Genomic DNA, 285,189 nt, shown 5'->3' with positions numbered 1-285,189 from the left:
GGCACTGAGATTGGCCCTGAGCAGCGTTTCTCTTTGAGCTTGGGACTGAAAAAGCACAGCACTCAATGCTAAGCTATTCTCTGTTGGTTCTTTTTATGTTTTTTTTTTTTTTTTTTCCTCTGTGTAAACACGTTAAAAAAAATGTTATTTTCCACATTTCACAGTGATGAGTATGAACTGAACAAAGCCAGATAAGAAATAGTTTTTCTTTCTGCAGACATGAACGAGAAATGGTTTTTTATGCAATCACGCCGTATTATTAATAACCATATGATGTGGGTTTGAAGTGAAATAGTTCAACAGAGCAAAAAAAAGAATATATAATGTGTGTAAATAGTAGCTGCAGGTGGAGTTTGTGTTTTAAGCAGTACAGGAGTTTTGTATTTATAGTGTTTATCTGCACTGAGCCACAGGTGATAAGGGAAATGTGTTTCTTATGAATATTACAGAAAAAATATATATAAATATGCAGGCACTGGGATGAGAATAAACAGTGTTTTCTAATGGAGAAATGTCAGTGGGGAAATAAAGTGAATCAAGGAGTCAGCGAGGATGGACCACGACGCAGCGCATGGACGACAGTGAGTGATGACTTTCGCGACGGGAAAACTCCAATCACCACAAAGAACAGTTCCCTCAGAGAAACATCTGAAACGCCAGTGGATTCGTAAAGCTGCCAAAACGACGACGCAGGACTATAAACTGCTGGATATATTTTCTTTTTTCTTTTTTTTTTTTAATGCCATAACAAAGCCACAGAAATCATTTGGCGTTTTCGGTGTGACTGTTTTGATGACTATATACACGGACTCTTTTCTCTCCTGCACCGGTCTGTTCACAATAGAAATGATGTCTGTGTGTGTCGATATCACAGTCAGTGTGCAGAAGATGACTGCGCCATGAGTCACGTAATTTAGCTGTTTCGTTATATATGAGATGAGATGTATCTACGGGTAGGGATTGCGTGACGCGATGCTTGCGGGGTGGGTGTCTGTGGGAGACTCGCTACACTAGCTGTGTACCGTGAGCACATTTGTAAACACACCTGATAATGAATACAATGAAGATGACAACTATATCTATTTTCTCTTGTAAAAGCCCAGACCTGTGTTTTTCCTTTTTTTCTGTCTGTGTGTTGCACCGCTGTGTCGATGTGTGAAATCTGCTTTTACTGGCGGCATTCATCTGTTACCACACACGCACAGGCTCAAGCTTTGCAGCAGCATCTAAATTAGGCCTTTTTTTTTTTTTTTTTTTATTAAGATCATCTTTTCTCCATCTCTTTATTGCGTCGTTTCCCTTCCCAATACTTATTTTTCTACTGCAAAAGTATCCTACAGGACCGCAGCCACATGTCCTGTATAGTTTTCTACACCAAATTCGAGTGATATCAATGAGTATTTGTCGTTACACACACTTAAAATTTAAGTCAGTACACAAATATGCACCGATCAGCCACAACATTAAAACCACTGACAGGAGAAGTAAATAACATTGACCGTCTTGTGATAATACAATGTTCCGCTGAGAAACTTTCTTATTTGCCAAGACCAGACCAGACACCCTCACCCCATAGCAATGACACTCCTTGATGGCAGCAGCCATCCCCAGCAGGATGCAGCCTGACACAGGCACACACACAAAAAACGGTTTAGGAACAACTACAAAAGAAAACATGAAAAACAGCACAAGGTGTTGACCTGGCCTCCAAATTCACTAGATCCCAAACTGATCAAGCATCTGTGAGATGATCCACAGAGGCCCCTCCCTTCAACCCATAGGACACAAAGTCCCCCACTAACAACAACCTGTTACCAGACACCACAGGACACCCTCAGAAGGCCCATGTCCATTCTCTGATGAGTCACAACTGTTTTGGAGACACAAGGGAGACCTACACAATACCGGGACTTTTCCTGTTGTACCGTGAGTTCTCACAAGCAGCACGTACCCTCTCCTGTTGATTTATAACTGTACTTAAACTACATTACCCAGAGGGGGCACTACACATCGCTCACCTGTCGCTGGTATTTCGTGGCGCTCACTTATTTGTTCTCGCAAGAAGAAGAAGAAGAAGAAGAAGTATTGTTAGCTGTCAGTACCGTTGGCCTCAGAGTGTTCGGTCCAGAAAGAGATTGAATCACAAAGGAGAGCCCTGGGACTTTTTATTTCCTCTTAGAGCACTAAATTGGATAGACGAGTACATGCTGAATAAATGGATACTCACACTTGCACTTAATGGATAATCAAAAGTACGCAACATGTGTCTTCTAGTTGACAAACTCATCTTCATTTTTCCAAGAGTCGGAGGATCAATATTTCATGTCCGACAAAAGTGTGGATGACTCCTCTATCAGAAGAGAAAGTAATAGTATATCTCAAGTGTTACTTTAACTTTCACTAAAGGACGGGAAGGACGGACTTGGCCTGAATGTGTCATTTGTCGCGAGAAACTCACTAATGACACAAGACACGTAGGGGTGGGATGGGGGTGTCTCCAAGGAAAAAAAAAAGGTTGGAGGACCGGTGCTCTAGTGTAAAGAATACTAAAAATATCTGCCGTTTCTGTTAGCGCTTGGCAAAGCCATTACTGCCATCCACTATCGCCAACCTACAGGGTGACATATGATACAGACTTGACAGATGTCCCTGTTCCTGTCAGATACACACACACACGCCATTACACACGTGTAGTGGAAACTCTCACCATGGTGACGACCCATCATTAATTTGTACAGAAAAGCAGGAAACATGTGAGAAAAGCGAAAAGCTCAGGAGCTGTGATTTGAACTGTGTTCGCGCGCGTTGTTCTGCGAGCGCCGGATCTGAAAGAGAAGATGAAAAGATTTCATTTAAAGTAGAAAACAGATCACGCTATTATCTTCAAAGCTCCGTTCTTGACATAGTTTCCATTGTAACAACGCTGCTCCTGCTTGATGTTGAAAGCAGAAAGTTTGGGCTATGTTCAGAGCACCGCCACAAAAATATTCCTTCCTAAAACTTTTATTTAAAAAGAAGAAATAAGGGTAATAAACAGAGCTGAAGAGTCGGCTGGAAAAAAAACTCCACAATGGAAACAAATGTTTATCATCTTTCTTGTAATTTCCTGAATAGAAAAAAAAGTACAATAATTGCATGAAAAAAAAGAGAGAGGAGACAGCAGCAGGAAGGAGAGGGAGGCAGTGCAAACAGGAGACTCTGTGCGCTCTTAATGGTCCATTGAAGTCAACAGGAAACGAGCTGAATAAAACATTGAAGCTGGTATTATGTCATTTCCACTGTGTGAGAATACTAGGCCACCACCACCACCACCACTTAGCATGCCATATCGGCTCATCCATATTCATGACCCTATCAGTGTAACCCCACATTCTGCCGGGATGTTGTTTTTGAAAAAGGTAATCTCTTTACTGTAGGTGCAGATTACAGCTCGGTTTCTTGACCGTAGAGTTCACGCTGGATCAGCCCCGGCAATTGAACGAGCAATCATCCTAAAGCACATCAAGGAGTATCGGTACCCTGAGAACGAGTAGATTGGATGTTGCAGTTTCTTCCGCCTGACCCCGAACAAACCGCATCATTACGAGAAGCATTTGTTGAAAATGTCAAGATGGAGATACGTCTTCGGCTGACATTTGAAAGGAGATACGTGGCACGGGGGGTCACACAAAGCAAAATGTCTTATAGGGGAGATAGCAGAGTGATTTCATTACTTTGCACCGTTTGTGAGTGTGCAGTAACTGAGTCGTCCTCCTCACTATATGAACTAAAAGGTTTTCAGGGGAGAAACAACGCTAGCTGAATTTCTCTTTGATTCATTTCCATTTAGTAAAGTAATAACAATTCCTGCCTGATGGGACAGGTTGCAGTGTCAGTAGGTGCACAAAGAGTGATATTTATTATTAAAACCTTTTTCAATAACCACAAAGAACAGACAATAGGAGGTAATTTTCTATCTTTTTAGATTTTTACATGAGACACAACCATATTATTCCAATGCATTCTTTCACATACCAAAAAAAAATGTCTCTCACTTCCCCCTGTCACATGCTGTGTCTGCATGCTCCCATCTAGCTGTCAGAGCTGGCGATGTGACCCCAAACAGCCCGGTAGCAACAAATTTCCACGCCGTCGCTCCGCTCCATGCAGCGGGCTGTTCATTGTTAGAGCCCGTCAGAGCTTCCCTGTCAAAAATCATTGTTGCCAGCGCAGTATTGACCCCACAGCCCATGCTGGCATCTGAGACAGTGCATCACGGGCTGACGGGCAACATAAGCAGCAGGACACAGAGGCAGCACTGAATGCATCTGAATCAACAACACATATAATGAGACTGTGTTAATTATTGAAGACAGAGATGTGATGTTATATTGCAGCAATCTAAGATATCTGGAGAGATCCCCACCCCCCACCACCTCCATCCGTCCAGTCTGATTTATTCTTCCAGGGCTACAGGCTGACCTTAGACATGACACAAAAATAACTGTCCTTTTAAAGGTCAAGGCAGCTGGATCAGGTGAGGAGAACAAACCAGGCATGCACGGAAAAACAAAAAAACTAAATGTGCACATCTGGGTCTGTCACGGATTAAACCATATAAAACTACATGCATGGTAATCTTACTACAAACATAATATCGCTTAGAAATAAACAAGATACAAACTGCAGGTAAGTTTTTAATTGTTATCAGAATTTAAAGAAATTTAACAATAATTGGGTATCAATCTCATTCAGCACAAGCATTCTGCAATGACACTCAAAAACAGTTATGCAACAAAACCATAAATGTTATTCTACTGATGATCACTATGTTCAGCACCTTAACTTAGCCTGTTAGCATGCTAACAGTTCTAAATCAGATATATAAGATATGAAGGACATCTGAGGCTAATGGGAACAAAATTAGCTTTACAGCTATTTAGTCGTGAACTGATGCGTTGGACAAATTTAGATTTTGACAGATTTTTGGAACAAGATGAAAAATCAGTAGATCGTCAAAGATATTACCGTTTATAACCTCTATGGACAATGAATGCCCGTAGAAAATTTCATGCCAATCCATCCTATCCAAAATATTTCAGTAAGGACCACAGAAAATCAGCATCTATTAGTCAAACACATTAGTATTACAATTATTAAACTGAAATCAAACTGAAATCTTTAAACATCTGAGAGGATAGGTGGAAAAAAATCATCTAAGAATAACAAAATGTAAGACTGGACTGAAGAGCAAATAGTTTGAACGGCTCTAATAATAATGCTGTGCTGCGTTCAAGGACACTTTAACGTCTAGCAAAAAAAGCAATACTGATTTTGCTGTTTATACTGGCGCCCCTGTTTTAAATTTGTTTCCCCATCCTCTTCTGTCACCAAGGCCATTTGTTACATAATAATGAAATTATATCAGAAGTCACCCTGACAGATGACCTCTGTATTTTTAACCTCGTTTTAAGCTAAAACAACACTGGCTGTGGCTCCAGTCAGGCAGAGACATTGTTTTGGCTGCTGTAGTAATCCAAATCTGTCTCTTGCTGTTTTTCAAATGAGGATGCTTTGCCAAGCGCCAAATGCTCCTTCAGTAAAAGCTTTTTGCTGTTCCTGCTCTGCGGCTGGCCAGAGACGCTTTAATTAAAACACTGATCTGACACATTCACCGTTTCAGCCCCTAAATGCGCCGCCAGCACGTTTGTGCTCCACCAGCGTTAATGTGCACCAGCATCCCGAGCAGATGCCGGTGCATGTGCGAGCAGATACAGGTGTCTGTTGTTTTTTTGCATATTTATGTATATATGTAAACCTGTTTGTCTGTGTGTGCGCATGAGTTCGTGTGACAGATTTATGCGAGCATTTTGGCAAATGGCATATGCAGCGTGCATGCCGCCCTAAAAAATTCATTACAAGATGCACGCTCCATCTAAAATCTATTTCACCACCAGGGAGACTTTTATGACTGATCAATCTTGTTTTAAAGGAAGGCGTTCAATTTAAATAAATTGTAGCATCCTGGCAAACTGCAGACAGGCAGACATCTGTTAAAAAATGTACATAAAGGCACCATCCACAAAAAACTATTAAACTAATATACTTGGTCAGTGTTGTCACATTATACCGAAGGGACTGAACGTTTCAGGGATGTCCCACAATACCTACACTCTTCCAAACTAGGTTATGCATAAACTGGGCCAGTGAGGCAGCATTTGGCCTAATACTGTATGTATCTGGGCCTCGACTCAGGAGGGGGACAGACAGTGCAATAAGTCTGTCTGTCAGCTGACGGCTACATCTGATGGTTCCGTCCCCCGCCCCCTGCGACTGCTGTCATCTCAACATCCTGCTCCCAGCTTGCACAGCGCACCCCAAACCAGGGATCTAAATCTGTAACCAGCATGCACACACACCCCTACACACAAGCAGAGGCAGCCTGTCTGCAGCTGAAATTAGGTTGTCAAAGCTAACAGGCAGTTATTCTGGTGCTCTGTTTCCCTGTCAACCAACCATCCGTTCATATCCATTTGTAATGAATAAATAAATCAATAACCAGTAATACGGCTTAAAAGCAACTTTGTTTGGGGGATTTTTTTGTTTTGACTGACAATGTTCTTCAGCTTCACTTTGCTTTCTTCGTCTTTCTGCCAAGATGGCAGCCAGGCTGTGTATCCAGACTATACTATTCAGTTCAATTTGTTTTAGACGTTACTATGGAGAAAAATGTATGTTTCTTCCCAATTATTACACCTTAAACAAATATAATGTGCTCCTACGAAACTGTGACTATGGAAAATGTGCCGTTTCTCCGACTTAGAAAACGCTTTTCTGAGACATAATGTCTGAGTCCCTAATCTTTCTGGAGCTGCCTCACTACTGTGTGCAATTTGTCTTAATCTTCTGGCTGAAAGCAGCTGCTCCCTTTCCAGTCTTAATTGCATTGTGGGAGAGTACCGTCAGTCATCGCCGCGTCCAGGAGCCGCTCAAAGGTACACTTAATTTAGTCAATTTCCATGGACTAAATACTAACAAATTCAGTTAGAATTTTATCGTGCTGCGAAACTGTGACAAAAACAAAACTTCAAAATAACTCAGAAACATATGGCTGATGTCACGGTATGTCCACGTTTTTACGCTCTACCTAATGAACCTAATGAAAATGAGAGGGGGAAAAATAATCCTTGAGCAAAAACACCAAGAAATTCGCTGTTTCAATTAAGAGTTTCAGCTGAGCAGAAAATTACCTCACGATCCTGAACACAGATCAAATAATAGGTGTGCACAGAAACAGAACAAGGCTCCAGTCTTTCTTAGTGTATCAGCATAATGCGAGTGCGTGAGAGAAAGAGGGAGGGAGGGAGGGGGGGGTCCATCAGGCCGAGAATGTAAAGGGCTTCTTGTAAAAGAAAGATATGCAAAACGCTTTTCTCAAAGTGCAGCAGTGCTGTCAGTAAGTAGTTGGACAGTGACATTTTCTGTTGTTTTGGCTTTTTGTACTGCAGCACATTACATCTGACATTAAGGAATAACTCTGAGGTAAAGTGTCGACTTTTCAGCTTTGATAGCAGTTGAGTGTGCTGACAGTTGCAGATCTTTTCATACACTTAGTCAATTTTATTCTACCGTTTTCTGTTAATGTAAAATTTAATGTAACAGTACAGTAATTCTAGACATAAAACCAAAGCAACCAAGGACTCTTTATGGCTCAACTGCAATATATATTCTTGACCTCAAACGCAGTATGCGTTTAACTGAGGACCAGAGTTAATAAAAACACTAAAAAAAAAACAAGAAGAAAGCTGCAGGCCTGACAGAGCAATTCAAAGCTGATTTATGGACGCGCATCACTTCTACACCATAGGTAAGCCGTACCTCAGACTACAACATAGGCCGTGCACTGCAAGCACCACACCAGAAATGAAACGTTGCAGCAACACTGATGTCAACAACTGTGATTGGTCCGAATTGCATTGACCACAGGAAATTCATCCTCTTTCTGCCTCCTACACACCATCTACTCAGACTTCTTCTATCTCTTCAGTTTGCAGTAATTTCGGTAAAAGTAACGTTTAGCAACTTCAACTCCAACCTGAGCTGCTCAGTTCCAATTGCTGTTGTGTGAAGTATACAGCAAAACTCAGCAGACTAGCCACTGACAAGAGTTTTAGTGGCGCAGTTGCAAAACGATGCCGACACACCAGCAGACAAGTATAACTGCTTAACGACTTAGCTCTGTTCAGATCCGTTGCAGGAGTATAAACCAGGCTTTAGCAAGAGAGTAAATCTGCTGTTCATTCGTTGGCTGCGTTTACATGGAATTGAGTAACACAGCTATGAATCGGCTTCTGAAGTATCCTACTTGTGTATTTGCCCATATAAACATCATATCCCGATTTCAGAAACTAGGACAAGCCTTTATCCTGGTTTTGAGAAACCCAGTTATGTCAGCTGAAGTACACCAAAAGAAACCAGGATAACTGTTGTATGTATGCATTTTATCCTGGGTTTCTTAATATGCAGGTGCAGCATCAGCCAAGTGACAATGTGACAATGGCGGCAACAAACGTGTCTCACTTCAGGAGGAATAAAGAAACTGATCTATCTTTCAATAATGAAAGAATTAAGTATACTTGGCAGTTAAGATGGTTAAAAAAAAAGCATCAAAATGCAGATCAAATCTGTGGTTATCAGGCTACAGGACACTGTAGCACATATGGTCGTATGACAGGTCTTGTTGGTGGTGTCGACACAAATCAAATCCAAATAAGTCTAAGTCTAAGCTAACATTAGCACATACACCAATCAGCCAAAATATTAAAACCACCGACAGTAGAAGTAAATAACATTGACCATCTTGTGATAATTCAGTGTTCTGCTGGAAATCTTTTGGACCTGGCATTCATGTGGATGTTACTGAGACATGTAGCACCCACCTAGACCAGACCAGGCACCCCCACCTCATAGCAATCCTTGATGGCAGCAGCCATCCCCAGAAGGATGCAGCCTGACACAGGCACACACACAAAAACAGTTTAGGAACAACTAAAAAAAACATGAGAAACAGCACAAGGTGTTGACCTGGTCTTCAAATTCACTAGATCCCAAACTGATCAAGTATCTGTGGGATGATCCACAGAGGCCCCTCCCCTCAATCCATAGGACCTAAAGGACCCCACTAACAACATTCTGTTGCCAGACACCACAGGACACCCTCAGAAGGCCCATGTCTATTCTCAGAAGAGTCACAACTGTTGTGGAGGCACAAGGGAGACCTACATAATATTAGAAAGGTGGTCATAATGTTATGCCTGATCTGTGTGTATATATACATTCTCAGTGTTTTTCATTCATTTATTGCCAGATTGTGTTGTAAGATTACATTGTATAAACATAGTGTGGTAATAAAATGGGACATGAATAACCAGATTTCTCTGTGTTTCATGTCAACACCTTGTCTTGTTAAAATCTGGGATGAGCCTTAACTGATCAGAATCAGAATCAGAATCAGCTTTAATGGCCAAGTATGTACACATACAAGGAATTTGACTCCGGCAACTTCTGGGTTACTGTTGTGCTGTTGTGCATATAAACACAATCACTTCCACGTTCTGGATCAGTAGTGATTACTTTCTTGAATTTAAATTTAAATTAAATACATTTCAATGTTCTGAAATAGGGAGATTCAATTACCCACAACCTAAATACTTCACCGCTATCTCTATTAAAATGTAGCCAAAGTGAAAAAAGACTTAAGCTGAAAGTCTATACTTCAACTCAAATGTGCATACAGAGCCAACACAGAGAAGTGTCACTGGCTCTGGTACAGTTCTGCTATGACTGCAGCAACAATGAACAAGGACTGGGGAATTGTCTGCATTATCATACTGTCATTACTAGAAATAGCTGATGTGCAGCCTGTCATCACTCATTTTAAATATCCAGATCCCATAGCTCGGCTGCTCTCATTAACTTGTATTCACTGTAACAGGGGAAAAAAAGTGCAGATGTCAATTATATTTTGAATTTGGCTGCATTCAAAAAGTAGACTTTAACGACAGAGAAGGGGAGCCAGGCAGGAGACTGAGAGGAGGCTCAAGGAGACTCAACCCCTTCTTCTCCTCAGTCTATGTCTTACTAGTTAGACTACACACGTAAAAGAAAAAGTAATAAATTGTACCACAGTGCAAAAATAATTTAAAAAATGATTCTGTCAGGCGACTTTCAGGCTTCGGGAAGCAAAACCTGGCGCGTAAAGATAGCAGACACAAAAGCAGACACACAGCAACCGATACGATAAACACTGGCGTGTAGAGCTCTGGTGAGCGAGCACGAAGAGAATGGACACATGGGGTTTGTGCACTTCTCGGGATTGGAAGATGGAAAAGGAAACAGGTTGCATCAAATCAAGGAGCAGAGTCACTTGTGCTGATTAACTGTGATCGTTCCTTAATATCTGTCTTTGTCAGTCTGATTGCCAGTCAGCACAACCTACCTTAAAAGCTTTCTCTGGAGCGTACTATAATGTCCATAACAGATTCGATGTATAAATCCTTAGAGAGACTCAGCCCCTTACTATATGGTTCATGTATGTACGGCTTTAAAACTTGCATGAAATGAATAATTAAACAGTGAAATGTATGAACCCTACTCTCTTTCTAGCGATGCATTACCATCCTCCTCTTGAATAGAATATCTCCGGGTCTTGGCCTTAATCAGGCGCTGCTGTATAAGTGAACCAGATGAGATGGAGTATAATGCAAAGCCATTAGAACACTAAAATGCACTTAGCCTTCATTAGAGGAGGAAAAAGTGGGAAGTGACTGCACGGCAAACAGACACATCTTTTGTGCTTGTAAATGTAAAAGGCTGGAGAGTTAACTACGCTGAGCTCCTCGTGAGGGGGGTGATGTATAATCTTTTAGGTCACAAACCAGGGGGCGGCTGACCTTGCTATCACTGCGGGATGAAAAACCTTGCAAGGGTTTGAATAGTCTGCTAATATATCTCAGATCCCTCAGGCGGATGATGTCACCATGTCCTAAAATCCACGGCTGTTTCGGCGTCTGCGCGAAGGCAGTTGACAGTTTGCACATGTGAGTCACTTCTTCACGACATAACAAAACAAGGAAGGGAAGGAATCCAAATGAAAGTCACGTCTTTAAGCAAGAAATCGCCTCGGAAAGTTTGCAAAGAATATCCTTTAAAACTTTCCAGACAATGAGAGCGGATGTGAAAGAAAACACGCTGTTCATGAACTGGAATTCACACCGCAGTCATCGGGTCAGTGCACACACACTCACGCTCAGTGACAGGTGCTGTCTTTCTAAATAAAAAGATCTTCTAGATTTAGAAAAGACTAAATATGAACACGTCAGCTTAAAGGCATTCAGGTTACCTCACTGTCAAAGCCATAACAAGGTCACTGTGACCTTGAGCAACAGCTGCAGTAACATCAAATTGGATTGAATCACACATGTGACTGATTTTAAACTCTCCGGTGAGACAATGTTAATGCAGTTGTTTTAATATTGTATTTGTTCCGAAACAGTTCATCAAGGACAGCGTGCTTATGTGATTACATCCTTTTTTTTCCAGCATATAAAGGACTAATTGCAAACATATTTTGCCAATCAGGCATTTCATTTAACGATAACTGTTTGCCAACAAGCAGCAAACAGATGCATTCATCTGAAAATTAAACGATAGGCTCGTTACTCCGTCTGAAAATCTGCATTAAACAACTCTGTCACAGACACAGGCTCCAATCAACAACTCAGTCACAGCCCGCTTAAGATTCTGCTCACACAGTTGTGGAAAACTGCATCACAACTGCATATGTGACAGGTGACAGAGCGGTACGGGAGAGACGCAGAGGCGGGCGAAACGGACGGGGAGAGCGGAGGGAATGCTTGTGATTGCGCCAGTTGCCCCTGCGGGTGCAAACGGCAGCAGAGAGCGAGCACGGGATGGGAAAGGAAAGCGTGTTTTTCGGTTTTCCGTTTCGGCCACACACACAGGTTTTCTATTAGATGACAGATGACACGCTTCACACCCTGCACACTGCAGATATCACTCAGCGCAGCCCTTACCTCCTCCTCCCTCCCCTCACCGTCACCTCTCCATCTGGCTGCTGCCTCATCCCAATTTTACCCCCTTCCCGCCAACCACCGCTACCCCCCACATACGTCCATACATTGTCTATTTCTGTGTCAGCGTGCCTCCCTTTCCAGCACCGGAGTTCCGAGCCAGGTATGGTAATGAAGTTAATCGGATTGTCGCCTGAAGGGAGACAGCACAACTTTCACAAAGTTCCCAGGTAATTTTAACTTAATTCAATCAGCAGTTGCCCATCTTCCTGCATTCGGCATGCGTGTGTGTGTGTGTGTGCGCATGGATATACGCAGGGTGTGCGAATGTTTGCGTCATGCATTTGGACGCGTTTTTCTTCCTCAGCCACATTACCAGCAGTTTGGCAGAAATTAGCTATAATCATATTAGCCGCTCTCCCTCCTCTTCTGCCGCGGGCTTAAACGTGGGACAGAATTAGCAGCATGTTTCCCTCACAGCTGTGATCAACTTTCCTGACAAAGATGGCAGCTTAAGCGTTGACAGAGACCACTTTTGAAAAGGTACACAACGTTCAGCGCTGACAAAGACACTAAATTTGACAAAAGGATTTGACGCAACAGAAGTGCTGCTCGACACGTTCGAAATCTCAGACGTGGTGACTTTGGCTTAGCGGCTCAGCAATGACCAGGTCAGGTGTCAGAGGTTTGTAGAGAGATATCCGCATTAGCTCCCCCATGCTGCCATGCTTTGCTAAGAATGGACCCGTCCATTGATGACTGCGTGGCCCAGAAAAACGTCACCAACACATCCACACCCGCATACCTTCGTCTCACCACCGTCCTTCACCCTGTGGTCTTTGGTGGACGCAGTGTGAGTGTGTGTGGATATGACTGAGGTGGTTGACAATGTGCCACGGATTTTATAAAGGCCAGGAGGTCCCTCCATATTTATTCTCCCCTGACAGTGACCTTGCTGCGCTGTTGCCACACTCCTAGGTCTGAATGCCAGAGCTGTCAATCACACAACCTCCTCACCGTCCCCCCAGAGCTACCTTAAGGACTCTTCTAATGAGGTGCATGTTGGCATTATGGGTATAAGAGGCCGCCCGTGAGGCTGTTTCGTAAAAGGGCAGCCATTACCACGTGTCTCTGGAGAGAAAATAGAGCCTGACGGTAACTTAATTCCAGCTGTTCAGTAAATAAGCAATAAATATTTTTCAGTAGCAGAAACATCTAATTTTAGAAATACGAATGTTCTCAGTTCAATGTCTAAGGATAATCAGCTGCGTGTAGAAAATAAAAGTAATTTAAAACGTGCAATAAAACGTGTTCCTAAAACCTTGTCAATAAGTTTGACCATAATTTGATGCCACCTCTTGGTAGAGCTTATTATTCAGAGCCTAAAACGTATCGAGGTTAGATATTAAGCCCGTTCACACTGTCCATTTTTAACCTTGTTCAATTTGTTGACACTTTGTACTCATTAAGATTAAATTACAGACGCCAAAAGCTGTTTGTGGAGACTTGGCATGAGTTTGTTTGTTTGCAGCAACAAACAGCGATGCCAGCTCTTTGCATTCCAGGCATACAGAAAAACAAGGTTACTGAGAATCAGTGGTCTCTCTGGTACCCCGGGACACACAAACACACTGAGGCAGACAATCAAAAGAGGATTTACTGCCGCAGTGTCAGACCCGCTTTCCATTTTCCTTTCATTTACGGACATATGGCTCTCATACATGCTAACGCACACACACGTACACGCCATAAAATGCATCTTAAGGGGGTCGATCAAACATTTAATTTTCTTCCAGTGCTGACAAAGGCCTCTCACCAGTGAACAGAGACAAGCCGCTTTTATCGACTGCCGTCCAGAGGGCTCCGGCAGCTATTATAGCAGCAATGAGTGACTGGCCCAGTCAATAGACTTTCTATTAGTGGACTGCTCCCTCAGCTCCACACCGGCACACACACTAAGCACGGGTGAGAGAGAAAGGAAGAGAGACTTGGGAGCTCTACGAAGGTCAAGAAGGAGCAGCAAACCCCCTGAGGGAAATACGTCGTGTGGGAGCGAGTATGTGCGAGAGAGGACGAGGAGTAGATCAATAAGAGGAATAAATAGGCACTGACACCAGGCTCAGATATCCCAGAAACGACGCTAGCAACTGCGAAATACAAGGACAAGTCTTTGCTCATCACACATGCATGTAAAAACACACGGATTACTCTGTTATTAGCACATTAGTAAGGGATAACTTTTATCCACCTACAAAGTCATGTTTATAGAACTCCAACACAGTTACAACTGACCTCAGCTCTTACACATACATATATATATAGCACACAGTATGTGAATGTGATGGCAATGCTTCAGTGACCTTGGTCCCGCCTGCCTGTGGCAAATTTTAGACTGATCTAGATGAGCTGCTGCGAGGTACTCATGCTGCTTCGCTCTAACAGAGGGAGTAATAGCCGAGGCAAACACCCTCATTCATCTCCGAGCATGTCGCATAATACCACCTATCATTAATGATGCTACACTGCTTAAACAGACGAAGATTAATCTGACAGCGCGGGGAGTGAGTCAAACTGAAAAAATGAAAGGAGTGCTTCACACCTAAGCTCCAAGCGTCCAGGTGTTTTTTTTTACCAGCTGTGGAACCTTGGCTTTGGTTTAAGGTTTTGGGAGATTCGTATATATTATGTGGAACACAGTATCATGATAATCAATAATAAGCATGGGTGGTTTCTCCATTGGAGCAATGGGGCTACTTCCCGTCAAAGGGAGGCAGGAAGGGATTATTTTTCTACCACATTCATTTACAACGTTTGGCTAGCAGGTAGTGACTGTCACAGTTGGAGATTGTCTGTGTGCCTCTGAATTTAGTCCAATCAGTGTCAAGCTTGCTGCCTTTGAGGAGATTTCAAAATGGCCACAAATTGAACCAGATTGCTATTAAGGTATTTTTTTTAACTGCTGCATGCTGATGCAGATGCTGCAATGCAATCTGAATGAGCTCCGGTAGGGCCTGCGCTAATGTGCTTTTGTCATATATAACACGGTGGGTCAGAAACATTTGAATGCACTGGTCACGCTTTCAACAGAAGATGGTGCATGTCAAGAACATGCCTCTTTCCAGTGAGAAGGCAACAGATGATTTAGCTGCACTGAAAGAGAGACGACCAAAATGTCAAAATATGTGAACAGTGTAATTTGAATGTTATGTGATTTCCCTTAATGTATAATTATGTATTAAATTCTAGATGTTTTAATTAATTGTACATAATCAACCCCAATGCTTTGGATTTGCTGCACCTGAAAATTAAATGCACATGATGTCGACGTGAGGAGTCGGTTTATTTTTCATTAATACTAAAGTTGCCTTTACTTAAGGTGCTGAAATGATGAATGACAACCATCTAGCAGGTATTAGTGTTATTGCTAGGGTGACTTTAACCAATGAAACCACTGGTTTTTAGTGATTGGTATCAACCAATAAGAGAAAAATACGTCTGCACACAATTAGATAGTAATCACAGCTATTTTGAATTCAGTTCTACTTGGCTCAGATGACTTGTATGACTTCAGTGCTGTTACTCATCTGTCCCTCATAAAGCCCACCCAAACAATTTCATTAGCCCAGCAGATCTTTGCCGTTGCATAATCAGTTCCCAATAGTGCGAATCCAGACCAACTTTCTATAACAAAATTTTTGTGGATGGGGGAAATTGGGTTGGCTTCCAGGCTGACATTGTCTAATAAGGCCCACAGTTAATTTACCTATTGGACAGGTCACCATAGCCAACATAGCGACTTTGCCAGCACTGCCCTTCCTGAGAGATCTGGCAAGAGCCACTGTTAAAAAGTCTAATTTACAACAGTTTTTTTGGATTCAATTAGAAATTGAAGGAAGGAAAGGAAATAAAGGAAAATAGGTGAAAAAACAACAAAGTTAACAAGATATTAATGTAACTTACCACAATATACCTATATACAGTAGAGTACATTTACCAGGCAGTTGTCTGACATCTAATACACAAATTATTGTTATTTGGCACATCAATCAAATTCATAGAACTCATGAGCCCATATGTAGAGGAATCTGTTATTTTGTTGTTAGTTTGTGGTTTGTTTCACATTTGTCTCTACCACGGTTTGTATGTTTTTACTGAAGTCATAAGATTCAATTAAAAAAAGCACTAAAATTAATTAATTAAACTTTGGAACGAAGACATCAGCGTTGGTAGTCATTCGGTACATTACCCACGATATGATTGCAATTAATGACTCTATAATTGGATTATTTATGTTTAATAGGTCTTTTCTAATGACGAGCATTTTGATCTAGTCATATGTTGTTGGGTATGACAATGATCGATGGCTCAGTCCTCTACAAGTGAGCCACAAGTCAAGCCAGAGCAGCTAAATGGAATTCACTCAGTAATTATTTCAATACATCCAACAGTGCTCACCCTGCTGTGACATACAAATAAATAGTCAATTGCCTAATTATTCAAATCTACCAGGTTGTTAAGCAGCTATCATTTGCATCATAATTTCAATCACGTGCATTTCCATATTAATATATAGGTATCAGTGGTTTCTGGAAGTAAATTTCAGTGTTCATGCTCCATTGTTTTTCTATCATGTACACAGTTTGAAGACAGGAAGTCCACAGTTGGCCGCACAACTGGGGGAGGCACAGCCGCTATGTTTAAATTGCGTTCAGGCTACAAAAGCCATCTCAAACATGCATGTCTGAATCAAACCCTGTAATATGCCGCCCAAACCAAGACTCGAGAGAAATGGCTAAACTGAGAATAGGCAGTGACTCGTGACTAAAGCTAGCCAAGGCTATTGATACAAAATAGATGTGAGCACTTGGAGAAGCAAAGACGGGCTGAATCATTGTGAAACCGCCGTCTCTCTGAGGCCTCTTGATCTTGTGGTGTTCAAGACAGATGACCAAAGTCTGACCAACACTTTGAGTCAGTAGATATGAAACGTCAAGGGGATTAAAATACAAAGAAACATTCTGCTGAATTTCAGGCTCAATCTGTGCTCCGCTTCTTCTTCTCTGATGTAGTGCTTCTCTGTGTACCAAGCAATGAGCACACCGAGATGTGTCACTAAAACAATTCGACAAAAGCAGTTTTTTTTCGCATGCTATGAGCTTGCTGCTTACTATGCAGCATATGCAGTGTTCATTCTAGTGAACACTTTCTCTCAGAAGCCATGTATGGTCATTTTACACATAATCGGAGCAGGCAGAAGCATAGATGAGCACAAGGACAAACTAAACACGAGCAAAATTGGGAAAGACATAGAAGAGAAAGCTTTCACTTTCACTTGAATTTGTTGCGACAGTCGCCAAGAGCTCAGATACTGCGTACCCAGAGCTGCACACAAGACTCAGACTAAAAGAAAAGCTCTCCCGAAATAAATTGCAGGCATCTGTCTACCATCTACTCCCCCTGCATTAAACTAAAAGCCAGCTGAAAGCAATACATACTGCCTCTATTCATTCACAGCCTTGAAAATAAATAATATAGGAAGGAAACACATGAAATAATTTGATAAATAATGCAAACATGTTCATTTCAGTTACAAAATATGCAATGTTTACAAGAATGTATTGAAGAGTTTTTTTCCCCCATTTGGGAAAAGACCCAAACGAAAGTAGAAAAACAAGGATGCAGCATCTTATAAGCCACCAGCTGCAGATTTGGAGTTTAGCTTTGTGTTCAGATATATAGAGCCAGACTCTTGTGCATTGCCTGAAGAGCACAAGTCGCCACCAAGACACTCATTACAAGAAGTGGAAATTGGATCTTCATCTGCACAATCACCCTATCAGGCTACAGCAACAGGATTATGCAGCTCACACATGTGGAGCCAAACCTGGTCACACAACTTCACACAATTAGGAAATGGGTCATATTTCCAAAGAAGGATAAACAGGCAACATATTTTGTGTCATCTTCTTATTTGGCAGCTTTGACGCTAGCCAACCGCCACTAACACAGAAGAGGAAGAAGACGTTTTTACGCTACAGGGACGTATTTTTGGTTTATGGCAGAAAATAAATAACTACAAAAGATCAGGCTAGGCTGAAGCCCGATACCGATCCAATCCGATCATATTAAAAACGCCTGGATCGGCCTGATACTGATCTCTGAATAAATCACCCCTGTTGTTTAGTATTATTATGTGCCGGATAAAAGCACAAACAGAACATGCACATCTTTTGTACGATGTTTACTTCATTTTGTTGCAGTTTTCTTGTCGAGGGATACATATTGGCCTGCATGTGTTTCCTTAACTGCATGTGTTTCCTTAAAACATCTTCTACCCTTCTAACGGCTATTGACTCATCAATAGTGCTGTAAGCAAAGCATATGTAGCAATGAGAGCCTTTAGCTAAAACAAAATAACTGCTTCAGACTCGGACTACTTTCTCTAAAAGATTTTGATGCAGTTGCAAATCATAGCAACGAGGAAAACAAACCCAAGTCTTATGTCTATAGGCAGTTTATATTGGATTTTAGTGGAATATAAGAAAACAATTCTACATGAGCTTCAAGCTGAGACGGAACTTTTCAGAGTTAAGTAGTTTTGATTATTTGTCTAATAAATCCAACTTCTCTCTCAGTTCCTTTGTTTATTGCTCATGGGAGCTTGGAAAAACTCTACCCTCAGAGGGGTAAATACAGCAGTTGTAATCTACCGGGAGGTTTGTACTGTGTGTATTCAGCTAATCACAACAGTGCTACTTTTACCGCAGAGGCTCTGAGATTTAAAGAGAGAGAGCTGCATCGGAAATGAGAACACAGCTGGGTATTATACCACCTAACACTACGGAGGAGATAGTCTCCGGTGGAAGGGAAAGGATGAAGACGACTGAGGAATACAACTTTGTCTTCAAGGTTTGTTCTTTTGCATTACTCCAACACTGATATTATGGCAGGCAAAGATGCACAAGTCAAATGCTGAGGCAGGTACAAACATGCAAAATGAAACCGTGGATGCATTGTGATTGTCAAGATATAAAACATTACCATTCAGATGGAGTTTTCACACCTATTCCTTAGAAGAAATTACACCATTTCCAACACTTTGAAACCCAATGCAGCTATAACCTTTCTGACAAAGTGACAAGTTATTGCTTTGATACCCGTATATTTACCAGCATGATACACATTAAAAACAGTCTAAATTCACACTCTGGTTTTCACAGAAGCATGCTTTCATTCACAGTCTGTTACTTACTCACAGCAGTGTTTCTTCGTGCCCATATTCCTGCAGGCAAAGGCATTAGCAGCAACCCTCTGACAGCCTATTCATGCGTTCAAAAATGTGACAGACTCAAATTAGAGGGACACGTTGGGAACACTGACTGCATGGGACTTTTCAACATGTCACTTATTTATGCTTCATTTATACAGGCACTTTACCACACACACGTTACACAGACACTTGAAACCGTCACGCATTATGTGTCTTGTCATTTCATGGATGTTTGAGTCCTCTGGTCTTTAGGTGGTTTTGATACTTTAAAGTGCGGTTGGGGGTTTTAAAGTTAACATTAGACACATAAAGATTGCACTTGGTTATTATGATCGTTTGGGTGTTGGGACAATAATTTCTGACCAGTGTGTCATTGAAGATTGATTTGTCTTCACACATAACTATTCACAGTATATAATGATGGACAGATCCTGTGTGACTCTGTGTAACTCCCAGCTAATTCAAAAATGGCCAAAAAAAAAGTGGAGTGTGCACTAGGCAGACAGCTGGTGACCTGGAGGAGGCACCCACCTGTCACTCAAAGCAGCTTCGCCTTAAATTATGTATTAACTCCATTATCATATTAACTTCAAGCCTTGGTACAATTTAAATGGGTTTGTTATGTGGAAATTGAACCCTGCAAAGTTTTCATGAATTGGGAAATTAGCTAAAGAGAGTAAAATAATTTTTGTGCAAGGCTGTAAACATATTTTCTGTATGGCATTTCAAAATGGACGTCCATGGGGACGAACTCGCTTTTGGAGCCACCCTCGAGTGGCCATTAGAGGAACTGCACTTAAATGTTGGTTTCATTTATCAGGTACGGAAATAACTAGAGAAAGATCAAGACTGGATTTTGGGGACTAACGTAAATCCTGTTTTCAGGAAGAATACTGTTCTATATGCACCTACAAATACATCTGGCTACCTGGCAAATATGTTAGTGTTAAACAGAAAGTGGAAAACACATATTTTCTTATTATTTTTCCAGCAATGTAAATTTCACAACTATTTATCAAACTTAGCGTAAAGTATCAGTCTAGTAATGACAAGGTTCCTGACGTTCTATCTCTAGGACGTGATCTCACAGCACACCTCCTCAATCTCTCCTTTAATCTGATGCACAAGGCAGCACAGGTCTGTTCACAAGTTTTTGCACAGTCATCATTTCAAATAAAGTCAGCTCGTGGAAATAAGGAGGAGAAGAATTGTCTGGAAATCAAATTCAGTGATCTAAATTTGGCTGTGCAGTAAAATGACATCCAAACCACTGCAGAAGCTGCAGTATAACTCCCCTTTTTGAAACAGGCATCAAAAACTTTTTTTTATGCAAGCTGAAGCTCACAAAAAATTTAACCAAGTTAAGGAAAGATCAGTTCTCTGTTTAAAGGAAATCATGTTGACAGTTTTTATGAAACATGCTGTTTGACCAAATCCTTAGTGGTGATGTCTTTCTCCAACATTTTGCACTTGAAACTAAAACTGACTTGACATAGGAAGCATCTATTCTTTAAAGTGGCTGCCTTACACAGGGCTGTGGGTGCTGTACCAATCCCAGAATGCTGCTGGGAGCAAGATAATTCTTCTTGAACAGGTTCCCAGGATATTAATGAGGTAACAAGCAACGATGAACAACAACCTCATTAAAGTGTAGTTAATTTCCATTAGATGGGCAATTTCTCCACTTCAAGCACAAGTCTGAGCCCAGAACCTAATCTGTGTTAAGTACTGTGCTATCTCCAGTGAATCCAAGGTACCAGTTTCACATTTGATTTGTCAAAACTAGAGGTCAGCCTTGATAGCACAGCTTAAATTGTCAATGTTCACATAACTTCTAGCCTAAAGTGTCCAGCTCTGTACAGTGTTAAATCATAACCAAAGGTCTAAACACACAACTGGCAGCTTTTATGTGTGACGGGGCCCAATTTTGAGACAAATTTGAATTAAAGTCCTAATCAATCTTCTGATTGTACAATTGTCTACGTGTTGAAATAAAAACATGTCATAATCTATGCTCCATCAATCATTCCCCCATCACCTGCTGGCACTCAGCTCTGTCTGGTCTGATTAAAGTGATGTTAATCAGAGTGTTTAATTTCATTAGTTATTTATGGCACGTCCCTTCGACACAATCTAAACTTCTTCCTTCTGAGTGACTTTATGGAAATTATTCATTCTAATATGCACATATTTAACACGTTTTGCAGATAAAGTGATGCTTACTGTAGCTGTTATGTTGCATAGTTACTTTATTATCAGAGCAAGCCTAATAACAGGCAAGTTACAGTAGTCACATCTACGGTTTGACACCAAATTAACAGACAAGTTCACAATTTTGCTACAGGTTATTCATACATATGAATCTAGCCATTAAGGCATCCCATTAAAACAAAATCGCTTATTGGCTACTATGGGGGAAAAAAGTATTCAAATATTCACATGGGTTGTTACAAGTAAGGCTTGAATCCAGTGGTTCTCAAACTATCCTGGGAGGACAAAGAGCAGTAGGGGTGTAAATGACCAGAGGAAAGTTGAAAGGATATGATTTATGTAAGGGTGGAGCGTGCTGACCTTTATTTCACTAGACTTATACTTGGATCCTTTTTAATTAGGTGCTTCCTCTTATGACTGGGAAAAAAATTTAACTGTTTTTCAAACTCTTTTTATTTTGTCTGAAACGAGGACGTAGGAGAAAGACTTTGAGAACAGTTGCTTAAATCCAACTGAGAACATTCGGTCATCCGCAGGCTACATTAGGGTCAGTCTCGTCTGCTCTTGCTGTCTAATGTCCAGTCATCTGCCTGCAAAGATGTGAACAGCACAGCTGTGTCTACCTAACGAGACAGCTGAGCACACCCACTGCTCGATCAGATCAATCAGTGATCAGATACAATGACGACAGCATGATCTTAAAATATAAGCGACTACCCAAACCTGAGGGGCGTCGGGGGCGTTAATGCGGTTGACGGCTGCCGTGACAAAAAGACCAGAACCAGAGAGAGCTCAGCTTTGACCGCAGCACAGCTTACAGCACTGACAGTGGTTTCCTGAGCTGGTCGGAGAGGCACAGCACACCATCACGAATCGTAAATCCCACCTCGGCAGCTCAGCAGCAGCTCTCCCATTATGGGACACTAGCGGCTGTTGTGCCCTGCACAGGAAAGTTGGGGGTAATTGTTGTGGGTGTGGAGGAAATCCTTGTGTTTTTGAGCCAATTTCCATCACGCTGATTGGCTTGGCAAAGACAGACACTGCGAGCAGCGGGGATTGTGTAAGAGTCTGTAAGTGATGGTGAGAGAGAGAGGGAAGGGAAGAAGAAAGACAGAGGGTTGGAAGAAGGATGAAGGAAAGGCTGCAGAAGAGAGAGAAAATCTAAAAGAGGTGGAATAATGGATGGATGAGGAGACATCAGCCAGATGGGAAGGGAGAAAGAAGAAAGAAATATATGAACAGAAAGAGTGAGCATGTGCCTCACATGCACGTGCCAGTGCATGTGAAGTGTGTTCATCTGTGCTCACTTGCCTGCTCTAGTGTGTGTGTGCACCAGACTGAGTAAGCCTCCCTTTATTTGCTGTAAGGATTAAGGGGACGGCTCCAACACATGCACATTCTCGGGCTTAACGCGGTGCCAGACTCTGAGGCACACTCGCAAGGGGGTGTGTGAAAAAACTGTGAACACTAGCACGCGGCTGCAGAAGTGATGAGCACATTCAACGGCTCCTGTTGAAGGCTCCACCGCAGGATCAGACGTGAAGACGACAGTTTATCACACGGTGTGGGAAACTTTGAAGGCCAAGACACACTGTTGACACCTCGAGAGGGCGGCTATATGATTAGAATAGAAATCTCATATCTCTCATTTTAAAACTGGAAACTGTTGAACAAAGTTCTTTCTATCATCTCTGGTAGTTCCTGTGTTTCCCCGAGGCACAGCTGTGTGCTGCTGCTGCGCGAGGAAGCTTAACCCGATGTGGTCACGCAGGTCAAACACTATCATACCAATTCCCTGGGTTTGAGTAGCTGCTAATCTCAGCTAGCTCGGGACTGGATTATCCAATTAAAAAAAGCTGACCCTTTGAATGACCCACTCAGCAGTAAGCACAGAGGTGCATACGACTCCCAGGAGGCAGGATAAAAGGAGCAGGAATTAATTTTTGGGTAGGAGATAGATATTTGAAAGATTTTTAGTAATTACGTTTTTGTACCATGTTGGAGATAAAGTGGCTGACACTTCACCTAAATTTCTTTCATTGAATTTTTTAAATCTTTTACACCATGTCTTGGCTCCGTTACTACAAAGATACACTCACTGGTTGAATTATAGTGTAAAATACAACACTAAATCATGGCAGCTTCTCACAGCTGACACAGAATATTTAGAGCTGAAGGAATTAGTTGATAAGTCGATTTGTTCATTGAAGGGAAATTAATCAATAAATACTAATAATACTGAAATCAATCTCCCATGCATTATGCATCATTTTGCATCATGTACTCTTGTTTGTATCAAGAATACAAGTTATGCAGATGCATGAATTTATCCGCTTCCTTCTGCTACCATCTTCTCCTCCTCTCCTATCCAAGGATAGGTCCACCCGGACGCCCTCAAACACATATGAGCTGCTCGAGATTTCTTCCTGTTGAAAGGGAGCATCTTGGGACCCCCTTGTAATAACGGCTATTTGATACAGTTCACGAAAGCTGTGTCTGTAGATGTCGGAGTCCTGAACTTGAACTTGAGATGTAAAAGCTTTACATTCCTCTGCTGAGCTTTTGTGAGAACACAAGCTGAATAAGCTGAATAAGTGGGTACAGATGTAATCTTTTGAAATCTTCTAGAAAGGCTGCTCTTGGCTAAAACACTACATCTAGTCGTACAAATCATATGCAGTGACTGAAATGAAATAAAAAATTCAAATGGCGAATCAATATTCAGGCTTATGGTCTATGATCTTAAAACTCCTTGAGACTTGGTTGATCTGCAGAAGTCAGCTCTACTTTGTTTCTGCAATTTTTTAATTCCATCTTTTCTTGGTGATGTTTTTCTTTCGCCTAGGTAGACAGCATCAGTCATCTCTGCATCTACTGGCTGATTTGATCAGAGGAAATTATTTTAATAATGGGAAAACCAATTTCAAAAGACTCACGACACGAGATGCTGCGTGCCCTCACTGATGTTTGTTTACTGCATGCACTTCAGAGTGCAAGAGATGCCTCCTATAAAACTGTCAGTCAGACAGACACAGAAATCATCTTCACATAAACACAAACTCGTGTCTCTGACCTATATATGAGTAATTTGGCAGAGCTGCAACTCTGCCGTTTAAGTTTAAAAAAAGACTGAGCCTCTACTCTGGTTCCTGGAGCAACAACAGTACTGCATGAAAAATCCTTTCCGATATCAACCGTTATCAAAAGATTAATTCAGAAATACACGAGAGTACCACCCCTGGTCTTCTAAATCAAAGTGTCCTGTATTGGTTGTATGGGCCATTAGAGAGGTGCACTAGTTTTCAGAAATATTTTTCAGCATGTAGCCACCTGACCCAAAACACTGGTCTGAATACAGAACAGCAATAATCACAAAAAAAGTTTTTCCATCATCATCACCATCCATTCTCATTTACGCTATTCTCCACTCATGAAATCAACTCCCACATATTACACAGCGGGCCATAACATAATTGGAAACTAGAACACATTAAAAGAACGCCAAACCTTGACCTTGACTTTCTAAGAGAACGACACTGAACAACTAAAACACAGCAGCAAAAAAGTTTCCGATCATGTTCAGACCTGGTATTAACATGGATCCTCAGTGATACAGTCACACGAGGGCTGCTCTGAGTACCTGTGTCAGACCTCGCATTACAATAAATCTCGAGTGACCACGATCCAATCACAGCTCGATGCTATATATGCAAATGACTCATAGCCTACATCTTTTGGAGGTGAAGCAGACTATTGCACATACAGCTGCTGTCTCGCCATCGCTTTTCCATGAAGAGCGACGTTTGTTGAGCACACACAGGAACTTAAATGGAAATAGAATGTGTAACATAATGAACTGTCTCTCTCACTCACCAGAAAGCGCTTATTATTTGTTATAAAACTCCGCCCTGTAGTTAGTTATTTTAGAGACACATACTCTCACACAGATTATAGCTTGCGTCATGTTACTGCTGCGTGTGAAAGGGAAAATTTTCAGGTTATAAAAGGTAAATAAAGACACCAGACAGGGCTGAGGAATTACTTAACTCCACATGGTGACTATGCATACACCGATCAGCCACAACATTAAAACCACTGATAGGAGAAGTAAATAACGTTGACCATCTTGTGACAGTACAATGTTCTGCTGGGAAACTTTTGGACCTTGCATTCATGTAGATGTTACTTAGACATGTGCCATCCACCTAGACCGGACCAAGCACCCCCATCCCATAGCAATGACACTCGTTGATCGCAGCAGCCATCCCCAGCAGGATGCAGCCTGACATATAGACAAACACACAAAAACGGTTTAATGACAACAACGCAAAAAACATGAAGAACAGCACAAGGTGTTGACCTGGCCTCCAAATTCACTAGATCTCAAACTGATCAAGTATCTGTGGGATGATCCACAGAGGCCCCTCCCCTCAACCCATAGGACCCAAAGGCCCCACACAGGACACCCTCAGAAGGCCCATGTCCATTCTCTGATGAGTCACAACTGTTTTGGAGGCACAAGAGAGACCTACACAATACTAGACAGGTGGTCATAATGTTATGCCTGATCGATGTATGTTCAATAATTTAATTACTGTTTGCATTCTTTATTTAGATTTATGTATTATTTAGCTAGTTAGTAACAGGTACTCCTTACTCAATCACAGACAACACCTACAGGTGTGAATAGAGGCTCAGATGTCTAACTTTTTCTCCGGCATGTGAAAGCAGCGTAACAGTAACACCTGAGAAAATGTATGATTTATTAGCAGAAATCTAAGCTAGAGGGCATCTCTACAATCTGATCAGCTGCCCTCGTAGGCTAAGATGAAAGGTTGAAAAGGTGTCATCATAAATAGAAACTCAGATAAGTTATGCATAGTCTCTTCCAATAGCCTGGGCCTGTTCACAGTGTGAGAGAGTGAGCAGGTTAAATGTGTCCACAAGAGTATGTCTGTGATGCAAGCAGGACGCAACCAGAGCTGTGAAGTATCCTTTGAATCAAAGCATCATGCTGCCTTGTTGTCCCACACCTTCTTGCATCAAAGACAAGCCAAGGAGAAGAGACGCATGAGTGGTTAGAGACGAGAGCCAAGCCGCAAAGCAGACAGGGGGAAAGGGAAAGAAAATACGCGTTTACAGTGATGGATGGCTTAAACTCCTGCTGCCAATTTGAGAAACTGTACAAATACAGCTTCGCTTTATCCTCAAGGTCACAGCAACCGCAGCTTAATAATAAATCTGAAAATAAAGATTTTCCTTGATAGGCTTTTGAAGAACATTTCACATGCAATGTAAAAGGTGGGAAAACCTTTCTGTATAAAAAAAAAAAAAGCAAAAAGAATCTTTTATTCGACAGTAGAGCAAACTCCATTGACTTTCTTCCTCTCTCAAGGATCTTCTGTGCCTTTCATTTTCACCTTATAATAGGAAGTACTGTAGTGAACAAAGCTCACCAATTGCTTTCAACCTCTGGTCACAACTGGAAGATTCTCCCACTAATACCTCTGCTATTACTCTGACTTTCCCTGAAGGTCGCACCGCTCACAATGAGCTTCAGCCACTTCACAAAGCCCCCATATAAAGACACAAGTTATGGTTTCTCTATTTTTGGGGTCAGCGCTTTTATGAGCACAGGTTTTTGGCCCGGAGAGAAAGAGAGGCAGTTGGTGGACGGGGAACAAAGGAACAGGAGAACAAATGAATAGAGGAGCTGAATAATTTAATTTGGAGAGCAGAAATGTCATCTCAATTAGACCGTGAGATGAACTCAGCACCCTGCGTGCACACACATACACACAGACCGCGTGGTATGTTGTGGGAAATAAAAGTCACTTGAGTCGGAGGAACAGATGAAAACATAAAAAGAGAAGAGAAAAAGAGATGGGGAGAGCCATCTGCCTCTTGCATTAGTGCATTAGGAAGTGTAGCCGGGCTCCAAAAGAGCAGTGCTTGAAGATAAAACAAACCCCACACACCGACACATACACCTATGAAATAAGACCTGTGAAAGCATTTGACAGCTCGGAAACCACATTTACACCATCTCAGTGTCTCTCCATCCCTCCATAGCTTGCAGAGCTCGGTGCGGCACACTCAGTGAGAGCGATGGGGAAAGCAGCAGAGGATGAATCGACTGATTAATGCAACTCTCATCCCTGCTCTAATCCCCCATTCAAGCACCTGTCAAAACAGGAGCTTTCACATGCACATGTGAAAACCTACACTTAAATCACACACTGGAGGTGCACGAAGGCCGCAGCATACTCACTCAACCAAGATACGCTGCACAAAAAAAGGCACAGAACTAAGATTAAAGGCTTTGTAGTGCAGCGAAGGAGATAACTGAATTCTTAGGGCAACACAGCTGAAACCAGATGTCCAGTCCAGCTGTTTTTTTTTCCCCCTGACCCATCCAGCATGTGGCAGGAATTTTATTGCTCCACAACATGAGGTGCATTCTCATTTCATGTATAAGTATTGACAACTTTATCTCCTGTAGTCCACACCTCATTCACTAACTCCAGGAACGTGTGGAGAACCCTGTGTAAACACATCGCAAATCCCAGGCTCTGGGAAGATTAGATGCAGGTTACGTTGACACCTTGGCTGAAAAGCACAGTAAATCTGACGCATTCTCAACCCAGCTGGCACATGTCTACAAGTTATATCAGCCCCCAGCCTAGCGAAAGATTTAGTCTGTCAGCCACAAATGAATCATGACCTGGCATCACAACAAGCAACAGTGAAGGGGACTGTCAAGTCATGAGGACATTCATTTTATCAGATTACTGAAGAAACCTGTTCCAAAAAGCAGAATTAATGAGTTTTATTAATAACTTTCTGAGTAAAACTTTGACCTCCCACATATCTTCAATAAAAACTCAAATTCTGAACCAAGTCTGTCTACGCCGTGCTAATGTGCATACCAGGTCCCCGAAAACTAAATTAGTAAAACGCAAGCAGCATGGTTTTTACTTTCATTAATTTCACAAATAAAAACAAATAGCATACTTGAGCAAGTGTGCTTACATGAGAATGTACACTCATCAGCCACAATATTATGACCACTGATGGGAGAAGCAAATAACATTGACCATCTTGTGACATTTCAGTGTTCTGCTGGGAAACTTTTGCACCTAGCATTCATGTAAATCATATATGTCAAACTCACGCCCGCGGGCCAAATCTAGCCCGTGTTGTAATTACATTTGGCCCGAGAGATCATTTCAAATGTCTATTAGAGCTGGCCCGCCAGTATATATCGCAGGCACCACTAATACTGCAAATCCCAGAATGCTTTGCTAGTTTGTTGGTGCATCAATCAAGACCCGCAAGTGCCTTCTGTTAACATTCATTAGCAACTTCATGCTACCAGTCACCTTGGGCAAATTTAATCCACACCTCCCCCAAAAATGGCCAAACGAAAGATAGAAAACAGGAGCTTTCAGGTGGAGGCAGATCATCTGTTCATTAATGTAAAAGACTGTGCCGAGCCAACGTGGCTGTAACAAAACTTGCCGCTACTACAAGGCAAGGACTGTTAGTAGCTGAATTGCTGAATTGTTGTATTTCAATAAATATCGAGTCTGGCCCTCAACTTTGTCCCAGTTTTTAAATTTGGCCCACTGTGTGTTTGAGTTCGACACCCCTGATGTAGATGTTACTTAAACATGTACCACCCACCTAGACCAGACCAGGCACCCCCACCCCATAGCAATGCAATGACACATTGATGGCAGCAGCCATCCCCAGCAGGATGCAGCCTGAGACAGGCACACACACAAAAACGGTTTAGGAAGAACTAAAAAATAAACATGAAGAACAGCACAAGGTGTTGACCTGGCCTCCAAATTCACTAGATCCCAAACTGATCACGTATCTGTGGGATGCTCTGGAACAAGCCTGATCCACAGAGGCTCCTCCCCTCAACCCATAGGACCCAAAGACCCCCACTAACAACATTCTGTTGCCAGACACCACAGGACACCCTCAGAAGACCCATGTCCATTCTCTGATGAGTCACAACTGTTTTGGAGGCACAAGGGAGACAAACACAATGTTATGCCCGATCGGTGTATGCCTGTATATACAGTATGTTAAGAGTACGCATGCAAGTATGTGTAGGGGCTTTTATTATCATGGGGAGCCACGTTACATCCAAGGAACCATAAAGATAAATCAGCCGGCCCATTCTAGGTGGCTGTATACATTTTGTTTAAAAAAAGGTTATGGCTCCCTAATGCATACAACGATTAAGTCATAATTAAGCTGGCTTCCCCAGTGCTGGAGGTACATTTCACTCGGAGCCAAAATGTTGGAATGATAGACTTACGGGTATCGATCCATCCGGACATCCTGGACAACTAACACCATCTTTTTATACTTTTTGTTACAGCTGGGTTCTAAAAACCAATAGACAGTAGTGAATATAGTATTGCAGTCTTAGCAGAGACACGAGAAGACAACTCATTTATTATTTGTAAAAACACAGAAGTGATATTTATTTTGCATGCTAGGGGTAATAAACAGAACATTACACAGGGGACTGTGATCAAGGCTTTGAGTCTGCCAAACTGGGATATTATTCTGTCTTTGTCTGAATTTCCAAAACTTCTATTCTGCGCGTTTCTCACAGCGTTTCCCATGCGGCCGTCACGCCATGTGTGAGGTGTTTCTCGGGGAGGGGGATGGAGAATAGAGGCGTGGTTGATTCCAGCACTAAAACAAGCCCAGAGGCCTCTCCAGATGCCTCATCTGAATAAATGAGTCTTTTTAATCAATAAGTCATCGACCCTCTGCGAAGAGTACTCAGGCTTCACAATCATCTAAGATAAATACACTCACATTTACAGCACATAAAGACCAGCACATAAACACATTCATAATCACGAAGGAGTGCGAGAGAGAGAAATACTGCCAACTGCCAAAAAACAAAAACATGTTGAAATCCTCCAGGATAAAGAAAGCTTTTATTCACATGGTGGAAAACTGTTATTATGAAAATATTTTCTCAAAGGGAATATTTTTCTTCAAACCTGAATCCAAATTTGGAGCAAGCTTAACAATACACTGCATTAATTAAGGCTCAGATGAGATACTGTACAATGTAAGTCAGTGCACAAATACAAGTAATTAGATTTTTATAATCTGATCTTCCATGTGAAAACACCTTTGTAGGTGTGCAGGTCAAAATATTAATAATAATAATAATAATAACAATCAAGTAAAAACCTGACCTGACCTTTCAGTGCTGTTTCTCCATCACTGGTTTTTTAACGCCACCCTTTTTCACACGGCTTTCTTTGCTTCTATTTAACACTGAGCACGTGGGCAGGTTCAAAACATGATCTAGATTTTTGGTTTTCACACATGGTCGATTTGTGCCGACTTTTCTGACCTTCAGTTTTTGCAGCCTGTTAGTATTCACCGTGTCACTGCAGCAGCAAACAACAAAAGAGAACTGTGTTCATTTCAAACATGATCTATACAGGCCTTTTTCACAGGAAAAGCACAGGTGTTACTAATCACATAAGCAAAGTCTCTTCTATTTATGAGTCCAACTAAACCATAACAATGTGAAAGTGTATGCCTGCATTTTATTCAACTGAGGTTGTGTTTACTGTGTTAAAGAGAAGATTCAATATGAGTATTAAAAGAGGAAGTTTTCTGAAGATTCAGAGTTCGTGCATTGTGATGTGCTTGCTGATGTTTCCAGAAATGGTGGAGGCGTTTTCAATTGTTTTGATGGTTTGATTTTTCCTCACAATTTTATATTGACTTGCCAAACTGTTAGCCTCTGTTGTTTCTAGATGCTAACAGATACCTAGCCGCGGCGTTCTCATAACCCACGACCAATGTTATCACCGGAGAGGCGAGCATTTTGTGTAAAGGACATTCCATGTTGTAATCACAACCTCACAAGTTCCATTTGAGGGTAGAATTGTTATTCACACCGGTGCCTTTCTCACCGTGACACGTCAAAACGTCTTCAGTGAATCAACCTTGGTTGACTGACAGTTGCCGCAGGCAAGATTTCTGAGCCCCAACTCCAAAATAAACCAGAGCAATGTGTAAACTTACCAAGAGCTACTCAAAAGACTCAAAAGTTATAACTGGCTGTTTCAGAATATTTCATTTGGAGTTCTAATTTGTTAACCTTTTTGAAACTATACACTGATCAGGCATAACATTATGACCACCTTCCTAATATTTAATAGGTCTCCCTTGTGCCTCCAAAAAACAGTTGTGACTCATCAGAAAATGGACATGGGCCTTCTGAGGGTGTCCTGTGGTGTCTGGCAACAGGATTAGTGGGGGGCCTTTGGGTCCTATGGGTTGAGGGGCCTATGTGGATCAGGCTTGTTCCAGTGCATCCCACAGATTGGAGGCCAGGTCAACACCTTGAGCTGTTTTAGATGTTCCTCCAGGCTACATCCTGCTGGGGATGGCTGCTGCCATCAAGGAGTGCCATTGCTATGGGGTGGGGGTGCCTGGTCTGGTCTAGGTGGGAGCTACATGTCTAAGTAACAGCCACATAAATGCCAGGTCCAAAAGTTTCCCAGCAGAACACTGCATTCTCACAAGATGGTCAGTATTACTCAGTTCTCCTGTCAGTGGTTTTAATGTTCTGGTTGATCGGTGTACACATCAATGATTTATGTTTGTTAATACACTAAACAATGCACATCAAAAAGACTATATTAAACATTATGAACACTTTCATGTAGTATAGGCAACTTTTAAAAGCTCTTTGTTGTAGCTAATTAATATTCCAGTTTTGATGTTTGAAGTCATTTTTCAGTCGTCGGTCCACTGGTTGAACCACATAAAAAGCACTAATAGTCCTATGAAGCGTTGTCCTGTGAAGCAGCGAATCTGTGGCTTCAACGTTGTTTTGCATTTCAGTCACCTTCAGTTTGTCAGCTGGATTCATGCCAAGTCTTTGTTACTGGCTGCCATAGAGATATCGCCAACAGCGCTGAAGTAACAGCCGTCGCAGGAACAATGGAAGGAGGAGAGGAGGGGAGAAACGGCAAAAGACAGACAGGTTGAAAGGGGGAGGGATAAGAAGAGCTATTTTTTCACCGTCTGTTCTTCAGGTTCAAAGAGCCAACAGGTGAGGAAAGGAGAAAGTGCAGCTGTCCTGGAAGGAGGGCCGGGACGCTACGCAGATTTGGATGAAGGCTCATGTCAAAATGACAACCGTTCTCCTCTCCATCCTCATCTCTCTCTCTTAAAGATTACAGCTCTATAGTCATGAATATTTCATTTTCATACTTCTGAAAAGAGAAGTGTGCCGTTTGTACTCTTTGCATACTAACAAGGAGCTCTTCCACTTTTTGAGGAAAGAAAAATCATCTGGCGAAGTCAATAGATGTGATGAGGAATGAGGATGAGGGATGAAAATCGGGGCGAGCCTCATCAGCAAAACCAAATTTGCTCTCTGCACCGCCGATTGAACAACTTTGCAGCATTAATTTCACTTTATTGGAAAAAGGTAGCTCAGAGCGAAGGCCGTCACTGCTTAGCGAGTTTAGTGAGTTTTAAATGGAAACTCTCCAAGGCTATGAACAGCCCGCTAAGCTTCGATTGGGGTCGTGGCCTGTCTGCGTCGTGCGCGAGGACGCCGAGCCATCTCTGTTTGTTACTTCCTCCTGACGGCCATCTTCACTGAGATTCAGTGAGAGAGTTTGACTTTGAAAAGTAATCAAGAAATTGTCAGCACAAACTTTGGCATAGAGCGCACTGATTAAATGTCAAGATGATTGCAGTTTTAATATATTACACATCGTAATAAAATACTGTACCCACAATGTGCGACATGTGTGACAGGTGGTCCCAAAGCCCTGTTGAGCATCCTAGTTTTATTTCTGACAATATCAGGAACAGACTTGGTCAAATGCAGATAAATCCAGTTCATACTTAAAGTTGCTGCATTCAAATGGACCTTGATACTCCACCAATGATGACAGGAATTACCCAATCAGAATAAAAATGCCTAAAAATCAGGACAGACTGGCCGGATAGGACCGAATTTCCAGTCGGACTGAGAGGGGTAGTGTTTTATAATCTTTCCAATCATATACAAATAGTCCAATCATGCTTCTTCAACACTTTTGAAAAGATGAACAAAGCTAGAATAAATGTGGGCAGTGCTGTTGAAAACATGGGTCAATCTGCGCCCATCTTTTTTCCTACAATAATACAAATATAAAGAAAAATATAGTCACATTTTCTGTTGATCAAGACGTTATTTGATCATGACACCGCTACCACGCACAAGACAACTCTTCCTTTGCGGGACTGCATCAATCAGCCTGAAGTTTTGTTTGTGTAAACTGAAAGTAAAAGAGCTGCTAAATTCCCGACTCACATCAAAGCAGTTTTTTTCTCTTTAGCCGGTCCGTGTGATGTTAAGCTTGATCTCCGAGCTGACCGAAAGAACCCTATAGATACATCCCACTGCAGCCGCGCTCTCGGGCCGTAAAGACGTGATGTAAAGATTTGTTTTTAGAGCCAAAATGATTTATGCTTTTGAAGCCCTGCAGCAAAAACGTTTTTGACAACACATAGCTCATCGTGTGTTGAGAAGTGTGTGTGTGTGTGTTGGAGATATATAGACGTGATTTATACGCAAGGTGAAAATGGCTACTTTGAGTTAACAGAAATCAAGCATGATTCAACAAAAACTTAAGAGACATCTTTGCAAGAAAAAGGCAAGAAAATTTGAAATAAATGTCAGGCTTCGCCCTTTAAATGTTTAATTGCATTATAAAAATCCACTCCCTAAATACCTGAATCACAGCTCCATGAGAGAATAAGGGATTTCAAGTTCTGGTGTTAAATGAGCTGCTTTAATTTCAGCTCTGTCCCAAAGTCTTTGCTCTGCAGTTTATTCCCTCTTCTTGTTTTGATGTACAATGTTATCACTTTAGGGAAGCACAAAGCAAGAACAGCATAAAAATTCACCTGAAGTCTCTGAGTAGAGATAAGAGTATTATCCATAAACACACACACAAAAAAAACAAAAACAACTTTCACTTTTATTATTTTAAAGATTTTATATCCCGCGTCTCAGGCCTGCACCTGCAGCCGAGATAAATAAATCTGGTTTACAGTTTATCGGGCCTGACAGGAATGTTTTCCCCTCAGCTCTCCTCATTACGCTTTCATAAACGCCCAGAACTGAAATCTTTGAATGTAGGAGATTGCTGATGTGGTATCGGGCCTACCTTTGACCCCGCTCTCTCTTCTGCAATTCGTTCTTGCATCTATCAGTCTCCTCTAATATTCTTTAGCATGTTTTTTTCTTTTTGCCTCCAGTCTTTTTTTTTTATCTCTTGGATCGGCCTCCTTCGCTCTACACTTTCCCAGGAAATCTTATTTCAGAGGTATGCATGTGATTCATAAAACATCCAAGGACATTCCTGCGATGTGTTCATGAGTCCAAGGAGAAGATCAGCATGGTGCCGCTGAGGCCTAAATCTGTCTCTAACTCTTAATTAAACCATAGGCTCTAGTGGCCCTAACTTATTAAAGACCTAGAGTATGTAACACCAGCTCACACACACACACAGATGTAGACACACACTTCGTTTAAGCTCACAACATCCCACCTTTAAGCTACCAGTGATTTCATGCATCTCAATATTTCACCTTCCGCTGCTGCTTAGTGACCCACTTGCAGAGAAATAAATTATTCCCTGGGCTCTTTTAACTTGCACGTACGGAGATTCAGCAGGATGGCTACTAAGTAAAGATTACAGATTTAAAAATAGTTTTAATGGAACATGTGCTTTATTACTTTACACGGCACACATATCTAGGAAAGAAGCTGATAGGTTTAAAGAAGCAGATCAGAGACGTACACAACAACGAGAAAAATATGTTAAGGGTTAAATGCAGTGCTGCTTATATCCACCAAACACATACTGCCACTGATCTAAAACCATTTGGTCCATGTGGGGGAAACATTGTCACCACGACTGAACAATAAATATGTTGACTATGTCCGACTGCACAATAAATATATAGAGCTGCATATAATCCAACTGCAGGACCCATTGACACATGCTGTTCATAAAAAATGTTTTCCCTCTTGTGTAACAGTGGCACATCTCAATACACAGCAAAACATCCATCATCAGGAATAATTCCACCAGTAAATCATCAAGATTCACAAAAATAGAGTTTACAATAACAAAATCAGTAACTGCCCAATAATTTGTCCTCAGTGTGGTTTAACACAACCACCACCACACTGCTGCAGTTATTAGTTTGCACCAATACACTGATCAGCCACAACATTAAAACCACTAACAGGAGAAGTACCGCTGACAATTTCGTGAAAATGCAATGTTCTGCTGGGAAACCTCAACCCATAGGACCCAAAGGCCCCCCACTAACAACATCCTGTTGCTAGACACCACAGGACACCCTCAGGAGACCCATGTCCATCCTCTGATGAGTCACAACTGTTTAGGAGGCACAAGGGAGACCTACACAATATTAGGAAGGTGGTCATAATGTTACGCCTGATCAGTGTATATCTGTTCTGACTCATGTCATACTGTAGAAATACAGTGTAAAGTGGACATTTTATATCATTATTATCCAATTTGAGTTCCAGGGTTAAAGACATATTTTATGAAGCGGCAGTGACCACAGTCGACCAAAATCTAATCGGTACCAGCAGTATTTGTGCCAAAATTTGAAGAAATTCCATCCAAGCGTTCCTGAGATATTGATTTCACAAGAACGAGTCAGACAGGAGCACGGACAACCCGAAAATATAATGCCACAAAATCAAACTCAAAGAGAGTTTAAATCTTTAAATGAAGGCCAAAACATGACTGAAAACCATTTAACATTGGGGCTCATCCAGAAACTGCTTCAGCTTGATCTTTTGCCAAGAGAATTTATATACACTACTTAAATGAAAAACACGGCATCTCAACCAATATTTGTAATCCGTCAAATTAATATTGTGGCTCTGTATTAAGACCACTAAAGACCACAACTCCCTTCTACTTATTTTTTCTAAGTCTAAGTCCTGTAACTCTATCCTTGAAAAAAAAAAAAAAAGAAAACTATAAATAATTGATATCACCCACACACTATAAATATTTATATTATATCTTTGAAGAATGAGCTCCTAACCACATACTACTAGGAAGTACTTATCCTTAGACTTTAAAGTTTAAACATGACAAACCACATAATCTCTAGCTTCTTGTCAGCTCATCTGTGTAGTGTACATTTCTCAATTAATCAGTTCACCACAGACTGCCAACACAGCACACCAATACACCACATTAACATTAAAACCACATTGATGCTTTTTATTTTATCATGGTGTAATGCTCTTCTGGGAAACCTGGCTCCTAGCATTTATGTGGAAGCTCCTTTGACACAAAACACCAACCACCTGAACAATGTTGAAGACCATGGCAACAGTAAAGGGGCGTCACTATAGCAAATGTGATGGAACCGCTGTTTCCCCTTTAACCCAGTGCCCTCAGATCCAATGTGACATGCACAGTGTTGCTACGCGAGATCCGAACTGGCTCCTCACTTCACACCAAACCAGCATCCTGGTGCCATTTCAGAGAACAATAAAAACGGCTGAGAAAATCATCAGACGCCGCAAGCTCAAGATGTCTCCAAATGGGCAAGGAGAATTTTAAAGGTGAGTGCGGACCCTGGACACAAACTGTTGCCCCCTGGGAGGAGATACAGGAGTTTGAAAAGCAGGAACAACAGACTTAAAAACAGCTTCTACCCCTGAGCCATTCGTACCTTACCTTGAACGCTGCTGATTCATCATTAAGTGCAATATATTGTATTTTAAACAGCATAGTAGTTATCATTTCTAAATCACACCTTATTTATTGCCCTCATGGCTGTATGATTATGGATATTGGTGACTGTGTGAATGTGGTTTTCTAAATCTTTTGCGCTGTTCAGATGTGGCATGTATAACTTTGTTGCACTGATGTAAAATGACAACATAGCATTCAGTTGTTTCCCAGGTAAATGACAGGCACGCACCTGGCTATACACAAGATGTAAAAGGAAACATGATACTGAATACATGATGCTCACATGTCCATTGTAGGTGTCTTCACGTGTGGACAGGTTTCAACATGGGCACCCTGACTGATCTGCAGCTACACAGGCCCAAGCAGAACAAACAGCGGTGCACAGTGTGGTCTGACACCTTTCTGTCAGAACCAGCATTAACTCTTTTTTTTAGCAATCTGAGCTGCAGTCGCTCGTCTGTTCGATCAAACCACACAGGCCAACCTGCGCTCCACGTGTGCATCAATGCGTCTCGGCCTTCCTCTTGCCAGCTCACCACTTAATCCGTTTCACTTTTGGAAGGCACTGACCGCTGCAGACCAAGAACAACCCACAAGAGCTGCATCACAATTTGGTCCTTGTCAAAGTCAATCAGATCAGTCCTTGTGTCCAATTTTCCTGCTGCTAACATCTCAACTTCCACGACTATATAATCACTTACTGAATAACACATCCCGGCCAGTGACAGGTGCCATGATGATTAAATAATCAGTGTTATTTACTTAACCAGACGTGAAATTCAAACTATTTTCCAACATAAACAAACCAGAAGTGTGATGCATAAACACTATCACTGCTGGAGGAAGGTATAGTGTATGGGAAATTACACTTGCATATAACATAGGATTAAACCAGTAAATGTATAAAACTAGACGGTAACATTACTGTAGACTATATTACTCTGTTGCTAGCCTTCATGCCACAACACTTTCTATTCTCCTCCACATGTCTGATTGCATCTGTCACAACAGACAACCAATTAAGAAAACATTAAACATTAAGAGACAAACTTCCAAAGCTCATAAAAACCAACGAGGCTCGTTAACACACCATAAACAGAAAGAGACGCTTTACCTGAGTCAAGGTGTTCATGATGTTGTTTCCGTGCAGCTGTCAGTAGCAGAGCTAACGTCAGCTAGCATCACTGTCACCTCCAGAGGCTCAGTTGATTGTAAAGTTACTCCCATCACCTCGCTGTTGTCATTCTTCATCCATGTCCTCAACGTATGAGCAGAAAACACCATTTTCATCAGTTTGTTTCTTTCTTTACTTCTTTTTACAAGAACCAACCTTGGTGCTAGCTTGTTTCCACTAACTTTACGTTTAGTTAGCCGGCTAATTAAAACCCATTTAAAAGGCTTTGTGGTCATTACTGTGCAGCAGCGCCCCTCTCTGGTGGGAGGGAGTAACTACAGCTTCAAACGGAAAAGTTAAATATTAAAATAATTAATGTTTCAGCTATTCCAGGTATGGAATGATATGAATACCACTCACTGCTTTTTTTAATAACCAGCCACTATTAATTCCCGTTTTATAAATGAGACAGCACCAGTTTAGATCTTCATCTGCAGACATCTTCGTAGCATGTACACCGTGGCAAGCACAGGTGTAGTTACTGGCATTAATAATGGCTGCATTTGGTTTGTTTCTTTCACAACCCTGGTACTTTTCACGCTCCCTCTCTGTAATGGAGGGAGGGAGCAAAAAGGGAGCATGACAATTAATGTGCATTAATGTCTTTAAATCTGCATTGGATTGAAAAATAATCCAAAAACCTCAGCATCATTGCAAATCTGACTGGTTGGGACTAATTACTAGGCTTAATGATATTTGCTTTCCAATATTATTAAAAGTGACTGGAATCCGATGCATAGAAGTAAAATAAAGCCAATGTTGTCTAAAAAAACGGTGCACATACGTGGCAAAAAGAAATAATATGTGAAACATATTATGGGTGGCAGGTAACTGATCCAAATGCAGGCCACAACAAGCAGCCAGTCAAGGTTTAACAGGTGCTTATTTAAATGCAAAGGCTCGAACAGGGCATGTGGTGCAGAAGCCCACCTGACTCCACTCCTGCTCAACACACAAGACACACAAAAGGAAAGAAACCTCCACACTGGGAGGAGGAGGAGGAGACAGAGGTCATAATGTATACATCAAAGGAAAAGCAATAATATGAATGTTAATTAAAGAAGACGAAATAATAAGAAGAGAATATATATATTTAAATATATACTCCCATAGGCTCATGAATAAAAATCAAAGCTAGTTTTAACCAAACTCCAATCACCAAGTCAGTAATAACTTTTTTTTTATTCATTGAACTTCTGACAGATTTGCATCTCCGTTTACCCAACTGAAAATCAGAGACCTCAAAGAGAGAGAAGACAGAGAGCGGAGGAGTGTCCATTGTGGGACAAGAGACGGCGAGTCCACAGGGAAAACTGACAGAAATGCAAAGATGACTCGTGGTTGCACTGTGAGAAGGAATCGGGAATTTTGATCTATGTGTGTGTGTGTTGAGTGACAAGATTATTTGTGTCTCCACGCCAGTGCTGGGGGAGACAGCAGCGTTTGCCCTTGTGACGAGGCCGTGGAGATTGGTGTGAAGTGAGGAGCCAGTTCGGATCTCGCGTAGCAACACTGTGCATGTCACATTGGATCTGAGGGCACTGGGTTAAAGGGGAAACAGCGGGGCCATCACATTTATCAGCCCCTCCGTTCTGCTGATGATGGGTGGAGGACGAGTCCAGCATAGCGGCTCTGTCCACTAAGACGAGCGAGGGGTAACCATCACAAGAAGACCACCTCCACAGCATGAACGAGGACAAAGTAAAACTTACTACTTAATTTTCTCCAATTGATTCAACTTTATACATATAATTTCTTTCTTTAAATTCAGCTGACAATATACATGAGATAGAGCCTCTCGTATAAAGTGCCTCTCTGCAACCAGTCGTATCATTATACAGACTGCTTATGTGCATTTCCAGTAATGAGTGGTGTAGTGCTGCCTGGAGAAGGGAGTGTGCTGTTAATTTATGCCCCCAATTGTTTTTTAAATGGCCCATTCAGCGAACGATAAATGCCCCGTGTTATCGGCGGTGACATGTAAGGCTACTCTTGCATATTTAGTTCACCCAAATATGTGCCTGTAGTGTTTGCACATTGTCACGTAACCTTTGCTGCTGGCCCACAGGCTACAGAGTGAGGCAACAACACAATTAGGAATTTTATGTGAACAATTCTTTATCCTCACATGACAACTGAACAACTATTCACTCACCTTGTAAAGCTATGGGCCAGTAGTTGATTTGAAAAATATCTCGTGGAGCTAATACACAACAGTTCCCATTGCGCAGATTGTGCCACAGTTACATAAAATAAATATAACAAGAAGCAGTTGCATGAATGTAAGATAAATTCAAGATTAGGCTAACGTGGTGTTTCACTTTATTTTCAACATCCTTGACACAGCAGATTTTCAAAATATTAATATTTTAGACATCATTTTTGAAAAAAATATTTCAAAACTGAGATAGTTTTGCAAATCAGTTTCAGGGAGGCAGTGATGTCAAGCTGCTGGGAACAGATTACTGGGTGTACTTTTAAGCACAGAGCATCCCGAGAAATGGTTCTTCCTAAAAGTGAAAATTCAGTCATAATGTGTTCAACTGGAAAAAAAATTTATATATATATATGCCCTCAAAGCGAAGTTAAGCTCAGAGGATCTATAAAGTTAATGAGTTAGTTAATTTCCTTCATTATGTATTCCAAAGGGGATAACTTTCTCCTGATATTGCTGCCTGATCACTCCTCATGCCTAAATCAAATCAACAACAATAACGATTACTAGACGATTAGAGGCTGAGTAGCAAGGCTCATGCTTTGCCCATCCTACAGAAACATTGTCGTAAGACCATTTTGCTTGCTTTTAAAAGTATTAAAAATGGATAATATTGCATGCAAATAAGTTTTGTACCTAGATATTTAACTGTGGTGTACAAGATTCCTGCGGCAGAAAAGCGTAAAGGGAAGTTGCATCAGTAACAATGCACGGCCACGGCATATACTTTAACTAGAAGATAATGAGAGTTGACCAAAATAAGGCCGCAGAGAGAACAAATGCGCATCTACGGTGCTTATTTTGGGCTTAAGATTCAAGGGTGCAAGAGCGGGAAATTATGACGCAATAATCTGCAAGCTCACAGCTGTCAATCATTCCTCTGACAGAGAGAAACGGAGATGCAGTTAGAGAGAGAAAGGCGGCAAGATGGAGAGGAGCTGATCAAAAAGGCGCAGTGGAAGAGGAGAGAGGGCGGAGGGAGGGCACAGAGGAGAGGCGAGGAGAGGAGAGAGGAGAGCGCATCAGTTGTAGTGCTGACTATTCAGATATGTTCAGTGGAAAGTAATAGAATGTGAGGGTCTGAAATGAGGCAATAGGCCCTGCTGTAATGCAATTGCGTGCTGGTGAATGGAAACCACTGCCTCGCCGCTGCTGGTGCCATTGATCAGGGCTTCAGGACTTGGAGAACACTCTGATGATATTAAGGCTCTCTGACGCATACGCTGGAAACGCTTGCTATCTTTCTTCATGTAAACACTTTTGTCTCATTGATGAAACTGTCCTCTGTTGTGTCTGCTTCTTTCGCTGCTGGCTGCGTCCTTCTCTGTGATTAAAGCAAAGACGTGATTGAATGAACCCCGCTCTTGCGGGAGGGCTAATACAAATGTAAGTATTCATGTTTGTTAGAAAAACCTGTGGTGACGCTTTCCCCTCGTCCATCATTTGATGACTTCAGAGCCACGACCCAGATGGGGGCACATGAGATATTCGGCTGTGCCCGACAAACTTCCGAGAAACCCTGGAGATTTAATTAATCTTCATTTCTCTCCTGCTGGTTTGTGCCGTGTCCTCATCTCTTATCTGCTGCATCACCCCCCTCTCTCTCTCTCTCCCTCTCTCTCCTTCCCCGAAACGAAGCCTCATGTGGAAAAACCTCCCGCTGAGTGAGGTTGACACATTGTTCGTGTTTGTGTAAAAAAGAACCAGCCTGCGTGCATGCATGAGCAAAGGGGTGGAATCACATCACCGACGTGGTGAACATGAGCCATGACTGTGAAGGAGTCATTTGAACTGCTGCTCTGGCAGAATTACAATCCTGGAGACAATTCAAGAACGCGAGGACTTTGTGTGCTCAGAACAGGACAGAAACCAAACCTGGGAGGAAGTTAATAGTCCTTGCTAACATAAATAGCACATGTCATCTGAGCGCAAGTGTTTAGTCACAACATTAGTATGCATGTAGCTCTGTGCTTCCTACCGTGTTTCCTCTGAGGATGAGCACAGAGCAAGACGCCAGAGAGGGAACTTCTCCTTCTGACACCAAACTCCAAACCGTGCTTCCTTGACCTTTCACCTGCAGTTTTCTCACCACCACCTGGAAAAAATAAAACATCAAAAGAATATGTTTTGGTGGCTCCGCTCCTGCATGTGCTTCTCCTGTGGCTTCTCCGGCCTGTCGTTGTCATCTCTAGCGTGGAATCAGACGGAATAAATGAACAGTCAACAGAAGATTCATGAAAAGCTTGGCTGCTGGAGAGCTCCAGGGGCCCAGGGCTCAGCACAGACCTCAAGAAACGGTGAAAGAGAGCAACAAACTTCTCCATATATACTGTCTCATTACATCACCGTGGTAGCACGAAGGCTGTGGGCTTCGATTTCCTGAAGGAAACTGCAGAAAGCAAATAAGGCAGTGGTTGCTTTGGTGCACTGTAGTAATATTTCCTGTTAACCGCTACTTTGACACTAACAGCAGTCTACTGATGTTGAGATGAAGGTGCAGACAGGGATACAGGCTACAGCGTTCAAATCCACTGGCGCAGGTGGTTTGACTCTGGTCTGAATCCTTTTCTGGGTGGCGTCTCCTCTTTCTCACCCCTTCACAAAATAAAGGAACAAATAATAAAGGTAAAGACGGGGACAATCACACCAACAGTGACAGTATAATTCTAAAGTAAATGTCTGTCCACTCTCCCATCAACCTCCTGAGCGGTTTAAAGGGCCAACTTAGAAGTAAAAAACTCTGACCTTAGATTGAGATACGAGAAATCAGGGACTCTTCTATGATTATTTGCAGAGGGACAAGTGTGGAGCAGGAATCAAAGCTAGTTTGCAACACCCGTCCCGAAGGGCTTTTAAACTAAAACTAAAATATGCATAAGAAACCCTAAAAAGAAAGATTCCTTCTCCAAATGAGGAATTATATAAGGTCTGCACAGTTTTCACTATCTTTTCCTCATGTCAGCCAAAAAACCTGACAGAAATTTAACTCACTAAGCCCCCGAGCAGCCTGATTATAATGAGTTTTAAGATGATCAAATTAATTAAAGGATCCAAACCTAACATACCTAATTTCAGCAATGCAGCAATAGCAATGGCAAATTTTAATTGCTCGATTGAGGTTTGATTGTTGTGGGTGCTGCTTGTGGCCGAGCTTAAGGTTATAGAATGCGTAACACTGTTTGACAGCATGAGTGACAGCAGATGCCAGACTGAGCTGCAGCAGGAAACTGTGATAACAAAAAGACCTTTTTCCACTGCAGGAACTTGTTGGTTGGTCAGTGCCTTTGTGAGAGATCTGACTACAGGAACCAAACATGTAGGACCACTCTGAGGGACGTATGCAGGAGAAAACCAAAGTCTGAGGTGGTTTTTTTCTGACAGAAAAACTGCTGGGCAGGGCGAGTTTTTGGCACATCTGGAACTGATGTTGCAGACAAGGGCTATGAGGACAAGGGTATCCATTCCTGGAAATGTTTACAGCACCTTGCGCCCAGCTTGAGTTCCTGCTGTGAAAAAAGGTCTAAACAAGCAGCTTACAACAATCATCACAACCCTGGCCGTTTTTTTCCACTATTGGTGCAACAAAACACACCACACTACGGGTTGTACGAACAGTCGACTAGTCACTTTACTGCTGTGCCATGACGTTTTAAGAAGGAAGCCGACTAGTCGCCGATCACGTGACAATAACAACACGGATGCCTCCGAAAAGACAGGTGAGGAGTCCAGTGGGTCATTGCAGCAAACTAGCAGAGGTTCATCAAGTGTGTGGAAATAATACACTTAAGATGACATGCAGAGTTATGTAAGTGAGTACTGAAATACAACAAATGTACTACTGCAATGCACACTCATCTGAAAAGGCATCCACTAACGCTAGCAGAAGAACGGTCCGAATCATTTCAGCGGCAGTCAATTAACAACTTAACTAAACATCCTGCGGTAACAGAGAAAACGAGGCTGCAAATCAACAATTTGCTGGTAAATTTCATTGTGTAAAGTTATTAGACCTTTAGCTGCTATACACGGAAAAGGTTTCGGAGATATACCAGATTTGTTTTTAGCCCAGCTACATTATCCTATCTTACAACACGCTGTGAAGTACTGTTAAACGTTATTGGCAGTGCAGATTTATAGAGACAATACATATCTGCAGCTCACAGTATTAATAAGTTCATGTGTTTATGTTCAGTTCTGTTGTGTTCTATTAGTTGACATTGATGCTGTGGTTGTAGGTTGTGGACCTGGGCTACGATGACAGTACCTGGTGTTCTCTCCGGGTACTAAGGCTTCCTCCCGCTGTTCAAAGACATGCTTGTTAGGTTTATTTGTGATTCTAAATTGGCCGTAGGTGTGAGTGTGAATGGTTGTCTGTCTCTCTGTGTTAGCCCTGCGATAGACTGGCGACCTGTCCAGGGTGTACCCTGCCTCTCGCCCAGTGACAGCTGGGATAGGCTCCAGCAGAACCCTTCACAGGAACAAGGGGTTACAGAAGATGAAGAAGAAGAAGAAGAAAAGCCTCCGTAGCTTCCTTTGTGTGAGATGCTACAACATGTATTCAGGTTAAGAATACAGATTTGATTGTTGCAAAGCATTACTTTCTACTGTTTTTATGTATGGCGTCATCGACTAGTCGACGTCGACTTGAATTTCACCACATATTAGTCGGCTTTAAAAAATCCAAAGTCATTCCACCCCTACACCGTGCTAGTATCTAAACAGTGACATTTGGTAATAAGTTAACATGCAGAGCAGCTAATTGGCAATACAACCTGCAGACTAATATGAATGGTACAGTTTTCCTTCCTGAATGTTTATATGATGGCTCATTTCATGAAGCAGGACAGGATGTGTGTTTTACGCTATATAAGACAGAATTTTCTAGCAGGAAAGCTTATGTGAGCTGTGTGGATGGCTGCCGTCCTGGCTCCGTGACCTGTCTGTCTGTTCTGACTTTACTGCTTCGTGAAAATAATGAGGCAATTTGAAGAGTGAGGAAAAGAAAAGTTAGGGACAACAGGTGGAGAGAGAGGCCAAACATCTCGCCACTATTTGCTGATATATTTGTTGACTCTGTTCTCTTCGTTCAACCCCATGCTCTCCTCTCCTCTCCTCTCCTCTCCTCTCATCCCCTCTGTCTACCCCACTCTGAACCCTACGATCAAAGTTCGACCCCTGGAGTCTAATCCACAGCCACACAGGCCCTGGATGAGCCACACACACACACACACACTCAGACACACAGAGCGTGAAAAACCAGATCAACACACTGAGCTCCAGTCGGTTTCTTCTGAAGATTCGCTGGGCTTAATGAAGCACAGTCAGCGCACTAAATCACTCACACACATGCACGCTCGTGTGCGGTGCAGCTGGATCTTTGAGAGTAATTAGAGCAGATCTGGTGAGCAAAGCCACAGTAATGGGAAGGTGTCATGACAGAGATTTAAGGGAACGAGAGAATCGTGGAGACACACACAGACGAGAAGAGAAGTCGGGGTGGTGACATGGCTGTTTGATATCTTGACTTTGAAAGTGCAAGTGTAAAACCACCCAGACGCAGTCACTTAGAACACCAGCTCAATTTCAAAGCTTCAGGAGTGACAACAATTTATCTTGGTTAAATACAGCATAGTATATACACTGATCAAGCATAACATTATGGCCACTGACAGGAGAAGTAAATAACACTGACCATTTTGTGGCAATACAATGTTCTGCTGGGAGACGATTGGACCTGGCATTCGTGTGGATATTACTTAGGCATGTACCACCCACCTAGACCAGACCAGGCACCCTCACCCCATAGTAATGACACTTCTTGATGGCAGCAGCCATCCCCAGCAGGATGCAGCCTGACACAGGCACACACAAAAACAGAAACAACTCCAAATTCACTAGATCCCAAACTGATCAAGTATCTGTGGGATTGTCCACAGAGGTCCCTCCCCTAAACCAGACACCACAGGACACCCTCAGAAGGCCCATGTCCATTCTCTGATGAGTCACAGCTATTCTGGAGGCACAAGGAAGACCCAATATTAGTCATAATGTTATGCCTGATCGGTGTATATAATTTTCTTAATCCACTTTTATTGAACATCTTGGTCCTTTTTTCAAAGTTGAAGTTTGCTACTACAGTTGGAGCAGTTGGGAATTGCACACGTCCTTCCTGATTTCCCAGATAAATGTGAAGGTTCAACACGTTCATTCATGAAAGGCAGACTCCAGCACATTACTGGTGACTTGTTTCCTTCTGGTTCTTCCTCAGATTAGTTCACAGGTTCACTGTGTCTTATGTCACATGAATCTTGACTCAATATCCACTTCTGTGCGGTGAACATTGTTAAATGTCATCCCATTTAAGTTCATTCAAATAACCAGATTCTGAACCAGTTAACGAGCTACTTGTGCTAATGTGATTCGGTTGTTTGGGCGCACCAGAGAAAATAGAACCTTTAATATTTTAATCTCGCTTTCATCCGTGCATAAAAGTGTTGACACATAATATTTCCTAACATGCAAACCCACCGTCGGTTAGCGAGCAATTATAAGCAAGTCTTTCTGATGGCGGAGCCTCTGAATAAATCAAGACAGCGTTGGGTTTACACTCGTGTTTTGTTATTGTTAATTTTGTTCTCACTTCATTCAGTATTTGTGAAGTGATGTGCGAAAAATCAACAATTATGAAGTCCCAAGTAAACTTGTTACAAACGAATCAATGCAACATGTCGTTTCAGTAATTGTGTTCTGCTCATCAGCCGCCCACTTATTACTGCATGAAAAGGGGCCATCAGTCTCACGCTATTGTGTTTCACGGAGCAATTCAAACACATTCAATAACCATCACAAAGGTTGTCTTTGAAAGGTTTGACAGGCTGAATTCACCGTGATTGGATTTCTGAACATCTCTGAAATAGAGGAATCTGATTACTTTTCAGAGGCAAAAGAAATTGCTGTTTGGCGTGAGGAGGAGACGGACTTATTGCCCGAGTTGGTCTGAATCCAATAGAAAGGCTACAATGAACTCAAATAAATGCTGCAGACCTCTTCAGGGTGAAAATGAATAGAGATGAGAGGAGCTTACGGTGAAACCTTGAAAGCACTATGAGATGACAGCCTCCTCTTCAGTCCTCATCTCACACTGTACGTCCTCCTACTAATATCTGAGTAGTTTATTCAGCCCACTAAGAGCTACAGAATGATAGAGGAGAAGTCATAATTAATGCAAGAACACATTAAGCTGGTCTCAAAGTATCATAACACGTCACGACATCCCAGAGATCTGACAAATTAAATCAGGTCCCACTAAAGGTGAGACAGGTACTCCTGGGACATGACTTCCTGTCTATCTCCCTTTTTTATCTAAAACTCCTGCAGCATAACAACAGCTGACAGAAGACTGTCTAACAAGGCTGCTCGTGTATTACACTGACCACTTTTTTCTCTGACCGATCACAACCAATTATATCTCCCCCACAACATTCTGTCAACCTAAGCCCTTTAATGTTGTTTTTAAAGCCATTTTTGGCACCAACTACGCGCTTGTCTCCTGCGCCGCACCTCAAATAAGTTCCCTTTCTGAAAGTGACAACGCCTGCGGGGAGCTGTGTTCAGACATATTTGCGTTTGTAGCGTTTGAATTAGCCCCTTTGAAGAGAGTAATCTGAATGCAAAGTGATGGGGAGGGAGACGTCGGTAAAGGTGCAGCGTTTTTATCTGCCACACACGTTCTTTGTGTCCTCGCCTCGGATCAGGGAGGTTTAAAGGGCTGCAGGGGTCTTTTTCCATTAAGGATCTCATTCGTTTTAGACCTCTGTCACGTCCTCCCTGGGAGCTACAGACAGACTTCAAAGGTGTATGTGGAAACCCTTTAACTGGGTCCTAATCTCGGGTCTCCATCCTTTCGAGTGCTGGGTTAGCACGTCATGCAGAACGCGCGCACACACAAAGCTTTGGCTCTTGTTCTAGTTTATGAAATTAGAGGATGGTTTGCAGGTTTGCATTTTTATGTAACTGCCACCTTGTGTTGAATAGCTAAGAGAATATACACTGATCAGGCATAACATTATGACCACCATCCTAATATTGTGTAGGTCTCCCTTGTGCCTCCAAAACAGTTGTGACTCATCAGAGAATGGACATGGGCCTTCTGAGGGTGTCATGTGGTGTCTGACAACACACTGTTGTTAGTGGGGGCCTTTGGGTCCTATGGGTTCACGGGAGGGGCCTCTGTGGATCATTCTACATATACGTGATCAGTTTGGGATCTAGGGGATTGGAGGCCAGGTCAACACCTTGTGCTGTTTTTCATGTTTTTTTGGGTTGTTCCCGCGTGTGCCTGTGTCAAGGTGAGAAGGCATGAGGGGGCAAAAGCCTTGTTCTTCCTTTGGCAATCAGAAAAACATTTTTATAAAACACTCCTCAACGCCCTTTGTAGCTAAATTCAGACATTTATTGCGGCAAACCCTTAAACAGAGTGGCCGGACAGATAAAATTATCTCTGTGCTGCTCGTCTCATATTAGGATTTCCGGGTCTCTAAAGGCAAAACCAGTGATGTAATTGATGGCAATAATTCAGCAACAGCAGCAACCACATGGCTGTGAACATAACGGCTATATCATGATGAACAACATAAACAGATGTTAGCAGCTATCGTGTGTGAGCAGAAGTAACGTCACAGACCACAACCCAACAGTGAGTGCAGGTCAGGAAACCACAAGGATGTGCGCAAGTGTTTATCAGATAAAGACAACTTGTTTGTTGTTGGCAAATACGCATTGCACAGACTGAGGTAATATTGAGATGATTAGCTCATGGTAATATAAAGTCCAGGTGTCTATAAAGGGAAAGTTTTCAGTGCAGAGTTCAGTTTTCTAATGGCTCGGGGGTAAAATCTGTCCTGGTAGGAGTCCTTTCAAATGCTGGAAGCATCCTACAGGCATCAAGACATGTAGATGTTATCCAGTGTGTTAGCAATTACCTCTGCAGTTGCTGTGACCCTTTACAGGGCCGTCTTACTTGCTGCCCAACTGTTGCCGTGCCACCCGTGGATCCTATGGGTGAGGACGCCTTCAACGGAGCAGTGGTAGAAAGACACCAGCAGCCATTGTGACTGGTTGACCTCCCTGAGACCTTTTCAGAAAGTTCAAGTGGTGGAAATGTCTGTTGGACAATAAGAAATCAGAACACTCTGGTCTTTCTCTGCAGATGGGCTCGCAATACAGACATAGCACCAAGAAGTGAGAGTGGCTAATGAGCAAAGAATGCACACTGTGGATCTGTTTTTCACTTGTTATCTAGTGGAGGCCACATCGTTGACCCCGTTCAGCTATCTGTCTAGCCCCCAGACATACGCCCTGAAAGAGCACATGGCTAATGGAGCACCTTCTTCTTCCTGAAGTCGATCCCACTAGAGCAACGGCAAATCATATAACAGTCGCTGACATATTTCAGTCTTGACTAACATATGCCGCCAGCATGCTAGCAGCATGGCTAAGAGCTACAAAAACACACTCCGGGCTATGTTTACACGCCAACTCTGGGTTGATGCTCACTATTACTCCCTACAGCACAATACGCAAATCTCTGCACAGCAGCAGCAGCGCTTGCACGGGAACAAAGCTGGAGGTTGAGTCGAGTCTGCAAATAAGCATTGTAGCGCAACAGACAATGGAGAGTGACCATAATATACCCCTGAAACCACATTAAACCCCTCCCCTTTTCCTTTTTTTACCTGCTTACTTTTATCTTTACTTTAATGATTTATTTTTATGGCTCAGGACTACTACTAGAGAGACTATATTGTAAGTTGATAGTAATATCAACTGATCTTTGTTCTTCTTTTATATTCCTCTTGCTTTAATGTCTGTCCTTGTGTAATGTACGTCTGACTTTGATGTTTAGACCAATATGCAGGTGTTTAAATGTGCTCATAAATATCTTCAGTATGGGTTCCATGCGTCGCCTGATGGTGTATTGGCTGGAAATGTTTTAGTGGTAGACAGGGAATCAATGCAAACCAAAAGAAAAAAAGGAGTCTTAGGAGCTGCTTTTTATTCCTTTGCCATAAAAATATATAGCAAAAAAAAGAAGCAATGAAAATGAGCCACTCCACTATATCACCTGTGTCTGCCAGTAAGCACTTTCAGTTTCATCTATTCAGCACCACTTCTCCCTTTGAAAAAGACCTAAATCATCGCATCCACTGAAGCACTGCAGAGCTGTATTCTACTTCACGTTTGGCGAATTTGTGCCATTTTGTTTCTGGTTTCTGAAAGGAGGCATCCGCATATGTAGCTGCGTGCATTTAATGTTACAAAGCGTCTCCGTCCCCGGGGTCGTGTCGAGCTGTGAAAGACTCCAAAATCCGAAAAGGTCGCTGAACAAACTGCTGTCCTGTCCTATGCCGTGTTCTGTCACACGTTTAACAGATATCACCCATCCTTCGTGGAAAAAAACAAAGGTTGAGGAGAGCTCTCTGCAGGGCATTAGCTGCATGATTATACGCCTGTGCAGCCATGCACGTCGCTACATGCGTGCAAAAAGAAAAGAAAAGCATACATGCATGTATGTGAGCAAGCCTGCACGGCACTGTCTTCATTAAGTCGAGGTTAATCTGGGTATACTGTCGATGGCTCAGAGGTCTGTTTTGAACTGAATTATTCAGATGTGCTCTCCCTCTTAGTTCCAATCCAGTGGTACATGTTAATATGAAATTAGTCCCACTTTACCCTGCTGATCTTTATATGCGCACCCGGTTATTAGACATCACAATAAACCGGCAACCAGACCTCTGCATAAATCACGTTAGCATGATGCCAAGTCGTGCAAAGTCAATGGGATGTGAGCGTTTTGTCCTGTTTGTACTGATTGTGCAAGCAATGCTGCATTGGCAATATTTGCACACAGCGAAATATTTAAACTATTTATATTTCATGGTGGAAATTACCACAAAAACAAGTTAAGTTATCTGCATCAAGCTAAAATAACACAAGCTGCTATTTTACTGCGACCAAGTCACGGATGCTTAATAAATACTTACATAGGATGTGTTTGCACAGCATTTTTCCAACTTATTAAGTTAATATAAGTTAAGGAACAAGACCTCGTGTGCTGAGACATAATGGCCTTTCTAAGTGAAGTCATAAATGTAAAGGCTGCTCCTTCATGTGTTTTGTCGTGGCAACTGAAAATCAGTCGCTTGTCTAGTGCAGATGAGAGTTGGTCGAAATACCAAGTTATAACACAATATTTATTTTCTAGAAAACCTTTATTGCTTGCAAGCAAGAGCCACTCATCGGCAACAGATGATGACTGCAGAGAGGCAGTCTCTCCTCAGCTTTTATACTAGCCTAAACAATGTTCATATCTGTAGTCACATCATAAGATTGACTTGACACAACTCATTGTACTAACATCTCAACATACATCTCATGACACACATAACACTTCTCCTTCACTTTAACCATCATCGTGTGATATACAGTGACCTTTTTCCAGAACACATGTACACAGAAGAGGTACTTCAAATACCCCTTCAGGGTGAACTCCTTAAAGTGAGTTCCTTATGTTAATTCTCACAACATATTATACAATGGAGCAGACAACAACATATCCATTCATACCTTGCAACAGAGGCGATTGCTCTAAGACTACAGGGGAAGCTCAGCCTCCCCTAAAATATCACTGGCAATTTCGTCAAAATACTACGAATTTACGTTACTACTCAAACTAAAATGTGCTAGAACATGATCGACTTCATGGCTACTTCTTATAATAACACAATCGTTAATAAGTTTTAGCCGTTCGTCTATCGTGATTTTTTTTCTCATATCACGGTCCGTTTAAAACCCATTGAGGCTCGGCTTCAATGGACTTTCAATGGGGCTTCAGAATGGGCCGATCTCAGGGCAAAAAAGCTCGACATTTATTGGACAAACGCTCCAAAATCGTCACTTCCAGGGAAGCCGGGCGTCTCAGGGAGTGAATGGGCAGTGGGATGTACCAGGACGCCGAGCTTCTGTATGATGATTGGATGAACTGTTAACGTGGCTGGAACTCGTCCTGATTGACAGCGCTTTAAGCCTATACCAGACTATACTTCTGCATCGAAGGATTTTGGGTCAGTCCCATGCGGATATTTGGCGAGTGAAGTTACAGTAATACCATAGGGTTAATACTAAGCTACTGCTAATTATCTGTTGCGATATATCGCACTATTTCCATCTGTCAAAATAAAATCGTGAATATATAGCATTATTGAGTTTGCTACTTGTTTTCATTTCAGTTTTAAAAAGTTCGTTTATTTGCAATTGTAGGGGGTAAACTAGCCAGCCAGCTAGCTAGCTGCACCCACTGTAGTTTAAAAGTTGATAGCTTAAAAGTTGAATGAAGTTTCTACGTTAAACGATTCAAGCTGAATTAATTAAATTAATTTTGGTTAGAAGAATGATAATAATAATACGAAGAACACTTCTGATAACAGTAGAGTGCATTTTCATGCACTGTAATTAACTAATAATAACTATAAACATAGGCCTATACAATATAAGGAGAATTAATTAGTAACCCTGTTAAATTTAATGATGTAATATTTGGCCAATTTTACAAAACTGGGCTTCCCCTATTTGAAAGACCAGCAGCCGCCACTGCCTTGCAACCACATGATTATACATAAGGCAGAGCTTCTGACCAAACCACAAGCTTCCACCCTACATACAATCTAATGTTGCATCCACATATGTTAGGTTTCATATATAATATTAAAATAATAAGGGACATTCAAGAATTTTCCTCACAGTTTATATATATAATCAATGCAGATATCACCTGTGCTACCAGCATGGCATCCAAACCAAATTAGTTTACTGGTGTGCAATGTATTTTCTTTTGCATTTGTTTTGTCTTATCAAACCATTGGATACGACAACCACCAGCAGCGAGGGTGCTGAGAGCCCAAATGCTCTGGCAGGTGTTTCTACACGGCACCAAAAAAGGGAAAATAAAAGGTGAGAAATAATATAAAAAATGTGACGTCCATGAGAAAACCACCCCTTTCATTTCACATAGGCGTTTTAGGTTTGACTCCCAGTCTCCTGGTTGTTCAAAAACTTCTGATAATACATGTTTGCATTCTAATTATAATTTAAAAACCAGGAAACTAGGACAGTCGAGATTTGAGGATCTTCTACGTCAAGCTTTTACAATTTTGTTCTCTGAAAATAACAACCCAAAGATCTCTGAAAATTGACGGAGAATAAATGAGGGACAGGATTATCTGAGACATTACCATACATATTAAAGTATGAGGAGGCTGCTTATAAAATCTGTTCCCTGAACAGTCCGGGCTCCAGGTGAGGACAATGCATCATGATATGATGTGAAATAAAGTTGGCTCTGTAAGTGTTTCTCCACGGCACAGAAGAGCCCCGAAGGCAGCAAAGCATGAAGGCAAACAGAAAGGTCTCAGGTGTGGAAAGCAGTTTGACCTTGTGCAAACAATTTCATGGCACCGGGGTGGGAGTCCATCTCATTTTAGTATCCACAGAGACAGGTTCAACTTTCGCTTCATGACCACAAATTCATCTTGGACATCAAGTTTCCTGCGTTGTTTAAAAAAAAAAAAAAAAAGATCCTTCTGTTGCATCAGTAGAGTGGTTTTCATTTCTAAAGGTTCAATGGCAAATTTATAGTGCTTTAAGTTAAAGTAAAGGTGCCGGCCCCTTCTCAGCAGGACACTCTTGTTGAATCATGTTTGATGTTCTGCGCTCACCTCAAAGTGGAGCGGGGAGCCAGTGCCATGCCTCTGTTTAGAGACTGAGAGCCGGGGCTGTGCAGTGCTGAGAGAAAAAGGCAAAGGCGCACAATGACACAGAGGAAAGAATAACAATGAGTGTCTGTGCCGCAGTGTTGTGTGATCCTCCCGTGAACAAAGACGCCGAGCGCGGCACGGGGGTTGTGCGAGTGCATGTGCGAGTTAGGGATTATTATCAGAGCACGAGGAGCAAGTTCTGTATATATCATTTCACTAATTACTGCTCCGTGCTCTAATTACTGTGCGGCAGAGACACATTCAACTCTCAGATCTTTGCCTGTGCAAAACCTCTATATGGCTTCCGTTGTCAGACACACACATACGTACACACACTAAAGCCTTGTTTTCTTCCTTTTGAAAATTGTCTCTGCTCCTATTGCTATCCATACAGCTGCCACTCTTACGAGTCTTTGTCGACTTTGCCTTGACTCATCCTCACTAAAATGTCTGGAAAGTGTATCTGAAAGTGTTTCTGTTGGATGAACGTCATAAAAAGTTGTGTAAAAAAGAAAAAGGGGGACATTTAGGTTAATTGATTGGTTTAAGAGACAGGCAGCATGCTATATTAAATTTATGAAGATTTCATCAGGATGCTAAGTAGATGCAAAGTTGATGTCCTCTGCAGTTTTTAACTGCGAACTGGGCGCCCGCATTTTATCCTTTTAATGTGCTGACCGGAGAAATGAGGCTACAGACATCTGTCAATACAAACACAATGAAAGGTCACAGTGGGATGCACAGTTCTAATATCATATTATGTTTCTGGATAGACCAGCTAATGGCCTGAAAGCTGAATAGTAAAAACCAACACTGGAAATAGGTCCATTAAGAGCATAGCAGGAAAGAAGCTGAAAACATTTTGCATAATTTAGTTTTTTACCTACTTTGGTTCAAAATGGCTGCAGAAAAAGAGTTCCAGAAATACACACAATTTATTACAAATGCCCCCAAACATTGCACATGAAAGCCTTTTCTCTGTCATTTTTCATTAGCTATTAAATTGGACTCCAGATTTTGGAAGTATAAAGATGTGCATTTATATGCACATAACTTAGAAAACTGCTAAGATGTGCATGTTGCCTAAAAGGCAACAATGTACCGCAAAGGGATCTGTGTTTGCCACCGCGCCGCTATTGTGTACAGAATTATAATAACTAGTGCAGGAATACAGAAGTCAGCATGATGCAGTGTTTTCTGCAACTCCGTTAGAATTCAACCCAGATTTAGACGCTGGTATACACAAAAAAAATTAAATGTCTCAGTGTGTGGTTTGAGTTTATTCTTACATCTGAACATAAGGGATTATTACAGAGGAGCAATATGCTTGAAGATGGGGATTATTAGAGGTATTGATCAGCCACTGGCTCCTCAGGGTTGAACAACCATGAGCACACCAGTGAGTCTGACTCAAGGAGAGTTGATTGTGGTGCACGTAATTGCATGTAGGTCATCAATTACAGACACTAATAAAAGTTTTATAGAGTTGCTGTTTTTTCTGAACCCTCATCTAATGTCCAGGCTGACTGAGGCCATCACCTTCAGCCCAATAAACAAATACATTTAGATTATTTAATGTGAGAAAGTACCAGTGCAGCAATGTGAAAACGCTGCATAACAAGGAATTCATGCATTCAAAATCCTGCTCGGAGTGTTGTAAGAAAACTGTGCTTAATACAAAAGTGCTCATTCTGCAAAAAAAGAAAAAGAAAGAAAAAGAATGACATTTAGTGTGAACACAAGAGGGAGGCGAGCAACAGAGGGAACCGTTAAATCTAGTAGCAGCTACAGTATATTGCTGCTGGATCATCATTCCACATCCCATCTAAAAGGTTCGGGGGCTGAACGGAAAGCTGAGATAGCCTGCACGGACGCTAAAATTTCCCGTGCAATAAGCTCATTTCAACACAACAAGGTGAGGAGTTCAGCAAAAGCGAGGATTAGCAACTGAGTCCGTCGGCTGCTTTCTCTGCACCGAGAGAGTCAGCTCGGGTTTCGGCACCTCGTAAAGCTGCCACACAGATGCCTCAGTTTTGTCACTGCGCCAGCCAGGCAGGGCTAAGCAGACCCGGGACACACACAGAAGGGACTTGATCTCTCAGATGACCTGTGAATCCCTCTGTAACACCCAATAAGAGCTAGGAGAAGAGGACATCTGGTGGATGCAGGGCAGTCTTTAGTCTGGCTATTCAGCTTCACCTGTCAAAATCCTCCCTGAAGAATTTGAACTTTCTCTGTAGCGCCTGGCTTCTTAGTGACCTGACCAAAAAAAGCCACGAAGACATGTAAAAACCTTATGCAGAATCTTTTTTCTTTTTGGTAAAAGCTGCACATTCAGATAAGGTGGCAGCAACACACGACACTGCCCCCTGAATGTTTGGACATTTAAAATGAAAATCTGGCATTAACATGATCCTCCATTATTATTTTTAAATGAATCTGCCCTTTCAGTCCGTGTAAAGTTTTGGTGGGAATCTCTGTGCCACACAGAGAGTTATTTTCTGTCTCCCTGTAGCATTTTTTTTCCAAAACCAAAGTCTTTTGTGCCATCTAGTGGCTTCAAGCTAAACTGCATGAAGACATCAAAAATAAACGCGACCACTAGAGGGCAGCAGTTCTGTTATTACTGCTTTGTGTGCTTTTGGTGCAAAGAAGTATTTACCAAATTCTTTTTGAGTCTTCATTACAGCATATATAAGACACATAAATGGATTGTAAATATATATATATATAAACTACACATAGACAAAGTATATGTGTAATGCTCTTTCATCGTAGGGGAGCTGTGGGTTAGTGGTTAGAGAAGCAGCTTGGGACCCAGATTCACCTTCCCCCATGTCCATGACTGAGGTGCCATTTTATATATATATATATATATATATATATATATATGTATATATATAAATAAATAATTGGCTCCCCGGGCTCTGCACAAAAGGGGCAGTAGCTCCCTGTGTACACACTCCCCATGAGGGATCAGTACAGTGTAACTTACTATAAATTGGTGGGGGTCTTCTTGAGCAAGACACTTAACATTCAACAATGGAGTTACAGCAGTAGTTACAGTACAGTAATTAACAGTGTCAGACAGTGAATCCAGGCTGCAGCTCCATACAGCTGTAGATGTGTTTAAACTGAATATGATTTAAGACATCTGAGCCCTCAAAACTAACTGCTCTAAATGTTTCATGGTTTAGAATAATGTGTTCTTAAAAACCAACACATTCATCTTAAGCAGTGTGACTAGTCTATGCTGTGGTATATGCTGTGGTCACTGTATAAAATGAGAAAACAGACAGAAAAATAAATAAATACAAAGACATCTTTATTATCTTAACTCTAGAAAATGTCATCAGGTCAGGTTGTTTAAAGTCTGTTGCACACACAGAGAGGCCTTGTACTTATTTTCTCTTCAGGCAGATTTGACTACTTCACCTTCAATAAATAAAATCTGGTGAAACTTCAGAAAGGATAGTCATTTCACCTTCACTTCTTCTTCTGTTGGGAATTCCTGCTATTGTCCTGCTCCATCGCTCGCCCACTGATGAAATTCCTTTCGTTCGTTTTTGATGGCACAGCCACCAGCGCTTTATTCTGCAGAGTGATTTGGGTGTGATTTTGAGTGATCTCCTGTCTTCACCGGTGAACGTACATCTCATCAACAGTGTCTAATCATCAAAGTCCTTCTGTCACCAACCTCAATCATGATTATTGAACAGCAAACCACTGACAAGCCAAGGTTACAGTTTTTAAAGGACAAGATCTATTGGTATGACTGAACATCTCTGAGGAATGACACGACATTAAGACAAAAACACTGGATCTGTGTGTGTCCTTTCTCCTCTGTACACTTGTAGTAGCAAATCTTCACATGTAGTGTAGTGTAAGATATTATGTACATAACCAAGGGCACACTGTGTAAAATTCAACATAGGAAATAACATATTTAAGTTAATATACATAAAGTTTATTATATTTAAGTACATACACCGACCATCCATAACATTATGACCACTGACGGGATTATCGTACATTATAGAGATATCAGGCAGCAAGTGAACATTTTGTCCTCAAAGTTGACGCGTTAGAAGCAGGAATAAAGGGTCACGTGGAAGGATTCGATTTTTCGACAAGGACTAGAGTGTGATGGCTTATATGGCTGGGTCAGAGCATCTCGAAAACTGATAAACCGATACGTGGAGGCCCCGTTCTGGCAACTTCTGGCAAGAATCTGCAGAGAGCGTCTTGGTGCCGGACACCACGGAACATCTTCAGAGGTCTAGAGGACTATTTTGGCAGCAGAAGGGGGCCTACACAAATTTGAGTACGTGGTCATAATATTATGGCCGATGGATGGAAGTGGATGCTGTTGTTGCATAGTGTAGCCGCAGGTATATATTTTCAGTGCGTTCAGACTGAAACAGTGAGTCAAACGAATACGTGACCGTTTCAAGACGTAGCTTTGCCGTTCAGCGATGAGTTCAATAAGTTAACTCACTGATTTGCACCTCTGAAGTAGTGAGCAGCTGTAACTAATAACCAAATGATCAGTGTGCATGGTTAGTGTGAGTGGTAGGATAAATTTAGATACACACATGAGTCATTATTTAAAGCAGTGGGGTACCCTGAGTCAGTCAGTGATTTCAGCTGAATTATTCAGGTAGAGATGTGTCTGCAACATCACAATGCCAATATACTGCCATTAAAGGCCTCACATTGTGGCAGTGAGGAGGAGTTATTCTGTTCTTTCTACCTGCAACACAGTTTCACTTGAAACTTAAAGTTCATCTGCGTCCATGTTGCTTTTCCCCCGGACATTTTGCTCCAGTTCCGTCAGTGGAGTATTCGGTGCAGGTACCTCTCTGGGTTGCTCTCCCCTCCTCTCCTCAGTCCTGAGCTGGTTCTAATTGGTCTCTCAGATGTCCCTGCAGGGCTCTGGCTCTCACTTAGAACCACTGTAGCCCCCGTTCCTCTTCCCGTTGTCCCTGCTGAGGTGTGCCTGCGGGGCTCTGGACTGCTCCGTGCTCCTGCCTCAGAGTCACTCTCCTCCCCGGGATCCTTCCCCTGACTGCTTGGCGAGCTCTCCCCAATCCTGGACAACAAAGATTGTTCACAGATGCCCAAAAAAAGTCAAAGAAATATGCAAATCTACATTTGGTTAGGAGTGTTTCTACCTGAGGTGATTGAAGGCTCGTAGCCAGTGTGAGCCCAGCGCCTCCCTTCCGTTAGCCCTCAGCCCCCTGCGGTGATTTCGGGCCCTCAGTCCTATTAAAGCCTGAGCCAGTTCGGCCTCATCTCCGTGACCCCAAACCAGCTGGGCCCTCTGCTCCGCGTCCTGGTCTCCTGCTGCCCTGAACAGCCTCTGGAGCTGCCACAGATTCACGTCGCTGAAAATGTTCGCCGAGCCAGCTTTCCTGCTCCTCCTCTCAGCCAGCCGCCACAGCGAAGACGGGCCCGCCACCATGGAGGAAGAGGAGGAGGCGGGTCCGCTATCCATCCAGGCGATCAGAGGGATAGGTGGCATACACAGGCTCTAGAGGGGGAAGCGAGAGTTTCAGCTAACAGGGAGAGCGATTCATATTTGACAACACAAAGTACGCAAGGACACCTTCGGGCAGCTGCCACGACCGAAAAACAACGGCCGGTCGACTGAGAGTCTCCTGCTCTGATTCTTTAATCCTGCTTTAGGAAGCGAGTGACGAGCTGCGCTTTAAAGCCCATTATCTACAGGTGGTAGCTTGATCTCTCTTTACGTACATATGCTTTTAAGCGGGACACTAATAGGTTAGTGACTGAGGTCATGATTGCATATGGGTCAGAGGCTCTTGTTTCTTCCAGCTTAACTAAATTAACAATGTTTAATACCTTTCTACAAAGCTTTTAATGTCAGATCACCTCATGGATGCATGTGTGTGTATACACCCCTTATTATTCACTGGTTAGCAATGTCTCACTCGTCCAGTTATATAACCATTTAGGCCTACCTGTTTTAAACCTGTTCTGCAGAAACCATTTTACACTCCAGTGCTCTGTGCGAATATCCATGTTTCATAAGATGCTTCAATCATCATAATTAGCCTACAAACTAGAATGTCACGCTCACAACAACAGTAAGTGGGTTGTCTGAGGTCTACAGTAAACAGAAAAACAAACCTCGTCTATTTAAAGTAGGTTAACGAGAGCCAAACGTCACTGACTGTTTCCTGACAGGGTATTGTTTGCATAACAAACTCACCAGCGCAGAGACAGAAGCAGATTTTTGCAAAATTAAAAAAAAATAGTTCCACACAAAAGGGAAGTTTTGAAACGATATATAATATAAAATATAAAATATAGAATGAAACAGGAGGTAGAGAATTAACAACTTTGATGCTGCGTTCACTGGCCTGTGGGTAAAATGCAGTGAGCAACAAAACCTCATGAGAGTCATGTGAAAGAAATAAAATGTCATCTGCTTACCCGGAGACGAAACAGAAATGCGTCGTGTGTTCTTTTCATCTATAGCATCTCCCCGTGCGTGGTGCGTCTCGCCGCTCCCCTCCGAGCTGAACTGCCACGGTGGCTGAAGCGTTGCAACCGAGACTGGGTTTGTTTGTGCAGCTTCACCTGTAATCAATTTGTGTCCTTGAGCCGAGCGTCAATCACAAGTCAATGTCGTGAAAGCGACTAATGAGAACGGGCTACGCTCTGCTCTGGGCGGCGACGGGCTTTGTCTGCACCAATAACGGCACCAGGGGGAGGGACGGGGGGGGGGAGGGGATCTGGGGTTTGTCCCGCCTCCTGTACGCGTAAGGGCGGGGTGCGCTGTGACACCCATTGACGTCAATGGGACAGGCTGGCGCGAGGAGCGTCTGTCAATTATGTGAGAAAGAAAGCAGCATGTGAGAATCCTGCTCCGAAGAGGGCAAACAGTATGACGCACGGGCTCCTCAACATCGGAGATGTTTGAACAGACCGAGTATTATGACACCAGTGGAGCAAGTTAAGTGGAGGAAAAAGAAGCCTTGCAGATCATAACGCTGATTTAAGTTAAATAAAAAAATAAATATATGTGTAGCTACATGTTAAAGTTTGAAGATCATTACGCACATATTTAGTTGTGCAGAGAAATTCAACATAACTGCACAAAATGCACAAAAACTGCACAGTGTGAAAGCGCAGCAGCAGCAGATGGACATGGATAAGTCCGTGACTCCAGCAGAGGAGGAGCAGGGTTTGAATTACAGGCCACCCCCTCTCCATCTCCCAGCCCCCCTGCACGGACGCTACATTCAACAGAGGAAACGGAAAAGACGAAACATACAAGAAGGTTTGTCATTTCAAAACCCCGGGGTTGTGGAAAGAACAGAGAGTTCATTTTTTATTCCCATTATTGCCTCCTTTTTTTAGCCACTTTGTTAAACCACTAAACGTGCAGCCCCTTATTTCCTCTTTTTTTCCCCCCCATCTTTTCTCCAGCTGTTTGCAGCTGGCAAAAAGCACCCGCCCTGTTCGGGAAAAAGGAACCGAGAGTGACCGGAGGAGGAGAGCGATGCCACCCCAACCTCCCCAGCCGCAGGTGAGGAAGAACATCCTGAAGTTCCTCAAGAGTTTTTTGGGAATCATCCGGATCCTGCAGATTCTGTTCGGAGCGGGGTTGTGGGTCACCGTCGCCGCCAGCAAATACGAGGGATCCATCCACTTCGTCCTGTTCGTCGCCGTGCTCTTCTGGCTCCTCACCCTGGCCCTTTTCTTCCTCACCCTCCTGGACAAGCAGGACCTCGTCCCGCTCGTGGGAGGGGAGCGCTGGTTGTCCACCAACCTGGCGCACGACGTGGCCGCCGCGGTGCTCTACCTGCCGGCCATAGGGGTCATGATCTACAAGACGGATAAAAACTCGTTCTGCAACCTGGACCTTTACAAGCACCACTGTCTGTACCAGGGCTACCTGACAGCCGCCGTCTTCTCCTGCCTGTGCTGTTTGGTTTATCTCCTTTCGGTTATTTATGGGGCGTGCAGGAAGTGCAGGGGAGAACAAACGGTCATCTGATGAGACTACTGGGCGTGATGGCATGAGGATTGGCAGGAGGGGTATGGATCATTGAGTCCTCCACAGCAAGATGAGGAATAGTTAACTTCACTGTAATTTCACTCAACAATTACTCTAATCTCAGATGTACCTCTGCTGTCTCCTAACTTTTCACAGTAGTGGTGTGGCACAGAGTCACTCCGAGGCCTTGCTGGTCAGTCTGTTTAATGGATGCTAACTACAGAGACCAAAACCTTCCCAGATTTACAGTCTGATTAGTAATGTGGCATGTCTTTGTCTCCTAGCAAAGTTTAATGGTAGTAATTTAATAGCATTACCCTCATAAAGATCCATTCTAATATTCATGTTGTAGCAGTATATTTAGCGGGGGCCTTAACATACATTTTAAAGACTTGTGTTGGTACTGCTGTCCATCTAAAACCTCGATTAGGATTGTTTTTTTGTTTTTTTTTTATGTCTGTTTTTTACGAGGAATTCTTTTTTTTTTTTTAAAGTGTATATTTTTATGTGTGTTTTTATACGACAGCAAACTATACTGAACGAAGACCAAACACTTGCCGATGTCTTTTTTCTATTTTTTTTTTTTTTGTTTGTTTAGTCTAACTCAGACAGTGCGTGCATTTTTTTTAATTTTATCAGTGCCTTCTGTCAGAATGCTGTATACTCCAACAAGGTTGTGGCGACAACAACAACAACAACAACTCGACAATGCGGGCGTGCTACAGTGTGTGTGCTGAACAAAAACCGCTCCTTGATCATGTAAATCCAAGGAGCAAAAATGAGTAAGAATAAAGACTTAGTAAGTGAGAGTCGGTGAAATGTTTTCTCGTGCTTTGTTGATTTTGTTTGAGCTAAATTTGGAGAGAGAACTCGGCCGCATGCGCAAATCGTGGCTTCTGGTGGTTTTTTCCAAATGAAACACAGATTTAGAGGCGACGGAAGCCCTCAGGAACTTCCTGCTGCCGGGAGATAAAAGCCTCGGCCAATCAGCGGGGATCATTTATAAGCTATGCCGCTCGACCACATGAAAGACCCTTGAACCTATCTGTGTTTCTAGCAGACACAATATACCACATGCGCTTGTATGACAGAGAATGTGTGTGCTCCTTGAGAGTTATATCACTTTTGGAAACGCGCGTGTGTGTGTTTGTTTTGTTGCTCATGGACAGTAATCTGGGAAGAGGCTTGTTCTAACCGGAACAGTCTGTTGGGGGTTCTGGAGGTGGGCTAATGTTCAGCCAATGACACTGAAGCCAAGCAGTAAGAGGATGATTCAGTGTCTCGTCTAGTCCAGTCAGCATACAGTTCTTAAAAAAAAAAAAAAAAAAAACAGGGTGCGAAGAAGTTTAACAACACCCAAAGGCGCACTCTGGTCAGTGCATTTGGTAGCCTTTACACTGTTTGCAAGAGAGAACCATTAACATGAGCGAGCGGCTGACCTTTTACAGACAGCGTGTGGAAAGAGAAAGACTCCACAAACACTTTTCCTTTGCAGGGTTTGCTCTTTTTTTAATTTATTTTTTTATTCTTACATGCCGGCAACTGAACATGACGATGATGAAACAGAGGCACCAGACGCCGCGGACATTAGAATAAAAATCAGAAGTGCAATTGCGATCGTAAAGGTCGTGGACAGGTGTTCTAAAAACGGTGAGAAAAATCTTTTGCAGGGTGACATCTGTGGCCAGAGTTGAAGGAGTTCAGGGGTTAATGTTAACCAGCTGCAGCACCGGGATATAAATCTAGTACTTCTAAAGGAGGAAACACACACACACACACACACACACACCCTCTTCCCCTATGAGACTTCCACAGAAATGTTGTCCCTGTCCACGTGTCGGCGCCTGTGGAAACACATTGTTGTATACAGCCAAATGGAGGCAGCACATAACGGGCCTGTGTGCTGCATAAACAAAGGCCCAAGGCCAGGAATCAGTTTGATACTGAGGGAAGTAACCATGGTGAATCATTTAAGACTTGGATGACTCACGGCTATAGCGTATGCTGACAATTAAGTCCAGGAAAGGATTCTCCACACTGAAACTCTCTTTGAACTTACCACACCAACAAGGTCCTTATAATTACACTATTTAAAGGTCTTTTTGTTTATGTGTCCATTTCGAGTTAACATCCATTGTCCAAACCCATTTTAATGGCAGGTAATGGAGGCTAAGGGTGTGGATGCCACAACAGTGAGGCTGTTGTATTTTTTTCCAGCTGCACAGACAGTAAAGAAAACCCAGACAACTTGGTGCAGGGGCATATAGAGCCAACTCTGGAGTGCCAAACTGTGTGATATTTTCTTTGGCTTGTCAACCAAAGAGACATTTCCTGCATGTGCTCTCCCTCCCCGCCTGCGAGAGACCAACCATGCGAGAGTCGTCGTAACCCCTCCAAACCGTTTCTCTGCCCCTCTCTTGAAGCACAGCATCCTGTTACGCACTGTTGTTGTGGTTTGTTTCAATGAAGTGATTCAGAGTTTGCAGTCAGTATCATTTAAAAATGGGCCCAAATGGATAATTAACAATGATTTATTGCTGCAATTATACCGCCATTATATGATTTTTACATTGTAATCAACAGCTTGTGAGTATTTGTGATCTTAAAGTATATATATCTCTTAAAACAACACATATATACATTAAAATATTTGTATTTGATTGTTCCTTCTGTCCATACTGGCAGTAAATAAAGTAAAGTAAAGGCAGGGGATCAAAATTCACAATCATCAGGACAATGGGGAAGTCTTGTGTTGCAGAAAAAGACTTCCCCTATGTCCTGATGTCTCTTCAACGTTCAAGTTCTGCAAAACCAAAAACGAAGGAATTATTCACAGAAATACTTGAACTTTCACACATACTCACTTGGTGGCTCATTTGAGTTTCATCTATGCGCTGGAGAACATTTTTGTACGGAACAAGGATCGTGGATTTTGATCTCCTTCACTGGATTTACTTCATGTGCAGGAGGAACAGTTGCAGCGACCAAAAGCCCTTCAATATGATTTGATAACATCAGTATTACTTTAAGGCAGTCTTAAAAACGCGATCTTGTCCTTTAAATATCTTGGGATCTTGTGCATTGTTAAGTAGTAATTTAAATTAAAGACGCTATTTTCACTTTGCACAGTCCTGACTGATTTTAGTAACCATGTTTTTTTTTTCAAGACCTTCTCTCAGAACAGAGCTTGGTGTCACACAGAGTTGACTGAAAGAGGTGTTCAAAGGATTTAAAATGGTAAGAACCCACACAGCAGCTGTGCAGGAAAGGAAATGCCCCGTCTGTTCGTACCCACCCAGACTCTGGCTGGGCAATTCCCAGTGGAAGTGCTCTATCCTATCAGTGCGTCTGCCTCTTTGTTTTCTCTGCTAGCAGTCCTCGTCTCCCGTGTCGCTAGGAAGGCTACATGTATTCGCATGAGACATGAAAACACACGCACGCAGCGGTGCCCTGTTAACCACATTTTCGTCAGCTACTGCTGAGATGCACATTCCACTGCAGAGGAGCGAAGGAAAGAGGGGCTGGGAAACCACATGGAGGCCAACTAAACAAGTGAATGAGGAGAGGGAAAGAAAAAACAAAAAGCGAGAGGAGAAGATGTGCAGAAATGCCTTTAAGTTCCAAGCAGGGATCTGAGATTGACATTTCCTGTGAGTGTAAGGCGCAGTAATGAATCGTCACAGTGTTCTGGGCATGGAGGCCTTGTTTGTCTGTTACTGTTCAGTTTATGGCCTCCTAACATGGTTACTGGGATTACCGATTCAGCATCTGTTACGGCAGATTTTGCACAGGCGATACTTCTGAATGGGCTCAGTGTTCGCGTGTTTTGCGAAGGCAATGGCAGCCAGTGGTGGGAAATGATAGCTATTTATAGAGTCTTGAAAATACCACAGCTCTCCTTAAATCTCCCAGTCCTTAGCCAAGATGTTGAGAGAGTGAATTAGTCGGAAAGGAAGGGAGGGGTTTATTCGTCATTGGGTGGGTGGATTCACTAATTTCCTGTCTGACATTTAAAAATTCTTACTTGCAACTTTACGTGTGCGGCACATGCTAAATTCATTACCTGTAACGTCAGTGAAACAACACGTTAAGCTGGGAATCAGAAGCAGTGATTGATTTAAACTCAACACAGGCGCTGCATTGTTAGTGCATTGTAAGCAGACACACATCCTAGCAAGGAAAACAAACATTCCTTCCAAGCGTGGATCATGGAGACTCTGATAATAGCTCACATGCCTCCGAACTGTTTCCCAGCAACAGTTTTCCCACAGAGAAATCCAAATTCTTTTTGTTGCATCACACTGATGTTATGAGCAAAATAAGGAACTTACTGAGTTTTTATTCCTCTGTCAAACTATATTTAAATGATGAGACAGGAAAAAAAATGAAGTTACCATTCCTTAATATGTCACTTTTTTAAAAACAATACCAAACAGTGAAGAACAATGGTAAACCATCTGTGGTCAGATTATGCTCTCACTCTACGTATTCAAAGTCTATCCTTACGCAACTATCTAAACGTAATTATAACATTTAATTCTGAACCAAAGCACACAATTCCTCATTACTGAAGTCTGCAAGCAATGATTTATCTACCCACAAGGCGGCGCAATGGGCCCTCACAAAACATGCATCATGTCCCATCCACATCCACTCAGACATTCAGGGTCAGATCTTATGACAGACTGTGCATAGTTGATGATTCTCAATGAGCCTCTTGTTACGCCTCTTTGCACCCCCACTGGCTTTGCATCGGCAATGCAAGAGTCCGATGCACGGACTTGATTTGCCTCTCCTGAGAAGTTGTGGATAAAGGACATGCCTAGAGAGCATGTAAGTAAGGCACTTTTGGGCCCCAAACTGCATCTCAATACTGTATATGCCGTTACCTGGCTGTTACACACAAGTACCACACAGAGGCGCCCAAACGTCTGAGACCACCTTGACAACCTGTCATATTTTCATTTAATCCTGCAAATCATCCAAAAGTTTTAAGAATCAGAAAAAATTAAAAACCCAAGGAGTTTGGGAATGTGGAATGAAGAAATATTTAAGGCTATTTCTCTTTTGTCAGTAATACCTCCCTATGAATATATTGCTCAAACCTGGGCCTTGTACCTTTAGTGCTTTGTAACATTTCATTCAGTGTGTCACACCTCCTACTCTCATATCAGCACCCTTTTCTAAACTTGCCCTCATCTTGCAAACACACTCTTTTTCCTCAACCCTTTGTTTTATTTTTGTCTTTTTGCACATACATTGGAGTCACATGACTGCTCATGAAGTATACAGCAGTTAAAAAGGTATAACAATTTAAAAGGCCAGATAGATAGATAGATAGATAGACATTGTTTTAACGAAAAACGTACCAAAGTCAATAAAGTACAATGTACAGAATGAAGGTCAGAGTGATTCCCTGCCGCTGACGCCCACCTCTGCCATTGGTTGAAACACAAACGTTACGTCATTTACCAGAATCTGATTGGATGTCAAAACCCGGAAGTGGAGGAGCAACCAATCCACTGAATAAAAAGGTTTGGCCGTAGTCAGTGGACCCTTCTGCTTCTCCTGGAGTTGGGATTTTTCAAGTCAGCCTCCTCAACATCCATCGTTTAAGTGTTTAATTATCTTTTTATTTTTATTTAATCGGCTGAGGCATATTATTATTCCTATTCAGTCATGGCCGCCTACAAACTGGTGCTGATTCGCCACGGAGAGAGCAACTGGAACCAGGAGAATCGGTTCTGCGGCTGGTTCGATGCAGACTTGAGCGAAACCGGAGAAAAGGAGGCGAAGAGAGGCGGCCAGGCCCTGAAAGGTGAGGTGGAACCGATTAATTTCCCCCCATCCGATCTGAGGTGATATCTGTCACATGCCGTCGGCTAGCTCCCATTGCATAATCGCCTCTGCGTGCATCAGGTCGCGGACCGCCCCCTGAGCGCGTCAGGGAGATGTGCAACCGTGCAGAAGAGATGTTTTTTTTTATGTGGCTGAACTGCTGCAACGACTCCACAAGATGTACAACAGAATGAAAAAGTTTGTGAGGAACTGCTTGCTTTATAACTGCATAGAAAGAAGCGTGAAAGAAAGCTGCTATGGTCATTTTGTCATGTCCATCACGCACCTGGCATTACAAGAAGAAAGCGACACATAGGCCAACCAATTAGTTGAACAACCAGTTAGTTAATACACTTTTTCCAGTCATTTTTTATTTTATTTTTTTCAATCAGAAAATAATGGAAAACACGCCCTGGTTACAGCTTCTCAAATGCTATAATTTACTTTTTGTTTGTTTATTTAAGTACCATACATTATACTATACCATGTGTGAATAATCTTTCTGAAGACATCATCTTTCACACTGGAAAAACATACGTACAAAACCAAAGCTACAGGAACTTGGAACTGAAGAACTTGAATGAGCGGTGGAACGTCGGGTGAAAAGTCCAGTTGCCTTTGTTTCACATGTGTCTGTAAATGTACCATGACCTGGATATGACTGAGAATCCTCTTAAAAAGAACTTCCTCTATAGCATCATTTATAACTGTGGAGGACATTTCATATATTCAAAAATGTCTTAGCTCCATATTCACTCTCTGAAACTCACAGATGCCGGCTTCGAGTTTGACATTTGCTACACCTCCGTGCTGAAGCGCGCCATCAGGACGCTGTGGCTGGTCTTGGACGGCATTGACCAGATGTGGGTGCCTGTGCACCGGACCTGGCGCCTCAACGAGCGCCACTACGGAGGTCTGACGGGTCTCAACAAGGCCGAGACGGCCGCCAAGCACGGAGAAGCTCAGGTGAAGATCTGGAGGCGCTCGTTTGACATCCCTCCTCCTCCCATGGGCCCAGACCATGACTACTACACTATAATCAGCAAGGTAAGATATGATATCTGCCAGGGGCTTTGTTTGCCTGTGAGGAAAGGGTTTAGTACATATTGGCCAACTTGATCAACACAGTCCACACAGGCATGACTTTACCATATCTCTGTATTCAGGCCTTATAACCAGCTGTGGTCAGCACTGGTGAGTGAAATCAGCAGAAATGACAGGAGTGTTTAGAGAGAAAATGTTGGATTTAAGGTCATGTGTCTCAGTCTTTTTGTCCTTAGCATAGACCAAATGTTTCAGACATATAAATACACAACTATGCAAATTAATTCTGACAACCATAGTGATGTAGAGCCTTACTATTTGCTTGCAGGAGCCTTAAGGTTGTTACCTAATAGCATGTATGTTGTGAGTTAATATATGACTGACAAGAACAAATTCTTCTGGGTTCAGGTTCAAAGTTCAGTCAAGGTACAAACAAGCTGATCATGTCTTGACCAAAGCAGTCAGAAGATGTAATAGCAGCATTACTCATATTTAGGTCTTTTCTGTTCCCAAAGCATAGTAGGAAATATGTTTTTGAAAAAGAAAATTTAAAAAAAATTACATTGTCTTCCTCGCAGGATCGTCGCTACGCGGACCTGACCGATGACCAGCTACCTTCCTGCGAGAGCCTTAAGGACACCATCGCTCGGGCGCTGCCCTACTGGAACGACGAGATCGCCCCTCAGATCAAAAAGGGGAAGAAGGTGCTCATCGCTGCCCATGGAAACAGTCTGAGGGGGATCGTCAAGCACCTGGAGGGTGGGTGATGCTGCAGAGTTTAAATCCAGAGCTTCTTCTTGCACACTGTAGGCTATTCTTCTTATCAATGGCTTTGTCAGGGACAGTATTTCCTCAACCCGACTGAACCTAACTTAAATGTATATGAAATAAAAGATTCGATAAGATATATGGGTTTACATGCTCCAAAACACCATATGCAAAGTGCATCATCAGAAGAAGACAATTACGTTTTTTCCACACTTTATTGACAACACTGAATTGATTCAGTAGAAGAAGATGACCAAGATGGACCAGTGTTTTCAAAGAAGCTGCCCACATTAATTTTAGCTGAATTCCAAATTATTTTGCCCCGCACGCAAACTTGACACGTCACCCAATGTCACAAGTGGCCAACATGTGCAGAAAGAACACCACAAAGAAATGATCTAATCAAGCTTTTCTGTGCTTAGGAAGTGTGAATATGTTCCTATTGAGAGATAATCAAACACCATCCCTCTCAATCTGATTGAGAGTGGTTTCATGAACAGACTGAGCTACGATTCTGATTATTAGTAGCTCTTGGCTGACTAAACAACACTTTCATGCAAACAAATCTTTTTATGGTAGCTTTTTAAAGTTGACTGAGAGCGGTAAGGTCCTTTAAATGTTCTATTCAAATGGTGTAACTGTTCTTTTTTTGTATGGCCCCTGTAGGAATGTCAGATGAAGCCATCATGGAGCTGAACCTGCCAACAGGCATCCCCATCCTCTACGAGCTGGACAAGAACCTGAAACCCGTGAAGCCCATGCAGTTCCTGGGAGACGAGGAGACCGTACGCAAAGCCATGGAGGCCGTCGCTGCTCAGGGAAAGGCCAAGAAGTAAAGAAACAGACAGCGCCCTACCCCGCAGTGTACGATGGGATAGGTTGTCCCTAACAACTGGCCTCGGATTAGTGTTTTTCCTAAAGTTTTTGGGTTGTAATATGTGATAAATATACTCTAGGGTAACTTCACTCTACTTGCACAGTGCAGGGGAGCAGTAGATGGAAAACAGCTGGGATTTATGGGGGCCAAAGCTCTCAAGAGATTGTACACAATTTAGAAATCTGACTTTAAAGTGGTAAATTAATATTTAAGAAGGAAATATTGAACTGAAATGAACGCTTAAGATATTGAATATATAGCTAATATCCCATTAAATGATGATAGATGTGTTGGGTGTTCATGTCCTAAGCTTGACTGTCAGACAGAAAAACGACTGAAATCCTGCCTTTAAACACACAAGCTACAGTTTGTGTTTTGATGCTACACACACATTCCAGGTTGGCAATAGAGTTTATACAAGCAGGGGAGGCCTCAGTTTGCCTATGCTTGCTGTGTGTCTATGCAAAATACTGTTTTGTCAGATGCACTGATGGCGACCAGAAAGTTCCACCTGCCCATGACAACCTTACTGTGTTTTTATTGGACAATATTAAACTAATTATGATTTTTCTTATCAGCAAACATGCGCGCAATTTATATTCTATAGCTCACTTTTCCAAACATTCATTTTGATGCATTCCACCAGTAAAGGGAGACATTTTGCAATCTCTTGAGAGCATGACAACAGGACAGTCCTTTTCTCTTACTGTGTCTGTCTATGTGACAGTGTCTGTGCAGTCTTTCTTCTTGCTGTTGTTGTTGTTGCTGTCAGTGTTGTGTCTGACATGTAGTATTTTTCTCTTCATGTTTGAAATGGGGCCAAATGCTGCTTTGTTATTAGTTTTGCACTGTCTACATGATAACGGCGCAAAGCTAAAATGTGTAAAATACATTTAACAAATGTATATTCCTTGCTGTCTTTGACCCATCATTGCCTCTCTGTGTCATAGTATTTACAGTATGTGCCTCCTGTTCTTTTTCCTACTGTTTCCTTTGCCCACTGCAGGCCTTGTGGCCTAATAAAGCAGCAGTGGTGTTACAGGCAAATGGTGTGTGAAGGGAATATCCCACTATGTCTTACAGTATTGTCGTTTTACTCTATCATTTTCCCTCTGTGTTGGGTAAATGTACTTTGAAAGCTCTGATCTAATAAATGTAGAATTATGAGCAAACATACTGATGGTGCATTGAGTTGTGAATTTGCAAAGAGCAAGTGTATTACAGATGATTTAATGCAAAATCAGTATACAAATATGGGTGTGACGGCATGAGTGGAAACGAGAGATGACGAGATACGGTATGCATAGATTTTACACCTCTAGCAACAGGACGGTAGCAGGTTATAAGGAAGCCAGCCGTCATTTGCATGTATCGTATCCTCCTTTCTTCTGTCCTAAAACTTTTCCTCGATTCTCTGATTTACGCGTGAGTGCGAAAAGATGAGATGAGAGGAGGATCTCTTGAGCTGATGGCCCCCGAATGTCAGGTCAACCCATGAGCTGACTCTGTACGCTTTAAAAAAAAACAGTGATCACTCTTCAAAATAGCTCATAGTTAGTATGTAAAACGTAGGAGGTAAATATGGGAATAACACAAGTAGAAAATGTGAGTCTGTCTGACATCAGTATAACCTTTTCCACAAAGTTAAAGTTACATGCGATGCTGAAGTTTTGTGCATTAAAAAAAAACTATTAATTTGATTTAACTCATTTTTTACGTCAACTTTTAAATTAAATTTTAATTCTAATATAAAAAAAACTAATGTTAAGTAAGTTATATTTTGTAAACAGAAGGTGACAAGATACGGAAGCGTATTGCTGCCACACTGTAGAAAAAAAAAGGCTCAATATTATGTAATTACATGAAAGTTTCTTGTTATAACATGATATTTTTCACGTTTTAACAAGATAAGTATCACGTTATTACATGAAATTATCATGTTATTTCATGAAATTATCACGTTATTTCATGATAATGATATTTTCATGTTATAACGTGAAAATATCATGTTATTTCAAGATAAAATATTTTCACGTTTTTACATGAAATTATCACGTTATTTCATGATAATGATATTTTCACGTTATAACGTGAAAATATATCTTGAAATAACATGATATTTTCACGTTATAACATGAAAATATCATTATCATGAAATAACGTGATAATTTCATAAAATAACATGATAATTTCATGTAATAATGTGATACTTATCTTGTTAAAACGTGAAAAATATCATGTTATAACAAGAAACTTTCATGTAATTACATAATATTGAGCCTTTTTTTTTTCTACAGTGTGGCAGCAATACGCTTCCGTAACAAGAGAAAGCAATAAATTCAAAAATCTAAACTTTTCCAATCCGTAATATCCCTTTAAAGTGAAATCCCGTTAGGACTCCAACTCCCACAATGCGGTTCGCCTACAGTCGGTCGATTCGGTTGCAGGCGGGAGAAGATCTTGTGACATGTTTTCGGCTTTGGAGCGCTTCAGAAACTTGTTGCTGCCTCCCTGTGTAGTTATAGACAGCCGTCACGCCACCTCAAAATGAGAAAAGCAACAGAAAATGAAGGGAACACTCGGTAAGGAAGCATGCGGGCCTTTGTTTGTACCCAAATGCTAAGCTGCTAGCGCGTTAGCCAGCTAGCGAAATATCACTTCCTGAAACATCAACTCGCTAACTGTCATTATTTATTTTATTCTAAAATAGTTAGCCAGCTGCTGTAATACTGCTCTGTGGGCTGTGAAATAACGCACCCACCCCTGCTAATGTTTTGAAAGCCTGTCTAGCACGACGTAAGGTATTAACGGTAATTAATAACACTGTCATGCTGTCAAAATGATGCAAACATGTCGTTATTGCGCTCCCCCCCCCCCCACCCCTATAATGTTAGCTAGCTACTTTTTAACAGCTAGCGGGGGTGTCGCTCGTGTTAAGATGTTAAAACAGTGAAAACGACAGCACCAGCATGTGGAAGTTAACGCCTTGAAGCATCATAATATTTGGTGCTGTTGTCACTTCACGTAGCATGCTGTGATTGGCAGCCATTAGCGAAGCAGGAATTGACGAGCAGGTGTCTCGTTTTTGTTGGCTGCTGTGAGAGCAACCCCTCCTCGCCTTGTCGTCTGTGCTCTGCGCTGGGTTAGTTTTGTTTGAAAAAAGGCAACCTTCGCTCGGATTATTATCGCCTTGGCGACCAAACTAACTTCGATGATGGAAACATTATGAGTCTCGTCTCTTTGGCTTTGTTTCAGCATACTTGCAGAATGCTTCTCCCCGGAGAATAAAGGTGGGTCAAAGTGACAGGTCTTTTATGGCCAGGTTGTTATCTCTAGACAGTACCAGTTTATTTAAGCATTTACTCAAAGGCTTAAAACAGTTGTTTGCATTTAACTTGTGTGCTCTCGTGAGCCTTCTGGTGTGAGTTTACAGTCCGTTTTAAACACAGCTTATTGTTGTTTTTTTTTTATTGGAGATAGATTAAAGCTACAGACCTGCAACAAATCTAACTTTCATTAGAGGTGTATTGTCAAAGTTTTGTTTAAATTGTTTTCAAAAGGTGTCGATACAGTTTACAGTTTAGTTAATGTAGACAAATTTGAACTAATATGTGTTGTATACTCATAAAGTGCCCCCCGATCTGATCTCGATATCCAGTTCCCATTCTGATTTTTGTTTAATGCAGCATGTTTTGTAAATATACAACATTTCTAGTGATTCGTATAGGCTTTTCTCATTTTACTTGTGTTCTTATAGATCACATGTGCACTGTGCAACCATATTAAGTACAGTTCATTTGGTGCATTAGTAAAAACTAATGCATTACAATATAACAGTACTGCACTAAATCCTAGCTTCATAAAGGTTATGGTGTTCAGCGTTTGTTTAAAATAACAGAGAGAGTGGTAGATGCAACTCATTTTTCTGGATCAAATTGTATTGTAGCGACACATGTTGCTATTATTTTGACGACTAGAAAAGACAGAAACACTTTTGTGTTTAGTTCAGTACACTTTAACAGCGCCACAAACTACGTCCTCTAAAGTGATCATCCAGAGTGAATGAATGAATTGGATTGCCGCCTTTCTTACGCTGTTCCAACATAAACTGAACATTAAAACTTTCCCGAAGGAGGATTTAGTGCAGGACTGGTACATTACAATGTGCTCCTTTTTGCCAGTGTGTACACTTGACAGATGATAGCTCTGCAATGCTTTAAGGAAAAAGCATCCAAGCTATTCATTATTATTATTATTTTTTTTTTTTACAACACAAAAGTTGAGCCTTATTTGTTGTGCAAAATAAATAGCAATAAAGAAACTAAAGTATATTGGCTTTTATCACAAAAAACACTTGGCACTTAATAAATTTAAATATTCTTATAAATAGCGGTTTATAGCTTAACTTGAACATTGACACTGTCACCGCAGTTCTGCTCAGAAATCTCTTCTCAGTTCTGTGTAGTGTCTCCCGATACCAACTGAGACATCCATATAATTAAATGTCTTTTTAATCAGACTTAACTTTGGGGACATATTGAGCCTGAACTGTGGAGGTTTATTAACGTAAGTCATCATCTTTATGACAGCCATGAATGACACGATCAATTTTAACTATTATCACACTCAATTCATTGTAATACTCTTGTTCGCTTGGAATATATTACTGACACACTTACAGTGTAAGAAAAATATGTGGACTCAAAGGCTAATGAGATCAACAACAGCCGACAGGAGTGTGAAGTTACCAAACCTGAGGCCTCGTGTGTAAAAGTTCAAGTTCCTAACCGCTGTAGCAGCTGTTAGGAAAAAGTGGATCAGGATTCAATCAGGGTAGCATGTATTCATGGGTTTCATCAGGTCCCTTTCCACAGGTGTTTTAATCAAGCACCATGCAGTCTACATTCATAATCTAGGTGCTTGATTTTAAACACCTGTGGAAAGGGACCTGGTGAAACCCATGAATACTTGTATCCCCTGTCATGGTGTCAGCTGATCAGTGAACAGCATAAACTTAACAGTCAATTGAAGAACACAAGCCAGGGCCTGTGCATTGCTATCCTCTTAAAGCAAATTGAAATCAGATATAAAATGTTTTATTATTTATTAGTAGTTAGCAGTGTATAGCTCATAGTAATGACTGAAGTGTTTCTGCTGAAATACTATAACAAAAACAAACCCTTCAAGAGTCCATAATGCATGCATCGTGTTTCTTCTGTGTTTTAGTCAAGGACTTTGCATCCCAGCGGCGCTCCATACCTCACTTCCCATCTTTACACCAGGAGACTCCAATGAAGCCCTCTCAGGTCCCTAACCGGCTTTCTTATCCACCTCCCAGGAGAGTGTTGCCACTTCAAACACCTGAGTCATGCTACAGAGACAGAGTGGATCCTCATTCCCCGGGACCAGTCCATTCACAAGGGTTTGCTCCGAGCATTCCAACTAATATTGGTTCCCCAATGCATAGGCCCCATTACATACCAAAGGACAGACTGGGTCCTCCAAAGTACTCGCCTCAACATCCAGTGCTTGTTCCAAGCGGCCCAGCTAATGTTGGGACTTCAGCAAATAGGCCCCAGCCAATGCCAAGGGACAGACTGGATCCTCTGCAGCACTCAGGGCGTGTTCCAGTCATTCCAGCCAACGTAGATACCTCAACTACCAGACCACAGCCTTCAACTCCCAGCGTATTTCATCCTGCATCCCCTCAAATTATAAAGAATTTAAGTAACCACTTCCCATCCTCCCACATCAGGAGAGATCACGTGACTGAATCCAAGCTTACCTCATCAAACTCAGGAAATAAAACTGCATCACCAAAAAGACAAGACTTAAATAAGGTATTGTTTTTTAAAATATGACTATTGGTGAAACCTAGTTTTGGTGCCGATCGAGGTCTTTATGACTTCGATAACAGTTATGTGATGCTGAATTGTTGTCTTTGTTAACGTCAGGCTCAGTCCAGTGATGTGAAGAGCTCCACACTTGTCCAGCTTCATAGGCCTCCTGTGGGCCTCATGACGTCCGTGCTCAACACCAGGGTATCCCAAGAAGTTCACCCACGGCCCCACTCAGACTCAGAGAGCTGGCATCCTGGTATCAAACAGTGGTCCTCGGGGGGCTACCAGCCTCCTCCAGATGTGCAGTCTTCAGACAGGAGCAGTAATTACAGTTCACCCATCATTAACAGCTCTGTTGCCCCTTGCCAGGTAAAGTTTGATATATCTCTAGTCTGTCATGAAATTCCTTTGGGGTTTTGCCATCCCAGCGGAGGGTTTATGCTTGACGGATTTACTTAGCTTGTTTCTGTCTGTTTGATACAGTAACAGTGATACAGAGGTCTGATCAGAATGCAGCATGAGATGTGTTAACGATTTATCAGTTCACTGATAAATGGACTTCTAAAGGACTAACTTTGTCTTTCTTGTAGAGTCAACAACATGAACAAACGCCTCCGAGTGAAAGGTTAATTCCAGGTAATGTTAAGTAAATTATTACTTCATTTATACACAAATATTGTAAACGTGCATCTTTCTTTATGTACTGTTTAAATATATAGTCTAATTCTGCCCTTTTCCACACTGATCCAGTCCTAATTCATGAAGCTACAAATGTATGAACTTGGTGGCATTATCTGACTGGCTCTATAGTTGTTTCCATGTTGTAGAAAACTTGTAGGTAATCCAAACCCACTTTACTTGAGGCATGAAGACTGATTGCATTGGGATTCACCGCTTGTCTAAAGTAACTTAGAAATGAAGTGTAGTGGTCACAGGAGTCGCTTGATACTAGATATGAACAATTGGATGCTACTTTATCATTATATATCAGATGTGAAAAGCAGAAAACCTGCAGTCATAAAATGTTCTGTGTTTTCAGTAATTTATTATCAGAACCAGTACCCAGTTAAAGTTTGAGCTAATTATCTGTTTTGAAGTACAATTGGTAGCATAGCAAATTCAGGCAAAGACTAGCATTGGTAACCTTTGGTAAATACTGAAAAGAAAGGATAATATTTATGTTTTTTTCTGTTTACAGCTGTGGACTTGAATTGCACTCCTCAGAAGCGGTGCAGGGAGTCAGACTACTGTTACGAGAATGCCAAGAAACGGTGTCTTCAGGGACTAAACGCTGGCTCAGATATGCAGACAACAAAACCTTCCGTTGGCAACTCGCCAGGCACTTCACTTGTCTCTCAGCCGTCATCGAAGCACTCTTCGGCATCGGAACTGTCACCAAAAACCACAAATGGCCATCTGTGTACGGAACCGGCCTATGGACCGTCAGCATGCCCTGAGATATCTGTATCCAAACCCACCCAGTCCTCCTGCACATCAAAAAGACCGCCACCAATGGGGGCAAAGCAAGCCTATATAAATTTCACTGAGAATGAAGTAGTTAAGTTAAAAGAAATCAGATTACCTTTAAAGTCAGGGGAAGAAAGTGGGAGAAGGATAAGTGAGGAAAATGATAAAAGGGATAAATCAGTCACTTTGTTATCTTCTAAGGTTCCTCAGAGAGACATAAGAACCTCATGTCACGCTGAATCAGGTAGCAGCCACTCTGGTCATACTTCTGGTAGTACCTCAGTCTTACCAGACAAGACCCCGAGCAAAGGTAGTCATGGGGAGCACAGCAGAAAATCGGACATTAGCACTTCCAAACCAGCTTCAAAACCCAATTCAGGTTCCCTGAGTTGTGGTACACCACAGCGGAATAAAACTCACCGTGTACGAAGACCTGCAGTAGTGGTAGATGATATAAATGACCTTTTCACTCCTGATCCCAAGACTTACATTGTAAGTCCTGGATCTAAGACTGCAAAGCCCAAAATACAAGGGGAAACAATCAAATCACCAACCTCAGAGAAAGGTTCGTCCAGCACTGTAACAGGCTCCAGTACCCCAGTTACTGGGTCCCCATGTCACAAAACTCAAAGCTCCACAGTCACTGGTTCTCCACATACAGTCTCTTCCCCAGCACGTGACCCACAAATGTTTTTACCAACTGTAACTTTGAAGCGGATTCATTTTGAAAATGTAATATCCATTCCTCCTAAAGACAAGGAAGTTACAGAAAGTCCCATGACATCTTCAGGGATGCAGCCCAAGAATAAGAGCGTTAAATCTGATCACAAACATGCATCTTTGCCTTCCAACAATGCAAATTCATGCACATCAGAGGCTACCGCCTCTGAATCAACTTCTAGATCTTGTTCTCAGCCTCTGCCACTGGAGAGGAAGAGAAGTGAAGTGGATAGGAAGCAAGTCAAAGAAGAGGAGCCAATAGATGTGGAGCTGGACCTGGGCCTGCACTTTGAGTTAGATGTGGATCTGACCCAGAGCTCCATTAGCAGTGAGGAGGAAGAGCTTATTTCTTTACAGGAGATGATGGAGCGCGTTACCAAACCTCCAGATACACCGGAGAAGGGAGTCTTCTCAAATCCTGATACACCAGTACATCGCAGAAGCCAGCCCAAAACTGTAAGCTCCATATGTTTTGCCTTTGTTTCACGGAAATATTTGACCGTGTGATAATAATCTTGCAAAGCTAAAGGACAGTAAACTGAACCACTTACTCCGTTTGGATCTTCATTGTCATCTGTTGTGCTTCCCACAGCAACCATTGCCATCCACGACAAAGTCAGGCATGTACAGGAACAACCTCGACCAGATGCTGATGGATATCAACACTGATAAAAAGTATATTATTCAGAAAACTCCTATTACCTTTTAATTTGAGCTACAGCATCTGCACACGATAAGAGTTAAGTTTGTCTACATTTGTTTCCTCCATCAGAGCGAAAGAGATCGAGGCACAGCTTCTGACCGCCTGTGAAGAGGACCTGCTGAGGATAGCTGAATATGAGAAGGCAGAGGAGATCCGGGAGGAGGGCATCTCCGCTCAACAGCAGTACGTGCATGCTGGCACATTATATCCTGTCAGTGGGACACATCCTTGCACCGTGTTAAACTGCACTTTATGTTTCGTTGCTTCCCAGGGAATTCCTGCAGCGCTACTCGTTAATGTCCAGTGCAATCAGGGAAGTGCCTCCGGGAGAGAAAGTGTTCAACCTGGAGAAGTTCGGCCAGATCTTTAACCAGGATACGCTGCAGCTCAGGCAATGCATGGTCAATCCACAGGGGACAGCGCAGAAAACTCTTCTTTGGTGAGCTTTGTGTATACTGTAATCACATGTATGGCTAGAGCAACATTTTTTAAGAGAAAGTAACTAGAGCTTGACCAAAAATTATCCTGAAACGAGAGCAACTGGACTTTGGTTGTCTGATCTACTCCTTTGGTTTCATTCACGTAGCTTCTTCGGTTCTAAATGACTGGTGTGGAGAACAGATTTTATTAGGAACAACTGTAGGTGGTACTCACCAGAAAGAGATTTGTTTGCAGATTGATGACGTTAATGTCAGTCAGTTAAATCTCCACATCTGTAAGGACATCTCTACGCTTGAGCTATGTCTGCACGAGGCTTGGTTTTGTGGTTATGTAGGGTGCGACATGGAGGATACTTACTTCTCAGTGTAGCGTGGGCAGCAACATAGAGCAAGTAGCAGTCACTGGTAGCTTCTGTCAGACTCTCGTTTTAATGTCAATAATCAGATAACAAACCTAATTTTAGACCAGAGGAAAATAACGTATGTGCTGCACAAAGTTGAGGAAAGAAACCCTGTAAGAAATGTATTGGCCATGTTTGGCTCTTCCTGATTTGTTCTTCTATAGCAGCTCTCTTGTGTGCTTGCCGTGTGTTAACAATTACACTGTCTTGCGATAACAACTCCTGCATGGACTACTTACTGTATGTGTTTTTATGCGTTTCTGTGGACATTAGTGAATGCACACCTGCAGAGGAGATCACGCGCAGGCTGCTGCCTCTAGCTCTTTAGAGCCCAAAGACCAAAATGCATTTCTCATAATTTGCAGTTTGCCATTAAATTTTCCTGAGCATTTTAATACTCCTAAGGGAATTTCCACTTGGGTTTTATTATAACCACTTTTCTTAAGATCACCCTCATTAGTAGCCTCAGGTTTAAATCATCCCTCTTGTTGGTGTACCAGTACTCAGTTCTGTGTGATTCATTGAACGTTGCTTCCTCTATTAGCCATTAGCAACACTTTGGACTGCTAGTTTAGTCAATAATAAATGACTGTAACCTTTTTCTTTATATCAGGTCCAGTGCAGCTCAGCTGAGACTGCATGTCAATATTGGGTTGTTCCAGGAAGCTTACAACTGTAGCGCGCCCTGTCCATCTCAGGTTACCCGTTTCCTTTTCAAGGTAGGCCCGACACCCCCCCCCCCCTTGTAGCATGCTGGTACTGATATTTGTTTTCCATATGTAAGAGACTTAGAAATCAGACTTTTTTGTTTTTCTTTCCAGATGATGTCTGTTCACAGTGAGAGGATGGTGTCCGAAAAGATACTCCAAGCCCTCTGTGACATCGCCTGCACTGCTGCTTATCAGATAGGCAAGTATTTATTTATCACTGATAGAAAAATGTTGGGTGCCTTGTTTTGTACAGGATTTCCGCGGAGTCTTAAAAAGTCTTAAAAAGTCTTAAACGAGCATATTTTGCAATGCGTCGGTGGCATTCACAGTTAGTTCCGTGTGTTCTGTGTAGTTCTTTATTAAATATAACTATTAGCAGTACGCCGAAATTAAACTACAAATGAGACCTGGAAGTGGAATCCGGTTTTCAGCCCGGTTTGGAATGCGTTGCTGCACCGGGTATGGTACGGCCATACGGCGCAGGCGAAACGGGGAGATTTTTTTGTCACGTAACGTTTGTAAGTGTTATGGATTTATGCCTCCTTTTGGATTCGAGACTTCTTCTGTCACATGAACCTCGTTGTCAACTTGGGAAATGGGCAAAATGTAAGCTAATGATTACTGGCTTTATAACGTGAAGTTGGAGAGAAGCTTAGCCACGTTTGCTAGTAGTATGCTTCAACATGAAGTAGCAAGGCAGGAGACGAAGTGGAGGGATTTCCACACAATACATTTATTAAACAGAACCATATAAAGCCAGGTCCCACGGCATATTATAAAATATAATAACAGATAATAAAACGTTCGTGGCTTGTAGCCTTCAGCAGCGTCCACATCACGGAGATGGAGGAAGTCAAAAAAAAAAAAAAAAAGAAAAGAGACAGATGCAAGAGTGACACCTGCTGAACTAAGCGATGAAAACAAAGGAGGCGCCGCCGTGTGGCGTAAACTGGTACTGCTCCATGTAATACTCTGACTGTTACAGCTTGAACGAAATGATTTCGTTGATTAGCTGAAATGTGTGCTGAACAATCCTTATGAGGCGAACTGCAGACTCTACCGATTCTGCTGCCTCATCATCATAAAGTGATGTGTGGGGACTCCTCCGCCCCCCCGGCTGTTTTAATGCTCGAAAATAGCACACCTGGGGCATGATAAGGGTCCGTGATATATAATCTGTTTAAAGTGCGCAGTAAATTCTGACGGCCTGAAATCACCACTGGCTCTATAAAATTTTCCTCAGAGTTTTCCTGCCGATACGGCGGTGTCAACAAAAACAGTCGCCCGGAGCTCTATAGCGGTCTACAGTGACGTGTTTCAAAACCATTTAATTCCTTTGAAATAAATTACAAAACTATGCATGGCACGTTGGATGGAGGAAGTTAGGACATGTCTCAGTGCATGTTAAATCACATCTAGGGGGTAGCTGATAGTTGAATGACAATACATTTTATTATTTTGAAAGTAATTCTGGGTCTCTGATTTTCCTTATTTTTTGTACTTGGAGTAGGTCTTAAATTTAACCTATAATGGTCTTAAAAAGGTCTTAAAAAGTCTTAAATTTCACTTGCTCAAACCCACAGAAACCCTGTTTGTACAAAACCTATTAGTTCAAGGAGAGTGCAGGAGGCCTGAGGCCAAGGAAGATACCCTTCTTCCAGAGAATAGATAACATGCTTGTTGCTAGGTAGCATGACATGTCCTCAAGATAATCTACCGCTGTGTATAAATACTGTTTAATTTTCCCATTCTGGGAGCTCCTCTCCCATAACCTTGTGTTATGTGAGATTCTGTGCACTGCTTGAATGAAGAGACACTGTTCAAGATCCTTATTGCAAGAAATGTGAGGTTTTTCACAATCACCTCACAGGCTTTTGAAACATTGTTAGTATTATGTGAAATATGTTAACACACCCGTTTTTCTGTGCGCATGCTTCTGCAGTTGAAAATAAATCCCAGCAGTTCCAAGTGTGGGTGCCCAGTTTAGCAGATGTGACGCTGGTTCTGATGAATATGGGAATTTCATTTGTTACGCTGTTTCCTTTGGAGAATCTACTGCCTCCGTTCACAGAAGGAGATTTGCTGTAAGTAGCTTTGCTTCATTTAGTCGCCTGTTGTTAAAAAAAAAGTTGTGCAGTGAGGGTTGTTTGTTTGATGTGTTTCTAATGTTTGTGTAGGGATGACGTCTATATCATAAGCGAGAGTCCCTCCAGTAACAAGGAGCAGATCACTTTCCCTGAACACAACTGCAACAACATCTTGAAGGTGAACACAGATGATTGATAAGAACAGTGGACTTTCCTGTTCGAGAGACAGACAGCGAGCACGATTTCACCATCCATCCTCTGTTTCTCTCTGTTCTTGTTTGCAGTACCTGTCTTACTGTATGAGCCTGTGCCCACGAGCGTACAGCGACAACGAGCTGCTGTTGCTGCTGACGATGGCAGGCAGGATCGGCCTGGACACACAGCTGATCCACCGGTCCAGCGTGGAACTGCACCCTGTTCAGTGGAAGATTGTCAACAACATGAAGGACTGGGACGCCATGGTCTGAGCATGAACACTTCTGATCATATTCTGTTGTGTTTGACCTCTCGTTCACAATGCTACTAATGTTTAAAATTTGCAGCAAATTTGACAGTAAATACCAAAAATATAAAACACCTAAGAGTTGACTCCTTTGAAATTATTTACCAAGTTAATTAATAATTATTTTTTTTTGAACGCTTAGCTGCCCACAATCTGCCTGGCCCTTGCTGATATGACAGATGATCACCACAACATGTGTTTACTAGTTCATCTTCTGCCCAACAACACACGTGGAAAGTAAGTCTTTTTTTTTTTTTATCTTTCTTCTTTAATTGCATTTGGTAATGTTTTTACAGTAGTATACCAAATAAAATATTATTTGTTTTGTGTTTTTTTTGTTTGTATAGACAACTGCGCCGACACTTGAGTCTGTCCATGATCTCCAAGTTGTTAGATGGAAATTGCACCTACAGACCTACACAAGCAGAGTTTCAGGTAATTTGTTTAATTGTCAGGTAACCTAGACAACAACCCACTTGAAATGTGGGCACTTCTCTTGTACAGAAATGGAATGGAATGAAATGTAATGAATAACCTTGATAATCTGTGTGTACGTTTAGCTCTCTGACCTGAGGCGATACCTGCCCCGAATGCAACCCTCCACTCTGCTCCAAAACATCAAGAACTCTTCTGACAAGAAAGATGAAGAGGACATGGCCATCTTAGACCAACAGGTGAGCACATGGTTAAGGCCTTAAAGTTCAAAGCGTAACAGTACCTACGCTTAACTGAATTGTATGGTGACCAGGTCAAATGTGATTTTCCTGATAAAAGTTTCTTTGCATTTATCTTGTGTTCCAGTCATACTACCTGTGCTATAGCCTCCTGACTCTTGCAAACGAAGCAAGCAATTTTCAGTTCTTCCCGGGCCATCAGAAGGTAATATTGTTTTCCCCAATTCTTTCTCACCTCTGGTGTTGAGCACACTACGAATTAATTACTGTATTATGGGGATTTAAAGTAGATAAATGTTGATAAATGTCCTTTCTCTTGCCACCTGCTTCTCTGGCTTTCAGGAGCAGCTGCTGATTTTGTCGTCTGAGCTGGAAACGCATATCAAGTGTGACATCAGAGAGAGTGAGAAATGTCTGTACCGGACGAAGGTGAGTTAAATTTACTCTGCAGCCAGGCATCAAACACATAAATTGCAGGAGTACATCGGTGATACTACATACACTGAATAACACTACATACTGGTAACAATAAGACATGTAGCTGCAATATCTGTGGACAGAACTGTTCTGTCAACATTTCCTTTTGGTTTTTGTTACATAGACAAAACTCATCATACCAAGACAAATAGACAAATGCTCAATATTTCTTCAAAAATGTCTGGAATGTGTTGACAGCTGAGACGAAGCAAATAATTAAGACACTAGTAGTGTGCTGGGGTGCATCCAAATGCTGAAATAACAGGTGTTAGTAAAGTATGCAAGTGAGACCTCAACACCTCTACTGGGCATTCCACCTGCCTCAGTACCTCTTGATTAACCAGTTTGGTGAAGTTGTCAGTTTTTGGTTTTTCCCCACATTCATCATTGTCTGTGAAGGTTCTCAGTCATCCAGGTCATGGTATATCCAAAAAAGGTTCAAAAATGCAACTGGACTACAAATCCAGTTGCCTTTTTTGAACCTTTTTTTGGATACACATTCATGATTGTTAAAACTCAAATTAAAGCTGCTTTTGTCTCATCAGTAGCTCATTAGTAGTAAAATCATACAAAGAAACTTTATTGCATCTTTTGTTTATAGATTTTTGGACTCTTTTTTTATGTACTGTATATATAAGCTCTTAAATGTTAGAAGGCAGCATTTTTTCCCCCAAATCAAAATGTTTCAATCGTTGTTGGTAGTGTAATGGAACCAGTGGCTACATGGAAACAATTGATTTCCTACATTTTCAGCTCTAAAGGAACCTATTATGGCCCTATTCTCTTTAAAGTCAGATGTTTGTCCCCAGGACTTGCTTACATGTTACATGTTCCACATGAGGCTCTGCGGCGCTGTAGCATATTTTGAGAACCTGTTTAACTCAAATGGTACTCCAAAACTGGGCCAGAGTTTTTTTTTTTTGTTTTTTTTTTTTTACTACAGTCAATGTGTAGATATAATTCATAATCGCTATTTGCAACATTAGCAAGCCATGGCAGACTTATTTTCAGGTTCACTCATTATTTAAACTGTATTCTCTACCTCCCTCGTCTCTCACCAGGTGAAGGACCTGGTAGCTAGGATTTATACCAAGTGGCAGATGCTCCTCCAGAGGACCAGGCCTCTCAATGTACAGTAGTCACACACTCTTGCATAAATACTTGATCTACACTGTTGTTTATAAGGCCTCTTTAAATATAATAGGTGTTGCTCTGATTTATTGTAATGTTTTCATCTGGCAGGGTAAGCTGTATGATTATTGGCAGCCTGGGAACACCGTGGTAAATCGCAGAGATGGAGATGGCCCCACGGTAGAGGAGGAGCCTACGGAGGAGCCTACGGAGGAGCCTACGGAAGAGCCTACTGAGGAGCCTACGGAAGAGCCTACCGAGGAGCCTACAGAAGAGCCTACGGAGGAGCTTACAGAAGAGCCTACGGAGGAGCTTACAGAAGAGCCTAGGGAGGCGCCTACGGAGGAGCCTAGGGAGGAGCCTACGGAGGAGCCTAGGGAGGCGCCTACGGAGGAGCCTACGGAGGAGCCTAGGGAGGCGCCTACGGAGGAGCCTACGGAGGAGCCTACGGAGGAGCCTAGGGAGGCGCCTACGGAGGCGCCTACGGAGGAGCCTACGGAGGAGCCTACGGAGGAGCCTACGGAGGAGCCTACGGAGGAGCCTTCGGAGGAGCCTTCGGAAGATCCTGCGATGGAGGAGAATGAGGAAGCAGACGAAGCCAATATAACTGGAGAGAGTGATGTGGTAATGGTTTCTGAGGATGAAGAGGAGGAGAGAGGAGAGGAGAGGCTGGAAGCAAAAGGAGTTCGCACAACAGACGAGGCAGTAGAGCTGGTTATTGACGAGTTGAAGCAAATGATAACTGAGATGGAGCCTCGAGCAGCGGATGAGAAGATGGATGCCGCTACCACAGAGTGTGCTGATGGGGACACCGGGACTCAAGAGAAATGTCTCCCCTGATAGCAGCAGCTGATTTAGTTTCAAAGACTTTCTATTTCTCTTCAGTCCTGCAATAACTATAGCCTTAATGTTAAACTCAATTTGCACTATTTACTTATCTACCATATCTCATCTTCCACCTTAAGTAAAGATACAAATATTAATGTTTATTTATGAATAAATTCATTAGAAAAGAACATTTGTTGAGGCCTAAAGCCTTGTCTACTTTTTTTTTTTTTTTTTTGCTTATGGTGCACAAAAAACAAACTGTTGATTGAATGTTTGTCTTTTAAAAAAAATATATCAGCTGATGTCACTTCCCTGTTGCATACTGTGTTATGATAAGTGTCACCTGCTGGATTTGAATACCTGTGTTTATATGAAAGGATCTCGTTTACCTCCTTTCAAATGTTAAAATATATTTTATACTTGTCAAAAATAATATTTATTTAATTGTTTACGCCACCCGGTCAGAGTACAGTCATATGTTTGACATGCTGCACATCGACCTTAAGTGGAAACACACCCAGAAAGTTCCAGGAAGTTTAGAAATAAATCATACATCTCCATCGTACACCATTCGGGGATGCTGAAGTTAAAAAGTTAAATGGAATTAAGTGTTCATTCATTTACATTTATATTTCTTTAGTGAAAAAGGCCTGTAGAATTAGTAAATCATTTCCAAATACATATTGTCTTGTTAATTGACTCGTATAATTTCACTGTTCCTGTGTGTGTTTTGTTAAGTTTTCCTTTTGGGAAAATATATTTTTTTAACTGTTCAGAAGATTTTTTTATAGATGTTGCAAAATGCTGAAATAAAAGTTATATACCAGTTAAAATCTTTTTTTCTTGTCCATTTAAACTTTGTCAGGCAGAATGTAGTCCGACCAAAAACAGCCCAATAAAACAATATTTGTGAAATCATCCACAAAACCAATCTCTGAAGCAAAAATTAGTACAGTTTGATGCAACTGTTGCTTCACATATTGGAATGCATTTATAGTTTATTGGATCCCAAATATTTTACATCGCTTTTCAGGTTTCAACCATTTTTTTAATCACAATGCAGCATTTGGTCAGAAATCGATTGATGTTTAAAAGAAAGGGAATGTTTAAAATGTGTTAACTTTGTTATGTTTATTCTTTTACTTAGATGGTTTAATTTGATTAAAAACAATCTTTCGTGAATGTACTATTCACGTTATGTTGATGACCAAGCATTAGAAAGTAGGAAAACACAGGTATTTATGCAGTTTCCAACTCCAAATAATGCTTTCTATATTTAATCATTTACAAGTGCAGTGTCATCACCTCAGGTAAACTGGACCAAAAAAAAAAGTGTAACTCACAGCGAACAGTCAAAATTTGGAAATTGAGACAGAGGGATTGAATCTAAATTAAACTGGTTCAGGCATTAGCAGCTGTCATTAAGTACTGTATGTACCACATAATATATAATGAACATCAACTACCAGACCTAAAGAGAGTTTCTGGAAGATACTTTTAAGTGTTGATAAAGGAAAAAAATTCAAGAAGGAAATTATCTTTATGCAGGACAATGCTCCATAGTACTCCACTGACGGCCAGACAATTAATAGACCTCACACATGACTGAACAATGACCTGCCTATGTGCCTTTTCTGATTTAAATCCTACTGAGGACTTGCTAGCCTTTCTTGAACAGACAATATACCTCTTTGAACATCATTTAGGAGGCTTCAGCAAAAGTTAATTATCAACAGACCAAGAAAACATGGATATACCATGAGCTGGATGACTGAGGATCCTCTCAGGCACTGAGAAACTGGTTTTACCTTGGTTAAACGATCAGGTTTGAAGTTGAGAGCACTAGCTTTATTTGACAATAAAGTCCTGATGAATACATTTTGCCTAATATCTGAGCACAAATTGGATTCACCTTTAATACAGAAACTGCTTTAATTTTCAGCATTTTTCACTGTTTTACAGCTCTGTCTCCTGGTGAGGCTGCAATATGAAGAGTAATAATTTGCACATCCAGGAGTATTCCTGTCTTGTGTCTGGTCATTGTGTAACATGCATTCTTTTTTGCAAACAAACAAAGACAATAGCCTACAAGAAAATGCATCAGGAGATTTTAACAACTGCATTTAAACGCAACAACAGAAACATTTTAATGAGCTCCAACTGCATATGACTTTTGAAAAGGGCAGTTCATTCGAATTTATAATGAGGGAGTGTCCAGGGTGTACCCATTGACTGTATAAACATGGTGTACCCCACCTCTTGCCCAATGACAGCTGGGAAATGAATGAATGAATGAATGAATTTTTTTAACAAAAATAAAATAAAGTTTTGCAGAAACTATATAACAATAACAAGCTTTCCTTGCATTACCCTAAATAATGAATAAAGTTGACCTTTATTGGGCAAAAACAGGTGAAATTCAGAGCTAATTCCGAGCTACAGCAGAAATCCACTTCACTGTTTACCACAGCCGCCGTTAGCTTCGTTAGCATTGCTAGTTCGTTCCACTCCGCCCCACTTTCCTTGGGTTGCTAGGCAACGGCAGTCAGGTGACTGTCTGCAGACAGAACATGGCTGACCTGTCAGAAGACCAATGAGGGAAAGGCCAAATTTTGCATAATCGATCTTATTTTTTTCGCCGTTTCTGACCACAGTTGACCGCCGTGGACAGCGTTTGACCGGAGGTATTCAAGGTAAGCGTGGGGGCTCTTAATTTTGGGCGACTGTATCGCTCTGTGTAGCTTAGAACAGTTGTGGCTGCCGTTGGTGTTTGCTAGCTAAGTTAAGCTAGCTGCTAGCCAAACAGTCCCCGCTTTCTCTTCCACATCCAGATTCTCGTAGGAGGAAATAACATTTGGGCAACTTTTATGTGGATATTGCAAGTTGCCTTTCGCAAATGTGTAACGCTTTTGCACAGCCGACGATAGCTTGTCGGCGTGGCTTGTAAAACTGCACAAGTTAAAGGGAAGACACTAGTTAAAATTGTCTTGTGGTGTTTCAGGGACACTTGAAACTAATCTGTATCTACCACTGACTGTGTTTGTTATCTCCACACAGAGACAGATTTCCTTTGAGCAGGAAGTCACGCTTAATGTGACTCTGTTGATATTGACTGATATGATGCCAACAGTAATGAACAAGAAGATAATTTCATTGCTTTGCTTTCCATTTCTTACAGTAGATTGAGCACCTTGGCATACAGTGTAATGAGGCAAACATGATAACACTTACCCATAGGTGTTTACTAAATGATCCTGGTTTGTTTTACAATGGAGAGTTTTAAACCTTTGACCAGGAGGGCAACAGTTCATGCTGGCTGTTTAACTGTGGGAGGCATCATGTGTTAATTTATTATACCATGCTGATGACTTTGATTCTGCAGAGCACTTCCCAAATAGATAAAGGTAGTTAAATATTTTGCTAATATATTGTTTAGTTTTTAACTGATGCATCTGAATGCTGTTTACAGTGTTCTTACATTTGTGAATGACTACGCTAGTTGAGCAACTCAGTGACTGGCATTCAGATGATAGTACGTCCACGGTTTATGGTTTGGGCTTTTCCAAAAACGACATATTGCGGAACACAACCCGACTTTTGTTTCCCCCGACCTGCTTTCACATTCAAACAGTGACACTGTTAACTTAGAGCAGAAACTAGCACAGCACAAATCAAAGTAGATTCGTGGACTGCATTATTACAGACAAAGGTATAATTTTCTTTTGGTTTGGATTTTACATTAGAAGTCTGTATGAATTATTAATTCTATTAGTATCGATTGATCCAACTTGCAGATGAGTGGGTTGCCGGAGGGAATTGCAAATGGCCCAAGCAGGAGTGAACACTTAGAGAACGGTGCTCAGGTTTGGGAGAGACCATGGACTCTTGAAGAGATACGGCAAAGCAGTGCTGACTGGTCTTTAGCAGCAGACTCGGGGGTAAGTCAGAAACATCATTAGCAACTCTGAAAAAAGTCATTTATTGCCATTTTCAAATAGAGAGATGAAAAGATTCTTAAGTGTTTTCTGCTTTGGCGTATTGGAGGTAACCCTGCTGCTGATCCCCTTGTCATAATGTCGTGTTTTTTCTTCACAGCTTCTCAACTTCCTCCAAGACTTCTCTCAGAGAATGCTGTCAAAGACGCATGACATTGAAAAGCAGTTGGACAGTCTGATCCGTGACACCAAGGCCACAGACAGCTGCTTGCACTCTGTCTTCAACGACTTTCTAATGCTTTCCAACACACAGTTTATAGAAAATGTAATGTATGCCGTTTAAAGCCTTTATGTTGTTGTTTAGTTTTAATTGAGGTGCTATATCTGAACATGATGATCATTCAGTCTACTTGTTTGTGTACCAATGCAGTTATGATGAACTTTATATGATCTAATCTATCTGGTAACACAAAGCTGCCTGCATCTTGTGTCCTGTAACAGAGAGTGTATGATGAAGAAGTAGAAGAGACAGTTCCCAAGGCTGATGCATTGGAAAAGCAGCCTGAGCAGGTACTTTAACATTAAGAAAGTCAGCACACGTTACTTGTATATTTAGTACTTGAATATTTTTACAACTGTCATGCTTTCTTTTTTTTTTTTTTCCTTAAGGAGAAGACTCGAGAACAGAAAGAGGCAGAGTTGATCCCTAAGATGCAGGAAGCCGTGAATTATGGTCTGAGAGTGCTGGAGTCAGCCTTTGAGCATCTGGACATCAAAGCAGGAAACTCTGACTCAGAGGACGAGGAGGTCACAGATAGAGTAGAGGCCATCCTAGAGCCCAAGGTGTGGAGTTTAAAGCTGAAGAAGAAGAAATCCCCCAAATCATTCCAGCTTTTAGATATGACATGACTTTGATAACTGAGAATTGTTTGTGTGCCTGTTGTTTCTTTTTTAGGATCTCTATGTGGACAGGCCGCTCCCATATCTTATTGGTTCACAAGCCTTCTTGGAACAAGATGATGTTGGACTCGGTGACCTGTCCAGTGATGGTAAGATAATAACAGTAATGCTTATTACAGTTTCTTCTGGCACTGTAAGTCTGCCATCAACCGCAGAAAGTAATGTTCATTTCGCTTATTGTTTTTGTATCATTGCTCTTCCAGAGATGTCAGTTGACAGTGACAGAGACAGTGTGATTGAGAGTGAAGATGACAAAGAATCTGTTGTAAGTCTCTTTCTCATTATTTTGCAATATATTTCTTTTTTTTTCCCACTGTATGGAGTAGTGTATTTATTTCCTTAACAGCATTCTGATGAAGATGATGACTTTAATGAGGAGGAAAGTCACAATAATATTAAAAAGGTAACCTACACGCCTCGTTTGACAAGGACATCAAAAACTACATTACATGGAAAACACATGTTGTATTCTACTCCCGTGCTCATATAGAAGTCATCCATGGTGAGCTATGAGGACGACGAGGAGGAGGAGGATGAGGACTCGGACATATTTGGAGAATCAGACAAGGATGATGAAGACGACCCAAAAGTAAGCATGTGTTTTTGAGCTGATGATTTGTAATTGCAGTCTGAAATCATAATGACTTGTTGCTACCTCAGAGAAAAACATTTGCTTGTGTTGTCTTTCAGAACACAGGACCATCGTCCTTTGCTGATGAACTTGCCGCCCGAATCAAAGGTGAACCAGTTAATAAACCAGCGGCAGATCGTGCATGTAAGTCCCTGTCACTGTCGAACCACCGGTACCATATCATATTATCTCACTTCTCATTCATCATATTTAATTTGAGGTAAAATCAGAGTTTCCTAGTTTACGTTGAAAGCATTTCAGGAACGAGTGCCATCACTGCATGTGCATGGTTATGGATATTTTCTTTCTGCCATGTCATATCTTGGAAGCATTGACCTCTAAGAAGAAAGCCAGAAAAGAACCAAAGCCTGCAAAGCCACAGGGTAGGACACCCATTCATCATCATTTTGCATATTCATAGCAGGCCCATGTGCTCAAAACTGTTTACCTATATTGTAACAGCAGCCGATGAGGACAGTGATGACATGTTTAAGCCACCGAAGATGGATGATGATGAATTCTCCCCGTTTGGAGGGACAAGTGGGCTCTTCAGTGGAGGGAAAGGCCTATTTGACGATGATGACGAGGTATATTCAGCTAAACAGTTTTCATGACTCCCTCTGATTTAACTCGGTTCCACATTACAGAACCCCTGGCAGGCACAGTCTGATTTCTTTTCTGTTATGTCATTCAGGGTGATCTTTTCGCTGATGCACCAAAACCTCCTGTGTCTGAAGAGAGAAAAGCAGTGAATGAAAGCACAAAAAGCACCGCTCAAACTGCACGTAAGACAACAATAAAGATGAGATATCCACAGTCAGTTTGAAAGAAGTGGTCTATTGGTTTGACACGTATCTTTTTTTTTTTCCAAACAAGAATCTAGTAAACCGGAAAAGAAGATCCCAGCGGGAGCTGTTTCAATATTCCCAGGTAGCAGCAGTTACTCGTATGGCAGCTAATATTTGTTTATTGACTCCTTCATCATCCTCAAACAAATCCCTTTCTCCAAACAGATAACAGCCTGTTCAAATCAGGGAATGATTCTGATTCAGAGGAGAACAAGGTTAATGGGACTCCAGCTCTTAAGACCAGTGCCACCTCAAAACAGGTTCCTGCAGGAGCTGGTGGTGGAGTTGGAGGAGGAGGAGGAGGTGGGCTGTTTGATGAGGAGGATGATGAGGAGGATGACTTCTTCAGTGATAAAAGCCTGAAAAAGTCTGACTCTGGTAAGTGTGTGAAAATGGGCACTTAGTGTAAGGGCAAGAGTAAGTAAGGTGACATCCTCGCCGTTAAAATCAATGTGTGTTGGTTGATTTTTTTCCTTGGACAGCTGGACAGGAGAAACCCAAAGCCAAGAAAGCGATTGACCTTTTCGATGACGTTGAGGATGAGGATGGTGACATATTTGGGGACAAGCACAGTGCACCTGCTCTGACTCAGGCCAAGAAGGAGGTGGAGGCAGAGCAGGTCAAACCACCTGAGAAGAAGGTAAATATAAACAGCGAGTGTCTCACTGCAGCTGAACAATTCCCCCTTTGTGTGGTATATCATCTACAGTACATCTTGTTTTTATTGTGTTGCCGTGTTGACATTTCATTGTTACATTTTAGATGCCGGCGGGGGCCATCTCCATGTTTGGTCCTGGGACTAAAAGCTTGCTCAGTGAGGGCTTAAAAAAACGTCAGCCATCTACCAGCGAGGAGTCAGAGAAATCTGAAGAGGTCTGAAGAGAGCAATGTCTAACAGCATACTCCTGACAGAGTCAAATGTAGTGTGTTTTCAAATGCAAAATGGCAGGTTTTCAATAGAAAGACTCTTGGTCTGGTGTTGGTCTTTGCTATGTCCTCATTATACTAGTTTTAGTGGTTGAACCTGCCTCTACAATGACTCAAAATCAGATTTATCAGGCATGAACTCTATTAAATTATCAAATAAAAGTGGTCAGAGAAAAGGTCAAATTCAATTTAACTTGGAGGACACTACTGGCTTTTTCTATTGTTGACAGAGTTCACTTCTTTTGCACTTCACCAGCGTTTTGAATCAAGAATGCTGTTTATATTCAGTGTTCATCTCTGTGTTGTGAATTTCAGAATGGCCCCATTCCTAATGTTGGGAAAGCTGCTGTTAAGGAGACTCAGAAACCCCAAACCGGAAGCCTCTTCTCTGATGATGAAGACACACAGGCAAGGCTCAGAAATAGGTGAAAAAGGTGATAACAGGAATAATACATTTTAATTACACTGTATATGCATTTGACTTCCTCAGGTATTTCCTAACATCCCTAAGAGCCAGTCTATGACTGAACCTGCGAGCAAGGGCAAAGCCAGCAGGGCCCCTTCAACTTTATTTGATGACGAGGAAGAAGAGGTGAAAATAATTTCCCAAAGCTGAATCAAATTAGGAATGTTTTTGCCGGAAGTGCATCTTTATAATCTCTTTCTTCACCTTGCAGGATCTGTTTGCATCTGCAGCTAAATCTAAACCAAAACCTAATCAAGCTAAAGCCTCCACACCACAACCCAGCAAGGCAGTAACCGGCTCCCTCTTCAGCGATGATGAGGTATAAGAATAAATAAGGTCCTGCTTTCCTGCTGCCTACCATTATATTATTGAATATACAATACGATGCATTATTTTCTTGAATTATCAGGATCAGTGGATAAGTTCAAAAACTAGCGCAACAAAGCAAGAGACCAAGACGGGGGGGATGAAACCCAGCACCAGTGCTCCGTCCAGTCTCCCCAGTGCCAAAACATCTCAAAAGAGCAGCCTCTTTGACGAGGATGAGGATGATGACCTGTTTGCTCCAACAAAACAGTCGAGGTAACGCATTAAAGATTCTGTTTCTTCCTAACTCTGAAATTTATATTAAAATGATAATTTATTGGAACAAAGTACCGCTGTTTGAAATAATTCATGAAGTCTTAATCATTTATTCATACTGTTGCCCTTCATATAGTCAGAAGAAGCCTCAGAGGGTTGCTCTCTTGTTTGAAGATGAGGGTGATGATGGTGAAGATAAAGGATCTCTCTTTGGTATCAAACCGGCTGTGAACACAAATACCGCAGCCCCAACTAAAGTGAGTGACCTAAAGATTCTTGTTCAAGGAGTCAGAGAAACCATTTAGATTCAACTAATACTAGTACAAGTTGACTCGATGCTTTGTCACACAGCAGTAACGATGAAAACATTACACCAAAATGAAAATATTTTAATACCTGTTTTGTTCAGACACCTGAGGTGACATCTCAGTCGTCCCCACTGCTGGAGGAGTCTAAGGAGGCAGCAGTTTCTACGACAGCAGCAAAGGACAAGCCATCAGAACATGAAGAGAAAAAAGCTGCAGCAAAGAGCCCTGAGCCTCTCCCAACATCGCCATCACCAGAGAGCAGTGAAAGCAAAAAGAAGCCTGCTGGTGCAGTCAGCCTCTTTGGAGGCATTGATGTTTTTGCCAATAAGCAGACAAAGAGCCCATTCGATGGAACAGACCAGGAAGACATCTTCGTCTCTAAGGACAGCCCACCACCAACCGTTAAGAGAGGGGAGAAGAAGGAAGAGAAGGTCAAAACAAACACTGTCAGTCTGTTTGATGATGAGGAGGAAGATGAATCAGACTGGAGTGATCCGATATTCACGCCCAGTAAACCCACAGAAGAGAAGACGCTAAAGGTTCATTTGCTTTACAGTAATTCTAAAAATGAGTGAAGAATTTATTTAATTGCTTTGTTGTCTCACGTCCCTCTTACTTAAAATTTGTATCTGTATTTTTTTTTTGTCTTTTTTCACAGCCCACAGAGGAGCGAACGCAGGCAAAGAGCACAGGTGTGTTCCAGGATGAAGAGCTGCTGTTCAGTCAGACTCAACAGAAGGACAATGACCCAGATGTTGACCTCTTTGCCACCTCAGGGAAAGCTGCAGTCAGTATATTTGAGCATTTATGTTCTTCTCTGTCTCTTTTCTCTCTACAGTTTACATGATTTAATCAGCTACATACGATGTCTAAATTCAGATTCACTTGCTCTGTGGTCACTTTTAGAGCTCCAAAGTCAGCTCAGTGAAGCCAGCAGCACAGAGTCTGTTTGCAGATGAGGATGAGGATGACCTCTTCAGCTCTGTCAAGCCGAAACCTCCTCCTCCGGTAACAGTTAGATTTTATATTATTGATTAAATTACGCATTGAGTCATCCAATTCAACCTCTCTTTCATATTATCTTTCAGAAGGTAGCAGAGAAACCCAGTAAACTTAATGACAAAGCACCACTAGCAAGTCCAGAACCTGTATCAGAGACTCAGGTGGGTCTACTGTAGGCTTCTACTTCAATATTGTGCTGTTTTGTATGAGCCATGACTACACATACCTGTGTGGCCATGTTTTTACATTAGATTTTAGAGCCTTTTTCTTATATTGACTGTTTTTTTTTTTAACACAGTAGTGTTGTTTCTAGATGAACAGACGGATTTTTTTTTTTTTTTGTTTTGATGAAACTCTCATCCTCCGTTAATCTAACCACACAGAAACCTGCACCAAGCCCTGTAAAACCTAAAGATTCCTCTTCAAGGATTGGGAAACTTCAAGTAATATTTTTGTTTTTATTTAATCTAAAGTCTTCATTTCTGACATTTCTGATTCCTAATGAGGAATGACTATCCTGTACTCACTTACATGTTTTCCCTGTTAAGGTTTTTCTTCTGTCTGGGCTTTTTCATATTCCAACTTCAAAACATGGCTATGATAAAGAAGCAGCACAACTATCAAAATGAAGATGGTTCTCTGTTTTGATTAGATCTTGCTAAACTAGAAGGATTTGCTTGCTTTTTCTTGCAGTTCTGCTGGTTGTTACTCACCCATCTTGCTCTTGCCACATTTCCATCCACAGTCCTGGTTTCTCATTTTATTTTTGGATGATCTGCTGTTTGGAATCATGCTGAGAAACTTCATGATTGAAGAGTAGCTGAAAATTCAGTTAGAAATGTAAAGAAATGTACACATGTGTGATGTTTTTAATTGAAAAGTTTGTGTAAAAGATCTGGGTCAGTGCGTCTTTTCAAATATCTAATAAATAGCTGTAATGGTTATTCTGTTCTTTCTATATTCAGGCCAGTCTGATGATAAACCCTGCTGCTTTGCTCCCTGGTGCTGTAAGTGTACTCCCAGGCATGGCTCCTAGTTCCTCCTCTGGGGTTTCCAGCTCCAGTCTGAGCCCAAGCCCTGCCACAACTCCTCTAGGAGCCCAGGCAGACAGTGAGGACGGAGTGAGCTTTGAATCCCCAGTCCAGGTCGCAACCCTGCAGAGTGCACACAAGGTGGGTTTTTTTTACTCTTTGAGTGTGTGTCTTGTTATTTAAAAGTCTTTTATTTGGTCTATGAAGATTCTCAGTCACCCACATCATGATACAGGGTAAAGGGAAAACTGGACTGGACTTGCTTGGGTTTTCTTGAAGACGTTTCACCACTCATCTAAGTGGCTTTTTGAGTTCTAAATGACTGATGGGCAGTTAATGTTTTTATTAGAAATATCTGGGTTGTGCACACTTGAAGATACTCACCTGGACTTAGAGGATGTTTAGATTATTGTCCTGTTTTTCCATAATTGTTGGTATTGTATCTTTGTTTATCTTTAAGTTGGGTTTCTGATGTGTGTTATTGTACCGTCATACAGAGTCGCCCCAAAGGTTCTGCACATCGGAGACCACAGTCCAGAGCAGCAAGGCAGCAAGCAGCCCAACGATCTGTGGAGGATAAAGAAGACTCCCTAGATGGCAGTGTTTCTGGGCCAAACCCCAGTCTGTCTGGTTTAGACTCATCTCCACCAGAAAAATCCAGCCATACACGCATCAGTCCAACGCTATCAAACTCAGCTGCTCCTTCTGTCTTGCCCACCTCCTCAACTTCTCAACCTACACCTTCCCAAATCTCCCCCAGGCCTTCGGAACTGACTCTGCCGGTAACAGCAAATGATGGAAAGAAAGACTCTAGTAAGAACAGCAGCAGGGTGCTGCCGCCTTCTGATGAAGATGACCTTTTTGCCTCTGACAGTCTGTTTGGGGCAACCTCAATCATGAACACACCCTCCACCAGACAAACTACGAAGACCACTCAACCTCAGGCCAGTAGCGTGGTGGGGTTGAAGAAAGACAAAGACAAAGACAAAGATAAAAGCACACTTCCATCCATTTTTGATGACAACACTGATGACCTTTTCCAAAAGGTTAAGCCAAGGTCAGCCGCTAAGAAAGCCAAGGCCTCGTCCTTTTTGGAAGATGATGACGATGATGAGGACATCTTTGGACTGAGCAACAGTTCCACTCCCTCATCCACAAGTAGTAAAGAAATCAAGAACAGCAGTAGCTTTTCAAAACAGGACATATTTCAGGTACCTTTGTTTTGTAATGTTGGCTCTACTGTCAAGGTTTATCTGTGCCATCATAAAAATATGTTCAATTTCTTCCCTTATTGACTAAATGTCTTTGTTTTCAGGATGAAGTAGCCACTGTGCCTAAGGTTCAGAAGAAGCACAAAGAGAAGAGCATTGATGTCAACTTATTTGATGATAACATAGACATTTTTGCTGACCTGACAGACACTTTAAAACCAAAACCGAAGGCCAAGACAAAGGGAGAGACCAAGTCAATATTTAATGATGACATGGGTAAGCACCAATCCCTAAAAATGCTGTTATTCTGCTATTCTGTCTGCCCTTTGTAAACTGGCACAATTAACGCTCTTCTCTGTTCTTTTAAGATGACATTTTTGCACCAAGCCCGGTAAAACCAGCGGCAAAGGCTCCCCATAAATCAAAGAAAACACCACCATCCCAGGAGACCAGTACAACACCAGATTCAAGTAACATATTTGATGATCCACTAAACGCTCTGGGCGGCAATTGAGCTGCAGTTTCAGGGTGGCCAGATTTGTACAATTGTGCGTTCATTCTTTTGTCATTTGGATCACTGAAAGATATAAGAAACACTGTTGACAGAGTATTTATTCATATAAATTCATATAAATACTGTGGCTTATTTTTGGCAGATAAATACTAAAATGAAAATTATTCCAGTCATCTTCCAACTGCATTTCCAAAATCATCTTGGCATCCTAGTTATTATATACTGTTAGTCTTTATTATTCATGATAGCACTTTATAAGCATACATTGTGCTTTGCCTTGAAGCCTGTAGAAATTTAACAGTAAATTTGTTCTTTTTTTTTCTTTTTGTGTCTTTTGGCTTTGCCATGTGAGATTCCATGTCTTTGGGTTTGTGCCATATCATGTTTTTGAGAAATCAATGTGTTTACTTACTTTCTTAGTCATTTTGACAATGTTTTTATTAAGAAATTCATCCATTTCTTAACTTTGGCTGTGATGAAAAAGAAAATCCATTTTTAATAACTAAAAAGAAACATATTTTATGCTATCTGAAATGCGTGTGATTATTTCCCGTTCACTGGATTTCATGTTTGTTGTGTCCGGTAGTCCCTAGATAGTAGTCTGCGATGAGCAGCGTGCTATATCCAAACAAGGAGAACATTATGTCTCTGAAATTGACACAATTTCCGTTTCATTTTTAGGTGATTATGGTTCAGTAAAAAACGTATTGAGACAAAACAGGAGGAATCAAGGTGCTTTCTTATGAGCTTTTAACTGGATAACACTTTCTACTGTGAAATAAAGTAGATGCATAACTTGATGGTCACTGCATCCTTCGGTGCCTTGAACATGGCACCACTTTTTATTTTCTCAGCTACGGGATTGGACCTTTTTGCTGTCTCTGCATTTCATTATTTAATTATTATCTTAAAACACCAACACCAGTGATGTACGGAAATATAGATGGATTCTGGCTTATGATAATGTAGAGAAAACTTTTTTCCCCCCGTAGAGTTAGTTTCATGCCTTTTATGCCCATGTTTGGTTTTGACAAAGGACAATTTGTTATCCCGCCCACCTCCCTCTCCGTGGATTGGTTCCTTTGTCTGTCAATCAAATGAAGTCATGAAGGTGTTGTTCGACCGTCTTTGACAGGTACGATGATGTCGCCGACCAGCGGACCGCGGCGACCGACAATGGTCGACAGTTTAGTTTGTTCCGTGTGTATTTTTTGCGTTTAAACGTGATGACATGCTGATTAATTTTTAACGTAGCGTTACCCTCGACTTCTTCCTTGGACGGACAAGAGCTGAAAGCCACGGATGTAGCCTAGCAGCCTGCTAGCCAACCGCTGAGAAAGGTAGCCATTGTTTGAGTTGTTGGCTAACATGGCAACGAAAGCTAACGTTAGCAGCGTCGGCTAGACGGGCTTCACCGCCGTTTTGTAGCAGAAGATGCAGGTAAGCGAGGTTTAAGAATTAAATACTAACATTAACCGAGGTTTTAAGCTGCATTGTTTAAAATGTGAGGCGTAAAACTGCCTGTGTGACCTTTCTCTGCTAACGTTAGCTGCTGGAATTGTATTGAGCCGAGCTTTAACTCCATTCATCTCCGTTGTCAGGCATCTAGCTAACATAGTTCACGTCTTCTTACCGACCTGGCCTGTGGCTGTATCAGTTTTAAATATAATCTGGTGGCAATCTGCGGATCGTGCCGTTTTAAACATAATAGCCTAGCTGCTTTCTTTAGAGAATGGCCTGCCTTGCGAATTGATTCATCCCAGGCCTTGTGTACTAATATTGCAGAGCCCTCAGTCAGGAAGACAGTTCATCCTCAGTGCTTTAAACTGTATGGGCACTTTTGTTCCAAGTAAAGATGAATGTTAAAGTTAAGATAATTTAAGATAAAGGTAATTTTGATATGGGCATCAGCATCAGTCGCAAACCAAATCAGGAAATACACTCACTTGCCAGTTCATTAGGTACAGCGGTGAAAACTAACGGGTTATAATGTAATAGTTCTGCACAAAATCTTGGCTTCATTTAAGGTTATAGTATTTAACATTATTCAACATTAAAGTAAAAAATATTGTGATTGATTCAACTATATTTTCATTTTGTAGGCTGTGGTTTGTAATAGTATTGAATGTTGTTGTACCCACACACATGTTTCTGCTATTATCACATCCTCATTTTAGTCAGCGGGGCTAAATGACAGACACATATTTGTGTTTAATTCAATGCATTTTACCAGCACCACAAACTACATCCACCAAAATGATCTCAGTGTGTAATTACCACCTTTCTTGCACTGTTTCAACACAATCGGTGCATAGTAATAGTCATGAAAGGAGATTTAGTGCGGGACTAAAATGCATTAAAAGTTGTTTTCGCTAGTTTACCTGATGTTTTATGAAGTCTGCTGTTGTTGCTGATGTTCCTGCTTTCTTGTCCTAGAGATTTGCATGTACTAACAAACCACAGTGGCCTGAGCTGTATAATAAAACATAATTCACATTTTCAGTATGACTTGTCTATTGTTGTTTTGTTTTTTTTCCATAACAAATGAAAGCACGACTTGTCTAACTTGCCTTTCACACCGATTACATCTGCTAAGGTATTTTTTTTTTGGGTTAAGTGACATAAGACGTAATGAAGTGGTCAGCGACAGGACACCTCATACCACTGATGGGCTTGTGTAACACACCCGATCTTCCTGAATTTTGGCACGAGCCTTTAATACTGCTTTGAATGTTTTATGAGAAGGCTGCATGTGTCTGCTGCCGCTGATAATGCGCTTTTAAACAGTTGCTGTTTGAAAGCGCACGTTCGGTCTTGAGTAAAGTTTTTAATTGAATGCGTGTAAGCATTTTTTGTGATTGTTTATGTTGTCTGTGGTCCATCCAAAATAACCTTTATTGCTAGAGGTTTACGTTGTGATGGCTTAGCTAACTTAAGTGGTGTTATGGTTTTGGAGAGTTGTAAACTAGTAGTTAGAGAAGCAGCTTTGGGACTTTGAGGTCACTGATCGAATCCCTGCCATGTGCTCTCCAGGCACCTTGCATGACTGCCACTGCTCCAAGTGTGCGCTGTTGAATGAATTGCATTAAAGCCTTGATGACCTTAATATATTTAAGACACCAGACCACAGGGATTGATAGTGTTTAAACTAATTAAACCTTTTATATTGAGTTTGCCATTTATTTTTCTTGTCTCTTCTCACAGCTGTGATCATCCCCATGATGTGTGATGGTATTGAGGCCAGTAAGCAGTCCCTCTCTCCCTCATCTTGGGCCAGCCCCCCTGTTTCACCATCGTCCTAAAGTCTCTCTCTCTAACTTGCCAAGATGACGGACAGGAAGGAGCCACCTTTCTTTAATGACGACAGCGTGGGAGCTTTTCAATACAAGCTCCCTTTCTATGACACTATGGAGCTCTTCATAGAGACCCTGACAGGAACCTGTTTTGAGCTGCGTGTGTTGCCCTTTGAGGCTGTCATTTCAGTCAAAGCGAAGATCCAGAGGCTGGAAGGTACAAAGCTCACTGATGTGTTTACAAGTTTTAGTTGGTTGGAAAGGTGACTGTATTATAAAGCTACATTATTATCTGGCTTTAAATAGAGAGGAAAATTAAAGAAGAGGGTTACAGGAATACCTGTTCTGGAAAACTGCATGTTTGACAGACTAAATAGACCGTGCAAAGTAGTCTAGTCGGTATCCTGAGGTAGTTTCTAACTACACCACCAATTCAGTTTTGTACAACTGTGCCTTCTGTTTAAAGTTTATTGTTGTTGGTGCTGTTGACTTAGATCCTAGGGTTACATCACTCTTTTCAGTTTGGGTTATCAAACATTCAAATGAATTGCAAACATTCATTTGAAATCCAAATGGAAAAGCTCTGGCCTAATTTAAGATTCAGTGTGTACAGTAGCCATGCAAGTGGTAAGCAGTGTAATGTGTAATGTACTGTCTCTGACCCATCACATATATTGCTGTTGTTACTGTATTAGTGTCAAATAAGTGTCAAACTAGCTGAATCACAACCCCAAAACATGTGAATTTGGAAAAAATGCAACTGCTTTTTTTAATATCATTACATGCCAGTGAAGGCATCAACAAAACCCAGCAAAATGTTTTCTAGCGTTGTATAGGATTTGACTTCATGGAATTTGTTGGCATCAATTTGCATTAACAACATTTTGGTTTTCAGTTATTGAAAAACTTGATTATTTCCCCCAAGAAATGCTTTCCTCTACAGTGTAAATCAAGAGGGCCTTCTATATCTACATTCCTCCCGGGTGTTTTCAGTTTTGGTCAGAGAGGCCTTTCTGTGCTCTTTGTGCGATGAGGTCTGTCAACCAAGCCCGCGTGTTTGTGATTGAGCATACACTGGCTCACCTCCAGCACTGGGTCTGCGAGTTTGCAGATCGTGGGCACAGAGAGCTTCCTGACTGTGCATGCACTCCATCTCATTCAATGCAGTAGCTCCGGAGAGCCTTTGTGTTCATTAGGCTCTCATCCCTCTGCTGGCGTCGTATTATCTATTAGATGTAATCTATTTAATAGTTTTAGCTGCTAGATAAGCTGGCCTTATGCTGTAATAGCATTGTAGCCCATCATCAAGTTTCTTTATTTTCCCCATTATGTCAATACATGTGTTCTGTGATTTGCTCTTTTTTCAGTAATTACATAGTTCTGTCTTTAGGGGGCAGACATTAATCGTCTTTGTTCATGGGGACGCTTCTGTTCATTGCATTCCTATCTTGCTTGCCAGTTTAGTGAGTTAAGCCTTTGAAGTATGAACAGATTGTCAACATTTGTTGTTTTCTCTCTGCTTTCTATCTTTAAAGGTATCCCTGTTGCCCAGCAGCACCTTATCTGGAACAGTGTGGAGCTGGATGATGAACACTGTCTGCATGACTATGGGTAAATCTAGTCTTCCTGTCCGTTTCTGGCCAAAATCGCAAGTCTTGTTGGAGCTGCTGCATGCAGCGTCTCAAAACATTCTGCGTACATTTAGAATAATTTGCAAGTTCACTTTAAAAGCCTTCCTGCTGTGGCGGTGACTCACTTTTAATTCACTTCAACATGTTGCAGATGAGCCACAGATGTAGAGCTGGATGAGACAAGTGACATACTGGTCATATTTAGAGAGCTCGACCATCCACTCTAGTCAGTTTTATGAGATGCAGAAATCACCCTCCAGTGCTCTGCTGGCTGCAGATGGTGGCATTGTTATGAATGCTTGTCACTTAATTTTCCACACGAACAGCCTCTGGTGAGAACTTGCTGGGCCTATCCCCTATCACACAGCTTTTGAAGTATTAGAAGCAGAGGAGTAGAGTAGGCAATGAAACATCTGCTCCTATGTTTCAAATGTTCCAGTGGAATTCCCGGCTCTGTACTTAAGTTCATCTGGATCTCATCCCATCTCTTGAAGTGTTGTTGACTTTAGAGCAGAGCCTCTGCCACAGAAGTAAAGAATTTTACCTTAGATGTAAACACATTATTTCCTTTTTTTATAATTATATTTGCACACGTTTGATTACTGTAGGGTAACCATTCTGTATGTGTTTGCAGCATTGCTGAGGGCTGCACTTTGAAACTGGTCTTAGCCATGAGGGGAGGCCCGATAAACACCAGGAGAGGTGAGAAACGGACCAGTCGTAGAGCCAGATAATAACTGAAAGTTTGTAGCGTTTAACCGCAGAACTCCCTCTCCTCTTATCAGTAACCGTGGAGGACCCTATCAAAGAAGTGGCAGACCTGATGGAGGGCACAAAGGAGGAGGGTTGGGAGAAAAGCCTGCCAAACAAGCAGGTCACGTTTGTGGTCTATCGTGAGGGTGACCAGCTAAACTTCTTCAGAGTGGTCGACAGGGGAGATGGTACCCTGACACCTTTGTCTGAATCTCTAAGGTTGGGATATTGTTAATGCTGATGTTATTTTAAGTGCAAACATTGTAACTATACACATATATGAATTGAACCAGGGATTTGCTTGTGTCTGTTACAGTAATAACACCAGAAAATGTGGAGGCTCAAGCTATTTTTCCTCCTTTTTCCTCTAAAAACAATTAACTACATATAAAAGTGGAGGAAAATTGAATTTAAATAGTATAATTAGACAGTTAGAGCATTTAATGTTCATTATTCAGTAATAGTTGTGGAGTTGAGTTCATAACTTTTGCCCATGAGACAAAAGTTTGGTCCAGCACTGGCACTAACAGGAGGTTTTTTTTTTTTGTGTTGTCATATTTTCCAGTTGTGGCTCGGTGTACAACGTGTATGCAGAGGAGGAGGATGGAGAGAGTTTGGCAGCTGCACAGCAGAGCCTTGAGAACTCCATCACCATGAACAAAATGAAGCAGCTCAAAGCAAAGATGGAGGACATGAACCTCAACAAGAAGGTAGGAGGCTACTGAGACCACAGAAAGCCATTCAAATTGAATTGGCAGAGTGAATGCAAACACGGCCTCCACCCACTATTAATGTTCGCACAGTTTTTTATTTTTTTATTTTTTTATTTCACACGGATATTTAAATGTCAGTTAACTGAAGAGATGAGGCATCATACCTTGGTTTTGAAAGAATTGATCCACCTCAGCAAAGAAGGACCCGGCACAGTTTGATGGAAATCATCATGCCTCAGATCTAATACCTCTATTGGCCCTATGTCAACAGACCTCTTCATTCTCAAGATTTGATGTTTTCAGCTTAAAGCTTAAGAGCTTCAGTAAAGAAATTAATCTGATGATCTCTGTGAATCCACTGCACCAAACCCCAATTTGCATTTGCTGGTAAAAAGATGATTTTTGTTAAATTAAACTCTACTGGATCGCATATGTAGAAGTGACGTAGACACTATGTAAGTTAAAACGTACAGCACATTGAAGAACTAATTTAACTGTCTCTGTTCATGTCTTTGTCATCCAGAAGTCGGCAAAGGTAAAACCACGGGCCCCTGTCAGCCCACATCCCTTCGGCAGCTCTCACGGACCTTCTAGCATACGTCACCACCATCGCCTCTTTCGCTCGTCACAGATCAATCAGCCTTGGCAGTCAAACGCCCCACTACCTCCAATTGTAGACCATGAACCCATAGACCCTTCCCTACCCTCTACTGCTGCGACCTCGTCCCACTTGTCCGTGCCGAGACGGCCGCCTCCGTCTTTCTCCTCGCCCTCTTGTTATATGCTCCAGGAGGAGGAGCCATGGGAGATGTGCCCACCGTTTGCAAAGATCCGTCCACCTCCCAAAGTGTCCCGGCTGGATATTGGCAACACCAGGTTGATGAGGGACTGTGTGTACCCCCAACTCCCTCCACTGTGTACCAGGCGGCCACCTGAAGCCACCTTTGACCCCGTTGAGCCTGCAGGGGAATCAGTTGGCCTGGGTTTGTTAGAGGAAGCTATTGGGCTGGCGGTGCCAACACAACCTGGAGCTCCGTTTGGGGATCTGTCAGAACCTCTGAGTCTTGATGTGTCCACACAGCCTGAGGGAGGTCGTCAGTCCCCCTCCCCGCTCAGTCCCTGGACACTTGGGCGAAGTGATACTCTCACCAGCAGAGCTGATGGGACACAGCTTGGCACATCATTTCATATCAACCCTCCCTCTCCCTTGCCTGCCCCCACCTCTCCATCTGCTTCATCCAGACTGCTGTCTCAGCATTTTGATTCCACTTTCTCCTGTTTACTGCCTAACTTTCAAGCACAATCCACAGTGAAGCCAGGCAACACATCTCCTCACCCTTCATCCACCTTATCACCACATCCACCACACATCCGTGGTGTTAAAGTAGAGTCACCTGGCAAAAGGCCAGAGCTGATTTCCAAAAGGGAAGCAAGAGGCATCACTAAGTTGGCAAACCAAGCCTGTAAGGAGCCCCTGGGCTCTCTGAACAACTCTGAGCTCTTGGCTTCTCTCTCCACAAGGGCTCCAGACAGCAGCAGCAGCAGTGGCAGGGATAGCCTGGGAGAGAGTTTGGGACTCGCTTTGGCACTGCCTCCTGCCACTGCCTCAGGACAGGGCAGCCTTGGCTCCAGGCTGCCATCCATCCCTACTAACAGGCTCCTTCAAGATGAGCTCATTAGACAAATGTCACCGTTACACCGAGCCACAGCCTCTTACATGGTGAGACACAGAGAAGTGTTAATGTTACAGTAGCTGCTAAAATTTGATTTGTGGAATCGTTTTTGATGTTTGCACATTTGTTGTGGGTGTTCTACTGAATATGTGCGTCTTTAAATAATATATTCTGCTCTTGTCTAAATTTGAGTACAGTTGACTTATGTAACCTAGGCTACGTTCAACAACAAAAGCACACGCTTATTTATAAACCAGCAGTGGGTGTTGTAAATTTGTTTTTGATACAATTCTGTATTATCTTAATTAGATTCACTCAATTAAATGACACACATTGATTCATATAGCCTTAACATTTTTATTCATCTGACTTTCTAAACCTTTGTACATTGTATTGTCAAGTATTTTCACATGCGCCAATTGATCGAATATGTAGAGATATAGAGTTGTGCCATGAGATTATGTAATATTATCTCCCTGCTCTAGAGCAAAGCAAACCATATGATTTAATAAAAGTATGCCCACACATTAGGTCAGTGTTGAAACTCTTTAAAGCACAATAGTTGAACTTCATCGGGCATTAAACAGTTACTTTAATCAATAAAAGTATTGAATAGCTGTAATAATATATAATACCAGTGTAAAATACCACACCTCTGTGATGTATGGTTAATTCCCGCTGACGATATTACACATAGTTCTTGCTTAGCCAGAAATAGTGACGGCGTTAAGCTCTTGTGCAGCGCGTTTAAACAGAAAATCCAGTTTCTCAAGAGTTGAGCTCTGCAGTTACGTTATTGATTTACTCTGAAAATATTAACTTCATATTGCTGTTGTTTTCTCAGACCAACAACACCCTTCCATCGGCCGAGGGAGTCGTGACTGCATTCGGGACAATAGGTAAGAGAGACATCTGAGCACCTTTTATATATTCATGAAGTTGTAGCACATACAGGAATTGTTGCGTTGTGGTGGCTGGAGTGGGAATCCCGTTTTTAAACTGCTGTTGGAGGTAACACAAGTAAATGGATCTGAAGATGGAGTTCTGTGAGGGTGCAGTCACCTCCATACGGGTGTTGTGAAAGCCTTCGGTGCATGTTGTATGAACGTCACAGCAATGCACCACAAGGGTTTTTAAATATTCATTATCTCAGCACAAACAACAGAACGTCAGGTCTCCCCACCAGCATGCGCTCTTATTTATATTGACCACTAATGTGAGTCAACGTATTCAGTTTTCTTTCATTACTGGACATTTGTCAGTGTCTGTGTTTTCTGCAGGCTGAGTGCCCAAACTTAATACTCAGTCAGCGTTGATCAATCCAATGAATGACTTTTCCAGGCTTGTCCCAGGCCCAGGCTTGTCCTGTGTGCCTGACTGTGCCCATCTTCTATCATCACTGTTTTTTCTGTTCAAGTCTTATCTTTGAAGCAAAGTCAGATTTGTCCACACATGTTGCTTTTCTGAAAAGGGCATCTTCCCTCCAGTGAGATTGCATGTTGTGTTTTTCCAAATGTCTCATTCATGGTTTACCTGGCAGGACTTCTTCCACTAGAGTTTATTGTGAATCATCTTCAGAGCATGGTGTTCCACCGCCACATTTTCTGCAGGGACATGTTCGCTAGTTATTTGCTGTGACTGTAGCAATTTGCATTCAGCGGAAAGTGCTCAGTTGAATCCTCAAGAGCCTTTTCTTTCGTAATTGAAGTCCTTGAGTGAAAACCAAATTTAGCAATTTTCTGGCAGTAGAAAAGTAGATGCATTGAAGCTTAGTCTGAGGAATCAGAATGTATGCTAACAAAACATGTTTTATGTTGTCAGTATTGGATAATGTGATGGTAACGTTTGGATGTCCCAGACTGTTAGGGTGGCTTGTTGAGTTGCAGATTTTGCACAAGTTTATACTTTCTTAGGAAGCAATGAAATCTGTAGTTTAGTTATCTAATTAGAAATGACATAAAAGCAACAGACAATGTTTTGTTAATATGTACTTTGTCTCTTACCACATAAATAAACTTTGTAATAATTTGTAATGAAGTAGACATGAATGATTCTGATCTATCTACAGTAGGTACGCCAGGTATCCCAAAAATCTTACTATTGATGTAATTTGTGGCAGATCTTACTGTACTCTACACCTAAAAGCCCTTGTATCACTCAGTGAAGCCATCAACACTGCTACCAAAAGGATATGTTTGTTTCTCTCTATGCATCATCCACAAATCACCCACATCATGGCTTGAGTCCTTTGAGCCCTTATATTAATGAAATTCAACTTAGCTCTGCTACAAAAGTGAGAATGGTAAAATGTGTCTGACAATAGTTGAACCCGCTGCATGTCTGCACAGTGGCAGACGTACAGCAGCAAGCGCACAAAACAAACAAAACTCAAAATCCCACACTGAGCCACATCCTGCCGTGCTTGACAGCAAGCTTGCTGTTCCTTCATCACAGAGCTGTCAGTTTTATCTGTATGTTCCCGTATCCCCACAGTTTACGAACTTAGCTGAGCTCCATGCTACCACAGACACCATTATCGCTGGAACAAGCTGACATAAACCTGTTTCCTGACTCGTCGTGTATTTTTCCCAAAAATTTTCTGCATGGTTTCCTAGTGTTAACCTATTTCCTGAAACACATTCCTGAAAAAATAAACTCATAGATTCCACCCGTATATTGGGTTTAACTGTTAATTCACAATGCAAACTTTATTTTAAACAAGGTTAATGTTGAAATTCGAGATTAAAAAACATGTCTGTAACCGTAGGGATGTTGTTTTGGAGGGATTACGTTGAGGTATTGTTTCAGACATAATGAATGATATAAAAAACTTCTTCTTGTGAAATTGCTAAAATGGTCATTACAAAGAAGTGGGGAAGTGCGAGGTTTCAGAAAAGTGCATTGCATTTTTGGCCTCTCTGCAGTTTAATGCTACAACAGGTGTTTTGCAGTTTGACAGCTGTTGAAAGCGGCTGCTTTGACATTTCTAGTGCGGCTTGGTCAGAACCACAGTGTACCTGAAAGCTCAGACTAGGGAGAAGTGCTCTTTTTCTCCTTTTCAAGATTCTGGTGTTGAGCTAACCTTTTAGAGCGTTGTGATTACTGTGATGGATCTAACTTGAGCAAATTGAGAGTCTGAGGGATGGTAAACTGGCACAAATGAAAGCAAAGGGCTTTGTCAGAAAATGGGAAAAGGAAAATGCCCCTGACATTTGCGGTTAGCGGGAACGCTTTATGTAGTACCATTAAAAAGAAGAGGGCCGAGCAAATTGTATGGATTAATCATAAGTCACTCCGGTAGAGTAAATAAAAATGTTTCCTCTGTTCACAGGCACTCCAACATACCACCTACCTCCAGTCAAGCCTCCCACAGGCACCAAGAAGAAGAGCTCCAAGCACTGCTTCCTCTGTGGCAAGAAGACTGGGCTGGCCACCAGCTATGAGTGCAGGTACAGGTGCCTCCAGCATTTTCACCCACTCACTCAAAAACCTTCTGCCTCACTCTAAATCAACCCTCTCCCGTTCTGTCAGTCGCGTCCTCGAAGCAAGCCTTTTCGTGTAAAGTGGTGTTTTCCTGGTTCGTCGTTTTGTCTTTCTGCCATATTTCCAACAAAGACGTGTCTCCGCTATCTGCTTGTTCTGCCACAAGTTATTAGCTTTATCAAAGTTTCTCCACTCCCCTCTCTCCTGCCTCGCCGAGCGCTTTCAAACTGAATCTGGTGCAACAATACGCAACTCTGATCTCTCAACATCGGCCGCTTGAAGCCGTTCAGCTCCCTGCTGTGTTCAGAAGACTGCTCAGTCAAGTTGTAATCCTTTCATGATTAAATGAATAGTTTATTCAATTTTAGTGCGCGTAAATGAAATAAATAAGAGATCTGAAGTAGCTGTTTTTACTAATCGCCTGATGAGAACTGAAAGACTTAATCACTATAAAGAGGTATTTATTATCAGAGAACTTTGTTGTGAAGAGTGGGTAATGAGTGTTTCTACTCAGCAGAATGGCTTGATGATTGAGCACGATGAAGAAACTCAATGTTTTATTCTCAAGCAGAATGAACCACGAGTAAAGTGTTAATTTTTGGCTTACATATTCAATTATCTTTCTGTTGAAATCTTACAGGTGTGGTCACAACTTCTGTGCCACCCACCGCTACGCTGAGACTCACGACTGCACTTACGACTACAAGAGTGCTGGACGGCGCTTTCTGCAAGACGCCAACCCTCTTATCAGTGCTCCCAAGCTGCCTAAGATCTAGCCTCCCACCCGTCACAGAGGACAGCCTGAGGTAATAAACATTAAAATGACTGGACGGGTGGAGAAAAAAAAAAATGAAAATAAATCTTCTTCTACACCACTGTGTGCTTTTGTTATCAGCCAAGTTTGCTTAATATTAAAATAAAAAATATTCTGTAAAGCCAAGTGTGAACAAACAAGAGTGGACTGAAAGGCACAGAACTAATTATGCCTCTTGACAATGTGAAAATGTTTATTCTTTTTATCTATTACCTTTCTTTCCCATTGTGTAAAAAAAACAACAAAAAAAAATAATCTGTGCATGTATGGTAGGTAGTTTTTGCTAAATATATCTGCTGCACGTCCACACGTATCCATTTCATTTTATTTTTTATCTTCATTAATAGGACCGCTCATGACTTCTCATTTGACAAGTCTTTGACAGATGCACTTTAGACCTATCATGACTTTAATTATGTGGGAAGAGAAGGCCGCATACGTTTGTGTTTTATGTTATCCAGATTTTTATATTCCGCACATCTGAACGCCTTTCTTACGTTCCACATGGGCACATATAATGAAATCTTTCTTACAAGAAACCAATACGCAACACTTATCGATAAAATGCTTAATATTTATTAAAGAATACTACTTATTTAAGTTAAAGGTTGTTTTTTTGTTTTTTTAAATAGGAAGTATGAAATGTGAGTAGGTGTGAATGTCAGTAATCGAGTAAACTGTATTAGGTCTGGGGGGGATGGTTATGGTATTTATGATGTGTCTATAATAAGGTGGTTGCCATAAAAAAAAAAAAAAATCTTTTGTAAGTCTTTTTTATTGCTCAACTTTAAATGCTGTTAAAATATCTACAAGGGTTTGATCTAATAAAGTCTCTTTCCATACACGTTGTATGTACGTCACTGTGTAAGTGATGAGATCTTCTCTGGAATTACATTTCTGACTCGTTCTTGAATTCATGTGAAAGGAAATCCTCCCTCCTACGGAAGGTCCTGATATGACTTTTTTTCTCACTCCCCTGCAAGGGTCCTTGAGGTTCACTGTTTGGGTTCCTTTTTATTTTCACATTATTCAACGTTTCCTGCTTCTCAGCCTTAATAGTTTTCCCCACAATGCTGCAAAGTTCATGGGAAATGGTTTCAGTTTTGGATTGCTCACTCATTCTTGTCTTATTAGATACCCTCTCCTCCTGACTCAGACCATTAGCCGGTTCCTTAGCAACAAGCCAAAAATGTATAGTTTTGAACTTGTTGAGCATTACAACTGTTTTTCCCCTCTTTAAGACCCAAGTTAAGACAAATATAACATCCTGTTAGGTTTTCCTTTATTAGTGCTAGGACTTTATCTCAAGGAACCACTATTATTTTCTTCCCGGAGTATGTTTATGGTGTCACAGCTCTGACTCAAAACACCAGCAAGGGAGGGAAATGGTCATTTACCCAAGAATGTGTAGTCATGGACGGCGTAAACGCTGGATATTGCAGCAAAAGGTTCATTTTTAAATATAGTTGCTTGTTTAGGGTCTGGTTCTGAAAGCTCAACATGGGTGAACTGCTAAAAGGGCCTTCTGCAGCTTTAAATCCAATAATGGCGTCAGAGAGAGCACTTCAAAGCTTTATTTTGTTTACATGCACACATGTGAGATAGAAATTAATCCCTGAAAGTGGAGTGCACATAATGTATCAATCAGTGAATATGAGAACACATGGATGTGTTGTCTTTCCTTTCTTGTCACAGAGTCATAATGGAAATGTTTGAAAAGCGTGTGTGTGTGGGGTGGGGGTGCTGCTTATTATTCCCTTTCACTTTGGATGCCGTTCCTGTGCAACAGACAGACCCTGACCTGAGTCACGTCTCTGTGTTTTTATCCTCACTTTCCGCCTTCATGTTGTCTGGCTTTGATCCACTGTAATTGGGCTTTGCAGCATATACTGCTGAAACACTGCTTATTCCCTCTCGGTAGATGTATTCACCCCAACGTGGAGGTCTCGGGAGTTTGTAGCGTCCCCGGCTGAAATTTAGTTTTGTTGATTTCAGACTCATCAGTGCAGCAGAAGGGACGAGCAGCTTACCAACAATGGTGAAAGCAATGTATTAAAATTCAGTGTTAAAGTTGGTGTACCAGCCACTGGGAGTAGTCGGTAGTGGAGTCGAGCAGTTGCCATGGCCACCATAAACTGTCAGTTCCATGTGCCACCACATACATCACTGCCTTTAAGTTCAGTTACCTGGAAAGCACTTGTACTTTGTGCTTAATTCTGATTAGATTGGTGAATATGGTCAACATAACAGATTGCTCAACAGCAACATTTGTCGGTGTGAACATCTTCTAATCACCACTAAAGTAATGGATTCTTTTATCAACTGAGGGTTCCACCGATCAGCCACAACATTATAACAACCTGCACAGTGTTCTGTTTCTCCCCCTTTTTGCCACCAAAACAACCTTGACCCATCGAGGCTTGGACTCCACTGGAGCTCTGAAGGTGTGCTGTGGTATCTAGCACCAAGATGTTAGCAGCAACATCTTGGTATCTGGCACCAAGGTGTTAGCAGCTGATCCTTTAACCCAAGCAAGTTGCGAGGTGGGGCCTCCATGGATCGGACGTGTTTGTCCGGTACATCCCACAGACGCTCGATTTGTTTGAACTCTGGGGAATTTGAAGGTTAAGTCAGCACCTTGAACTTGTTGTGTCCCCTTGTTGTTGTGGCAGGGCACATCCTGCTGAAAGAAGCCACTGCCATCAGGGAATACCATCCGCATGAATGGCAGGGCTCAAGATATCATTGCCCAAAGCTACTCCTCCCAAAGCTACCTCCACCGGCGTACCTCCTTGCTATAGTTCATCCCGGTGCCATGTGGTCCGCAGATAAGCAATTCACCTGGCCAGCCCCAAGAAAACGTGATTCACCAGACCAGACCGCCTTCTTCCATTGCTCCATGGTACAGTTGCGATGCTCATGGGCCTATCATAAAAAAGGGTCAACGTGGGCGCCCTGACTGGTCTGTGGCTACACAACCAAAAAACAAACTGATGTACTGTGTTTTCTGGCTCCTTTCTAACAAAACTAGCATGAACCTTTTCAGCAATTTGAGCTACAGTAGCTCGTTTGTTGGCTTGAACCAGTCTGTGTATACCACACATGCATCAGTGTGCGTTGGCCGCCCGTGACCATATTGCTGGTTTACTGATGCCTTGGACCACTGAAGACTGCATTCAGCCACTTCCAATTTTCAAAGTCACAGAAATCCTTCCACTTGCCCATTCAGTGCTATTCCCTTCACCTGTCAGTGGCCATAATGCTATGTCTGATCGATGTGTACTAAAAGTGTGCTAATCGCTGATGCAGATGTGAGGACTTATCACTGTCAACTGACCCGAAATAGTGACTTTTCTTTTCCACCCGAGCAAGAACACTTCTCTCAGCCAGTTTGGGTCGACCCCCGGGGAGCACTGCTTATCTGCAAGCACTCAAAATGAAGTTTACAGATGTAAATCTCTTACTCAGGTTAACACAGGCACCTTGGCTCGGTCTCAGGGGAGTATTCACTTTTTAACAAAGCCTGCTCTGAGCTTGAAAGATGTGCGCATTTATGAGGCATCGCTTCTGCTGCAACAGGTTTGGCCATTCTGGTTTTATATCTGTGTCTATGGGTTCCCTCCAACCCTATAAAAGTGCATCATGAGTACTTTTACAGTAGTGCAGTAGTTTTTCAACTGTGTATTTGTTCATTCCTATAAACTGGGGTATGGACAGTTTTATTTTCTGGATATTTCATTCAGTTTCCTTCAGCTGTTCCTATGCAGTGTACCGCACAAGCACGCCAGCCGACTGCCTATTTTTGACTGGATTACACAGTTTTCCTTTTGCAGCTCTGCCAAGAGCTGTGAGTCTATATTTTGTACAGACTGGAAAACAATGGTGCTTTTTTTTCTCTCTTTTTCTAAGCGTGCCTTTTCGAAGGAGAAATCTTGCTCGGTGAGGGTGGAAAAATTCTTATATGCCTTGAAAGCATTGCTTGAAAATGCAAGGTTACTGATTGGCCATGTGATAGTATGCCATTAGAGCGGTCCAAGTGAACACACTCCTGGAAATTTCTATTTTTGTCTAGATAATCCATAATTATTCAGCTATGTTTTCTGTTCCCCTACACTGACTGTAATTTACAATGCCTTGTTGTGAACTTTACTTGCACAGGGGTAATGAGGAACTGTGGTCACAAGTTGAAACCAAACATACACCAATCAGGCGTAACATTATGACAACCTGCCTAATGTTGTGTAGGTCTCCCTTGTGTCTCCAAAACAGCTGTGACTCATCAGGGGAATGGACATGGGCCTTCTGAGGGTGTCCTGTGGTTTCTGGTAACAGGATGAAGTTAGTAGTGGCCTTTAGGTCCTATGAGTTGACGGGAGGGGCCTCTGTGGATTATCCCACAGATACTTGATCAGTTTGGTATCTAGTGAATTTGGAGGCCAGGTCATCACCTTGTGATGTTTTTCATGTTTGTTTGAGTTGTTTCTAAACCGTTTTTGTGTGTGTGCCTGTGTCAGGCTGCATCCTGCTGATGACAGCTGCTGCCATCAAGTAGTGTCATTGCTATTGGGTGGGGGTGCCTGGTCTGGTCTAGGTGGGTGCTACATGTCTAAGTAACATCCACATGAATGCCAGGTCCAAATTGTTCTTTCCCAGCAGAACACTGAATTGTCACAAGTTGGTCATGTTATTCACTTCACCTGTCAGTGGTTTTAATGTTATGCCTGATCTGTAAGTATACAAGAATTTCAAATATATTGACTTAAACAGTATACAACCAGTAATCATCAAGTATTGACAGTTTTGTATTTACTCAAAATGTAACCAAACAATAAGAGCGTATTGCGACTGAACGTGACTGCGCAATAAATAAGCACCAGCTTGCTGAGTCACATCTTCACAAGACAGCTAGAATCAAAACACAAGAGAATCAAGCACTACCAGTCTGACAGGTTTAAGAAAGCAGGAAAGACACAAAGAAAATCTCCACACTTTGAAAGCACAGAAATGTCTTTCCATTTCTACCTGCCTCAGCTCCCACTGACCTCCTGGGATCAACTCCTTCTACCTGTATACTGTGCCTTTGCTTTTCACTATCCACCATGATCTTCTTCTGCGTGTTTCTTTCATTTTCTGTTTTCTTATGAAGTCTATCTCTGTCTGTCTTTCAATTCACGGGAGCTGTCATATGAACCTCCAACTCTTACGCCATGCAGTCCTCCCAGTTAAACACACACGCCCTGCACTAATCTCTTTCAGATGAAATTCTAGATGTTTGTTGACTTCACAGATAGGGCCGAGCTTTAGTCAAACCAAATGACTCATTTCCCCCAAGTTGTATGAAAGCAATGATTTGAGTGTTTAAGGTCATGTAAATGTTGTAAAAGACTGCTTCAGTATCATTATGACAGCTGCGCTTCAGTCGCCTGCCTCTCAGCACATTTATCGCGCAGATAGACAGCTTGTGTCTGTCTGACGCTGAGGCACATGCATGACAATTTGGCAGGCTCACTTCTGAGGTGCCCACTTTGTCCAGACGGAGCACAGAGGCTCCGTTGTCCCCGCCCCAAGGGCCGAGTGGCGTACTGTGCATCAGTAATAAGCCCAAACACAATGACAGTTTCACAGAGACAGAGCCAAGGCTTTGAGTCAACAGAGGATACATTCCCTTCTTTAATAAGTGAGTCTCTCTCGACAGGCTGTGCAGTGAGTGGGGGCCTATCTCGGTGGCGTTACAGGACATGTTGTGATTTACTTGACTTAGGACAGAGGCACAATACACTGTGTAATTCATAATCTGAAATATAGACTACTGTTAAAGAGTATATCAGTCTGAGAAATAGTTTTCTATTGGCTGATAACAAATCAATATGATCTAATTTCTACATTTCACCAAATATGCTCATTATCTTTCTGTTGGACAGTCAGATAGGATGATTGACGCCACTTTTAGACCTTTCTGTCCGTGCAAATACCACCAGGCTATACCACCAGCAGCTGCTTAGCTTAGCATAGTGTAGCTGAAAACAGAAGGAAATAGTTAATGTAGCTCTGTCTAAAAAAACTAAATATTAATATTAGCACAGCTAAGGCTCTCTAATTAACATGTACCATGGTACTTGTTCAATCTGTCCAAAAACCAGAGTGTAGAAAATGACAGTTCAGTGTTTACAGGGGATTATTTCTTGATCAGGCAGAGGATAACTTCATGGAGTGTCAGTTAATTGCCAACTGATCAGACATGTCCTACATATATACCCAAATAAAATGGAGAATTGTTAGGTTTATAGTTAATTTTTGTGTACCTTGTTGATTAGGGAACTATTTGTCTGTTGGTAGGTATTGTAACTTTGGCTTTGTAAAGTAGCTTTGTGCTAAACTACGTCAATGAGCTGTACCTTAATGCTTACCAGCAAGGCCGCTATCATAAATAAACACCCATAGGTTGAGTGTTTGACCATTTTATACAAGCAGACAAGAAATGTGTGTCTTACATTTTAGTTCATTTAAGTAGCCTCATTTAAGGCCGTGACACACCAAGGTTCCCGATTGGCCATGTGATAGTTTGCTGGGAAACTTGAATGAAATAAGAGAAGCAGATGTGACGAAAAATGTGGAAGTCCAGAGAGTACACAGAAGGCTTTTCCGATATGTCACATAGGGTAATAGTTTTGCAACGGCACAATCATCTGAAATGAAAAAGGAAGCCAGGTCTTCAGCTCTCTGCTGCGGTTCATAGCTCTTCCTAGCTAGCTTCCTAGCATCTCCTTTTGACTGACGAATACAGACTACTTCTACAGGAGTGGTGTGGTCAAGTGCAACCTTTTGGTGCAGACCCGAGCAACGTCACTGTCCTTATTACCGGTAGTTTGGTTTGGTCCATGTCCACCACCAGGCAGTTGTTGTCAGTCTATCCACCATTTAGCAGAGAGGCTAATGTGCAAAAAAAGTTTTTTTATTGATTTATTTTGCTGCTTGATACTGAGGCAAAACATTAAAGGGATAGTTCATTATTTTTTTAAGTAGGTTTTTATGGGGTAATCTCCAAACTTAAGGTGTGTGCTTTCTGACCACCATCTACTGTAGGTAGCTACCCCACTTGACAGAAACTGAAGTATCCCTTTAAACTTTAATAGAGCTGAAGAGAAGGATAAAAGTTGAATAATTCTCTGTGGGTTTTTCACTGTGAACATCTCCCTTAAAACTCACAAGTAGCCTTCTACTCCCAGGCTACAAGTGCAGCTTTAAATATTACATTTTCTCCCCCCATCACCAGTATCTTATGGTAGGCTCACATCCCTCCTCCTCATTGAGCCTATCACCATCTTCATCATCACCTTCTTCTTCATCTCAGCCCTCGGTGCGCCCGCGTGCGCCGCCTGTCCTTTAAATTGATTATTTTTCTTGCATTTCTCTCTCTCTCTCTCTCTCTCTCTCTCTCTCTCCCTCTCTTTCTCTCTCTCCATCTTAAAACGCGGAAGTCGGTGACGCACCACCACTCACAGCTGGTCAGAGGTGGTAATAAAATAAACAGGACGTCGCCATTCGGTGCCGAACGTAGCGGTGAGTGTTTTGCCTTTTGTGTCATTTGGAAAATGCATCAACATTTGGTCCAATGCAGCTATGTGTCCGTCCACACTGACGCGCCTCTGTCTCCGCTGCGCCCCTCGCTTTATTGAACCCAACCGGAGGGTCTGTCGGACAGTTGGACGCTCGTCTGGACCGTGTTGGGATGACAATTGATTCTTTTTTCTTTTTTCTTTTTTTTTTAATTGCCTGACAGTCTGGTCCCCGGTCACCGTAGCCTGTTGTCATTAAGGTATGAAAATCCAGTTTTAATGCGAAAAGCAAAAAAAAAAAATATCAGAAACGCGCCTGTGTCAGCTCAGTTATCTTTATTTTTTATGAATGTGTTAATTTCTTAGAAGGCTACATTGTGTTTGCGACCCAAGAGAATAGAGACTAATGCTGACCGAGCAAGCCTTTGTTAGTTTTCCCGGAGCCTCCACGACGCTCCGTCAGTTTGCAGCGGAATGAGATGGGACACCACATCACGGAGAAATTCATTTATTGCATTTGTTTCGACACCATTAAGTATTAAACCACTACACGTTTAGGATGTTCCAGCCTCAGATGCTTGCTTTTTTTTGCATTTCCATTACCTCAGGGACTACAGTGACATATCCAGCTGTGACTTTACTAGAATCAGTATTGATTGGCTTGTTAATGTTCCATTTGCATGATGCACACCAGATGTCATCTCAACGCCCTTGCACATCCACCTTCCTCCTGTTGTTTTTTTTTTTTTTTTTACATTTACCGTGGACCTGATGAGGTGCACTGCTCAGCCGGGTGTTGCCTTATTGTGATCCATAATAAAGCCAGGAGGTGTGCCCTGCATAGCTGCAGAACAATATGAACTGTCACTCTATTTTAATTCCTCAGCTGGCTGTCAACGGCAAAACCATTTCCCTTTAGTGCAGAAACAGTTTTTTTCCTTGCAGGTAGCGAGGTTTGTGCCTTGTTTAATTGTTTAATTACACACCATCCTCTCATTGGTCAGTTTTCCTCCTGTCATGCTGTGTGCCACATAGGCTGTATGGTCCATGCTTGCAGTTTGCTTTTTTTAAAGACACAACAAAGCACTCCTCAAGATATCTATTCTCTCTTCTTCCTCATGGGTGCCTCTTGTGGTATTTGCTTTCTTTCCCTCATCATCATTCTGAGGTGACGAGGTGTTTTGGCTTCTTGTCAAAAAGAGCTTCTTGTGATGCCGCCTGTACCACGATGGAGATTTATTGTGGCGTGCAGCTATTGTTGGGTGCGAGAGGAAGAACCAGCTGCGTCTGTCTGCGTGTTACATCACCGTAGCCTTTGGTTATGCTGTAGCTAGTGTTGAGAAATACAGAGGGGCTTGTCGCGATAAGAATGCCCATTGTCCCGTCGATATCTGCCTGAGTGTTTGGGCGCAAACTTTCAGATAACAGAGTGCTTATTTTGTTTATAATCCTTGCCTGCTCACATGGGATCACCAGATGTGGAATGGTTTCTTTTTCGCTCAGGCGCTGTTTAAGTTTTGTTTTTACTGGTCAGCCTTTTTGGAGATAGGCAGAAGGATCTTTGTGTTGCGAGGGAAAAAGAAACCAGTTAAAACAGAGCTTTTAATCTACAATAGAATAAGGCCAACAAAGAGAACTCTGATTTATTCTTGAGTTGCTATCAAGTTGCCCATTTTTTTGTGTTGAGTGCACAGGAATTACAGCAATGATATCAGATACTCACGGTTGGATTTTTTTGTTCATAGCAGACTGTAATTAGCTGGAATTCATATCAAATCACTACTTGCTCCCAGTAAAAAGCTTTGACACCGAATTTGTTGCCTGCACTTGCGCCAACATGTTATTTTCCACTTAAGATCCTATCATTGTACAACATGATACAAATAGAGAGTCTGCTCCTCTCGCTTTACTTTCCTCACCCTGGCCCGGGCCTTTCCACCGCCACTGTCAGTGTTTGCGTATCAAAAAAACATTCTAGTAATAAGCCCAAGCATAACAGAAATGCCTCATGTAACCACCTCAATCAGAGCGGACGGTCCCCATTTGGCCTGATCAGAAGGAATGTAAGCTGCGTGGAAAGGGGATGGTGCAAGCTTTTTGATCTGTTGCTCTGAGATTGGCTTCTCACTGGTGGGAATGAAGCTTTCTGCGCATGTTTGCCCCATGTGGTAAACATCAAGTGACATGACGAGTGTCACATGGAGGTAGCAAAACAATGCGTTCTTCATAGGAGTGTCTGAAAGCAAGTGTTTGAGCCAGAATTGTTGTGAGCAGTGAAGCTAAAAATGTGGGTTCATCTCAGTCTGTTAATGAAAGTGTTTTCATCAAGATGGGGGAAAATAAAAAATTCTATTTGTGGCAGATTTGATGTTCCACTGCAAAGAGCACCACTTAACACACAAGTTGTATTCAGATTGATGTTTTGGAGAATTGGAGCTTATTTAGCCGCCATGTAAGATGTTGAGTTAGAATCTTTCGTTCGGGATGAAGAAATAATGTCCATGTAAACACAGCCAATGAGGGATTTTATTGCCATCAACAAGCACTCGGCCGCTATGAGAAATCTCATCTGTTACAGAGCCAGAGCTGTCAGCAGACTCTGAAGCCATCAGTCGTCCTGACAGAACCGACTTCAGGGAGAAACGGAAAAAGTAAAGCCACAATTATGATTCCAAACGGGAGGAAGACGGCGACTGAGACTCGTGTCTGTTAAGCGGAGAAAAAACTGCGAGGGAAGGAGCCTGCAGTCTTAATGGACTGTGCCATTATGTTCTTGCAAATTAACTCGTACTTTCTGTCTTCGGAGATATGTTCTGAGGAGAGTAATTGGAGGGCGGAAAGAATACAGTCAAAAGTATCTGAAAGGCTCCGATAGTAGCTTTCTGCCAATTAACTGCCGTCATTGTTTGACACAATTGGCTGCGATGGTGAAGTGTGCCTCCCACAGTATTTTACAATATGGAGCTGGGGCTGAGTTTGACAGCCTCTATTGTCCTGTGCCATAGCAGCTTCAGTCAGATTCAGTTTAACAAGAGGCAAAAACATTTTCACTTGCAAAATCTTTATTTTTTTTGTAACTCTACAGCAGCTGGTGTTTATTCTTTAATGCATGCAACTTTGTTCAGACAGCAGGCAGGTGGAAAAGAGACATTTTTATTTATGTTTAATACTTGAGCCCAATGAAGTTTATTTTCTCCTTTTAGATTTCTGCTGACATTTCCTGTGCTCTATAATGAAACTGCAGCTATCGCATAATCAAATGAATCTGTCAGTTATATTCTCAACTAATTGTTTGGGCTGTAAAATGTCAGACGAAAGTAACAAACGCCTATTTCAATTCCCCCAACACGGCACACATACGACGGTAAATTAAGGCCCACACCCTGAAGTCCTTCTACATTTTAATTTCTGTTTCTAATCTCGTCCCATTCCCGACGCTGTACCTGTGTTCTGCTGTGTAATATGTTTGTTAACATGATAGATATTATTGATTGCCTTCTGCAAAGAGACAGGAGACCGATCCAACAGAAATCTGTCTCCATACAATAGGTGTCCTCTTCCCTTTTGCAGGAGTATGTGGATTCAGGATGTGGGCTCAGGATGTGGGTTTTCCCGAACTCCAATAACGCCTGAAAGTCATGCTTCTGTCAGTGATTACTTCCCTCTTCTTTACTTCTTGCTAATTAAAAGTATAAGGACATAACAGCGCTGGCACCATATGGCGCAAGGTTTGCGGTGAAGTGTAAACTTCATGCAGCTGTTCCACAATGCTCTTGTTATCTGATCCTGGACGGTAGTCATAGGAATATGTCCCCAGCTAGTGTTGTTCTACCAGCGTCTGGCTGGGCTGTAATGTAATAACATAATACAGGTATCATAGTCTGCTGTTGCTCTTTACTGTGCACTAACTCAGTCCTGGCCCGCCCTATGGCCAGTCTTTGCCTGTAGGGAATAGGAGTATTGATCCAATCTAATTACTTCCTATGGATGATGTCAGACAGTTAAACCTCATCTCATGGCTGTAGTTAAAACTCAGAAATAATACAACTAAAGGTTAGTGTATTGATAATTCTGTTTTTGGACCTTAAGTAGCCATCTTCCCTCAGACCTGCAGCTTGTGTACGAGTTCCACTGGTGCAATGAAATTATAATGTCCGTGATGAAAGAGGCGTAAAGCTGGACAGCCGCAATACATCAGCTGGGGAGAAAGTGCTGGCTCAGCTGAACGGGCCGCGGGATGGCACTGCTGCAGGTAGCGGGCTATTGTTGATGATGTCATTAGGGCTTTTGCACTCTCCCGAGGTTTCTGTCTGCTGATGGCAACAGACCAACAAGAGGGAAGCGAGGCGATTACTGCAGACGGACACAACACATATCTGTGCAAATACAATGACTTGTGTAATCTTTCACATGTAGTGGGGGTGTAGATTGCCGCCTAACAAGTCTCCCATAGGTGTTCATTTGGTTGCACCAGTTTCATGGAAATTCATCACTAAGTTTGTTCGTAAAGTTCAGTGGATCTGCTAAAAGGTAGGAAATGCCTCAATGATTCTCTTTTAAGGCTGCAACACATCAAGCCAGTGCCAGATAGCGAGCGCCAGTATCCGTAGTCTGTTGTCGGCAACTTTTCAGCCGATTCAGCAGGTTGAATCTGGTGGTGGAACGAGACGGTGAGAGTTTGATTTGCTGATCAGCTTAGCGAAGCGGGCCTCGAACAGAGAAAGTGAAGTGATGATGGCAAAATAAAATAATGAAGATGAAGGGCGCAGGTGGCTGCTCTCGGCATTCAAATACGTGGATATTTTCACATGGTCATCATCATTAAGAAAAAATAAACTATAGACCAACTAATCGGCGTGAACTTGGAGAGGACGGCTCTTTACCACAGTTTGTAGCTCTTCGTAGCCTCCGAGGCTCCCGTCGAACAGTAGCAGGACGACTCTGAAGACTTTGTTTGGAGGAACGTTTGTCATAGCTTGCCGTTGGCTGTAGTGTTTGCGGTGTGTTCAAGTGCAAGTTTTTTTGGCCCAGACACAGGCAACCTGAGGTGACATCCCTGTCGGACTTTCTCTAGAAGACACATGCATACTCTAATACATATTCTTATGATATGGAATTTCTGCCTGACTATAAGTAATGATTTAGACAAACACTACATGACATTTCATCATTTAATTTCAATATTTGTTATTAATCGAATAAGTTGCATTAAAATCCTCTAAGTTTACCACATTGTCGCACAGCATTTTAGTGTCAGCTCAGACTTCTCAGAGATGCAACTGAGTCATTTACTAGCACACCCGATTTGTCAGTTGATTCATATAGTTTCACCTACCAGTTTCTAAATATTTATTTCCTATTCATTCCGAGTTAATTTGTGTTGTGTCATGTTTCTCTTTTGGTCTCTTTTTCCATTAATTTGCCGCCCGTCTGTATCTGTGGTTTGTCGAACTGGCTGCAGTCTTGACTCATTACTTGCCGATCAGCAGAGTTGATGGCTGCATCTTAAAATAGAGGTGTTGCAAAAGTGTGGGAACAGGGATGAAAATGAAGTTCTGGGTTCTGCATCAAGAAGATAAACTCTGTTTATTTTATTTATATGGATGTCTTTGGATGTGTACACAGTCTTTCCGAGAGTCTGAAGGCTATGGCCAATGTCGGATCGTAGGCTCGTAGAGTGGTATTGGCCAAGCACATTTGAGAGGTCTTTGTTCGCCTGCAGGTAAACGGTACCTTGTAAATGCGCTGTAATACCCTCTCGGCAAGCCAACGTGTCACGTGCATTAAGCAAATACCTTAAAGAAAGCCGCTGCAATGTTTTGCTCAGTGGAAGATGTTCTCTCTCAAGCCCAACAACAAACACTGGCTGTTGCCCCCAGAGGCTAAAGCATCAGACGGTAGCTGATGGGTTCCCAGATTGCTGCAGCTTGAGCATGTTTTTGCATCTAGAGTATACAGTATGTATGGTATGACATGAAATGATTCAATATATTTCTTCTGTCATTCCTAGTATGTTGTGCGTGACCGTATTCCTAAGCCTTTATTCGTGAGAGAAAAGCTTGTTTAAACTATGTTTAAGCCTTTGAAACTTGTTATGGTAAGAAAGTTAACTTGCAGAAACTCGTCTGTTTGGTGATGTATCTTAGTGACCTTACCTTCCTAATGATTGAATTGATGCACGCATTGATTTGAACCATGATCTTTTGGCTCATTCTTGTGATAGCGATAATCAGAATCCATGTCCACATTAACTATAACTACTGTTTTTGAGTGAATCAGTATAACACAGATCAGTTTGACTTTGGGATAAAAGGCAGCAAGTGTCTTCTTAAAGTTACGTTGAAAGACCTCTGCATTGCTCTGTAACAATAATGTTTTTAGTTTAGTTAGTTTAACCAGAATGTTCAGATTAAATAACACAAGCAGACAAATTACTAATTAAAGTTCTTGCCTTAAAAAAACAACGATCAGACATAACACTATGACCACCTTCCTAATATTGTGTAGGTCTCCCTTGTGTCTCCAAAACAGTTGTGACTCATCAGAGAATGGACATGGGCCTTCTGAGGGTGTCCTGTGGTGTCTGGCAACAGGATGTTGTTAGTGGGGGCCTTTGGGTCCTATGGGTTGAGGGGAGGGGCCTCTGTTGATCATCCCACAGATACTTGATCAGTTTGGGATCTAGTGAATTTGGAGGCCAGGTCAACACCTTGTGCTGTTCTTCATGTTTTTTGAGTTGTTCCTAAACGATTTTGTGAGTGTCTGCCTCAGGCTGCATCCTGCTGGGGATGGCTGCTGCCATCAAGGAGTGTCATTTCTATGGGGTGGGGGTGCCTGGTCTGGTCTAGGTGGGTTGTACATGTCTCAGTAACTTCCACATGAATGCCAGGTCCAAAAGTTTCCCAGCAGAACACTGAATAGTCACAAGATGGTCATTGTTATGTACTTCTCCTGTCAGTGGTGTTAATGTTTTGGCTGAGCGGTGGACAAACTTAAAACTGCATTGAAGTAAACAAAGTTTGATATGATACATTGATTACCTGTGACCTTTCTGTATGAATATTTCTTTTTTTGAGTAATTTCCCGTGGCACTATCAGAATAAAGTCTTTAGATAACATTGTATTTCCAACACCGACTGTCATATGAGTTTGTGCTGGAATTGCCCTGCAAGTTGTGTAACTTCATTTTTTATTTTTTTTGTTCCAAATCAATCCACCATTCATGTGTGATGTACCCGACTGTATAATGTGGATTTCAGCGAACCAGAAAGGAAATTCCTACAGCAGACTGAGCCCAGATCAGTATTTCACTCAGATTATCAGATGAGTTTTTATTACTAATAACTCTCCTGCTGCTTGCTGTTGCTGTTGCTGTTGCTGTTGCTGTTGTTTGCCAGAGGAGCCTTGTGCTGGTTGTAATTTTAAGTGCATTTCACATTTCTTTGATTATTATAATTCAATCTTGAATGCGTCACAGTAATTAATAGTGATTTAAATAATTAATTCATCCTCTTATTGCTTGTGTAAATTGGCTTTGCAGACACTGTGAGATGGATTAGTTTTATATTTAGGAGTTTGTTTGGTAAAAAAATATTCTCTCAGCTGAGTGAATTCAAGTTGCTTGTGTATAGCTGTTGAAACCAGTGTGATCTTGTGAACAGCTGGGGTAACAGTCAGCCCTTACAGTAAGGACGGTAGAACTGCCTTTTTCTTCACAACCTTTAGCACAGTGTGTGCTCAGGCTATGAGACTGAAGCGCTAAATGTGTCGCATTTACGAGTTTGCACAAGCAAATATAGTGATTATGTCTATGTAACCGCTAAGGGGCTTTTTGACCAACTGCTTTAGCGTCACATGCTTCAGCCGTGTGTGTGATCCGCGCGTGCTGCTAGACACAGACGTTCGTTTCGTTCTGTCAGGGCGTACGGACTCAAGGGCAGGTTATTTTGGAGCCAGGTTCCTTCTGATTACCCCAATTACAGCCAGACGATGGGTGCGGGGCGGTGGACGCTGGGTCGCTTTGTCAAGCCGACCTGACATCTCCATTTGTTCTGTCGCCTTGGATGTGACTGCGAGGAGGACGAGAGACTAAATCAAGGAAGTTTTGAAAGGTTGTGTGATGAATAACCAGTCCTCCATATGTGCACCACATCTCATCTCGCCGCAAAACCTCAAGTTCTGATCTCCAGTGACGCTAAAAGTGTTTGATTTATGGCATGAAGCCCTGCAGACAATTCTGGGTTTTATTTTGAAATGTTCAAATACCAAGGTACAAGCCTCCATTTGCAGTGGAACTCGGTAATCATTTAAGGCACTCCCATACTTTCAAACCTAAACCACACCACTTCCAAATTCAGTTTGAATGATCGGATCTTGGTTTCCCTGGGGGTACATTCACACCTATACATAGAACTATTAGTACAAGGTGTGAAAAGGGCCAGTGTTTCAGTCAACACCTAAATATACTCAAAGTAGAGCTGAAAGGGTTGATAGAGGATACAGTAATTCATTTCAGGAGGACTGATTGACCTTTTCATAATAATAAATTAAAAAGGAAAAAAACTCTAATTCGTCACCATTGCATCGTATCTTTTTCGCACATCAGAAGATTAATCAATAATAAAATAACACTTAACCTGTTAGCTGAGACCCTAAAACACTTGGTAGCTACAGAAACAACAATCCACAGACCGTTGTGTGAGCCATATTTAATGGCTTTTTAAAAAATACTTCGAGGGCATACTGCTCTTCCTTTTATTAGATAGAGAAGAATCGTTGGCAGGAAGTGTTCGAGGGGAAGGGAGGGGTGGACAACCATGTGGTTAGCTTTCAAACCTCTAGGCCCTGAGGGAGCATCGAAACCGCTTTCTAACAAAGAAATAGTCCTTTATAACACTAGACGTAAGTGAGAAAATATGTTAAGATCGGTTCCAACATTAAGACGGATTCTTCTCTACCGGCTGCAATATTGTGTTTTCCTGAGTCAGATGTAGTTTGTGCAGCGGTCTGTTATATGGCGCAGTGTGTTTTCTGGTTAACTGCTGTATAACAGACAGCTGGAGACCACTTCTCCAGCTGTCCGCCACACTGTCATTCAGTCGTTTAGCTGCTTTTTGCCGCTGCTGGCCGCTGAGTCGACCAGCAGCCAGACCAGCAGCCTCTCAAGCGGTCGCTCAGTGTGTGGTTTCCTGAGTCCACACACTCGGTACACACACACAATCATGTATTATATTTCTGCTACTTCGTGGATCACTGTGGTGGGCTGTTACTGCCTGCTGCTCCGTAACTCCTCCACAGAGTCGGGTTATTCTGAGGAAAGACGAACCCTGAGGGACGGAGTGGTCCGTGAGTTGAGAAGCCCACATGTACAAGTAACAGGGCTGTGTTTACTGGTAATGTCAGGGCAGTGGTTAGAAATGCTTTCAGTTTCTTCTCTGGTGGGGAGTTCGTTTTTCATTTCCTCATTCCTGAAGCTGGCCTGTTTACCCTGAACGCAAGTCTGAAAATTAGTGTCCTTGTCAATAGCTTTCAGGTTGTCATCGATACTGAATACATTAACAGCTAAAGTTTTCTGGGAAATAAAAACTGCGTCCTGTTTGGCAGATAAAGCTGTTGTGTAATTTTTAGTGGAACTCCACTCCATGGCATCGGTTACAGGAAAGCAGCATATGAATTCCTCATAACCCTTAAGCTGGGTTGGGACATTTTTCAAGCGCACGCCTCCCCTGACTCACAAAGACAGAAAGATTTGATCCTCTAATAAAACACTGTGTTCGAGGAAATGTGGAAAAACTCTTTGATGAGCGTGACCGAAAATTTCCACGTGGATTAGTGCTCTCCCACTGATAAACTATGGGGAAACAACGTTAGATGTTTAGTTTGCAGTCATGCCAATAATCACGAGATAAAACTTTTTGAAGACTTTGTGTTGTATCGACATCATCTGGTAGCACAGCACTAAATCTTCTCTGATATCACAGAGTATCCTGGTTGTGTTTTAAAACAGGCTTCTGAAAGTGTGAATAGATTCAGCTGCAGAAGCAGAACTGGAAGAAAAATGTTCAGGAAGTAAGATCTAAAATTATTGCCGCGTTCTTCAGAAGGTTTAGCAAGATTTATTTATTTATATATTTTTTTATTTGAAGTAGACATTTTTTGATTGCTGTGTTACACAAATAAATGCAGAGAGCCTAAATAGAACGAGACCTTATATTCACATCAACAGAATCCAGTTCTTCTGAGCTCAGTTTGAATTCGTGTGCAGCCGTCCTGTGAGCTGACGCTTATATGATAAACCGTGTGAGACCAGAGTTCAGGTGTAATGATGCAGTTTTTGCCGTAGAGCTTTATAGATAAATAACATGCAGTCCAACTCCCTTTTGTCATTTATGGAGGAGCACGCCTCATCATGTAAGATGCATTGCTGAGTGAGAGGAGGTGAGAATATGAGACCGTGCTGGTTAGAGTAATGGCTCGGATACAGAAGTGCACACCTCTATCATTTTTAACTGTTAGGGCGATGATGTGTGGCCACTATTGATGATTAAAGCAGTTACTTTGATATAAAAAAAATAAAAGTGAAGGTAAGTTGCGTCTAAAACAATAGTTTCCAAGTCATTTTTGCGGTTTAAGGTTGTCGGTGTTACAAAAAGAGACATTTTGTGACATAAATTTGTCATTCTTTCACAGTTTTCTGCCTCTTTATAGATAAATCTGAGTGAGAAATAATAGAATTCATTTGTTTGTGCCTGTTGTGTTTTGAAAAAAGGTATTTTCATTACAGAATAAGTGCACTGAAGGATCTTTGTAACATCACATTGATGTTTTCACACATAGGAATCCACAGCATAAATTCAGCACCGTCATTTTTTTTCCCCCTGCTGTTGCATCTCTCAGTTTTGGTAGTGCCTCATTAAATTTAACAGCAGCTTTCTTCACAAGTTCATTTGGAAACTTCATTAGTAGCGGCCAACTTGACCCCGCACACATCTAAATAGAAGAGGCTCAGACCAATTTAGACCTCAATTCTGCAGTGAATATGTTACAGAAATGAAAGCGAGCCGACTGTCGGATTTATTTATTTTTGAGTGTTTACACTGATCAGCCACAATATTAAAATCATCTGCCCAATATTGTTTAGGTCCCTCTTGCATGGACACAGGACCTCTGTGGGTGCCTTGCGGTGTCTTACATTGGTAGCTCATCCTTGGGGTCGTATGAGTCGCAGGGTGTGGTATTTGTGGATAGTGCTTGTTACGGCACATCCCGTGGATACTCAGGCGCACTAGAATCTGGGGAATTTGAAGTCCTTGTCAATGTGTTGTGTTCCTCCAGCTGTTCCTGAGCAGCTTTTGCATGTTTGGCAGGGTGCTGTTGCCATGGAGCATTGATCAACACCTCTCAGTGGTTTTGATGTTGAAGCCGATCGGTGTGCGTAGTTGCCGGGCTTTTTGCAAATCTGGGCTGCAACAAAAGAGGGTTTTCAGGTAACACTGTCTGTGCGGACTTCATCATGTTTCCATCTCATTCACTTATAGATGGACTCTGTGATGTTATCCATATTCCTGCAGAGCTGCAGAGTGTCAGTCACTGCGAGAAAGACATTTTTGCATTAGGCTGTAAACATTTTTGTTTCTGCTATAAAGTTAGACGTTCTTTTACATGGAGAGCTTCAGTTAGTTACTCTCTTTTGTAACCGGCCTCGAGTGGCCATTTGAGGTACTGCAGTTTTTGCCACTTGGTGTCTGTGAGGTGCAGCTTGATTCATCCACATCTAGAACCTGCACCTGATGATTGCACCATAACTTAATTTTGAGATCAGGTTTTGGCATAAATCTCAAAATGTGAACTTTCACTTTCAAGGTTACATCTGTGCCTGTGTGTATTTGTGCAACCAACTTGGCAAGCTTGATTGCAGAGCTCACACCTCACATTGTCCCACAGTCATGATTTATTGCTGTGAAGCTGGTTGAACTGCAATCTGGGCATGTGTACACTAGCAAATAAAATTTTACAGGGTTAATATGCAAATCCGCCAACGTATAGTGAAGATGGCTTCTTCTTTTCTCTGTTCTGCTTCCCCTTCAAGGTATTACTGTATCAGTGAGATTATAAAAGCTGCATGCTCAGTGTGTGTGTGTGTTTTATCTATACTGTAAGTCACTGCCCGTCTCACAATTTCAGTTCCTCCTTTTTTACTCTGGCTTTGTGATGTGTTTGCACTTTTCTCCCTGCTCTCCAAATATATAACTTTGCTTTTCCAGCAAAATCAGCACTCGGCTGCTCTTACGGTAAAGACACAGTTTACTTTTGTTTCTCTCATCCTACCATAGCACACGCACAAAGGACAGAAAGCTGTCTTGTCGAAACTCTTATCAAGTTTTCTTTGAGTCATACTGTATATGCATTGATATGGTGCCGTTTCCCCCTTTAGTTACTGGTATCCAGTTGTTGTTGTCAGAAAGAAGAAACTGTCCCTCCTTTGGTGCTGCTCTGCCTTCATTATAACCATACTTTTCTTTAACAGCTTTAGGTACAGGATTCTCTAAACCTTCTGATTCTGTAGCCTTTCACGTCCCTTATAAGTTGTAATTAATTAATGAGATTTGAGGGTTTGATAAAAAGAGTGAGGTGACATATGTCCACACTCTTGGGGGTTTTAGACACATCCTGGTCATCAATATGCACTTGAACACACCAGTCACCAGTAAATGGCATTTCATTAGAGTCCAGATGCTGCAATAAACAACGCCTGCTTGCCTTCATGTTGAGACTTTGATGAGAATAAATTCTGGATGTGGGCGGCACAGTGGCGTGGTGATTAGCACTAATGCCTCACAGCAAGAAGGTTCTGGGTTCGAACCGACTGGGGACTTTCTGTGTGGAGTTTGCATGTTCTCTCTCTCCGGGTACTCCGGCTTCCTCCCACCATCCAAAGACATGCATGTTAGGTTAAGGTTCTAAATTGGCCGTAAGTGTGAGTGTGAGTGTGAATGGTTGTCTGTCTCTCTGTGTTAGCCCTGCAATAGACTGGCGTCCTGTCCAGTGTGTACCCTGCCTCTCGCAGCTGGGATGGGCTCCAGCCCCCCCACGACCCGTCACAGGACAAGCGGTTACAGAAGATGAATGAATGAAAGTCTGGATGCAGGGGGAATCAGGTAGTCTCGGTTTACAGTTTAACAAAATCCCCCTGCAAGTACATCTAAGTACATGCCCTGAAATGTCATTCTTCTCTTAATACACCAGGATGACCATCAGAAAGTCTTACTCATAATCAACTGTCACGATTACTTTGAAATCAGTCAGGAGTAGATGATACTGTGGTGTCCCGGTAGAAAAAAGAACTGTGCTTTCCAGACCTCAACGACCAAGATTTGAAGGTGTGAAGAGTAGTTTCTGTCTTGTTTCACTCTTTCGTTGCACTTCGACTTGAAACTGAACTTTGCAATTCAAGGATTCATCGAAAGAATGGTCTCAATTAAATATTTACCTGAACTCTAAATGGCCCACTTCTGCGTATCCAGGGCAGAGTTGCTGTGTCTATTCTGGTAGTGGTGCTGAGAGGGGGGAAAAAAAAAAAGAAGCATTCTGTTAATTAAGGGATCTAAAGTTCTTTCTTTAATCCTCTGAGAATTAATCCAGAAGAAAAGGTTTTGCAGGGTGTCCTTTCTCAGACTCTTTCTGCTCGGTCATGTCCTTCACATCTTCCAAACACCTGAGAAGGAGTGTGTAAAAAAACAGGGAAGGTCATTTTAGTAAGAAGTATGTTTAGCTCCTGTGTTTTTCCAGTCTGTTTATCCCAAATGTATATTCAGAGCTCTTTTTGCCAAACACACAATTAATCACATCCAAACTGGGCCTCATTAGCATATAATCAAATGGGGCAGTTTACAGGCGTTTTGGCTTCGCTGAACTTAAATATACCCGATGCCTTTGATTAATCCAGCGTATACTGCAGGGTAAATACTGCTGGAGACATTTTGGAGCAGCCATGGTAATATTCAGACCACACTGGCGCTGATAAGCTATTCAGCTACATTTGAAATGACAATGAGTTTAAGAAACATTATGATAATTTATTCACAGTATGTTATGAAAAAGTGTTGGAGTAATCACCCGACTTCGAGCTCGGCGCGGCGCAGCCCTGTGTGTTTGTGTGCATGCTCGTGAAATTGAACAATGCCACTCAACGGTTTAATTTTGACAGTGGAATTTGTTATCCAATCTCATGAAGAACTGTAGTGCCAGTGTGACGACGATGTGTTCCTACTCATTTGCGTGCGCGAGAGGATTTATCAGTGCAGCCTATCGGGTTTTAGCGCTGCTCTTTTAATCCGTGCGTAGACTGGGAGAGTGTCTGATTTCTGGCATAGCACTGAGTCCAACCGTCGTTGCCAACACGGCTATAGCATCTGCGGCATGATGAAATTAATGCCCCCCTTCTCTCTCCTGTCAGCGGAGGCACCAGTCCAACTTGCATCCATATTTTCGGTTTTTATAAAGTCTTCCATGAAAGGATTTGGTGACAAAGTGACAAGTCCCCACGGTGAACAGCAATCAAAGCAAGAATTCCTATTTTCAAGCGTTTCTACTGTAGGCCTACCTGCCAAATTACTACTGAGTATATATTTAAATGTTTGAGAACTGTGATAATGGGAATCACCACACAGTCGGCTGCATTATTGTAGTGGCTTTTACAGTCAGATCAGTAATTCATCTGTTAAGTTTCCAAATTGTTCCCTCTAAAGCTGTATTATCAGCCCAAAATCACATATCAAAATTTTAAATCTTTTCCTTTTCCCGTGCGGCTACACAATTCATGAATATAACTCTAATTACATCATATTAAAGACATTTTATCTTTCTGATTTGTCCTCCAGTTCTGCTCCTCTGGGAAGACAGCTCTTTAAATACAGACCGTAACTATTGTACAGTAACGTTGGGACTGATTGATACACAGCTGAGGTTTTCTGCCTGGTTGCGCATCAGATCTGGAGAACGGGCTCGCCGCCATATCGCCAGTCTGATCTGACAGCAGGGACTCGGAGGGGCCTCTTGGCAAACTGAATAACAGCAGAGCTCAGCTGAGCGGAACGTAGAGTAGAGGAGACAGGACTGTGATTTACCTGACGCTGGAGCGGAGAGGGCTGAACCTTCGTCATGGACTTGAGTGGGATAAAAGGAGCTAACATTTTGATGGCCTTGGCCCCCGTGTGTGGGTCTCCTATGGTCTTCTCTGGCAGATGGTGTTGTTATCTGCAATTGGACCATGAACATAACCTTGAAAGAAGCACATTTTAACAATATCTCAAGCGTATCTCGTGAACCCATAAAGATCCATCTTTCATATTTAATTTCTACGTAAATACAGTAGATTTTAAACATTATAATTTGTGTAAATACACCTTATTTAAAAGCATTTGTGACTCCAGTTCATTTTCCAGTCATCTCCAGTAATGCTACATTGACATAGCGTGCTAATTTGGCCTCAGACATCGGGGCCAGTTTTGCGCCAGTTTATCCTCAGATTCAACCCTCCTATCAATTGGTGGGGAAATCCAGTGTGGACGATATTCCTGCTGAGACTCTGACTATCTGCTAATGTGAGGCGTTATAAGATCTGCTCTTAAACCACCGGAACTGCTCGCAGACTCACCGAGCTGTCCTGAATAATATCAAACATGTTTTATATATATATTTAGGATTTAAAATGTGCATGAGTACATCTGTACTTTCACAACAGCTAGTAAGAGAATAGGCACTGAGCAGCTGATTGTGTTGCCAGGCGACCATAAACATTCTAGCGTACAGATATTAAAACTTGGTCAAAATCTCTCCTATTCGTCTTCTCATCCGCTCCTGTTAAGCCTTTTTCTTTGTTTTTTTTCCTCACCGCAAAGTATTACAAAGTCACAGCAAGTCTTCTTTTGTTCAAACCAGCCTTTAGATGCGTTACCGCTGCCTGTGGGACTGGAGTGTGGCTCAGTAGATTTAAGTTGTTGCACGGCAGTCTTCACTGTGTTGGTGAATTCATATTCATTGATCCGGCCCAATAACCTAATACAAAAAAAACATCTGTAAAGGTGTGTGGTGCGGCCTGAATTAAATATCGAGCCGGATTTTAAAGCTCCTCCAGACTGAGCCCTGATTTACGAGTCAGGACACGGTGGGATTAGTTGAATCGATCACTGGCTGATTTAGTGAGGACTTAATGCTGCATACATGTTTAAAAACTTCTCTTACTTTTATCGTAACAGTTCCATGTAACCACTCAGAAGTGCATCAGTTTATCCGAAGCTATTGTCCCCTTAGCAGCTTAAACTGACCCCTGGAGCTGCTGCTATGGCAACAGGTCAATGTCAAATTGGAGCCGCAGGAGGCCTGGGATTGGTTGGAGTGCTGCGAGATTTGTAGCTTTTATTATAGTTGCAGCGTGCTCTTTGACTGGCAGCTGACCTGGAGGACGCACGCACACACTCGCATACGTACATAACTGGATACGGCCTAATCTCAAATCCATGGGACCTTCTGACAGCTTGATTGACGGAATGAGTTTACTCCTAAAATCACTCCTAAAAATGTTCACACTGCGGCACTGAACTGGATGTTTATATGTGGCAAAAGTGTAATTCCCATTTGTGCAACCTCTTAGGCCGGAAAAAAACCCCTCAAGATGGAAACGCAATGCCAATTAAGAGTGGTGTGTGTGCGTGGGAAGGTTTTGCTGCAGTTGTTATTCTTTAGGATGTATAGTAATGAGCTCAGGCGTGCAGCAGCAGTCTGTGTTGTGGCCACAGCAATGGATGATAGTGCTGGTTCGCTGGATGATATACACGCAGAGACACAGTGGGCATCTTGATTTATTTTGTTTGCATTATTTACTAAGTGTTCTTTTTTTTTTTTTTCTCATCTCCTGAGCTGTGATGAATGCCAAACATTTGAGGCTGAAATATATCCGGAGCTTTAATGATGCTGCCATTTGATGATTCCCTCAGGCCGTGACTCTGTATCTGACCCACACTCATTTACTGTAACTCATTAGCCTCGCACGCACAAACACACACGCATAATATGACTCTGAGTGCTCTCTGACCATCGAAGTGACCTGTATTGTTCAGCCATAGCTCACTAAATCACGGTGTGGTCACTAATATCTGATGTTACTGATAAAATTACCTAGAAGGGTTCAGTTACGCAAGCGTTCTTTCACTTTGGAAGAAGGCAGAGAAGGCTGGCAGAAAGAAGGGAGGCAGGAAGGAAGGAAGGAAGACGAAAGACAATTGAATGTCTGGCGACTGAATGAAAATGATTTCCGCTTCATAAATATGTTTACATCAGAGTTTGCTAAAGGCCGACATTGTAACTATAGCAGCCTTTTTAAAAAGCAAAAAGCAAACTAGTGCGTCAGGTTTTGATTTAAAAACATCTGTAAAATAAAAATGAGTCATCTTTGCACCAGCTTCTGAAGAACTCAACCATCCTGACCTCTAGGTATAGTTAAGGGCACGCTGGCCTCTGCAGCAGCTTGGTAAATAATGCACTGAGTCGTCAAATATAAATTCTCTTTTTCCCCTCTGGGAGACGGTTCTGTGGAACTGCTTTTGCGCTTCACAAATAAACAAACCCACAGTTGTTTTTTTTGTTTTGTTTTTTTATGGATATGTGAATCGGCAAGATTCAAGACAAAAATATCCGTCTTCAGTGAGTTCTTCATCTGAGCACAGCGCTGGGTTGACCTTGGTATTGTATAAACTCAGTTCAGTGAGCTGCCTCTGCAGGGTTCTGTAGAGATGACGTATAAAAGAAGAAGTCTCCAGAAGAGCTTCAGTGCTCAGTGGCGTAGATATTCACCAAGTTTCTGAAACACCTCTACAGTCATATTTAAGATGAGTATTCAGTCACTTAATTTACATGGACAAAATATTATGTTCTTTGCTCTTATTCTGAAAAGACAATATTCCTTCTAAGCTGTTTGCATGAATAATGACGTTGAATATTCAACATTCTCATTTACATGGAGCAGGATTTCTTCCACCGGTGTCAGACTTGTACGATCATGCAAATACAGCCTCCCTTTTTATTCCTTCAGACACCTTCTGGAAAAAAAGGTTGCTGTTTGTTTGTGTGTTTATAGAAAAAATATGATAATCCAAGCCTTTCATGCTAGTTAAAGGTTGCTGTGTTTCTCCCTCCAACCAAAAAATGTTGGCTTTTCTTTCGGGCATGCATCCCTACTCCAGCCTTCCAAACTTGGCCTAGCTAGTTGGGTTGTGTACAACACATAGCTGACCATAAACGGGCAATAGGTGGCTTGTGTTGGTAAAAATGTGGTAAAAAAAACAAATCCCAATTAAAAAAGCATATGTCGATCAGCCACAACATTATGACTGCTGACAGGATAAGTAAATAACATAGACCATCTTATGACAGTTCAATGTTCTGCTGGGAAACTTTTGGACCTAGCATTCGTGTGGATGTTACTTATACATTTACCACCCACCTAGACCAGACCAGGCACCCCCACCCCATAGCAGTGACACTCCTTGATGGCAGCAGCCATCCCCAGCAGGATGCAGCCAGGTGTTGACCTGGCCTCCAAATTCACTAGATCCCAAACTGATCAAGTATCTGGAACGGGCCTGATCCACAGAGGCCCCTCCCCTCAACCCATAGGACCCAAAGGCCCCCACTAACACCCTCAGAAGGCCCATCTCTATTCTCTGATGAGTCACAACTGTTTTGGAGGCACAATGTTATGCCTGATCGGTGTATTTCAAATGTGCTGTATACATGTTTAAAGAACGGAAAATGGCCTAATTCAGAATAGCCAAGCAGAATATGTTGTTTATGTGACTTGTATGAAATGACCGTGACTAATACAAGACAGTCATTAGAAGCAGCCCCCCTCATTGTGTTGATATAATCACCAAAGGGTGTTACTCGATATCTAAATGCACCAGGAGAAGGAGCTTTGTCAAGTTACACTGTGTGAAATCACATTCAGTCTTATATTCTGCCAGGATAAACAATAGGAGCACACAACTGATATTATTATGGATTATTCTGTGTCTCAAATAATGTTTTTACTTTGATGATCTTCATGACTCTTCCGCTGCGTCCACTGTTTTATTGTGCCGTGAAAATGTATTAATAGGTGCTGAGATGCTATCCGGTTGGTCTTTAACACATGATTCACACCATCCATTTACTGGCACCAAGCTGAGACTGCCAGCTGTTGCAGAAGTAGCTGATATAACCGCTGACTGTGTGTGTACATGAGCCTCTTCACCTCTCCATCTTGATGAGTACTTAGCAGAGACAGCGAACTGATGAACTGAGTTGACAGCTCTGTCTGTGCCGGTCTTCTCCTTTGTGAACCCATGTGGCATTCTCAGTCTAAATCCTACACCATGACTGTCACCCCCCCCCCTCCTGCCATCAACGCTGGTTTCTGATTGCTGCCATTTTACTGACCTCCCATCTGTCTGCTTGCTTTTTGGTTTTCTTAATCCTGTCATTTTCATACTGTGGAGCTTGAGGGGCTTGCTTGGCAGATGAGCCTGCGTGCAAGCACACACACACACACATAGTGGTGAGAAGGAGCTAAAGCTTAATTGCTGTCAGTAGCAGTACAGATGGCTGCATTAACTGAAGTTAAAACGACCCATTTGTAAAACCTCTTGTGTAACTCCTCAGGACAGCCCCATACTGCTGCTGCTGCTGCTGCTGCTTGTATGACTGTCTGTCTGAATCCATTCAAGAATGACAGGGAGCCACATTCAGCCACTCTGCTGTTAAAATCATAGCTTTGAATCCAGGTCTTTGGGGAGGGGGGAGTGAATTCCTCTGCACCTCTGTGGTGATTTATTATACACTTCGGGGATCACCTCTGAGATAATTTATTACACTCTGTGCTTGTGCTATTCTGAGACAAACTCGTGCTCTCCTGTGGAAAATCACACGAGTGCTTTCGGGGTTCGAGAATAAACGAAAGTTTCGTTAAGACTGCACCGTAGGCGAGAGATGAGAGATGTTCATGGGCCTGATTTTGTTGAGTTCATACATAGTTTAAAATTATGGAGAAAAAGAACGCAGACGCCTGTAGAGTGTATAAATATAGTATTCATACATGTTTTGCTAGTTGTATACATAAAATAGAGCTTTAAGTTATTTAATTCACCATTTTCCATCTAACACATTATTTATGGTCGGCACACATGATTGATCAGTATTCAGCCCTTTTAACTGGTTTGTGTTATCTCAAATGAAAAGCTCAGAGTATTTACAGGTTGTGTTGGTGCTGTTTTCATCAAAGTTTGACTTTAATCAATTTGTGAACTAAAAACATATAAAGACTTCACTCAAGTGATCATTAGACCAGATGAAAAAACACACAAGTCTTTAAAATGCAAGACATTTATTGTTGTGACTAATTTTGATGCGCTGTGTGTCCTCTGCAGATTGGAGTAGGTGTGGTGTTGCAGTTCAGACCATCATGCCCTTTGCTCTGGCAGCTGGACAGGAAGTGTGTGTCTGAGCGTCCCTGGTTGGCTCTGCTGGGATGAACATGCCACTGCACCAAATCTCTGTCATCCCCCGCGACGTCACCTCATCGCGGGTGTCGGGCAGTGGGAAAGCTAAGGACAAGGACAAGCAGGTACGTGAAGAGTTAAACGCCAAAACCAGGGCGCACAGCTGAGGATTAGAGCGCTGTTTTTATCTTTAAGTTTTGTCCTGTGAAGAGATCCTGCAACAGCGGTTTGGATCTTTCTCCACAAACTGCTTTACAGACTAAGCTAATATCACACAACATCAGTCCCAAATTAAATGACAAAAAGGCCAAATGTGACATGTGTTTATGCTCAAAACCTGATGGTTGCTTTAGGAATCATGACTTTTGTTTGTCGATGGTAGTGTCATGTCAGTGTAGAGTGAACACCTGCTGAACCATAACATTGTCACATCATAAACTTATTTACTTCTCAGCAGTAATTTAGAGATTTTCAGGAATCGACAAATCCTATCGACCTGATGATGGTTACATGAGATGACAAAACGGTCGTTCTGGAGCGAGCTAATGATGGGCTTATTGAAAAGTCATTCTCCACAGCGCTGGACAATGGTCCGGCAGCACTCATTATCATTCTGGCATTTGGGTAAAAATTGTTGTTGCTATTTCTCTGAACCAATTACAGGTGGCTTTTGCAGCTCCCAACTTGATGATGCAGAGACAGTGCACTTGCAAAGAAGTATATTCTGGAACTTGTTTCAGTGGAACATTTGCACCTGGGGAGGTGAGCGCTCTCATTTAAAAGGTTTAATTTCCTGCAGACAGAAAGGACCTACAGTATGTTTACTTATACCTTCGCTTCAGCTCTTGAAGAGCTCACTGGACTTAAGTAAGATCTTTTGCTAGCTGTACGTGGCTTTTGCAGAAATTTAGTAAACTGATGTTACAGCTTGTGTAGATATCATATGAGATGTAAATGTAAATGTCCCTGTCCCATGTTAGATAGCAAAAAGTTTTATTATTCTAAATGACTGTAATATAAGAAACAAGAAGCTACTGAATGCCTTTCAGAACTAAACTGAAGCAAATAGTCCAAGGAGAGGTGAGGTCATGAGAACAATCAGGAAGTTATTCTTTTAATGCCAGGGGTGGCAATCCCAGCAGAGACACGTAAACCTCTCATTATAACATTTCTATCACAAACTAATTATTTCTGTGCTGCCTTCATCTAATGAGTCTGGTCAAAGACCAGGATTTCTTTTCCAATTGTGCCTCAAACCACCTGCAGGCCATCTGGGTTTCGGTGTAGTGGTGGTGCACACTCACAGGATGTGTTTGCTTGAGCTTTCGTGAATTGTTGTTGTCGGGTCCATATTTAGAAAATAAATCTGTAGACTCACCAGTTTTAAACATATTTATATTTAACATGTCAAGATAATTTAAGAAGTCTGTATTCTGAGAACTCCAAAGTTCGTCAGAAAAAAGGCTCCAACCGATCTGTCCAGCTGCTATAAAAGAGGATTAGCGCCGGTTCTAATTTGTAGATTTTCACTTTATTCTGTGAGCTCTGACTTTCCACTCTTGTTAAACTCTTATCATATCAAGTGTTTAAGAATTCTCTGGATTTTTATGCGGTTATTGGACAGCCGCGGCTTAATTCAGTCTTGCGTGTAGCTTGCAGTCTTTTCCCTGTTTCTCTACTACTCCATCACCATCAAACACCACAGTGGAGGGCTCTTTTACGGTGCTGTTGCTTTTTTGAGCTTGTGAACAAAGCCAGGTGCTAAGACAATATGTGAGTGGCCTCGGCCTCGTCGGATCACAATAGAGCTCCACTAAGTGCAGCAGCGCAGGTGTTCTCAAGAGGCTTCTTCGCTGCATATGGCGCAGTGTTTCAGCTCCAGGTCTGCACAGCACACGCTGTAAACGTGCCTGCCTGCATGTGTTTTTACTTGCGCTGAAAAGCCCAATCTGGGCTTGCAGCGAAGCCCAAAAATGCATCATCATTGCAGAAGTGGAAGTGAACTGGTTTCGTATCGTGCATCTGCTTAACTAAAGGAGTGAGTTTGTGGAGTTCAGTAATTTTTTATTTTTTTTTGTACAGTCCATGGGTAACAGGATTAAGGGGTTTAAATTCTGAGAGCATTTGCAGAAAGGTTACCTCAATCTGTTGGGGAATAAAAGTGAAACTGTAAGCTTTATAATGTCTAGGGGCAAGGTTTAGCCTCCCTGTCGCCATATTTGCTAACTGTGGGAATGTTCAACCCCGAGTCTCCGCTCAGCATCACTCTCCGTCTCTGCCTGTCTCCTGCTGGCCGAGCCTCCTCACTTCCCCCTGAGGAGTAAGTGGATAAACAGCAGCGATTCCAGTCCTCCCCGTGGAACCGTCAGCAGACTGGAGAAAGGAGAAACCGAGTGCAGGAACAGAGGAGAGCGTTTACTTTGAATGCTAATCAGCTTGAGGGTCCTGGAGGTGTGTGTGTGTGTGTATGTGCACAGAGTTTAGTCACAGAGCGCAGGCCCATCTGGCCCTGTTAGACAACACAAGTGGTCTTTTAGCGCCTTGAGGAAAAAAAAAAAGCAGAACTTTCTTCTACTTATAATTCAGAGTTAGTCAGCTGCTCCTTTAGAGAGCAACACATCTTTAACTGTTACTGGCCCCTCTTTGGCCTCTCTCCACTCAAGTTCATTTGTCTTCTTCGAAATCCTCTTTAGATATGTGCTTGTGGGCACTTTGTTTCCTCCACTTGAGAAGTCACGTTTGGGTAGATAAATTGAGATTTAACTAAGCTATGCATAAAAGGACTTGGAGAGCAAAATTTTTATTCCTTGGGGGTGAAAAAAAAAGGCAAAGTTCCCTGACGGTTCTCAGCCGCTGCAAATAATATGGTCAGATTTATTTGAGTCTGGGGTTTTTTGATAACTGCGTGCAGTGAATGGATTATGCATGAGTTGATGATAAAGTAAGCTCCGGCACAGGTTGACAGGAAGAGGAAGAGGAAACTGATTTTGCCATTTGAGATTTAAAAGTCTTGTGGGAAATGCCTGCTGTTTGTTTGTTGATCGCCCCTTCCCTTTAACCCCATATGCGGTGGTGTATTTACTGCAAAGATAATGTAATTTACATGAGCGGCATGTGATTATGTCCTGTGAACATAGCAAAGCTTCAGTGGATCCACCTGCAGCTTTATTTTCACAGAAACATACCCTGCAAGTATATTTAGCAGCACGTCTCTGCCGCTGTGCATACATTGGACACTGTGATACTTGTTACCTGCCTTTCTGATGCTGCGTGTATTTTTTTATGAAGGCGGAGAGAGCGCTGGAGGCTTTGTCCTTCGGTGAGTGTTTGTCGGTGTCAAGGACAGAGAAGACTGTCTGTTTCTTCTCTGATGTTCGGTGGTTTGTTAGCAGCCGCCTCCACCGCAGAGACCAAGATAAAACAATGACTGCCACAGAAAAATACAACACAGCCCCCAGGCTACAGGCTGTCTGTCTGTCTTTGCTCACTTAATTAATCACCTCTATTATAGAGGTCTATCATTTGTTTTTTGTTGCTTAGACTTTGTTCTTTTTGTCCTCCACTTAGTTGTCTAATTGCATCTGTTTCCACCCAGCATCACTAAATCTGTTAATCACCAGCCACAAACTAAAGTTTGATAAAATTCTACAAATGTATTTAAAAAATAGTTGAAAAACATGTTTCCTCAGGCCCGAGGCACAGAAACACTCTCCAAACATTGGGTGGATCAAAACTGTCCAAATCAGTCTCTTCCAGATTGCCGTGCCCAGGGGCTCGCGAATGGAAATACGGTGATAATTACCCAGAAAGCCTCGAGGCCAGAGAAATGCTAGACCAGAAATGCTGAATTATCAGGAAAAGGGAGTGTTTACATGTTGTGTGACTAGAGTATATCAGGAGTAAACTCTAGGTGGTCACATATAGTTGGGTGCAGCTGCACGTAACAGGAAGGATGTGATCGGTTAAATATGCAGCTTAAGTTTAGAAAAGCCCTCTGACACTGTTTGTATATTTTCTTGGATGTCCTCTGGTGCACAAATTATCTCCCTCTGACAGTAGGTACACCTATACTGTACGCAAGTGTTAATCCACTTGATATTCCGGTTACATTAATGCAGACGTGTGTGCACATCAGTTCTCTCTCACATATACACACACACACACACACACACACGGTATAAACATTAGCACACACGTTTATCCCGGTGTAGATGTTCTGAGGCCAAACAGGTGCTCCAGCCTGAGCATGAAGCAGAATCTGGAGAAGGAAGATAACACATAGGCTGACTGGGATTCTGTGCATTCTGTCAGCAGTTTTTGTACAGGTGTAAATGTTGTGCGTCAGCAAATTAACCTGATTTACATTTACACCGATCAGGCATAACATTATGACCACCTTCCTAATATTGTGTAGGTCTCCCTTGTGCCTCCAAAACAGTTGTGACTCGTCAGAGAATGGACATGGGCCTTCTGAGGGTGTCCTGTGGTGTCTGGTATCAGAACGTTGTTAGTGGGGGCCCTTTGGGTCCTATGGGTTGAGGGGAGGGGCCTCTGTGGATCATCCCACAGATACTTGATCAGTTTGGGATATAGTGAATTTGGAGGCCAGGCCAACTCCTTGTGCTGTTTTTCATGTTTTTTAAATTGTTCCTAAACCGTTTTTGTGTGTGTGTCTGTGTCAGGCTGCATCCTGCTGGGGATGGCTGCTGCCATCAAGGAGTGTCATTGCTATGGGGTGGGGGTGCCTGGTCTGGTCTAGGTGGGTGCTACATGTCTAAGTAACATCCACATGAATGCCAAGTCCAAAAGTTTCCCAGCAGAACATTGAGTTGGTTTTAATGTTGTGGCTGATCAGTGTAACAAACTCTTTAGCTACTATTTTTCCGTCCTTAACTTTAATTATCATTTAGAGACCATCATTATTGTCTGTTCTTCAATAAACGTTGTACATGAATTCCCAGTGTAATATGAGCAAGAAAATCAACAAATTCTAACATTTCTGCAGCTGAAAGCACAGCATAGTCGGCATTTTTACTTCGTCTTTGTTTAAACGTCTCATCGTTTTAACACCAGCTTGCTGAATAACCTTCCCACCCTAGTCTGTTACGCTGCCGCTGTTATTTTTCTGCCTCTTGTCTCTTTCTGTCTCGCAGTTTGAGTCTCCCTTTTGAGGACGTGCACTCAGGATGCAGGTACACGCGTACACATGCCAACAGCTGGTGCTGCTAGCCTGCCCGTCTGTGCAGGACTCGCTCGAGTCTCCCAAGGACCCGGCTGCACCTAGCCACTCGAGGTTGGAGTGCTGAGAAACGTAATTAAATGGGGTAGAGCTGACATGACAGCCTGGCCTTTGAGAGCCTTGACTGCTGTGAGGAAGGACGTTGCTTCACCTTGATTTCATTTCATTAGGCCTTATGATGGCTCCATGGGTTATTTTACTTCCTTTTGGTAGCTGTGACACCGTGTTCTATATTAAATTTCATATATGCGATTACAGCTGACCCGTAGCGGCAGAAAATAGACTTTGAGGCGAAAGGCAGGAAATAATTACAGTCCCCATAGCTGCTCTACACGCTAGTAGTTATGGCACAATGCACCGATACTGAGTGAAAAGAAGTTAGTCTCTAGAGTTAGGGTGTGGGTTCACTTCACTGCTGAGTAGATTTTTGCTCTTGAGTGCAGAAAAGCTTACGGAAAAGAGAGAAGCGATAACATTTAATTAACCCCTGCCCTCCACCACCTCCACCCACTCACACGTCTAATATAGACACTTTCGCAGCTCAAAATTAACGCTTTACTATAAAGACTCAGAGGCTTAATGTTTTTATATGCTTTCATTTGGAAAAACACATTTCCAAATTACAGTCTCAAGATTTGTTTGTTTTGTCGACTACTGCGCAGCCTAATCCGACGGACGTGTAGCTATTAACCTACTGACCTATTATTTCAGCCTGTCGCACACCGCAGCAACCGAAAGTCCACCTAAAACTCAAAAAGTCCCTCTGCTGTGAATTGAATACATTTAATGGATTCAGTTTAAATATTTCCACAGTTGAGAGGAGGTGGTGTGAGTGAAGAGGCGGCAGACGTGTTTCCAAGAGGGCGTAATCAAATGGCTTCATGAAGGCCTCAATCTTCTCTCTTCTCTGAGACGCGTCAGTCTCTTCTCTGTTTCCCATCCATAGCTCTCTGATGCTCTTCTGTTCACTGGAAGGTGTCACCGTGGGGTGTCTGAGGATGCCATTTAATTGCCCGTGACATACTGACTTGACTCTTGTGACTCATATGGCTCCAAACATCCAGCCACTGCCAGCCTGATCAATGGTGGAAGCTTTCTGAGCTCTCTCACGCTACACAAATACATGATACAGATGCTTCCCTCGCTGCAGCGTGCCCCATCTGCTTCGCCGAAGTTTGACACACAGTGCCCGGCTGATGTATGCTATTCATATGGGGCTACACACCCCAAGCGGATAATGAAACTCTGATAGGACTCACTGCTCTGTTGCTCTCCTTTGTTGTCCAGTGTGTGGTGAGCACATAATAAGTCTCTTGTGCATAGAGTGAAAGATGTAGTGGGGCAGTCAGATGCTTGCTTGTCCCAGTAAGATATGATAATGAGGTTCCCAGTTGTCGACCGTTTGGGGTTTATTTCATGAGCTCAGACAAACACACACACACCACACTCTGCGGCTGCATTTTATTTTTGTCTCAAACCTCCTAAATGTCTAGACCTGTCTTTCTCCAAGTGCTCCTCCTCTTCCACCTCCTCTTTTTCATCATCCTCTGTCATCCTCTCATGGTTTTATCCACTGGAAGATTAGCGTTGTTAATCTCTCAGTCTATGGACCCACTACTGTGACCACACAGTGAACTCTTCTTTGGTGCAGCTGTCTGTGGAGGCACATCACGCCCGGCAGCTGCAGATGTAGACTCTTTCTTACACCAGTGTACCTGTAGCTTATTGTGTACACACGGTGAGACCATCTCTTCAGTCAACTATGGCTAGGGGCTTCTATTGCAATGATGAGTACTTTTTTGAGTAAAATAATATCTCTCTTTTTATTTTTGATCTTGGTCCCCTGACTCGTCATATAGCACCATCATCAGGATCCAAGTGTTTATTATAATCCCTGATTTCACATGAAAATAGTTTGAAACCACGGCTGTACCATGAGTATGACGGGTCAAAGATGGAGCTGGAGGTTTGTTCGTGGATTTATGTTTTCTCCAGCTAGTTACATTTGGCTAACCAGCATGGACTGACTTATTTTTGTGACGCATCTATGCTCCAATTACAGTACAATGTTATTTTATTGATAAATCAGGATTGTCCCTTAACAAGTGTAATACAGTGAGAAGGCTGTTTTGGTTTTGTAAAACTGCAGAATGACTTGATTGTGGTCCCCACCATTAGTGAGAGTCTTAAATTGTTCACGAGACGGTTATTTTGGGGACTTTTTGTCAAGATGAAACAAAACAGGATCAGGTTACTCTAGTTCTTTATAATTGGGAGAGCCAAAGAATGGAGACTATATAATTGGCATGTCCAGACATGATCTGAGAGACTGGAATAAGACCTGATCTAGACACATTTTAATTTAAAAAACTATATTTAACCCAGCATAATAACAGCCTTCGGATTAAATTACCACATTGCATCTTAGCTTGACATTATGCACATCCCGTGTCTGCATGGCACACATTTTCCAAAAGTTAAGCTGCAGCAAAAATCTGTGGCGTTATCTTAAAACGGAAAATGAAAGCAGCCCTAGCACCACTTGTAATATCTGTACAACCAGTGTGTCGAGTTAAATCCAGCGCGATAAGGTCCAACGGGAAAAAAACATACGTTTGCATGGATCACTTACACGAAAACACATTTGGTTTGGTTCTCTTACTGGCATGAAAAAGCATAATAAATAATTTTGACATGTTCCGTGTTTTTGGTCAGTGTTTTTATGTGATATGTTTACTGTCTGCTGCTCCCAAAAATGAAAACATCAAAGCTCCAATAATACTGAAGCAGAGTTTTGCTTTCACTCGTTTTTCTGTATGTACAGTGCAGCTGTGTAATGAAGGAAATTATGGATGATAAACAAGGACGTGGTATCGGCAGATCATGATAAAGGATTGTGGACGTTTGTTGCTGCAGTTTCTTTCTTGTACTGTTTATGCAAACGATTAATATTTTAATACTTTAATCAATTATGAAAAATGGGTTTTCTCCTCAAAGTACACTTGCTGTGTTGATCGTCGTTCATCTGACTACGTTTTGTAACCCCGTGGTTCTTAGGAGAACTTGTGAATGCATCTGTGATTAAAATGACAGGCGCGTCATGAGAAATCCCTCAGCTTTGCCTCTGAATCAAATGTAAGAGGTAAATTATACAGCAGAAGCATTAAACTAATGGACGGATCTGTTGTTTTCTTCCTTTTTATATTTAGCTGAAAAGGTGAATGTGTTCTTGTTATGCTGGGGGGAAAAAACAGGCAGCATTCACAAACAGCTCTCATAGAGAGAGGAGAATATCAGATGTGTGTTGCCTCAAACCGTCTACAGCCTGCAGGCCAGACTTCAAAACCTTGCAGTCCTTTCTTGCAATTAGGATAGTTTGAGATGAATGTTAGTCTTTGACTCTGTGGACTGAATACATTATTTTTCCACTCATGCCCCTCTGGACCAGTTCAGGGAAAGAGAGTACCCGATAAAGATAACAGGCAACGAATGACGTGATGACTTGTAACACGGATCATGAGCCAGACTTGCACCCATGAAATTTGTCTGCCCAGCGTTCATCCTCTCCCTCCTTAGCCTGTGGAGGGTGCAGCTGCATGAGTGCACTAGTACCAGGTCTCCTGAAGAGGCTTTCAGTGAGCACTACGAAGTGCAGAGGACCACCGCCCGGCATTGACATTCGCCTCCATCTACGGAGAGGAGAAGCAGAGTGTAGGTAGAGCGCACCGAACAAGCATCGTGAGGGGGGCCAGGTGAGAGAATAAAAAGATAAGGTGAAAGATTAAGGTCTGTTGTAAACAGCACCGGGGAGCGAGAGCAGGAGAGGAGCCTGTTGTTGCCGTAGAAACGGTGCAAAGACTGAATAAGAGTGATATTGACGGCAGAGGCGAGATGTGGACACACAGTTGTTCACTACAGACATGCCTTGGCTTCTGTCAGAGCTGTCAGAAGCTGTATGTGCCAAGAGCACTGTGGTTTCCTGCTTTGCTGCTTCAATGAGTATTCAGGTAGTGGGCCCCCTGAGGACCGATACCACCCGCCCTCTAAACCAGCGTCCCATGCTGCGGATCTCAAGCCTTTTGCAAGAGCCAGAAAAATATCTTCTCTCTGAAATTGAGGTGAAGCCTATTTGTAAGAGCAGGAGCTGTGGATACTCGCTGTCAGTCCTCAGACGTTTTGATTGATGTGTTTATTTGATCCTGCGACACCTTCAACACAGGCCTAAGGAGGCTAGTGGCGGCTCCAATATCCCTCGCCTCAGGTCACGCTGCCGGCCGTGACAGCTATCAAGTTGTGCCTTTTGAATGCTTGCATGCACGAGCGCGGTTTTCGTCCCAGCTCTCTCGCGGCCGTGGCCTCCCTCAGGCTTGCCAATAGATTGGGATTGCGCTGCATGTGAAACATTAAAATCTCAAGCCGCCGAGACGAGACAAACACAGGGGGGACGAGCAGACAGGGAGAATATGTCATCACCATGGAAACCACCTCCCAAGGACTTTGTGGAGCTGCTGCGTAAACCTGAGTTGGTTTTATCATTTTACTGTGCAGCACAAGGACTCCTTTCTTAAGTTTCCAAGGAACAGACACATCTCTACACTGAAATTATTCTCATTAAGATTGACACACTTCATTTTTCTATAACTGATTTATTGGCACAAACACACACAGAGAAGTAAACATTGCATTTATTAGGACTTATTTATTTTTGGAAATCATTTGTAGGCACTTACCTACTATACAGCATTTGTTTCTGTGTTGCTTGCCAGCAAACCACAGTTGTTGGTTTCAGTGTAACAGCTTAATAGGAAGACGGCGGGGATCATAAAGGACACACTCATGCGTTCACTCTTAGATCTCTATCACTTTGTGATTTGGTTAAAGCGGCTGCATGTTGAACTATATAAAAACCTTCTAAGAAAATTTACAGTCAACTGTGACGACCGATAAGACGGGAAAACAGCTGCCACTCGATTGCACACTTAAAAGACTTGTCTGCGCTTAGTGTTTTGTTTTGGTTTATGTTTTGACTTTTCAAAATTATTTTTGTGTGATTTGACAGAAGTGGCGTTAATCCACCTTGGTCACTTAGCTCAGACTCTGCTGTGCTTACTGACTCCAGGAAGTGTGCAAACGGACAAGAAAAGGGATGTTTCTGGATTTTGCATACCTGTTGAGCGTGTTGCATTTATGGGCGTTATGCAGCTGAAACTGCCACACAACGATATACAAAGATTTGATGACACACGACTAAGTGAGGACAATGGCGTCTTAGTGTTGGTGGATCCTTTGTTTTGCTCCCTTTGACCACTCAATGCATGCTCACTGAATACAAAACCTCAAGCCTGCTGGCGATTTCCTGGGAAGCTGGATTACTAAACAGCTGGAACTCTGAATGCAGAAAAGATTCGGTTTGCATGAAGGAGGAGAATTTAAAAGATCTAGTTTCCATTAAAGCGCCAACGCTGCTCTTTTCCCGAGGACTTTTGATATCCCTCTTATTAGCTGATTGTCTTTTCTCCCAGCAGCCTCTCGTAAATCCTAAATAGATTCTCTTCAATCCCTGAAATATGCAAAACAACCTCTTATCTACATTTTAAATAATCCTTGCTTAAGGACTTGCTGCACAATGGGAACAATAGATTTTTGTGAGTAGTCCCTGGATCCGTTTAGGTTTTGGCCCTGTAAGTCATTCTTGTGTTTAAAGGTGCAAACAGCTTACGACATCTAAACTTCAAGAAAAGTTTGTTGAACATGTTGTACGGCTGCAAGCGTGATAAAAGACGGAGGGGTGGAACAAAAAGGCCAAAAGATGTCATCAGGAAAGTATCACCATCTGCTCCCTCTCCGAGAGCTGAATTCAGTCCCATTTCATGAGGAAATGCTGCTCTTTACCAAAGATATTTGCTTAAAGCTGCCGACACGCTCACCAAGAGATGACCAGACAAATATTGACAGGGTGGACTGGAGCAGTGATTGGAAAGAGGTTTGAGTGGGTGGATGGAGATGAACATTTTAGAGAGAAAGAAAATGCAGAGGAGGATGGGGAAATGCAAAACATGTTACCGATGGAAGCAGAGGGAGATGGAAATGCAGAAAAAGTGAAGGCTGGAGTGTGGGCCGGCTCGGAGCGATGGGATTTTAACTTCATGCTTATCACTTCAAAAGAGTGGCTGTGAAATGCAGTCTGCTCCTCTGCACACCTCGCTCCATCTTTCTCTCTGTCTCTCTCCTTGTAACCTGAGGTGCAGTGGATCATTTCGGCCTAAAAGTTACGGTTTGATTTGGTGTGCAGTTTTCATTCACAGGGACGGTCTCTGTCCCAGGGAGCGGTCTCATTCAGCGCTGCTGCTTGTAAGCCTCAGCTTTACACACCCCTCTACTTAATGTCAGCAACGGCAGTCATGGAGTTCAACACTTTTGGAGTATGACACAGTTGAAACAACCCTGAAGGGTGAAGAGGGGGAGTTTGAGTCAGTCAAGTGCATGTAAACACCGCATTGTAGTTTAAAATATGGCTCTGCTTTGTTTTAACGTCATGACGTACCCCTCATCCATTTTGTCATCACTGGGCTGTCTCACAGTGTCATAAAAATGATGTGAAGCAAGTCACAACAGCTTGCTGCATCCTCGTCTAGAGCTCCTGGCAGCTGTGTCACACGACACTGAACAGTCCTGAGCCGTAGAAGCTTCACCCGTATGGAGCTGAAACGGGGCACACATGTTGATGAGCTGCAGGCTAGTTGGAATGTGAAGGGAGCGCCTTGTCGCTTGTCAATCAGCGGCGGATGTGTCAAATGCCAGAACAAGGTGGAACGACATGAAAGGCTTCAGCTGAGACAGCTGAGATGACTGTGGGGGCGGGCTGTGGGATGTTTGTGATTTCGACAGAGGAGAACGATGAGTTTTGAGGGAAGTGAAAGTCTTGTTACCTTGAAGTGGCGGTCAGCCGAAGAGTGGACCATTACATCTTGTGTGTGTCGTGGAGAAGTGGCCATTAGTCATCGTAAAGCACATACGCTGTAGTTATGCTGAAAAAGCTGAATTAAACTGCATTAGTCATTCTATTGTACAGCTTTGCTTTTCAATTTACATACTGCTCTGTGGATCAGGCTTGTTCCAGTGCATCCCACAGATATTTGATCAGTTTGGGATCTAGTGAGTTTGGAGGCCAGGTCAACACCTTGTGCTGCTTCATCCTGCTGGGGATGGCTGCTGCCATCAAGGAGTATCATTTCTAGACAAGATGGTCAATATTATTTACTTCTACTGTCAGTGGTTTTAATGTTATGGCCAATGGGTGTATATTTTAATCAGTTTCACTAATCAAAAGACGTTTTTACGTATGTTTCAGTATTGTGGCAGCGTAGCGTTCAGTATTAAGGGATAATGAATAAATGTACTTGGATTTAAAGTTAGTGGCTCTGTGAGATTTTGAATTCAAATAAGAAACTCAGAGTTCCTGCTCATTGATACCCAGGAACTTTAAAATAATTAAGCTATGAAGGTTTTTTTTTTTCTCGTTTTGAAGTTGAGGGTAGTGCAGGACCGAGTCAGCAGGGGGCAGTAGAGCAAACAGTGTATCTGAGCAGAGAGTTGGTCTTTGTTCTTGTGTTCTTGCAAGATCAGTCAATTTGAAACTGGAAGTTCCCTCTATTGTCATTTTAGATAAACTGGGATTGAATCTTGCCTCCAAACCGTTAAGGTGGGGTTTAATGTCTCTAGTGCAGACTTGCGGAAGATTTGGTCCAAAGTGTGTCTCCATTTTCCTCCTCACTCTGATCTTGAATCTAACTTGTCATTTTTCGGTCACTTGGGTATAAGCAATCGCTGCACTCGCATCCAAAATATTTTGGCTCCCTGATTTTTTGCCTTCTTTGAATTTTTAAGAATTCACAACACAAATGCACCTTCCAGTGGATTTCAGGCATTAGGGATGTCAGACGAACAGCCTTTAAATGCAAATCACTGCCGTTGCTCTGAAAGCCAAATGAGGCTGGACCTTCAAATGATGATTGTAGTAGGTGGGTGGAGGACCGATTCGTTGCTCCATCGTTCATCCATCATCGGTGTACAGAGGTGGGAGTGAAAGGGGGTGTGTAAATCCAAGGTTACTTGCCTCAGGTAGCTGTAGTGTAGAGAAGTGAATAGAGTTGCATCCCGCCGGTATACAGAACATCAAAGCATATAATGCTACAAACAAGCTGAGTTGGAAAGAAGTGAGCATCTGAGGAGTTTCTGTTTACTGTATTCTTTTCTTCATTGGCAAAATAACACCTTTCTGAAGATGCTGTTCTGTGATGGTCGGACTTGAAGGAATTATTTATACCTCCTCTTTGTGTCTTTTGCTTTTATGTGCGGAAATACAGCTTTCAGTTCAAGTAGATCAGAGTTGAAGCAGCACAGCTTTGTGCCATTTTATCATATCAACAGTGCTCCTCCGTGGTGTGATTAAATGTAAACTAAAGGCCAAAAGACCTCCAGAGGTTTATTTTAACCTGCTGGTCATGGACAAAGACAAGAGTGCAGGGTTTAGAATCACAAGAGGCATCTTTGTAACCACGGGAGGGTTTTCTATGCCAGGAGCCCCCTACTGAGGGTTTGTCGTCCTACAACGAAGCTGCTTACAACCTTGGGTTCTTGATCAGATATCTGAAGGCAGGAAAAGTCAAAGTACAGCTGCGATTGAGGAGGAAGGTGTTGCATTCCGAGAGTGTGTGCATTTAAAATAATTTTCATTTGCAATGCAGATTTCTCCACCTGTCTGGGGTCACAAATGGGCCGCCATCTGTTTAACAGCAGGTGATGACTGATGATGTCATAACTAATGGACAAGGTCCAAAAGGGAGTGAAGTGAGTAGAGAAGATGGGATGAATTAATGAAATATACTGAGGTAATTCCTACACATAGCACAGATGATAGATTTAAATAGGTTGGATGGAGTCCATCAATTGGTTTTTATTTATTTATTTTTTTTCCACAGGCTTTTGAAAAATCCTCAATTCTAGTTTCCTGCAGAGGTTGAAAAAAGGAAATTTAAAAGCAAAAGCGAACCTAATAAAACGCTTCAAGCTACCTTTTACCTACTTAATTTTCATCATCTGGCTGCTATATTTGTAGGAGACAGGGTGAAAGTCAGTCTCTTGATTTTTTTTTTTTTCAAAGCTTCCATACACCTACAGTAATTACTTCTCCTCAGTCAGCGGCGGTCAGTCAGTTTTAAATTTGAGTACCTGCGCCGGTGTTGCAGTTGTTTCTGTGCAACTGACCGCTGATCGCACTAATTGCCTGACGCTGGAGACATCCGGTCACCCAGGTCGCGAGTTAAAAAGCAGGATGAGCCCTGCCTTTGCAGTTCCGCGCTGCCGTCTGCATCCCGATAGCTTGTGAAGACTCGTCTCATCAAGCGCACACACGCGCACATGCAAACTGTGGAGGTTTAATTAAGAGGGATTTTCGTCATGCTTACCAGAACTCTGGTGCAACTTGAGAAGCATTTAGCATCCATCGATCCACCCTGCTGGAAGTGCTGTGCAGCCTCTATGTCTGCTGCCAGCTTCTGATGGGCTGCTGCTGTCTTGTGCTCCTTATGGATGCACAGACTTATCTCGGTTACCGTGAAATCACCAGCTCCAGGTGCTGATGTGGACGCTGATTGCTGATGTTTAAGTCCTTTCTCCAAACGCTGATAAACACAGATACTGTCAGATGTTAAAGAGATGCCTGTGTGGCCGCTGGCTAGCAGATAGTTTCAATGTGACTGTGGTTGTGATGTGATTTAATCTAAGTTGCAGTTATGTACAAATACACAAATTACTCTATTGGTGTTCATAATAAATACACCATTTAAATGTATATGTCATTAATAAAAGCTAATTAAAGTCAGGAGTATAGAAGGAGTCCAGTCAGTGAAACTAGATCAGAGTTGTGTGAAAAGTAAATACTTAAATGTTGAATGGGCGATTCTAAGTTGTCCATAGGTGTGAGTGTGAATGGTTGTCTGTCTCTCTGTATTAGCCCTGCGATAGACTGGCGACCTGTCCAGGGTGTACCCCACCTGTTGTCCAATGACAGTTGGGATAGTGTCCAGCCCTCCTGTGACCCTCCAGAGGACAAGCGGATTCAGAAAATGAATGAATGGAGAACAATGCTTTGCAAAAAAGAGATCAAAAGATCAGAAATTGTTGCTTGCATGAACCTGGAAAAGGTTACAAACTATTCCCAAAGAGGTTTGGTATTCATCAGTTCAGAGCTAGAAAGTAGAACTGTAAATGGATATGATTTATGACTGTGGCTACTCTCCTCTGTAGTGACTGCCCAGTTAGAATGACTTCAGAGGCACAACACAGAATGATCAATGAGGCAAAGAGGTAAAAAGATCAGCCTAATATCTCTGTTCCTGAATCATGATGTAGAATGGAATAACGCTGCTCTCCAGCAACTGAACTCTACTGTGCACCTCATGCAACGGAAATGTTTTGTGCATTGATGGAACTATGGCCAATTTGTTTTGGCACAAATAAGGCACAGCATACCAACATGAAGTGGAGCACGGCGGAGGCCTTGTCAGGATTTAGAGCTGCTTTAGTGCCGTTGAGCCTGTACACTGTGGGGGAGGTTCGTTTCCAGGTTTATCAACATGTTTTTCGAGATAACGTCAAACCAAATGCCCCGGAGCTGAAGTAGAAATTGGGTAATGCAACAGGAAAATGACACAAACCGTCAGTGATTTCACAAGAGGAAAGTCTGTCTTTGGGAGTGTTGAGTTCAGACAAGGTCACGACGGAGATCTTATAGGTTGAGGTGAAAAATGAAACTGGACAAAAGTGCTTTCAAACAATAGTGTTTTCAAGCAATATTTGGTGATAAAGCCAAGAAGTTATTTCAAGAATGAGGGTTTGTTTGCCAGATATTCATGTGGTGAAATTCCTCCCTCTGATAAAGAGTCACAGAAAGCAGCTTCTCTGAGATTTGGAAAACTAAACCAGTCTGGAACAATACTTTAAAGAACGCAGTTTTAGACGAGATCATATAATCTGTATCAGGCTTTCATTCATGTGAAGCTCGAGGTTGCACCTGACTGACCATTAAAAACAAGCCCAGAGTTCCAGCTTCAGACAGACACACTGTGCACATTACAACTCTTCCATCTCAATTCATGTTTAACAACATTGTTTTCTGTATGGCACCACCGTGAACCACAGCGATGGCCGTTTGATCCCCAGCTCCGACTGTCAATTTGTCAAAATGTCCTTTGGAGAGACAGAGGACACCAAAATGTTCCAGATGGTTAGGGCGGCACCTTGCTTGTTAGCACACGTGTATGAGTGTGTCTGTCTGCGCGTGTGTGTGTGTTAATGTGGGGTAAATTGTAAAGGACAAAGTAATACTGTCAATTACTTGGGATATGTGCTCAGTAAAAATGCAGACATTTATCTTTCACTGTTCCAAGAGAAATAAGAAAACATACATTAAATGTTTTGTTCATTTTTGGATACCTATTTTTTCCTCAAGTATGATTCATTAACAGATATAATAGAGTTCAGTCACGTGCAGTCTTTACTTGTATTGTAGTACAGCTTCTGCATGTATGGTATTTATATTTAATTTTTTCTAGGTACAGTGTGGTCTGCTCTTTGCGAGTGACTAAATAATGATATTTTTGTGCCCTGTACTGAAGTCTGCCACTGAGAAAATACTGGGAGACTGTGAAAAGACTTGGAATTACGGCTGATTTCACTGCTCGCAGAGGAACAGTGCGTTCGTATTAACATAAAGGGGACAGTTTGGTTTAAACTCCAGCCGAATGAAATGTGTCTGTAGTGAAAGTTGCAATGAGGAGGGTATCGTGTGTCCTGGGTGAAATTTGAGAATGGGTTCTAAGATCCACCTGTCACCGCCAAGCTCTGCAAGTCTACGCTAAAATAGAAATCTAAGGGAATAGTTTAGTAGTATTTGCGTTTGTGAGAGACAGAGTATATGTCTACAGTAAATGGTGGCTGGCATTTGGAGAAACTCACAGGAGTATCAGCACAAGGGGTCAGCAGCACGTAACGTATTTTAGCCACCTAAACTAAGGCCCGCCCAGTAATAATAATAAAAAAGTCCATATGACTTTGTCCAAATTATATTTAGAATATTGTCACCACCACTTAACCTTAACTCAGAGTTATATCAGTCTCTTCGGAGACACCAGACTCCATTGACAAAAACAATAATTTTAAAGAATATGCAAAATATAGGAGTTGCTGATCTACCTCTGTGTGACTTTGGTCAGTCAACACGTTCGTTCGGATCCAAATGAATCGGTTTAAACATCAAAGTCACCCAGTAAAACAGATAAACTAACCAGCTGAGGTAGCGGTAGACCAGCTCATGTCCTGTGTGGAAGCTGATACACTACAGTTCAACCCCATCTCAAAGAAACCGAAATATCCTTTTAATTTGTCTCAAGGTAAACTGATTTAATACAATAAAGCTTTATTTGTTTGCAAGTAATGTAGTAACTACACAGATTCATGTGGCATTTTTGTAGCCAGGGCAGTTGCTTTTAACAGTTCATAAATCAGAATACATATATTGTTGAGATATAGGTTAATATCGTTTGTTTGCTTTTGTTGATTTTTGATGCATTGCTTCCAGTCTATCTTTGGTTGATTGCATTTTAGAGAAAAACCTTTTGAATGACGATTACTGTACAAGTTCAACTCTTCCAAGACAGACGACACACTAGTAATAGATGTTGTATGTACGGACTACATACTAATCAGCCATTATCCATCTTTTGGCAAACCGCCTTGTGACTGAATCTGTGAAAAGGTCAAACTCGGGTATTTTCCTGCTTTGAACTTGACCTACAAAGGTTGAAACTGAACACTTTGTTTAATTTGTCTCTTTAATAGGTTGTGAAGCTTTCTAACTATTACATTGCACATTCTAGACACCTCGGAATTAGAGCCTCAGACTGTACAGCTGTATTTTTGTTGTTGTGGCCAGATCCAGACAATAATTTGAACTGTACAGTGCGCTGTCGGCTTAATTGAACTCCTTTTGTTTTTCTTCAATATGTAATTTGTTTTAAAAATTTTCCACCGGGCCTCCGTCCTACATGTTTCGTTTGCATGTGCGTCACTTTGCCTCCATTGTGAATGTCACATGCTGAATTTTGTATGATTAACACAGTGATCGGGTGCATGCTGGCACGCTCCACAGTCCTGCCACCGGCCTCACAGCCTGGACCGAAATAGACTTTGAAAGTGTGGCTCCCAGAAAGAGGTCACTTTAAAGTTTGTTTCCCCCTCCGCCGGGCCACCCTGCTGACGCTCACGTGTGCTCACTCAGCAGCAGCAGCAGCAGCAGCAGCTTTCAGCAAATCTCCATCGGCTTTCGCAGGTTGAGACAGATGTGCTTCATTGGGTGTCAAAATTGGAAAAGATGACGAGATAAGGGCAAGAGGACAGTGGGTAGCGGGGAACGCTGCAGATCAATAAAGCTGCTACAATCTGCCGCTTGTTATTTTGGGCTGGTGAACTGATGGCTCTGTGCTGCGGCCACGCGCTTCATGTTCGCATATTTTCGTTCTGAAGATTAGTCCGCTGAATACACAAGCCTCAGAAACAATCCTGTGTTGCATTATACAGAGAAATGTAAATGAAAAGCAAAGCTCTACATCACAGGATTGCATATGGTTACAGCAGATAAGTGGCAAAGGACCCCCGGTCAGTCATTCAACATTTTACAGAATACTAAACAAGCTAAGAACTTTTGGGTTTTATTTTTTGTCGCAGACCTTCTCTCGCCTTCTTCATTCCCCTCTTCTCCCCTTGTCTCTTTCTGTTAATTGGAGGTAAATTTGACTGAGGCAGCAGCCATACAAGCTGTAGAGTTGTACTTATCAGTATGCATGACTGTATTTGAATATGAACTGAAAAGGCTATTACAGCTCAATTTCACGCCCAGCAGGCTATCTGAGATGTTCCTCCCTCTGTAGAAATCAGGCTGTCAAGAGTTCTCTCTCTGCTCTCCGTCCCTGGCATTCTGTCCCTTCACACTTTGTCTCAAATTTCCATCATTGCTCCTCGATTCAACTCGGCCCATATTTATCATCTCTCCTCTCAGGCCTCTGACTTGAATTGCCCCTTTTTTCTCGTTTTAAACTACAAACAGTGGAAGCTGGAGAAAGGTTCTTAGGTGGCCAACCTCTTGCGGTATCTTCCTCTGTGTGATTTAAAGCTCTTAATTCCCCCAGAGAAATGTTTCATATCTCAGTCTGTGTAGTATCTGCTCCTGCTGTTTGAAGAAAAGGTCTTCCCGTCTGGTTATAACATTTAGTCAATCTCGGCGAGGCTCCTCTACTTTTAGTTTCTCCACCAAACTTCTTACTCAAGTAAATTTTGGAGGGCAGATTTAATTGAATCTGAGGGCACACTGAAGTGTACTATATATCTGCTCAGTGTTTCTCCTCAGTTCGATAAAATTATCACCCACTTAGCTTCAGGATGCAGGATGCTAATTGGCTGAATTTATGAGCATATCTTCAGGAGTATGTTCAGATACAAGAAGCAAACAGGAAAGTACTTCCCTCGGCCAAAAACACTGATTATTTATATTTCACAGTATAATGTATGTCTTAATTGATCATTTCTGAGAGTACTGATGCTTAATATAACTAGTTTTCCCATACACAGTCAGCCACAACATTAAAACCACTGACAGGAGAAGTAAATAACATTGACCATCTTGTGACAATTCAATGCTCTGCTGGGAAACTTATGCACCTGGCATTCATGTGGATGTTATTTAGACATGTACCACCCACCTAGACCAGACCAGGCACCCCCACCCCATAGCAATGACACTCCATCCCCAGCAGGATGCAGCCTGACACAGGCACACACAGAAAAACAGTTTATAAACAACACCACAAGGTGTTGACCTGGCCTCCAAATTCACTAGATCCCAAACTGATCAAGAATCTGTGGGATGATCCACAGAGGACCCTCCCCTCAACCCATAGGACCTAAAGGCCCCCACTAACAACATCCTGCTGCCAGACACCACAGGACACCCTCAGGAGGCCCACTCCAAATGTTATGGAGGGAGACTTACACAGTTTTAGCCAGGTGGTCATAATGTTATGTCTTATCGGTGTATCGTTACACATGTAACACATCTGCTTATTATGTTTTGTTAATGTGAAGAAGAGGTTGTCTGGCTGAGCGACCTGACACCTGCACTTGCTTCTTCTTGCAGCTGCTGGCTTTAGCCTATTCTCAGCTCAGCTAAACAGTCCTTCCGTCTTTGCCCAAGTTTCTCCCCAAGAGGCTCGATGGCTGAGTCACATCTGTTTGTCTAGAAACCTGCAAAGATCGGTGCTGCTGAAGTGCTGTAAATGTGATGCATCATCAACAGCGCGTAGAAACTGTGTCACACTGTGTGGATTCAGGGGTTTGTTGTACAAACCACCTCACTCAGTGAAATGAGCAGCTTCTTGCTCCATGTTGCCTCATCATTTGCCTGAATCCAATTTCACAGTGTTCATTTACAAACTACAAACTGCTGGGGTTAGTTTAGCTCTTGTTTTGCATATTGGGATTATTTATTTTTTTTTAGTATGAAAGTACAGAGGAGAGAGAAAATTGTAAAATCATTAAGTACAACTGAAGAAATATTTAGATAAAACTAGTAGTATTAATATGTTCCATTTCAAGTAAGACTCTTATTTTCAAAATTACAAAGTGAAAATAAACATAATATACTTAAAAGCACCATTTGGGAGTTTTTATTCAAATGCTTATATTCTTGATTAACAACACTGATCAGTATTTCAGTTTATACACCGCAGGGATGCTTAGAAATATATTAAGTCTTTTCCAATGTGTTTCCTTGCATTTTATATACTGATAGCTTTAAAGTAAGCACCTTTGTCGTGTCAGCTGCACAAAGTCCACTCGCCGGGCCATCAGAGCTGTAGTTAGACTGTATTTGGAGGCCAAAGCTATTTAAGCAGCGTTACTCAATGACGCCAAAGTGCTGCTTGGCTCATTATCCACTCGAAAGCACCTGATTTGTCCTCAGGGTGTAGAGAACAGTAAGCCTCGCTGGCTGTGTTTACAGTGACAATATTCCTTTAATCAGATTGAAAACAGTCAGATTGGAGATACCAACTCACCTGTTTAAATGGACACTGAGTTTATCTGATGGGGTATATGCTTATACTCGGCCTAGAGTGGCCCCGTCAGCTGTGGAGCATCAGATCTGCTGGAAAAATAACGGAAGATCTTTTTTTTCCCCCCTTTAACTTTGACAACGCTGAATTTATTAAATAGAACACAGTGACCCAGACGGACCCACATCGATTTCTGCTTTGTTCATCATTTCTTCCACTGGTTTAAACTTGTTTCTGACCCTCCTGGACGCTTGTCGTATTGCCCGATGTTTGAGCAAACGTACACACAAAAAAATATATTTATTGTGCTATTATTTGGTTTCCCTATAATCAGATTATTAAAGATTTACATCACCCCTCTCAGTCCATTTGATGCCTTCCAATCGGAGCATTGCAGGAAAACACAGTCAGAGCCTTATGTAATTTTTACACAGTGTGCACTGTATGTGACTGGCTGTTGATATTTGCATGCACCAATGAGTTTAACCTGCTTTGGTCTATCTACATGGCTGCAATAAGCAGTCCCAATTCTTTCTTTGCTAGATTTGTCTTATTCATGCAGGTAGCGTCTTCCTCTTTATTTATTTATTTTTATTATTGTTTTAGTTACCAAACTAGCATATTAGTTCCCAGTGACTTATGGCTGTATTAAAAGGTTTAATTTGTGTGTTTATTAGTGAGCTTGGGCCTATAACGGCCCGTAGTGTTTTATAGTGTTTGAGGGATTGTGTTGTGCTATAGCTTTGTCCTTGAATACAGCTGTGAGGATGCGTGTAATAAATTACCCTCATCTCTGCTCCACCTCGCATCCCTTGCTGCCTGCTGGGGATTGGCGCACACAGCAGTAACGCCCTCTCTGATTGGTGGACAGTGATAGTGGATTATAACAGGTTTGGTGGCGTCTGAGTCTTTGTCTTAAAACTGTTTTTGGGACTCGGACGGGCGAGGCTGCGCGTGGACATGTGTGACAGTGCAGGACAGGCTTAAGTAGGGTCAGAGGGAGGTACTTAAAGGTTAAGCTGCAGAGCAGAGGGAGTCTATTTAAAGGACACCATCCCTCTCTTGAATGATTCAACAACAGCGTGCCCCTCCCCCATGGCTCATCAAGATCAGCTGGAGGAAGTGGTGGCTCGGCCAATGGGATTACAGTAGCGGATTGACTCTGTGTGTGTGTGTGTGTGTGTGTGTGTGTGTGTTTCTGCAGCTGAGAGAGAGAGCAAGTCTGGACAAGTAGCAGCAGCAGCAGCAGCTCTGTCTCTGTGTGTGTCTGTGAGTGTGTGTAAAGAAAATGTAGGGCAGCCACTTGTTCTCTCTCCCTCTGCTGTCTCTCTCCCTATCTTTTCCTCTGTCTGTCTTTGTCTCTGTGCTGCCGTAGCTGTAGTCGCCCCGGCGACAGCTGACATTGTTGTCGTGGCTCCACTTCCGTATTTGCAGAGGCTTGGCTCGCTGTCTCTCTCACTCGGCTTCTCTCCACGCCTCGGCTCACCTCAAGGATTCACAGAGGGGGCATGTAACCCCCCTGAGCAACCATTGTCTGCGTGAGTGTGTGTGTGTGTGTGTGTGTGTGTGAGAGACAGAGAGAGAGGTGGCTTCAGGATCCAGACATGAATTCCTGCTGGAAAATGAAGATTCAGGTACAGACTCTTGTTCTTGATCGTGTTGCTGTCGGGGGTTGTTTGTGTTGTTTTTTTTATTTTCTTCACGGTGCTGATGTCGATGTTGTCATTGTTGTTGTGATTGTCTTCGCTGCTGCAGCTTCCTCTCAGGAAGGTAAGCTCTGTACGCTGTTCAACATATTGTTCGTCTACATGCGCGCAGCAGCTGATCATACATTATTAGGCGTGTGCAAAGAAAAGACGACGATAATAAAAGGAAAGTGGGGGCTCATTGTAGTTTCCATTCAGCGGTTGTTATGGAGAGGCCTTCTGTCTCCGTGGTGATGGCAGAGTGCTTCTGCGGCAGTAGCCAAGAGATGAAAGAGTAGCCAGGAATCTGTGGTTTGTGTGTCTGCTAGAGAAAGGAGAGTGTAAATGGAGAGCAAAATGAACTGGGGCTACTGTCGAGCAGGATCAGCAGTGTCAGAGTAATGCCGGGGGTTATTGATTTGTTTGTGTGTTTGTGTGAGTATATTTTCTTTTTTGCTCGTTTCTTTTGTGTCTGCGTGTGTTTTTCCTCTGTATTCAGCTCAGTCTCTTTCGGGACTATGTATGTAGTTTTACATTCGGTGGATGTCGCTATGCATGCATGCATGCATGCATGAATGTTTGTTTGTGTGGTTCAGAGAAGCATCTGCCACCTCTTCAGTGTGAAAGGTTGACCCACTTTCTCCTGTGCCGCTGCTACCCTTTGTTCAGAATGACTGGGGGGGTGGACAGAAATGCTGTATTTGACTTCCCATGATCATTGTTATCCATTTATGTGTCCTAACCCTAACCCTAACCCCAGATTGCCAAGTGATACAAGCGAACATGAACTCGATAAACCTTGGTCCATGCCATATTTGGTCTGCACTTTTGTTTTGAACTGGAAAAAATAGCCACCCCCTCTGGAAAGTGTTTGCTGTTAGGTGCACACAGGGACTCCAGGCCATCATGCAAGGCCTCTGTGACAGGGTAGTTTTGATATATAAATATATATTCTCCCTCTCAGTCCCCAGCTTAGCATATCACATCATCTACTGATGCACCAAATCAAAGAGCTTTGTGTCAAATCTGCAGCTGGGGGGTAGGGAGAGGGAGAGATTAGTGCAGTCACATGTCACGTCAGAGCTTAAAATCTGTTTTAGAGATGGACGAAGAATTGAGGAAGAGGGGACAAGAAAGAGATAAGGCCGGACCGGTGAGGATAGCAATGAAGAGGGGGACAGGAGTTAGCCGTATATAAAAGGCAGGTGTACGTTAACCAGCCCGTATGAGAACCTGCTTGCAGCTCTGTCTCCCACTTCTGCTTCTTGCTTCCCCTCTGAAAATCATATTTTAAAGAGTGGTTTTTAAAATTTGACAGAACTGAGAGCTTGGGCCATTAGTATTCAACGCACTAGATACTGAAAACTTCTGAAAGGGGGGAGGAAAACTTGTTTCAGATGTTGCTACACTTTAGATAGGGTGTTCATATTCCCAGCAGGCGTCAGAGCTGGAGCTTCTCGAAGCAGCTGCTAAGTGCTGCTGGCAATGAAGAAGTTGTTTGGTGGGTTTGAGCCTCATGCTGTTGTCAGACTCATAGATAAAGTCTGCTGACTTTTACTATGAGTCTTGGTCAATATCCAACTCCTTTCTGTCCTGTCTTTCCTGAGGCGACCCCTTGGTTTCCTGTAAGCATCTCTTTGTTTCTAGGGGCCTGTGAGAGAATGATTTTATCAAGAAGTAATAATGCTGCTAGTTAGGAGGCACTGCGCTGAACTAATTATCTGTAGCTTGGCTTTTTTTCACAAGTCATGAATAATGACTTGTGTCATGTGGTAGAGCGCAACTCAGTGTTCAGATAATGAGGAAGTGGGGCTTCAATGCAAAGTCACGAATATATTTCACCATATCTTTGGATCGCTTCCTCTCTTTATGGAGCTGCCTGCTGTCATATTTCACTTTGCCTTTATCATACGTCCCCCAGGCATGACTTCTGCCACTCTGATCTTCTTCTTTCTGTAGTTTTCATTGCTGCCATTGCATCTATAATACAACCTCACTAGCATAGGTCACCATTCACACAGTCCTTAACTGAATATAACAGTCAGTGTCTCTCCTCTGCCATCCTGTTTAGACATGCTGATGTAATTATGCTTAAGATAAAGAGGAGATGTAACGGGGCAGGAGGAGGAGGAGGCGGAGGCGGAGGAGGTGGTGGAGAAACCTCAAGTTCACATGCAGCTGATGAGCGAACAGACATACTTCTTCACCCACAGAGGATGTAGATTTGAGTTTCCCGTCTCTCCTGTGGTTTTGCTTTACCTCCGTCACATGTGGTTTCATAATACACACACACTAACAGCTGCTACAGGCCGACTCTTTGGGGGCTGCAGTTTTGTGGAGGCTAAGTCCTTCTGTGTAAACAAAATATAATCGCCTCACATAAGAAATTAGACGGATTTGCCACAGAGACAAATTCTCACCATTTCTTTCTAAAGTGCATAACCTCTCTGCATGTAATCACCTTTTCCCCCCAGACACACATGTCTGCTCAAGACGTCTGTGGTCAGCCAAGACTCCCAGTGATTGTTGTTACTGCACATAGCTGAGATTTCTCATCTGGTTCTGCTCTCCTGCCCAGCTGCCCACTCAGAGTCAGACTGCATATCCTCAATAAGCGGATGCTGGACATCGACGGGGACAGGAAACCACAACATAAGGACAGACTTCCTCTCTCGTGATGGCACCGTTTGTTGTGGACGCTTGATATTGTCCTCAGAGGAGGGACGAGGTGAAATCTCTGTATCTCAGTGCCCATGTTGGTGCGCGTCAGCTGTATTTCCAGGCAGAGAGCGTGTTTATAATAGTCTACTGGATGGTGCTGGCATTAGATTTATGTGATTTGAGAGATATATTTTTGGTCATGGTTGAAGCTCTGCAGAGGAATTTCAATTGTGTTTTGTCTGGAAAGAAAAAAACAGGGCGTCCTTATGTTTACATCTGCACTTGGCAGATTGATCATAGGCCCCAAGCAGATCATGGTATGATTATGTAATTAATTTCAGTGAAGCTGTTAAGACATAAACATGCACAGCCTACCACACGTGACGTTTCTGTTTCTGTTTTCTGTGAACCTCAAGCATGCGGATTCACGTACTTCTCCTTTGTGTCTTTATTTTCAGTTTAAGAGTATGAATATAGTCCGTGTGTGGGGAACCTTTAACATGTGCAAGTTGGCAACATACAGAAATCACTATGTATGTGCTTCGGGATCACTGGATCATACTGTTTTTTAGGATTCACTTCATTGTTTGACTGATTTGATGGAAGAAACAATATTTTTTTAAGGTTTCAGTTGTATTCCTCTTGGGATATACTCTGCCGTGCATTGTACCCAGCTTATGTTTATGATTTATTTATGTATGCATGTTGCATCTTTATATTCATGCAACTCTTCATACTTCCAGAAATCTCTCAGTGTAGTACACAGTGTTTACATCCCGCAGGTGGTGAATGTTTCACCAACGACGGTACGTATAAGGACACGGTAAACACGGCTAGCTGCCCCGATGGTTGTTCAGGTCAAAGGTGGTGGTGGTGGTGGTGGGGTCTAGGTAAGCTGCGGGTCACTGAACTCTGGTGATTAGCAAAACCATACGTCAGCTTCTGTTGAATAGAAGGGTTCAGCAGCTTGCAGAGGTCGCTGAGAGATGTAATGAATTTACAGAGGAAGAACAAGGGAGGGAGAGCGAGAGATGTCAGACGCGCGCGCAGAAACCGGCATCCATTAATTTCACTGATTTAATTCCTCTGACGTTCACCTCATTACCACTGTCTGATGACTATCATTCATTTGGGCCCCTCTGCCTCTTGCTCTCTCTCTCTCTCTCTTTTTTTACCCTGCAACCTTTTGGTCACTCCACGGCGTCAACAGTTTGGAGATGATAAAGTGTATTTTTTGGCCCCTTTTTCAAGCATACAAGTATCTTGTTGTTCTGTTCTAAAAGTGTTAATGTTGCTCATATAAAAACAGGTTGGTATTACAGTAAAGTGTGTAGCTGCAGTCGAGAGTTGGATCTGCGGCAGAGGAAGCTGAAAGTGCTACTTATGTCCCTGCTGTGACTTGGTGCATTTACAAGTGATCAGACTATTTCAGGCAGCCTGATTGTACTTCGTGTTGCTGGTAATGATGATATTTCATGGATGATTTTCCCACTGAATTAACTCTGTAATGCGCTGCAGCTAAATGACTTATTGTAACTAAGGAGCGGCGGTGTTGCTTGAGCACAGACGGGAAAACAAACTCTAGTGCTGTCACTACATCTGTGCCACTATCACTCTCTCTTTTTGGAGAACACAGGCAACAAGTCCAGGCAAGTTCTCTGCGGGATGTTTGAATGATGCTCTGGGAAGTCAAGAGTCAAAATGGTTTCGGAAATGAGTCAAAAAAACATATTGGAGTATGGCAAGTCAGTGGCAATCCAAGGTCCTCGGGGGACCTCGGCTCCCCTCGGCTCAAACTAGTGAAAGTATTGAGATTTATATTCTGTTCTCTAAATTTGTCTTTAAATGCTCAGCATGAAGGGCTGCATATCTGAGAAGCAGCTTTCATCTGTGACCCTGATGTGTTGTGTGACATCTCGTTTCATGAGCGTGTGGAGATTGATGCGGTCCTTGGCACAGGTGAGCACAGACCGTGCTCCAACTGTAATTCTCAAGTTTGCATTCTGAGGAGTTGTTGACTTGGACGCATCTGTGTGCTGGATCTCTTGTCATGTGAAATGGTGCAAAAACCAGGAGGAAGCAGCAAGATTCACTTCTGTAAAGTAAACCTTCTAAACAAAATAAGACATGTTTATCTTTGACTGGTTAGAGCAGTTTTCAAACTTGGCTCGTCACAAGTGAGTTCTACAAGAGCATTTCATTAAATGTGTTTTATCCCGTGAGCATTTACAATCTATGGAGTTACATTTAGCGTTTGCTTATATAATCAGTTCAGTCCAGACACAGTGTTTGGACAAAACAGTATATTTAATATGCCCTTATATATCTTGTTTTGTCCAAACACAGAGCTTGAACTTGAGATTGGACATTTTGCTTGAACACTAAACTAAGATGCTAAACGCTATGCTTGCTTAACGTCTGTGTTTGCCTTGTCATTGTGAAGGTCTCTTCCCTTCATCTGAGAAATTGTTAACTGTAGAATAATTAAGCCAGCAAGTCGATTTTTCTTTGAAACATTAAATATGCGTACTGCTGAGGGAAATTTCTCCACTTAGGAAAACAAAACTGGGATGCACCCTTGGTTTAGCTGGTGATGATATAATCGTTACTTGCAGTCCTAAATAATTAGTAGTTAAACATATTTGTGGACCATCTAAAAACGGTACAGGGTGTAACTAATGATTGCTGTTTTAAATCCATCCATCCATCAACTGTTAAGTTTTTAGTTTTGAAATGTCCTTTGCGAAGCTTGAAACATTTAATTGGTTATGAAAATGTTCTTCTTTAATCAGACTTGAATCAGCTCCTTCACATCCAGCCTGCACCTTCTTTCATATAATCTACAGTCCAATCTGTGATACCTGCATCAAATCTAATACTTAAAAGAAAGTTCTGCTGAGGAAATAAGAGACAGAGTTTCAAAGAGAGAAAGGGTTAAATTCACAAAGGTTTTATCTTTTTGAGATTCATGCTCAAAAGGGATCTGAGCCCTCCTCCCTGTGGGCCAAGAACAGAGCCCTGAGAACCGGCAGCGATCCCTCAGAATATGACCTCTTCTCCTCGCTTGTACTCTCCAAAGCTTTTTTTTTAGCCTTCAGAGTCCACTGTGAACGTTGTGTTATCAAAGGCTGGGGCTGCTAACGGCCCCACGGTGAAGGCTGAGTAAGACGGACACAGCGGACTGTGAAACCTGAACCCTTTTTTTTTATCAGAATTATGCATGAGCTCAGAGAATAAGGCCCTTTATCGTTGACGGTCATGGTGGCAGTGAAGGTGACCTCTTGTTCGGTAGGTAACGTAGTTTGGAAGTGAGGCCTTTTTAAGGGTAAGCTGTGTTTGATAGAGAATTTGATGTATTTTTTTTCTCATCTTTCATCATCTGTGCTCAGTTTCTCTGCTCTAACCACTGATTTATAAAGACCACGAGTCCATTTGTTGCCTTGTTATTTCGAGAAAACCTCAGTCTAGGCGTAGCCGCTTGTTACCCCGGTTTTGGCCAAGAAGGAAGGATTAAGGGCAAGGATCATCAATTTGTTCTTTTCTTTGGCTGCGCCTTTTATCCCTGGCTGTCATCTCCTGGAGAAAAAAAAAATGAATTTTTATCCTCTTCAGCAATCTGACAATTGATTTGCTGAACAAATTGCACCCATTGAGAGCTGTGTGTACCATTTTGTGACATTGTGTTGAATGCATTGAAGAAGTAATGACATGGAAATGGAGAAGAACTGCTTCCTTTTAATCCACTAGTACAGCAAGAGACTGAGATCTTACCTGTCCTTGCAGCCACCCTGTGAGTCTAACAACCTTCAGTGTTGGTTGTTTTTTTTGTACTTTTGCTACTTTCATATGTGAATCTAAAGGCACTAGGAGGAACATTGTGGTGCCGGGACGATTTAGCATGAATCGGCAGCATGTGTGCGTCAGTGACAGAGATCTCTAACTGGCTGATCGGTTTTGCGGATCAGTGCAGGAGAAAAGAAACAGAAGTGACGAAAGTAAACAAAACCGGAAAGTTCAAAGGCGCACAGAAAGCTCTTGGATCACGATCATCAAGAATCGATAAGCTGTAAACCAGCTGCATCGTGGTTATTAGCTCTTCTAGCTTCCTAGCTAATCCTGGGTTTTCTGGTATTCACCTTTGTTTGAGTAATGCAGACTACAGATTAGAGTTATTTCCTTTTATGTAGGTGGACAACATGTGTTCCAGCTGGCCGCTGGCTGTAGTGTTTGGAGTGTGTTCAAGTGCAACTTTTTGTCCCAGATGGAGATGACATGTCTTTAGGCTTCGAATTGTGCCATTGCATCAGCCAAGATGAGACACGCACATAGAGAGGTGTGCGTTTAATTGAACTCTCCGCAGTCATCAGAAATTCATAATGCTCCTAGTAAAACCAGATTACGGTGTGATGGGTTAAAGGTTGAGAATTTGTGCATACTCAGACATGAGTGCATTGTCCAAACTCTGGTAATAAAGTTATCTAATCTGACAATAAAGTTATATAATCTGACATAAGAAACTTGTATGGGATGGTGTGTGTGTGTAGTTGTGGCCAGTATCCAGTGTGTGTGTGTGTTTGTTTAGGTGTCCTCGGGCATTTAGTGAAAATGGAGAAAAATAAGGATGGAGATGGAAGGAGGCAGAGAGTGATGGAGAGACTCATGCCGCACATGCAGCAGTCCTCCATCACCATGGCAACTAGTTGCGGCTACATGTGAAACGCTGAAGTAATTATAATTGGTAGCATGTTGTGAGTCTGTGAGTAGTATGATTTGTGTGTGCGCATTACGGTTAATACACTTCCTGTCAGAGCAAAGGTGGCGGAGGCAACACTTCGGATGCTGCTGCCTCTTAACAGCGTGTAGAAAGTTCTCAGAGTGGACATCCCCGCGCAAACAAATTGTAGCCAGCACATGTGTGTGTGTGTATATCGTTGCTGTCTTTCTACGCACAGTTGACTTTTCCAACGTTTTAAAGTGAGCAGCTGCTTCAGGCGGCAGTCCAGGGGCTTCACTGACCTCCTCATCACCTGTGTCTGTCTGTTGATTCCTAAACACCGATGATATTTTAAACAAGTGAAAACATCCACCACTGCAATGTTTAGATGTGTTAGTCGCTCATCCGCTTTGATCAAGTCTGAAATATCCCAACAATGACTGGATGGAGAGCTTTTAACATTTAGTCACACCTTCACTTTAATGCTAGCAACTTTAATGCTAATACAGTAAGTTCTTGTTTCTTGAGAAATGAAAATAAAGCCAGACTCTTCACTTGATCTGAGAACTTCACTCAAGTTCACTCAAGAAAATACAACTTAAAGGAGCTGGAAGCAGAATAATGACGCAACAGTACCACTAATCAGTAACAAACTAATCTAATTATGTAACTGACAGGTCTGTGTACAATTAAGTTGCCACGTGCAGTCTATGATGTGGAGTGGGAGCTGAATAGTGGCCAGGGCAGCCAGTTTGAACCCAACAACAGTTTAATCAGACCGTACACTCATATATCCATAAACGTGTCCGCACAGACACATTGCAAAGATTTGTTATCGTCCAAGGTGTGCACAGCTCCGTCCGACCGCTGTGAACTCAGCATTATGTAACTAAGATTGATTACTCATTAAGGAACCACGTGAGGCTTCAGTGCCAAATGCTTCACAACACCCCAGTGGCTGTTTATCTAATGGGAGCTGAGGAAAAAAAGAGAGGGAATCGAGCGTCAAAGCAAAACTTAACTGGCCCGTTTCGCTTCCCAAGTAATGATACAAATATTGTGACACCGTTTCAGTTGCAGTTTTGGGCATTATGCGAGCAGCTTGCCCTCTTTTCGTCTCATTCCAGGAGAACTTGATTTACCAACTTAAGATGCCAAACGGCTCCGGCTCAGAGGCTTGCTGAGCTGCTGAGAAATGTAGCTTTGCTGTGCTCATTACTCAGGAACAGTGAATCAGCCCTACTCAGTACTTCCCTATTCATATTTCTTGAACTCGAACACCACTTCTGGTTTTGGATTTTAGTGGTCAAATAGTGGACATTTATGGGAATGAGTGCTATGAAGTCATTGTGCAGATATTTTTGATCCACTCCAGTCATTCCTCTTGAGATTCACTTTGGCATGAATACTGAAATTTGTATGACTACTTTGTGGTTTGTGCTAATTGTTGAATGTTAGTGTTCTGACATGCTAAGATAAGCCGGTGGGCATGGTAAATATTCAAGAAGATCAAGATGAAGATCAAGAATCCTTTATTGTCACTATATTGTATTGTAACATGTGAGCGTCGTCGCTGTGATGATGTTGTTGTCATTGTACAGCCCCACTCAATTCAAGTCAAGTGCCGTATGTGTTCTGTTTGTGTTTTTTACTCACTGTTGCTTTTATTTCTCCGTCTTTTACAGAATGAAAAGCCCCTGGGTCATTCGGCAAGTCGGTCCAGCAATATATCAAAGGTGAGTCAACCCGCACACACGTTAAAGAAGCTAAATGAAACATGTACGACCTCCTCTCTTCGTCGCAGAGGAAAGGGAGCAAACATAAAGACAAGAGGCTGGCAGTGAGGTGAGCTGGGGATGAAGGTGCAGATTGACAGGGCCGATAGACACGCAGCCAAGTGAGAGCAGCTGATAGATAACCTGCCTCTGTCGCATCACATCTCCCTAATCAGAGCTGCCTCACTGATCAGCCTCTGTGGCTCACGTCTTACTCGATTTCCTCCGTTTCCTGTCTTCTCCATCGCTTCCCCTGGCCTGCATTAAATATGGGGTGGTTCGCCTGAGCTTCTTAGGGGGATAAACCTTGTACTTGTGCTAATAGATGTCAGGGTCATTTTATCACCACGGGACAGCTCCGGTAATAATGTTTGATCCGCGAGTCGTTCGCTCTTTAAACTTGAGCATGAAAACCACACCGTTTACAACAATCATGGTTAAATGTAAATACTGTTCTGAATGGTTGGCCACGATAAACACAACAAATCAGACTCATTTGCAAGTGTTCCATAGATACCTTTTGGACATCGGTGCTCTCAATAGCTGCAAGGGATCATCTAAATTTTATGCACCTGGCTCGAGCCATTCAATATTAAGGATGATATTCAGTATGTATGTTTAATATATACCAAATCCTTACACAGAATTCAGATTTCTCTTTGCAATCCACCTGCGAAACGGACAACTTCAAGAGCAGCGAAATCAGTCTGAAGGAATGTTTCTGGACTCCTGTCTGTCATTCTTGGATATAATAGCAGAGCTATCCAAACACCACAGCTTTACATGGAGTAGATTATTCTGCAGGCGCAGCTGAACTGTGTATGAAGTCTGTCAACGCTGAACCAGGAAGCGCTCTTGCAAAATCATCAAAATGTTTACAACGGACAGATTAAGGAGAAATTTTCATCTGAACAGCTCATGTGGTTGTCTTGTGTGATGACTGCGTGTCTTTATTTTTCGCTATGCATAAAGACATAAAAATGAATACGAGAAGAACAGAAAGTGTTTTTGGTGTCATCTAACTTGTGAAAAAGGAAGTGAACAAGTGCATTTCCCAATATTCCTGTGACCGAGCAACAGTGTCAGGCCTTCTCTTCTTAACCTCTACATACACAACAGACGGGTGTATTTCATTGGTTAGTATTTAGCAGACCCAATGCATTGTCATTGAACGTCCTAGCGACTGTAGACCGCCGTTCCTCTGACGAATGTGCGCGTAATGGACTGACAGACATAAAGTATGGACAAGGCTCTTAAGTTTGACAGCTCTAATTGATAATCAGCAGTCTGTCTGCCAGCTGGTGTTTCCGCCTCCTTCCTAAAGGGAAATACAACTGACGGGCGAGGTTTAAATCGGTATTAATTGTCCTGTGCACAGACAGGTCTGCTGGGAGTCTCGGCAGTTAAAGGGAGTGAGTCAGGCTGCGACTGGGAAGGTGGCTGGCTTGAACTTGTAGACCGATTTGGACAATTTAGTGCAAGAAACTTTTGACGGATAATCTGAAAGACTCAAACTGAAAATAAAAAAAGCTTATTATATGTGTGTGTGATATATTTTCAGTGGTGCACCATCTTCCCGAAACTTCTTACACCGTCAGCTGCTTGAATAAGAATATGATCTACAAGGCTACAGAGTGTGATTTTATGCATGTATGCAGTGCATTCATAAGTCTCCTCGCTCTCTGCAGTATTGGCAGGATGAGATGAAAGATTTTCGTATTTCCAGCACTGACTCACGTCTTGCCGAATTTTTTGGAAAGGATATGAAATGTAGGTCAAGTTAATTTAGAACTGAAAGCCGATCACAGTAAAAATGCACACCATTCAGTCCTTTTATACGTGTCCCGTCTGTATGAGGTGTTAATGGATGATCGACTGGTGCTGGATTGTTTTTGTTCATTTCCACGTGAGCTGCAGCCAGACTCGAAATAAGGACAACGAAACAAACAGAAGCGGAGTCGCTGCACATGGCAGGGATTCAAGCTGAATTACATTGGCTTGTGTCAGATCAAATCAAAAATGAATGCACTCGTATCCAATTGTTGACCTACTTAAAAGATATCTCTCTGTATAAATAACCACAGCGTCGGCCTGAGAGGAATATTTCATAACGTCTCCGGTTTGGCACGGCGGTAACGGGCTGGATGATGTGTGAGAGCTCCAACATCCAAAGAATATGTTCATTCTGTCGAACGAGGGCACCTGTTTCACCTGTTATGTGGCTTTCGCACCTTTTGTGGTTCAGAAAGTCAGCTGTTGGCGTTTTCTTGAACTGAACAGCTCAAAAAAAAAATCTGAAATTCATATTTTTCAAGAAACTTGGCCGACTGAAATACCTGCGAGGACACAGCCTCACACCGGGAGAAAGAGATTTATAAAATAAGCTAAAAACTAGCAGCTATGTTTGGCCAGGGAGCAAACGGTGTCATAAAGATGATCACTGAGCCTGTCACTGGGGGGGATTAAAGTATTTGGTCGAAGATATAAATATGTTTCCAGCAACTGATAATATCTCATCTGCTCTATGGTTGTTTGTCCATTGATTCATTTATTCAATAAATGTCTTTCTTCATGCTGCTGAGAAAGAACTTGGAGGTTGTGGGTCATTTTTTTTTTTTTTTTGTTAAACGGAAGAAATTGCCGGTGTTTGTTATATACAAAAGCAGCTCTGAAAGCTTTGACTGGGTGCAGAGTGTGGGCCGGGGATTGCCCGCTGATTTGGCGTGAGTTGATTTTCCACTCGGTGAGGTCAGGAGGCTTAGCTGTAGCCGTTTCTCTCTTTAGCACAGTGCTAGGGAGCTGCGCGATGCCTCCTACTCTGTTTTGGAAGGAATTAAAGCATTACAGTGCTCATAAAGACACAAAGCAGCAACTCACCGCTCAGTGGGCGATGACAGTCAGCCAAACATCTGGTGGTGCTCTAAAATTCAAGCTGCTGCGGTTTTGCAGCAATTCAGGCTCCACTGTTGCGGCACACAACCTGGGTCTGTCCTCCGATTGTTTGCTTCCTAAATCTAAAACAAGCATTTTTTAAATATTTTTGGGTTTCTGCTGAACTTTGGATTGATGAGAGGGAACTTAACTTTATCTCATCCTAATCACCCATTGTTGGTGTGATTAGCTAGGCTTAACCACAACACTGAAAACAGAAGCTGTTGTATGTAACCCAGAAATGCCACAAACATTCACATTTACTGCATTTACACTGGCGCTATTGTTAGTAACGATTCTTTCTGTGATTCTGTTATATTTTCAGCAGATTTGATAATCCACAGTAGGCTGTATCACTTTGCACATGTCTTAAAAGCTTCTCGTATGATTTGTGTTGTATGGTGCATTAACACATACATCAGATAATTTCATTTAGCGCACATATAGACAGACTGAATGTCTAATCAGAATGACTGAAATCAGGTTTAAGAAACGCCACCCATGCAAACCAAGCCGCTGATTAACAAAAACAAGCGTTGTGTTCCGAACAAATCCTAAAATATGACAAATGATTAGTGGCTTTGTCAAACAAGTTGCTAATGAATTTACTGTTAATCAAGTTATCGGTTATTCAGCTAATCCCTCCCCAGCTCTGCGGCTAATAAACATTTCTGACAAGCTCTCTGATATATAAGTTTCCAGAGCAGCGTGAGACAACACACAGAGCTTTTAGGAGTGTTCAAAGTGCATGTTCAGTGTAAACCCGAAAGGCATAAAACAGCTGTCTCAGTGTTTATCATCATGAGTTATCATAATGATTGGAACATCCAAGTCCTAGTTATGTAACAGTAATGTCTCACATGTGCTTAATAACACAGCGGACATTTGTTCAGTGTAATTTAACCCACTATTTAAGTGTTATACTTTCACACAGTCGACTCTGTAATCACGCAGATGCTTTGAGTCGTCCAATGACACGAATATTCAAATGTTATTCAACTAACTGTGACCAAAATGTGTAATTAAACAATTATCGTTTCACCACAAAACCGTCGTAGTATACAAAGCCGGGTTTAGTAATATTAAATGATGAAGGAATATATTCTCTCTCCTCGCTGTGCTGCCACTCTAAAGTCTGTCCAAGTGTTGAAGCAACTGCACTGATTGCCAGTTTCTGTTAGCTCATATGAGGTCCCATTGAAGCAGATGGATAGTCATGATTTTAGATGGTCTCAAGTGCCAGAGAAATGATTGGACAATCAAATCCATCAGCTTTCCTTCGGCCTCCTGTGCAAACTGCTGCTAGCAAATCGCCCAGATTAAGGCTCTAATGTGTTTGTAGTTTCTCAGTAAACGAGGAGAACTACTCTTTAGTAAACGACTTCCATTTCCTGGAGTAGCTCATGAAAACTAATACCTTATCTGACTCTGGTTTTTCTTGCTTGGAGCCAGTAGGAGACCTTAGGTCTGTCATTGAATTTTGCTGCTCCGTTCTTTTCTGATTATATACTGCACCAGTGTGTAATCATTGTAACTAGCCTTTCCTCTTGAACCACCTACTCCCTCCATCTCATGGCTGACTTTAAGTCTCTTACAACTGATGACAGCGCTTGGATATCGTTCAGCATTGACGGCGCAGCATTAGGAGTCCTGACTTTTAATAAGAAGCATGACCTTGTGAGAGCAAGACAGAAGCTGAAAATGAGAGGCAAAAATATATAAAAATAAACTGCTGATGAAACAGGCTAATAAAAATAAAGTTGATGATTTTAAAATTGAATTTATTATACGTTTGCTGAGGGCAGTTTGAGAAACCATCCAGGCAGTAATATTCGTTAGCTTTGGATTTAACCTCCATAAAGGATTGCATCTGCTGCTGGCTATAGCTTTATGACAGCGCACAAACCATAGAGTGGTATCGATCTTCTCATCTAACCCTCGGCAAGAAAGACAATAAACCTATTTTCAAAAATGTCAGACAATTTCTTCGGAGCTCGTACTTAACCTCAATAATAGTATTTTAACAAAACAGTCCCAACTCAAGGTCGCCCTGCTGGCTTTTGTCCGATCTGTCGACCCCGTCAAGTATAAGTGGAATTTGTTTTGTCGAATGTAAACAATTTTGCAGAAGTAACAATTAATACGTTAAGGTTCAGATTAGAGTGTGACATGAAAGTGATATTTCAGTAGTGAGTTGCATAGTTTCTGTTAATAAGAGTGGTTATCTTCTGCTTTGCTTCTCTGTTGTGAGTCTCGTCTGCTCACATCGTCTGTCCTGCTAGTTAGGAGCTCTTGTTAGACTTTAAAGGCCCAAGAGACTAGAAAATGAGAGCTCCCCAAGTGGAGGCTGTGAAGTATGAAGGCAGAGGCCGTAGCAGATGTAAGGAATAAGAGGTGTGTGTTGAGAGTGGGAGTTGTTTCAGCGCATACAATAAACAGGTGTTCACTATAGCACGATGTTAAGTTGGAGTATTGGAGCATATTTCATGAGAGACAAAGAACCGCAGATAAACGTATACATTTAAATGTGAATACGCTTCTGTTCACGGCCGCCTGATACATTTTTCAACAGTTCAACAATCATCACTCCCTGCATTGTTTTAGTTACTCATTAAACACAGCCACTGATTTACTCATGAAAGGTCCTCGTCACAAGAGCCGTTACGAGAGAGCAGATGCTGAATAAGAGGCTGTACAGAACAAGCTGTTAACAGAGTCGAGGTAGCAATGATTAACTTCCCGTTATCGCTGCTGTGTCGTCTGACTGCTCGGAGAAGAGGTTGATTGTCAACACGGTGACTACATTGATGATTAACAGAATCAGGATGAACATAAAGATTATCTTGTGCTACTGCTCATATCACAATCTACGTTTAGAGTTCAGTCACCAAGTGTTTTTGCTAAACACACATTTAGTCCTTTTTTAGTCATTGCTGAAGCTAAAGGAATGTGTTGCGTCTCTCACTTGCTTCTCAAAGCAGTCAGGACTACATTTATAGTCCCCAGATTGCAGCCTTGAATGTGAATGGTAAGGCTAAAATAAGGCAGTAAAATGAAACAATAAACATGGAGGAAATAAAAGACTCTTCGATAGCTCGAAACCTTGGACGAGCTATCAAAGAAACGAAACAGAGAGGCGGCGTTGTGCGTGCTATTGTGTGTGCGGAAAAAGGGGGGGTTGGAGTGAAGCCCTGCTGTTCATGTACAGATAGATAAACAAGCTGAAGGGCAAAGCTGGACATTGAATTTTTTTTATTGATTGGTGTCAGGCCCTGAGCTATAAATTTTCCCTTTAGTTAGAAATGAAATCAATAGGTAATTAGTTTCTTTCTGAAATTACCAGGCCTCTTGTGTCTTTACGCTAGCGACCCAGACCCAGTCCCATTCTTTATGTTTCACGTCTGCATCTGACATTGTGGAAAGGACTGAGATGAATTGCTGAAGGACTAGTTTGACATTTAGGAAATGTTTTTAAGCGCGTTAGTGGTGGGAGTTAAATGAGGTAAACCACATTTGTACTAAATTTAGAAACCAGTGGTCTAAAGGCCTTAAATCCCCTAATGCTGGCAGCTGCATCTAAATAAAGCCTAATATTAACACGAATACAATCACTTTCGGTTTATTTAAATGAGCTCCACAAACTGTATCTTGTTTCATATTGTTTCTTATTACTAATACTCCACTTTTAATATTTTATTCTAAATAAGGATGAAAGTCTTGCTAAAATGTTGGCCTGTTTACCACCAGTGCTATCTCCTGACTGCTTGTGTTTCTTGCCCTGTCACACACACTGCGAAAGACTTAGTAAATGAACCCAAAACTTATGCTTTTATTATTTATTACTTATTGATGAAAGCTACAACAGATACGGGGGAAGGTGTTTATACTAGCTTGTACCTGCAGGTGCTTCTGTTTTAAATTCTCAGTGGAGTCTAGACCGACTTCCGCGCAGCCTCGCTTCCTCCAGCTGTGTCTTCTTCAGCCCCTCACTTTTCATAACGCTCCCTCTGTCTCAGCTGCGCTTCTCTTCGTGGCCCGCCTGGTGGTTCGTCTGCTCCGTGACGCACTGAGACATATTTTGCTTGGCACTACTTTAATCAGAGAGATTAACTGCCGGCGTTGTGTTTTTCTTATGTATCAGCCTTGTGCATCTCTATGTGCTTCTCACTCTTTTCAGTCTCACCACACAAGAGTGTTGCAGACATCAGAGGAAATATGATTTGGTCCCGCTTGTTGAATAATGCAGTATTTATTTCATTGTAGGGTTTCACTTAGATGTCTTCTGATTGCACCGTGCTCTAAACTGGCTATTTTTGTACATGTGTTCCTCAGGCGGGAAGCCCGACTTCAGTCAACGCTCCATGCAGTTTCTCGAGGACGTCGGTTTCCCCCTCCAGTCAGGACATCTGCAGGTACAGACCACTTCATCCTCAATTCGTGCCTGTAAATTGGACACCTAAGGGCAATAAGTTAAATCTATTTATCAGTCCATTGCTGATGAAGCACCTTATCAATGGGTGATGTTGGATTACCCGTTACCCTTGAGCAATACACTTGTCACTGTGGGGAGTAGAGTTGGTTGGTAACATGGATCATCCTTTTATCTCCTTTTTCAAGTTCCTTTATTTTCAAATGCATGATGTCTTTCCCATTTCTCTTTTTTCTCCTTTCCCACACCTTCTCCTGCTGTCCTTTACCACTGATGTCTATCTCGTGTCTATCTCCTCTTCTTCATCAACACATGTGCGTAAACACTTTTACAATAGCCGTCAGGAACAGGACACTCAGAAGCAGACTGCTGTGGTTCTTTTGAACTCTAACGGTAAAACCTGTCGAGGTGGTTCAGAAGGTATTTCCGTGACCACCGTCTGTGCGGACGCCCCGCCGGCTTCCAAACACTCCAAACAGCGAGACTGGCTCTCTCTGCTCCGCCCGCCGTCCACGTCCGTCAACAGCGGCTCACTCAGGTTTTCAGTGTCACTGAACGACGTGGGCCAGCGAGTGGACAGTCTTTGCCGTGGTCTGCAGTTCATAGATCGCACATGTTCTGAGGGAGAGCTGGCGACGAAGCCGGAGCCTGCCGAGCCTCCTGGTTCGGCTCGAAAGGCTCACACGCTCAACGGCAAGCTGGCTGCAGCTCCCACACACCAGATGCCAAATCTGGCCTTCTCAACACGCACCCACCCCCACCTCGTCCCCTCCTTCACCAACAACTACAAATACATGTTGGGCATCCCTTCCACCAATTGCTTACCGTCCGACCCTGCCGCCATCACCGCTCCCACTCCTCTTTCCAACACTCACCTCCACCCTCATCTCTCCCCGAACTCCAACTTCCTCCGTCTGCTCCTTCCCTTCTCTCGCTCCTCAACGTCGGTCAGCCTGCAGTGCTCTGAGCTGGGCAGCTACGCTTCCCACCTCCACATCACCAAGTCCTCTAGCGCCCTTCTGGAAGGCAGTGAGTCAGGGTTTGCCCCTGAGGATCTATTGGGAGATGACGACGTGTTTGAGGAGGACCAGCCCAGTCCGGCTCCAAAGGGAACGGGCCAGCTGGAAACCGCAGAATCAGTCACTGTGACTGGGCTGGGTGCTCTTCTTGCCCCGCTGTGCTATATGGATGAGGACAGCGACTTGGACCGCTGCCCATCCCCTTTTTCTGAGAAAACTGGGCCACTGTCACCCTATTCGCTATCTGGGGACTGCTGCAGGTGGGTGACTGTCTGGATGGTGTAATCCACCCACCCTTCCTGTAACTTGGTAAAGCCCAGACCACCCCTGTGCCGTTAAAGTGGCAGTGAATCCTAGAGCCCTGTGGAGTAGTGGACAGCTTCTCATCCTGTAGCGTAACTAGCAAGCAAATATCTCATACCGCAGCAGTAATTGTCCTGTAAACCCCTGCTCAGAGTGGAGCTGTTAATCAGAAGAACCTGACACATAGAGGCTTTAATCTGCACCCACCACAGCACTGTACAGTACGCCTCCTCCTCAGTTGTCCCGATTCAACCCCCTGTGTGTGTCAAGAGCAGAAATGTGGCTTAATGTAATTTCATGCCATCTAATTTTTCTCCACTGTTATCTTAGTGCTTTGCCATGTTTTTCATTGTGCTGCCAAGCGGTGGTTTTAAAATAATTTTTCATTGTTACCAGATCGATGAGGCAGTAAAATGTCTCACATAGGGTGCAGAAAATTGTGATTGATTTTGCTCATAAGCTTAAAGATTTTGCGGCAGAATCGCGGGGCAATGGCGGTGTTAAGGGACAGATAGAGGGCCAGAGGTTAGGGTGGAAAAGATTTAATAGTACCGGGAAGTGGAGAGTGTTTCTGTCGGTGAAATGGAAAGTGAACAATAACTGGCCGCCTGATCGGGTCAGCGAGGCCATCATCTGTATATGTCACGTGACAAACCACGTTAGATGGGGAACACTGTGAGTAATATTTCATTACAAACCGAGCCGTGTCAGCGCGACCTCTGAAAATGAGGCCTTACCTCTAAATAGAAGCTTGTCAGTTTTCAAAAACAGCAATTTTGAGCATCACATTGAGCCCTTCAGTTACAAGATCTGTCAATACTCTGCCTGGCTCATTTATTTGATCAAATAAAGTCTTAAACACAAAGGAACGCACACATCTACGTCTGTCCTCAGTTGTACTTCCTTCGCTTTTGTACATCTCACGTGTCAGGTGTAGGCTGACGGAGACACACAAGCTTAGAACTGGCTAGGTGAGGTCCGGAGATCAAGAGGCAGATTATTGGCTTCAAATAGCCTGCGTAGACTCTGACTGTGCAAACAGTCAAAACACATCGTGCCAGCTCCCTGTCAGGTGGCTTGAAGCGTGAGCACTCAAAGCTCAGGCTCACCTGTAAGAACGCGTGGGCGGTTGTTTTTCCCACAAGACAAATATCACGTTAATCATTAGCCAGCTATTTTTTATTTTTTTTTTTACATTTCAGAAAGGAACAGGCGTCTGATAAGAGGTGACTCAGTCGACTTCCTCAGCAGAAATGTTTCCTTCTAGAGAAACTATGTTTCTCATGAACATTTCGTAAGCTGATTTTAATGAATAACTACAACAGTTAAAGAGATAATGTCTCAGAGACACATCATCTTGCTTAAAATGTTACATCCACCATCTATTCATCATCAAAAACCGTATACTGGCTGTCACATTTTAATTAATCAAACTAGATTTCTTTACTCTGATTAGATTTCCACCTTCTCCAGCTATTGCATCTTGCCTCGCCTTTTCTTTTAAGTGTTTTACGACTTGCAAACTCTACACATACGCATTTCTCTCATCGTGCATATTCTAGTAGACCACCAGATGCAAACCAAAACATTTCTTTACCTAATAACTAGAGTCTATGTAATTCCTTAACCGATAAGTGTCTCCTCCAGCGCATTTAATGTTCTCTTTTAAGGCAAGCATGCAAGCAGAGAGACAAGTAACCTCTTAAGATGCACAGAGAGGGGTAAGGAGGAAAAAGGGAGATGGCTTAGGGGGCTGCTGGCGCTAATTGAATTGTGTTTTTCACTGATCAGCGTGTCTCTAGCTGTGTTGAGCATAAACTGTTCAGACTGAAAACAGGCTGAGAGCAAAATGCCTCAGCTGTCACACTCTGCCCCATATCATCCACACGGAAATCTGTTTAGCAGAAAAGGGAAAGAAAACAGATTAGTGTTGAAAAATTCATTTGAAAATAAATACATATACATGAACATTTCAGGGTGAGGGCAGAGAGAGGAGTAGCTCGAGGGGAGCGGGGTCTTAAAGCGACGCAGCAAACACGGCTGAGTGCCACTGCAAAAAAGTATGAGGAAACAGGAAGTGAGTGAATGCCTCTGAAGGGCTGTGGTGTTGCTGAGCTCGCTTCCTTCTCGGCTTTTGGTGTGTGCAATTTCCTGACTCTGTTTTGCTTCTCACATTTTAATGTTGACATGCACTAGCAGAGCCTCTGCCATCTTAAAATTACTGTTAAACGGGGTGTGTTTTGGCTGCTTGCTAATTAAATTTTAACTTCCCTTGCCTAACTGTGCTCAGAATGTGTTACTGCTGACACACATGCAGTTAATGTAGCTGCAAGACGGTTCGAGATAATGATGTTCGCCTCCTTGATGTGTGAATGCACAGTTTGTTTAATGATGCAGCTGAATTTTATGCACTTTATAGTCTCTCTTGTGGCATTTTATCCACAATTTTGTCTGTTTCTCGCAGGTGAAGCTGCTGTGAAATTTAGCAAAGCTGCGAGTCTCCTATAGTCCTCTTACTAAATGATTTTTATCATTTTATGGCTCCGTGCATAGATGTGAGGATTCTCTGTCATTGTCCCCTCCTACATTAAGAAAATCAGCATTAGAATAATTTGTCAGAGCTGTTCATTTCTGCAGGCGTCAACCATTGTGCCAAGAACGGTCCTGTTCCTCAGGCTGATTTTCAAAAAAAAAAAATCTTAATAGAAATACAGTAGCCTATGCGTGGGATGAAAATCTGCCGTTCATCGTCTTATTATCCATGCACACAAACACAAACAGAGCTGCCAGTCCTTAACCAGCAACAAAAAACTCCTCTTGAGATGTTAATAGTGCCCCCTTTCCCTTCAATCCCTCCTTGCTCCTCCACCTCCTCTCTTTTAGAACCTGTGGCAATGAACTATTTTTATCCTCCTTTGTTCACTTTGCCTTTTAATCTTGTAACGCTTTGGTCAGATCAGTGAAGTCTGGAAATAGACTTTATCTCGCCTGCTCACTTTCTAACATGTGTGGGCGCACGCGGGTGTCCATGTGCACTTATCCTCCCCTGAACTGGGATAAAGACAGTCTCATCTGAACAGTCCCTTCTCCTTCTGCAGCTTTCTTCTTCTTTGCTTTGTTTTGCTTTTCTCTTCCCCAGAGAGAACTGCCGCCGCTCCTCGACTCTCTCTGGGGAAAAACGATAGAAGCTGTTCCTGGTTCATGCATCCTTCAGCCTGTGAAAATTTGTAGAAAGATTGGGTTTGAAATATAGATTTCCACACGTGCTTTGAATCCACTGACGCCTCTGCAGAGACATCGTGTGCACTTTACCCGACAGTAGCTTTGTCCCGCTTTACAATCACTGATGTCTTAGCCAGAGACATCAGTCTGACCTTTAATCAAAAAGGCATTCTGGTGGAACAAGCAGCTGCTGATTTTGGAGCTTATTGCTTATTCACCGAGGACTGATCTGAACAACAAGGTCAATGTCCTGACATTGAGTCCTGAGATCATAATGGCTTTCTGCTCTCTCAAGTGTGTGTGATAATGGCTTAACTTGGAGATAATGCGTTGCTCTAATAACCTTCTCCATCTCCTCACTTTATCCCTTACTTACCATTGAAACTCACTGGCTCTGCTTGACTTAAAAGTGAAAGAGTGCACATACTCTGGGGTTTCACACAATCTTATCTATCTTGTCAGTTGCACAGATGTACTCTCCCTGACGCTGAACAGACAGACACAGACAAACACGCGCCTCTATTATTTCCCACAATGTTTTTCTACCTGTCCCATAAAGTGTGAGCTTGAAAAGGAGTGCTGAGCCTCTTCGGTTTGATATTAAAAAATGATTGGTTCCTCTTGCCGACAAAAGATTATTTTATTTTTTTTTTTAGATGTAACAGACACCTAATCGAATGTTCCAGTCGTCACTACCTGTGCTGAGTATACCTTGAAGAAGACGTCTGCTGGGACTTAACACAACGTCATAAACACCGCTTGAATCAAATGCAACTGCGTGCTGTGTCATTGCAACAGATTTTTCAATTTGTCAAGCTTTAAAAATCGGCTAAGGTATTTTTCAGGCCAACATTTGCGGTGGTGTATTGCTGAGACACACAAACAAAGATACTTTTGTGTAAAGATTGGCTCAAAAACTGAAATCCACTAAATATATGCGTGTCTGAATAATGTCTATACACATAATGAGTCAACTAAAACATCTGGACATGTGGAAATTAAAAGCACAAATTAAATTACTGGATGCTACCATGCTGCGGATTCTGTGTGTCGACCAGACATATTTATAATTACAGGCAACTTGTGTTGGTTTTTGCAACAACAAATCTGAAGCTGTCCAACAATATATGCTGTGACATTTCAAGAATGCAAAAGATTATTTCCTGAAAGTGCCGTTTGGACTTGCTGATGAAGTGCTTTGAATCAAATTAGTTTGTCTTGATTGAGTTTATCCATGTGGGACATGTGTTGTCATTCTGCAGCCAGAATGCTTTTATGCTTGTGAAATTATATCCCCACCTGCCCTGCTTTCCTAATTCCGTGCTAAGCAAAATTAGCATTTTTCTAAGCGCATTGTCTCAATACAAATACATCTAGAGAACACTACAAGTTTGCTGACGCACGTTACATCTTCGAGGAATGAATTTCTTCCCACATTTGGGAATATATGTCAGTTTTGCCTGCCAACCTTTCTCTTTCTGATCTCTCCTTTCCCCTGCCTTCCTCCCGTTACAGCTGTCTTGCCTCTAGCTTAGTGTTGACTGTATTCTTTGGCTCCTGTAGGATTTGTCACTGTGAAGGCGACGACGACAGTCCTCTGATCACACCATGCCACTGCACGGGCAGCCTTCGCTTCGTCCACCAGGCCTGTCTACAGCAGTGGATCAAGAGCTCTGACACCCGCTGCTGTGAGCTCTGCAAATATGAGTTCATCATGGAGACCAAGCTCAAACCACTGCGCAAGGTAAGACGGTACATCCTCATCTAAGATGGAAAGTGAGTTATTAGTTCATTCTCAGTTAATAAATTCACTGTCACGCAGCTCTGTTTCCAAGTGTCCCAGCTAAGCTCCCATCCTTTGTTATGAAGCCAAAAATGTCAAAAACTGTCTCCAATGCGTCACGCTGATAACACAAGCATGACACTGAGCTTTGAAGCTTTTCTCATAAAAGTAACTTGTTGGGGAGGGTGGATTCATTTCAGTACACTTCTCTTAAAGGGTCTTATCAATCGCTGTGGCCTGCAGATAACAGGACACTCTAATTAAAATTCCTCCACCCTTCATTAGCTGCACAAAAGGCCTTAAACAAATGCTCCACTGTTAATAGCTTCTGAATCTCATGGCTGAATATTGAAGCGGTTCACGTGAAATTCGAGATGAGGGGCGGATGTTGGTCTCGGTATGAATTGTTTATCAGAGAGTGCTGGGTTTCATGCCGTGCTGCAACACGCCTCGTGAAATCAACCGAACCATTTCATCACTGGATTCATGAGTAATGCCGTGTTGGGAGAACTTACACCGCTTACTTACAACACTAATCTGATGGTTCTGGCGTTGTATTTGTTTTGTGGGCTCATTTCCAGCGCGATGTATTGTGCAGCCAGTGATCGACAAGGTGCTGCAGTGTGTTAACTGAGCTGCCTGGCACGCTGCAGTGTACGTCTCCTCTGTTTGCAGGACGCTGCGCGCCACTTTCTTTCCCTATTGTAGTCCCCCCACCAAGAAGCGCTGTGCAGCACTGGATCTTGCTCACAGCAGCTGAAAAGTCTCCATCAAATATTTCGCTCACGCTCTGAGCTGCTCATAAAAAAACGACAGAACTGTTTAATTGCTTGAATTATTTGAAAGCTTCTATCTTTGCGTGTGACTGTATTGTATTTTTAACATCCTCCCGTGTCTTCTGTCTGTGTCAGTGGGAGAAACTACAGATGACGGCGAGCGAGAGGAGGAAGATCATGTGCTCCGTCACCTTCCACGTCATCGCCATCACCTGCGTGGTGTGGTCGCTCTACGTTCTCATCGACAGAACAGCGGATGAAATCAGATCCGGTCAGCTTTGACTCAGACGCACGCACACAAACATACAGTGCACCTAAGCATCAAGCGGCATCCTCTCTGTTAGATGTAGTATCGTTGTTGTTGATGTCATCCATTCATCCACAATCCTCCACTGTCTCCAAGTCATTCATGTACAGTATATAAGGTTTAACTGTAGTGCTGTTGCTGTGATGTAAGTGTGAATAGTGTAAAATGTTCTCTAAGAGGAGAACGCATGTGGGCGTAATTCACAAGCGAGAAGCTCGGTGAGCATCAGAGCCGCGGCTGAGGCTGAACAAATGTGTAGAAGAGTTGACTGTTCGTTTAATTTGTCTTTTCTAAGACTCGCACAGAGATTCAGGCTCGAGTGAGGTTGTTTTTAAAGTGATTTTAGTCATTCTGGCAAACTCTCCTCGGAAATGTAAAGCTCTTTAAGTCTGCGTGCCGGACTGTATGCCAACAGTTATGTGAGGGCAGTAGTTGGCACGAGCTCGTGGCAAAAAACTAGACACAATATCTGAAAGGGAAACATCTAAATACACTACAATCTCTATAATTCGTTTCAGAGGCTGTTTAAAAAGAAGCAGGTTTGCAGTTGGGGAAACAACCTCTTGTTACCTCAGATGTGAAGATCAGTATCATTTTGACAGGAAGCCAGAAGCCGCAGCAGCAGGAGCAGCAGCAGCTTAGCTTAGCATGAAATCTTAAATAGCTAGAACAAATGTTTATTTAATGTGTACAACAAAGACAGTGTGAAAGGCTTTACAAAGATAATAAGAGTGAATTTTTTGCAATTACTTTCTGGGATCTGGACATCGTCATGAAGTTGCCAGGCAACCAGCTTGACGTTTTTTTTTTTAATAGATTCAAAGAAGCAACACATAATGTCTAAGTTAGCAAGGTGCTTGCAAGGTGCAGGTTGTTTGATTTAGTCACGTTTGGACAGATCTGCCGGTTTCCTTTGTTTTCAGTCGTTGTAGTAAGCTGAGGAGCTGCCGGTTGTAGCGTTGTGTGCCGTTGGCGGTCTGTGCCAAACTGAAACCTGCAGCTGTCCTTAGACTTTAAAAGTGTCCAGTAGTAGGTCAGAATGGGTTCATGGATTTTAAAACCTCAGAATGAGGGGAAATCTAGGAGTTTAAACCCCATTCAGCCTGTAGAGCATGGCCTGCTTCTTCCATCCAAAGTGGACAGCGGGACGTATTTATGGAAAGATTGACGGTGCGGTCCTCAGAGCTCTGTGCTCCCACTATCAGGGCTAAAAATGGAGAAGGCTGCTTTAATGATGAGCTGTCGTCGTAGCTTCCGCCGGCGCTACGTGTGCTGCTGCTCGTCCCTCCCTGGCATATTTGGCGTCGCTGAGACAGTGTACAGATGGAAGAGCAGGCTGTGTCTGTTTAGCCCAACCTGATGATTCAGACTTGTTAGAGTCCCCGAGGGCTGTCAGGTTCAGTAACCATGGTGATGCCAAATAGTTCCTCTCCAGTCCTGCCTGTCCTCACAAGTCACACAATACCACAGTTATGTATTATTTTTTATTTTTTTATGTCAGTTTGCTCACAAATCAAGTAGGATCTAAACACCATGAAATGTATTTTATGCATTTTGATTCGTGAAACTGATTTAACTTTTGACTGCATGATGATTACATCCTAGTCTTTGCTCCTGTAATGACTGACTTCATTTGACTTTTCTTCTCAATCTGTTTGTGTGTCTTTGGTAACACATGATACTTACACTCTCTTTACTCATGCAGCCGGAAGAATCCCAGGTAAACATTTCAACTTTGAACTTTCAAATTGTGTTTTTCCTCGTCAGCCTTTCTGTAATCGGGCCTTCTCCTACTGCTGCACTTTTACGCCCCTTTTGCTTCCCTTTTCTGCCTTGATCTCAGGAACGAAGTAATATTTTTTTTCCCCACCCTTAAAGGCTGCTTTACACACGCCACCTCAGTGAATGTTCCAGCTTAATGAAAGCAGACAGGCGCAGAGTTGAAGAACACGCTGTGATGTATTTTCTGTGTTATACTTTCTGACTGAGGGTTTTGATTAAAACAAACCCCTCTGACATATTCTCACACAAACAATGACACATTCATCTCGGCTCATAAAGTTGGATATAAAGTGTCTGACGCCTCTGTCCGGTGTCGCTAATGGCATGCTGATTGTATTATGTTTGCCTTGTTTTAAATTGGTATTCCTCCCTTCGTATAATATTAGGCACTACTTCATTCCACATGTTATCATCAAGGCTAGGATTTAATAACTCTATTGTGGACCTTTATATTTCATATCCCTGAAACATAATAGGGAAAATGAAAAGGCTGATGAGTTGTAGGTGAAGGTGTTCGTTTATTTCGGGCTGCCTCTTAGTATTTATTTTGGAAGTTGCATATTTTTTTTCCTCCCACTCGGACCCTTCGGGTTTTAGGCTTTTTGCAGTTTGCAGAAATGCTGTAACTTCCACGGGGCCGGAAAAATTGTTTTCCAAATTTAATACAAACACTGCATTACATTTTGGCAGTCATTTATTTATTTATTTTATATAAGTATAATTATTTTGGGGAGCATCTTGTCCCTGTGTTGTAGAGCAATGTTGGAGAAACGACAGGAAATGAAAAGAAAGAAAAACAGGGAGTGACATGCACCAGTGGTCCCGAGTCTAACACGAGCTGGAGACATTGTGGTGTATGATCAGCGCCTAAACAACCCTGGTGCCCAGATTTATTTAGATTTTATCATTTTGCATTTACAGGCCTGTGTCTGAGTTTACTGGAGTGTTTTTATGCAGCTGTAAAAAGTCTGCAGCGTGTCGGGATGTTCGCGCTAACCTGCAACACCGTCTGTAGTGAATATTAAGAAATGTGAAACGGTCAGATTAGGATTCACATTGAATACCATGATATAGTCCAAATTATAATGCATTACCGAAGGAATCATGGACACTACCGTACGCTGGAGAAATAGTGTGCAGTGATATAAAATATGAACGATTTCCATCAGTGCTATGATATCGTGTCCATTTGTCTCCCATACATTCTGCAATAGTCTCTCCAACTGCGCATCTTCACTTTTAAAGCATATCATAGCTTAGTCAAGCTTAATTTGCTGAATGAATCACAAAAATATCGATTAAATTGCAGCAGCTTATTGAGCCACCTTTCCCTTTGTGTCTTCACCTGTGCCTTTTGATCTCCTGAGCTTGAGCTTACATAAAGTACATGTCCTAGCTTGTGTGCCTTTGTTTGTTTTCACAGTCAGGTCTGACCTGTGGACACGTTTGTTTTCTTCTCTGTTCTCCAGGAATCCTGGAATGGCCTTTCTGGACCAAGCTGGTGGTGGTGGCCATCGGCTTTACAGGCGGACTAGTTTTCATGTACGTCCAGTGCAAAGTCTACATCCATCTATGGAGGAGACTCAAGGCTTACAACCGGGTCATATACGTGCAGAACCGGCCAGAGACTTGTAAAAAGCAGATGCTGGAGAAGCCGCCCCTTATGGAGCCCAGCCTGGAGAACAAGGAGGCTCTGGCCCCCACCCAGTCGGACACAAACTCCTCCCAGTACACAGAGACAGAGGACTACAGTATGGAGGTGCTCCATGTCTGACACTTGAGTTTGTACCATCGGTTGTCCTGGTCCTACTACACACAACCACAAACAGGCCGGCGGTGAAGAGTAGCAGTGATGGAAAAGCTGAGGATAACTGAGGAACAGACATTTCCCTTCCTCTGATCCCAGACTGACCCACTGTCCTATGGTCATCTTATATTCTCCAAACTCCCTTTACAAAGACGGACCCTATCTTCTTCTGTCCTCGTATCGTACCTAAATCCTCCCATCTTTTCTTTCCCAGGACTGGACTGTTTATTCTGACTTCTGTAAATGTCGGAAGAGGCCTGGAGCATAAAACACACAGACTTGTATGTACACCTCTGGGAGAGCAGGACTGAGACAAATGGACTCACAAACAGCTCTGGAGGTCTTCACGTCTCCGATGCGTGGTTTGTTTGATCGTTGGTTTGTTAGATTTGTTCGTTTTTACCTCCTGTGGGTCTCTGGCTAACCTGCCGTGGATCAGTATGTAGCGCCGTGCATCGGACCTCTGGAACATTCCAGCTACTGCCATCTGTGTCGCTGTGGTCCGTCAGCTCCGCGCCGGTCTGGATCCAACCAGGCCTTGATCTGGACATGCATCGAAGCACTTTTGTTTTTTTAGTTCCCACAACACATCCCTTCTTTTCCTCTAGTTCATTTTTTTTTCTTGTGTGTTGTACACGGGGGAGAGCACACTCAAACTAACTTTTCCTCAAATGCACATATACTTACAGATGAACCCTCCTGTGGATGACAAAAATGGAATTGGGGTTAAAAGAATTGGAAACCTGCTGAAAGAAATTGAGTCTCATAGCTCTGATGCAGATAATGGAGAATCCAGCCACATGACTTCTCTACCCCAACATGAACTTTCTGAAGGCTTTGAGAATGTAAACTTTTTAAAAAAAAATGATACAAAAAAAATAATAAAATCTAAAAAAAAAACAATAATAATAATTTTTTAACTGGTCACAGGAAATTACGAGATAATTTCCATGTCTTGAGATCGTGATGAGAGCCTTTGGGCATAAACGGTGTCGCTCTTGTTTTTCTATCATGCGAATGATGACACAGTATTTACAGTCTGATATTCCACGTGCAGTTTTTAACATGTTGGTTTGTTTGCTTAGTCATGGGATACGCCTTGAGAAATCCACAGCTGCCTATTTTCAGTATGGCCTCCCGCCGCTCCCATTGGACAGGCGGTGAATTAACTGAGACAGAAACCAGGCTCCAACTGTGTAAATTTAAATTTGCTCAAAATCAGCATTAGCTTATTCTCCCCTCACTCACCCCCTCCCAGTCCTCTGAAAGTCAGTACCTGCGAATTTGCAGCCTATTCTTGTGTGAGCTGATGTTTGGATGTGGCGCAGAAAATAATTACCGAGCATTTTGAAGTATCAGAAGTCTCAGTTTCACTGTAAGCGTTTCTTTTTTGCCAGACACACTCACAAGGTCGAGGATGTCTATTTTAGCATCTGATCACAAGACAGCCAGCGTGCTGCCTCTCATTTGACTCTTTCTCACATCAGGCCTCATCTGTTTTCTTACATTCACAGGATTATTTAACATTCAGGAAGTTGTTTTTTGTTTTTTTTTTAAATATAATTTTCACTGTAGATGATTACATCCATCAAGATCATCTATTTTTTCCCCTTTACATTCAAGCCTGTGACAGAGACCCTCTCTCTGCCTCATCGCTGTCCTGATCGCCACCTGTTGGTGCGATGCTGAAGGTGCAGTCTGAGATAGGCAGCAGTTGATTTCTCGGTGCAACGTGTTTTTGGATGTTACAGTCATTGTAAGTGCTCTTGTTCATGTGGGAGCACAGCAATGCCGGGCTCATGTTGAGCCTCACAGCCATTCCAGCAACCATTTATTAATCTGTCTTTGATACCAGTACAATGTCTGTGAACAGCGAAAGTCCAACAACATACCTGACAACTACTGCTCAGCAGCAGCAGCAATAAATGAAATCAGCGCTTTGTCCCCCTCACCCCCCCAACCCCCACAGGACTGCATACTGTATTTATGTATATGCCCCATGGTGACTTGAGATCTGGAGTCTAATATAATTCTAAAATGAGCCGAGGGAGTCGTCGTTGTTTGTGTGTCAAGTTGGATTAAGACCTAGTAACGAGAAGCTTCTCTGAAACTTCAATACCCGGGAGGCTCAGTGCAATTAGACAGATAAAAAGTGCAATTACCCTTTTGTTGTGATTCTATTCTGCAGTTATGTACTGGTGTTTAATGTCCAGGATGTGCTCTGGATACAAAATGATTTTCTTTATTTTGTGTTGTATTTATTTTTAACAATACAGTACAGTTTGTTCATTTGAGAGAAGAAGAAAAAATAACCAACTTTCATTGATAATTTTATGCAACTTACACTTAGTTTTTGTTCCCAGGCATAAAAACCAGAAAACCACTCCCACTTTTCTTGTTGCACTTTTGTCTTGTAGATATTAGAGTTGTAAGAAGCTTGATTGCTCGACCTTAATGTGAATATCTGCTCTTCCTTCTCACTTTTTAATTCGATTTTTTTTTTGTCAGTTTTGAACATAAAGTAACGGCTTGACATATGGTTTCCTTGAGATGGAAGATTAAACTATAGATTGTGTTTTTTTTGTTTTTTTTTAAACTACTCATAGGAGCTGGCTCCTTTCATGAAGTCTAACGCAGAAGTTTTGATGTAGTTCTGATGAAGTTTGAGGCCATTTCCTCTTTGAGCACAGCTTTTTCTTTATCGGTGTCTGTCACCATGAAGCAATTTCTTTAATCGTTTTGAGCGAGAAAATTACAGGGCCTCACTGAAGCATTGTTAGGCTTAAATCTGGATTATTATTTTTTTTTTTTAGTGTCTGGGAATAGTGTAACTTGCATAAAAGCTACATTTGTTTACTACTGACTGGACTTGAACATATATGACTGTTCCCCTGTCTTATATCATTCCACAAGTTTGTCTGTGAATTTACTTTGAAATAGTAACTGTAAAAATTTGGTAAAAAAAGAAAAAAAAGTACTTGTTTTTAAAAAGAAATATTGATGTGATTTCAGTTCATTTCCCACGTTTGAACAAATATGTAGAATTTAAAAGAACAACCAAATAAAAGTTATGTTACTTTTAACACTTTGTGTCTTTTTTTTTTTTAGTGTATCCCTAGAAAATCGTGTGTTATTAGTTTAAACCAGTGGCGCCAAGCTCATTTTAGTTCACAGGCCACATGCAGCACAAGTTGATTCCAAGGGGGCCGGTCCAGTAACATAATATAATGACCTATTAATAAAAAAAAAATGCAACTCCAAATGTTTCCCTTTATTTTAGTGCAAATAAATACAAATATATTATGCTAATGTTTACATTTAATGAACTATCCTTTTACAAAACATTCTATGAAATGATGAAATGAAAAGAATATGTCCACTGAAGTCTTACTAAAACAGTGCGACATCTAGTGGACAAATTAAGAATAGCCGTTCATGTCTTCAATGTAATTTCTACACTTTGCGAATTCATCCGGCGGGCCAGATTGGACGCTCTGGTGGGCCGGTTTTGTCCCCCGGGCCTTATGTTAGACACCACTGGTTTAAACGTTGACAGGATTTGTTCATGACTGTCTTTGTGAAATTAGTTAAGTTGCATTACTACATGTAGTACTATTAGTCCTTACAATATAAAAATGCTAACTAATTTTCACCTAATTAAGTGGTGAAAAAAACACTTAGGTTTGGAAATTTGTTTTCAGATGTTGTGACTGCTTGTTACACTTAAAAGCTTTTGAATGAAATGACGGCCACTTTTACATTTATTATGCAGACAAATTCTGATCTTCAACACGGTTCATAAGCAATTCCACAACAGAAATAAAAACCTGGAGCATGGTCAAGAAACTGTACAGCTCATCTCCAATCATCAGCCCCTACTTCATTAAGTAATGGCTTTCAATAGGCCTTCATCATGGAAGACGTTTTGACTCATCACAGTGGGGAAAGCACTGGTAAATTAATAATGACTACATTTCACTCAGAGGAGGTCTTGCTTTTGTGCTTGCTGGCCCAGTGTAAGGACTTACAAAGACACTTAAAGGAAATCAAATATCATTGGTACACCCTCCTGGCACAAGTCAAAATGTCTGCCAAGTAAAAGGACCCAAAACATTGAAGCACCGTGTCGATGGAGTACACAAAAACAACATAAATATACACATAACTGGCTCCTGCTGGAGTATTGCAATCATGCACTCAGCTGATGGGGACCTTTCTGGCAGCATATCTGGACACCTCAGCAACAACAGCAGAACTTGCGTTTTGAAAAAACGATAAGCGGAGATCATCTCCCTTCAAACAGCGACACTGTTTGGGATTTTGTCAGGAGACATGTTGTAGTACGGCAGCTTCTTCCCATCATTCCTCCTCTTAATGGAGCTGCTTATCTCTGCCAGCTGCTTTCTGAACTTCTCCATGGCCTCCTTCACCGGCTTCTCTATGAAGTGCTCATCAGGGTACATGCCCAGGTACAGCTGCAGGGAGAGACGAGACAGGTCATTCAGCCTGGAGGCACACAATGATGAAAAAAAGAAGAAGAAAAAAAAAGCTTCTCGGGAGATTAGAAATGCACAGTTTATATCCAACTTCTGATTGCTTTGGACAGTCCTGAAAAAAACAAAAAAACAATCTATACTGAGACAAGTGCCCCTCCTGTACCTCGTTCTCCTGGTACTGGCTGAGAGCCCAGACGGCCCCCAGGTGCCAGCTGGAGCGTCCGCGATCGGGGAGGCTCTCGATGATCAGGTTCACATTTGCCAAGCCCTTCTCGTTGGGTGGGGGTCTCCGCATGGTAGAGGGAGCATTGGGGATCCAGGAACACCAGTCGTACTACACAAAGTAGACAAACGTGTGAATGCAGTATATTTACTCAAGAGGTGTACTTTTCTGCTCCTTTCAGCACATCCACAATAGATTTCAGAGGCAAATATTGAACTTTCATGTTTCATTACACCAGAGATTTTAGCGGTAACACATGGTTTCATATTTAAAAGCATAGCATCTACGCTTCACAAAAAGCATAGATTGAAGAAAACCCCTAAACAGCTGGACTATTAAACTATCCTTGCTGTAGAAAGGTAGCAACGGTAAAACTTGATGCATCAATATGAAATATCTAAATAATAGATCAGTCAGTGGTGTTGGTTGGTTGGTTGTTGAAAAAGGAGCATTTTTAATATTTAAAGTCCATCACGGATGAAACCTCTGCATTGACATGTACTGTGTTTTAGCTCAAACGATCCATCGCTCACCTGTCCAAAGTTGACAGCTGCATGCTGGGCGGAAGCAGTGAACACAACGATGGTCAGGTACTCTATCAGCTCCTCACACGTTTTCAAGGACTTGGGGAACTCTGTGTACAGATTTGACAAAGTGAACTTAAACCATTACAAAACCCCTTCATACAACACCCGCTTCCGTTTGAGAGCATTGAGAGATAATGGTGAAACGTCGGATGGGCGTTTCAACACCGCAGCTCAGACAATGACACCATCACACGCCTGTTGCGTCCTTTCTTCACCCTCAAACCCTCACAGCATTCATCCATAACAGAGCGGATTTGAATTTATAATGCCGTCTGGTCTCAGTCACACCTGTCTTCACCAGAATATCCAAGACTAATAAAATATAGAGGGGGGAGTGAGCTTCTTGCTTTCCTGGAAAAAGAAACTCACTCCGCTCAAAGGATAATTATACAATAAGGAGTCTGTAATGCGTTCCCACCACAGTGATCGAAGTCCTGCATGCCGAAGCTGCACACGTCTTTAACGAAGGCCTGGATTTCTTCATCTCCGCGCAACTTCTCATCGCTGGTGTAGTAAATACGAACCACATCTGACACAAAACTGACAGAAAAATAAAACACCACGAGACAGCTGTCACATACACAGGAAATGAAAAATGCTGTATCTTCTGTCACTGTTACAAGGGTCCGTCACTCTCACACAAGAAATGTTCGCACATATCTCCCGACTGTTTTCTTGTACTCAAAAACACAGTGAGAGTGGTTGTCATTGCTGTCTATGAAAGCCCTTAAAAAGAATTGTTCCTCACCTCTTGGTGGCCTCCCACACCTTGTACCCATCATCCCTGTAGAAGTAGGTGGGCAGCTCCTCCTTGCTGTCCACACAGCGGGCCTTGATCATATCGGGGAAGCACAGAGATCTGTAGGTCAGGCTCTTCATGGCCTTCTGAACCAGCTGGACGTGACCACCTCCACCTGTTGCATTTGCCTCGATGAGGAAAGACAAGACAAAGCACTTAGTATTGCTGCTTTGAGATTACGTCGCTGATTAGCCAGTTTGCAGTGACTCTTTTGCTTTCAGCTCAGAATAGAACAGACAAAATCTCACTGCTCTTCCGCAGATCCACCAACTCACCTTGTCAAAGATGCCGCACTCACAGATGAGCTGCTCTCTTGCCTTGGTGTTGATGGCGATGGTAAAACGAATGTGTGGGATAAGAAGCTGGGAGAAGGACCGACGAGTCAGTGACTGGGTGGATCGAGCAGTTTTATTGATCAGTGAATTAGCCAGAGCTTTACCTTATACACTGGGTGGACGGCAGGAAGCTGCCTGAACATGGCGATAGCAAACATCTCTGTGATCAGATGTGTCTTGAGCAGGTGTGTGATGGTCTGGTGGTGCTGGAAGTCAGCCGAGCGGACCCAGATCTTAGCCAGCAGCCAGTCGTACTGGCCATCAGTGGGCAGGAAGATGGGGTTTTGGTCTGGTTTCTGGCCCAGCTGAAAAAGATAAAGGATGAAAAAAGCAGCAGCATAAGGAGAAGAACAGTCAAAAAACATCAGCTGGAATATCAAATGCTTCCCTTATAAAATAGGAGTGTGACTCACACCTGCTGTTTCTCAGCATCACCGTACCTGTATGGCTATGGGCAGAATCTTGTTCTGAACTGTCTTGTACAGCAGACAGATCGGAGCGGCCAGGTACTGCAGCGTGCACGGGTCCGTGCAGTTCGGACTGATGCCATCCAACACCTCGTAGTCCACTATGTACATGTTACCTGCCTGGAGCCACAACATCGCTTTACATTGCACATCAGCGAGAGAGTTGAATAGAGCTGCAGCTGAAGTTTGTCCTGAAATAAAAGCTCACAAAAAACAGTTTACCTCTATTTCCTGCTCCAGAGTCAGTTCCCTCTCCAGGCTGACGGCAACCATGTCATGGGTGACAGGAAAATTATCAGGAAGTTTGGTGCACTTTCGGATCACCACGGGGTTGCAGCCATTCAGAAACTGGTATCCGAACATGAAGTCCTCTTTCCAGTGCTGCATCACGTACTCTGGACAATAATATAATATAATATAATATAATATAATATAATATAATATAATAATGGACTAGTATTAATATAAAATGTGAAGCTAACCTGAGATTGTGTTTTTGATTCTCACAAAGATCTTCTCAAAGTCAGCGAAGTCACTCCAGGAGGACTGGAACATGTGCATGAACTGGTTCACGAACAGGTTCTCGATTCTGAAAAATCATCATCATCATCATCATCATCATAATCATATTCCAGTCCAAGGATAGTGTATATATACATATATATTGCCTGGCCAAAAAAAAAAGGTCACACAATCTAATAGTTCATTGGACCACATTTAGCTTTGATTGCAGCACGCATTCGCTGTGGCATTGTTTCAGTAAGCTTCTGCAACGTCACAAGATTTATTTCCATCCAGTGTCGCATTCATTTTTCAGCAAGATCTTGTATTGATGATGGGAGAGTCTGACCACTGTGCAAAGCCTTCTCCAGCACATCCCATCCTGGACTCTGTGGTGGCCAATCCATGTGTGAAAATAATGTCTCATGCTCCCTGAACCACTCTTTCACAATCTGAGCCTCATGAATCCTGGCATTGTCATCTTGGAATATGCCCGTGAACATCAGGGAAGAAAAAAAATCCATTGATGGAATAACCTGGTCATTCAGTATATTCAGGTAGTCAGCTGACCTCATTCTCTGGGCACATAATGTTGCTGAACCCAGACCTGACCAACTGCAGCAACCCCAGATCATAGCACTGCCCCCACAGGCTTGTACAGTAGGCACTAGTATGATGGGTGCATCACTTCATCTGCCTCTCTTCTTACCCTGATGCGATGGTTCCCCACTATCCTTCCAGTTTTTAATAATGCGTTGGACGGTTCTTAACCCAATTTTAGTAGATTTTTCAATCTCCTTAGATGTTTTCTCTTCTTGATGCATGCCATTGATTTGACCCTTCTCAAACAGGCTAACATCTTTTCCACGACCACAGGATGTGTCTTTCAACATGGTTGTTTAAGAAATGGGAAGCTACTCATTGCATCAGTTGGAGATAAATAACTTGTTGTCAACTGAAAGATAATCACCCATGCAGTAACTATTCGATAGGAGGCTCGTACCTATTTGCTTAGTTAAAACCAGGTGGTGACTTTTATTTGGCCAGGCAGTGTATTTATATATATATATATGTATATACATAGTGTATATATAGTTTTGCAGCTTTGCACACAAATCTATTTGTCTGTCCACTAATACACAGCTTTTCTTATGAATTTCACTGAAAACTTTGATCTGAAACACTGCTCGCTGCAAATACTTGGAACTGTTTTGTGTTATTGTGTCTATGTGGAAAAATTAACTTCCTTCCTGAAAGCACAATGCAAATGACCCTGGTGATAAACACACAATGACACCTCTGTGTTGTTCAGTTACTCCTAAACATAGAAAATAGGAACATGCTATCAGGTGGCAGCTCGTCATCTGATCTGATCAGATCGTGAAAGCTATGCCCAAGGTGGAAGCTCCACCATCTCCCTCTGTTTGTTTATGTCAAGACAGCTGATGTCAGTCTGTCACACTGAGGGGCATCATCTGTAATCACCACCTCTGCCAACCCTTTTTCGCTGAGGAAGGCTGTGAGTGGGAGCACGTACGCCTTGCTGTAGTTCAGTACGAAGTCCACTCCTTTCTCGCTGTCAAACTGGATGTCCCGGGGCAAATCCTTGTGCCTGTTGGCATCTATGCTCATCGGAAAACCTGGCTGCCACTCTTTCCATCTATAAAGAGTAGCACAGTTGTCAGTTAGCAGCCTCAGTCTCCTGTGACATGGACTAATGCTTGTGGAAACTTGCCTGTACGTTTTCCTCCTCGTATCCAGCTCTTTTTGTCTGTGCTGCTTGACCAGGCTGGTCTTATCATCCTGAGGCAGACGTGCTACAACAGACAAGGTGAGAGATGGAGACTCAGGATAATGAAAGAGGAGGAACAGGAAGCTTGTTAAGCAAACAAACAGATGAACTGATGACTACCTCGTCCATCCCGCAGCACCACTTCCTTGTCGTCCACCAGCCAGCGAAAGCAGGGGAACTCCACGTAGTCTCCAGATGGGGTCTTGACCGTGATGTACTTGCAGTACCAGTCGTCCTGCATCCAGTACTTCTTCTTCTCGATCTTTACCAACACAATGTCGCCCAGGTTCTCCCCGACTCTCACGTCGTAGGAGTCGACCTAAAATTAAGTCAGTAGATATATCCAAATATATAGTTATGCACAGAATCAATTATCTTTCATTAGTCTTGTTTTTTTGAAACGTTTGAACTCCTTTCAAAATATTTATAAGAAAACTGGGAATATAAATTTAAGTGAAACAGCAGCTCACTTGAATTTTGGGAGGTTTGTCTTTACTCTTCACAAGTAGAATATATCACAATAAGGGCGTGTGTGTTTGATCTGTACCTAATACAGAGAAATGGTGACTTGAATGTTTTGCATTTTGTTGTTAAAGTGAACAGAAATGTTTAGAAAATCTACATGTTCTAAATTTCCAAATGAAAAAAAGTGGATGCTAAATTTGTCGTTTCTTCATTTGTTACCGTCTGTATTTTATACATTTATATTGTGTCACTCTTGTGTTGGGACACACTACGTGAAGCAACCGACTCAGACATGTGAGATACAAAGTCACTTACTGAATATCTCCCCAACTCTGGGAAATATTTGAAATACTTGAAACAAAAGGTGCGGCAGCATCTGACACTACGCTCGGTGTCTGAAAGATAAACTGATTGCATCACGTTTTAAAAGAAAATCATAACATTTACTGACATTTGAGTCACTTTGTTATCGAGTTATTTATGCTGCACAACATATTTTTGTCATTATTTTTTACTTTATATATATCCAAAAGGAAAAGTGCTTCAATTTCAAATATTTGCTTGGAATACACTTTTTTATTTATTTGGAATAGTTTTGTATTCCTTCCAATACAAAAGTATTCATTTATTTCATCTCCGTTGGGACTTCTTCCTCTTTGACATTAACACAGTCAACCTATAAAATCACTTACTGCTCCCCTCTCAAAGTCATTGTACAGAGCCTTGTCTAGCAGCGTCCTCTCGCTGCATCGCTCCGTGCCCACCAGAGTAATGTAGATGTAGTCATCAGTCCCTGCGAACCACTGGCTCCCTGTGGCAACAGTCACCGTGTAGGAAGGCATGGCGATCACACAGGACGAAGAAGTCTCCAAAAATGTCCAAGCGCCCTCTCAAGGTGAAGAAATCAGCAGGTAAGCAATTCAGCCAGGACAACATTCGCCTCGAGACTTTTACTGAAGGTAGCTTTCCTCTTCTTGCTCAAAACTGTATTTTCCACTGATGTCCTCACTTCTCTCCACACACCTCTTACATAAACACCAAAGAAGGCAATGTGTAATCTGGCAGAAGAGGGAGGTGCGAGACAAACTTTGAGTGATGGGAGTGAAGTGGGCGGTGAAGGTGTCTTATTCTAGAAATCTATGATTTTATTTGTCTGCAAACACCAGGACGGGGCTGAACCGACGAACAGCCGCCGTGGACATGTGAACTGATATCTTCTACACATCACATTTACCAGTCAAATTCGTGTGTGCCATTGGACAACAAAAGGCAGTGTATTCCAAGTTTCAGTGAAATAAATGCAAATGCATCAGCGAGCCCCTGTTTGGTTTTACATATGAAACTGTGGCACCCATATTACCAGCGATGGAAAAAAACACCTAAATAAGCCGAGTCAGTCTTGCTCATTCTCAACAGTGCAAGAGAAAAGGCACAAAAATCATTCAGGGGTTTGCAATGAAAAGACAAAATAACGATGCCAGACTCTGTGCTGTTTTAAGAAGATGGCATGTATTATAATTCAGACACTGCTTATAAAAAGCACAGCAGGTAAAACTAAACAGGTACAAAGACAGAAAATAAAACCGACAAACCAAAAAAAAAAAAAAAAAAAGGCATCTCCATTGTTCACGCTCAAAACTATTCATCTCGTTTCAGTCGCAACTAACAAAACCTGATTAGATATTACAGCATACTAGAATTCATACACATATAAATATCTATAATAATAATCCTTTATCGGTAGCAGCGAGCAGCAGGAACAGAGTGGATCTGACAGGACTGACAGAAGACTTTATGGAGCTATACAACAACAGTGACGGGTCGTGTGCATGAAAACAATCAGAAATAGAGATGGAGACATCTGTGGATGAATCAGTGGCAGCATAAAAAGCACAAATGGTAGCTGCCACTTGTCACCAGTGGAAGCGTACGATTATACTCTTAAACCCAGGAAGGTGGGCACAGTTTGATGCAGAAGTCACTCATCAGAAGTTACATGCAAGTCTTATTTACGTGCACTTCTGGGGATGATTTGGGAGAATTATACGTTCAGACCCTTACAGACATTTGTTCAACAACACCGTTCTACTCGAGATGTTTTGACACCTCACTTCCTCTACAGCCAACGGGAACCTGTTCAGTGGTCTCTTCAAATTTCAATATTCCGCTGAGGTGGTTTCAAACCTGAGGGCCTACAACATTTTAGCATAAACGTGCCCAATTTGCAAATTAAAACATGAAAACCAAAGACGGTCGGTGCATTTTTTCTTTTTTCTTGGGAAACCGTGCGTAGTTTCCTACTTCTTAGCAATTATTCAAAATAATAAAAGAGAAGGACACGTGCATGATTACTCATGCATCTGATAGAGTCACAAGTCCATAAAGCTGGAAAGCACTGTTTTATGACTTCTGCAGCTCAGCCTTCCTGGGACAGTAGCCTAATGTTTTCGCTGAACTGCATTAGAAATACTGCACACATGACACTCCCCATCTTGCTTGGGTTAAGCAAAATAGAGAATTGAGAGATCCTAATCTGGTTTGTGTCTCTTTTTTTTTTTTTTGATGGTAAACAAGCATATGTTATGTCAATGCTGCCACCCAGTGGCAACTGCTCGCAAGAATCAATAAATAAAGGAAAAAAGCTTACAGTCATGAAGTGCAAAATTACTCCTGAGTTTCCCTCCGGCAAAATGTGTCCCACCAGACGCATCTCACCAACATCCATACAAAGTGTAATATCTTAAACATCTGAAAATATCCTTGTGATCACAGCTGAGCAACGCTTCACGTAATCAATATCATCAGAGCTACATCTAAGTCCACATAACCAGCAAAAGAAGCAAAGGTTTTTGAAAATGGTTACAGTAACTGCTCTGTTTTAGGTCTAGCATTAAAATGGGTGGTTGTTTTAAAACTGTAATCATCAGCTCACTTCACTACACCTTTAAAAAAAAAAATAAAACAGCACATGTGGACTGTTACAGTGATTTATAAAGAGAAAAAAAAAGGCAATGACGCACAATTTGCTGGCATCTTTTTCTAGTTACTGCATTTCATAAATTAAATCCACTAAACGCTGAATATGGAAAAAAGAAACGATTAAATTAATTTAAGAGTGGTATCCTCATACATACAAATAAAGTACAAATAAAGTCTCAAGTCTCAACTTTCTTCAGAATAAACAAAAGCCAGAAATATTACTGTTTAATGGGCTACTTTGATCATTTAAAGCAATCACTTAAACATACGGCCATATGTTGACATCTGTGTCTGATGTGAATGTGGCGCTGCCAGCGTCATAGCTAAAGAGCAACTAAGAATTAAAAAAACAAATTAATCTCCTTAGAAGTAATGAGACAAACGCAGGAAGAGAGAGGGAATGAGATAAGACGGACATGGAGCGGCTTTCTGTTCGATATCTGATTTCCTGACTGACTCCTCTGCTGCCTTCAGTGCACTCAAGGAAAAGGCAATTCCCACATTGAAGAGCTTAAGACGTAGTGAGTGACCCCCCCTCCTCCCGTCACTATATGAAGTAAACACGAGCGTCGACTTGATAAATGAATCAGAGCATACGGGCCCAGGTGCAGGGCATGGAAGATACAAAACACAGCGACTAGTTCAGGTGGAGGATCTGCTTCATGAACTCGTAGGTGGTAAAGGCCACGGCCTGGGAGGGCACACAACGGATGTAGTTGAGAGAGAGGCCTCGGTACAATCCCCTCCTAATCCCGTACTCCTGATACACGTACTTCAGGGTCTTAATCGGTGAGCTATTAAAATGCAAGAAAAAAAAAAAAAGATAAATCATTTTTAGAATAATAATGTATTTTGTTTTCTATTTTTAAGTGTGGACATAAGTGTTTTTATGTATCCATGAAAACAAATCATATATACAGGCTAAATAAGATCACAAAACTCAACTTCCTATCAACTATGTGGAGCTGAACGCCAAATATCTCACAGCAGGTGCCCGTCTGTGCTATGAGGAACTACACTCAGCTGACAAACAGCCTCCACATCAACACTAAAACCTGTCTTGGATACTGATGGATTAACCAGAACATGCGAATGCATTCTTAAAGATCTTGAATATCAAGAGCAGGCAGATAACGCAAGAATGGCGTGCAGTGTTTTGATTGACACTGTGTGAACTTCTACAGGTATGAACGGTATGCTGCTGTAGCCATTTACAGCTTTGGCCCGTAACATATTTATCTGATGGAAGCAGGATCCAGTCCCCTTGTGATCTTCTCTCCCAAAACCAAATGTGGAAAGCACATTCGAAGAGTGTGTGAGGCTACTTTAAACAGTTTTTAAGCAACTCAGCCGATCAAAGACAGAATTAAGACTTTGTCAGAACAGATCTTTATCTCTTAATATCAAGTTCATCAGCGCCGTTTTCCTGAGTGTTGCAGTGCATGCTTGAAATGATTTCCACTTTCAATTTTTCTCATTTCATTTTAGTTTTCACCTATAGTTCACTTATAACAAATTCAATTGGGACCACAGCAACTAATTTTTCCTTTTTTGTATTTTTTAACAAACCACATTCATCACTCATACCTTTCCTAGAAGTATTCTGCACATACAGGTGGATTTAATGTAACAAAACAATATCATGGTGTAACTCTGGCGACTAGAAACGTTGGTGATACTTACCCACATTTCTCAGAGTCAGGAAGCACAGTGCTTAACTGCATTCTTCTCCTAATCACATCCAAGGGGTACCTAGCGAGACAACACACAGTGTGACACATCAGCCATAAATAATTAAGTGTAATCAATAGCCACATTAAAAGCATTGAGGTTGAAACCTACTGGCTCCCTGCCTGGGGAACTTACGATATTGTCTGAGCGATAGCACCGGCGACCCCTCCACACAGCAGGTTGACATGGGTTTTCAGAACGAGGACATCGGGGTTGTCTAAGGATGGCTGTCCCAGCAGCTCCGGAAAACGGCTCAAGCCAAGGCTCCTCAGGGTGCCAAAGGTAAAGAATGACAGGCCTGCGATGGATATAGGTGGAAGTCAAGAGTCAAGATAATGCAACAAAGGAATAAAGGAACACAGGAGACATAATGTATTTAAAGGAGGACATTTGTGCTGCTCATTAGTCACCTGCATAAGGGGCCATTCCAATAAGCGTTGGAGTAAGTCCTCTATAGAAGCCCAAGACGCCCCCCTCCTTTAAAAAAAGAAAAACAGAAATTGCAGCCAAACTTATACTGAAAGAGGATTGTCAAGGATTTATAAAAAGGCGACACCGTTTGTGAAAAACATGCTGCTTGACGTCTCCACAAAGTCACCTTAAGGTAAATGGTTTGGAAAGCATTGGCAATTCCAGTGTAGTGTTGATCTCCCTTCACCTGGAAGGCCAGTCTGGCTCGGATCATATCCAGAGGGTAAGTGCATATTACTGCAGTCATCCCTGAAAACATAAGAGCGGATAAAAAAAAAAGAAAAGAATAGCCCGCTGTGAGTGACTATCCACCCTGACAACCAATGAAGCAGGTCGGTGGCAACACGCCAATGTCTTTTTTCACACTTTAACAAACAGTGACACAGCTTGATGTTTAGTTTATGGGGAAGCTGACAAATGTGACCATAATCTATGATAATCCATAAATTGAAATGAGTTCAACTGTTAGAGGCACAATTTTCATGCCCATACAGTGCGAGACATCCAGTTGGCACCGACTGAAAAAAACACAAGTCTTATCAGTACCTGCCATAGATCCTGCAAGGAGGCGGTGGATGTGTCCAGCGATGCCAAACTTGGTCCTTAGCAGCTGTAAAGGGAATATTATCAACATTAGTAGGAAGCTAGTTTGACAGGTTTAACAATTAAAATGATGTAAAGGAGAAAAATTACAAGATATACCAACATAAAAGTATATAATATTTCCTATCTTCTACCATCAGCTCCACTTATTATCATGACTTTGCCCAGTGAAAGTGTAATAAATTACATATTCTACCTTTTTATATTTGTCAAAGGCCATGAACTGGATGGCTCCATAAGGAAATATCCTGATCATCATTGCCCCATTGCCTTTGTACAAGCCAAGGAAGCCTTCTTTCTTTGGAACAGCCGTGAGAGTGGAAAACACTCCTGCAAAGACAGTTCAAATGTTTCACTCCCGAGATACAGATATGTGAGAAAAAAAAATAATATATTGGCTTTCCACGTTTGACTGATGTTTTACCCAGATGTTTGTAATGGGGGTTCTGGGCTTGAAGAAGAATCTTGACTCTGTCCAGAGGAGCGATGGTAGTCTTGGCGCAGCATCCTGCTACACCTGAAAACAGAGAAGCACGGCATCAAGACATTTATTATTAAATGTGAAACTCTTCATCAAAATCTAAGAGACTACATTTGAAATACAAGCGACAGCAAGTGGAATTTTGTGTTGACAAGACGCTCAAGTCCAGACACAGTAACCTCACCAGGTGACATTGGAGAGTCTGACCAGTTGAAACCACTTGACACATTTTATTGATTCTCATGAATCTCAGGACGGAGCAGACAGTAAAAGATGCCGGTCATTTAGAGATTGTGTCAATTTAAAGAGTTCACTGCCATCATAAAAGTGTTTTAAAATACCTCATAGCCAAAGACAAACAGGGGACACAAATGCAAATCCAGCTTGTGACTGTAAAAATTTTAATCTCCATAATCTCATGATTGATTTGAATCAGATATTCCATGAAGTTTGTGCTATTGTGCTGATGGTAAAGCTGCATTCCTTTAGGATAAGGGTGCAAACTGATATGCACTTTTGGTTTATGGTGTCGTTTGAGCGGATAAAAATTACTCCATGATAAATTTCTTCATGTGTCACGTGCACTTATCACCTTATGAGGGAAAGTTCTACCTTTGCACGAAATGGGTGGTTTGTTTATTTATTTTATAAACAGCTGGCAGCTGATTCGATGAAGGAAGCTCTCCTATCATCACTTCCTGGTTCAAAAGTTAAAGTAGGACTCGGTAGAGCAGAGACGGTCCTACTTTACGAACCTATGCGAGATCTGAAACCAAATTTATAGTCTGCCGTGTCAGGCCTTACCTCCGGCTACAAAGGAGCGAAGCCAGTAGTAGTCCCTCTTGGCAGGAGTGCTGCTCATGGTGGGGGGAGTGGAGACCGAAGCCTCCAATGTCATCCGGTCTGATCAGGAATCTGACACATCCATGGCTGTACAATAGGGCAAAAGCACAAATTCAAATGAACTATGTGTGGCTATGAGCTGCTGCAGGACAACGAGACAGTACGACTTGAATACTTAAGAGAAAGCTTTGTCATGGTTTGTACTGGGACATAGCACAACTTGTAGCCACTAACAGTAGGTAGATTTAGTTAAGAAACAATAACACTGATACTCACAAGATAATCTGGACTTTCAGAAGCAAAAAAAAAAAACAGCGAAGTGAACGGTTGCTCGGATGAAATGTGTTCAACAGATTTGTTTCTCCTCCGCTAAATTGCTAAATTCTCTGGTTTCCGTCATTACTCAAGATCATCTCCGGACCGTTCAATATGTAGCTCGTGTGAAGGACACTGGCTGTTATAGCACCCAGAAGATGGTCGTCCACTGTTTCAGTTGTAATTCCAAACAAAACCCGCAGTTATGTATCAACCTGAAGCACTTACAACACAACATTCGTGTCCTTCGACCACAGACAGTCGACGGCTTCTGGCCAAAAACAGTCGCAAGATTATGACGCAAACTGACATTTCCGGGAAGGGAGGAGGAAAAAGATTCTTATTGGCTAACAGAGTTTTACGTCGGTGCTTATTGGATAATCAGGGAGGGACGCTCTGCTGTGATTGGTTGTTACCTTACTGAACACTCGCGTGAGGAAGCGCGAATCATCAAATGTCAAAAATGAGACAGTTTGACCCAGACTCCTTTATTAAAGAAACCGAGAGACGTTTGTTGCTTTTTCTGTGGGCCACCATGACAGTGACAAAGGTAAATAAATCAACTGTGAACTGTTTATTGCTAGCTAAATAACAAAATCCATGGCTAGACTTGAAGAAATCAACGTTACTGTTGTGTGTTAATGGGAGAATTCACATTAGTAGGTGTTGTTTATTTGTTTTCCAGACTGATAATTATTAAAAGGGAACAGTGTCTACTGGAAATGGGCTGTTGTTCTCACCGGGGTCCCCTTTATGTTTGTGGAGTCTGGCATCATGTCAAAGACCACACACACACAAAGAAGTGAAGTTGTACTGAAAGGCTAAATAAGATGGTGACTTTATTTTGTTTGTAACACAAACAAACAAGAGTTATAACAATCTAAATACAAAATGCTTACAAATGCACTGATTCCTTCTTTATTTTCCACAAAGAAAACATGTACATTAATAAAAGTCTTTCAGTCTGACAACTGAAATTGAACACTGGGTGCACAGAAAGGAAATGTAAGTACAAATAATTATTTAATTACTTTACAATTTCCTTCACATTATATAGATGGCGGACCACAGCTGCCAGAGATGTCATGAGAAAGCCACAGAGAAGGTGGGAGGTCCAGCAGCAACAATCAGCGAGATTTCAACCTTCCCAAAGTTTGAGGTTGGTCTAACAAATTCAGGCTTCCTACTCATGGTGGGAGGTGTGGAGACCGAAGCCTCCGATGTCTCGTCTGACATCTCGTCTGATCGGGAATGTGACACATCCATGGCTGTATAACATGAAGAGCTGTGGTTTTTAGAGCAACCATCTACCTCCCCTCTCCACATGCCGATACATTCCTTTGGGAAAGTATCTGAGAAATACAATGACGAGGATTAGGGACCAGGCCACAGGTAAACCTGAAGGTGAGAGGCACTGTGCCCTAAAGCTTAACTTAGGGAAATAGTGAATACGGTTACAGTGAAAATGTAAAAGCTGAACAACAACATCTACTTCTATCTGTTACAGATCTGCAAAAATCCTAAAAAACGAACATGGTGCTGCATGGAAGGTCAAGGTCCATCCTAATGTGCAAACAGGAGATAGGCAGGCCACAGAGGTCGTCAGCCAGTCAGTCACTTGTGATGGTAAACTGTCTTCTTAGTTATGTATGACATAAATTAAGCATTTAAGCTGTAAAACATATTCTTATGAACATTAAAAGCCTGCCTGATTATTCATTTTGTATGACAGAGATCAAAATCAATATGAGTATTGTTTCCATATACTTTCTTTGCTGAGACACATGTGACCTTGTTTTCTGCCAGGAAACAGATCTGAGGAAGAAATTTGTCGAAGAAGTTATTTATAAAAATGTATGCTGTTTGACGATCGTGGCAAACTTTAAGACCTCACAGGAAAATTAACCATCCTACTGAAAGACCTCACACGTCTGACCAGCAATGTGGAATATCTTATTTATTGTACAACGAACTCACAGATGGATGTAGCCGTCCACAAGTAGCGTTTGTAGTTTAAGGAGAAGTCTTTGTGTCATGTTGCCATCTAGTGGTTAATGGTGGTATTGTCTGAGTGGTCTTGAACAGCAAAACTCAATTGTTCATTGCAATAGGGGCGGCTGTGGCTCAGTAGGTAGAGCGGGTTGTCCACGAACCAGAGGGTTAGCGGTTCGATCCCCGGAACGTGCCACATGCCGAAGTGTCCTTGAGCAAGACACTGAACCCCCAGTTGCTCCCAGTGCGTGGCACTGGTGTGTGAATGTGTGTATGCTTGTGTGAACGAATGGGTAGATGTGTCTGAGACTGTAAAGCGCTTTGAGTGCCAATAGGTAGAAAAGCTCTATATAAAAGCAAGGCCATTTACCATTTACCAATAGAGAGCCGAAGTCCCGCCCCTCTACTTCCGGGTTATGGGACCTATCTTTCGAAAAAATATGAACTGCTGGTCCCGATCGAATTGTGGCATGAATTTCACATATGATGTGTGTGGATTTAAAAGATAATTTTTCACGTCAAGATAAATTATTTGACGTAAATAAGCTGAACAACATTAGGTTTTGTATGAGATCGCTTAGTGAACTACATCTCTCGTCTGAGAACTATGGCTGTCTCCTTGTTGACCTTTACCGTCTTCTTCCAGGACGAAGGCAGAAGCATCAAACGAGGTGAAAATCATTATAAATCGGGTCATGTCGAGAGCTGTAGTTACACGAAGGGAGTTTTGGTCGGTTCTGTACGCGCCAGCATGCGGGACTTGTAGTTCGTTTAATTACGTATTTTCCATAGCGTTTTACTGAACTATCTTGCGACAAACTGTGACATTCTTGACATTTAAAATCATTTTTTATTCTGAAAAACAACATATGTATAATCCAAGGCACAAATCGATCGGGACCAGAAAATAATTTATCTTTCGCCATAGACTGCCGTTCATATTTTTTCGAAAGATAGGTCCCATAACCCGGAAGTAGAGGGGGCGGGACTTCGGCTCTCCATTGGACAACTGCTCCCTTCTAATAGAACTAATGGCCTCGTATTTAGGACTCAAGAAGTCACGTACACAACTTATTCACTTGGACCTTATCGTAAATTTCCACTTAGGAAGTCATATGCAACACAAGAGGGGGCCGGTCATATGTTTTTTCCTCATTAATGTTCGGAAACAAACACAACCCCATTTCAAAAGAGCAAAAATCTGTGTTAGCTTGCTGTTAATTTACCAGTCACCCTAGCCATCATTTTTATAACGGCTTCTGCTGAGAGATTTGGCAGGACCCTTGACTGGTTAAATTCAATTGTGTACATGTGTAAGTAAACAAGTAAAGCTAAAGCTTCTGTTGATTGGATAAAAACTAATTAGAAGCTATTTTGATAATAGTTAATAGTCATTTCGACAATTTATTTTTATATAGGACTATGGATAAAGATTTATTACAAACTATTTTAGTCACTTAATTGTCAAAATGGCTAATATTTCGTGTTTATAGCACCTTTTTTCATGAGCAAAGTTTCCTTTTACTAATTTTGACAATTTCCTTGTTTGTTGCTTGGACATTTGGACAATTTTTTACGAACCAGTTAAGTCCACACAGCTAAGCGATGTACGAATGTTGTCAAATTTCGTTGATGTGCGTGAACTGAACATTGCGCCTTTAGCACACCGCTCGTGCGCAGGTTGTGGTCGGTTGCCCGGCAACGAAGCAACCAATCACAGAAGGGTGGAGCCCTTACTGTTTTGTAAAAATTTATTTTCACATAACATAATAACGTACAGATGTCATAATCCAACACTGCTCATTCAAATTAATAAAACGTACGCCGCTAATGTAAATAATAAATTGTTAATTATTACTTGCGTTACATCGGTTACTATCAGTTTACGACACTTGCCATAACAGAGCTGGGACACCGGGACACACGACTCCGTTCCAGGTTTTCTTGTCCACTCCTCCCTCCAGTGCCGACGACGAGTTTTTGGCCAGAGGAGAGCGTAGGTTGCGTCTGGTGGAGGGAGAGTGAGCGGGGCTGCCCTGAATGGATTGACATAAGAGGGATTTACATTTTAACGGGTGTCGTGCTCCGCAGAGGCTACACGGTGCACGCCGAAAACCAGCCGCCTACTCCGCTCGACGTCCGCTCACGCTTGTCGGCGCTTGTTTGTATCATGTCCATGTGTCATCGTCGTGAGAGGATTGAACTTACCAGCAGTCTAAATTTGCCGAGGAGGGAAACCAATACAAGGTCTCGCTGTCTCGCTGGAGCGGAGTATTATTAGCAGTTCAGACAGTACAACTGTCTCTGTGGTATGTAAAGCATTTCGGCTCTAAACGTGTAAATAAAACCAGCACAGGCGACGGAATCACGCGGATTAAAGTGAGGTTTCCGGACGCGTTGAGGTTCAGGTCGAGACTGTGATTTCAAATGACAGCGGTCAAGTGCAAAACAATAATAAACAGCGACGGTGAAGGCGCTTTTTACACGGTAATAACACCTTCTTCCGCCAGTCAGAAAGACGAAAACAGGATCCGACCTCCGGCTAGAGCCCTATCCTCAACGTGCCTGCCCTTTAAACTGTTAAAGCCTGTTATCCACTCCGGAAGCCATAGTATTCATGTTTATATTGTTGATCTGTTTTTATGAGATGTATTCTACTGCTTAAAGGTCACTGAGTTGTATTTTTTTTTTTTTTTTTTTTACGTCAATCGTGACTATCCCGTGTGGATCATTCAGGCGGGGCATAAGTGACATTTCTGGCCAAGTTAAGAAATATGCTATTATACTATCTCGTTATTAGGCTTCAGATTGTACCTTGAGTTTTAAATGTATGTGTACCACAATAATTCCCATTGTTACACTAAAAATACATTTAAATCTAGTGAGACTTTTAGCATTTTGCTTATTATTTTCTGTTTCCTGTCTTTATAGGTCATGCACTGCTACTGCATAATAACAACACCGTCGTAGTTTCACAGTTTAAAGCAAAATATATATGGTTTTAAAAAAGAAAACTAAACTGTGCGCTGAGTAAAAGATAAACAGTCTCCTGGCTCCCATGCCGGCTGCCAGAAATCCTCCCATCCACACCCTCAGCCATGCCTGCTACTACCAAACCCACCAGGAGACAGACACCTGCTCAGAAAAGAAATGGCCAGAAAGTGATCAGCACCAAGAGGCAAACCTGTAACTCAAATAAACCAAGAGGAAGAGCCACAGAGAAGCCACAGAAAACACCTGCAGAACCCAGAAGAGCGACAACCAGGGCGCAGGCACAGTCAGGACGAAGCCCCCGCGGGCGAGGAGGGAGCGGGCCTTCTGGTCAAGGCACCGGGAGGTCCCCTGGCAGACTTAACCATGCCCTAAATGTAACGGGATCTGCAAGGCTTAGACGGTCGAGCAATCTGCCTGAACACTGTGGCGAGTTACAAGACCCCCTAGGGCGGAGGAAGTCCCAGCGGGGTACACAAGTGTCTGTTTCTCCCCGCCAGCTTCCAAAACCTTGCAGAGGAGGAAAGAACAGCAGGGGGAGCACTGGGAGAAGTGCAACACCCCAGCATGGAAACGCAAGAAACCAGCCTCCAGACACCAGCATCAACAACTCTGCTCTTGATGAGGAGAATGAGAAACTGGACAACTGTGATGGTGAAGAAATCCTTCCAGTGCATCTAAAAACCGATGTTGACGTTTCTCCGTGTATTAAAGAGCAAAGTCTTGGAGTCAACAATGCTAAAGAGGGCTGCCCTCCTAATGCTGATTCACCACCATGTAATGACACACTGGAAGACTGTGAGCAGTACAGCTCTGGCAGTCCCACAACCCAACAAGACAAAAAGACGGTCAGCCATAAAAGTGAAGGTGACCTGAAGTGTGTCACTGGGGCCCTGCTGTGTGATGACGTTGATGGGCAGCCAAAACTCTGCAGTGACAGGAGTAAAAATCACGCCTCTGAGTCCTCAGAGTTAACAAGCACTGGCTCATCGGGGGAGCAGGGCAGCCACGAGGGAAATGACACTTCATCAATCCCTGAAAATAAGCTTGATCATCTTGCTGGTGACGGTAAGCAAGATGATATGTGTGCTGTTCAACAAGAGGAAGGTAATGTGTTGGACTTGAAAGAGAATAGGGCAGATGAAAGAGGGGAAGCGGTCGCTGACAGAGAAGAGGAGATAAATGATGAGAGAAGAGAGAGTTTGGAGACGGAGCGGCAAAATGAGACCGCCGAAGAGATTGTTGAGAGGCCTGGTAACTGTGAGAAAGAAGACGGAGGAACAAAAGAAAAGGAGAATGATGTTTGCATCAATCCTACTGACTCCCAAACCAGCACTCCAGCCTGTCAAAGCCCAGACCCACCTCATCCTAGCAAGGGACTGACAGCACAGTCAGAATCACCTGCACTGGTGCTACTGGTCTCCAGCACAGCTACCTCAAATCCCACCAAAGCCCCCTCCACCTCAATGTCACTTGACTTAGAGGTTCTGAGCCAGGGTAAGACGGATATTCAACCTACCATTCATGGTGCTAAACCTCAACTTCCAGGGTGTTTGGGTGCTCCTGAAACACCCCAAATGGTGCAGACTGTTGTCGTGAAGAGAAGCACGCCGGTTATTATTTGTAGGGGGGAATCAAATCAGCTGCAACACCTAAATATCCCTTCTCTGCAGGGAGAAAGACACGCTTGCACACCAGCAGACACACAGACCAAAGATAGTGAATGCAATCGAGAGCCATTGGAGCAAAACAGCCACAGAGGGACTTCTTTGCTGTCTCCATCACCAGTTACTCAGTCGGGCACGGAGGGCCTTGCTGCTGAGCTTAAACCAAACGTCAGCGAGGACTGCGTTCGGGTAGCGGTGCCAGAGCAGGATTCGGTGCCAAAGATCTCGACTCCTTCTCTGGACAGTAGCTCCACCTTTTCCTGTAGTTCGGAAAGCACTCGCTCCTCTTTTTCCTTCGACACTGAATCAGAGACAGGGTACGGAGAGCCCAGCCTTTCCACTCTGCCCGGATCCTGGGGGCCAGACGGGGCCAGCTCCCTCTCGTGGACAGCTCCAAAATCACAGAAGAAGGAGAGGAAGAAGCGGAGCAGGTGTGGGACGTGCGAGCCATGCCTCAGGAAGATCAACTGTGGCCAGTGCAGCTGCTGCCTCAACCGCAGGACCGGCCACCAGATCTGTAAGCTGAGGAAGTGTGTGGAATTGAAAAGGAGAAGGTCTTCATTGCTGCTTGCTTGCTCTGCTGCACAGGTGAGACTTATACTACATTTTAACTACATTTCACAGCAGCTCAGGGGGCTTTATCGCAGTCAGATTGTCAGTTAATTCTCTGTGAGTTAAATACAGACTAAGATATGAATTTGAATGTGCTGGAACTTCTTTTCAAACATACAAATACTTGATGTGAAGCTTCCAAAAACAGAGCGGCTTTTACTGTCTGGCAGTATTGCTTTTGATCTCCGAGGTTCCCCAGCCACTCACTGGTAACAGCAAAGAGATAGAGGAAGTTGAAACAGAAGGTTTCACTTTCACATTGTTCATTTTCTATGCTGATTTCAACAGATGCTTTACGGTGAGCTTCATGGTGTCTTCTTGTAAAATATATGGGAATAAGTGAAAGGGGAAACATGTGTGTGCACGTGTGCAGAGAATAGAGATGTGGTTGACGATGCACCGTGACTGGCTGTAGTTCAGCACGTGGCTGGAGTATGTCTGTTTTTGGGTGCCATCCATGGCGTAATCTCAAGAGTAACTATTTAATTTATTGCACAATGTGACTGTGTATGTGTGCGCGCTTGTGTGTTCGTGTGTGTGTGTGTGTGTGTGTGTGGATGGGTAAGTAATTAAAACCTATTTGGGCCAGATGTTTTTGCACAGTGGCATTGAATGTCGTCATGAATGCACATTTTGGAAGAGAACCCAGTGACACACTTCTAGTGATTTTTAGTGTTTTCACATTATCATTTGAGTGCTGCTAGAGAAACACGTCTAAACCAAATCAGGATACACACATCAGCACTGGACAGGATTTAGGCTGCCTCTTCATGTAATCCCAGGCAGACTCAATAATGTTGAGATCAGGGCTCTGTAGGGGCCATACCATCTGTTTCAGGACCTCTGCTTGGACCTGACAATAGTTCTTTATGACTAGTATGCATGCAACTGAATTAAATTGGAACCAACCCAGTGCTTGATGGATAAGAACCTAAATGTTTAATATACAGTACCTATATGAGCTAAGAGAGGCTGAATATTGAATTTACATTAACAGACTGATTGGCAATGTTCTCCAATAAGCAAGCAACTGGCTCCAGAAATTTCAACATAAATATGTCAAAGTTGTGTTTGTAACTTGCTCCTGCTGCACCAACACAAATCTGTCATTGTTTGAGTTTCTATGCACTTTGTGTTTGTTATTGAAGGTGCATTTTGCACACTGTAAAAATAGACTGTACCATGCTTTCAAGCTTGTTAGTTTGGGTTCTGGCATACGTAAATACTTCATAGTTAAGTCTTGGGTCTCTTGTCAGTGTCATTTCCCCTTGGGAAGGGAGCTGTTTTTTCCTGATAAGCCAGCTATACATAACCCAACACCAAGTAGCAGTTAAGACAACTTCACCCACCAGCAGTTGAAGGAATATCCAGCATCTAGTAACGTAGAGTTTTTTCTCCAAAGTTGGTGGAGACCAAAAAAGAATCATGTAAACACTGGACTTAGTTTCTTTGAGTGTCAAGAAATACAATTATTTACAACAATAGCATAAATGGAAATTATTTTGTAAGTGTTGTGTACTTGTTAGCATGTTTGGAGTGAGTCTACCGACTAGTAGACAGAAGTGTGTGAGTGTTCATGTAGGTTTATTTTTTTGCATGTGTTAGCTGAATGCCACACTGCACTTGTGACTTTGGTGCTTTAACCCAGCCCGTATGGACAGAGGTCAAAGCAGACATATTCTTGGATCATTTCAGTATGTGAGAATAAGTTCCTTCCAACAGCTGGCTACTTGTGCTACTGCATAACCATGTACATAGTTCAGTGGTGTCCATGTGGCTGGGGGAGGTGTGTGAGCAACTGTGTGCGAGGAACCATGTGGATGTGTGCTCTATTGTGTGCATACATGCGCTGGCAGAGCGCCCTCAGAGTTGTGGCAGTAGCAGATTAGGGCTGATTATATAACACTTACAGTATTAGTTGTGAAGACCATTGTGCTCTATTTCTGAGGGTAAGAGGACGAGGAGGTAAAGACCAGGTCAGGCAGAGATTTGCGACCATACTGTTTGGATTTGTGGGTCATATGTGGGTGGGTGTTTGGTACTGACTCAATGACCCACAATATATATGGTTGTGACTTTTGACGTTAAATACTTGCTGTGTGACACATGCCACCGTGACTCAGAACTGCGATCCACTCGCATTCAAGCAACAGAGCCAGTTGTTGTTTTGCCATTACCCTTAACTGACATCACATTGGCCTTCTCCTACGTACAGCAGTGCCTGTGTTTGCTCCTTGGAAACACGTTTTTGTTTGATTATGTGTAACTCCAGTGGGCGGAACAAGCCCGCGTTGCCAGGATGACTATCATCATGATGAACTGTGGGTGAAATCCCAAACTCCATCCTTCATTTTACTCTAAGAACAGGTGGAGCAAGTTATCTCTGATTTTGTATTATAACTCGCTGCGGGTGCATCTGGGTGTATTTCGTGTGTACTTAATGCGTGAGTAATACGTTACCGTGAATGCCGGCCTGTCTTGCAGATCAGGCTCACACACCCTTTTAGTGAATGTTCCTAAAAAGGTTCAGAGGCCGATGGGGAGTTCGTGTAGTGGCATGTGGATTCTGTTCCTGGTTTTGCCATAGTGAGCTGCAGTGTTTGGCGTGGCTGTGGTAGGTTTCTGTTTTAGTCTGTCATAAAACATTAGATGGGACGCAAAACATACTTGCGAAAATGCACACAATTCAGATTGAACACAGATTGGACTGAGTAAGGAGTTTGTATATGGAGATGAAATACAAAAATACTGTTATCAAAGGGAAATTTGCATGATTTGTGTTTTTTGTGAGAAAGAGAGTGGAGGATATTGAGAGTGTAGGCTTTCAAAAATGTCTGTTTTCACTCAGGTTTCCAAGGTCCCCCTCGTGGCCTTGCCTTGTATTGGAGAGGGAAGATGAGACTGGGAACTGGTTCTAACGCTAGACATTAAATGCTGCAATTCATAAAGTGCAAAAGCTCCTTTATTTGCCCTGTGACTTTGACTGAAACAGTCTTGACATCTTTAGAGCTGTACGCTCAATTTTCGTATGGCATCAGTATTGATAAATGCTGTTATTTACATCTCAGTAAAATTGTTGTAACATACGGCCATCATCAGCATTTGAACAATGGGGAATCCCACAAACCCTTGGTATGTCTGGAGATACGTAAATTAATGATATTGTTGTTGTTAGTCTGTTGTTCCTGCAGTGTGTTCTCATTTGAAAGAGATTATTCAAATTATTTCAACCTACCTGTGACAGGCATAGCATTATTATTTAGAAGGAAAGTATTTCAAGCATTTTGCATCAGCTATCATGCGCTCTTGTTGCTTTATCTGAATGCAGTTTATCTGCTGGTCTCTGCTCTCTTCTCCTCCTCTCCTCCCTTCTCTTCTGTCTGTTCATCCGTTCTCTGTCGTGACCCGGCCGGCCTCAAACAGATGGTTCCCCCAACATGGCTTGTGTTTTAAAAGATAGTTTACAGAGTTGACGGTGCTAACCGCTGCACCACAGTGCTGCCCTGGAGTCATACAATGTATGTGACTCACCTTGCATTAATGCAGAAGACATCACTTACTACAACTGCTAACTATTATCTTTGAGTGCTGGTGTCTCATTCTGTCACTGTATTTATCAAGACCATGCACCTGGTGCGCCACACTTAAGCTTAGTTTGAGCTGCGCCATAATTACATAGCAGTGGAAGCATTCAGTTTAGTAGAATACAGCTGCAGCTGGGCAGTACACCTTTTTACAAACCATAACTTTTATGCCTCTAGTCAGCTTGCCAGCTCGGCCCAGCTTCTCCTGCAAACTAATTTATCTCCAGCACTCCTCCCACACCTCCTTTTTCTGCTGCAGTGCATTTGCTGGAGGAGTAGCCCAGCTGAGGCAGCACGTGCATCAGGAAAACACTGGTCCCATCTCTTAGACAGAGCGCTGGTGTGGAGGAGAGGCAGCCTGCAGCTCCCAGCAGGGAGTGTTGCTTTGTAACAGATATTCAAAGCTGCATGTATGTGAGGGGGATGTTCATGCACATTGCTGTTCGTGCGGTACCGTTCTTATTCTTTCACAGCTTGTAATCCAGGCCATCGTGCAGCAACACCCTCATTGTTCTCAAATGGAGCCAGCTTAATGTAAAGTGAGAGTGATTTGTCCCCGGGGATGCTCCTGTCAAGTCTGAAGCCCTCTTCCCCCTCTCTCACAGACAGCAGTGGAGGTCTTTCGCACTGATGGTTGCTATAGTGACCACTCTGTCTGCTAACCTTTGACCTGCCAAGGCTGTCTGGTGGAGCATGCTCAGGGTCATAATGAGGATTACTGGAGATAACCAGTAGACATGCACCACTGCGGGTTTAAGACTTTGAACTCGGTAACCTGAATCCAGGTAATTAGGTTAAACTGTGCAGGTTGTTCTGCTCCTAGTGGGTCAGCTATAAGGAAGGGCCATCTACGAAAGATGATCACCTTAAAGGCACCAAAAAATACCTGCATTTTCACTGTAAATCAACTCTAAATAAATAAGTAAATAAAATCCTCTAAATCCATGTGTACTAATCGAAATAGTTTAACATAATACATGTGATGTAAATAACAGGACTAGTAGTCTGTAACGATTGCCTAAATTAATTATTTACATATTTTAAAATAGTCCTAACATAGTTGTGTTAAATATATGTTGTGGCACTGTGTTATGTTGTGCTGCCACGATGTTGTACTAGCAATTAGTGGAAAAGGAGTTGAAGGATTTACTGTTTTAATGGTACACGTGCAAACGTGTTGACACAATATCACAAACTAAGCTATAACAACGGCCACAGGACTTTTCTGAGTTTTCTTGAAGTTCCACTGTTCATCCTAGTAGAGCTAGGTATCGCTACTGATTTCCACAATGCCTCACCTCTAGTTGGAACATCTTGCATATGGCTTTGCTCTTCCTTGTCATCATCCTGTTGAAATTGAAAATGCTGCCACTCACCAGCTTTCAGGCCATGACGGCGCTCTCAGAATTGTACCTTCTGTCACGTTGTGGATCTCCCTCAAAACGTGGACTAATCTCGTTGGACTAATCCCTCCGGACTAGTGATGTGAAACCAGCCTCGCAAGCCTACAACAAGATTTCTAACAAGAGGACGCAGGAAATGGAAGATACTTTAAAAATCGATCCTAGGATTTTATAAATTGATATCAGATCTTTCAAATAAAGATCACAGTTTGAATTGGAAAAATATTATTTTTAAGCCCAGCCCTACATCTATGTGGCTTTTAAAGTTCAGTGTGACTTGTAGGGAGTCTGCATCTGTGGGTCACCTGAAACTCTCATGACAACCCAACACTTACCTGCAATTGGAGGACGTTGTTCAGATTAACCTGGGTGGAATCGAACCAACATCCAACCTACAGTCGACAGCATTTGTCTTTGTGTAGACTTTGTTTTTGATAAACATAAACTGGATGATTGAGAATCCATTGTACAATAGTTGTGTATATAACATTGTACCAAGTCACTTGTGCTGCTCTCTGATGTTTTTTGGGTTTAATAAACAACTGAACCCAATATTACTATGTCTGCCAGTTTACTGGTAAACTGCACAAATACATTTGGAACATCTGTTCTTTTCAGCCATGACACTTCCATTCAACGTCGGAGTCTGTTTTCATACCTCCAAGCCTTTCACGGCGCCATATGTAAACAGAAACAACATGGCTGACCTCAAAAAGCTGGTTCCTCTGTTAGCTGGTGATTATGTTGTTGTCAGCAGTGTAGCCTCCTTGCATGCACACAGAAAATGAACAGGGGCGGAAAAACACCACATGATGATAATAATGATAACATTGACATAGTTTTGACATTAATCCACACGCTGAATAGGTTTTACTGCGTGTTAGTGTGATTTATTCGCTTTAATGGGTGACAACTGCTACTCCGTGAAGTCGAGATAGATGGATGTTCACAGGGTTCTCAAACTTTTCCATTTGGAATCATAACATCTTGGTTTCTGAGTTGTCTGGACTGTAGCGTTAGGTCATATATAGCTTTAATGTAGGTACAGTTCACATCTTTGGCTGAACATCAAATTACGAAGCCAGCTCTGTAAGATGTAATTATAGTTGTAGATTGATTAGAAAATGGTCAGCAGCAAAAGAATATTTCTCTAAGCTGTTTCATGTGTCACTCTGTGTCATTGAAAGTGAAGTCATCTCCTTTCACTAGAATGAGCTCAGGTTCCTCCTCCACATATGCATGTGGGCACTCTGGCAGTGAGCTGAAGGACAAATGCACATCCACACCCGCTGTTTTTTCACCTTCATTACGTAAACGCGTGGGACAGATGGGGGCCGAGGTAGCACGTAAGATTTGTTAAATGTCAGAACGACTGCCAAACTTTTAACAGGGCCAACTCACTCTGACCAAACAGGGTGAGTTGTGCTTTAGCCAGCACTCTCTTCTCTGACTTCTCCTCTTCTTCAGCACAGCACTTTATTACGTGTGCTTGCCTGTGGTTTGGGCTGCTCTGTATTTTCTGTTAGCTTGATCCAAGCCAATTAAATTTAAAACAACCCTGCGAGGTAGTTATCTGTAATAGCTGCAGGCTTGGCTCAGAAAATGGCTCTGTGGACGAGGGGAAATGTCTGTTTTATCAAATTTGTGCCTCAGTTATTTGGCCAAAGTCCACAAAGTACATCAGGGCAGATGTATGGCCCAGGCCGTGCCAGGTTGAAGACTCATATATAACCAGACCGTGGTTTAATGAAGGGAAACTCCACTCTGATGCTGTCTGTTGGCTTTAATGCAGATTCAGCTGCCAGTCATTTGCAATGCAAAGAGTTGTGATCGTTTGCATGTGTTTATAATATTTATAATTTCGCAAGATATCTGGAGGGTTAAACTTTGATATTGCCTCGCTTCTGAGCCCTCTCAGGATAGGTTCCTTGCATCTGTGAGTTTGTGGCGTGTCTTGACTGTTGTGAGGCTCTAAGTCCCTGGATAAGCTTTGAAGTCGTGCCACTTGGTTTCTCTGGGTGAAAAGAAATCCTGACTTTGCCCCCTTGAAAGAAATGCCACTCAAATCCTGCCAAGGGCACACAATGGCCTCCTTCTAGAGAAACCAGAGCTCATTCATGCATCAACCTAACCTGTGTGATTTAGAATATAGCTTCTCCACCTGAAGAGGATGAAATCTTCTTGGTCCCTCCTGTCATTATTTCTGAAATGTTGTCCACTATCGTGCGATGATTGCTGTGAATTCATGGGCTTGTTTAATCTTTTGTCCATTTTCCCTTTGTTTTCCTACGTGCAGTCATTCTTTAAAGTACCAGCCTGCGTGCTAGCATGTATGCATTTGTGTGTATGGGTCTGTGTCATATGGTAAATGTGCCTACTCAACATGTTGCACTAGTGCAAACTTAAGTAAGCTCTTTTCCTGTCTCATTGTGAGAGGATCTGAGGTCCTCCTGCTGCTATGCGTGCATAGTGTGTGTGTATGTGTGTGTGTTTGTGTTTGTATTTGGGTCACTGTCTCTGCATGTATGTCAGTGTACAAAAACTGAGAGACCCGCTCACCTTTGTCTTCCAACTCTTTCCAAGGTGAAACACTGACAGGAATCAGCACTGCAGAACTAAACTAAAATTGGGTGTTTGTGCAGATGTTTGTTGTGTATGTCTACTGACTTATTCTGCAAGTGTGGACACAGATGAATACACGAAAAGTTCAAAATTAAAGAGGATGTTTTGTTGTTGCGTTCAAACTTGTCTCCTGCAAGTGCTACAGAGGCAGGAGTTGGAGTGACCTGCTGTCCCCTTGCACTGACCAATTATTGTCAGCCCCCAAATTGAGTTCACGTGGGTTCAGGGTGTGGTGTTGACCGTTGCACATTTCCTTCCGAGAGTGTGATTGTAGTATGTTGCATAACACAGTCTGTGTGTGTGAAGCAGAACTTTGAATGACAATCCTTAATGTCCCTAAAATAGCCTCGCCCATGGGTTATAAACTGTCCATGCAGGAAGTATGAAATCTGCAAACATGCATTTTTATTTACGCGTGCGCGATTGTGTGTGTTTGTCGAGGAAGCAGAAGAGAGTGCAGAGAGTCACAGTGCAGGCATTTAGTCACAGTCTTGAGTCTGCAGATGTTCTTTTGGAAAAGAGAGGAATGAGATATGTGAGCAGCCTCTGGGGTCTTCTGAATGTGAGCCATGCTGCAGCCTCCTCTCAGGTAACACACACTTTATAGTTTCAAGGTTCTCCGAAAGGAAAATTGGCTTTCGCACAAATTACACAAAGGATCCGAATGCTAATGTGGGCGTTTCCATAATGATTACCGCTGCTGATTCTCTGCGTCTTAATGCTTGTTGTGTGTCGGTCTGTCGGGCTTTGACCTGTGCAAAGTGGTGTTTGGGTGTGTGTGATTGTGTGAGAGGATGTGCATGCGTGGACTGGATGTGCTGCTCCGTTCTCCCATGGATGTTACCACTTACTTCAACACTCACACAAACACATCTCTGCCAGGATATCACAACTTCCCTTTTCCTCATCTGACACGACGAAGGTGATAAAGTATAAAGTCACAACTTTAGAACAAAAGGAAAGAAGAGGAGAAACTCTCCCAAACTGCCACCGCTCACACAAAATCTGCAGCTTTTCCATGCAAATGAGGTGACAAGTTTACATTAGCGTCCGCAGTAATGGCAGTAATGACAACTTGTTGGCATCCATCGCGTTTGGCAGACCTCCATCGCTGGGCCGATCTCCAGTGGGTCAGCCTCCACATGTGTGAGAGGCAGTTTACGACTGTGGTGCAGAACGGCTTTCTTTACCTCGCTTGCTGTGCTCGTGTACTCTAGCTCAGGGTGATTAATGTCCAGACTACTTGTTCCTAACAAGAGCGGGGCAGCTCGTTAAAGGGAAAAAACCATATGGGACACTTAAAGAGCTAAAAAATGAAGGGTGCGGTGTGTTTTTGTTAGTAGTTGTAGAGTATTCTTGGACGAAGGAGTGGAGCGGCTGCTGCAGCAGGAGGAGGAGGAGGAGGGTTAATCTATAGGCTGAAGGGTCTGAAGATACAGATGTCTTATACTGTGCATGTTTTTTTTTATAAATCATGTTGTGATAGAAACACACACAGATTATAAACAGAGAAGAACTATTTGTTTTAAATTAACATTATAGATGATGAATCATGTGGTTCTAAAAGTACCAAATGTTATTATCAACCCTTGTAACTGCAGAAAAGGTTCATGCTAGTTGTTAGTTACAGTGCATGGTAGCAGCTGGTAAGTGTGCATGCTACACAGGCCCGTATTATTGTTTGGCTTGGTGTAACCTGTTTAACAAAGTGGTTTGTAGTTGCTGTCTGAATGTCAAACCTGTCGGACTACCTGCTAATTCAGAGGAGAGCTCAGCCACTGTCACAATGACAAACGCCAAGAACCCAGTAACATTTACTATATGATTTACTACATGGATTTTTATTTTTAATGGGGACATGAACATTTCTAATTCATAACAACCCAGGTAAGAATTCCCCTAATCCTAATTTTTTTATACACGCTTTGCTATATTTGATAAGGCTCTTATTTAACAGCTTATGGCGAGTGCTCAGATGTAATGTTTTGTTTGTTTTACAATAAAATCCTAGCACATAAAACATGGGAACTAGGAACTTATTGCCTCACAGAAAAAGAGCTAATGCACCAACTATATTTCAGATTTGAAAGGCTTCTGGTTGTCCATATTGGTAGTCAGTATGATTTCTCTAGCTATAGTCATTAATCCATAGCTGAGAATATATTGTTGTAGTGACTGACAGTCAGAAAACCACATTATTTTTATATATAATATAAGTTACCTCCAGCTCGCTGCACTCACATGAACTGTGCATACTTCAAGTGTTTAGTCTACAGCTGTACTTGTGATCATTACTGCAGGGGAGCAAAGATGACTTAGTGTTTTTATGCTAATGGTGTATTTATAGATGTAGCACTAAATTATTAGCCGGGGATATGTTGCCGGTTTTGAACATGAATCACAGTGAGAGCAGTCGTGCTCAACATAAATAAATGCTTAAAGCCATTCACCGTCTGGCATTGTTCCAACGGGTCTGAAAAAAATGTTTGCTCTGAAACCACATGTGGACGAAGCCACGCCATGCAGGAGTTTGACTGTGATAAGTCCCAACTGACTAACTGACTGGTGAACTTTGTAGTGTGATAAAAAAACAAAACAGACTTCTCACTGCTGTGAACGCATGCACGCTTTTTTAAAAATGGCACCGTAGCGTTTAAGATGTTGCAGACAAGATTGTTTGAAAATGCATATGTTCATAAACTGTGTTATATGTGAGGAATCAGCATAAACCGCGTCATGTGCCGCATTGGTCGATCATTCAGGCTGACTCGGTGTAACATGTGTTTTAGATTTTGACGTGGCTCGCCGATAAATCCGTCAATATATGACTGGATCTTCCACCATGACTGTACTGTGCGTGTGCAGTCACGTCTCTCTGTTGTCGAGCGTGTTTATCGCAATCGTGACACTACCTTGCTACTGTTTTGTGTCTGGATTGAGCCGCGCGAGCTCCGCTTCCACAATCAAAACACACAGCTGAGGCTGGCTGCTCGAGTGTTAACGACAGGCACCGACTCCGGCTGCCTTCGTGTTTCCTTGTCCTGGCGTGACCTCTCCCTCTTGGCCACATGATTGCCTTTAAAAGGGGACGAGTACTTAACTCTCTCATAACATTTCTCTGTCTCTGTTGTTATCTTTCCGTCTTCTTGTGTTCATCTCCTCACTGATCGGGTTTTCCTCAGGGGTTTGTTTAGAAAGGGAAAGGGGATTCGGGGCTGGATGAATTAGAGGAAGAGACGCGTCCTCTCTCCTGCTCCCGCCGCAGTCTCTCACATTTCTAGATCATGTGCATGTCTCTGTGTGTAACCAGTTTAAAGGGCATGATACAACTTGCTTCACCCTACTCCTGCAACACTTCCTTATAATATGATAGATATGAACTCTGAGCGAGGGGGGACATACACAAACGCACGCTGGCCAGGGAAAATGTCATGTGATGTTCGCTTCTGCTTGAGAGAAAAAGTATGTTACTCAGGAGCCTATCATGCTCTATTAAAGTACATTAACACTAATAAGGCTTATGGCATGTTACTTGTTTTGGCCGTAAATTCTTAAAATGCTGAGCCAAAGTCCTGTTGTTTGTTCCAACAAACCCTAACCCTAACTCAAAGATAAGCTACAAGAAACATGATAAGCTGGGAGCTGCAAATGTTTAGCATTTTTCCTGATATGGGGCAGTTTGGATTGATTTTATTTTTTTGCCTCTCAACCGATTAGACCAGAGTAATCATTACAACAGTGGGGCAAAGAATTCAGTGCCTCATGGGTTAATATCTCAGCAGTGATGGAGTTGTTTTCCTGTGATCCAGATCCAGCATGTCCATGCCACAGCTTTCCTCCAATCCCTGTGCGTAGGGCTGGAGTAAAAAGCCCACATAGGGGATCCTTTGTTTAGGAGAGTCTAGGCATGGAAGATAATTTACAAGCCGCTAAGGTCCTCACGCCATTGGCTGATGAGGCTCTGTCTGCGTCTGCGAAAGGCATCCCATATGTGTGTGTGTCTATACGTCTGTGTGTGTGCGGCAAGCGTGTGTGTCTGCTGTAGCAGCACTTTGCTACGGCGGCTCACAGTCACCCCAGTCATGACACCCGGGAGCTTGCCCTGTGCACGGCTACTGTAGCCAGCGTTTTCTTGAGGCTGGAGGACGGCAAAGCAAGATGGCCACCAATACCTTTTAGGGATATGCTGCCTAAACTGGAGGGGCTTCTTCCGAGGACAGACAAGGTAAAGGCAGCTAGACTGTTCACCCCCGGTGTCTATTGTCTCGCTGCAGATGGGTCAGCTACACTGGAGCTCATGTAGAGGTTGTCTCTGTCTCTCTCGGTCTCTCTCTCTCTCTCTCTCTCTCTGCATTGAGCTGCTTTATTTGGAAGCTGGTGTTGTTATTGTTCCTGCTAAATGACTGAGGACCTAGGCTCCTGTGTGTGTGTGTGTGTGAGTGTTTGACTTGTCTTTTCCAGGTGTGTTTAAAGGATGTGACAACAAACTCAGCAACAAAGAGGTCAGTTTCCACGGTAACAGAGTCCCCTCTGCTTTTTCCCTGTTGCACGTCTTTTCTAGCCATTATACCGTATGAAGAGCCCCTTTGCTTCCCCTTTTCTTTTCTTCCCCTTTTCTGGACAGCCATATTTCTGCACCTGCTGTTTTCTGACGAGTGGAGTGCCTGCAAGCCTAACTTTAATACAGCAGGCTACACTTACTACATCATAATAGTAATATTATTGCGTGCTTTGCGGAAAGAGTTGATTAAGCTTTGAGTTCTTTTTAAGTTTATTTGGTTTATTGCCATCAATGTAAAGCGTTCTGTGTCACCCGTTTTTATGCAGCGAGTCGACTTTGCGACATTGAGCTCAGCGCAGACAGGAAACGCTCACTCAATGAATGAAGGAAATTCTCACGTGTTCAGAGAAACACACATAAACCGCTAGTTACACTCTGAGCCAGGAAGGAAGCACGCTTTTTCAGTGTGTTATTGTCTGAGCGTTGCGAGGTGGCGGTCCTAACGTGCGATTAGCCACAAAACGAACAAGACGAGCGCCGCCTATTAAGTCTCTGTTTTTGTTGTAGTAGTTGGTGTGTATGTATGAACATGTCGTGTGTGTGTTGTGTTGTTGAGTAACGAATGATTACACACTAACCACAAACCTCCTTGGAGACCCATGTCTCTCTTGAGAGAGAGCGGGGGTTGTTAGGATTCAAGAAGTGCTCATACTTATGTTGCTATGGCAGGTCTCTGAACGTGTGTTTGTGTGCGAAGCACTCAGCCTTATCTACTCGAGCACACGGTTTGTTGATTCTTAAAGCTTTGACACGCACACCAGTTAGACCATGTTTATCTAAGACAATAGAAAAAGACTGTTTTGCAGTAAGAGCAGTATGTACGTGTGAGAGTGACTTCAGATGTCTTGAAGCAGATGCAACAAGCGCAACACAAAGGCACAGCCCCAACACATCACCAACCCAGAGTCTCTTCAGAGACCCAGGGGCTAAATGAGAACACATGACTCTACATTTACATCTTGCGTTAGGCTTTTTGTTATCGTAAGACTGATTGTAACATAACTGAAAATATGGGCTGCACTTTGATGTCGGCTACAGATCCTAAACACATGGACGCACACGCATACACATGCATTCAAACACACGTGTGTCTGGTGCAGCGCTGGAAGACGGCCAGTGCTGCTTTGTCATTGAAAGCAGTTCATTGTGACACCACCGTATCCCTCCTTTCTCTCCTGCCCTGCGCCCCATCTTTTTCACTCTTCCTCTAATTTGAATGTTGCGGCGGCCCCGTTTATACGTGGCGCGTGCATTGACGCCGCTGGTGTCGCCTCAGCTTGTGCTACACCTGTTTGTTGCATCAGTTTATAGTTTAGTAAAACACAGCCACGGACAGCGCAAGGGACTAAAGAGGAAGTGGATTGGAAAGGGATCAGGAATGCCACATCAGTGACAAGACTGTGATCAATCAGCTCCAGGATATTGTCTGATCTCAACATGTTATTAATCACTAACAGCTCCATAGTCACTGCTCAATTGCCAAATGACAATTCAGCTTCTACTAAAAGGAAATACAGCAGGTTCAGCAGGGTCAGTCCAGCAGAATCAAAGAGCAACAGTTTTCTATCTAGAAAAGCACGTTTGATGTATTTTTAGCAATCCATCTGGAAAAAAAAAAAAACATTCCTAAAGAGATAATAATGATATAGATGTTATTCATTGACTTCAATCGCACATGTGCTCCTAACAGCACATGTGCACATATTGCTTTTTCACGCTTTCGTGAATGCAGCAAGATTCACACAGCAGCTGCTCGGGTGTCAGAAACACGGTCTAGGTTGAGAATCAGTCGCTTTACCAGACTGATAGATTTCACAAATATCACAAAGTAAATGAAAGCCCTAGAATAAATTGAGTAATCACAGACAGGAAACGATATGACGTGTATTAAAGTGCCTGGTATGAAATGTGGTTTTGACAGCTTTGATCAGTCAGCTCGAACTAAATATACCGATCGCCATGACTAATAAATGACCTCCAGAAAGAATTTCTCTCTGACAGAAGCAGATCTCCGTTAAACACCCAATACAGGAGGTTGCACAGTATTAATCTTCTCAGACCTCAGTGCTGCATTTGACACCTTTTGCTTTTCAGCTTTAATTTATTGCTTTTAACTCTGGAAGACTGTGTCATCTCTTATTTTTTCAGCACGTTCTTCCCCTACGAATGGTGCCTTTGCTTAACAGCCGTCACATGTGGGATGTCACAAGGCTGTTTTTCACTGTACACGCATTTTAGCAGAACATTTTAAACTCCAGCTCCAACTTTGGGTCGGTTTTGTGAAAAGGTGTGTTTCTATATACTTGAGGCTCTTTTATGTCGTTAAATGCTTTAAAAAGTGTAAAAATATAAACCTGGCTTGTGCCCTATGAGGAGAAAAAATTTAACCAGAGCACATGCAAGTGATAAACACAAGTGTTTTTTGTTTGGTCTGTGGATTCAGTGGAGTCTGGTTTATATTGAAGAGCTGTAGCTGCTTACTCTTAATCTGTCAGTTTGGAGTACACATCTCCAGCTGTAAAACACATTAAAACAGTGGCTGTCATGGACTTTAATGGCTGTTTGCGCCAGGTAAACAGCGATAAAGAAGCAATCTCCAGCTCCCCTCCGGTGACACCAGTTCATTAGAGGGAGAATGGGATACGTCTCACACACGTAAACATAAAGTACACACAGCAGCTCACAAGAGCGAGTTCACATCCTGCAGCTCCTGCAAATGAGTTTAAGATACTTTCGTCAGCTGATTGTTGGCACATGATGCGGTATATTTTTTTATCTTTGTCACGCTGCAACATTTTTAATCAGACTGCTGTTCTGAATGTGGTGGGGGGGTCTGAAAATAAGAAGCAGCTTGACTTCAGTTGATCTCTTCAAATGCTGAAATATAAAGAAGCCTTTCACATATTCAGTTGCAGGAATACTGTATATAAGCTGGAGATATTTTATCAGGAAAGTGTTGCCCTTTTAAGTCATTAAGATAGCATGTCAACTACATTATTATTGCACACTGTAGTAGCAAAACTACTCTCCTCAAAGCCTTGATAAAGCTTCCTCGGACACTATAAGCCAGTCTGTGTTACTGTGTTTTCAGCAAGGCTTTTGGAAGCAATCAATACGTCAGTATTGTAGACCTTTGGGTGATCCTGGCTATCAGAATTTGTCCTCGCTGAGGGGTCATCAGTGTTTTGAGCAAGTAAAGCCTAACGTGGGTTAATCAATCACTTAACAATACACATGGTTTAACGTGGCAGGGCAGCTATGTGTGTAAACACACGCATGGCCAGAAACATACCTACAAACCCAGCACAAACACAGCATGTACATGCACGTTTCACTCATGCCCTCAGTGACCCACCGGTAGTGACGCAGTCATGAACCGAGCGTGACTCCAAATGTTTACTTGTTGGCTCTCGGCTACCTGTGGGTCTGTGGCTTTCAACACTCCACATCCTGGGCAGGAATGCAGTCCTGATTGAAGCCTCAGCTGTGAACAACTTATTCTTTTTCTGTTTAGAGATCACTTTTGGCAAGATTCATAGAATGCAGATTCCTCCCATGCCATAATTTTTTCCACAGGCTTGGTAGTGGCTGCAGCAGATGCTCGTGCCATGCTGCGAGGCAGTCTGTTATGCTGTGTGGCGTGACTGTTTAGAAGAAGCTGAATCACTGTTCTCTGCCAGAGCTTGTTGAGTCAACTCTTCTCTTCTTGTTTGTTTCTCAGGTGGTTCCAGAAAGTGGGTCGGTAAATGGCAAAGGCAAGGCACAGATGGATGACACCCACATGGCAGCAGAGGAAGATGAGGGGGAGGAAGGCCACATACCTCATACACAATCTCCCCCCATCACCCACTTACTCACCCACAACCTGGCCTCAGACCAAGGCGGACGGCCAGCACTTATTAAACGAGAGCCCAGGCTGGAGCTGACCAGCAATGCACTTCACCAACATGTACGCTCTTCTGAGACTTTTAAGAACGGTTCTGTGGAGAACCTGACGAAACCGAATGGTGCTAATATGAACAGTGTGTCACACTCTGATCTGAAGTCTGCTTATGAAAGGACTACAGTGACAACAGAGTCTCAGAGGACTATAATAGCTGCAATCCCTAAAGACTGCTCTGAGAACGGACCTAGTACTCCTCCAGATGACATGTCCGTTCCACTAAAGAAGATCAAACTGGAGGAGCCGTGGATGTGGATCACTGAACAGACCACCACACAGCTGAGTGATGAAGATGAGGTGTGCGAAGACCCGCTGTCTACACTGGCGGCGGTTGTGTGTCTTTCTGTCACAGAGAGGAAGGGACTGGAGGAAAAACTTTTCAGCTCCCGCTCTACCATTCTTCACACCATCAAAACGGAGCCACCAGACTTGCACTTTGTCAAAAAAGAGAAAGAAGACTTAAAGAATGACTTGTGTCAGAAAAGCACTCCTGTTAACCTGCAAAGGACTCCTCAGCCCATAAAAAGTGAATCTCCTCCAAATGTCTTGATACCAAGTGTGCAGTCTTTGGCAGAGAGGAGAAATCTTAGTTTTGATCAGGCTATTGCTATTGAGGCCTTGACTCAGCTGGCAGCTATACCTCAAAGCACCCCAGGGTCCATTAAAGCTGAAAGTAGGTGTGAACATCCCATTTCTAGTCAACATTTCTCAACTTCCAATACCAGTACAGCCCTGCAAGAAGCTAAACCTACAGCAGCTATCCGCTACAACAAAGTATCGGTCATCAGCTCACCACTACACCAGACGTCAGTCATACACCCCCCTGTGGCCAGACAGGGGAATGTCATCCAGCGTTCCCGGGATTGGAGCTCTAACCCCAAACTGTCTCTGCAGGACCTCTTAGAGGCCAGCTCAGACAGCGATAAAGCACCATGCAGGAGGACAGACCAGGGCTATGGTTCTCATGTCATCAAGTCAGAATGCAGCTACAAAGACACCAGTGACATGAAGTTCAGCAAGGATCATGAGCGTTGGTTTGGAGGGAGCGCAGGCGGGGAGGTTGGTAAAGTGAGGAGAAACAGAGACGAAGAGGAGGTGGCAGCTCAGCTGGCAGACCTGGCCTTCATCATCCAATCCAGACACAACCTGCTGTCAGAGAACAACCCTCTGAGAGGAACCCCTGTGCCGGCTATCAAATATAACTACAAATCCCAGCAACCCCCCACTCCGAAAAAGACCCTTGTAAAAAAAACAAAAGCTACGCCTCCCAAGCCCAGGAAGAGAAAAAGTGATGGATTAAATGAGGGAGTCAACCGCAGGACCCCCCTCTCTAAACGTATGCCAAACGGAGAAACGCCGCACAAAAGCAGGGGCCAGAAGACTCTCCTGCAGGGAAAGTCTGGCCTTCATCACAAGAAGAACCTATTCCTGCCAGAGACTCAGATTGATCTGAAGAGATACTTGGCTGAGGCTCAAGAGGAAAGGAGGCAACTCATCCATCACAATGCAACCCTCTTAGGGCAGCAGACTCAGAACTACAACAAAAGCTTCAATCACACTCCTGGTCCCGAAAACCAGCCATGGTCCCTTTCCAATGGTCCACTTCACCAACACAACCCATGCAACGGTTACGCTGCAGGACCAGAGGAGTGTGAAAGGCATTTGTTATCTCAGGTATCGCAGCCCTATGGTGGCTTGCCGCACGGGGCTGATCCTAACACCAGCCCAGTAAAACCCGCTTTTCTCAACCATACCACTGGGCACCATGGTCTGGCTAACGGCTTCTCCGGGGGTCGTCAGTCCCCTCCTCCAAGCCAGCAGGGTTACTACAAGCTGGAAAGGTCAGGACCCGTCACTATCCTGTCCACGGCTACCGATGGGGTTCAGAGCCACTCTGCAGAGTCAACTCCATCCAAGAACAGCGTCAACAGCTTTCTGGAGTCTCCCATGAGTTTTCTGGACACCCCGACCAAGAACCTGCTTAATACACCTTCCAAAAAACTGGCTGATCTTCCATCCTGTCAATGCGTGGGTGAGTTGGATCATGAGAAAAGTGTGTAGCGCCTGCATGTGTGTCACCTTGGATATGTTCCACTTTGTAACTAGGTCTCCTATCAAAGTTTGCTTTCGAGTAAGACTGCAGCACTTTGACCTGAAACTCACTCTCATTTTCTGTTTCTCTCTGTCTGATATAAACACACGCAAGATATTTCATAATGACCAGTTCAAGCAAAAGAAGGCTGCATTTCTCTGCCTTATATAGAGGAGGCTTTGGGGTCCTCGTTGACCCATTATGAAGTATTTGGTCTTGAAATGCGTACTTGCTAGTTGGTGACCACTAAGTAAATCAATGTATTAGCGGCACTTATAGAACTGTAGTCTCTGATCGGGTCATTGTGCTTTAATTAACATTATTTTTTTTGTTTTCCACAGACCAAATCATTGAAAAGGAGGAAGGCCCTTACTACACTCACCTTGGGGCAGGACCCAGTGTAACTGCAGTGAGGGAGTTGATGGAGAACAGGTAGAGTAACTACAGGCAGCGTTATTTACACTGTGTGGGCGTGTTTACAACCAAAGCCTACGAGTCAGCCACAGGCTTCGTGGAATGGGGCGGGGTCACAGCCACTCTGTCATTAAAAGGAAGCGTTGCTGAAAAAGCTCAGGCTGTCTCTCTAAACACACACACACACACACTAACACAGCATGCTCAAACAGGAAACCCCTAGAGCTGAGACGAGGGGCCTGTAAACCAAGATGACAGCTTGTTTGAAACAACTTGTGGTCTGTCAGCGTCCATGTGACAGCCACTCTTAACCGAAAAATTCAAATTCAGCAGTTTTCAGTGGATAGACATTATTTAAGTTAGTGTTTCTACAGCATCACTGGTCTGGAGTAGTGTGGACTACTTGACAAAACGACAGTCTGCCCAGTTTATTGATTACAACCGTGGCTACAAATGTTTGTTAATGTTTTTTTGTCAAGTTTAAATAATAATAAACACTTGTTACTGTTGTCAGTAGCTCAGATGTATTATATCTTGTGTGTGTGTGTGTGTGAATCACAGGTACGGTGCCAAAGGGAATGCAGTAAGAGTGGAAGTTGTTGTTTACACTGGGAAAGAAGGCAAGAGCTCCCAGGGGTGTCCAATAGCTAAATGGGTAAGTGGTTAGTGTGTTGTGTTCATGCTCTCCTGATCGTCCTGAATGTCCTGAATGTGTCTGCTGTACATTGAAGCCGAGCCCACCGCAGTATATTTTGGATCACGAACACAACGAACGTTTATTGTGATCACATCTGTCCACGTCAGATGTTTATTTTTGCTTTATTTCAGGCATTTGTATGTTTATCGCATGGAAAAATATAATATTAAAAACTGACTCACCAAGGCCGTTATCGATTCGCTCGACGAGGGCGGTTTAAGCCACAGGTGCTTTCCCCGTGCGCATTTGTTTTCTGTGTCCATCGCTAGCAGCCATGACTCGTTTCTCAAGTGCTGCTGGGGTTTCGCTTCTCGCTTCTTTTTTTTTTTTTTTTTTGTATTTTGTCATATCTTTCGGGAACAGCACATTGTTTGTTTGCGAGAAGGCGTCTGTCTTGATTTAAATATGTACGCAGCAACAACTCTAGGGTTGCTAGCCGGAAGAAGACGAGTTCTCGTGATACAAAGTGTCATGGAAACAATTTGTTATTGCTTTTTTTAGCTTTATTTAGCATAGTTATAAACTTTTTTTATGCGCTGTCATGTGAAAAGATCCAAAATGAACACTTAAAAGGAATACTTAATTATTAGGATTATTAACTGGTTCCCATTGTATCATAAAGACCAAAACATAGCCCTTTTTAAACCATTCGTTAACACGGTCCGGTGGCTTGGCTAATCAGTGAGAGTGATTCTAACTCAGTGGGATATTTGTGATGTTGTTTAAAAAAATACTTTGCTGTATTTGTCTGTGTTGCGATGTTGTCGTTCATCTGTCAGTCATCTGCACACTTGTTTTCTGTGTGTACAAAATCGTGTGACAGGTGATCCGGCGCGGCAGTGAAGAGGAGAAGCTGCTGTGTCTGGTCCGCCAAAGACCAGGGCACCGCTGTGACACGGCCGTGCTGGTGATCCTCATCCTGGCGTGGGAGGGAATCCCTCGGACGGTGGCGGACCACCTCTACCAGGACCTCACGGACACCCTCTTTAAATACGGCTCTCCCACCAGCCGCCGCTGTGCCCTCAACGAAGAGTGAGCACCTCTTTCTTTGTGTTTTCAATGACTGTTCTTGCACCCTGCTTTTTTTTTTTATTTTTAATTCTTCTCCCTCCACTCCTTTTGCACAGCCGCACATGTGCGTGTCAGGGTTTGGACCCGGACACCTGCGGAGCTTCTTTTTCCTTTGGCTGCTCCTGGAGCATGTACTTCAATGGATGTAAGTTTGCCCGCAGCAAAGTGCCCCGCAAGTTTCGCCTGCTTGGAGACTACCGGGAGGAGGTGAGGGAGTGTGTTGATTTATAGCATCAAAGAGAGAGACAGCAGCTCAGTTTTCACAAATCCTAAAGAAAATCATCTACTATTGTCTTGTTGGTTTCTCCTGGTGTTGTAGTTATGTTAGAACATATTTTGTGTGCAGTCAATGTGGACTCTCCTTCTTACAATATTGTTGAATCTCATTCTATTCCTCATCAAGGCGGACTTAGCTCATCTGATCTATTTTTTTTGCCTCCTTGTGGCTAGCATCAAAATTACAATCACTTGGATAAACGGTTAGAAGTAAACTACATTTAAAACAAGATGTTTAAAGCGATTGTGTTCAATCTATTACTTTTAGGAGGAGAAGATAGAGAACAACCTACAAGGTCTCGCCTCTGAACTCGCACCTCTCTACAGAAGACTGGCTCCTGAGGCTTTCCAGAACCAGGTAGGAAACATTTAGCACCTTTGATATTCCTCAGCTGTCCTCGACTAGTATTTATAGACATGATGTCATGTTATAGTGCTGCCTTTCTCCTCTATCACAGTTTTTTCTCCGGATTTATGTATTTTGCTTTTAATTAAACTATGTGAAGTTTTGAGTTTGTAACCGTCCAGACTGAAAATGTGTGCTTTCGCATACAAAAGGATTTTTCTTGTGTCTTTTATAGTCTTCAGCACAAGCCCAAACTCTTTCTTGTCTTGTCCTTTCACCTCTCACAGGTGGAAAATGAGACAGCAGGGGAGGACTGCCGGCTGGGCAGGAGGGAGGGACGTCCTTTCTCTGGGGTCACTGCCTGCGTGGATTTCTGTGCTCACGCTCACAAGGACACTAGCAACATGAATAACGGCAGCACTGTGGTAAGAGGGTGACACAGCCCCGGTCTGTTTCATCAGGTTTTAGTTATTGGGTCAGTCTTTTCAGGTATTGATCAGATATTGTTGAACAACTCGACTTTTCAGGTTTGCACTTTAACCAAGGAAGATAACCGAGCAGTGCGTAACATACCGGAAGATGAGCAGCTCCATGTGCTGCCGCTTTACAAGATCTCTGAAAGGGATGAGTTTGGCCGTGTTGAGGGACAGTGGGCCAAGATGCAGAGTGGCGCTCTGCAAGTTCTGTCTTCCTTTCCCCGAGAGGTGAGTTGACAGGAATGCGGCGTTTGCTACATGTAATCATGTTTGTTTTGTTAGTGATTCACATCTTTTGTTGCAAAAGATTTATTAAAGCTACAGTGTGGAACTTTTGTCTCCTCCCTCTGGCAGTGGGAGTATTACATAAACAGTTTTTGTAAGATGAGAAGAGGCAACAATCTCTAACTCCCTTCTCTTTTTTTAACGATCTGAAATGAGGAATGAGCCACACTGGTGGTAATACGTGATTGTCCTCTCGGGTAATTGCCAAGTTTCTTTTTTATCTGGACCGTCAGATGCTTTTGTTTACCGTGCTCTTCAACCAGATTTCACAGAAATAACTTCCCTTTCTCCGCTATATTCCTGGTTTTCATCCAACCTTCTTGCAGTTGCTTTATTGCTCCCCTCAATCATTGTTGGTTGTCATTAAAGATGTTGCTCCCAGTGCATCAACACAGGAATGTTACCACAGAGAACATGTTTATAAAACACAGAGAGGTGCACTGATAAGCTTAGACAGCATTGTGTGAACTTGTTCAGCAAGATCTTAAATGCAACAGACATTTGTTTATGTGTAACTATAGCTTTTACAAGTGTCATATTTTACATTTTACTTTGTAGGTGCGTCTACTGGCTGAGCCGGTAAAATCAGCCCGCAAGATAAGGCAAGAAGCTCGTCTGAAGGCTCAAGCCGAGAAAATGGAGAAAAAGATGGGGCTGACTCCTCTAACTCCTGGGAAAGTGAAAGCTGAAACCCCCAACAAAGGTAGCACATTGGCAGCTCTGCTCGAGTTGTGTTGAATAAACTGTCAGTAAATTTTTATAAATGTTTTGTGATACAAGTACAATTAAAATACGTGTTTTTCTACAAACAGAGCCACAGGCCTACTACGGCTCTTACAGGCTACCACCCAGACCTGCCAGTGATGGAAGGTACATACCGGAGAGGAATCAAGCTAGCACTTACAGACAGAGCACCGGCAGCTACCCCAGTCCGGGTGCAGGCTTCACCCCACAGATGGAGGTCATCTCCCCCGGTCATCATGGCCTCCAGTTTGGACAGAACGGCTCAGCTCTCAGTTATAAGAGTGACATCATGAATGGTTACTCTCCAGCTCCTGGTGGCCAGAGCGCTCCATCAGAACGTATACCTCCCGATAACACTTTTGCTGATTACCCCAGTCCCTTCAAAGCTGAGCCCAATGAGGTGCACTGTTCTCCTCAGAGCAGACTCTCCTCCTGTGGGAGTGCTCCTCCTCCTCCTCCTCCTTCCTCCTTCTCCCCCAGACCTACCTCCGAGGGGCTCTTCAGCAGGCTCAATGGACTCCACCGGGCTGCAGGAGATGTCGCAGGAGAGGTCAGAGGCCATGATCTCCCTTTGGTCACAGCTCTCCCTCACCCCACACAAACTGCACCCCCTGAACCAGAGGAAGTTAAACAGGAAGAGGTGTGGTCAGACAGCGAGCACAACTTCCTGGACCACGATATAGGCGGCGTGGCCGTGGCACCGTCACACGGCTCCATCCTAATCGAGTGTGCGCGCCGGGAGCTCCACGCCACCACCCCTATCCTCAGGCCGAATCGCAGCCACCCCACTCGCATCTCTCTGGTCTTCTACCAGCACAAGTCCCTGAATGAGCCGGGCCACGGGATGGCTATGTGGGACGCCAAAATGGCCAAGCGAGAACGGGAGCGGGAGGAGGAGGCCGAGAGACTGAGGATGGAGGGCGTCTTGGGCAAAGGCGGGGGGAGCGGCCAAGGTGCTGGAGGGGCGGAGGGAGAGGAGGAAATGGGTGAGGAGGCAGAGGAGACGAGGAGGATTATGAATGTCCCCACACGTCAGACAAGTACTCTCCCCAGGGATGGTGTCATCACCGTGTCCCCGTACGCTCTTACCCAAGTGACAGGACCTTACAATCGCTGGACTTAGTCGACATGTTTTACACCCAAACACACAGAAAACTCCCACACCCTGTGCTTCTGCCTTACCTCAAGCAACTTCAAACTGCTACTCTCATTTTTATGTCATTTTCATTGTGCTTTTCTAATATCTGTTCACTTTGTCCTTCCTCGTGTCTGCCTTCAAGTGGACGAGGAAGACCAAAGTGTGTCGGCTTTTTAACTGTGAGTCTCGGTGTCGGTTTTTATTGTAAAGAGAAGGTGCTTTGAAGCATTTTAAGACGTTTTTAAACTGGTTTTATATACAGGATTAAGAACAAAAAAAAAAAAGATGTGATTATTTATTCTGATCATAACGATTTCTATTTAATTTCTGGTGTTACGCCTGTTTACTGCAAGATTTCTATGATATCCTGCATTATGTGTTGACGCTCAGAGTTTATTTTAGGACTTCACTTTTTATTTCAGCCAGTAGTTCTCTTTTCATGAGGCGAACCTTGATGGCTTTTACATCGGTGCCATTCTCACTGTAATCTCTCTTAAGCAGACATCACATAATGTAGGAAACAAGACTAATAGTGTGCATATATTTACTACAGATTGTCACATGTAGCATTGTGCTTTTCCTTCTGCTGCCTCTGTTGGCGGCGGCTGAGGAAAGAAATTTACTTCTTTGGTTTGTTGTTTTGTTTATTTTCTCTACATTTGGATGGTTTGTCTTTTATTCACAGATATGTATGGCATATTAAGAAGCACTTTTTTTATTTTCCTAAACTTAACTTGAAAACGGTCCCAGTCCATAAGCCTGAAGATGTTTGTACAGACAGAGATATATATGACAGTTTAGCATGAACCCCGTTTTTCTTTTTACAGTATTTCCCGTTCTTTTGATTGCTAATGGACGTGCATATCTAATGAAATTAGTGTAATGAGGAATCATGAAACGCAGCATCGGTGACGTGCTTATCAATATTGACACTTATTTTCAGCTTCTGGAAAAGGAATACAAAAGTCTCACATAGGGAACAAGCGTGATTATAGGAATTCAAAAGCTTACTGTGCGTTTTAATGGTGCTAATGAGATCTATTCTTTTTTTTGTGTGTGTCAAAAAAAAAAGTGTCAGATATGTCCACCGAATATTACCAGCACATACCCTGGATTTGAATACGAAACTGTGTTCGACACTGCTGAATAATCAAACTCTATCTTCTGATACCTCCTCTATGCTCTTATCGTAAAACCACTTAAAACATCAGATCCCACTCAGACGATTTGCCTAAGGTGATTTTCAGGTGCTCGACTTTGTTTACAGGGTCCGAATAAAGGGGTTGGTGTCAGCTCCTAGTGAATAATCAGGATTTTAACCCATGAAAGAGAAGCTCTTCATTTTTAGCACAACCAATAGAGACCTTTCACTGATATTCACACTAACACTGATGGCATACATAACATTTCCTGTAGACTCATTTTAGTTTAGTTTTTTACACACTTAAACTTGCTTTTGGTGCTAACAGAGAACATGGCAAGGTACATGCATTGACTTAACCTGGTTATATACTTATATAACGGCGATAGCATGGTGCTTCTTTTATTTTTTAAACTCAGCACTCACTGATGAGATGTATGATTCAACACAAAGGTAGTTTTATCATTTCTCCGGCTCATTACAAAACGAGATGCATTAATTGTGATTTTTGTCAAGTATGTAAAGCACATTGTCGTGCAGATGTCCACCTAGAGCTCAGATGTCTTCCACAGATAGCCCAGCTTTCAAAAATCACAGACAAAAGAAATGAATGTAAACTGTTTTTAAATGATTAAATTACAGTCGTCAATGTTTCTTTTTCGATTTACTGCGGGCGACGTTCTCAGTCCTCACTGAACATTTTTGTACCAACAAGGAGTTAACGAGCACCAGCATTCAAAAACAGAAAAAAAAAAAAACTTTTCTTAGTAGAAAATGTGTAAATATGTATGTGAACCACATTGTTTTTACTGTATTGTTAATGGTGTTTAGACAATGGGTGATCTTGCTTATTTTGAAACTGAATTACTGTACGTTGCTGAAAGTATATCCAGTTTAGACTTGAGAAGAGACTAAATTTAGCATTCCTTTTATGGATGGCTGATCTCTTTTGGGATTGTGAAATAAAGTCATATTTATATTTTGGACCTGATCATGATTGCCTCTCCCTTTTTTCACTCTGGATTTCCCACAACTGCTGCATGACTCACTGCTCGGATATTTCAGTTACTGAAGTTTGAGACTTTGAGGCTAAAACACTGCTTGTTTTTCTACAGTTTATCTCGTGAACTCACATTGTTAAGGTGTTTAGTTTGTTCTGAAGAGGAACTACAAACTACTACTTACTAGATGTAATAATTTCTATTATATTTTGAGCATTAAGTTCTCACATGATAGTAGTTTATTACACAAATCTCTAATCTACTAATTCTGTTCAGATAGGTGTATAGAGGAAAATATATCACTAGCATTAGATTATCATTAGTGTAATAACATAATCAGTAATCCTTGATTAACTTTGACCAATCAAGCATCAACAAATCAGAAAAATAATCTGTCTTGGGTAACTGGAAAAATGCCCCCACTACTGATTCAGTCACAGTGATTCAATGCACAGGAGTCAGTCCTTAAATACGTGTCAGCACCTTAGTCATCTGGGCTTTCCACCCACTCACCCACATTCAGCCAAGACCATCAACTCCATCCCTCAGGAGTTGAGTGTCTGGTCTTCTCTTCATGCAGCAAGTTATTCAGGTGGAAAACATCATGAGTCACGTTATCATTAATGTCAGGAATGTTATTGCAACAGTCAGTCCATGATCCCTTGGCCGGTGAGCATCACGTTCACTGTGATCCAACTCTGTAAAGCTGCAGTTCTGGGGGCTTTAAAGGTCGAAGAGAGATTTGTAAATGCAGCCAGTTCAACATCGTGCAGCAGGTAGCTGTAGCTATTGGTCAAATGATGATTCTCTTAAACAAACTAACTCTTTTTCTTTTCAAGTAAAAGCAATCATGGCTCCCAGCATCTCTGAAACAGACTTGGTGCTACTGGATTTGTTGTGTCCACACCATGATGAAGATAAACACAAATATAAAACCTCTCATTGGTTACCTTTCTGGCAGTTGCGTGTCAGCCATTGTGTCCATCAGTAAGGTTTTCAGAAGCTCCTTTCATCCTCTTTGCCACCTCCGTAGAATTGGTGATCTAAGACTAAGATTAAGTTTTATTGTCATTGTCCGGTGAAAAACAACTAAATACAGTTTGGCAGTTCTTTGGTTCGGAAGCAATAAAAATAGAAACTAGCAGCATAAAGATAAAAAAACTATAGCAGCTATACACAATAAAATGCAATATATACAATAAAAGCACACAGTAGCACACAATGAATGCAATTGGTACGATGAATAATATCAATAAGATGGAATGGATGAAGATGGCAGTGAGCAGGAGGACAGAGCATATCCCTTTACACCCCACTTGTCAGATATGGTGCCACGGTTTTGCTGGCACCGTTTCCATCTCATTAGCGGTGATGAGCAGCTTTGCTAAAGTTGGTGTCCACTCTGTGAAATGTCATTTATGGGTTCAGGAACCCGTCTGCAGTGACTGGCAAAGGTCCAGGCGGCTCTCTCAGCATCCTTCCAAGATGTTTCTGAGCTGAAGACAGTTTGGCTGGGGTTCAACCTTTACGTTCTCCCGTTCTCTCCATAGAGAACAGGTTTAGACAATAAAACAATTGTCTAATTGGATTGGTCTAATGAGACATGCAGATTGGAGTTGTGACTTTCTCTGTACGTCTGACAAAGTATCACAGAGGAGGAAACTCATTCGTTGTTTGTGTTCATGATCCTGCAACATAAAGGGACTAGACACCAGAAAAATAAAGTTTAATTCTCTTAAACCAGCAGAGAATGATTTCTGCAGGACTTTCCGAACACTACTTTTATCTACACCTTCATAGGTGTGGCAGCTTAAGGCAACCAAGTCCATGTACCCCCCCAAACACACTTACACTGCCACTGCAAGGCCACTGCGGGTGCAGAAGGATGTAACACCTTCACGGATCATGCAAACAATCATTCAAGAACATCTCCATTTTCTGCACATTATGAAGTAAACTACAGCTGTACCTTGTCACTTTAAATAAGGAAGTGGCACTGGGGTTGTCTCCAAGACAGAATACTGAAGTTAGGTTTTCAAAATTGGATTTAACCACTTAAATTACGTAACACTGCTCTCCACATTTACTGGTTGTTCATGGAAATTAGAGAATCAAAAGTGACAGTTCACATTAGGAGCCAGTGCCACCGTGTCACAGACAGCACACTGGAGATCCTCGTGACTATCATCAGGTGTCATTGTCACATGTGGTCATCCAGCAGACCACATGTGACCAAGCTGCGTGTTTGGGGCATGGTGTAAGGTCTGAGTACCCAAGCTTTTGATTTTAGACTAAAATGTGCCTTCCTCTATTGAGGGCAGCAGAAATAAAGCGGAAGAAGAGTGGCAAAGTTGAAAAATCCAACATTTACTTGTCATCGAAGACTTCAGTGATTCGACGTGTACTAAATAACAATGTAACATGACTTTGGTATTTATTTGTGTAGTCACGTATTGAAACTTTAGGAGAAGAATGCATTTAAAGCATCACACCATGCCATTTTAAGGGTATAAGAGGACAAGTTACAACTTTATTTATTCATGTAGTACATTTTTACATGAATCTCAGCCTGCCTATATTAACATAACTCCAGCCTGAGCCTATATGCCGTGTACTACAGCTAATAAATGGACAAGTAAATAGTGCAACATTACACCTAGTGCACGGCAACTCAAACAAACTCATAAAAAATTGCCAAAAAAACAAGCAAATTAAGAAAACGTCAATTTAACAACACCAACAGAAACGCAGTGCACATAGCACAGACGACAATGGAAACACTTCCAGGTGAGCAGTCATCAGTCTGCAAATAATGGTGTATGTCGTCAGGTTGTTATTATTAGCTATTATATCACTTATATTTGCAATCAGGGCTTTAAATAAATAAGACAAACAAAAGAACCACTCACATTTCACCTCTGTGTTTTAATCAAGTACAGCACTTTAATGATGTGTTTGTAAAAGCCTGACTGGATTAATTATGTTGTGTATGAACCTTGTAATCTCCAGTACAGAAAGCCTGATGATTCAGTGGCATTTGATCCCACTTATTATTTTAATTATAGGATGAGGTACGATAATCCTTTATTTATTATAACAGTGGGCGTGACACAATCCGACTGACGCTATCAACCAAAGACTGGCTTCTGGTTGATCTCAAATCATACACTCTGTGTGGTGGTTTACAAGATCTAAAACAGGTTGTGTTATTTCTCAAGGGGATGTACGGAAGCGTGTTTTAAGCCATTCGCTTCTGAATTGGACCGAGGCGGCCTCCGTAGGAGTGTGAGTGGTTGGGAGTGACGCAGAAGCGCCGAACGGGCAGATCGTTTCTACCGTCAAGATGGCGACATCGGAGCCGGTAAGAGACACAAGAGCTAGCTTTAAAAAAAATCGACCAATGTGCTCCAAAAGACTAGCTACACCTTCGGTTTTTTCTTGTGACCGTTTAACGTAACACTACTCCTTTGAAACGGACCGAGTGTTCCGGTGAAATGATTGTGTTTCCGCCGGCAGATGTTCGCGTGCATTAGCGTTAGCATGCACAGCAATGTGATGGATAAGGCATTGCCTGACTTTGTTGGCAGGGAGGGACTGACTGACTGGACGTCGTTCATTCAAACTCCAACCAACGATTTGTTTTAATCCTCCTCGGTATTACACTCAACGTGGTGCGATGATTTTAAACAATTGCCACCAGCTTTAAATGCCCACACCATTATATTATTGATGGGTTTTATAACAATCTGGACACGTGTGTATTTAGCCTGTAGCTAGCCTAGCACGTCTGCTAAAACTAGTGCTAGCAAACGTTAACTGTGAAGTTAGCTTTAATTTGTCGGGTTTTTTTATCGTTTCAGTCTAAAGCTGGCGTTTTTTCTGTGAGCTGCTACGTGTAATGGTTTAAATGTTGATGTTATGGAGCTATTAGAGTGCTTTAAAATTAATACTTGCATTATATTTCGCTTAAAAGTGACTATTAAATGGGGTGTGTGGAAGCTATCTGTGGTGTAGGTGTAATAGCCTGTCAGCTAGCCTCTAGTTTAGATAATTCAGCTTGTTATATAGGGTTTAGGAAGCTGTTACCTACATATACTAATAAACTAAATGTCAGGGGAAGACTTAATTTAACATCTAGCTTCTTGTCTCATTGGTAAAACATATTAAACATGTCCCACCTACATAAAATCTCAATGTTAATTCATGATGCCGGTCGGTGGGCATGCAGGGATGAAGCTGACAATAAACCGATCATTTAAATGAGTCTTTTGTATTCAACCGATGCGTGTGATGTCTTTTGTCTCCTCAGAAAGCACCTGAAACTGAAGATCAACCGACTGAAAGTCAGGTTGTTGCGAATCCTGAGCAGTATATCAAACACCCTTTGCAGTACAGGTGAGAATAAACCAGCCGCTGTGTACGACAGTGTGTTTTTTTTGTAAAATCAATCCATTGACTATAATCTGAGCAGCTAGTTAAACCTTTAACCACTAAAAATGAACTGAAATTTCCCCATTAATCTTTTTAGCTTTTATTCAAACAATCTATGAATGAAAAATCCATTTCAAACTAATACATTTACCAAGCTTGCCGAGTCGATTTCATTGCATTTTGCAGCAAATGCTTAAATTCACCTCCCCGAAAACCTCTGCCTGACACACACATGCCACAGTGGCAACCTGACGGAAATTGAGAGACAGTGTAATCTTTGATAACACAGGGCCGTGCTCTGTACCATTTCAAAGACTCCATTGTTCTTTTACGAAAAAGATAAAGCTAAAGAAATGTCCTCTCCACTGGATGGTCAGCGGTCAATTTCCGTCCATGTTAGCAGCACATTTATTTAACATTTGGTAGAGTTATTGAGCAAACTATTTGATTAATAAATTAGGTTTTTGACTATTTGACCTCACCCACAAAGGTCATCTGCTGATTTTGCAATCTCGGTCTCTATTGTGACATTTTAAATCATCCATACTCCTCCTTTGGGCAGGTTGTTCTGCTTGTAATGATACACCCTGCATTACTATGAAGATGGGTGTTAACTCGCAAACGTGCTTTTAAACAATTTATTGAGATGTGTCACATTTTGAAAATAACTCTTGTAAATCATTTACAGCGGAATTATACAGTGGCCTGCGGGGTTAGGTTAAACCAGAGGTGAAGAAGAAGAAGAAATCTGCTTCCTGCTCTGTATGCTTGTGCTGCAATTGTTACTCACTATTGTCCTTTTAGACGTGCTATCGTAGTTCTGTGGCGGTTACGAGCTATTCAGGAGCTTTCTACAGTCAGTTTGGAGAATGCTGAATAGTCCCCTAGTAAGTCACTTCTAGACCATTCTGCTTTTTCAGCCCAGCCTCGTGGGTCAAGGTTGTCCACAGCTGCTGCTTTAGCTCGGCCCACATCATCCTGTCATTCAGATTTTATCTGAATACATTGTGGTCAGGTTTGTTAACACTGCCAATGGTGGAAGTCTCGGTTGAAGGGCTAAGTGTTGCCACTTCTGTCTTGCTTCACTGACTCGTTTCACAGCTGTTTTTCACTGTTAGGAAGTCCTGTTGAGTTATTTGGAATTTGTGGTCAAATATTCTTTAGTAATATATGTCAGAGTTTTTGTCAATATCACATTTCTTGCAGCACGAGTCAGCGGCCAAAAAGATTATCGATTAATGCTTGTTTAGTAATAACGGGAGATCAACCTGCAACGTCAATTCAGCTACTTTTATTTTGTCAAGAGTTTGTGTCTCACTTTACATCCCTCTTTACAGTTTGCTTGCCTGTGGAGGAAAATCCAGAGATCATTTTTTGCACAGGCTGCACGGCTCTATTACTGTAACATAAGCAGACGTGATGGTCGCTTTCAAGTTTCTAGTCAGGGAACATGATTTTCATACGGCGCTGGCATTAAGGGAAACAACCAGCTGTCTGAAAGTAGCAAAACTCACACATTCAGTTTCTGAAAACTCATAATCTGCTGTGGCAAATAGGTCTTTGTGCTGTGTATTCTGGCAGACGAGCTAAAAATGGAAACGCAGATATTGTTTACGCTGTCGTGAACTTATGTTATGCCTGCTCTTTGGTTGAAGGTGCATGGAAGATATACCTACACTTATAGCCTTCGCAGTTTAAGAATTTTAAGGTGAATACTGAATGCCATTGTTTTAGTAAGTATTCAATAACTTTATATCAGATACTACTACTGCAGTTTCTTGTTATTCGTTGACATTTGCATGAGTACAGATAATTGCAGATCTGCAAGCTAATATCAGGCCCCAGCTGACTAGTATTACAGAAATATTAATATTTATTGTACATACTCTTCCACAAGTCCGTTATTCACAGGAGAAGAAAACTCTCAATGTATGTTACTGCTACTGGATGCTTGAATTTCCCTCGGGATCAATAAAGTATCTATCTATCTATCTATCTATCTATCTCTTTATCTATCTATCTATCTATCTATCTATATCTGTCTATCTGTCTATCTAAATATATTAGAAACAGATGCTGCATCGTCTTGCAGTCAAGTTAGCCTACGTTTGTCGATGCCGCGCCATCTTTCTTTGTTCACTTTAATATGCAGAGTGAAAAGTTTACCCTTAACCTTAATCTGTTTTTTCTAAAATACATCCGTGCAGGTAAATTCTTTGACTTGGTGTCAGTTACTGCAGTTAGTACGTTAAATACGTTTATCCCCAAGTAGTCTGTCCAAATATAATGGACAAGTCCTGTAAGATTATTGATGTCTTTTGCGTCTTTAGTGTTTCTCCTCATGAAAATGACAGAATGTGGTCATATTACAGCATACGGACCAACCGGTCTTCCAAGAGACTACAGCTCTAAATATTAAACCCCCTATGGTATTAAGAAGATGTCTTTTAAGTGTCTTAACAAACAGAAATGTCCACTTATCTGTTTGTTTTGTGCGTTTGAGCGTGTCATCTTTAGTCCTCTCAGCATTCTTCATTCATTAAATGTTTCTCAACCTCCATTAATAACATACAGTAAGTGCTTCCTTGAGCTTCTCTCTTGATCCTTGTTTAGCCTCTTCATTTGTGATGCCTTTAATTCCAATAGCAACTCGCTTTAGCAATCTAATCCTCCACCCACATCTGGGAAAACAGGTTAACTGGGTTAAGATTTTAAAGGATTGTTGGTTTAGTCTTATTAGTCTGAATGGATTTAGTGTCATATGAATCAGTAAATCACAAAATTATTTGGTTGACAGATTTATTTACATCCTGCGAGTAGGCAAGTAGCCATGAAGCATGTGTGGGTTCACCAGAGGACTCGGGCCTGTGTCTCATCTCCCCCAGGGTTGTGTGATTCGTGTCAGTGGAGTAGATGTGATATAAATACGGTTCCGGGCCTCTTTGTGCAGAGCTTGCATCTGTGTTTATGGCACACGCCTGTGGTTGATGCTACAGCTGTACGTGTCGAGGGGGGGGCACAGGGTTCGGCTGATGTCCTCTCACTGCCCTCATCCATCACAAGCTAGCCCCGCCCCTCCTGGGAATAGATGAAAGAATAACAGGACCCGTCGTAAACAAAGGCTGCATTTGTAGTGGCCGCTGATGGACGGCCTTCTCTGTTCTTTTACATTGAAACACATGCCTTTGTATCAAGCTCTTTGTTTTCATCCGACATAGATTAAGTGTCTTTTTAGAAAACCTTCAGTCTAATGAGTTCAGAAATTTGGTGTGTTAAGGTATCTTTTTTTTTTTTTTTTTTTTGTCAAATGAATGCAATTCCCTGTCTTTGTCCTCATTTCATCCGTCCACTGTCCTGTGAAAACAGAGGGTTTTGATTGTTGTCTTTTCCTCTCTCTCTCTCTCTGTCTCTCTCTCTCTGTCTCTCTTTCTCAGATGGGCCCTGTGGTATTTCAAAAACGACAAGAGCAAAAGCTGGACAGAGAACCTGCGTCTCATTTCCAAGTTTGACACAGTGGAGGACTTTTGGGCGTAAGTGTCCTCTACTAATTCTGTGATGTTATTCTGATTCTGTCACTGTAAAGGAGCATTAACGGACAGCAGGGGATAGCGGTTTCTTTATTTATCTACTATCTATATGTCTGTCTATAATATTTCTTCAACCTGATGGAAATTAGAGGCTCCATCTCAACAGTTTACACCCGATAAGATACACAGGGATATATTTACCTCTGTCAAGTGTCACATCTACCAGAAATATAACAAAGAGTTTTTGTCCAGCTTTATTGACAACACCGAATGCATGTCACTAGAAGAAAATAACCAAGATGGACTCACACTTTCAACAGTGCTGCCTTCAACAGTCTTTACCTCCTTTAATGTCTCCCACAAAGAAAAGTTATCAGCCACAGACCTGTTCTGGTTAACCCCCTTCATGTCTCTTAAGGCTCATTTAGAGTACTGCGGGACATAGACGCTGTAACCTATGCACGTAGCCTACGCCGGTGCGAGCCATTTATACTTGTGCACTCGTCAGTCTGGCTCACTGTGTAAAAACGCCACTTCATTTTTATTTCCTGCTTCACATTCATCTATGGCAACTGAAACTTTAGCCGAAGGCGAGTCATACAAATGTTTGTAGCTTCGAACCTCCTCAGTTAACCTTTCCTTCATGTGTTCTGTATTTATTGATCCAAAACAATCAGTTCACAAATACGCTACTAGCAAGCGGACCAATCACAGCTCTTGTAGTCTGCGTCGCCGTGGCACATAGTTACATTTCTGGTGAGGTGCACGTCAGCTACTGCGTTAGGGTCTGAGCTGTCGCTGTATAAACTGCCTATTATCCTCCTGATATTTACCCAACGTGGGGCAAACATGAGCTGGAAGAATGTGTTTGTTCCACATGGAGAAAAATGATCAGATCAGGCTTGTACGTGTTTGTAAGGTGCTAATATTTTCCTATTCCACAGATCATTTAGTCATCCCTCTCAATCCAAATGAAAATGTGTTCCAGTTCAACCCAATCAATCAATTCTTTTCTGTTTGAGGTGCTTACATGAGGGATTTTTACTCTGATTATTAGTGGAATATAAGTGACTAGTGTGTTTTTCTCTGCTCCATTAATGAAGTGAACCGTGGAAGCTGAAGCTTGTACTAACACTTGTGATTTGAAATGTGTTTCTTACAGATTATACAACCACATACAGCAACCAAGCAAACTTGGCTTTGGCTGCGATTATTGCTTATTTAAGGTAAGGCCCCCTTTTTCATTAAATTCTGTTTTATCTATAAAGAACAGCTTGTTCTTCGTTCAGTTAAACGAATTATATTAGTGTCATTATTAATGAAGTAGCTGCTCTCATTTCGTCTTCCAGGATGGTATTAAGCCGATGTGGGAGGATGACAGGAACAAACTGGGGGGTCGATGGCTGATGACTCTCAATAAACAACAGAGACACAATGATCTCGACCGCTACTGGATGGAAACGGTGAGGATAAGGGTTCTCGCTTTCCCCTACGTGCAAACAATTAATCGGAAACAACTTACACGTGGTGTCATGTTTTGTGTGTTTTGCAGCTCCTGTGTTTAGTTGGCGAGTCATTCGATGAGGCCAGTGAAGACGTGTGTGGAGCCGTGGTCAACGTCAGACCTAAAGGTGACAAAATAGCCATCTGGACGAGCAACTGCCAAAACAGGGACGCCATCATGACGATAGGGTGAGTGGAGGAGATCGGTTGGCTGGCTGTAAAGTGACCACTAGGTGGCGACAAGAAGTCTTCACACAGCTTTCTTGTCTTTCCACAGGCAAGTCTACAAAGAGCGTCTGAACCTCCCCATCAAAGCCCTGATTGGCTACCAGTCACACGACGACACGTCCAGTAAGAGCGGCTCCACCACCAAGAACATGTACTCCGTTTGAAAAACTTCCCCACTTATTTCAACTCGCTGTAGATCTAAACAATTACCAACTCGCATCACCACATTAATTTTTGAGTTGTCAACTACTGTAGTGTCCTTTCCTTTTATTGCAAAGAGAATTGTTCATGGTGTGTACAGTTGGCGCCCTCCCCCACCCCCCACCCCCTCAACACAAGACCGATAGTTACTAATAGGGAGGAGACGAGAGAGGAGAGGAATACATGGCTTGAAATGTCATACGTGAGCTTGAGCTTATCACAAAGTGTTTCTCGCCTCACAGGAAAAGACGGCAGACAACGAATCATTACACTGAACAAATTTTATAGGCAGTTTTAACTTTATTTATCCAGAAGTGTTACGCATGAGTCGGGCTTTCAGACGCACCAGCTTGAAGAATCGTATAGTATCTTAAAGGTTTGTCAAAGCTGTGGTCACACTCCAAAGTGTAGGGTTTGGATTTAAGGCCACTTACTGTTTCAGCCATGCTGGAATTATGGGATATTGCTTGTTTTTTTGAACCTTTTTTTCCACCTCTTCCCCTTACATTTATTTATAATGTATGCATTGCAGTTACTTAGTTGAGAAACAACCATGAAATTCGTGTTTTTCAAATTGTTTTTTTTTCTTTATTGTTATTAATGATGTGGACTACTGCATATAGATGACATTTTTTTTTTACAGTGTACCATACAGTTAAGATGCTGACAGAATTAGGTGTGCTTTTCACTGTTTTCTTCCTAACAAGAACTGTAGATAATGTCGCACTCCTCTCTTGGTTGATGCGAAAGAAAGACGATATTCATTGTGAAATGAGTTTGCTCATAATGTATCTTTATTATCTGTAATTCCAGGATGTATATTACCTTCTTTCAAGTAAAGGTTAAGTGCTTTGCATTAAAACCAGAACCATGTGGTGTTGTTTGATGAAAATGGGTTATTTCACAGTTAAGGCTCGTTTGTAGTGCTGCGGGACATAGATGCCGTAACTTACGCATGCAGCCAACGTCGGTGCGAGCCATTTATACTTGTGCACTTGTCAGTCTGGCTCGCTCTGTAAAAACGCCACTCAAACGCTAGTTGGTGCTGTGTCTTTTTTGCCAGTCAAGTTAATTTTTGTTTCTATTTCACTTTGCTTCACTTTCAGCAATGCCAACTGAAACTTTCGGTGAAATTTCACTCATACAAATGTTTGTATCTCCGAACTTCAATGTGTTCCATCTTTATTGATTCAAAACATTCACTCATTCATTCATCTTCTGTAACCGCTTGTCCTGTAAGGGGTCACGGGAGGGGCGGGGGCTGCAGCCTATCCCAGCTGTCTGATCCAAAACAAACAATTTGAAAATTGCGGAGATGGAGAAGCAGCCAGAAATACTAAAGCGGAAACGCGCTACTACCAAGCGGACAAATCACAGCTCTTGCAGTTTGCGTCAGCTCGGTGCATAGTTAAATTTCTGGGGAGGTGCACGTCAGATGCAGCGCTAGGGTCTGAGCTGTCTCTGTAGCTACAGCATCAAATTGACGCAGAAGTCTAAACCATGACGGGAAATATGGAGAAGACGTGGAACGCCTCATAATCTGAAGCATATAACAACATCTGTAAAAACAGTGGCGGTGGTGTGACACAGGAGCATAGCTTCTCTTAATACTCACAGGACCACCGGTCTTTATTGATGTGACAGGACCAGGATGACCTCTGAGGTGTATAGGGAAGTGCCGTCTGCTCAGATTCAACCAAATGAAGTACGGTTCACGTGGTGGTTTACAGATGTACAGCGACTCAAAACAGTGTGAAAGCGATGCAGTTTCTTACGGTACAGAAGTGGAGTATTCGGCAGTGCATTCGTCACCTTGTCTCAACCCAATCGAGATGCATTTCACTTGCTGAAGACAAAACTTAACACAGAAAGGCCACAAACGAACAACACCTCAAGACAGCTGCAGAAATGCACCACAAAGGAGAACATTTGTTGATGCCCGTGGGCTCCAGACTTCAGGCCATCATTGCAGGAGTCCCTGAAAATAAGCTATAAATATGGTTGTAATTCCTGCACTTTACATGTTCATCCCCTCAAGTTAAAGCCAAGAGGCTAACAGAGACTTTCTTCTTAACATTAAATATTAATAAGAAAAGCACCAGTCACATTTGAGCTTGAAAATCTTTTTAAAAGTTTCACAAATGGAAAATCCCCGGTTTTGGTGCTGAATGACATCATTTCTTTACGACTATTCCCCACCCACTTCAAACCAGTCAGAAGGACAAGCATGAGGCCGCACATACAGAAATCGCAAACAGGAAAAACAGCAAAGTAAAAATGTGTTTTTAGTGTCTTTAAGTGGTTTTATGAAAGTGAATTACATTCACAAATCACTACACCGTCACGTGTCCTTCGATACACACAAAAACAATGAAACATATTAAACAAAGCACATTTAAAAGCAGTGTAAAGTCAAGGATGCTGACAAAACCCATTGTACCGTACAAAGCTAACACTGTACTTAATGTTTATGTCTTTGTAACAGTTGAGGTAACGATGTCTACACTTTCTACTTCCAGTAAACTGTCTGAACTAATTTTCTTTTCAGTTTCGTCTTGATCTTCCAGTCAAACAGGATTGTGTGACACAGTAAGTTGGGAGCGAACTGGAAAACTGCCTAAAGTCCTCCTTCATAAGGAGCTAAAGGTCAAAACTGTGTGTGTTAGCGCATTGACAGGACTTGTCAGTGTGTAAAGTGATTTTATTAAAGTGCCAACGCTACAGTATAAGTAAGTAAATCTTCTAAAGCAAACTTTTTTGTTATTTTTGTTTTTGATAAAAAAAAAAAAAGTCTTCGTTGATAATCAACTCTGCCACCATCCAGGAAGGTTTATTTCACAGAAGAACGGATCCCAATTAATGATCCATAACAGTTTGACACCTCAGATTAATCGTTCTGTTGGGAGAGCATCGATGTGACATCCCACTGATATGTTTTGTTCATTTGCAGCTCGAGGTGTGTCAGGTTCAATAAATATAGAATGGTTTTATCCAAGACAATTAAATGATTTAAGGCGACAATATCAACAAGGTGGAATTGAAGTGACAGTAATCCACGAGTGCATATAAATCCATCCAAGGATGGGAGATTTAAAAAAAGAAAAGAGGAAAAAAAAAAAGAGAAAGCACTATAGGTCCCGCAGTCATGGTCCAGCCAATGTATTCACATGTTTTGTACTTGGTCCATCCTCACTGACTAGACCCTGGCAGCCTCATGTCAAGTCATCGTCATCATCAGAGGCTTTTCTTCGTCTCGCTTGCTCAGCAGATTTGTGAGCATGTAGGACGAGAAGAAAAGAAACTCCACGGTGTAGCTGAGCTCGAACAGGTCCCAGTTGACGTTCAGCATCCACTCAAATACAGCGGCCAGGTGACTGTAGAAGTAGGTGGACTGGGCGAACAAAACGGTGTCTGAAGGTTTTCAAGTTAAGGATGAATGCAAGAGTTAGTGGCGGTCAGATGTGTCGCGTTAAAGGACAGGCCATGCAAACACTTATAAAAGTTTATCAGTGGAAAGGGAGTCAAAAGCAACTCGTTTTGGATGCAAGGCAAATGTTTCAGCAACGTAATGCTGCTTTTGATTTGGCAGAGAGACTATATTATAGTAGATATAAATTCAAGAAACATAATTTATCATTAATACTGTATGTGCTCACTTCTGATTAAATTCATTCTTACTACATGGACTGTGCTACTTGTGCTACCTCTTATCATCCTGGAGTACAGTGCCTCATGTACTCACCACCTAGTGTGTATATCAAGTTACACAGATAATGTATTCAGTTTTGACTTGAGACATTTCATGGGAAGGCCAAGAGTTTCAGTCCATAAACTCTGAGGTGTGCCTTTAGACTGGATGTTAGATCCTAAACACTAAAAACAACTTCTACTGTAGAGAAGTGAACTGTGAAGTCTCCCAGGGCCACAGTGGTTAAAGATTGCTACCTCTGTCGTGTGGAGAGTTTTTGCCAGTCCCACTTTGTAAACAGACCCAACAGACCGGATCCAAATATGGCACAGGAGCAGTGCTGTAGAGCAGCTGGAGAATGCTGAAGTCCACCGCTGAAAGTTACTGTTTGCAGCCACACCAAATTAATCTTATCAGGTAACCTATTATCCAGCCTGATGTTCCTGGCATGAAAACTCGCCCGACACTCACTTGTGATCACGCAACAAAGCCTTCAAACGACAACACAACTCAGATTTCTGAAAGGATACAGCAGATGGTCACAGAGACTTGGACCACAGTGGAGACGATGCGCAGCGGGAAGAGAATCTTTTCATACCCTGTCAGCCCACACTTCCCTGTCAGCGCTGTGAGCAGGACAGAGTAGAAGCAGATGCACAAGAAGCTGATGGCGGCTCCGAGGTAGTGAAGGAGTTTCACATGCTCTGGCTGCGGGGGACAGTCAATAGAGAGTGTCAAAAGATAAACAGGTAGTTGAAATGAGGACAGCCATTGTTATAAAAAAAATGTTAGATGTGTGAGGAATGAATACTTGCTCTTCTGAACCATGAACTGGTAGATAACCAGCAGTGTAAAAAAAAACAGATTAATGTCAACAGCATTTGGACGATGAAAGTCCTCAGTTAATTTGTTTTAATTTTCCAGTATTTCTAACAATAACTGGTTCCCATTCATTCATTTATTCATTATCTGCAACAGCTTATCCTCTAGAGGGTTGCAAGGCGGCTGGAGCCTATCCCAGCTGTCTTTGGGCAAGAGGCAGGGTACATTCATTCATGTAAAGTGAAATCAAATATTCCCGAGAGGCATTTTAGGTACAAAATTGAAAATTGTGCAGTGCTGATGTTACTATTAGGTCTTCAGTGCACTTATTACTCAAATATAAGTGTGAGCTTGTGCTCTAAATCATCAAAGGTGACATAAAACAAATAGTTACCTACCTTTGTTTGCTGTTTTAATACCTGTGCTATTCAGCTTTATTATGTGGCAACACAGGTGCCAGAACTTACTGCTTATTGCTCTAACTGACGCTTTGGATCTCATTTTGTAATTTAAATTCAGTGAGTAGGCAGTGCTGTACTTACATTACAGTTTCCAGCTGTGAATGCGCCCACGGCCGCCACCACGCCGAACACCAGCGCAGTCTTGCTCAACAGGGCCTGACACGAATGTCTTTCCATAATGTGAGCATGGTGGAATATACAGAACAGCAGGACTAAAGAGGAGATCATGTTCAGTTTGACACATAAAACTCATGTCATTCATAATGCACTGGGCAGGCTGACTCACACAGAAAGGATCCAGCGTTGATTGTGGCTGTAAAAAGGGAGTTTTCTGGGAAACTGCTTCCGCTGCCACTGCAATGACATAATTAATCAGGTATTTGACTGCAGGGAAGAGGACATACAGTACAGTACGGAAGGTGGGGTTAAGTATGCTGTATTTTTACCTTATGGTGGGAGTGATGCAGCATCCGGTGGTCTTATTCCCTAGGCAGCGGGATTCGACACCCCTGAAAACAAATTCACGACATTCTAGAAAATCCGCCATGATTTTAAAAGTTCTCGGTTAAAACAATGAGACACACAACTCACCAGTCGCTGAGGAAGCACACATGGTTGTTGTAGGAGGCCAGGGCATATCTAGAAATACAAAATAAAATGAACTTAAGCGACACATCTTTTTTTATATTTTAGCTTCATGACATTTAAACTATCTTTAGAGTTTTCTGAATAAAAGTACACCATTAACAGTGCATTCATGTCGGCTGCATCCATTTATTAGGATGGTAAATATATATTTTCTGCTCTAATAAAAATACAACAGCAGCAAAACGCCATGGTTACGAGAGAGAAAGACTTCTCACTATTATTTGGCCGAGCACCTGGTTTTTACATTTCAGCTTAATTCACCAACTTACAAGAAATAGTTCTAACACCTAGCTACAGTTTGTAGAAGTAATCTGGAAACAAATACACTGAACCCCTTTATTACTGATCAGTTGCATAGATAGAAAAAAATTTAGTTTATGTCATGTGTTCCAGGAAGTTCATGAGAGTTAATAAGGAGAACATGACAGGTAAGGTCACGGTTGACTGAGCTTTATGATTATACACAAGTAGCTTGACAGGTATGGGTGTTTCAACCTTAGCAGCAACCACATTTTCCTTTCGTGTCTCTCCTTACAGGCAAAACTAGCTGGGTCACATGTTTGAGGTCTGCCGTCTTAACTGTCGTCATGTCACTCTGACGTGGTACATAACATCCACAGACATATAGGTAGAGCTTTGATATTATAGTGTGAAAAAACATTATTTTGTAAAAATAGAAAAATGCCATCTCATGGCTTTCTGTTCACGGTCATATCTTATCACTATTACCACTGAAATCTCAGGGAAGAAAATACAGTTCACACACTAATCTTGAAGTAGCTCAGATGTGTAGCTGTAAAATATGCCCATTAGAAGTCACATTAAGTAGAAACCTTCAATGTTAAGCCTAAAGCTTTAACATATGAATAACAGTGATGAAAAACTCAAATAAATAAACAAATAAATAAATAACTTCTCTAACCACTAATATCAACTGATATCATAAACGAAGAAGAAAAGTGATAAATTGTTCTGGCTGGTGTAAAGACAAGGAAGAATTTCACTTTCAACTTACACAGTCCATGACCCAATGAGGGACACCATAGAGAGGGAGAGGGGTAAGATAATCCAGACGACCATGTTTCTCTGGTGAGGAAGATGAGAGATAAATAAAAACAGACTGCCTTCAGTACACTCAGTAGCCGACCTCTTCAAGGGTTTGTAGTTTCCTCATGGAGCGAGCCTCATATCTGCGAGACAAGATTAGTACCAGAACAGTAACAAACTCCTGATCCTACAAGTCCTTTGAGGAGGCAGTCACACTGTAGTAAGTTGTCCACCATCCAGAGCACAGCCCTGCTTTTATAGGAGTCTCAGCCACTCCTTTTGAGCGCCACCTTTCTCTGTCAGAACAAATGTTGGGAAATGTAGGGTTGGCCTTTTTGACGCTGTCACATTGTTTGTTTTATTCTAGACTTCATAATAAGCCAGCCAGAGCCGATTGTAATATACTACAAAGTGACTCTGGACACGCTCTATAACGTAAATGTTTGTATGCGTGCACAGATTATGATTTTGAGGTTGAAGAACTGGTGTGATTGTTGTGTAAGAAATGCTTTGCAATATAATGTAGCGTGCTTTGTTTTTTTCTGTCACTTAGTGGTGGGGACTGTAACTTCAGTAAGTGCAACTGCCTGTACTCTACTGGTGTAATTGTATTTGTTTCTTATTTCCTAATTATACTATATGCTGTCACTTTTCAATAAAACATCCAAGGGACTTACTCCCCAAATGGATAAATTATTTAAATGTTTAATTTATTATAATTTTATTTTATTTATTCTGGTCTCGTACAGCCAAAAACACGTCTTTCATTGATTTTCTGTGAAAATAAAAGGTCTAACTCAGTAATAGATATCAAACCAAAGCAGGACTTTTCGCCGTCGACCACACGAGGTCCTCATTTTCAAAACAAACAAAATGGCGGCGCACATGAGATGGGGTCTTCACCAATTGTTGCGGGCAAGAAATACCGTTCACTTTAGGTTTGAAATTCTACAAATGTGGCACATCTCTCTGTAATACTGATGTGAACAGTTGCAGCGCGGGTGTAAAGGATAATCTTGGCATTTCGGCGTGTGACTGAAACGCTAACACTTTAAGCTAGCTACTTAGCTAACTAGCAAACTGCGAAACTAAACATCGGATTACCACTTTTAACCTAATCCCATTCATTTGGAAATGTGTTGTAGATATTTGAAAACATGAGTCACATCATATTGTATTTAATTTAATGTGCGTGTTCCTCATTCAAGTTTGTAACTAAGCCGCTAGTCGTTTGCTAGCTTTGGTAACAAAGTTAATTTTAAGTAAAATCTCTTATGCAACGTGGATTTATATATTAAAACCGTGAGCTAGCAGCTAAATTAAACAATATAATTTCATCGATCAGCTCTTATATTATTATTTTATCCCGGTATATTTGATCCCGGTTCGAGAAATGGATTAATCAGAGTCTTTTAATGACTGATAAATCTGATTTAATACGCTGTGTGTGTGTTGTAAAGGTTTCCAGACCAGACCAGAGGTTCATTCCACTCACAGTCCACCACCCCGAGCTTCAGAAGAGTCCAGCCTCAGCTCAGGACAGGAACCACACACTTGTCAAGTGAGAAACCCTTGTTTAGTCACTTTAAGACATTTTACTGCAGTCTTGTCTTAATGATGCTGTAGGACAAACACACAAATTAACCAAGCAATGGGCTTTCTGATACCTTTCAGTACGACACCTGTCCATCCAGACTCAAGACACTCCCAACCCCAGAAGCTTGAAGTTTCTCCCCGGCAAACCTGTCCTAGGAAGTGGGACGCTTGACTTTCCTTCTTCGGGCTCAGCCGAATGTTCATCTTTAGCCAGGTTGTGTGTCAAATGTAGTTATTATTTAATATAAATGGGTATTTCATTTAATCCGGGAGGAAATTCAGGATTAAATGCAACAATACAAAGACAAAAACACAAATTAACATACTTATTATTATAAGATATATGCCTGTAGGAAGAAGAAAAAAAAAAAACTATGTGAAAACTGCACATTGGTAGCCCAAGTTGTTTAATATCAGAATTTATCTTTATGTTTGGGGCAATAAACATAGTAAGACATAAATGTGGGAAAAAGAGCCAAGGAATGGACAATGGCTGGGTTAAAGAGTACCGACAGTGTAGATACAGATGTGACGGATGTACTTTTTGAAGATGACACTGTGGTACTCCATAGTCTTTGTGATGAAAGCGCATTGTGTAGATGTTTTGTTCGCCAAAGCGTTTTGTCCCATCATGAGTCAATGTTTTTCATGTTTGCGTAACAGTAACATGATAACGTGTTTCTTTCAGGGACCTGTTTGAAATTGAAGGAGTGAAAAGTGTGTTCTTTGGCCCTGACTTCATCACAGTGACTAAAGTAAGGATTACATGTACTCTTACAGCTTGTCTCTGTGATTCAATTCGTGTGAGAGATAACACACATGATGCTTGTTTCCCTGTCAGACAGATGAGGATGTGGAGTGGACAGACATTAAGCGCCATGCTTTGGAGGCCATTGCTAAGTTCTTTGAGAGTGGTGATCCGATAACAACAGGAGCAGTGCACCATGAAAGCAGTGTGTATATACAGTGTGGTAAAATGCAACTGCTTGACTGTATATTGTATAAACATTTGAATATTTTGCATTTATTTTATTGCAGGTCACTCAGAAGATGATGATGATATTGTGTCTATGATAAAGGAGCTTCTGGACACCAGAATCAGGTACAAAACTACCAACTGTAAGAACAGTTTAGGTTATAATTTCCAACTACATTTGTCTCTCTGAAAGCATTCCTTTATGTTATTTCTTTACTCAGCAATGACAGCGATGTTGACATTGTTGTAAGAGACAGTTCTGAGATAACAGTCTTAATCTGTCTGTCCTCTGTGCTGCCTCGTTCTGTACAAACTGACATTGTCTCGTTTACTCACAAGACCCACGGTGCAGGAGGATGGAGGCGATGTCGTCTTCAAGGGTTTTGAGAACGGCACAGTCAAGCTGAAGCTGGTGGGTTCCTGCACAGGATGTCCCAGCTCTACGGTCACCCTGAAAAACGGCATTCAGAACATGATGCAGTTTTACATCCCTGAAGTGGACACAGTGGAACAGGTGATTATCAAAATATGGAAAGATTTATTGATTTTTTTCATAGCTGAGCAGACATTTATGCACTTTTATTTTATTTTTTGACCCTTTTTGGTGACTGTAGTTCCTTCCGTCTGTGTGTAATGATATATATTACAGTATGTTAAATAAAATTGTCAATTGGCCTTTTGTTTCCCAGGTGGAAGATGAGGTTGATGAAATCAACGCAAAGGTTTTCTCAGAAGTGGAACGCAAATTACAAGAATAACTACTAATTTCTGGACCAAGACTGTCATGAACTGTCGGAATAAAAATATGTTTCACCGTGTAATAACACATATTATTCCCACAAATCAAGAAAGGGGAGAAAATGATTTCATTGCCTCTTCTTTGCAGACTTTATGCTGTAAAGCTGCTATTTGTGTGTACTCATAATACCGTATGTCCCTGTTACCAACGAGTTGATATACTGTATACCTGTATACAGAAGAAGCACATTTTTCGTTTAGCTTTCTGGCTGTAAATGTTCTGTTATATTTATTATTTTTGAATATTGTATATTTCTAAAAGAACATAATAATGGAGATATTGTAAAAGTTTATGGCATCAGTTAAGATGAAGATTTGAAGTGTTTGAGCTGTTTTTGCCATTTGCAACAAAACGGCACTGAACAGTTTTTGCTTGCGAATGTGTCGTCTACAAATAAAGTGTTGTTAAGGTTGCAATTACTCATCAAGCAGAAGTAGGCTCACACTGTAAACAATATGTATACTGTATTATGTGCTTTTTTTGCTGCACTCACATTAAAGCTCACAGTTGGAAACCAAATCTTTGTTCCTGTGATTGTTTTCTTGTATTTATTACTTGTGTCATTAAACCCCATGTAGAGAAAACCGACTACATTCATAGGCCTGTCTTAAGCACTGCCACCACACATAAACTCATTAAAATAGTGCATAATGAATGCAATAAAAATGTAAACATAAGGAAATCAACACAAAAAAAATTAGAACAAGAGGTAGAGCTAAGACGGTAATCTAACAGGAAATTAGAGCACAAATAAATCCTGTTTGAATATAAATTCGTTGAATAATTTGGGGAATTTCAGATTGAAGAGTGCAGACTTTTTATATGATTTGGGGGTGGACTCGGCTTTATTTATTATTTCTAATTCAGGTTTCTGATTTATCTTGTGTCTCCTGCAAAGGATGAGGATCCACAGTCACGTTAGGACAGAAACATTCATTCATTCATTCATCTTCTGTACCCGCTTGTTCCTGTTAAGGGTCGCGGGGGTCTGCTGGAGCCTTTAGGACAGAAACAGTTTAATTCAACCACTTCATTTACTGAACACTGGCCATCTGGCGCATGAATCGGGATCCCAGTCCGCGCATGCGCATTTCCTATCCATAATCGGCCGGTGCAGAGGGACAACGGTAAGCAGTGTTGACAATATTTCAATCAAAACCATGATATGTTCGGAGTGGGAAACTTTTAGTGCAAATTGTAAAGTGCAGCTGTTGTTTGCATGCAGGAGACGTGGTGCCGTTGGTGAACGTGTGCTTGTTAAACAGTAGTTACTGCTATTGCTAACTGCCAGAGCCAGCGAGCGTTAATTCAGGCCTAGCTCTCGATAACAAATCTAGCACGAGGCTAATCTGGCATCAGTGCTAGCTAAGTGTGTTAGCTACATAGCTAATGCATTTGCTTTAGAGTGGACACTCTGTTTTTTTTTAATGTTGCCAGCTCAGTGAGTTGCGTTGAAAAAATGTCGAGGTAGCCGCTAAAAACGTAGCCTAAAAAGCTCGATTCTGCCCCAGCTAACTACAACAATAATAGCATTAGCTATTGTGCTAGCTAGACAAAATGTTAAGCGTTAACTAGCTTAGCTGCTTACGCTAGTGTGCTATCAGCTGGTGGCTAACGTTAGCTAGAATGCTGTCGAGGTTGCTGTGTCAGCAGTTGCCAATCTACGAGGAGAAATTTAACTTGTCCGTACAAATTGTTTTCTTCTCTCTCAGAGTACCTAGTTAAATTACTTATGCTAATCCCTCATGTGGGCTTATTGGTGTTAAGTTATTATCTAACTGTAAAGGTTTCAGGCTTGTGCAATCAGTATAAACAGGTAGATGTATTATTATATTAAGTATCACATATACATAAAGGTATGTCCTTGCTACAGCTTCTCACACTTACTTCTAAATTGGACGTTGTTTTCATCCTCAGTGTCCTGTACAAGTTGCGGGGCATTAAGACTGGCTGCTTGGTATTTGTGTAGTTTAAATTTTTTAATTGTGATACGTGGTTCAAGTTTTTCAGTTAATTTTGATGTTGTGCTGCTTCTGATACTCCAATCATATTTCTGGCTTCATATATTGTTTTATTTTTTATTTTTTATGTGCATTAATATGGCTAGACAAATTAAAAAAAGTCGTATTGATGCCCCTAATCTTTTGTTTGGTGTGCTTGATTTTAGTGACAGCATTGGCCTGGTGAGCAGAGACTGCCCTTAACTTGAATGAGTCATGGCCCAATACGGGGGACAGAAAAATCCGCCGTGGGCGACTCAATTTGCTACCACAGCGGTGTCCCAGCCGGGCCACTCAGGGCAGTCTCTTGACCTAAACAGCTTGCACTGTGAGTATAGCGACTTCATTCTATATAAAGTGTTTTGTGAGTCTTGAACTCTCAATCATTTGATCTCCTTCATCCCGTCCTCCACCAACATTCCTCATTCACTGTAGTTTACCACTTTTCTCAAGATCTGTTGCCTTATTTTTTCTCTTTGCAGCTCTTGGTGTGCAGCAGCCATCTCTTCTAGGAGCGTCCCCCTCTGTTTACTCTCAGCAGTCAGCCTTGGCTGCAGCCTCCCTCAGCAACCAGTCTGCTGCAAACTATCAGCTGTCTCAACAAACTGCTGCTTTGCAGCAGCAGGCTGCAGCAGCTGCTGCAGCAGCGCTACAGCAGGTCAGTCACAATGAAGTAGTCTTAAGCGCTGTCGGTAATCTACATGTTGACCTGTTTAGATGTAATCAACTACTATCTCTTCTTTGATATCTTTAATGTCTATAGTCTCAGATCAATAACGCGCTCCAGCAGTATCAGCAACAACAGCAACAGCAGCAGCAACAACAACAACAGCAACAGCAACAGCAGCAACCGCCCCAGCAACCCCCCCAACAACAGTTGTATAATGTACCTCATCAGGTGAAGCATTGTTTGTTGTTGTTTTTCTTTTTTTTTTATATTGTGTCACACTACATTTTGTTTACACCTCTGCTCATATAACCTTAGGAAATGTACGTTTCTGTCTGTTCAAGTGTTGTCATGATTCAGCTTATGGATAAAATCTTTTAAATTAAGATTAAATTCACTCCTGTAATCATTATTATCCATTTGTTTCTAATGATTTTGTCCTGCAAATTGTCTTAACTACTTGGTATTTTTTGCTTAGACAGCAATCCTACTGACAAATGGTTGTAAGGATGTGCTGTAAGGGTAATTTGATACAACTGCTCAAGCGACGGCATTTTTACATGTAGCACTAAATAGATCTTGTTTCTGCTAGCAGAATACTTAAGTGAACATTCAACCACTGGCTGTGGAGGTTTGCTGTGAGAGCACCAGGTGTGGCACTGCAAGTCAACAAAATGTTCACTTTTGGCACTTTCTGTTTTTCTTCTTACTTCATAGCTGCCACAGCCACAACAGGCACTGCTTTCTCAGGTAAGACATATGCACCGAAACCAGTCCTGTCTGTCAAACTAAATTCCAGGCCAAATATTTCCATAGCTACGCAGATCCAGACATATTTGTTGATTGCTTCCTGTTGCTTTGTTCAAGCGTTTGAGTCATCATTGTATTCACTGACTGGGTTTCAACATGCAAGCAAAGTGTTTTTAAAGAATAATTTTTTTGTTTTCTTTTTTATTTATTTTATTTCTTGGCCCTCAGCCCCCTGTTGCCTTGCCCACCAGCCTGAGCATGTCCAACCCTCAACAGACGGCCCAGATTACTGTGTCGTACCCGACACCACGTTCGAGCCACCAACAGCAGCCGCAGCCGCAGAAGCAGCGAGTCTTCACTGGTGTTGTCAGCAAGCTGCATGACACCTTTGGCTTTGTAGATGAAGATGTCTTCTTTCAGCTAAGGTGAAAGAGAGTGGACCTCTGCCATTTTCACTGTTTTGTATTCTGTTATGTATTCTTCACTGTATCCATTACAGTGGCACTCTGTTTTTCTTACTACAGTGTCACTCTGCCCTTGTTATTTCCAGGCCCTTATTTGGCCATCATAAAGATACATACACTGATCAGGCATAACATTATGACCATCTTTCTAATATTGTGTAGGTCTCCCTTGTGCTTCCAGAACAGTTGTGACTTATCAGAGAATGGACATGGTCCTTCTGAGGGTGTCCTGTGATGTCTGGCAGTGGGGGCCTTTGGGTCCTAAGGGTTTAGGGCAGGGGCCTCTGTGGATCATCCCACAGATACTTGATCAGTTTGGGATCTAGTGAATGTGGAGGCCAGGTCAACACCATGTGCTTGTCATGTTTTCTTTTTAGTTGTTATAACTATGGGGTAGGAGTGCCTGATCTGGCCTAGGTGGGTGGTGCATGTCTAAGTAACATCCACACAAATGCCTCGTCCAAAAGTTTCCCAGCAGAACATTTGTATTGTCACAAGATGATCAGTGTTATTTACTTCTCCCGTCAGTGGTCATAATGTTGTGCCTGATCGGTGTACATGCATTCGCCAATTTCAAATTAATGTGACATAACTTTAATGTTTTCTTTTTTTTATTTATAGTGCTGTGAAGGGGAAGACGCCCCAGGTGGGTGACAGGGTCCTAGTGGAAGCTGTGTACAACCCGAATATGCCCTTCAAGTGGAACGCCCAGCGCATCCAGACCTTACCTCAGCTAGCAAATCAGTCGGTGAGAACATTCAGAGGTTAAAAGTCAGACAACAATAGAATTTCTTAACGAAGTACTAAATTTGTGGGATATCTTCACCAGTTGTTGTTGACTTTTGATATAATTGTAATTGCAATCAGCAAGAGGGTCTATGGTTTCACAGGCTTCCCTGTGTTAATATTTCCATGTCTGCTATGAAGATTTCTAAACATAAAGTGTAAACTTGGGGTTTAATAAATGGTACTTGAAGGAAGCATGTAACTGGTTTGGTTACTTTGCACTGAATGACGCAGTTTATTTGCCTTTTATTGAACTGAGTAAGCATAGCAGGATTTACTGGAATGTCTCTGTGACAGAAGCTGTGAGTTTAAAATGACAACACCTTTATTTTAATTTTTAAATATTTATAAATACAGTGTTATTCACAGGCTTGCTTTAGACCCTGGATAATTCACCCAGTCTCAGGAGACTCCTTTTGTATTTAAGTGTTTATTCTTTTAATCTTTTTCTGTCTCTTGGTGACTGTTGTGTTCTCAATCCCTCCTAGCATCAGCAGCAGCCTCAGCCTTTACCTCAAGCTTCCCCACAGCTCGGCAACCTTTACAATGAGCCAGGGCTGCAGCTGCGCTACCCTGACATGCACTCCGCTGCGGACAACAGACAAAATGTAACCTCATAGCCCTAAATCACTCTCTTCTTTTGCCCTTCCCCCTTTCTTTATTAGATTGTCTTTTCTTTACTTCCTGACTTTCCTTTCTATTCATGGTGAACGACAGCCACATTTTCATCTTTCTTAACTGCAGTTTCAGCTTGTTCTTTAAGTTTGCTGTTGTTGACTAATGTAAGAACCATCTCTAAGCTACACATTTATTTTCATTTTTTTGGCTTAAAGAAAAAAAATGTTACTGTTGCTTCATTATTCATGCTGAATGTCATTTTTGTAGTAGAATTATATCTTTTTGTATTTCACACTTTGCATTATTTAATTATGAAATCCATAAATCTCTCTCCAGGAAACACTGTAAGATGACAGGAACTTAAAGACTAAGAATGATTTTAAACATAGTTAAACAAGTTCTACAGTTTTAAGAAGCTGTTTGAATTAAAATAATAAAGTACCACTCACATCAGTGCATTACCAAGCATTGAGATGTGTTTTTCAAACAATATTTACAGTTTAGTTAGATTTTCTGAGTCTGTTGTCAGCAGGTTTTCCTGGTTCACTTCAGCTGGAGTTGATGATTTAATTTCACTCTTTCTTTATCTCTTTCTTTGAAAGTGCTGAGCCAAATGCCAAACCTGACTAACTAAAGACAATACATACTGTGTTGTCATGGATGTTATTGTATTGAGCACAAAACATTACCAGATCTGATCATGCAGAGCTGGTCTTGTTATGTTATAATCTTCACTGGCAGTACACAAGATATCAAAGTCTAAATAGCAAATTCAACTTCAGTGTGAATTTTAGTCTTTACAAGTCTCCTTTTAGCCATAAACATGTTTAAAACAACAGCAAAATAACTTTCTGCTTTAAAACTTATGGCATACAGTGTAGTAAAATGAATATAAAGAAGATGGTATTTATACATCTGCAGACTGAAGCTTATATCGGGCATCAGCTAAGATAATCTCAAGTCAAAATACCCAAACAATAAGAAGCCACAGATGTCTTTGAGAATGAACCTTTAACCATCATCTTTCATTGGTAAACAGGCCTTCGGATTTATTTCAAAAACACATTTTTTTCTTCAAACAGGTCAAAACCTGGATTATGAAGTCACTATAAGCTTTTCTCTGATTAGGACAACCGATCAGGCCACACCCGATGAGATCTCTACAATTCTTTCATTCAGGCGTTCAGATCTTATCCCAGCTTCTTTCTTTCAAGCAGCCACTCACCGAGACTTTGTCCAGTTTATCTTTTTTATTATGCAGTTATTGGCATGTTACAATTGTTTCAGCTCTGTCTTGTGAATATTTATCCATCTCTCCTTTGTCTGTCATTCCTCTTCTCTAGAACCAACCTCAAGCTCCTAACATGATGAAGGCCGGCCCCACTATGCTCCAGTCGCTACCTCCCCCAACCACTTTCAGTGTTCCTTCCCAGGCTCCCCCGCCTTCCCTCCTGCAGGCCCAGCTGTCTGCTGCCTCTCTGGCCCCTCTCCTCCAAAACCCTCCTCAGCCTCTGCTACCACAACCTCCGCCCAAAGGTAAGACAGTGGGACTGCATTCAGCTGGTATGTCTGGATGTAAAACAGTTAGACAAGTGCTGATGGCACAACATTAAAGTATGTTTAAAGTGAGTTTAACAAGCAGGTGCTTTGCATTATTCTCTTTTCCTCCAGATGTGTTTACTGGGGGTCTTCTTCAACCTCCCGTGAGAATGATGCCACAGCCACAGCCTGTCAGACGAATTGAGCCTCCACCTCGTTTTCCCACTCGCAACGATCGAGGCCCTGAGCTCATCCTCAGGACTAAAGAAGAACGCAGGTGAGATGGCGATCATTTGAGATAATCTGAGACATGTCACTACAGTATTCATAAAAGTCATTGGTCATTCTTATGTTTTTCCCTAATCTTTAGCAGAGACAGAGACCGTGAGCGTAGGAGATCAAGAGAACGCTCGCCCACGCGAAAACGTTCCAGAGACCGCTCTCCGAGACGTGATCGCTCCCCGAGACGTCCTCGCAGGGTGGTTCCTCGCTACACGGTCCAGTTTTCCAAGTTCAGTTTAGATGGGTGAGTATAATCTTTTTTTTTTTCCACTCAAGTATTTAACTGAATATGTTGACGAGGTAGTAACTGTCCTCTTTGTGTTCTCCAGCTCCAGCTGTGACATGATGGAGCTGAGAAGGCGCTATCAGAGCCTCTACATTCCCAGCGACTTCTTCAATGCCGTCTTCACCTGGGTGGATGCCTTTCCTCTTACTCGACCCTTCCAGTTTAGCAATGCCTGTAACTTTCACATCCTGCACAAAGAGGTGGATCCTCTAGTCAAAAACACAGCTGTGCTGGACCCTCCTGACGCCAACCACACCTACAGTGCTAAGGTATGACTATCAGTGACACAAACATTTCACCATTTCGTATTCAGAAAGATGCATTTTTCATTAAATAGACTTTCGTCTCTTGGTGTTTTTCCAAGACCAACAAATACTGTGATCAGTACTGCCTACGTAATTGTGTACCACATTATCTTTTGGTTTGGGTTAAAGGTGGTGGAGGCAGCAATTAGGAAAGAAGTTAAGCTTGAGAGATGTAAAAAGCTTAAAGTTAAAGTTGTTGGAGATATAATTACGATGGTACCAGCAGTGTGCTTTAATACCACAGCACATTATTGCTGTTCTGCCAGAAATACGACAGAAGCTGAACTGCATGCTGTGTTTACATTATAGCCAAATACATGTTGTATTAATAAGAAGTGATTCAGTAATAATCTTATTTCGGTCTGCGCATGTTACAAGGATAAAACGAGAGAGTTCAATCCCTGTTGTAAAGAGAGGTGTGCAGTGTGTCACCCTCAACTCTGATCTCCTGATCCTGTAGACCATACATGTCAAACATACGGCCCGGGGGCCAAAACCGGCCCGCCAGAGGGTCTAATCTGGCCCGCGGGATGAATTTGCGAATTGCAAAAATTGCATAGAAGACATTAACTGCAATTTCTCCCAAAAAATGTATTGCTATTGCTAGGGTTCACACAGATTTAGTAAGAGTAGTGGACATAACACAACACTGAGACCTAGAACTAAACAGAAATTCCATTTCTTTTTCTTAAGAAATGCCCAGTCATTAAATGTAAACATTTTCATAATGTTCTTCTTTGCACTAAAACAAAGGGAAACATTTGGAGTAGGTAAATATGATATCATGTTATTGGTCTGGCTCCCTTGACATCAAACTGGGCTGTATGTGGCCCCTGAACTAAAATGAGTATGATACCCCTGCTGTAGACACTTTTTGTATTAGTAGTAACTGTGTAGTGTTGTAGTCAAGACCACCTAACCTGAGAGCGAGTCAAGACCAAGACCAGAGCATACCGAGACCAAGACAAGACCAAGACTTTGAGGGGGCAAGGCCGAGGAGGGGCGAGACCAAGTCCAAGACCGAGACCGAACTGATTAAACGGAAGCATTAGTCTATTTGTCATATTGAAAAAATAAATTTATTTCAAACTGTTGGTAAGGCCAACTGGCCAATCTTCAAACACACTTCACCCTCGCCCCCATCAAAAACAAACAAAAAGAAAATCTCCAAGCTAAGTTCATAACTTGTAACGCCTTCAGGCTTGTTCTGGGGGTTTCAGGCCGGGTTTTTGTAAAGCGTCTTGAGACGATTTGTATTGTTATTGACGCTATATAAATAAAATTGAATTGAATTGAATTGAATTGAATTAACGAGACAAGGCTGAGTAAAAATGCAGTCAATTCCGAGACAAGACCAAGACCTTGAAAATGCGGTCTCGAGTACTACAACACTATAACTGTGTACAACTCTGACGCCATGTAAACAATATTGTTATCTTAATATATCCATCAATATGTGGTCTTTTTTTAATGTCTCAGGTGATGCTACTTGCTAACCCTGGTATAGAGGAGCTCTATCACAAGTCCTGTGCTCTGGCAGAGGACTCCCAGGAACTCAGAGACTCCTTTCAGCATCCCGCTCGACTCATTAAGGTATGTCGAAACCTTTCAGTGCTTGTACAATACACAGAGCTGACAGTGATGTTATGGTCCTATTCCATTGCTGAGTACTCGCAGTGTGGAAGAAATCAAACTGACGCTGGCTCCCTTGTGTGTTTTTATTTTTTTAATTTGGATATGGATCCTCAGAGGTATGACTATTTAGACATGCTGCTGACATCTGTCTGTCTTTTTCTCTGTCTCTATTCTCTCTTTCTTGCTCTTTCCACTCTCCACACCCCATTATCCTTTGTCCACATCGCCATTCCCCGTTTCCATCTAACCTATGCTCTGTGGCACTCCTTTGTTCCCGTCTGTCTTTCTCCTTCAGTTTTTGGTGGGCATGAGAGGTAAAGATGAGGCCATGGCCATCGGTGGTCACTGGTCTCCCTCTCTGGATGGAGCCGACCCAGAGAAGGATCCCTCAGTCCTTATTAAGACAGCCATACGCTGTTGCAAGGCACTCACAGGAATAGACCTTAGTCTGTGCACTCAGTGGTAAGAGCCGTTTCTCTCATCATTTTTTGTCGTATTTCTGTTTTAACTCTAAAATACTAAAATTGTCCGTCTATAATAAGTTGCATTTTTAAACTACCTTGATACTAAATCTCTCTTGAACGTGTCGGATAATATTTTTTTTTTGTTTCACTTTTTATATTAATGGTTATTGTGTTGTCAAATTTGCAATCTTTTATTTACTATTATTATTTGTTGTGTTGTGCAATGTTATTTTTGGCCATATGTGTGTCGTAGTCCTGCCTCTCTCTTTCTGTCACACTGTTCATACACACGCATTTCATTGTGATGAAAACGCATGGACTTGATGGCTGGAAGCGGTAGCCTGGACCAGAGGACACTGCCATTACTTTGTTTTATTTTTATTTTCCTATTCTCTCTGTTAAATATCTTACATATTTAACTGGCTTTCACTGTCCTGTTGATTCTGTCTCTCTTCGCACAACCCTAATGTAGTGCGCTAAGTGTATCCAGGGGTAAATGCAGAACACTCATCCATAATTGGCCGAAGCTATAATGGGGATGAATTTGGGGGGGTGTGATTTATTTCCTGTGATTTGTCTGTGAACTTTCTCAAAATGGCTGCCGTAACCTGTGACAACAGTTGGAGAGCTGCAGACTGGGTCCATTTGTCTTTGCTGTGTGTTGTGTGGGAGAAGGGTCACTGTAATGACGTGTACGATCATTCAGTGACCTGATGGGAGGGAGTAGCTGTAGAAGGCTCGCCCTAGCAAGGCTTGCCTTTTATACTGTGCCCTGACCAGAATGTTTCTTTCCAATGCACCTTCTTCCTTTGCGACAGGTATCGTTTTGCAGAGATTCGCTATCATCGGCCGGAGGAGACACACAAGGGGCGGACAGTCCCTGCTCATGTGGAGACAGTGGTTTTGTTTCTTCCGGATGTTTGGCATTGTCTTCCTACCCGCTCAGAGTGGGAGGTGCTGTCACGGCGACTCCGGGAGCAGCTGGCTGAGAAGCTGTCGGCCGAGCGAAAGGAGGCGGATGGAGAACAGGCACTGAACCGCTAATCCCTCTCTTCTCATTTCCGCTTCTCACAGGAAGGCACAGGAATTACAAAAAACAAACCCCAGATACACATCAGACACAAAGCGCACACGGCACCTTTCATGCACACAGATACGAACACAGGCATATGATCGTTCCACCAAACCTCACCTAGGCTTCTTCTGTTTACTCCTTCACCTGTCCCCTTCTCCTCTGATCCAACTCCTCCATTCCTCCATCAGCACTCCCACCTTCCCCCACATCCAGCAGACACATACAGTGGAAGCAGTGAGACTAGGTTGTGTTGTGTAGGCCCCAGTCGCAAATGGTAAAACAGCTTCCAGTTTCTTAATCGCCTCATAATTGGGCGCTAATTTGGTCTAATGATTCATAATAATTCTGGCATTTGATTTAAAGCAACAATCGCTTCAATGTCTGGTGCTTGCAGATTTTTTTAATCAATCATTTCAATTTGAACCAGTGGATCATTTCAATCACTGGAACCCAGAACACTTGCTGCTGGAATCTGTGGAGTCACTTGCGTGTAAATAATGTTTTTGTTCGAGATATGTGTATTTCTATACGATTTTCGCATCAACTGCGAAAAGAGAACTTCCCCAAAGTCCTGCTTCTTGTCTGTTCTTGTTGTTGGATCTGCGTTTTCATTTGGACTACATGTAGAATTTGGTTTTTCCAGGGCAGTTGGTTGGACACATGGCTCCTATCTGATGTAGGTGTATTAAACCCATAAAGGGCAATACCGCAGTCATAGAGCATGGTAGGGCCACCCTATCCTCTCTCCATTTGGAGACCAGCTTCAGTTCACCTGATGTACCTACACACCTTTTGGACACACCTCTCATTGATTTTGACCTTTTTTGTGTTCCACAGATTGATTGATTGGCAGCTGGGGGGCATTTCTGTTGCTTTTTATAAGAGCTAGAGAGCTTCCCTGTGTACGCTTCAGTAGCAGTGGACTTAAACACAGTCGAGAGCTCACTAGGACAAGACAATGAAAGACAGATGAGACGTTGCTTCTTGCACGGATCAACTTTAAAACTCCCTAAGGCCATGAATGGTGTTCTGACAGTTTGCTATCCCACCTCTTTCTCTCCCTCTGCCTGTCTCTGTCTTAATGATTTTCTGTCAAGGAGGAAGAGGATAAGGACGACGATGAATTGAAGGACGTTAGCACTCCCACACACTGGGCTAAACTTGACCCGAAATCAATGAAGGTGAGATTCAAATTAAAAATAAAAAAAACTCTGGTAGAAGTCGGAGAGAAGAAAACGACAAAATGTACTTTTTACATATCCGTATCTTCTCCCTTTGTAGGTGAATGACCTGCGCAAGGAGCTTGATTGTCGCACTCTAAGCTCCAAAGGCTTAAAATCACAGTTGATTGCTCGGCTCACCAAGCAGCTGAAGGTGGAGGAGCAGGTGGAGGAGTCCAAGGAGCCAGAGAAACCAGAGAGCAAAGTTCCTGAGGAAGAGGAGCCGTGTCGCCCTGAAGATGACAGAGAGGTACGGAAAATGTTATAAATTATTGTGAGATTAAATGTAATGAAACCTCTTTACAAGTTAGGGTTATCTTAAATTTCATCTGCCGTGTTTTCCTTTGTTAGGAGGAGGAAAGGAAGAGGCAGGAAGAGGTTGAGCGCCAGCGGAGAGAGAGACGCTACATCCTCCCTGATGAGCCCACCATCATCGTGCACCCCAACTGGGCGGCCAAGAATGGCAAATTTGACTGCAGCGTCATGTCTCTGAGCGTGCTGCTGGACTACAGGCTGGAGGACAACAAGGAGCACTCCTTTGAGGTGAGAATTACTAGTCACAGCGTTTGTGTCACAGAGAATCGGAGAACGAAAGCTTTGTTGCCAATAGGTTGATAATATACTGTCCTCTCTCTCTGCAGGTTTCCCTGTTTGCTGAGCTTTTCAACGAGATGCTACAAAGAGATTTTGGCTACCGCATCTATAAAACCTTCGCTGCTCTTCCTTCCAAGGACGAGAAGAAGGAGAAGAAGGCCAAAGTAGAGGCGGAAAAGAAAGAGGTTGAAAAGCGTGAAATAAAGAAAGAAAAAGAAGAAGAAAATGAAGAAACGCCAGCAAAGAAGACCAAAGAAGATGAAGACGAGAAGCGGAAGGCAAGCCTCTCAGACATTCATTTATTTTTGAATATGTCGTTTGCTCAACAAAGGCTGTTTGTCTTCATGTGACCGTGTGACTTGTGTTTTTCACCAGCTTGAAGAAAAGTCTGTGAAAAAAGAGGAGTCTCGTGACGAGGAGGAGAATGAAGACGACGCTAGCACGGCCAATGCTGAAGAATATGACCCCATGGAGGCTGAAGATGCAGATGATGACGAGGATGATGGTACTGCAGGTTTAATCCCTCAGCATAATCTGGTCAATGATGAGAAACCATGCACCACGCTGAACTTGTGATGGATAACACTTCCACTGTTTCTGAGACCTTAAGCCAATGAAAATACACATTTAAAATGTTTGATGCATTCACACTGATTGACGTCACAAAGATGTTGCCTAACTCGTCGTTTTTTTTGTTGATATTCCTTAGACAAAGACGATGACGACTCCAATGATAGAGATAGGAAAGACCGCAAGGATGACCGCAAGTCATCCAGAGAGAGGTCATCTAAAGACAAGGTTGGTGTTTATTGTTGTCAGCATGTTGTTGAGGTTGTGACGTCGTGTATGGTTGTTGGTGTAAATGTGGCTGTTGTTGTTGTTACACCAGGAGAAGACGCAGATGGTCACACACAACAAGGAGCTGCTGATGGCGTTTGTCTACTTTGACCAGAGCCACTGTGGCTATTTGCTGGAGAGAGACCTGGAGGAGATCTTGTACACGCTGGGACTGCATCTGTCTCGTGCTCAGGTGAACATGCACTCAAGCCTTTTTATGGCTCTGGCTCTGTGCATCCCATCCCAAAACCTTCATGTTGATTTTTGTCTGTTTTCAGATAAAGAAGCTGCTAAACAAACCTATTGTCAGAGAGTATTGTTACTACCGGAAACTGACTGACAAAGGAAGTGATGACCCCATTCCTTCTTTTAACGAATCCCAGATTGAAAACCTCATAGGTGAGCATACATGGGTATTCATGGGTGAATATATTTCTGTTTAAGCAGAATGTTTATATCTGTGACATTAGAAGTGTCATAAAATAAATGCACTGCCACAATATGGAAGAGGTTAGCTGTAGAACAATTTTTGATGAAAGTCTTTTGTCTTTCTCTCAGGTAACCGAGGTCTGCTTCCTGTTCTGAAAGCTCGTGCTCAGGCAGAGGCCAGCGAGTCTTGTAATCTGATCGTGTATAACGGAGCCATGGTTGACATTGGCAGCATGATGCAGAAACTGGAGAAGAGTGAGAAAGCCAGAGAGGAGATAGAACAGAAGCTCATGGTGCAGGACGCCAAAATGGGTAAGACTGGGATTCAGTAATAATGTTGTGTCATACGTTGCAAGCTGCACTCTGTGTCAGTAGTCCATCTGGACGGTGATCTGACTCAATTTGAGCTTTGCTACAGAGAGGCCCGGTCTCACTTTCATACAGCAGTCCTTTCCTCTGTGATTTCTGGTGAAACGTGGACTGGCACATTTGTTTATATGAATTCACCAATGCTGATTATCAATATTTAGACTGGAGAGTAGCTGAAAGGCCAAAAGTAACGGACTCATAGTGCCTTCACATAAATGGAAGTCACAAAAGGAGACCTAAGTTGAGACAGGTCTCATGTCCATCTGCTCTTGTGACTTGCTGGCAGTCTAGTGTTAACACATCTGACCATATTCAGCTTGTTTGCTTTAGCTAGAATACCGTCCGAGGTTATGGCGTTAAACACAAGGATAGGACTCTCTGTTAGGGTGTCTACACTTTGAAATTATCTCTGACAGACTTAAAGGGGAACTACTTGTTTTTTACAACCTGGACCTTATTTCTAGCATAAAATACCATTGTTTACTCACCAGTATCACTTTCGTTTAATTTGCACTTGTTCTGGAGATAATTAGATCAGCGTATATCCATGTAGCGGGAGTTCTCAGGGCACCGAGACGCAGCCTCTAAATAACGCATTATCTGCCACGAAACTCGTTTATTTCGCCAATATTTTGTTATGATCATTGACTGTATATACTAGGTTATGATACGCTAACGCTATTCCCCGTTGAGTCCGGAGTTACGTGTTATCATCATCCGGGGTCTGTAGATTGACCTACAGACCCCGGATGATGTCTTTTTACCTCGATGACGCCGTCTCTGAGCGGGGCGCGCACCCGCTACGGTCGGCTTGTTTACCTGCTGTTTGCTACTGCTATGGTTTATGGTTCGTCCACAACCTCAGAATCGGAAAAATAGACGACGTCGTCCAGGTCAGAAGACACCATCCGGGGTCTGAAGGTCAATCTACAGACCCCGGATGATGATAACAGGTAACTCCGGACTCAACGGGGAATAGCACTAGCGTATCATAACAAAATATTGGTGAAATGAACAAGTTTCATGGCAGATTGTGTGATTTAGAGGCTGCATCTCAGTGCCCTGAGCACTCCCGCTACATGGATATAGCTGATCTAATTATCTCCTGAACAAGTGCAAATGAAACAAAAGTGATATTGGTGAGTAAACAGTATTTTATGCTAGAAATAAGGTCCAGGTTGTAAAAAACAGTAGTTTCCCTTTAACTACAAACTGAAGAGATTTGGTGGGACCATACTAAATTAGAAATTTGCGAATAGTTGATGTTAGGTCAGGTTAGTCATGAATTGTCATTTTTGGATTCACCATCGTTTTCTTGTTTCCACATACTTATAGAAATGTTCAAGATTATAAATAGTTTAAGTTAAATGGCAGTGTATTTTGAAATCAGTCTTCCTCTCGACACCCACTGAGGGTAATCATGGACCCGAGTCTGACATTGTTTTGTCTGTCACTCTAGATGAAGACGCAAAGATTAAAACGCAGTTGGAGCAAACCAACAAGGCCTTGAGCAAGGAGCTGGAGGAGGTGAAAAGCACGCTCAGCCAAACGGAGCAGACTCTGAAGGCCGTGGAGGAGCAGAGGACGACCTACCATGACCACATGAGCAAGTCGGCCAACTCCTTGATGGCCACCGTCAAAGGGCTGCTGGCAGTGCTGAAGAAGGTGCACCGTGTTTTAAAGCAGCATGTTTCTGTCCCTCTGTTTCCCTTTCACCCTGAGACAAGAAATGAGCTCAAACTCAACGACTGTTTCTGTCTCCCTCTCTCTCAGGATCAAGACGCTGATGAGTCTGGGGAAGAAGTCGACCACATTCTGACATCTCAGACGAACGGTGCTGATGACTGAGCCACAACTTTGAGAGAAATGAAGCTAATCTAATACTGATCTTCTTAAATTGTAAATATTCACTCAACCAATGTAATTGTTTTTGTTTGAACCCATTGTCTGCCCAAGTACATGTTTAATTTAATGGATTAGTTCCCTTGTGTTCATTTTTGCCTCCTTTTGTTTTGTTTCTTACGTAGAAGACTTTTAACTATGACAAAGCTTTGGAGCGCTTCTTTTCAAAGTAAACTGAGTTTGGTTGCTAACATTTCTTTTTGCCATCGCTTCAGCTTTGTTATGGCCAACAAAGTGCCACAATGTAGATTTAACAGCCAATACGTGTGAGTTGTACTTGAGTTAATTTAGTTTTTCTAATGAGCAATAATGATGCTATTTATGTGCGAGAGAATTCATAAGAACCTATATTTAAAAGAAACTAGTTTTGGAAGGAAACGAGTGGGAGGATGTCCACGTGGTTCAGATAGATTATCTTCACAAACCATCCCTGCCCCTTTCTGTTCCTACATTCAGTTTGTTCTTCAGTTTGGCCGGATTAACGGGTTTTTCCATTATTTTCAAACACATTTCTATGCATGGTTTCTGCCTCTCGTGGATCATTTTTCTGTCTGCATCTTCTGACTGTATCCCCCGACTGCAGCGCTGCCAGTTTCAGTGCGTCATGTCATGTGTTACTGTGACGAGCGCCTGTCTTGTTTTCCGGAAACTACACATGAACCAAAAGCTAAGCTCAATGAATGTGTGTTCTGCTGAAGGAATGAACATTGACATTGTGAGATCCATCTCTAAACTATGTGTGTGTTGGTTTGGGATGTTCTTAAATAAAAAATTTAAAAAAAACGAGGCACAATTACAACATTTAAATGTTCTCCAAAGCAGGCGATTTTATTTTTCTATAGAAAATGTACTCTATGGATGTCTTGTGCAAGAGTAAAGTGGTCCATTTTAACACTACATTGTATCTGCTTGTTTTTTCCCCCAACTTGTTTATTAAGTTATGACCTTTAAACTGAAGAAGCCGATTGAAATACAGCCATCGTTCATTTTATTAATCACACATTAAAATACTTCAGAAGACAATGATTTATTTATTATCGAGCTGGTGTTTAGCTTGTAATGCTGCACTGCCCACCAGCAGATGGCAGCAGAGTCTGCAGCTGTTGGGACATGTTGGACTTCAGTGAAGTAAATGCAAAGATTAACTGCCTCAGTTTTATCTTCGCAGACTCATACCTTTTTATATTTATGTTTTTTTTCTTTCTGAAAAGGTTGAAGCAGTTTCTGGTTGTAGACATTTAGCCTTTGCACAGTTGATAGTTTACATATTTCAAGGCAAACACCATATCAAACGGCACATTTTATGCAAATGCACTTGAACGTTTGGAAACTCTTTTATGGCTTCTGATCTGTAATTTAGCAGAATATTTTTTCAGAAATCAGCCTAATGCTAACCAAGCTAGCCCAGGCACGAAGCGTAGACTCTAGAGGAAATGCTAATACAACTTTTTGGGGCCTGTTCAGACTTGGTATTGAGTGTGTCTTGAGTGATCTGATTACAAGAATCCTACTTTAAGTACGCCTGTTCACACCTGGCACTGAAATACCCTGCCGCACTGAGCCAGCTCTTGAGATCTGGTAACAGTTTTGAGATCCGTTTGCAAATAAACTCAAAATAATTTGGTGAGCAGTAGAAAATTACATAACATCTGTTGTCTAATGGATCCCCTCCTATGCTGCTCGTTGCAGCCACAGTCTGCAGTGTTTGTGTTTGTGTATGTGCGTCATGACGTAAGGGTATGAGACAAGTTGTTCAATCTCACTGAAAGCATACACTGGGTTGATGTTTATTTATTTATCTCTGCCAGGTAGTTATTTTAAAGACCCACACAAACCTCAGTCTATAACTGGATGTGTCCATACACACGGTGAGAAAAAGCATCAGTACAAAGGTGAATAAAGAACTAAAATAAAAGTAACTTAACTCCACGTGAGTACTTTGCATATATTGTCATACTTTTTTATAATGATGAAATTACACATTAGCCTATTCATATTCAATTATGTCATTTGTTAGACTCATTCTTGCTTAGATTTATTTATTCATTTTATTACTTAAACGCTACAAGGACTCATTTTATTACTGTTGTTGAATTAATTTTCTGTGAAAAGGCTCATCATGCTAACCCAGCTAGCCAAGGATCTAATGCTAATGCTAACAGAACAGTCTGTTGGGTAGCATGTTATTTTACTTGTTTAGTTAATTACTGTGTTGTACTTGTTACAAGAACTTGAAGTTATGTGTGTTGTTGTTTTTTTTCACCTTTCTGGACATAAATATCATACAATAACACAGCAATTCTACATTATTACACACTCAGCTGCCAGTTTATTAGGTACGCTGAGCTAAAACTAGCGCAGTCAGTCAATAAACAGTCCTGTAATTAATCTTATAAAGGCTAGCTAGGTTACACTGAAAGCTTCTTTTAGAAGTCTTATTATTCACTGGTGTTTCTATTAGTATATCCCCATCATATAGCCTACGCCTGTCTGTATATTAGCACCACAAACTGCAGCCTGCAAAGTGGCAACACGTTTTTATTAAAGACAGACTGACTACTATAACCTCCGTGGAGGGAGGAGGGCCCATGTGCATTAAAAGAAGTTATTAAAAAGAGCAATAATGAACTCAGTTCTCACGTAAAAACTCAGCCGTAAGTTGTGATAATTTGAGCCACCAGAAGGAATATATATCCAAACTGGATGTATACAGTATCCAGTGTACATACGGTCAACATACACACAAAATTAACTTGTTTAAACCAAAACAAGTTCAGCTACCTTCCTGCTATTCGTCAAGAAAAGGTAACTGCATCTTTAGTCCACTGCTCGCCAAAGAAATCCCTTTGTTTTATCATTTGTTGCCGCGATCTTTGCATTTGTTGTCCGCTTCTGTTTTTACAGCTGTTTTCAGTAAAAACCTCAAAGGCATACTGCTCTCTTTGACATAAAATTAAAGTGTAATTATTTTGCCGCAGGTCACCTTCACTCATAATGAGAGCAGAAGACTTAGACTCAGCACTGTATTTAAACTGGACTTCTTTTAGTAATAAACAGAGTACATTTAGTTTCCTCGTTTAGATCCTATTGCTTGTAATGTCGTGTTTTTAGGCCTATTGCAGGCTATTCTTCAATGTTCTTATAGGAGGACACTTTCATTTACGCCTCCCAAAGCCTGAGACAAAACGTTTCTTATATCATCACATCAGGTGAGAAAAGAGGCACCAACTTTCTGATCAGCGCATGAAGATGAGTTTAGAAGTCCATGTTTTCTGCAGGCAGAGGTCCATACACTAATAACAGACCATAATGAACTCAAGACGAGAGCCCAAGAGTCACTTCACGCCATTTATCAGGAACAGTACCCCAGCAGTTGGAGATATAAAGGGCGCGACCAGACAACGTTCAGATTGATTATTGCAGCGTGTTGTCACTGAGTTTTTCTGAGGAACAGGGAGGTTCCTGCTCCTCGGCCTCTTGTAGATCATTTACCTTTGAAGCTTTTGTTTCCTCAGATGTGTTTTCAACGTCTAAGAGCTGCTGGACTTTTCTGGCCTCCTGTCAGTGTAATGCTGTTTTTGTTTCCTCTCCCACCATTCACAAGCAGACACACACCTTCGTTCACACTATTTACTGTTTTTATAGAAATGGATTTCCAACTAAAATGATAACAGTGATTAGTCACGTGGTAATCTGTTGAACATTAAAACACAGAATAACCTAATATCTCTTTATCTCGTTTTGGAGCTTTTTCACCCCGTTCGTTCACACGTGTGATTTATCAAGATTTAAACTCAGAGTTTTATTTAATCCCAGTGCTCTAATAACACACTGCAGCTGTAGAACTGACAGCTAAAAACTGTTCCCACCAAGAATAAAACCTAGTTCACACTAAAGAAAAAAAAAACTTTACATAGCAGGAAATGTCTGTCTGTGTCCAGCAGCTTGACTGTGTCATTTCCTAGAGAACAATAACTATCTGTCACCCAGCACTTTGGTTATGTGGCTGCTTTTGTCCTGATGTCGACAAACAAACCTCATTTGTCCCCTGAGGAAGAACACGCACACTCCCCTCATACTTGCGCTGCAGCTGCGTGCGCGAGGTAAGTTTGCACTACGATGATTATGCGTATGCATGCACATGTGATGTGTGAAATTAGACCCCGCCGCAGAGAGCAAGACAGGTAACCCCACTCCCAGGCTGCAACAGAAGGCTTTTGTGGACACTTCCCCGCCCCTGCTCTTTAACCCCCACTGGTATCAAAGAGCCGCTGAACTCACAGCAGGTCTACTGACAATCAGGCCGTTTCAATGCGGGGTCGATGTTTCCAGCGGTGGGGGCAGACGGGGTTTGTAAAAAGGGGAGTTTGGTTTAGTAACTGATCGTGTTGCCACTTTCATCCTCTCACTTTTTCATGTAAATCAGACCTCTGAACTCTGTGGGTGCGGCTGTGGAGCATGTGCAGATGTAGTTTGACCTTACTATGATGTAATTGTTAGTTTAGCTGATTCTTGCTTCTCCCTACACATGTAGATTTATTTAAATTCCCCCCCTCTTCCTCGTCAGCGCTCTTTACCATTAACGCCCTCCATCCTTTGTGCATGTCAAAAGTTCAGAGTCGTAGTTATCATGACAAAAGCCGCTTCCCCTGCCTCACACGTAGCCTGCATAGTCCCAGTGCGCCGGCCTTTCAGGACCCGTCAGGAGTCAGTGTTTGTTAGCTCTCTGCATTGTTCCTGGACAATCCCAATCACGATGGCGGCTGATTAGACATAAATACTGGTCTCAGTTCTAACGCAGCAAAACAAAATTACATATTATGGACTGTAACCTCAAATCCAAATGAATGTAAATGAACCCAGACTGTATCTTTGTCTCTGTCTTTGCTGAGCTAGCTTTCACCCTCAAACAATGTATTCTATGGTCGTTATTGTCCGACAGCATTGTGAAGCAAAGAATTGAATTTCGTGCGATAAAAGATTTTTAAAACAAACTTTAGACAACAAATGACCATCGCATCCTCTCGGATAAAGAAAAAAAACATTTTCTCACTCTTCTCACATCTCTGAGTTTTACTAGAAATCTTTGCGACCGACACCAAGTCAAACAAACAAGTCAACCACCCTCTTAGGTGCTGTTTGATATTTCAGGTAACTGATACGTGAGAGGCTCCATTGAGCCGCTCTGCTTGTCTCCCCAGCAGCCTGCACAGGCCTCTGCAGGAGTGGGGTCGGAAGAGAGAGAGAGAGAGAGGGGCCCCTGTTCAGCTGGAGCTGCAGGAACCTGGCTTCCTCATGAGCGGTGCAGCAAAGTGGTGTAGTTGTTGAGGAAACGATCCCCCTCTCAAAGGCCTTTCTCTGGGAATACTGGGTTACAGTGTGAGAAAGCACTTGTTTTTGACAGAGGGGCGTCACCCGGTGGGAACACACGAATGCCTCACTGCTGCACCGCATGCACGACTCTCACAGTGCCATTAACGCTTGCATTTGACAGGCTGGTCCTCGTGTGTTGCTGCGAATGATAGGAATACGAATGACAGGGCTGCAAAATCAGGTGGCCCTTTAATGCAACTGTACACCAGCTCACATCAATTCGAAGCAGGTTTCACATTTCTACGCTTAACAATAGCTAAACAAAGCACGGCATTCATCCAAGCTTAACATCTACACTTTGGGGTAAAAGCAGATATTCCCTAATTGCCACTGAATGCTGCCCTGAAGGAAAGTATGTCACTCAATGAGATAATCATACAGTGGGAACCCAGGATTGCCAGCACCGGCTTGCAATTTGAAAAAAATAACAAACATTTTCCATTGTAAAATTGCATAGTTGGCTTTGGCATGGTGCATACAAATGCGATTTAAAATGTCTTCAGAGAAACAATGCGTTTGTGCGTGTGGTAAATACAGGAAGTGTTTCCATTCATTGCCAGCTGGTACAACAACTACCAGTAAGTCGAAAGCTGCAGGTGTGCAGGGTCAGCAGGACAAGAACTCGAGCCAGTTTAAATATGTGGAACAAATGTCTAACATCTGAGTCCATGCTTGATTTGAATTTCTATATTTTTTCCTCTAGATAAACTTTATCTCATGACATGTTCTGATTAAAGGCTCGGCTTTAGTCGGCATGCCACCGAGATCAGATGATTACTGTTCTCGAAATCATCGCTACATCCGTTTTGAACGTGCAGACCCTGACATATACAGTATGTTAGATGACTGACTGCTGGACGTGATGAAATTAGATTTGAACCCTTTATCCGTTAGGGTCAGAAATTAACCGATTTTATTACATGTGTTATTTCTCTGGCAAAGAGTCTAATTATTGTTAAAATAAACCATTAAACACACATCACTGGGCTCCACTGCGCTCACCGGATAACTTTGTCTACAGTTTGGCGCTCAGATGTTTTGTGGAGTCTTTTCATTGAGAACAGCTGCCTGTTGTATCTTGACATGATGATGTTTCAGGACAAATCAAACCAAAACAATGAGACAAAAGACACTAAAACCATCTGGAGAAACGAGGGGAATAGAAATAAGTACAGACTACGTAATTCAAATATTACTCCGTTAATGTCACTTGTCTAACCGACCAGTTTTCCTCATGTCAGTGTGTGATTAATTCATGCTTTTACATTATCAGCCAGCCTACACTTAATGACGTGGAGCTGGTCAACCTGCCTATAATGGCTCAGAGCCTACATTACTAACAAACCAACAGTCAAAGTGTGTTTCAGCAAACAGGAGTCTGAAGAGTAAAAACAACCTGAGTATAGATTTTGTTGTAAAAGGATCCAAAACAATAAAAAAGCAAAGTGTTTCTTTCTGCTGAACGTTAAATAAATGTTACCAAGGTAAATGGGGCAATCTTTATATTGATTTTAGCTGCGTGCCCGGCCCTAAAAATATTGATCGTACCCTCTTTAAAGGCTGCGACTGTCTTTGGCAAACCTCTTGCCGGCCGTGTGATTCCTCTACTTCTTCCTCTCTCAAAGCTCTAAAACAGGCCAGGAAGTCACCACAAGGCATTTCCTGCATATTTTACATCACCTTGAAGCAGGGGTCGCTGGGAACAGTGGAAGCATGCTCTTCCTTACAGCAGTGTCCGCTATGTGCATGCACTGCTACAACAGGAGCGTGCGCTACTTTGCGTCTCCTCCTCTGGCTCAATAACAGTAGGTATTTTCTTCCTCTAATGAAGCTCGTATGCTGCACACGTCTTTGATGTCACGAATTAGCATGGAGACTTGCAGGCTCTGCTTCTTCAGTTCAAAGCTTCGGTCAATTAGATCCCGGTTCATTATAGTTTGTCTGGATGTTAATTTGGTGACAGGTGACACATCACAGGCCAGGACAGGCCTTGATGTTGGTGAAATCTGCCAATCTGATGATGGTGTGTGACTTAAACTGCAGCTGGAGAAGAGGTCCAAAGACAAGAAGCTGACACAGCTGCAAAACTAAGCTGAGTGAACAACCAACGCAATAAACTAAAGTCACGCTGATGAATCATTTGTTTTGTTTTGTTTTGTTTTGTTTGACCAACGGTCCAAAACCCAAAGAAATCCAACCTACAATGACATTAAGCAAGAGAAAGTTTTTAAATCATGGCATTCAAGAGGCTAAAACCAGTAAATGTTTTGGAATTTCAGAGTTGGCAGTGTTGGTTTGTTTGTCCATGACTTTGGGCCAAAATAAAATAACTCATCTCTCTATTTTTGTACAACCATAAATGTGTCCGGACAATGACCTTAAAAGCTTTGTGAACAACAGCCTTACTCTTTGATTTATCCCTTTTTTTTTTCCATACGTAGGAGACGTAGGAGTCGTTTGAGCCGTTTCAAGCAGTTGTTTCATCTTTAAGGATAAACTAGCTATCTCTGCTCCCCACCTCTTCCATCTTCTCTCACACGGGAACAGGAGGAGCTGCTTGGTAAGAAAAAGAGGCTGTTATGGCTTTACGAAGGTCAGTGTTTGATAAGAGTCAGACGCACCTGTGAACTCCGCGGTGTGTGTACATGGATGGTGCACATAAACTGTGTGGGAGAGACGAGACTAAACCAGCGGACCCTCCTTCGCTCTCACATAACCTCAAAGTGCAGCTATAGACATCTCTCACATGGCTGCGATCTTCAGCATGTCCACGGGCTCTTTGTGTGTGTGTGTGTGTGTGTGTGTGTGTGTGTGTGTGGTTCATGAGGATGTGGGTGTAAAATATCTCTCACCGCCTTCGAACACATATACACAGCGCTCAGAGTGACTTTAAATCTGTCCTGCGTCTTTTTTCTTCATCAAAATGTCTTCTAAAAGTTGTCTCTGTAGA

The 285,189-nt window shown here is 42.3% G+C and overlaps 14 protein-coding genes across 28 annotated transcripts; 10 read left to right on the top strand and 4 right to left on the bottom strand.

Moving 5' to 3' along the window:
- Nucleotides 1–57,549: 57,549 nt before the first annotated feature.
- LOC311500157 (uncharacterized protein) lies at nt 57,550–61,192 on the bottom strand. Its single transcript, XM_084561388.1, has 3 exons — nt 61,036–61,192; nt 59,751–60,109; nt 57,550–59,668 (listed from the first exon to the last, which is right to left on the bottom strand). Exons 1-3 carry the CDS (start codon nt 61,072–61,074, stop codon nt 59,410–59,412), a joined length of 657 nt encoding a protein of 218 aa, XP_084417514.1. The 5' UTR covers nt 61,075–61,192; the 3' UTR covers nt 57,550–59,409.
- A 676-nt stretch (nt 61,193–61,868) lies between these two features.
- Nucleotides 61,869–63,414, top strand: marveld1 (MARVEL domain containing 1). The gene is made up of 2 exons (XM_084561479.1): nt 61,869–61,885; nt 62,035–63,414. Exon 2 carries the CDS (start codon nt 62,108–62,110, stop codon nt 62,603–62,605), a length of 498 nt encoding a protein of 165 aa, XP_084417605.1. The 5' UTR covers nt 61,869–61,885; nt 62,035–62,107; the 3' UTR covers nt 62,606–63,414.
- A 4,741-nt stretch (nt 63,415–68,155) lies between these two features.
- On the top strand, nt 68,156–73,561 carry LOC311500359 (phosphoglycerate mutase 1-like). Its single transcript, XM_084561715.1, has 4 exons — nt 68,156–68,423; nt 69,216–69,490; nt 70,066–70,246; nt 70,922–73,561. The coding sequence occupies exons 1-4, from the start codon at nt 68,285–68,287 to the stop codon at nt 71,089–71,091; spliced, it is 765 nt and encodes a 254-aa protein (XP_084417841.1). The 5' UTR covers nt 68,156–68,284; the 3' UTR covers nt 71,092–73,561.
- Nucleotides 73,562–73,566: 5 nt separating this feature from the next.
- slf2 (SMC5-SMC6 complex localization factor 2) lies at nt 73,567–87,939 on the top strand. 2 transcript variants are annotated; one of them, XM_084561709.1, is made up of 21 exons: nt 73,567–73,714; nt 74,388–74,422; nt 76,359–76,972; nt 77,087–77,341; nt 77,563–77,608; nt 78,171–79,615; nt 79,752–79,834; nt 79,932–80,045; nt 80,134–80,301; nt 81,317–81,422; nt 81,525–81,612; nt 83,356–83,497; nt 83,591–83,678; nt 83,785–83,961; nt 84,145–84,239; nt 84,350–84,437; nt 84,563–84,676; nt 84,804–84,881; nt 85,019–85,105; nt 86,215–86,283; nt 86,396–87,939. In XM_084561709.1, the coding sequence occupies exons 1-21, from the start codon at nt 73,680–73,682 to the stop codon at nt 87,122–87,124; spliced, it is 4,656 nt and encodes a 1,551-aa protein (XP_084417835.1). In that variant the 5' UTR covers nt 73,567–73,679; the 3' UTR covers nt 87,125–87,939. The 2 variants fall into 2 exon arrangements, with proteins under 2 accessions (XP_084417835.1, XP_084417836.1); XM_084561710.1 differs by lacking the exon at nt 74,388–74,422.
- Nucleotides 87,940–88,545: 606 nt separating this feature from the next.
- Nucleotides 88,546–100,121, top strand: washc2c (WASH complex subunit 2C). Of its 4 annotated transcripts, none has more exons than XM_084561712.1 (31): nt 88,546–89,805; nt 90,907–91,050; nt 91,208–91,372; nt 91,549–91,617; nt 91,717–91,890; nt 92,003–92,096; nt 92,211–92,272; nt 92,354–92,410; nt 92,498–92,596; nt 92,698–92,782; nt 92,968–93,021; nt 93,104–93,225; nt 93,333–93,423; nt 93,515–93,568; nt 93,652–93,864; nt 93,969–94,126; nt 94,249–94,359; nt 94,729–94,821; nt 94,904–95,005; nt 95,091–95,198; nt 95,289–95,461; nt 95,598–95,718; nt 95,871–96,308; nt 96,428–96,556; nt 96,676–96,777; nt 96,858–96,932; nt 97,155–97,214; nt 97,737–97,943; nt 98,300–99,013; nt 99,118–99,289; nt 99,382–100,121. In XM_084561712.1, the coding sequence occupies exons 2-31, from the start codon at nt 90,907–90,909 to the stop codon at nt 99,525–99,527; spliced, it is 4,392 nt and encodes a 1,463-aa protein (XP_084417838.1). In that variant the 5' UTR covers nt 88,546–89,805; the 3' UTR covers nt 99,528–100,121. The 4 variants fall into 4 exon arrangements, with proteins under 4 accessions (XP_084417838.1, XP_084417837.1, XP_084417839.1 ...); XM_084561711.1 differs by having other exon boundaries at nt 93,101–93,225; XM_084561713.1 differs by lacking the exon at nt 92,354–92,410 and having other exon boundaries at nt 93,101–93,225.
- Nucleotides 100,122–100,645: 524 nt separating this feature from the next.
- On the top strand, nt 100,646–112,752 carry zfand4 (zinc finger, AN1-type domain 4). Its single transcript, XM_084561137.1, has 10 exons — nt 100,646–100,967; nt 102,732–103,037; nt 104,356–104,431; nt 105,086–105,153; nt 105,237–105,423; nt 105,770–105,914; nt 106,441–107,637; nt 108,435–108,489; nt 110,922–111,039; nt 111,714–112,752. Exons 2-10 carry the CDS (start codon nt 102,854–102,856, stop codon nt 111,847–111,849), a joined length of 2,166 nt encoding a protein of 721 aa, XP_084417263.1. The 5' UTR covers nt 100,646–100,967; nt 102,732–102,853; the 3' UTR covers nt 111,850–112,752.
- Nucleotides 112,753–118,486: 5,734 nt separating this feature from the next.
- On the top strand, nt 118,487–193,743 carry marchf8 (membrane-associated ring finger (C3HC4) 8). Of its 8 annotated transcripts, XM_084561560.1 has the most exons (10): nt 118,487–119,447; nt 119,668–119,703; nt 139,903–140,099; nt 140,638–140,736; nt 172,125–172,175; nt 179,478–179,557; nt 185,682–185,862; nt 186,813–186,948; nt 188,690–188,704; nt 190,236–193,743. In XM_084561560.1, the coding sequence occupies exons 3-10, from the start codon at nt 140,004–140,006 to the stop codon at nt 190,538–190,540; spliced, it is 963 nt and encodes a 320-aa protein (XP_084417686.1). In that variant the 5' UTR covers nt 118,487–119,447; nt 119,668–119,703; nt 139,903–140,003; the 3' UTR covers nt 190,541–193,743. The 8 variants fall into 8 exon arrangements, with proteins under 8 accessions (XP_084417686.1, XP_084417685.1, XP_084417688.1 ...); XM_084561559.1 differs by lacking the exon at nt 119,668–119,703; XM_084561562.1 differs by lacking the exon at nt 140,638–140,736 and having other exon boundaries at nt 118,489–119,703.
- Nucleotides 193,744–193,871: 128 nt separating this feature from the next.
- alox5a (arachidonate 5-lipoxygenase a) lies at nt 193,872–203,089 on the bottom strand. Of its 2 annotated transcripts, XM_084561707.1 has the most exons (14): nt 200,931–203,089; nt 199,894–200,092; nt 199,717–199,798; nt 199,519–199,641; nt 197,963–198,069; nt 197,703–197,875; nt 197,454–197,600; nt 197,118–197,318; nt 196,954–197,040; nt 196,628–196,806; nt 196,298–196,419; nt 195,826–195,926; nt 195,233–195,403; nt 193,872–195,048 (listed from the first exon to the last, which is right to left on the bottom strand). In XM_084561707.1, the coding sequence occupies exons 1-14, from the start codon at nt 201,078–201,080 to the stop codon at nt 194,869–194,871; spliced, it is 2,022 nt and encodes a 673-aa protein (XP_084417833.1). In that variant the 5' UTR covers nt 201,081–203,089; the 3' UTR covers nt 193,872–194,868. The 2 variants fall into 2 exon arrangements, with proteins under 2 accessions (XP_084417833.1, XP_084417832.1); XM_084561706.1 differs by having other exon boundaries at nt 199,519–199,798.
- Nucleotides 203,090–203,212: 123 nt separating this feature from the next.
- Nucleotides 203,213–208,065, bottom strand: slc25a16 (solute carrier family 25 member 16). Its single transcript, XM_084561708.1, has 10 exons — nt 207,623–208,065; nt 207,308–207,433; nt 206,447–206,539; nt 206,219–206,352; nt 205,966–206,029; nt 205,547–205,668; nt 205,359–205,425; nt 205,084–205,246; nt 204,901–204,969; nt 203,213–204,011 (listed from the first exon to the last, which is right to left on the bottom strand). Exons 2-10 carry the CDS (start codon nt 207,399–207,401, stop codon nt 203,855–203,857), a joined length of 963 nt encoding a protein of 320 aa, XP_084417834.1. The 5' UTR covers nt 207,402–207,433; nt 207,623–208,065; the 3' UTR covers nt 203,213–203,854.
- Nucleotides 208,066–211,421: 3,356 nt separating this feature from the next.
- tet1 (tet methylcytosine dioxygenase 1) lies at nt 211,422–240,707 on the top strand. Of its 2 annotated transcripts, XM_084561386.1 has the most exons (12): nt 211,422–211,962; nt 212,585–214,899; nt 230,815–233,068; nt 233,470–233,560; nt 234,104–234,197; nt 235,063–235,271; nt 235,367–235,517; nt 235,855–235,944; nt 236,220–236,357; nt 236,460–236,636; nt 237,252–237,396; nt 237,506–240,707. In XM_084561386.1, the coding sequence occupies exons 2-12, from the start codon at nt 212,752–212,754 to the stop codon at nt 238,558–238,560; spliced, it is 6,552 nt and encodes a 2,183-aa protein (XP_084417512.1). In that variant the 5' UTR covers nt 211,422–211,962; nt 212,585–212,751; the 3' UTR covers nt 238,561–240,707. The 2 variants fall into 2 exon arrangements, with proteins under 2 accessions (XP_084417512.1, XP_084417513.1); XM_084561387.1 differs by lacking the exon at nt 211,422–211,962 and having other exon boundaries at nt 212,555–214,899.
- A 3,285-nt stretch (nt 240,708–243,992) lies between these two features.
- Nucleotides 243,993–252,571, top strand: eif4e1c (eukaryotic translation initiation factor 4E family member 1c). Its single transcript, XM_084562054.1, has 7 exons — nt 243,993–244,078; nt 245,027–245,112; nt 248,583–248,678; nt 249,838–249,901; nt 250,025–250,138; nt 250,228–250,367; nt 250,456–252,571. The coding sequence occupies exons 1-7, from the start codon at nt 244,061–244,063 to the stop codon at nt 250,568–250,570; spliced, it is 633 nt and encodes a 210-aa protein (XP_084418180.1). The 5' UTR covers nt 243,993–244,060; the 3' UTR covers nt 250,571–252,571.
- Nucleotides 252,572–252,714: 143 nt separating this feature from the next.
- LOC311500562 (transmembrane protein 150A) lies at nt 252,715–257,882 on the bottom strand. Its single transcript, XM_084562053.1, has 7 exons — nt 257,242–257,882; nt 256,170–256,217; nt 256,025–256,087; nt 255,865–255,932; nt 255,660–255,790; nt 254,826–255,003; nt 252,715–254,018 (listed from the first exon to the last, which is right to left on the bottom strand). Exons 1-7 carry the CDS (start codon nt 257,304–257,306, stop codon nt 253,825–253,827), a joined length of 747 nt encoding a protein of 248 aa, XP_084418179.1. The 5' UTR covers nt 257,307–257,882; the 3' UTR covers nt 252,715–253,824.
- A 134-nt stretch (nt 257,883–258,016) lies between these two features.
- LOC311500029 (NFU1 iron-sulfur cluster scaffold homolog, mitochondrial) lies at nt 258,017–261,188 on the top strand. The gene is made up of 8 exons (XM_084561207.1): nt 258,017–258,211; nt 258,734–258,834; nt 258,948–259,083; nt 259,558–259,624; nt 259,711–259,822; nt 259,908–259,971; nt 260,185–260,359; nt 260,535–261,188. Exons 1-8 carry the CDS (start codon nt 258,147–258,149, stop codon nt 260,601–260,603), a joined length of 789 nt encoding a protein of 262 aa, XP_084417333.1. The 5' UTR covers nt 258,017–258,146; the 3' UTR covers nt 260,604–261,188.
- A 534-nt stretch (nt 261,189–261,722) lies between these two features.
- Nucleotides 261,723–277,763, top strand: ccar1 (cell division cycle and apoptosis regulator 1). 2 transcript variants are annotated; one of them, XM_084561705.1, is made up of 26 exons: nt 261,723–261,771; nt 262,812–262,972; nt 263,127–263,302; nt 263,408–263,542; nt 264,029–264,061; nt 264,290–264,486; nt 265,147–265,273; nt 265,800–265,919; nt 267,273–267,465; nt 267,601–267,745; nt 267,842–267,994; nt 268,080–268,305; nt 269,821–269,934; nt 270,272–270,438; nt 271,259–271,469; nt 272,613–272,696; nt 272,797–272,985; nt 273,087–273,278; nt 273,377–273,607; nt 273,705–273,834; nt 274,039–274,127; nt 274,219–274,359; nt 274,445–274,565; nt 274,725–274,907; nt 276,424–276,629; nt 276,738–277,763. In XM_084561705.1, exons 2-26 carry the CDS (start codon nt 262,861–262,863, stop codon nt 276,810–276,812), a joined length of 3,750 nt encoding a protein of 1,249 aa, XP_084417831.1. In that variant the 5' UTR covers nt 261,723–261,771; nt 262,812–262,860; the 3' UTR covers nt 276,813–277,763. The 2 variants fall into 2 exon arrangements, with proteins under 2 accessions (XP_084417831.1, XP_084417830.1); XM_084561704.1 differs by having other exon boundaries at nt 267,839–267,994.
- The last annotated feature ends 7,426 nt before the right edge of the window (nt 277,764–285,189 follow it).

Source organism: Chelon labrosus (assembly GCF_963514085.1).
Source record: "Chelon labrosus genome assembly, chromosome: 15".
Classification (NCBI taxonomy): Eukaryota; Metazoa; Chordata; class Actinopteri; order Mugiliformes; family Mugilidae; genus Chelon; species Chelon labrosus.
The sequence above is the reverse complement of the archived record's forward strand: the minus strand, read 5'-3'. Positions and strand labels throughout refer to the sequence as shown.

Excerpts from the sequence above, each read along its gene's own strand:
- tet1 (XM_084561386.1), top strand. The coding sequence starts at position 212,752 with ATGCCTGCTACTACCAAACCCACCAGGAGACAGACACCTGCTCAGAAA. Across the intron at positions 214,900-230,814 it reads TTGCTTGCTCTGCTGCACAG|GTGGTTCCAGAAAGTGGGTC; the intron begins GTGAGACTTATA and ends TTTGTTTCTCAG. Across the intron at positions 235,518-235,854 it reads TTGGAGACTACCGGGAGGAG|GAGGAGAAGATAGAGAACAA; the intron begins GTGAGGGAGTGT and ends TATTACTTTTAG.
- zfand4 (XM_084561137.1), top strand. The coding sequence starts at position 102,854 with ATGACGGACAGGAAGGAGCCACCTTTCTTTAATGACGACAGCGTGGGA. Across the intron at positions 105,154-105,236 it reads CCCGATAAACACCAGGAGAG|TAACCGTGGAGGACCCTATC; the intron begins GTGAGAAACGGA and ends TCCTCTTATCAG. Across the intron at positions 111,040-111,713 it reads GCCACCAGCTATGAGTGCAG|GTGTGGTCACAACTTCTGTG; the intron begins GTACAGGTGCCT and ends GAAATCTTACAG.
- LOC311500562 (XM_084562053.1), bottom strand. The coding sequence starts at position 257,306 with ATGGTCGTCTGGATTATCTTACCCCTCTCCCTCTCTATGGTGTCCCTC. Across the intron at positions 255,791-255,864 it reads CAACGCTGGATCCTTTCTGT|TCCTGCTGTTCTGTATATTC; the intron begins GTGAGTCAGCCT and ends TCTCCTCTTTAG. Across the intron at positions 254,019-254,825 it reads AGTCTCTGTGACCATCTGCT|ACACCGTTTTGTTCGCCCAG; the intron begins GTATCCTTTCAG and ends GAAAACCTTCAG.
- LOC311500359 (XM_084561715.1), top strand. The coding sequence starts at position 68,285 with ATGGCCGCCTACAAACTGGTGCTGATTCGCCACGGAGAGAGCAACTGG. Across the intron at positions 69,491-70,065 it reads ACTACACTATAATCAGCAAG|GATCGTCGCTACGCGGACCT; the intron begins GTAAGATATGAT and ends TCTTCCTCGCAG. Across the intron at positions 70,247-70,921 it reads GATCGTCAAGCACCTGGAGG|GAATGTCAGATGAAGCCATC; the intron begins GTGGGTGATGCT and ends TGGCCCCTGTAG.
- eif4e1c (XM_084562054.1), top strand. Across the intron at positions 248,679-249,837 it reads ACAGTGGAGGACTTTTGGGC|ATTATACAACCACATACAGC; the intron begins GTAAGTGTCCTC and ends TGTTTCTTACAG. Across the intron at positions 250,368-250,455 it reads GACGCCATCATGACGATAGG|GCAAGTCTACAAAGAGCGTC; the intron begins GTGAGTGGAGGA and ends GTCTTTCCACAG.
- slf2 (XM_084561709.1), top strand. The coding sequence starts at position 73,680 with ATGAGAAAAGCAACAGAAAATGAAGGGAACACTCG. Across the intron at positions 79,616-79,751 it reads GCAGAAGCCAGCCCAAAACT|CAACCATTGCCATCCACGAC; the intron begins GTAAGCTCCATA and ends TGCTTCCCACAG. Across the intron at positions 83,962-84,144 it reads TGAAGGACTGGGACGCCATG|CTGCCCACAATCTGCCTGGC; the intron begins GTCTGAGCATGA and ends TTGAACGCTTAG.
- LOC311500157 (XM_084561388.1), bottom strand. The coding sequence starts at position 61,074 with ATGAAAAGAACACACGACGCATTTCTGTTTCGTCTCCGG. Across the intron at positions 60,110-61,035 it reads CATTTCTGTTTCGTCTCCGG|AGCCTGTGTATGCCACCTAT; the intron begins GTAAGCAGATGA and ends TTCCCCCTCTAG. Across the intron at positions 59,669-59,750 it reads CGAGCCTTCAATCACCTCAG|GATTGGGGAGAGCTCGCCAA; the intron begins GTAGAAACACTC and ends TTTGTTGTCCAG.
- alox5a (XM_084561706.1), bottom strand. The coding sequence starts at position 201,080 with ATGCCTTCCTACACGGTGACTGTTGCCACAGGGAGCCAGTGGTTCGCA. Across the intron at positions 200,093-200,930 it reads ATGACTTTGAGAGGGGAGCA|GTCGACTCCTACGACGTGAG; the intron begins GTAAGTGATTTT and ends ACTTAATTTTAG. Across the intron at positions 196,420-196,627 it reads GTGTGGGAGGCCACCAAGAG|TTTTGTGTCAGATGTGGTTC; the intron begins GTGAGGAACAAT and ends TTTTTCTGTCAG.
- LOC311500029 (XM_084561207.1), top strand. The coding sequence starts at position 258,147 with ATGGCGGCGCACATGAGATGGGGTCTTCACCAATTGTTGCGGGCAAGA. Across the intron at positions 258,212-258,733 it reads AGAAATACCGTTCACTTTAG|GTTTCCAGACCAGACCAGAG; the intron begins GTTTGAAATTCT and ends TGTGTTGTAAAG. Across the intron at positions 259,625-259,710 it reads ACTTCATCACAGTGACTAAA|ACAGATGAGGATGTGGAGTG; the intron begins GTAAGGATTACA and ends TTTCCCTGTCAG.
- ccar1 (XM_084561704.1), top strand. The coding sequence starts at position 262,861 with ATGGCCCAATACGGGGGACAGAAAAATCCGCCGTGGGCGACTCAATTT. Across the intron at positions 267,466-267,600 it reads ACCACAACCTCCGCCCAAAG|ATGTGTTTACTGGGGGTCTT; the intron begins GTAAGACAGTGG and ends CTTTTCCTCCAG. Across the intron at positions 271,470-272,612 it reads AGGAGGCGGATGGAGAACAG|GAGGAAGAGGATAAGGACGA; the intron begins GCACTGAACCGC and ends TTTTCTGTCAAG.
- marchf8 (XM_084561559.1), top strand. The coding sequence starts at position 140,004 with ATGAACATGCCACTGCACCAAATCTCTGTCATCCCCCGCGACGTCACC. Across the intron at positions 140,737-172,124 it reads GAACATTTGCACCTGGGGAG|AATGAAAAGCCCCTGGGTCA; the intron begins GTGAGCGCTCTC and ends CGTCTTTTACAG. Across the intron at positions 185,863-186,812 it reads AGCTCAAACCACTGCGCAAG|TGGGAGAAACTACAGATGAC; the intron begins GTAAGACGGTAC and ends TGTCTGTGTCAG.
- marveld1 (XM_084561479.1), top strand. The coding sequence starts at position 62,108 with ATGCCACCCCAACCTCCCCAGCCGCAGGTGAGGAAGAACATCCTGAAG.
- slc25a16 (XM_084561708.1), bottom strand. The coding sequence starts at position 207,401 with ATGACATTGGAGGCTTCGGTCTCCACTCCCCCCACCATGAGCAGCACT. Across the intron at positions 205,669-205,965 it reads CCTTGCAGGATCTATGGCAG|GGATGACTGCAGTAATATGC; the intron begins GTACTGATAAGA and ends TTATGTTTTCAG. Across the intron at positions 205,247-205,358 it reads TGGAATGGCCCCTTATGCAG|GCCTGTCATTCTTTACCTTT; the intron begins GTGACTAATGAG and ends TATCCATCGCAG.
- washc2c (XM_084561711.1), top strand. The coding sequence starts at position 90,907 with ATGAGTGGGTTGCCGGAGGGAATTGCAAATGGCCCAAGCAGGAGTGAA. Across the intron at positions 92,783-92,967 it reads ACCAGCGGCAGATCGTGCAT|CATTGACCTCTAAGAAGAAA; the intron begins GTAAGTCCCTGT and ends ATATCTTGGAAG. Across the intron at positions 93,865-93,968 it reads CCTGAAAAAGTCTGACTCTG|CTGGACAGGAGAAACCCAAA; the intron begins GTAAGTGTGTGA and ends TTCCTTGGACAG.